Genomic DNA, 288,358 nt, shown 5'->3' with positions numbered 1-288,358 from the left:
GTTGCCCAGTAAAAATGGTATTGTCATTGAGAGCAACAGGCCACAGGCCTGATGCTAACCTTGCCTTATGCTGAGTTTGCACACCCTGCCTCCTGGCTCACTGGGCTTGTTATCAAGTTGTTATGAGAACCTGCCGCATGAACTGGAGCTCCATGTCAGGTATATCTTCTTATGATGTGGACAAGCACAAGATTATAAGAAAGGCCTTGAAAGGATGGGCTAGGTTGAAAACAGAGGCCCCAGAGCCATAAGCAACTCACTGATGGCCAATTGCTGCTCCATGCAGGAGTACAGCCCTAAGAGCCAGGAGAAGGACTTCACTGAACAGAACAAAGAGAAGTAACAGCAAGTAAGGGAGGGAAAGAAACTGAGCAACAGGATAAAGTACATGAGGGAGCTTGGGAAAGCAATATCCTCAAGCATCCCACAGCATACAGCCCAGAGAGCAGAGGCCAAAGGCCAAGAACTGTCTAGAATCTCCAGCAACTTATAAAAGGAAAATATCTCAAACTTTAGGTGAGAGGGAAGATTCAAGGACCCTTCAGTTTCCTCAAAATCCACAACTCTGTAACCTGTAACTGTTCATTGAGAATACATTCTTGGATAGTGTAAAACTTTCATAGTTGCAGCTGCAGGTCTGGGATGCTTCTGGCTTAATTGTTAATTAAAAAGAACAAATTAAATATACACCTGGACATATATTCTTTTTCCATGACATGGAAGTCCTGGAACATCACTTTTTGCCTCAAGCTTATTTTCAAGTAGTATTTTGGTTTCTTTATAATCACCTATAGTATCAGGCAATGTTCAGGCTACAGAACTGCCTTTCTGGCATAGCTACAACTGGCATTAATCTGACAAACTCACCTGGTATAGTCTAGTTCTTTTGTCACAATTTAATTCCAGATTATGAGATGACTTAAACTTGTCTTGATCCCAAATTGGATCCACTTTAACCAGGCACAGCATCATCTCCTCCACAATCCACTACCAATTTTAACATTATTTGCACCCAGTATTATCCAGTCTGTTTTTACCTATTGTTTCTTCAAAAAACATTGTTTTGGCTGTATGAAGGACAGTATTCACAATAATACACTGTAAGACATATGTAAGACATGCACAGTTATCCTATTAAACTACTCTAATTACTAAAAAAATTTTTTTTTTCCAGAGCAGGTTACTTTCTTACCATCTCCCAGGCTGGTATTGGTTGCTGTCACACATACACAGAAATTAAACCTTCTCATTTTGTTCTCCATATTTCTAGACAGTCTGAACCATGATGAGGCTTTTTAACTACTTGTCTATTCAGGAGAATTTCATACTTCATTTTACTCCTGATATTATGTATTGTGCAAAAATGAGAGACTAGGCAGTTTGATAGATTGCAGTCTTATCTTTTGTCTTCAGAGAATTTCATGATAATATTGGGCCATGCTCAAGAGAATTTAATTCATTCATCTTCACTGTATTTTGAACCAACTATTTATTTTTACTGCTTTGAAAGTTCAAAGTATTTGTCAAATCAACAGTACCTTTTCATTTGACTAACTAGCTTTGTTTTCATGTAACCAACTGTGTTGAGATTACTGTTGAAAGTGAATTGTAAGCAATCTATCAGATATCCAATCCATCTCATACTTTATTTCCTTCCTGTATTTACATAGTGACATCTCTTTCACTTATTGGGGGCGGGGGGGGAACAGGGACATCTAGCAAGACAAAGATTTTTTTGCCATTATTGGTGAGTATTATAGACTTTATCCCTAAAAGTGTTATTTATGAAATAAGAATCAGAACAACTGAACTTTACGTTAAAAAAAAAAAAAAACTTGAATTGATAAAGTGTTTATTCAGACCACTGTAAAATCATCTGAAGAAGTCTTGCATTGCCTCCTTGCATCTGTATTATATCATTTAGTCAAATGAATTTGTCAAAGCACTTTAGGAGTAAGTGCTTCAAAAAGAAAGTGATCTAAATTCTATTCATTTTCCAAATGTATCATCAACACAGGAATATGTTTTGAGTGCACACTGTAAACATAGTTTTAAGTTATTTTGTGATCATGTTATGTCACCTACAAAAATTCTGTTATGTAGACTGTAACTAAAAATTCACTTTGTCCTTTGCTGCTTCTGGAAATACAGCTGATTCTGCACAGTCTTTTACCTGTTGAATTGAGCACAATAACACAGACTTTCATTATAATCATAATTTACAAAATAAACCTATAACTCTCACACTAATCACATCAGTTTCTAAACCATTGTCCAGTAGTTCCTCTGGCAATAAAAACACAAATAATAGAATGAAGACCAGAGATACTCGAGCCCATTTCAGGGATTTAGATCTTGCAGAGTTTATATGTTGAATAGAGTAATTTTTCTTTTTCTGTGGCACTCTGGAGCATTTTATCTTGTTTCCTGACATGGAACAGTCGTTAAATGAAATGCTGAAAAATTAAATAGTATCACCTTCCCTCTGGGATTATTTTAGTACTTTCGGCACCACCGTGGTATGTTGCAATGCAACAGCCATGGAATGATACCATCTAGAGAGTTAATGCAAACAAGAAAAAGTTATTCTATTTTAAATTCAATGCAAGAATCACATTCCTTTTTAGATATAGGCTATTTATTGAACTTCACCACTCCTACACTATGCATACAAACTCTAAAAGCTACCATTAAGTGTACTGTTAGACCAGTAGTTCTGGACCAAAATAAAAGCAAGCTGATTCCTCAATATGTAGAGCACAGAATGAAGTCAGTAAAGTCATTAATATAACTACCTCAAAGATCAAATAACACTAGCAAACAGAGTTAACTACAGGAAAGAAAGATAATTAGTTTCCATTTCCACACATTGGCAGGTAAGGATGTACTGCATCTCACAGGGTGAAAAATAAGCCAAATCTTGCCATTCTCCGTAAAAAAGCATTAGCCCAACACACAGTTTGGGCCATCAGTGCCTAAATAACAGCAAGTAGGTGACTACACACGTGGAATGACAGGTCCAGAGGAAATTACATCTACAATCAATCGAACAAAATATTTTGAGCTCACTAGGTTAAGCAGAGAGAGATCTCCTTTACTTCCTATCATTACTGTACACTTTGCAAAGATGTCACCCCAAAATAACAGCTATAGTCATGTCTGTGACTAGGGCTTTGCTTAATCAACAGCCAGTAAGAAGATACATTAATTTTATCCCATTTAGATATTTTACGGCAACACATAGATGAATGTAGAACAAAAGCGTAATAACATGTTCCTTTTGGACATGTTTAATAAGTCAAAGAAGAAAGGTATATGGAAGATTTTACTCTTGTTAAGGCAAGATGTCATCAGTTAGCACATCAAATGCAGAAAAAGACATCTGGGTGTAAAAAAGGCTTGTGCGCCTATCAGTTCATCCAATTTTTCTAGCTATACCACTCACTTGTCTAGTAAAAAGATACTACCTTTTACTTACAAACCTTGCCTCATCTAGCAAAGAGGTTTTTAAAAACACAAAGTGAAATAATGCTTATTTTAAATTGAGAAGAATGGTAGAATATCATTACAATAAAGATGAAATAAATAGGTTTTGGGGGAGAAAGATGAAGTCCTCCAGTATGTCCAGACATAATGACTAATGGGGAAATGGGTACTCAGGCTCCACCAACAGAAGTGTACTTGCTAGTGGCTACTTCCCAAAGCACAACCTGTGCAGAAGAACAGAACTTCTACCAGGACAGTCTACGCAAGTCAACTGGTTGCAAGATGAAACCCTTCTTGATTCAACCTTCATGTTACAAGAGCTGGGTAAGCAGATCTAACAATTGGCAGCGCTGAAAGAAGTGGAACACTTGTTCTTTGCCCCTTTCCACTTGCACAGGGGCTGCTCCCTCTGTGGTGCAGATTCAGCAGCTTTCACAATTGATTCAGCTCAAAACCAGGTGAAAAACATCCACCTTTGCTGATGTCTTTCTTCCCAGTCTTTACCTCTTTTACAAATACTGATGAAAATGTTGTCTGTTTTGGATAGTGTGAATAACCACTTTTAATTTGTATCTTATTTTTGCCTCATCTGACTTAAATGAAGTTTTAAGGCAAGCAGAAAACAACTAGGCTTTCCTCAATTATGGCCCTTTTTCTCCAGAGCAGTTCTGAAGTCTACCCCATAATTTTTGCAATGGCAGGACCACAGCTGCCCAGATGTGCTCCTAGACCTCTAGAAGAATCTTCTTCCAAGACAGACTGACCTTGCACAGTTTATATATGGTTATCATACAACTACGAGGTGCACAGTGTCAGTGAACTCAGTTGGGATAGACACAGGAGGCCTGCTCACAAAGAGAGAGAGAAGGATAAAAGGCATCAGATATTTTCTGTGAAAAGCAGAACAGATTTTCATTTTCTTGCCTGGATTTCAAAGTACTGTCAACAACATAGGAATCTCTACTACATATTTTGATTTAATTTTTCAATTAGTAGATTTCCTTCTTTTGCAGGTTCAGTTGATATTTACAAAATTATTTCTCAGATCATTTTGTACTCCATGATTTACAGGCGTGTGATTAACTCTGGATATAAGAATTAGGCTTTTTTGCCAACAATTACTAACCAAAATACAATCTGTGGAATAATCACAGCCACAGAAGGAAAGCCACATTCTGGCAAAGGAAAGTCATTAAAGCTTTAACGTCTAGAAAACAGAGATATATTTGTCAATATGATTATAAAGTTTACTCTCTCAAAAGTTGAAGTGATATGGAAGAAAGAACACAGAGACTGAAAAATAATCAGTTCTACATAGAGCTTAGTACACTGTCAAAGTGATAAAGATTTTAGCCTGGAGATGAGAGCTTCTGTTACATCAGCACTCAGGTGTTGCATCTGATCATTCAGATCACTTGCTTTCAGCTAGATGAGTATCACCTACATCCTGGAAAACATTGCAAGACTCAGACACTACAGTCATATTTAGTTTTTACACTGTTTAAATATTCGTAGTGTCTATAATTAGTCACAGATATATAAACATGCAAAACCCTGAGGTAGTAATCACTGTGGCACTTATACTTGCATTTTTATTATACAGCATTCAGCCAGAAAAAACTTCAGGATAAAAAAACTCAAGGCAAATGCACTCTAACATCACAAGGGTAACATCACACACACACACAGACCTGTCTTTGTTATGTCTATAATGTTGTAACATGAGCAACATTTGCTTTGAGCCAAAATTCACTAACACTATGACTATGTAAATATTTTCTGCATAGCAAAGTTGAGTGGATTTAATTCCTTTGCCTTCATCTTCTGTGCTGATTCTTTTCATACTACTTTGCCAGTAGGCTCACAGATGGCTTAATTGCTGTCAGAATCAACTCAGGCAACCACAAATCAAATACTTTCCTATTCAAGTTTGGTAGCATAAAGAGATGTGGATCTAGATCAGAGCCCCACTAAACTACACACTGATCAGTGGTGCAGGAAAAGTCAGTCACTATGTTTACAGCATAATGGATTAAATGTTCAAAGACCAGACAAGAAACAGCTTAATTTTACAGCAGGGAGGTCTATGCCCACTTCCCTAAGTGACCTCTTCAGAACAGCTGGGAATCAAAAGTTCCAGTGCCTCCATTGCAAGGCAATCCTCCCAGTGCCATTCTTGTCATTTGCATTTATTTTTACTCCCCTGAACAGAAAACTTCAGCATAAGAAAGCTAGGAAGTTCAATATAGTACTTTCAACATTTGGAAGCATTAGAATCTACGTTTTTTCACATTTCTTCAGAGAAATCAACAAGTCAATCAAATGGAAATACAAGATTATAGCACAATATTGCTATCTAAAACAAACAAACAAAAAAAACCACATTTCACTGAATGAATCCTGGGAAACACCAGAAAAGAGATCTACTCTCATTTTAAAAGTATGGCACAACACTAATGATGAGAGGAATTTCTTGAAACTAGTCATCTATGAGTATATGCTGTAAGAATATGTACTTCAGGAAGTAATTCTTTAGAGTAGATTAATATTTATATATACAACATTTTATAATGCAGCAATTTAAATTCCAAAACAAACGTGAAGCATACACAATATATGTCATCTCTTGCACTTAAAAAAAATTGTCTTCTAATAAAAATCAAAAGACAACTTGAGATGGAGACGTAACAGTCTAGAATTTTCAAAAAAGGTTTTGTTTCTACATTATTTTATTTTGTAAACTTTTGAAATAAATGTATTATTGATAAAAACTAAATGAACAGACTGCTTCCTAAGCAAATTTGGACTAAGAAGTACATAAATGCACAACTGATTTCTTATGTAACTACACTTCTACAAATTTGTGTTATTTCTGTACCCATCTGGTTACCATATGTTTAGCTAGTTTACCAACACCTTCTGTTAGTTTTTCCTGTACATTTAGAACAACTGTATAAACATTGGCCTTCAAAGCAATTCGTCAAACAAACAAACACACACACACAAGCAAGCAAAAAATTCACCACCTTCATAGCTGTATTCTGACACCTTTTTTCATATTATCAAAACATTTTGGACTACAATGTTTTACCATAACCAAATGGGCTATTTATGGATTAAATAATATATGTAAGAACAACATTAGCTGAATCCATCTTTTAAATAGAAAGGATTCATGCTGTTCCCTTAAGGTCTCTTGAACATTGTTAAAGAGCAAGCCAAACAGTAGATTTATTTCAAAACAGGACAGATGTTAATATCACAGGCTCTCCCTTCTTGCACACTTTCATGAGGTTTTTATAATTTAAGTCAGAGATGTAACATGTTATTGACATCTGAGTTGGTACCCACTGAAAGAAAAAGGATCTTTAACACCTCAGAATATAGTTTCTTGACGATTTTATCAAAAAGTGAGGTTTTGTACTAATAGTTTCCTAAAGTGTGTCTTCTTGCTGTGAAATATTTCATCATATGGAAGTATTTGGTTCTGAGACAGTAAGAACATGCTGACATATCATCCTATGAGAGTTGTAGCTGGGGTCATTCATACAGCAATGCATTCATACCAGGCTGGTTTTAACAGATGAAAATGATGTACCATGACACTCACAACACACACTTCCCCAAAACAGGGAAAATCTTCATCAGAGATTTATATAAATAAAGCAATCTCCTGAACTAAAGTTCATATGAAATGTTAAGACACATTTGAAGACTAGGCTATTAGAAGTCCTTATCCAAGTTGCCCAAATTAGTTATAAAATAATAATTTTGACAGTGCTGCTTTGGAGCAAGTATTCAAATCCCATAAAAATTCAAGTGGATGGTAATTATAGAATTACTCATATTTTCAAGGCTTTCTTCATAGGCTTAACAGCCAAATACATTAAAAAAATAAAAAAACCACACACACAAACACAGGGAACAGACTCTGGCAAACAACTCAGAGTCTTGTTCATCTGGTTCAGCTGACATGACTCCCTTGGTGAGCTTCCTGCGCTTTATGCCCCAATGTCATATTCCACAATTTGTACAGCATTATCCAGAAGTCTTCTTTCAAGGTTTTACCTTTTAATCTCTATGACAGAATGATAAAACTGATTTGTAAAGAAGATTTCATTAGGCAAAGTCAACCACAAAGCAAGCTAATTTTGAACAATAACCATTCTTTTACAGTTCAATGGTGTTAAAAGATAGACTACACTAGCAGCATATTGAGTATGTACAGATTAGAGTTCGAAGATTAGTTCTTGGCATTACAGAATATTGATTGAAATAGGTATGTCTTACATGGCTCAGAATGTTTCACATTTTTTAAGTGGAAAAGAAGTATAAACTGTTTGGGGCAAGACAATTTAAATAGAGAAAACAAGCAGGGTATAACAAAAAGTACAAATAAATATTGCACTCTTGTTAAAAAGTCAGCCAGCACTTTCAAAATATAAGACTCCCTACTGAATACAAACAAGTCCCAGCACACCATACTTAGGATTTAAAGATGCTTTTTAGCTGTTTTATTCAAATAAAATCAAGTAGGGCTTCAGAGTCAAGCATTAGAAAACAGAGATTTTGAAAGCAAGAGGAAATGTGAGTTGCTATGATGTACTTGGTGTCAGCCTATTATCAAGATTTCAGAAAACAAACAGGTTAATAAATATGCCATAAGGGAAACATGTGGGATAGGGTCAAAAGCGAAGAGATACCAGGAATCACAGGATCACAGGACGGTTGAGGTTGGAAGGGACCTCTGGAGATCATCTAGTCCAACCCCCCCGCTCAAGCAGGGTCACCTAGAGCACATTGCACAGGATTGCGTCCAGGCACGTTTTGAATATCTCCAGAGAAGGAGACTCCACCACCTCTCTGGGCAACCTGTTCCAGTGCTCTGTCACCCTCACAGTGAAAAAGTTTTTCCTCATGTTCAGATGGAATTGTCTGTGTTTCAGTTTGTGCCCAAATTAGTACATTGGTATTAGCAATAGGAAATAGCATGAGTATTTTGAATACAGTATTCTTTTGGGGCAAATGTTGGCAAATACTGGTCTTACTGATGATTGTGTAGATGTTGCCTAATCAATAGCTATGATTAAAAATACCAGGGGGAGAGAGCTTTATCTATATACTTCAGCTTATCCTAATTTAACTTCTGTGTAACTACCATCTTTAAGTCAATAAAGACTTCTGCAGATGTTTACTCCAGAATAAACAGACCCTTTTCAGGTTAACATTTAACATTATTTTACTGGGAGACAAAGCTCATCCATTTGACTTTGGAGCAGAATGTAAACCATATGAAAGCAACCAGCGTTAGAATAAAACTTGAGCTTGCAGCACTGCACTTCCATGTCCAAATAGGGCTTATAGCCACATACAAAATTAATGTATGAATGTACAAAATGAATTTGGCACCAGCCAAATGCACATGGATTTTATACATCTCAAATTAGCGCTAGCTGTATCTGCTGGCAGAATAACACATAGAGAGAGATCTGCATTTGCAGAAGAGAGATTTGACAGAGAAGAGTTGGTTGATGCTCAGCTCACACAAGCGTGATTTTTTGGAGGAATAATTAGAGCAAAGAAATAGCTTATATAAGGCATTATACCAATATATTCATTTGGGGGCATACATCTGCCACTTCTTATGCAAACTGACAGCAAGTGCCCTTGCTGGATATTCATTCTATAGGCAACAATATTTCTCAAAGCTCAGGCTGGGCTGGTAGGTTAGGATCTTTCTGATATGATCATATACGCTTTTGCCATCCCAGGGTTGAACCCCAGTTCTCCCCTCCCCCCTCCCACCATGCCCGCTATCCGAAGCTCCATTTTAAAGGAATCAAATCAAAGCCAGTTTACAGAAGGCATTGGCAGCTACTCAGTTATTAAACCATGTTTCATAGAGGAAGCCCATTATTTCCCAGAGTTCTGGGTTCTGCACTGACCCAGAGTTAATTTGTGGAAGTTGGTTCCAAATTGAAGAATCCTAAATAGCTTGGGTTTTCACTAAGTTAAAATGGGCCTCTTTTGAGGCTTCATGGCAGCGTCTATTGAAGTCCTTATTAAAATCTGAGGAGGATTCTGAAGATATATATCTCTATCTTTTAATAAATAATGAAATCTGGCATTCATGCCAAGTGTTTCACTTGCCCCATCAGTGATCAAATTTAATGATCTTCAGGGCATATTCCAATATTTATAGACATAGTTAGATTTTCAGTCTTAGCATATTTTCCTTTAGTGTGCCTACAAATTACATTTAACTTATTGAAAAAGAAACTATTTCAAATACATACATACATAAATAGAAAATGGAAAAAAGGGTATTGCCACCACACAATGTCATCTGTCATTACTGTAAATTGTCTGGAACCAATTACATCTCGATATCCTGTTATTTGTCCCAGGTTTATCATTAGAGATTCTCACTTAAATGTATTTCCTGTTTTCTTAAAAAGAAGAAAAGCAAAGATGTTTAGCTGAACTTCTGATTATGGACGATTATTATAAATCTGAGCAAACAAAACACTGGCTAAGGGCTTACCATAAAATCGTGCCAATTATTCCAGTGAAGCTGGTGTAGTATGTACACGAGAAATGTTAGTTCAGAAATCACAGAAGACATTCTGCACAGAAGGATTATGGAACGGAAGCAGGAGGTGAGATAACAGTACTTCCCTGTAGAAATATACCCATATATTTCATTTTTGGCTAAAATTTTCTTTAAAATTTCCTGTTGAAAAATGTATTATTTTATTCTGGAAAACTTTAATGATTTTTTTTTTTTTTTTTAAACATGGCATAAGGAGAGCATCTGTTATTCTCTTCCTACCATCTCCTCTCCACAATGAGACTTTTTCCCCCTAAACTCACTCAGATTTTTCAATACATTCCACAATATTAATGTGCCAGCTAGTTGAGCAGGCACAGGTATCATCCAACTTTAATATGGCTATGAGATTTTCTAAGTCTTAAACAAGTTATATGCATAATTTCTGATACAGTTTGGGGGTTGTAGTATAGTATAAAAGGGAAATATTTGTCTGTTTTAAAAAGTGATTAATCAATGATATTTGGAGGCAGCAAGGTTAAAATTCCATCTTAACACTTCATGTTTCTAGTAATTAATATGCAAGTTCAGAAAAAAAAATGCAGGAGCTCTTATAACAAAAGTTTACAAATAATCAGTTAAAATGTGTACCAAATTTGAATGCAATGATTTGAAATTCAAGTTAAATGAAAATAAAGGCAAATTAAATTTAAAAAGCAGAGTCAATTAACTTTAATACAAGTTTGGTAACATGCCATTATCCTGATTGGCAGCTGTTCCTTTAATTATCACACACTCATCTGTGGCCATGCAGCAACACAGGCTTTGTCCTACTGACCAAACTGTTTACAGTGGAAAGTGATTAACTACTTTTTCCTTGAAAATTCCTTTCTGTATTTCTAGGGCTGTAGAAACACAACGTTTTTAATTCTCCCTAAGAAGCTAGCTAATCAACCAGCTTGAAGTGTCTGTGTACTGAACAAAGACAGACTGAAGAATATTATTTAGAACAGTGAAGGGAGAAACATTTTTAACTGTCCCTCCCTATTCTTCCCCTGTTTTCATGGGTTTTGAGTAAAGTTCTCTGCTTGAAAATTACACCTGCTCAAGGATTCAGTATTGCTCATGAACCCACTCTCCTCTGTCCCTCCAGCATACACACACATTTCAGGAATTTCAACCTAGAGGTCACTCCAAACAAAATCAGCTAACAAAAACCATGAATTAGGGAAAGGAAGACAGACCTCAAAAACCAGGATATTCTTTAAGTTTAACATATCCTCCTTCTGCAGATAAATATGCCTTCACCTTCATGAAACAGAATTGGTATAGCTGCATTTTTAGCTGTGGTCACAGGTAAAACATGCTATTTAATTAAGGGAGAAAGATAATATGGAGCCAGTGATACTGTGTTTTCTACTGCAGTTTCTTAAGCAGCCTACACAACAAAACATTTCTGACCAAAGCTCCCAAAACACAAGATAGCTTATTCAAGGCCTGCCTTACTTTTTATGCCTAGTAGAGATGGAAATACTTGTCAATCAAAGAAAGTGGTAAAAGGTAACTCATCTGAACCAAATGCCAAAAACAATAGGAGAATAAAAGCACAAAGATCTTCACTACCCCATTCATTTATATTCTGCTTTGAAGGTTTCTTGAATTTTCATTCCTTGAACAAAAAAGTTATGACTCAAGACTAGTTATTTCTGCAAACAGTTAAAATGTCTACCACATGCCCTGCAATGTGTTTATAAAAGTAATCTATTGTTCTAACAAATTTACTTTACAATATGTTTGCAGACTGGAAAAAAACTGTTTTATACAGAAATAAATTATCTTGAAAGGGAGATATTTCTGCTGTTTTGCTCCTGTTCAGTAAGTCTGCAGTATATTAAACAGGTAAATTTATCAAGTTTGACCTCTTCAGAAACGTCTATCAGCCAAAGGGATTAAACCAACACTGATTGCCAAATATAAATAGTAAAAGCTCACAGAAGTAAAATCAGGGCATGGAGTGTTCAGTATGCCATTAATACTGGTTTAGCCAATTAGGTGCATATATATATATTTAGGTACCAATATTAGATACCCATTCTAAGGAAAAAGTGTTTCCTACACCACACAAATGAAAACATTTAAACATGTTTTTACTGTGAAAGCAAATAATTAAAGTATGCTATTTCTTTCTAGTGTTGATTATAAAAATGTTTTAGGAAAAAATGAAATAGGTCTAAAAATCTGCATGACTTTAGCATGGCGACATGTTATATTCAAACCAGGGCCAGGTTTACTCACTGATCATATTAACTAATGTATTTCTTGCTGGGTATTTAACTTCACAGCTTCTCAGGGAACGGGAAGGGCGGGGGGATCAGTTTTTGCCCCCCCTCACCCCCCCTCTTTTTTTAAACAATAGTGCCTCTGTACCTATGTACCAAGACTACTATGGGCAACCAAACTATGTTACTGAACATCATTGCATGTGACCAACACTTCAACGGTGCAGTCAACTTCCCTGAGTCAAAGCATAAGTTTCTTTAATTACTGGCTTTGTCACAAGCTTTCTGCAGATTACCAAGTCTCTAATACACACCACATATTTTCGGACAATATGGAATGATTTCACCATGTGAACTCTCTCTCCACCAGCAAAGTAATTTTAGATTACTTAATCAGTTCCATTGCTTCGCAATAGAAAGAAAATACCTATTTCTTTTCACTAAAGCCTTCCCCTATGTTTCAGTGTATTTACACAGAAAATTAACATTTTATATATATGTGCTTTATCTGTTAGTGAACAAATGATTGTTACAAAAGATTTTAGGACTGCATCATGTCTGACAGGCATTTGACTACCATTGAGATGAACAATCTAAAGCACAGGAGCATAACCTACAAAAATCTGTAAAACAAAGAATAAATGGAAAACCCCGAACCTACCATGGAATTTTATTCCTAATATCTCCATCCTCATTCACTCTTCACTGTAAAATTCTTAACTGCTTTACTAACTCTGAGTAAATATATCTGTATAATACAGTATATACTGAAGGCGTATTGATTCAGTTGGTGACAATTTCAGGTGCTTAAATAAGTATCGAAGTTTTTAAAGCCTACAGCAGAATTTGATACAACAGAGAGCACTGCTCTCATAGAAGAAAACAAATCAATCTATTAAAAAAGTTTTTAAAAAAACAGTAATAATTCAGAGAACTTGTATTTAAAATGTGTTGGGGGAGTTTCATTTCTTGTGACAGTGAGGTAATAACATGCTGTAGGAATCTCTGCATTTCAAGAAGAGTTTTGTGCAGGTTTGTGTTTCTTCTTGTTAAAACGTCATTGGCTCTTGGTCAATCCAAAGACTGATTTCACACCATTTTTCAAAAGTTCCTTTGAAAGTAAATTGCCATATTATATAGCTCTGCTCAAGAATATCAGCACAAAGGATTCCTAGGCATATGCCACCAGCTTTTCAGGAAATAAGGTCTGTAAAACAAAAGCCAAAAGAGATTTCAGTTTCCCCCAAAAGCATACACCTCTTATTCTTTGGGATCTACACATCAAACATCCTCTTGAAGCCATTTAGCCCCTTAAGAGATGTTTTTCCACAGAACATATACAGAAATAGTTATGCTGGTTGTTGAACGCTATACTAGCAGTTCTAGGATGACTTTAGAAGCAGTCTGTTGCTCCCTTTCCTTATTCATCTGATATCATTGAATCCTTAAGTTTTTCATCATTTAGTGCACTAGGCTCTAGCAAAGTGTGAATTATCATTTAATTTCCCTTCATCTGGGAAAATCTGAGTCACAGACATTCATCTGTACAGATCTTTACACAGAGCTCCCACAAGCATTCTTGAATTTGTATTTCTGCTCATTCCAGAACACTGAACAACACAAGTTTCATGTGTTCTTACAGATGTCCCATAGCAATTCAGTGAATAATACAATTAAGTGACAGCTGACTCTACATAATCAGAATCACAGAATGGCTGAGGTTGGAAGGGACCTCTGGAGATCATCTAGTCCAACCCCCCTGCTCAAGCAGGGTCACCTAGAGCACGTTGCACAGGATCGCGTCCAGGCAGCTTTTGAATATCTCCAGAGAAGGAGATTCCACAACCTCTCTGGGCAACCTGTGCCAGTGCTCTGTCACCCTCACAGTGAAAAAGTTTTTCCTCATGTTCAGATGAAATTGTCTGTGTTTCAGTTTGTGCCCATTGCCTCGCGTCCTGTCGCTTGGCACCACTGAATAGAGTATGGTCCCATCCTCTCGACACCCTCCCTTCAGATACTTGTACACGTTGATAAGATCTCCTCTCAGCCTTCTCTTCTCCAGGCTAAACAGGCCCAGCTCTCTCAGCCTTTCCTCATAAGAGAGATGCTCCAGTCCCCTAAGCATCTTTGTGGCCCTTCGCTGGACTTGCTCCAGTAGTGCCACATCCCTCTTGTACTGGGGAGCCCAGAACTGGACGCAGTACTCCAGATGTGGCCTCACCAGGGCTGAGTAGAGGGGCAGGATCACCTCCCTCGACCTGCTGGCAACACTCTTCCTGATGCAGCCCAGGATACCATTGGCCTTCTTGGCCACAAGGGCACATTGCTGCCTCATGCTTAACTTGGTGTCCACCAGCACTCCCAGGTCCTTCTCGGCAGAGCTGCTTTCCAGCAGGTCAGCCCCCAACCTTTACTGGTGCATGGGGTTATGCCTCCCTAGGTAAGGCACACAGCATCTTTTTCTATCTATTGGTCTATGGCTAAGTGCACTTAGTCATACAGAAATGGTCTTCTGCTGAGAAGAAGATTTCTGGTTGAACTTTTGTACCAATATTATGTCCTTTTTTCAACGAAATTAACAGAATACATACCAAACAATAAGAATTTGAATTCCTTTATACAAATTGTTGGATATCACTGACCAAAGTCTGATTACTTTTTTTTTTGGTAGCATTAAGGGAAAACTAACAAGCAGAGACAGAAAGTCTTTTGCTTGAACTTATTTAGTGATGAGTTGCAACTGACCTCTCTGTTGCAGAACCAGTAGAAAGACAGTTGGCTGAGCCTCACTTGGAGGCAAAACAAACAAACAAACCCCCACACAGTTGCAAGTTCCAGAAAACTTGAATCAAAACTAAGCAGTAAGCTCAGTGGTCTGTGGGACCGTAAAAAAAAGCTGCAGTGGGACTAGTGGTGTAGCCAGCAATAAAAACATGCGTAAATAGATTTTAACACCTTTTCGTATCTCATGAACAGCTGAGCTAACTAATGTTTCCTTTTACCATTGTATTACTGGGTGCAGTTACTCAGTTACTGGATTCATCTCCTGTTTCAGCACCCCAGACTTATTCCTACACCAGAAGTATCAGTATTTCCCAGTATCTCATACAAGCTCCTACTCTAACTGGCAGCATCACATTGGGAAGCTGCAGCAACAGTAAAGTGAAAAACTGCTCCAGAACTCAGCTTCTCCTTATGCAGCATATAGCCAAGGTACCAGAGTAAACACATGGAAACAACCATGAAACTTCAGCACAGCCCATCCATGTCCTTTCTGGCACACATACATAATATGGCCAAACTGCCAATAAAGTGAGGAAAAGAACAGAAAAATGGGTGCAAGTGACCGAGATCCTTCCTCTCCTTTCTATTTTCCCTGTCATAAGACAAAACCAAGTATAAAACAAAAGAGAAGTACAGTAATTATTAGGAACCCAACGTCAAAAGGAAAAGAGAGAGTGTCCTAAGCCCTAGGGTTGATCTTTGCACCAGAAAACTATAGCCACATCTTTCTGTAAAAATGCTAGGCACAGAAAAAGGCACAAATGATGTAGCATACTCTACAACAGATGTGTCATTCAGAGCTACAACCAAGTTGCTAGGGCAACCTGTACTAGCATCTACTATTAGAGGTTGAGAGCAAAAGGCAGAGAATGGCATTATCACTTCTTGGCAAGGCGAAACAAGGACTTTTACCAGCAGATTCTCCACATTCTATAGCAATGAGTTCTATAAACCTATATTTGATATTCACACACACCAGTCTTTTCCCTCCTTGAGGATCTTTCATTAAATCACAGCAAGCATAGTAGGTCCACAAATCTTGAGAAGATTAAAAAGCCCCACGAACAGAAGGATATATTGCTGCCAGAAGCTTTACATTATCCCCCTCATGGCACCTTAGCTCATCAGTATCCAGACTCAAGAAACAGGCATGTGCTCAGAAGGAGCTGCAGGAACTGTGCTAGAGTAGGCTACTCTACCACTTCTCCACACACACACGACATAGAAAGGGCAATCTACAAAATGCATGTGTATATATATTTACGCACATACACACCTCTCTATATAGGTCAAACTATCATTTCAGAGTTATTTTTCTCCCATAGCTATTTTTTCCAATAGGAAAATTGGGATGAGTGTCAACTCCAAATTTCCAAGAGTCAAAACAATTACCCTCCTCATCTAGCACCTTCTATTAATAACTCCTCATTTCATTACTACTGGAAGCAGCTCCACAGCTGTACTATAGTTAAGGTTGAATTATTCAACAGTTAATTTGAAAATCATCTAATAGACTTTTATAGTTCCTGAATGAAACAACAACAAAGTCAACTGCTGAACACTTCATTGCCCCAATGTGCATACGTGCAGTAGAAAAAGTGATAAGGGGAACAAAGAAGTGAATAAATGACTAATTTATTTTAACAGCCTTTGAATACTTTGAGGTACAAAAAGCAATCCAGGAATTATAGATGTTGAAAACTTACAGACTGGGGTGAGGAGAGAAATACTCTCCAGGAGGAAAATTAAACCAATGCATGCAAAACTGAACTGGTTTGTAGAACCTGAGTAATTTTTAAAGTCAGCTGAGATAACATGATGCAACAAGGACTAAAGAACATATCTCAAAAATTACTTGCTGACTGGATATGCTCAGTTAATCAGCACAGGAATCTCATATGAGAAGTCAAGCTGTGGTTTTGTGTAATAGAGATTTGTCAGCACTACATATTTTGTAATTCTAACTCTAAAGATCTCATTTCCAATAAAAGTTAAATTCATTGGTCTGCATTAAGCTGTGATAATTAACATCCTATTGATCTCCTGGAGAGAAAAATTTGCAGTCTTATTGAATTGTCATTTCTCTGCTGCTCCATTTGTTTATCCTCTCTGGCCAGGTTTCCCACTTTGGAAGGCACATGCCTACACTGCTTGCCTGCTTCTGTGTGATACAGGGACTGTGCACTGCTAGTCTCAAACCTTTCCTTTATAGGCAGTTGGTGTTCACACCAATGTCATTACTGAACGTGTTTGATTGATACATTTTAGGAAGGCTAGACAGATGGAAAAGGAGGAGATTGCTAGCCCTATGAAATATTGAAGAGTTTTCATGCCTGCCATTTTGCCTTAATTCCTCTAAAGAAAATGCTGCTTTTATTCTACCACCCACCCAACCCAACCCCTTGGAGATCCTTAAGCCACATATATTTTGGCAAGAAACAAGTAGAATTTCCAGGAGGAAAAGGCTAGCTTCGATAAATTCACCTAGAGAAGTACTCAGCTAAGCATTTGGCCAAAAAATCCTCTCTGCCCGTCCCCCACCCCTATATATCATGAATAGGGTGTCTTTCACAGGCAGTATATTTTGCTGTAACTTAAAGGAATGCAACCATGCTTCAGTAAGAGTTAAAGCACTGCCAGAAGTCTAGACTTCCACAGCTTCGCTGTTCCAGGCCCCATTCATGGCTGACCACATTCACAAGCAGAGGATGTTGAAATGCCATGTTGCAAGCCTAAGCTGAAGGTAATTTTTCTTAGACTGCTACTGCATCTATAAAAAGGAATGTAACTGAAAAACCTCAGTCAATAGTTTTCTGTCTGCATGTCTATTGGTAAATGAATCTACTTGCCAACCATCAGTGCTCCATGCAGAAAAAGACTGAATCGGCTAGAGAATTTCAAGGCAGAAGGGGCATGAAATACTTAGTATCAGGTAACGTAAACTAAAGGTAGTTGCTGGGCTACTCCAAGAGAAATTGTTTTGGATGAAGAAAATGCAGTTTAGCATTGACACTGGGCAACAAACTGTCTAGCCTGAGATGCTTGATACCCCCTGTTTTCTTGCAGCTAGGCTTTGCTGCTAGATTTCATAACCTCGATGTGATGCAACTTCATTAAGCGATATGGTACATTACACAGGGCAGATGGAAATATCTTTCTTTTTAGTGGTGCATGCTAAGAGGTCTGTTTCATCAAGAAAAATATACTCCAATAGGCAGCTGCACTTGATGAGGAACAAACTTTAAAGAAATTTTTAGCAATGTTCTGCTTAATTTAAAATCTTTTTGTCCTAATCCGTGATGGAAGTATATTTACAAGTCAGAGTTTAGCTCTGCCCCATTTTAACTTAGTCCAGCTGAACTGACCCAAGTATATTTAGAGTTTTTGAGCAAGTCCTGAGATGTTATAACAGCTAATTACAATAGGGTAACAGAGCACCAAAAGTCTTGTACTAATGTTAAATAAAAGCAAGAATTTAAGGAATTCTAAACATCCACCACAGGTCATCTTCGTAGGATTTTCTTTAGTAAATTGTAGATATTTGTACTGAGAACTAAATACAGTATGTTAATACATTAAAGAGTAAATTTCACATTATCTGAACTTCCTGGAAAGATTGCTTTAAAGCAGTTACACATTTGTCAAGACTTAAATGACTGCACACTACAGGCTCTATCACGCCTGTCATCTTGTCTTTTTTGGGAAAAGACTGAACACAGAACTGATACTATAGCTTTAAAATAATTATTCCTCAGCTAAACTAGGTGTCAAAATGGATTGTCACTGAACTTTAGAAAGGATTTCAGAAGTCAGAGGAATTTGGGAATAATAAATACATAAATCACTTTTTTTTTAATAATTGCTCACTGGGGGGGGGGGTGGATAAAATAAAATCAAGGATTTTGCAAGCCTTCCCTGATGTTACTGCCTAAAACAATTAGTTGTTCTGCTACAACATGAAGAAATTGAAGAGTTGAAGGGTAGTGCATCTTGTAAGTGGCTTTGACTATGGAATATGATACTTAAATCCTAAATCTATTAGTTATCACTTAAGTAGGCTCTATATAAACTCCTGTAAATTTAGTCAGGAACTAAAAATAATGGAACACAGTACAAGAGCAATCCGTGCCCACATTGCTTTGCTTATCACCAGTCTGGGACATGTATAGGCTCATAGTGGAAAAGGTACTGACAATTAAGTGTCTAGAAGCCACTGCAAAAAGTGAAACCAAGCTGTGGGTGGGCTTGGGTTTTTTTGTGTGTGTGTGTGGGGGGGGGGTTGGCAGGTGGGAGGGAAGAGCAAAGAATGAAGAGGGAAAAATGGCAGCCCACTTCCAAGTGCATGCTTACCTGACATTTGATGAATCAGTTCATTTGCTCATGTTCTGTGGTACAGAATTATTATAACAGCACTTCAGGAAGCATTTATTTAAGTCCTGAACATGAGTTTGGGTCAACTCTTTGGTCAAATAAATATTCCACATTCATGCAACCTTTTTGCCTGGACATCACAGACAAGCTTGAATACTCATTTATCTGAGAGTATCTTGATATGACAAAAGCCAGAACACCAGTTAATCAGTAATGATATAACTACATAAAATACAGGAGCTTCACAAAGTTAAGAGGCGATATTAATTCATCTATCATGACTTCCAAGCTCTTGGAAGTAATTTGTTTAGCTTTGTACTAAGGCCCAAGAATTTGAACAATGGTGCCTTCAATATTTTGCTTCAATGGTAAGCAATTTTCACTATTAATTATGCAATACCCTCACTTAAATCAGGCTTTTAACTGGCTTCAGCTTCTAGGCACTGACTTTATTCTTTCCTCTAAGGAGGCCTAAATATTTTCCTCAGTAAAGAGGGATTCTTATGTAGGTTGAAGATTTAGAACAGTGGAAAAAACACACCAAAAAAAAGTTATTATAGCTCAAAGTACCAAAATTCCTCAGAATTAAACTTTTCAGACCCTCTGCAAATACACATATGAACAAAAGTGAAAATGTTAACAGTTTCCTTGCTTTAGGCATCATTCCAGGTCTTTGCAGATACCTCTACTCTCCCAAGTACATTTTAGTGGAAGCTTTTGCTTTCTTCTCCAATTCATTGTTGTTGGCAATTCATGTGGTCTTCATTGTATTCAACATTCGTAGATTTAAACGTTAACTAAAACTCAAGAGTTAGATTCCCCCCCCTTGCCCCCAAAGCCACAAGACATTATTAAGTAATCCTGTATTTATTGATTGGGATTTGCCTAGAGTATTTTCATGATGGAGAACCAGAAACAGTAGAATCTCTAATGGCAGCCATGTAGATTTATTATATTTGCATAGGTCAATATTATAACAAACCTGTTCTATTAAAAGAACCAATTTCTACTTTGTAAAGGCAAAACAATTTTTCTTTTGATTAAGTTGCTACTTAAAAGCAAGTGTCATACAATGAAAAGGAGCAGAAATTTGAGACATCAAGTGGTAATACATAATGCATTGTCAATGACAGATAAATGTGCGTGGGAAATTTTAGGAACATCTGTACATTTGCACCCTCAAAATTACTGCTGCAGGGTCCCCATAAGAGCACAAGCATAGGATGACAGCAGAAGCCTTGAAAGTATAGGGTGCTCATACAAGAGGCACCAAGAGTATAAAGAGAAGTCGCAGCTGATCAATTAATGGTCACTAAGTGAATGCAAACTTGATAGCTGGGTACAACCAAATCTAGGACATAACAAAGAACATGTACCCAAAGTACATAAGACAAGCTCTACAAAAACAGGAAGAGAGGAAGTCTAGAAAGAGTGGAGTTGCTCCAGCACCCCCCTCCGGCCCTTAAGGATGGCATGCTTGATGACTCCTCATCTACAGCAAGACCTCCCTCACCTTCCATAGAAAGAGCCCACCGTTTTTTGGTTTACTATTAATCTTACATTGCTACTGCAACTCAGCAATCACATAAAAAAAAATGCTTTATGAGTTAAATAAATTTGAACTTTAAAGAGCAGTATGTGTGCAAATTGGTGTTTTCTGCTTCAACATTACCACATGACAGTGAATAATACTAAGTCAGGCTAACCTTGGATACAATATCATTCACAGTATTTCAACTCTACATGATACTTGCATTGCAAGAGGGTTTTTTTTCTTTTTGCAGATGATATGATCTACTTCTACAGAGCTGTGGTAGGAAAAGAAAGCAGAGCAAATAAAAGATATCTCTGAATGTTTGTGGGTATTCATATCAGACAACCATCATTTACTGAGGAATTGTGGTAGATGACAGCTTCTGCTCTCCAGCAACACCTTCTAAAGAGAGTCAGTAACCATCAACTAAAGGCTTCCAAAAAGCCCTAAAAAGTCTTAGAAAAGACATTTTCACTTACTGTGCTCCCTAGGATATCTGTACTACAGAAAAAGTAAAAGTAACTATGAAGTAAAAATGTCTGTTTGTTTCTAGATGATTTTTTTCTGATGTTTCTTAACTTGTAAAGAGCAAGTATGCTGTAAGACCTCTTAAACAGGAATAAAACCTAATAAAGTTGGAAGTGAATCATTTATGTTCAATAGTTTATACAGCAATGATTTCTAGCATTGTCTGTAGTAATCTTCCTTGTTATTTGTGAATGCCTTAGTTCATCACGTCACTCAGTATCTTTGTGCAATAATCACAGAAAACATTCCCATCAAGAATAAATTCCTGGTGAGCTTAACTTGCTGATCCCTTCTGAGGCTTACATGTTAGAGATTGTTAATAATGAAGCAGCACAATCATGCCTGCAGTCAGGTCTTCCTATCCACAGCAATATTGCCTACACTGCCATTCCTTCCCAAGGAAAGAGAAATTTAAGAAATCAAGGGTTTTGTGCACACTGTAATGTCATCCAGGGAGATACCAGCTAGGCCATTCCACTGTTTAACTGTCAGATCTGTATAAATCCTGACACATCTGAATTCCCACATTTTAAGTTTTACTGCAGCCACAGCTTTCTGCATACTTTCTATTCATTTCCCCTTGCTACCATTTTATATTCTAAGGGCAAAAACTCTTGACTATTAAAACAGCTTTGTCCCACCCTAGTATGACAAAAGAGCCTTCAGCTTACTGAGGAGAGACACTGACATTGGGTTGCTATGTCACGGACATATATAGTATCCAGAAAAATAAACATTGATTAGATTGTTATCACAACTATCTAGCCTCCCATTTTTTAAAACATACACCCATAGTCCAGGAGAATAACTTTTCTGTTATGTTAGCTCATAATCAAAATTTATATCAGAAGCCAGTAGCCTTAGTATCAATTTTGGCACTTGCAGTTCAATCACAGAAGAAGAACTAAGCCACACACCAGGTCAAGGGAAACTTAATTTTTTCACCCTCCTACATGCGTTTGTTTCCCTGTCATATGTAGGCTCAACATATATTAAAGCACTGTCCTTCAGGCTGCCTTCACCAAACTGCTTCAGTGTAGGCCAGAGATTGAGCTTGGTAGCCCCTGAAATGGAAACACCTCTGCAGAGAGGTCAGCCCCAAATAGTTTATCTTGCTTCCAGAGCTGTCACTACATGTTAGCAGAATCAGCACATCACCTATTTTCTTGAAATCTTTACAAAGTTAAATACTAATATTATTAGCCTTTATGAAAAGCTTTAATGTTATCCAGCCTGGGAAATAATATTCTAGAATTAAAAGTGACAGCTTTTTCCTCTTGACAATTGTAAAAATATTTCCATTTATTATTAAAAGTTTTTTGAAGATAGCGCATCTCTGAGAACATGTTATAGACTTCAGTCCAGCAATCCTCAGAGTACAACCTTAAATAATCTGAATAACGCTAAGATTAGCTCAGAGAAAGGCACATGTTCCCATGCAGTCAGCATGCAAACAGAAAGAGTTCAATAGACAAGAACCAAATTTCATTTGACCCATGTATGTACTAGCCACATACCTAGAGCCATATGCTTTCAACTGATGATGTTAATGTTTTTTGTTTCATTCTGATTACCAGATTTTAAACGTGTATTGTAAACATGATTATCATTTCGAAACTTTTTCTCCTGGTCTGCCACACTATCCTAAACACAGTAATCACATACAAAACTAATTTGTAGAAGACTAATGATCTAATTCATAGGAAACTAATTCATACCTGATACTTAAAATTAGGCAAGCTTCTTTGGATTCTCAAGTATACCAGCTCTAACTCCTCAGCATTATGTTCATCACTTTCATTCTCTTCTGATCTTTTGTTGCTATTCACAGTGCTGTACTCTACATTAGGAATATTTCTCTGGCACTACACAGCTATGCCATGCCTACAACTCCTACACAGTACTGCCTGGAACTATGGACAATATGCATTCCAATCATTTTCAGTATGCCTCAGCAGCAAGGACTGAAAGGGACTGAAGGGAAAGTGAAAGCCACTAGATCAGCATTATGCTATGCTTATCTCCAAATGTTTCCTTTCATACAAGGAAAGGGACCAACTTCAGCTCCAATATTTACAAAGTGCTTTGGCATTTAAGAACTGATATACTATTACATATCAAGAATAAGTAAAAAGTTTCAAAATTGCACGGTTAATGAAATTTTGAATGTGCTTTCCTCTTCACTCTCATAGACTTAAATCCTACTGAACTTGTAGCTGAAAGGACTTTAATGTCTTTTCAATTAGTAGTTTCTCTGCACCCGATTCCTATCCCTCAGAAACCTATGAAATTTGAATACAGACAGCTCTTTAATCACAGAACAATATGAAAGTTTTATCATAAGAGGCATATCAAAAATGCAGTAGAAAGAAGAAAGGAAAAAAAAGAAGCCACACACATGCCTTATCCAGCAGGCAGGAACCCCTCACATGCTTTAACAAATTCAAAGTCAGGTGTGTGTTCTCAGAGATTTCTGCCACAATTATGAATCTGTCCCTGACTAGTATTTTCCTAAACATCCATCTCAAATATTATAATGGCCAGGTACATTGAAGTTAGCTCTACCCTGCAAAATCCAGACATTGAAGTCTTCTGAACTGTGCAACCCTAACCTCATAAGGGTACTGCAAGATGCTCAATAATATGCAACTAACTCAAAAGCACATTTGCTGAACTGAAAACAATTAAACAAATGAGAGCCCAAGTTTGATAGCAGCAACAGCTAATTTTTATGTAGCACTTTCTCTTCCCACCATCTTCTCCCCATTGATCTTTAACAAAGAATAAGGCAAGAAATTTTACTCCTATTATTCAGAAAGGAAAACAAACAAAAAAACACCTCAGAGGATAAGTCTCTAATATGGAACTTGGGAGGACCTCTCACTGCCCCATCTTGGAAAACTGACAAAGCATAAATCTGACCCCTCTCAGCCTGTTCCCTCCATGTCAACAAAGCCCAGATGTGCTGTGTAGGAAACTGGTGGTACGCTGCAGCTGGTTCAGGGAAGTTCTCAGAAACCCAGTAGCATCGAGTAGTCTAGAGAACATACCTGCCCCGTGATATAACAAAAAAGTGTGAAACCATGACTGAGCTCTCTCATTGCCATCAAGAAAAGCTCCAAAACATGAAACATGGATTATCTGTACCTGTGCCTCAGTAATCTTTTTATCTTTTAGGGCTGGCCAGTTAAATAACGCATTCCCATTTTACTTGTGATTACAGACTTCATTAATATAAAGCTGTCAGCAGTGATAATTAGTAATCTCTTCTTAGTTAACTTAAAAGTAAATAAGTTCTCACACATTTCTTATCCCAAATTTAATTATATCTATTGGCTGAAGTGCTCTTTTAAGTTTTAGAAAACACAGAAGAGCTACAATTAAATATTACTACAGCTAAAATACAGAATTATGCAGCTTTACAATAAACGTACAATGAACGAGGGAAAAGAAAAAAATCTTTCACTCCTCACTATCAGCAGTGTAGTTCATTAAGCTACTTTGATGATCATACTTTTTATCCCTTATCCCCTGCAAGTCAGTAGTAGACAAAGTAAACTCCAAGGCACACATCAGTTTCAAGTGCTCAAACAATATTTCATAACAAATTTGCAGTTCAGGACAGCACAGCACGTCCAGTTTAATTCCAGCAGAAGCCATCCTGAATGTCCACTGAGGACAACAGATGATGCTCAGCAGTTCTACCCAAAGGACAATCTTCATTTGCTTATCAATGTGCTTGTGTTTCACTGCATGTGAGCAAGCTTCTGGTGCAAGATTTCACTGGTGCAGGTAGACAAAATGTCTGTTACTGGAATATGGACAATCTTTTCACCTGCTTTTATACAGAGCTGCATACTACTGAATTCCAAGCTGGTTGGTCCCTTACAGTATTGCATGTTATAAGAACAAACGTTGTAAATTTAGGATCAAGTGTTAAAACAGAAGGCTGTTTAAACACGTTCATTTCTATAGGGCATGACCCATGGTAGATTCAACAGAACAATTGTCAAGCACCTTATTTCCTTCTGGGACATTACAATTCAGAGGTATTGCTTAGAATGCCTTGCAGGTTTAATTTAATTACTGTAGCACTGACCTTTTTATACTATTAACAAATAATCCTTTGTCCCTCTAGACTAGATTGATTATTACATTTTCTGCCCACAGCTTAAAGTACATTGATTTCCAATTACCAGTTTATAAAACTGCCAAGTCATCTTTGTTGCATGAGTTTCCCCCCTTCTCAACTCTGCAGCAGTTTTAAAAGTATACAGGTCAAAAGAGGTAACAGCATTAATTAAAGTTACAGGAGGAAACAAATAGATCCAAGCAGAAGCAAAAACATTGTCAGTTCCTTCAAGTAGCACAGCAAAGTCACTGCGTGTCTTACTCATGTTATCTAAAGATAATGTTTCTTACCATGAAAAAATATTTTTTTAGACCAGAGATATTATTGGTTAAAAATAAGTTAACCTACAGAAAATTGCAATTAAAAAAGGCATTAGAACTGTTGCATGCCAGAGATTAAGTTTAAGAGGATAACAAAATAAGCATTTTTGCTGCCCTCAAGTACAATATTCTTATATTGCAGCCTTATGTAAGTTTACAGTTACTATTTCTAAGCAAATGTTTGTTCTCTCCCCAAACTCTGATGTTTTGGCATAAAAGCAACCATGCTTTGAAGTTGGAAAAGACTCTTCTGTGACTTTTTCCTTTGGATTCATTGGTCTAATCTTCAACTACAACTATCATGTTTATTGACCTTCAGTCAATGAAAAGACACTTTTGATTCTGTGCCTCTCACCCACTGGCTTTTTCATAACAGGATCCCTAATGTTTCTTGAACATTGACAGGCATACTCTACTTTCATAATTATAAATTCTTCTTTCACTGTCATCCAAGGCTAGCATGTTTGACTAATCTCAAAGTCTAAACACTATTACGAACTATTTGGATGTTTTTGACTCAGAGCTACACACAAAAATAATATCCTGTCTTTATTTGTTCTTTACAGGAAGTCCTGCACTCAGTTGTATTCTGCATTACTAAAGAATCCACAGTCATAAACAGGGTAACCAATACTTTTTCTTTGCTAATTAGGGAAAAAAGTAGCAAATTAATTTTAAGCATAAAAGCAAACAACTATTACAGCAGAAGAATCCACTTAACCAGTTTTATCCAAATGACAAAAAGATTATATGTGCTGACAGAACTCTGGGCTTATTGGATCTTTTTTGAGAAAGATCTTGAATAGTTATGCTTACATTTAGAACTACCATGTTATCCATCCCTTCCCAAGTCTTCCCAATTTCTCTCCTATTTTCACACACCCTCCCATTCCTCAACTCCTGCTCCTTAAGCATTCAGATGTATAGTTATTTACCCTGCTGAGATCCAACTTTTCTTCTTCTCAGACAGAAGGCAGTTCATTACTTTCTTAAGTCTTGATCCACAGAAGTTAAATATGGCTTGTGTTTGCACACTACTTGGCACAACCAAGCTCCATCCTTTGTTTTATAATTTTCAAGAGCATAAGATACAGAGGTCAACTGCCACACCTAGAGGATTGCCTGTAGAGCCAACTGTACAGTAGCAAGGGCAGGGACCTGCTCAACAGCAAGGTCACTGCTGTGTGATGGGATGCAAAGCACCTACAAGCCTCAGACAACACTAGCAGCAGGACTCTGTCCTTTGCTCTTCCATTCACTTCTCCTATAAGGCTACATTTACCCTCTCCATTTGAGGCATACAATCCCTGTCCACAGCTCCAGTATGTTAATCTGGCACTGCTGATATGATAGATCGATTGTTACTGCAACACTGCTGTAATGTTTAATTCATACAACTTACTGGCTCAATGAGCTGTATGTAAACTGCCTCCTAGAAGTAATGAATCAGCATGATATACACCAGCAACATGCTAAGATAAGTTATCTCTCCCAAATGGCTACATATCTGATCAAGCCAGATAATGGTCTAGCTTACCTTTGATTATCTGGAAAGGAACAAGTCAAAGAAAAAACACAATTTTGCTAATGACATGGTTATTTACAACCCAACCTATCTCCTTGAAAATTTCTGGCAAAACTGCAATAGAAGCTCGGTCAGCTCCTTTTCAGCCTCACTATCACATCTACATCTCAGCTCCAGCATTGCAGCAAGCTATTGTCCTTGGGCATGGCATTTCCAGCAGTGATCTTCAAACAGATCAATAAATACCATGTATGAAAAGCTACATATTTTGTGTTGCATAATGTATATTAGCCCCATAACCTATACAAATACCAAATTGGTTACTGAATCCATCCCTTGGTGGTTCTACTAAACATAATATCTTTCCTTACTCTTAGTTCTAAATATTTGTTTGCTGTCACTTAAACCAGAGCTACTACTGTGCAGTCTTAAACTGTTAGCGAAACAAGTTTTTATGTAGTTCAGTATGCAGCAGTGGACATCACCACTTTGCACATGTTGACTATTCCCCTAGCCCACAACACTAAGAGTTCACAGAAACACAGCAGACTGTTCGCCCAGAACAGCTCAGATAGGCAAGCCCTTTCATTGGCGATCATCTCAATGAACTTTTACAAAATTAGGATAGGCCTAAGTGCAAGTCGCTGCAATTTGTGATGTGGGAGTCTCACATTTCTTTTCATGTTTTCACAGATTAATGCATCTTTAGGCACCATCACACTGAAGCAATCTCTAGACAGCTGGTAGAGGTGTGAAGTTAAGAGCTTAAAAAAAAAAATTACAATCCAGGGTTTTAGGAAAATCAGAAACTACAAGAAGTCTTCAGCTGGAAGGCATAATGCAAGTGTAAGACATTTTCTTGTGGCTAAGTGCTGTGCCCACGTACACAAACATGCAGATCCACTTTGCCCTGCCTTCTGCAGATCACCCTCTCAGTCTAACTGAATTATGTGCGTTAGTGTCAAATTAGCAACACAGTTATCCCAATAAGCAGCTCCTCTTCACTTTGCATCTTAGAGCTAAGGCATTTATTATAACTAAGGCTTCAGAAAACTAAACAAAACAGGAAAATAAGCATCAAGTACAGTAGATTGCAAGTTTATTTTAAGTTAGCACAAAATTGCTTTTAATTCTTGTTCAAGGAGTAAAACAAAACCTCCTATTTTAATATAAAGTTAAGGGGGGGGGGAGAGACACATATAGATATCTACCTCAGATTAATAGCAATTTTAAATAGGTATCTTACATAAATTTTGAAGATTTAAAGATATATAACTGCAGTGCTGCATCAAAGGACATTTGAAAAATGCTAACAAAATGGTAACATTTAAGTAGTCCTAAAAAGGGAAGTTAGTTTAGAAATGTATCAAATCACAACATGAAGCATATAAAAAACACTCACATTGTCTCCAGATTTTAATGATGTTGCTGTGCTTTATGTAATATTATTATCTCTGATGTTGGAACATCAAAGAAAACAGCGTTGATGAAGTGGAAGACTTCCACTGATTATCATTTTTCTTGTTTCTATCAGACTTCATGACATGAGCACATATTCGGTCTTATTCACGGAGAACTCCAAGTTTTACTGCAGTACTCCTACTGGGCATTTAACGATTGCTGGCATGGGCTGCCTTCATACTGAAGCATCAGGACATATATGAATAAAAGGGATATATATTTTGGGGCACCAGCACTAACTCAAGCTCTTTTGTGCTACAGTCATTGACTTCTGGCTCATTTAGCTAGAAAACACAGTTGTCCTTTTCTAAATTGATGATTTGAGTGCTAGCCACTTGCCATGAGACTAAATGAATATTTTCAGATACTTACAACAATACTTATTTCCAGGAAATGAACACACACAAAAGACGCATTATCTTTTTCCACTCCTTCTTCAGAGATATTCTTCAATATACTGTATCTGTTTAAATTCTACAGTTGAAACTAAGATGTTGCTAAAGAATCACAGCAAAATGGAAAACACCAGACAAAAGGACAGTAAGAGTAGTTCTGCTTAGCATACTTTCTGAGAACAGATGATTAATCCTGTAATTGTTTCAGAAGAAACACGAAAATATGATTATATTAGAATGATTATATTAGAAAAATGATTATATTAGAAACCTCCTACTCACAGAGTCATCTCAAGTCACTTGCAACACTGAACCACCTTAGTCTCCATATTCTTGTGTTTGCAACAACCACTTATGTGGAAAAACAAGAATTCAGATAAGTTCTTAGTAAGCAGTAAATACCTGTAACCAAAATGTCTCCGATCTCAGATGGCAGCAAGAGGATGACAGTTTCTTTATGGAACATTACCAAACTGCAGTTCCATGTCATTTTAATAATACTAACCTAGTGTGAATTGCTGCCACCAGAAAGAGTAGACCTGTTCTATCTCCATTTCTTCATTCTCACACTGCTTTCCTTCTCCTTTTCCATCTTGTGACTGTAAGGATTTCTGAGACCAGCTGATAAGCCAATTTGCAAGTATGAGCTGCACTGAGATGAACTGAAGCTGTGGGAGGAGAAGTTAGTCTTAATGTGTGCTGGTTCCTCCACCTGGTTCTAATAATCACTTAATTGCATAGGCATAGAGAAGAGGCAGTGTATAAGGCAGAAATGAACCCCATAACTTGGAAAAAGATTGGGGATACTACTTTTAGCTGTAGTATTGATTTAAAGTGGTTGTGAAATTATCGTAAATCATAGCAAAGTATGTGCATCTACATACACCCAAACCCGATCACAACAGTAACGGGAGAGATTCTCTTGCTTCACTCCTTGGTAAGGCAGAGCAGCAGTGCACAGGGGCCAGAAAGACCTAGAGCTGAGGAACTGACCTGCTTGAGGAGAGTTTTTCCTTACTGTTTACAGAGAATTAAGTTACAACACATTCATGATTTAAAAGAGCCTTTTAAGGGCTAAAGACAAATTCTGATTTAAGGTGTTACAGTCCTCAGCTGTCTTGCTCACCAGTGTATCAATTATCAACAGCCACTCTGGCACATTGGAGGACATATCCATGCTTAACTGCTTCAGTTTAGTGGTTAACAAACTAGTTTAGAGGACAACAGACTAGACTTTGAAACCTAATCTACACACAGTATAAACTGGCAGCCAGTTTAGAAGCATAATCCATTGTCTCAGCTATTAAATGCTTAATTTATAAGCCATGTGTTAGCAACTAGAAAAGTGTGAACACTTTACTCAGAGTTAGTCTGTTTTGAAACTTTTTGTCGTTTTAGTCACTGCTCAAGACACCTAAGACATCATTTCACCCTCAAGAGTCAAGTTTGCCTACAAAGGTATTAAAGCTATAGGGAAGGGAAGAGGATAGTTTCTTTACTCCCGAGTTAAAAATAACATACCTTACATGACAGCCAGAGGAGTTATGGAGTTGAAAGTTGGATAATAACTTATCCAAGAGCACATAAGCATTAGAAGTTAACAACAACAAACCCATCTACTGACTAAGGGAGTGAATAAGCTCAAGTTCAGGAGCCTAATTGTGGTGCTGCGACCAACCAACACACTCAGATTCACACACAGAAGCAAACTAAAAACAGAACAGCCATGAAGGATACAACCTACAGCCGTCCACCCCTCCTCCCTCTCACACAGATCAGGCAATAAATCAGTTAGTATGCCTCTCCTGCATTCCCTTCCACATCTCAGGGCAGATGCAGTTTTATTTCTCATACCTCAAGTTTCAGCAGATGCCACACCAGCAGCTCAGCCTGAAACACTTAAGAAGCAGGTCAGACAGCTGTAGGGGAAGGGTAACCTCTAGCACCATTCAGTTTTCATCCAGCTCTTTGGAAGAAAGAGCATTTAAAGTCATTTTAGTTTTTGAGCTTCTTTCTCACTCTCTCTTCAGGCAACTTTGTTTTTCCCCCAAACACAAAGCAGCAGTTCACTCTTCCTATGCTTTTGTACAGCACTTCTCTATGTACCTACTACACAAATTAAGCTTCTGAAGAGGAGCAAAGCCCTAAGGCAACAAAACCAAGCAGAACAACTGCCAGTAAGTAGTTCAATCAAGCTATTACAGGGCTACAAGTCTTGGAAAAATTTGACTGATTATCTCACGTTTCCATCAGTGTTTGTCTTGTAGCCATCAGTTTAACTCAACAGCTTAGTTTTACCAAACCTTGTTACAGCAGCTTTTAAGAGGTTTAGAGGTTGTTTTTTTTAAAAAATACAATACAGTAATATCAATCATATGTTAAGAACTACACTTCAGAAATACCCGTAATTTTCTAGTTTATTACATAGTACTTAATCATTGCAAAAGTCTTCCCAAAGAATGCTTTATCCACTTACACTTTTTCCATCTATTCAACTTAGTGACTTATCCCCTCAGCCCAACAAAATTCAATCTTATACACAGGAATCCAAAGAACTACATTCCATCCCTCATTTTCTTTTAAGCAGAAGACTAGAGGTAGAAAAAACCAACCTTCTCCCTTTTACACCAACAAAAAGGCTCTAATTTCCTATTCTAATTATTTCTCTCACCTTAATTGTTAAATTATCCCTACTCAGCACTCTCTCTAACTATTCTTCCAAACTATCCCTCAAACTGCATTTCTAAAGCAGCCGATAGCTTAAATTACTCTATTTTTACCTTGTCTGACATCTTTGATACCTGGTGTTTCTAATTGACCATTTGACACAGCTGGGAGTTAACAAGGTTCTTCTTTCACCGTACAAAAGGTGAACCTGTGGGAGGTTATACACCCATTGCAGAGTCATTAAGCATGTCTCCAAAAGTCCTTCTTTAAAACACCACAGGACTAACCAAAGTGAAGATGGGCTGGGAATTTTTTAGAGGAAAAAAGTGCTGATTTTTCTGAAGGAAAGTCTTTTACTTAAATGGAATCAGTTGTTACAGAGGATTCACTATGTGAGAGCCTCAAAATTATATAGCTTAGTCATATACTATTAATATGTTCATATATTAAATGTAATAATTTACAGAATATATTTTAATATAAGGGTATATGTACTCCAAAGTTACTGCAGTATGTTGTAGATATATCCAAGCTAGCTTTAAATAATCTGACAAGGTAACTTCTACAACCTCTATGCAACTGTATTGGGCTCAATGTAAGCTAATTTGCTCTGCTGCAAGAGCTAAATTTTGTAACCAAGGTACAGATAAACCTTTAGAGTTATCAGATTAAAACCTTTAATACAATGCATATGTTTTCTAATCATATAGCTCTCCAAAAGTTGGGATATTTTAATTTTAAAAGTTACTTTGAGAAGAAATTTCTTAGCTCAAGAAGAAATTTCACGAAAATCAAGTACATCAAGAATATATTTCAGTGGATTGATTTTTTTCTCAGCCACAGTGACAAGACTGACAAATTATTCACAGATGTAGACAAACAACATCCACTGACTTCAAAGGGAATTACATATACCATAAACATCTAAAAACAAAACAGGTCTCCATTTCTGAAGCAAAGATCTAATATACACGATTGTAGGTATTTGGACTGTTGAAGTAACTGATAACATTCCTATAAATCATCCTTAAACCTTGGCACAAGTAAACCCTATGATCAAAAGTTACCTGTATTACAGATACTAAAAAAAAAAGATTTTTTATTAGTGCTTTACTGTAAATTGTTCTAAAACAGGTATATGACAAGCCTGTAACTGTGATAGCATTAAAACTACGTTTCTTTCTGTAATATGATTTTAACTGAAGTCATCTTTACATTTCCATAAACTAGAGAAGATTTTTCAAAACATAAGACCATTTAAACACCTCTGACCTGATGGCCTGAGGAGGAATTTTATCAGTTCTTCCACTCTGTGAAGATGTTTTGCTTTGTTAAAAAAACTGCTTGAAACCTGACTGAATTATTTAGAGCGAAATTAATGTCATATATATGTGTCATATATATGTTTAAGTTCATATAAGTATATACATATAAGTAAATATGTCTTACACAACCACACAAACACTTAGTCACATACAGATGACACAGTTGCATAGCAAAAATACAGGAAATAGGTAGCTTTACACGAGTTATACTTCAAAAGCGTTATATAATCATAAAATGGGAACAGCTTTTGTCCCAAAGAGCTCACAAACTTTAATGTCAGATGAAGAAAAGGAGCAGTAAGAGAGGCACAGAGAGATACAGAGATTTGCCCTATGAAACACAGCTCATCAAATGCAAAGCTGAAAATACAGCCAACTGTCATAACAGATACTAACTCTGCTTTTCCACAGTTGATAAATCCTCTGTAATGCACTAATTGCTATCTTCTGTTATCTTCTACAGAAGTTAGCTTGCCAAATATATATACAATGTCTTATATAATGTGTGTGTGTGTATATATACGTCCTATATAACATGCATCTGAAACATTCCTCACACTTCTTCTGGTCAATGCGGTTGTGAGGAATTTAAATGCACTCTTCTTGGATAGTTCCTTTTAATATATATTTTTTGAAACTAAAAGTTTGAACCAGAGGATATATTTTAAAAGATACTCAGAAACTGTAACTGTTACATGGTTAGGGAGTATTTTCTAGCTGTAGAGGTTTGTTTGTTTTTTTAATGCAACCTCTCTGTCAAACCCAAGGTAATGTTAATGAGTAACAAATCAGATTTTAGTTTTAATGCTTACAAATTAAGAACCAGGGATTAGAACAACAGCAGGAATCAACAACAGCATAGAAAACTGCTAGAATAGATAATGCATCAGTTCAGTACTGAACAAGAAGTGAAAAATGGTGAACTAATAAAAGATAAAATTTATTACACAGAGAAACAGCAAAATTAAGGGAATAAAACCTCTTCAAATCATTAATAATAACTAACATCCTCTGCCTGCCTCGTAGAATATATGCGTCAGTAAACACCAACGTGATAATTCAAAGGTAGAATATATTAGTGTTTTCCAAATAGGCTATCTGCAGTTCTTTTCTCAACTCTAAGCAAAGTTTCCATTTGATACAAATCCTGTATGTAAGTAAGTCCATCATTCAGAGCCTGATCCTTAGAGAGGGGATCCATAGGGCTGTGGAGAAAGCAAAGAATTAAGGGTGTACAAAAATCTTAAATACATTATCTCATATGTTTTCCAAAAACATAATAATTTTATTCTTACTGTAATATTTAGGTCTAAGTACCTTAAAACAATATTAAAATAAAATGTCAGTAAGATCCATAAAATTAATTAGGGGATTTCAGATATCCAGCATCATACATGAGATCAGAATAACAATCACAATCAATCAGATAAAAAGCACAGTCTTTAGAACTTTGAATGAACCAAAGAGCAGAAAAATATTTTATATACCCCACAAAGGAATTTACAAGGTGTCCGAGTAGTTTAGCTATATATTTGGCCCATCAGCAAAATTGGCCTGTTTGTAGCTGACATATTATATTGTTCCTCTAAGAAATTCACAATATTCTGAAATAATAACTTGCCTACACGTGTCACTAAATTGCATAGTTCTTACTGATGTCCTTCCTATCTGCAGACATCTCCAGTTACAAGCTGAAAGAAGAGCAAGTATCAGTGTCTTTCCTTCAATCTCAATAATAAAGTTGTTCTGCAAATTGCTCTTTAAGTTAATATTAAGTGCTTTTCTTCACAATACTTGCTTCAAAATATTTTTTCTAATTTCCAGTAGTGTCATTAGTAAGACAAACCAGAAGACAGATGCTGTATCATTTCAACTTAAAGCAAATGATAAACTTATAATGAAGGGCAAAAGGCAAATTCTTTTTTCTTTGCAGAATTGATCCTAAGGGATTTGTCATTTCTGTAGTAAAATTATGTACTAAATTATATTCAAGCATACTGGTTTTAAGTAGTTCTTGTAAAAGGAACTCACCTCTGATAAAATGAACTACTGAAAAAGCCCATACACAATGCCCTGGATAGATAAATGCAGCTTGTAAAGCTTCAAGGGAATGTAACAGCCTTCTTGCTGAAAAGGAACAATGCGCTAGCAGACTTTCTGGTGACAACATCCAACATTTTGCAGAATCATCAAGCATTTTTCCTACCTATTCTAAAGGAAAAAATAAGCTGACAAAATAAATTCAAAAGTAATTACTCTTCTTGAAGAAGCAGACAACTGCACAAAATATTTTGAAAAATAACTGATTTTTAACCATCAAAAAGCTTAATCATCTCCTAAAACTAGTTTTTGATTTAAGGATGGTCAGTAGAGCATTAATAGGCTGTAAAGACAAAGAAAGGTCTGTCATGAACTAGCTCATCACATGATGGTGACTCATTTCTTAAATACAGTAAAAGATAGTTTACAATATATGAGAGGCTTTTCTAATATTAATTCTCAGTAGAAGTAATTGCTCTAGCTTTCAGAAAGATACCATCTTACAGAAGACCTAGAGAACTGCTGCAGTTGTAAATGGCAAGAAAAGGTTTATAAGACAGTTGGAGTTGTGTTAACATATAGGTAAAACTGAGAATGTTTGAAATTTGAGTTTGGGTTTGAACCTCAGACCACAATCTCATGAGTTCTTTGAACCAGCATATTCCTGCAAGAGAAGCAGCTCTGCCTCTCTTCCTCCTGTCACTCATTCCTATGTCTTCTTCTATTGCCATTTTGTGACTAGATGCTGAACTGACATAGGTGAAAACTAATTTATTCTATTTAATTGAAGTTCATGCAAAAAAAAATCCAAAACAACAACAACAAAAAACCCTGTGTAACATGCTTACCCTCAGTTTAAGGGAAATATTAAGATATTCTCTCAAAGCTAATCATCACTTACCTCCATCTGAATTTTTTGAAAAATAGAAGCCATAAGAAATAAAGTCCAAAAATCTAAAGATCAAGGTCTGAATGACTGACAAACCCATCAATAACATTCAAATCACCTAGTTCCTGGTTCCTCTCTAATTTATGGACCATGGTCATTCCCAGGTCACGTTTAATGTAAAGGGCCAACTACAGAAGCCATTGCTGCATTCTAATGAGTTTTAAACACCAAAAAATATGCCTGCTTATTGCATTACACTCTGTGGTGGCTGATCCATTGTAATGCTCTTAAACTGATCCAAAATTTATATAAAATGCATATGAATTGTAAAACTTCACTTTTTAAAGCACAATTTAACACTCAGCAAGTTAGTTATCAAAATCTATGTGGCCTTTCATGTGACTCTTACAGGAAATAAAGGAACAAGTCATTAAATATTCTGTACTGTCAATACCAAAAGCTATTATTTTAATACATCAGTACACTTTGCTTTCTTGTAAATTAAACCATAAATAATGTTGCCACTTTGAGTTATTTTGTCCTAATCGACCTCCTAAGTAGTGAACATTTGGTTTCTTAAAATTTCCATTCCACTTAAAGAAATATTGCTTCATTCTGTATCATATTGTGGGCAGTAACACCTTGCCCCAAAAGGGCTTGCAATGATGTTAACTGGTGCAAATTGCTTTATAGGGTCTCCTGCTGAATGTCAGTAACTCAAAATACTTTCTTATTTAACTTACACAATACTGTGAAACACCTGTTTGAAGCAGCATGAGAATACCATGCAGACTTTGCTGAAGTCTCACTAAATGTAAGCTTTAAACAGAACTTAAAACTTACATAAGTACTTATACTAATAACTGAGTATTAAAACTCTGGAAATTGGAAAATAATATATGAAGAGGCAAAATGCTACCACAGAAGTCCATTACTCAGAAACATGAGCGAAAATACCTGTTAACAAGACTCCATGTGAAAACATAACTTTTCATTAATGAGTCTCATGGTAATGCTATTTTTACATGACTATTAAAACCATTTCCACAATGCAGTCATTTCCAGTAAATGGTTTAGCTTAATTTTACATAAAATGAATTGAGTGTTAAAATTTCAGCCTCATTCTCTGAGAGAAAGTTTGAGCAAAATTGCTCAGCCTGTATGGTGAACATTTTTACCATTACTGCATATTTCCATGAAGACAAGTCCTTGATCAGGATGGGAAAACTTATAAACCTGCATGTATATTTGGGTGTGGGGGAAGTGGTGCAGAAGGGCCTTAAAAGTAGCATTTAAAATTTATTGATCCCTCTGGAGTACACCATTGCAGAATTATAGAAGCAATGTTTCCTCCTACAGTTGAAATTTGCTAGTGTAATAGCTTCAGTGGCAACGCTAGCAACAAAAAATCCCCGCAGCATAGCAGGTGTTAGATGTCTCCAGTCTTTTAACTATCAGAATACATAAAAGCAACAAGAGCAACACAGATCCAAATGTTTTTTCACTGTTTTTGCCTTCACAGAGTGCTACTTCTGCAGTCAGTGACAATTTGCTCTTTTGCAGACCCAGGTAGTAGTAAATGGCAGAATCTGAGTTTGGTGCCACTCTCGCCTGCCTGGACTCCTTCGGAGCAGAGGCAGGTACTTGGTGTTAATTCAGATACATCTGTACACAGCTTGCATTCTACAACAATCCCACCTTTATTGGAAAAGATAGTATTTCAAGGCTTAAACAATACTCTATTTACCCTGCTAAAAGGGAAAGGGCATATTTTTGGAGGAAAAAGAAGAGGGGGAAATTTTTCTGAGACTTAAGGCATTTTTACATGCCTCGGAGTGCTTCGTGAAGTGTTACTGGTTATCCTTTGCCAAAGAAGAATATGCAGCAGGAGTGCTGGCCTCTAGCTTGCCTGTGGCCTGGCTGTAGACCCCATTGATCTGGATACTGACCCACAGTCTGATTTCCTGGCTTGATCTTGGGCCTGCATTGTCACCACAGGTCTACCTGGTGATCCCTGGGCTGCATCTGACCCTGGTTATCATCACTGGACCTGACCCTGACCTGTGGCGTGACTTCCCAGCTTGAACTTGGACCTGCCTCATCACCACAAACTTGCTTGAGGATCTGGACTCTTGGTTGAACCAGGCTACCATCTTCAGGTCTGCCTTGCTGGCTGTGTTATCATACTCACCTCCCCATCCCTTAGGGAGCAGTCTGCCTTGCTGCTCCCTGACCTGAAATTATGACCTGAAAGCCCTTAAGTTGAGAGGAGTTCTGTTCAGAATTACCATATAGCAGCATCTCTTTTATGTCAGACTTCTACTATCACAGGGAAAACTAAAATAGATTCAACAGAAAACTTGGTCTCCTTGTGTTTTTTTCCTCCTATGCAAAATCAGTACTCCATTGTGAATACTTACATTTATGCACTCAGAAAAGACAGAAGTATACATAATAACATCTTATACACTGCAAGATACACATTCTCTACAAATGTGCCAGAACAGGGCTCTTAGATATTTAAATGGCAATTATTTACAAGATAGTATTACCTTGTAAGAAGGATGGCAGAAGACTGTTTGCACATTGCTGATCAGACCTAAATAGGTACTAAATAAAATGCTGTAATATTATCAAGAAGTTTGAAAAATGTCAACTGAAAGTGTAGTTCTGACATGTTTATTGATGATGAATATCACTCTGTGCATAAACTCATTATATACACTTCTAAGCCTTTCAGGTATTATTTGAAATGTTTCTGTAAATTTTGTGTCTTTCTGTTGACTGTTCAGTTTTTTCCTTCAAAACAACTGTTCTACTAATAAGATGTGAAGGCTTGAAAGCATTCACACCAGAGAGCATCTTACTCAGCTAAAAGCACTACTGAAACTAAGTGAAAAAAGGTGCCACAGAATAACATCGAGAAACTATAGAACTACCAGTTACCAGTGCTTAGGAAAGGACTTGTCTCTTTACACTTTGATGTTCTGCTCTGTCCCTATACTACAGGAGTGAGTAAAATGCATGCAAGTGAATGCACAAGGGCAGCAAGGAAACGTCTGGGTGGGGGGTAACATGATGGAGGAAGTCTTGCTCTGCCCTTGTGAAAGCAGCAGGATAGGAGGTTCATCCCAAGTGCCCATGCCCATGCACAGCATAAGAAACAAGCAGGAGGAATTACAACTAGCTGCAGAGATATGATCTCATTGCAATTACAGAGCCATGCTGGGAATAGCTTGCATGACTGGAGTGCTGCAATGGATGGATAAAGGCTCTTCAGGTAAGACAGGCTGGAAAGCTGAAGAAGAGAGGTTACGCTGTGTGCAAAGAAGTAGTGTGACTCTTAAAGAAAGTGGTGGTCAGTCTTAAAGGAAGTGACAAGCCAGTCGAGAGCATATGGGTAAGAATGAGAGTACAGACCAAAATGAGTGTAGGCATCTGCTATGGCCTGCCTGATCAAGAAAGGAAGTAGAGGAAGCCTTATGATTGCAGGTCCTGATATTCATGAGGGGTTTTAACCACTCTGGTATTTGCTGGAAGGGTAGTATGGCTGGGCACAAGCAATGAAGGAGATTTCTGGAGTGTGTTGATGATAATTTCTTGATACAGGTGATAAATGAGCTGACTAGGGGAGATGTTTTGCTGGACTTGTTACTAATGAACAAGGAAGAGCTGGCTGAGGATGTGAAGACTGAGCACAGCCTTGTTTGCAGTGACTTGTGGAGTTTAAAATCCTGAGAGAAGTGAGCAGGACAAATAGTAGCATTACAACCCTGGACTTAAGTTTTAACTAAACTACATGGAGTAGAAATGAAGAAAGAAATGGGAGACAAGAAGAACAACGAGCTATTAAACCTCTCCATGCTTTTTCTGGATGTGTTGGTCTAGATAAATCTCTCAGTTCAGTCAGCCAGTGCTGGAAGAATTTCTTACAGGCATGAGGCAAATGTGCCCTGTCCCTGGAATTGTTCTTCATCATACAGCAGGATCTCATTGAGGCATCTCAAACCCACAGACTTTCTAATCAGGGCCACATTTTTTTATTTTCTCCAGTTAACAAATGCAATCTGAGCACATTAAAACTAATTGCAGGATCACAATGTATTTATAAACAGCTTTTATACCAATACAAGGAAAGACTGTTATAATGTAAGATTTAAACAGAATCACTTTAATACAATTCTCTTTTTACTGTGAATCGAGTTAACCCAACTGCACGCGCTGCAATCAAATTAATTTAACTAAAATTAAGTAAGCAAATTAGTTTTATTTTACTATAAATGTATAATATCAATTATTATAGTTGCTAAAAATTTCTTTTTCCCTGTAAAGTAACTATCTTTAAAACACATAATTTAAAGTGGTTCAAATTATCAATTAAAAAGACTGGTGTTTTTGTCAATATAATTGTAAAATATATTTGTTTGATAATCAGTAAAACATCAAGAATCACTTTGGCTGTATCACAACTTCTTAACTTTAGAAGAATCTCTCCCAGATATTTCTGGAGTGGGTTCTTTAGACTTTGTAAGATATCACCTAAAATTGCTAAAAATGGTATCTAATGTTTAAAAGTATAGCCATATTGTTCTTCAGGTCTAGTACAATAAGGAACTTAACTTGTATCCAAGATAATTTTAGAAGATTAGAATAGATTTTCAGTGTGTGGGAAATGGGAGAAGACAGAAAAAAGGGGGGAAATACATGATAATTTATTCAGTTGAACAGAATTAGTGTGATTACTGAATCTTCCCACCGTATGGAGATTCTCTAAAAGGGCAAAGGAGTCCCAGCTTTCATTTAAAAAGGAAGAATGTAAATCATTAGCCTTTTCAAACAGAATACAGCTTCAAAATGTAGATCAATGGAAAGTGATTAGTGTTGCTGCTAGATGACAAGTCACTGTAGCTTGTGAGAATAACTGTTGTTTCTAAGCCCCACCAGAATTCTCTGAAAGATTTAACAAAATAGTGAATCAAGTAGAACTTGAGACTTAATTATGGAGCATTCCACCTCCTTTTAAGAAATGTTTGTATAACAAACTAATGAAAACTTTGGTGCTTCCTGTCATGGAGTAACATCTCATCAAATTATTAGAAAGCTAAGTGAAAAATACTCAGTGTTCATCCTGGAAAGAAATCAAAGCAGTGGCAATTTAGAAAGCAAATAATTATCATGATTATTTTTGGATTGTGTTGGTTGATTAAAGACGAGGCAATTTATAAAATATTCTAGAAGAGCTAAGCATTGTTAATTGATTGCAACCTAAATAGATGAAATTCACTGAACATTTCATACAATAATATAAACTATTCATTTAGCAGTTCAGAGCTGAACCTGATATGATGCTCCTTAAATAATTGTTCTGAATCTCACATTGACGGAAGAATAATTTTAAAGAAAATTATTTTTAAGTTTCCAGAAAGATACATGACAAATGCAGCAAGTAAAGAGTCAAAATAGGCTATGATTTTCAAATATAGTTTGAGATACCAAGCCACCCTGTGTGTGTGGGCATTAAGATTTCATTTACTTCTCATTAGAGAGAGAATTCTATTAAGAACTAAAAATTCAAATCCAGGTTGAAATTTGAATTACATTTTTCCATTGTGTTTAGATCCAGAGTTCTGGACTGGAATTACAGATTTGAATTATGTAAAGTTTTGTCAGAACTAGTATCTGTATGCAAAAAATCTTGTATCTGATAGTGGATCTTAGCAGGTTAAGTGATACAGCCCAAATTGTTAAGACAGTTACAAGTACCATACATGTGGTATACCTTTTACTACACCCTCTGAGTCCTAATATTGAACCTTTTAATGTTTAACTCAGGTTTACCCAGCAAACGGATGCAAGGACTCCATTATCTGGAGAGGTTACATCCCTTCTACCATGTTCAGTAAAAAATGTTGAATCTAAATGGTCGGAGGGAAAGTAACAGAATTAGGGAACTGCAGTCCTGCAGTCTTTTATCAAGCTATTAACTAGGATAGGAGAAATCACAGGGTCCTAACAGAAATGCAGTAGTTTACATAGGAACAGTTATGTCCCACCTAAGCTGTCACACTTTTTTTGGCGTGTGGGTCCTACTGTTGTGAGGACAGCAGTCACCTAACTGGGCAATAAGTTACTGCTGTAAGGAAGAAGCTACTTAGTTCTGAGACCTGTGAATTTTGGCATGTACTCTTTCCGGAAAAAATCAGTGATAGCACCAGAGTTTCATTACTCAGACGGCTGGGGCAATGAGACACTGGATATCAAATTGTTACTGGCTTTGCGTTTGCCCTTCTAATGGCTTCCTGAGATAGAGCTGGCGTCTACATTAACTCTGGTATTCATGGTAGTTACAGAGGTCACAACAAAAGTCCAAGCCTGGATCTGCAGGGACTGTACAGGGCATTAAGCCCACAAGCAGATGGACAGATTGGCAGCTGGATCACAATTAAGCTTCAAGTCTGAAGCCATCTGCTTTCTCAAGAAGAGCAGATGGAGAACATTGTGGGATCAGCCTGGGCCTCTTCCCTCAGAAACAGCCAAGCTAGACAACTAGCGTCCTGAAGAAATGATTTGGAGACTTGTACTGAATTTAAATTTAAGGATTTGGATTTAATGTACATATTATTTGATAAGATAGGTGTTACATAGTCAGGATGATTCAGTCACAAATGGTAGCAAGGCAGGGTTGGTAGGGAACTCTAAAGCTAATCTCTGCCATCAGAGACTAAAAATTATGGTGTTAATTATGAGATTGCCTGGAGAAATTAGGAAATGGTGGAAAATGGAAAAGTGACCTCTTCTTACCTGGTGCCTGAGTTTGCTAAGTTGATGGAATATATCTACCAGCCTAAGGAGGAAACAGATGCTAGAAAGCGTGTGAAAAGGTGGATGTGATCATGCTAACTATAAATATGAAAGGAAATGCCTTCCAGTGTTACATGGGACCTGACATTTTGCTGGTGGATGTTTTATCCATAAAAGGAAGACTGAGCGAACTGAAAGACCAAATGTGTGAAAGAACAATCTAATGATTTGAAATTTAAGGAGAAAGACGGAAAGACCTCTGTAGGCCTTTTCAGATGGGTTCTGAAGTTGGGTCTTTGCTCATTACAGTTCAAACAAATCCAAAGCTAGTTAATCAGTTCATTGCTCAGGAACATCCCATATCTGAACAGGAGGTCAGAACACAGAGGAACATACCCCAGCCCAAATGATCTATAGTCATCATGACTTTGGTTTCAAGTAAAAATACATCAAAGAGCCATTAATCTATTTTCTCTTCATATTTTTGTGACAAGAAAACAGAAAAAGCCAGAGATATAATAGAGAACCACTGGATATTAGAAGTGACTGTGGTTTGAAAAGTTCTGGCTAACAAAAAAGCTTGACTATCTATATCTGTTAAGTAAAAGTGGTATGGGTAAATCCACATGATGATGTCCTGCAAGCCAACTCAGACTACAGATTTTATGTTGCGGTTTAAGTGTTCCATATGATTAGTTTTCTCAAATGTCTGCTTTAGATGACTTATGTGCTTAATCAATGAAAAAAAAAGCTGAATTTATCCTTCTGTGTATAAAATGTTTTACTATGTATAAAATAGAATTTTCTTCTGTACTTGTCTTCTTAAAAAAGAACTTCAGTAAACAATACTTTCGCAGTGCAAGCTAAAGACTGATGCTAGAAAATATCCAGACCACATCATTGTCTGCTGCGCTGTATATAAACTGCTTCTCCCCCAAAGAGGAAGGGATGATGCATATAAGTGTAGAGAAGTGGGAAGTGTAGAAATAGTGGGAAGAATAGAAAAAAAACATAAGAAAGACCATACCATGCACAGCTTTCCTTGGTTGTAAAGGTCTGGAGAAAAGTTATATCACTGGCATGAATTAGCACTAATACTCTCTGACTTTGACCTGCAAAAGGACCAGCAGCCATCAATCAGGGCATTGTAATCAGTTTCCAGACATTCGCATTCCTGCCTTTCCTCACACAGTGACAGTCATTTAAATTGCATTTATATTTATCCCACATCCAGGGTCATGATACTGTACAAAAAAACGCAATGTGATAAACTGAGGTTCACATAACCGAGCCTTCCATAAAGATCCTTTCTCCACTAAAAATACCTTCTCATCTTTCCAGCTCCAAAACACACCACTAAGATCTCAGCCTTTATGTGAATACTCATGTCCACAAAGAAATGTGAAAAGAACAGAGTGAACGTTGAATGTGAACCGCTAGGCCACACTTCTGGGCCAGGAAGCTAAAAGCTCAGGGAATCTCCCATGACACAGGCAAGCTGATGCTCCCTATGCATTCCAACCTGAAAGCATCTTAGATAAAGTGCATCTTTTAATGTCCGGGCCTTGCATATTCCTTATCAGCCTCACTCTGTAAGCTGCAAGTATTTCTCAACTATGCTCACACACTCATATCCCAGTAAACTAGCTACCTACCCCCAGGACCCTTTAACCTGTGCTTAAAGGCTAAATTTGGACAACAACCAATTAGTGTGAGGACAAGAGAGACACTCCTGCATTCTGAGGTTGAGGAAGTGCTTATACTAATTCTGAATTATTTCTTTTAGGAAGGAAAAGCAAAGCAAAACTTAAAACACTTGAAGATAAACATTCTGATAAAAATGGCTGGGCTCCAGATGGCCCAGCATTAGGATAAACCAGACTTCTATTATGTGCATGTACTATCTATCATATTAATTCAAGTTTTCATACATGGCAGATGGCATTTTTGATGGTTTTTGTTTTTGTTACTTTTCTATACTACAATTTGTAAATGATAAAAATAGTATTCACAATACACCTGCAGTGCATACATCCTCCTCACTTCATGTAATTTCTTTCCATCTCTTAGTATTTTAAAATGGAAGCCTTAGTTTAGTGTGAGATAATAGCTGAGATCCTTATCATAAAAGAGCAATTTGAGACTCTCAGAGCATACTTTTATACATGCATTTTCTCAGCTTCCTTCCACCTATTTCAAATAAAGGATGTGCCTTGCCTAGATATTGGCAAGTTAGGAGGCTGCCTAAAATCAAAGCATGTCAGAGGGAATAAATTTCAGTCTTTATTGAGGGGGAACACAAAACAAATTGTTATAAATCTAGTAAGATCACCCATTCTGTAGATAAGCAGGTTTCAAGACACCTAGGTCTTGTGCACAAAACAAATTCCAAAAAAATCATTCTTTTGAGCCTAAACAAAAGTATACTAAGTCATTGAAATTACAGAAAAGTCTTAGCTGAGTATAGAAATGTAGAAATACTTGCAAGAGACAGTCTGCATCAAAAGAACACCTGTGTGATCATGTTCTTCATGCACATACAAATCAAGAAATCAGGAGACCACTGTCCCATTGAACACGTGATTTTCCTGGGATCTCTTTGTAGCTATTACTCAGACACTATCCATTTGGACTGGGTAATTGATCTACTGGCCAAAAACCTGATCATGCCATGTTATTATGTTGTTTTTTCCAACTGAGATTAGGACTATTAAGAGGCAATCTCTACACCAAAGATTTTAAAATGTAAATAGGTAAGGCAGCCAAATTGTGAAAGCAGGAACAGATATAAAATGAGTTGGTCAAGCCTCTAAGTTAAATGAGAGACAAAAATGACACTGAAACCTGAGCTGCCTGAGCCCTCTTACTATGCTTTACCCATTGAACCATGCTGTCTAAAAATGGTCGTAAGTACCAGACTTTCTAACATAAAAATGATAGCTTTTAAGATCAAATGTTTTAAAATTTCAACACTAACATATTAATAAGACCATACTTACTGATGAATATCAAGTACTTTGCAAACAGCAGTTCTAGATATTTAGATACTCCCTTAAAATGCTTGGTACATTCTGAACCATCTAATAAAAATGATGTCACAGACAGGATGGTGCCAAAAATAAACTCTCACAGAAACAGAAGAGTGAGAGAACTAATTATTTTTTCAGAGAGATGTTTTCTTTGAGGTAATTTTGTTATTACTGTAAATAGAGACAACTCTGGTGACTTTGACAGAGTTCTCCCCTTTTAAACAAGTAACATACAGACAAATCTAATCTTTGCGAATTAAGAAAGGATTCTTATGGTATAAACCCTGGGAGCTAAAAGATCCAGGTTCCCATTTCAGCTTGTGTCAAACCTATGCACCTATGGAGGAATATATAATCTAAAGAAGGAATATACGAGCATTTGGAGCTACTGCCATGAGCCACCATAAAAAACAAGTATCTGTGGAGAGAAAATACTATAGGGAAAAAATCTGTATGTGCTTCCTGGTCTCCTGTCTACCGAAATTTTCTATGTTGCCATGTCTCCTTGAATCCCTTTACTTAGAAAAGAACAGTGAAGAATTACAATCAGTCTGAGGCTGCAAATATATGTATTGTAATTTAATTCATGTCAGTTTGATTTATGTTTTCATGTTCGACTGATGTCAGCTTGATTTATGTTTTCATACTTAGTTGATGCAGTGAATGTAACTGCTCCCCAAACCAGAAGAGAATCCCAAGAAAAAGTTACATTTCATTTTCTAAGCAGATGTAAAAAGGTGAGATAACAGCATACACTCTATATCATAGCTATTCATCAGACTCAGTAAATGGAATGTTAGCATGATGATGCAGTACCTGTTCTGGACAACACATACTACTATACTGATGAGGACAATATTTATAAAAAGTGGATTTTGAGACATCTCTATGTATTACATGTAGGAATTGATGTGGCATGCCTATTTTTCATAGTTCACTGGTCAGTAAAAGTCTAAGTAATAAAATAATTTTAGGTAGTATCTTTGGTATACATTTATTACAGTCTTAGAAGATCCTCATGATATTCTGCTAACACACTACTCACTGCATGCATAAAAAAATACAATCAGTATTTCAGTGACTTTTTAAAATCAGTTATATGGATCAAGCAGAATTTCATAAGACTCATGTCTTGCCAGTATCAGAGATCATTCCTAACTCAATCTGTTCACACTATAATCTCACAAAAATATTTGCTAACCTTGTAGACATTCTCTGTGTCGATTTCAGGTGCAAGATATGATTAAGATGCCTTTTACACTTTTAAGCAGCTGTCTGCTCCAAAGAAAAAGATTTGCCGTGTGAAAGCAGGATCCTACTGTAACCAATTGCATTATATTAACTGGCATTATCCTAGAGCTTTATTCAGGATCTATACTCCTTTACTTGTTTACACCTTTACTATCCTCAGCCTCTCTCTTTCTCATCATCATTTTTTTTCATTGCTTTCCAGAACTTTTTACATATCTTTTGATCCACAATTAAAAGTTGAAGAACCACTGCTTTTCCCAAGAGTTTGTTTGCTTGTCTTTTTTTGGAATGTATTTGACTTCATAAACTTATGTAATAGGAGTTTTGGTGCCTTTTTTAGAGTTCACCAAACAAAGACAAGAAAAAGGAGAGAAACTATTCAAGCTCATTGCTGGTTTCCTAGACTGATAAACACGATTTGTCATTGAAATTTATGTCATCGTGAACCAAAGGTCATTTTATTTTATTTCAAATTAGGTGAAAGTACTGGAGACATGTTCTTGAATAAAATGGGGATGGTGTCTGGCTGAGACTTTTGACACTTGTCTAGCAACAGATTTTCCCCAATAGGGGACCACTGGAGGTTAGTTATTATTGCAGCCTGCTTTCTGTTTTCCTTCTGCCAGACTTTTTTCATCTCCTATCTGCATCCCCCTTGCATTTTTTCCTTTTCCTAAATTATGCAATGTAGAAATCTGGTTGTGGTCTGGCGAGTCAAAAAGGAGTTGTTTATGGTATGATAGTATTGCTACTCTCACAGCTAGACAAAAATCCCTGTTGTATATCCTATCATCTGTTCAGCTGCTTACAGTATTCCCTTGTTTATTCAAAAAAAGGAGAAAGACAACTTGTCAGGTTCATCATTAGTGTATGCCAAGAATACAACAGAGGGAATAATATGCCTCACTGACTCAAGATTGACTGATGAACCAGAAAAACCCAGAGAGCTTCTCCATGTTAGAATTAAGGTTTGTAGCTAACACTGTATACAATACTTCTTTTTTCTTTGAAATTTCTAAGTTTTGCTGGAAATTTGGAGTATATAGCATTGCATTGCAAGGAAAGTATTTTACTGTACTACAGATACCAACAACAAAAAAAAGCAAACAAAATGATAGAATCATTTTATCAAAAAATTTAACAACACCAAATTGTTTTTGGTGTAACCACAGGTTACCTGATATTGAAGAAAGGTAAAGGACATAGCATTCTGAGATTGTGCTGTTAAATGAACAGCACAAGTAATAAAAAGTAGCTATTTTATGCTATCTGTGTGCCCATACTACTCACAATTTAAGACCAGCATGTTTTAAGATTGTGGAAGTCTTTGTTGAGAGCTTTGCGTTTGTTTCTTTTCTAAATGTGCATTATAAAACCCATAATCACTTAAATATTGGCATTTACTACAATTACCATGTGACAATGCAAAGGAAAGCTGAAGAACTTTAGAATTTATATCCTACTTAGTTATTTGCCTTTGACTACAGCATTCAAATGCATGAAAGAAAGTTTATTAAGAAATCAACTAAACAGTAGGACAGTACAAGAGGGGGCATGAGTTAAATCAAAGGAGGTGGTGAAATTCTTCTCTGTTCTCTAAAGGACCCATTTTTAAAGTCACTGAATATTTTCTACATCAGTTAAAACTCATGGGAACTGTAAATGCTCAGCACCTCCAGAGATAAATTTACAAATGGCTTAGCTGTCTCCTAATGTCCTCATCTGCTTTCCTTTTCCATTTTCAGATCTCCACTAAGGTGTATTCCTTAACAACTAGGATACTAGAAACAGCAAGAGAGCAAAACCAGTTTCCAAATCTGTACACTCAGTTACAGCTCTTGGTATTACCAGTGATTCCTGAATTTCCTCATATATCATCACTGGATGCTAAATGGCATACTAAACGTGCAATAAAAGGCACATGACTTTTGTGTAAGGGCAGTATTATAGTTTCAATGGACTTCTAATATAAAATTTATTCATATAAAATGGATAGAGTAAAATATGGAAACAGCCTGAAGGTAACAGCATATTTCTTTGCTGATGCTGGAGAGCAGAAGAAGGAAGCAGGTATTCTACTTACAGTGTCTCTCTGCTACATTATTCTCTCATGTCTTCCTTCTAAGATGCACCTACAGTATAAAACAAAATTTAAACTTATAATTGAGTTTTGGAAGGTTACACAGCAAGGATTTGATCTAAAACATCTCATCACTCTATGCTTCTCCTTTCCCCTTCTCTGAAGTTTCTCAACACCTCTCTCCTGATTCTGTATCTTCCGACCGCCCATTTGTTCCTGCAGTCACTGGCAAAGTTAAGGATTCACCCTTTCCATGCCTCCTCTCTCACCTCCTCAGCTCTGGATATTCTTCTGGGTATAGAGCAAAATATATTTGGCCTTCTGCCATATGTAGAAAAGGTCCCATAGTGGCAGTTTTCCCTATGCAGCAATCCCTTAGCATGGGGGTATGTGCGAATTCTTTTGCTCTATGACCTGTAAGTTGTTAAAAGTTAGTCCAAACTAGCTTTTAAATGTCCTCTCCCCTCCCATATCCAGCTCTCTTCCCTGCTACTGGGTGCATGCAACAATCACTGACCAAGTGCTGTAATCACTGTGTTTTAACTCTCTCTGTTTTTCAAAGAGATCAAGGCAGAATTTTTGTTCTTTACCCATAACATTTCCTGAACATGGTGACAATAGTTTAGAATCCCTATTTAGCACTGAAATTGGGGGGTTTAAAGTAAGAGTGAAGCAAGTGAAAACTTTTACATGATTTATTGTCAGTGTTTGTCTATCTCTATTGTTAGTCTATCTCTAGGGAAGTCATTATAGATATTTAAACACCTGAAAATAGAAAAGAGAAGTAGCAAGTAGCTCTAGCTATAACTTGCTAAAATGATCCAGTTGTCAGATTTCCCCAAGCAGTGGGGACTGATCAGCACAACAAAAATGTAGCTCCCAAATGTGAGATGCTCCAGTATTTTCGAATCACCAGAAAGTGCAGAAGCGTTGCATAGCCAAATTGCATTTTCAGAACACTTATTCCCAATCTACATTCATAAAGACTACCTGCTGCTACAAATCCCATTTTCAGGACATAAGAGGCTCTCAATGCTCCATAATAAGACCCCAGGTGAAAAAAATAACTCAGCTTAAGGCTTGTAATTAAATGAAAAATAATAGTACTACAGTCATTTAAACAAAATGCAAATGTCTGACAGAAATATATTCATGCCCAAAGTTAACAACAATGATTATAAAGGTTATTGGACTTCTATGTTTATTGTTTTTATTCAAGAAAGCAATGAAATACAAATTAAATCCTTTTTATTATCTAGATATCCTTGTGGACATAGTTTATGACACTGAGGCAATAGATACTAAACCCATTTAGATGAGATTTACTTCAAAGAGCTGAAGACATTTTAAAGGGCAAGTAAAAAATAATTGCTACAGTTGGGAATATATTATGAGCATTTGTATAAATAAAGAAGGAAAGAACACGCAAAACAATTTAGTAGCTTCTTTAATAATGAAGTGCAGGTATGAGAAACAATAATGGTTTTCCACATACAAGTAGGACCTAGATTGTCAAGCCCTGTCAAGCAAAGACTCTGTCACTTTACTAATCTGGTAAAATACACAGCAACATTTCAGGCTCTATACAAATAAATATATAAAGGGCCTGATACACTAGTGCTCTTCATTGTCATCTACAGCACTAAAAAGCGAGCAACCAGGATGGAGGCCTTTTGTACATGCTCTGCATTCACCTGAATAACTACACAGAAAGTGCAGGCAAGGGGGGAATCTGGCCCTAACCAAATTAATTCCACCTAAAGTACCTGCATTACGAACAGATACAGCATAAAACTAGAAACTGACACTAATGAAAACCCTGTGATACATAGACTGGTAATATCCTACTAATAATATACGAGTTGTGTGTGATTAATCCGCATGGAATCCTTTTGGCTAGAATCAGCTCATTCCAATGGCATGACAGAAGCCATTTCTTCTTCTAACTTATTGTTATCAGTTGTCTCATTTCACTCAGATTGAAACTGGTTTAAAACATTTAATGACTGAAATAACATTTTTTTTTGAAAGGACACCTAGATTAAATCAGCAGAGTGTGCACTGGGGGGAACAAGCACCTTATAACATAGAGGGTTGTGCCCACCTGAAACACTAACAAAGCCAATTTTCGAACCTGTGAAAGAAGAAATCCATGTAACTGGATCGCACCCCACCACTGCAAGGCATAGGGGAATCAGTGGATGTTGCTAAGTACTCATTCCTTTCAGTTCTGAAGCTGCTCAGCGTAGCTAAGCATTGTTGAATTACTACAAACAGGCTGGGTACGTCCACTTTCTCCCCTTCCAAGATACTGTACTGGCACAAGAATGGCTTATTATCCGGGACTTGACAGTTAGGCCTAATTTTTTTTTTTAAGCCTCTTTACACTATCTGGACATGCATTACACTATTTAGAGGCATTAGAGTGAGTGAGTTTACAGGTACTTCAATATTACTTCATTTGTTAAAATGCTTTAAAGGGATCTGAGGGTTAACTGAGACCCAGGTCCATATTACTTTATTCTAGGATACTGTGTGCTTAAATTCATTGTGAAATGTTATAACTCATTTATTGAGCTATTTCAGGACCTACTTGAACTGCTGAGTCACTAAAATATGTCTGAGAAGATATAAGCCGTAAAGAATTTTATAGCAATCTGCCAAAGAATCTGCTTCACTGATAACATTCAGTTACAATGCAAGTATAGACTATTTAGGAATAATTTGTTTTATAAATATTCCAATTTTTCATCAGTTTATATGAGAATAATATCTTCAAAAGAAAGAAACATCATCTCAGTAAGGTAAGTGGGAAATCATTTTCAGTACAATTATTTAAAAACAAAAATCATTAAAAAGTTTACAAACAACTCACAACTCGAGGAATTAAAAATGAAAATTAATGAACAATGGAAGCAGTAATCCATTACTTAGCAATTTTCAGCAATCTCTATCCATAAGAAATGCAGGAGAAATAAATCACAACAATGCCTAAGGGAAGCCAAAAAGATGGGTACATTACACAGTGTGATATTTGTACAGGAGGGGTTGAGAGATGGTGAAGAACTAATATTCTTCTCTATTTAATATTTCACATTTCAGAATAGTTTCTCCTGAACCACAACAAATTGCAAAGACCAATCTGAGTATATATTATACAAGATCTTTTCATATTCCTCATACTTGATTTTCTCTCTGACTGTACTAGATTCCTACGAATACTTTCAGAGGAATATAGTTCAACATGCATGCTTTATATTAAGGAATATAACTATTTGAAATGCCACAGTATTAAAAAATGCTACTGCACTTTTCAAAAAGAGCAAAAACTTAGCAGTAGTACCATTACCCGTTACCTTCCCAGAAGGGTTGAACAAGCTCAATTTGCTCCATGTAAAAAATAATGATTAGAAAATAGTACAGCATATGGACTCTGAGAGAAAGAGTTTCACGAAACATTACGGTTGATTTCTGTGGTGTTTTTCATTTATAGAATTCAAAGTACTTTGTGAAGCTGAGGAAATATTATCAGCCTTATTTTTCATACTGTAGTTTGGCGACAAACACCAGTACAAAAATACCTTAGACTGAGGCTTGTTCACTGCTTTCCAGCCTTGAACTACAAGATGAAAATCTCCTCCTTAAAGCAGATGGAATCATTAGTTAGAAACCAATTTCTGTGACTAATAAATGACAAGACTTTTTTTTCTTTTAAAGGCATACAGAGAAACTTCAATTCTACTTGAACACGAAGCAACAAAATTCTAACTTGCAGTTCCAAAAACAGCACAGATTTTTTCACAATACAGTACATTTTTCCTGACAAAGGGGGAATATGTACAGCCCTAAGCTACTGAAAAAAATCACACTGTCAGCTTTTGAGTACTATCCTTAGGATCCGATTGTTATTCTGAACCTCTGAAGTTCACTTGAAAGAGCAATGGCCCCTTAGACAAGCCCCTAATCTGCCCATAATAGATCTCACAGAATGAATGTTTTTAACAAATCATTTCTTAAACTTTATGCCAATATTTCAAAGTCAAGCAAGTACACATAACTTTAGAGATTCAAAGAGCTTTCAAATTAAAGATTTTAATTTTTCAGAGTAGTGAGTGAATGTATTCTACCACAGCATGAAGGAGTAGAAGAAATTTCCAGTAGAGGAGAAATAACGGGAATGAGATCAGAGACGTGCTTTTCTTAATGGATTCCTGACCTTTCCAACTTGTACTTAAATTGCAGAACTGTCCCTTATAGCAATGAATGCACCCTGGAAAATAAAACAGGGATGAGGAGACATTGTCAGGGGGCAGCGGGAGCCAAGGGCGACAATGGGGCAAGCAGGGCCTCCCTGATGGAGGAGAGCAGAGCGGGGCCGGGGACAGTAGCCAGGGGTGGCTGAGAGGCCTGCGGCCACCACACCAGTCCTGGAGCCAAGGTGGGTCCAAGATCAGGCTGGGACATCAGCAGGTCAGGGCAGATCTGCACTCGGCCTGGCAGGCAGGTGCAACAAGGGTAGGTGAGATTCTTTTTTCCAGAACTGAGTGCTTATTTAATTTTTTTAGCAATTTCCCTAAAAATCATGTTCAGAATGGACCTGTAAGAATATTTTGGGTTATATGGGAACCTAAATGGGAACAGAGACAAAGTGAAAAATCACGAGAAGAAAAAGCTGACATCTTGTTTTGAAACAAGTCTTTATGTTTTGTTTTGGTTTAGACTAGTTAATACTTGGCTTTACCCTTTTCATTTCTAAGAGGATTTTAACTGGAATCTTTAAATGAAAAATCACACCTGCAACCAAAACATTGAAAAGTTTCATTATGAAAAAGTTAAAACATTCCAGCATTCGTAAAAACAGTCTTTATTCTGAAAGTCTTGTATCTCACACTTATTTTTACTTTTGGTCAAAAGTCTTTGGTGAATTTGCCTCAACTCTATGAATAATTTAGTTTCTTCCCTCAAGGCCCCATATTTCAAGGTGGTGGCCAAGGTAACCACGTGTCAAAACCATTATTACTAGCTCTTTTCTCATCCTTACCATCCTGTATGTTGAATATACGATTACGTAGATTACATAGATGCTGAATGCACTTTTACTTAGTATTCAGCTCACATATCTCAGCCAGATATGAACCCTCAAACCTATCATTATGGTCTATTAGAAATCTAAGGAGAGAAAAAAAATCAAATACTTCTCTTCCTCTGTTTAGAGATGATCTCTTCAATGTTCTTGCATGACAGATCTAAGGTGCTATAGGGTAGCCCCACAACTAACAAGCCGGGAAAGGTATAGAATCATAGAACAGAACAGAATTATATATAATCCCTAAAATACTTAGAAAATCCTTGCATTTACTCTCCCAAGACATGATAAAAGTTCCTGCAGTAACTTAAGCCTTGTAGCTAACTCTGGCTCACCAACTTACTGCTTCATCTGCACCTCAAGACTTCTAATTCTTACAGTGGAGAAATGAAAATGAGTTCTTAGAAGTTGAAAAAATGTTTTCATCATGCAGTTGAAATAATGTTTTCATCATGTAGTACTCATTGTGATAACATTTGGTTATAATAGACTAAGTTGGTGGATAAGCATAAAACAATTCTCTCTCTGACGTGACTGCCCTTACTGTATTACAAAAAATAAAAAGTTCATATCTTACAGGTAAAAGAAAGCTAAAGTCATGCTCAGTTGTGCTTTTGAATCCAAGGAAGAAAAATGTTAAAGAAAACTATCATTCCCATGTTTTTTGTTATAACTATGGATTGTAATATCAACCAGAATTTCAAATTATTACAAATCATTACATTTTTTAGAATATCAATTGAAATATCAGATTTATTACTCTGAATTGACTTTGTTTTCCTGTGAAAGCAAGACCTATGTAATCATGTCCTCTCTGCATGAGGGATTGTACTTGTCTCCCCAAAAGTTTGGAATTCAGTTCATCGAAATTGCCAGAAGCACAATGACTTTCTGCAAGAAGTTTCTGCAGATATTGTAAAAGCAGGCTGCTGCATAAAAGAGACAGAATTCATCTAATGCTCTAGCTGAAGGGGAAGACTCAGTCAGAGCTCATGACTTCTTAGTCATGGAGTGCCAATCAACCAGGAGAGTTCAATAGCTGCATTGTTCAAGAAGCTCTTTCTCCTTTTAAGATTACAAAATTAAAATATATTCCATAGGAAAAATCTAGTTAGTACAAGTATAGTCATAAGATTAGGTTTATGTCTTGTTCTTTAACTGGCACTGACTCAACAAAGGACAAAGCAAACAGATGTTTTTAAAAACTCTGCCATTCATACAAAGTTAAACATTGTCTCTGTGATTTCTTCGTGGCCTATTCCAGTAGGAATGCTGACATGAATTAAGTAAAAATAATCTTTCCTGGAAACACTATGGGAAAGTAAAAAAAGCAAATGTAATATCTTCTGTTCAAGATTTTTTATTTACAGGTGTTTGTATTTATAGGTTTTCTAATGTAGCAAAGAGAAAGTGAAAGGAAATTATAGAAGTAAGATGCATTAAACATCTTGAAAGATGTCTAAAATTTCACTCACTGTTTGGCAAATACAAGTAGTACAAACATGTTTGAGATGAAATCCCGTATTTTGAGAATTACTAGTTATGTATCTGAGCTACAAAGTTTGAGCACCAAATTGAAAATCTTTTGTTTTGAAAATCTACTTGAATTTGGAACATTGCCACAATGTGCAAAACTGAACAGCCGCAAATCCTGAGAACATTTGGGTTCTAGGATAAAGATCAAGGCCTACAAATTAGAGAAATCTTGTGAAATTAGCTCACTGTGCTACTTTTGAAATGATCTTCTTGCTAATGTTTCAGTGCATTTCCTTTTTGTAAGGAACATGAGTAGAAAATTCATCAATTGCCATGTCTTTAGGGTATTTTTGCAAGTCCCTATGCAGTAAAAATAGAAGCAGTAGTTGTAAATCATGACCACAGCAATAACATTATTTAATGTGATGAACAGGCAGTCAGCAAACTCCAAAAAAAGAAAAACAGAAAGGGATAAAAGCAATTGTTCTGCAAGGCAAAACTCCATCCCAGATAATGTTCCTTCTTACTGTGGAAGTCTGAAATGTTTTTCTTCACGTCCAACTTGAACAGGAAAGCAGCCTTTTGGTCACACGAACAGTTAACTACTGCCAACTTAGGCATGTTGCTCACTAAAAGCTTGTAGCTTTATATCTCCTTTCTTGCAATAAAATCAGTACTCACCAAGTAGTTGACTCCGAATTACTGTTAAAACAGTCAGTTGGAAAGGCATATGCTGTGCAATACTGTAGCAACAGCTAGTCCCAGAGGCAAGGTACTGGTTCAAAACTCATTTTCCCTATTTTTTAAAGTGCTGTCTCAGACAAGGCATCTCTTCTAATGTAGGCGTTGTTGAAGTCTCTGATCAATAGAGACATAAATGAAGTAATGATGTTTGAGTCCAGTGGAATCACGACAGTTACAGCTGCTAATATTTTCCCACAACACTTTGCATCATGTAATGTTGTCATCATGTATGCTTCTGTACTTCTGTCCTGTCTTTTTTAGTGTTCATGTAGAAGAATTTGGAGGTTAGTCTTCTAGCTGGATTTGTTTCAGAATAGGTACTGCAGCCAACTGATTTATTGGAGCAGAAGCATTTGGCTTATTCTTTCTAAAGTCAATAGAAAATGCTTAAATGTCAAGAAGCCATTTTCAAGATATATTACTGAAGCACAGAAAACTAGTATAGCATGCGGATTACAGGATTCATTTAATCTATGCAGCTATATTCTGGAATTCTGACAATTTTTAGTCCCAGAAGTCCTCATTCTTTTTCCATGAACATGAAGAAACATTCCAATGAAATCAATGGGGGATATGATTATCTCATTAAAAGATGAAAAACAGTCTCTGTTTTAAAGTATTAAAATGTAAATAACAACCCTGCTTAACTGTGCAACAAAAGAAAGAAAAATGTACAGACTAATAATGGCTTTTAACTATTCTTAAATTATTTTTTGTATATAATGATGTTTTCTAAATCACATACACACTAGGTTAATTTGCTCTCGATTTTCTTTATAGCTTTGTTTTCTGTTTTTCACAGAACCGCTGTCAAAAGAAATATAAGACAGAGGAAAATCTCGGAGAACCCCTGCTGCTTATACCACTCCAGAGATCAGAAAGAAGTCTTCCTTGCACTGTTCAAATTGTGCAGGGAAAGCTACCAGTGATGGCTAAAAGGCTAAATGGCTATCAAAGCTGTTCAGCACAGCAGTTTTTTCCTGCCTGAAGAATATTTACTTGCTTGGTTAATCTCAGTGTGTTATCCATTCCATTTTTTAAACCAGAAAGCTACATCTGATCACTTGTGCTAAGTCTATACCAATTCTTTGCTGTGCAAATAACCTAAGTTAACTTACCCAGCAAGAATTTAAGCTGTTTTTATTAGCTTCAAATTTTTTACTTAAGAAAAGTAGCCAAACCTAACAGCTTCAGAAAGCATATTAGTATGGAACTTGTTTTCTAATGTGTTAGCTTTAGTTGTCTGAAGGCAGATCCTTTCATGACTGGAAGAGAGCAGAGGCAGGGGACAATCTCACATTTCTGCCATAGAAGAACTTTGAATTCTGAATTTGTCATAGAATTTTGAATTCTGAATTTTTGAATATTAATTTGGTCTACAAATGAAATAGGTGCCTGAACAGTTCACTCTGAGACCCAAGTGTCTATGTTCTGACACTTCTCCAAAGGAAGATCTACTCCCTTAGGCATGAAATAAATTATTCTGGCCTCTAAAGCTGTCCCACTTGGATATTTTACAGATAAACTCCTTGTATATTTGACTATACCCAGTTAAGATCAATGACATCATTTTGCCCTTTCAGGCCAGGTTTGATAGGCTTAATGTAATTTTTCTACATCATTTTGCTTACAAACACAGAATTAACACCAAAGTTAATGGGAGAATATCTTACTTACTTAAAGGATCATTCTTTTCTTCTGCTGCTTGCTACTGCTATTTAGTTAAATAAAAGGGTAATCCATCAATGTGTTTTCAGAAATATGTAACCGGAGATATGATTGAAGCTTATGTCTTAATAGAAATGGTACTCCTAAAGAATTAAATAGAAAAAGAACCAAAAGCTTTTTGACAGCAAAGCTTTACATACCTTTCCAACATTATAGAAAATAGTACTAAATTGAGTTATTGCCAGCAACAGTCAGATTGCTAACCTTTATTAATGGGAAGCAACATTATAAGTGGAGAGAAAACAGATGGAAAGTCTGCTCCAACACTTAACTTGCTGTGAGATCCTTCTCTCTGGTTATCTTTGATTTCTCTTGTGCATCTGGTTTGCAGATCCACCTCAAAGGAGATTTTTTACTTATGAAGCTTGGAACTCCTACTCTTCAGCGCTATATATTTATAATGCTATATAAATGATTAGTAAGAGGACAGCCATCTTTACTGGGACATCCTTAATTAACCTCATAAATTTCTTCATCTAGAAATATCCAGCTTCAGGAATTTATGTGATTCACTGACTTTATTAGAGCAGGTATACTTTTCCACACACACAATAAAACAGAATAATATTGCTTGAATTGTAAAGGAAAATAATAATGCAAGTTCCTATTACTTAGGTACTAGGTTGCAGCGGATTTCAGCCAGCACCAGCTGCATGTGTTCACATTACTGGATGCCTATAACTCCAAACACAGCTCCAGGGTAGTATGCAGCCCCTTGGTTACAAAGGCAGCCTAGTTTTCAGAGGTTCCCACAGTCTGTCTCAACTTATGGCCAACTTATTTGCCCAACATCAGTCACTTGAGAGTGCTGTGAAGGATGACGGTTACATAGCACCCAGCACAACATCTCACTAACAGAAAGTGCACACTTGTGCCAATGCTAAGAAGTTAGATAGTCTCAACCTTTTTCATTTGCATATCCTCCAAACCCTTCAAGATTTTGTATGCTTCAGCAGAAAACATTTTAAAGTAAAATCTGACTTATACAAAAAATGATTTTTCATTGTCGTCCAAAATATTGCTATAGCAAGAGATTAAATGGCACAGAGGTGGAGAGTATTTTCAATTTCATGTTGTTCAATTACTGATATAGCTGACAATCAGATTTTAAAACAAACACCACCAGAAATGGTCTTCTGTAAGTATGAGACTCTAATACTCCCTTATTTCAGCAGAACCATGAAGAGGAGATTCTTTAAAGAAGGTCTTAAACCAACAAATGTTTTAAGCTTAAGTTTAATGCTAATCATAGTATTGAGTCCTAAAACTTAAACGTATATTAGAATTGTTTTACTAGACCTTGGTCTAACTTTCCTGGATAAATTTGTTTTTGTATTAGATTATAAACGTATTATGATGAATTAGATGTTACCTTCTACAGTATATGTTAGGATAAATGACTTAATACACGTATCTTGCAGCTCCAGATTTGAATGCATAGATCTTGTTCCATATATATTTAATGAATTTAAATAAGTATATATACAAATACATATCTCTACATTTAGGCTTCTTTGAAAGAATGCTATTTCCATGGATTTTAAACACATCATTCTGAAGATCTCCTGGTATTTTTATCCACAGGAATTAAGAAATCTTGGACAAAGTCCTACAATCTGAACACCAATGCAATAAATGAAAAGAAAAGCAAATCTCTGGGGCTGCCATAGGTAGCTGTAATAAACACCAGTGGATTACTACAAGTCCAGGGATATGACTGGCTTTGTCACTATCATCTTTTCCCTTTCTATGCCTTAATATGTCTTGTACTGGCTATCAGACAAAAGATGTACCAACTGGCTATCCTCCTCCCTTGCCTAGGGCTGTCTTGGTACCAGCTACCAAAATAGGGCTTCTGTGGGACACCCTAGGCCATTAACCAAATCTTTGACAAGAGTGGCAGGTGCTCTAGGATTTAAAAGATATGTTTTTAATAGTTACTGTAGTTATTAGACAATAAGAAACAGATAAATAGATATAAAAATGGGACAGCAACATTAAATGAGAGATGTCAGTAATATGTTTTCCAGAAGATATTGGTGCAAAATCACAGAGCGTAAAAAAAATATTTTTTTGCACGGGTACTGGAAAGGATTTTTTCTCATTCCTCCAGTCTGCAAGAAATTTGCCAGCAAAACACATGCCAGTTGTTAATGTTAGTACACCATCTTGTGGATAAGTGGTCTAATTGGGAGTGTAAATTACAGCTAGCATGATTTCCAATTAGGATTGCTTCCTTTATACACAGTGTCTAGAGCCACAGAAGCTCTGTATTTTACAATCATCATGGCCCAGTTCAAGGTCTGCCTGTGAAGAATGAAATCTTTATAACAGCAAATAGAATGTAAAAGAAGAAATATAAAGAAAAAATACTGACGTTTAAGAATCAGTTACTGTTAATTACTTCTCTTAGGACACATTTATAACCATATCTTTGGAAGACAACCAGAAAGCTGAGCACTTAACCCTAGCAGGGTTATAACCCCAGATATGGTAAACTGCTTTCATTATTTTTCTAGTCTGATATAAATATACTCTCATGCTCAGGTGAGTTTACAGCTGACCCCTTGGGCTGTTCTGGGGTGCAGATCAGCAGCAATAGAAAGCAGATGCTAGCTTTGAGAACAACTGTTGTTCATCAGTACCGAAGATGCTAACTAGCTTTCCTCACAGATTAGATATTAAATCCAAATGTCTTCCATGATCTCTAGTGCTTCCAAAGCATTTTTGATACAAATTTCAATCTTACTTCAGATGACTGGAAATTAAAAAAGGTTAAAAAAAAAAAAAGGTATAGACTAAGCAAAAAGTAGGGGAAAGTTCTAGGATTTTCATATCCATCATTTTTATACATCTATGATTAGTGATCCTACTCTTTGCAGTTGTAAGGTATGAGCAGCAAAAGGTGATTTGATTTGATTTTAATTTCTCTAGGCTATTTTTCCTGGCCAGACACATCCAGATACATTACTGAGCAGATGAGAAAGCTTATCCTCCATATGTTGAAATGGATGCAGGTCTCTAGCTTTTTCAGTTGTGTATTCTTTTGGTACATCAGTACACACTGATCTTGACTCTCCATGACAAATTTTTTCACCATGAAGACAGTCAAGTAGTGGAACAGGCTGCCCAGAGAGGTTGTAGAGTCAATGCAAAGTAAATTAAAAATGGTGTAAATATTATCATTATGACTTAGCAGCACTTCATATCTGTTCAGAACAACTACAGAGTTCAAAACACTGGAGAGTCTAGCTTATTGAATTTAATTCTTCTGCTTGCTGTCGTTTGCCCACCTTTTACTCTGCATGGAAACATGAAGAACTTGAAACCGCATTTCAGATTCCCAGCACTGTGATCATCTACCATGAGCAATGCACACACTCTGCACACATGGACAGCAATAGGCTCTGGGCTATCATTCTGAAAACTCTTCAGACATTAAAAATGACATAGAAAATAAGATAAATTCATTCCTATACTGCCCACTGAAATGTCTATAGGGCACAACCTTCTGAACTAAGTATTCTTCCAAAATGTTCCTCTAACATTCCTTTAATGTATATATTCTAGAGTTGCTTGCTTCCTCTTCGAATTCTTCTCTTGCATCCTCCATTGTTAATCCTGCCTCAAATGAAGATGAATCAAAACTTCTCATGAGGATAAATTTGATTTTTAATGCACATTTAAAACCAGTGAGATGGAACAGACATTGGGATGCTCATACTTGTTGATGATACCCAACTGGGCAAGGAATCAGTCAGTATAATCACTTGTTTCATTCTGTGGTCTGACAGATATTCACCCCACATCACTTAAAGCAAAAAGAGGATTGCCTCACTAAGTTACATCATAAATTGACAACTTTTTTATTTACATCATTTCACAGTTAGAAGAAATTAGACTGGGACAAAATGTCACACTGTAAACAAAATATATTAGAAGAGGTAGCAAAATACTTTAACCTGTTTGAACTGGTTGTCCAAACAGAAACACAGAAAGAACTTTTCAGATCAACCTATAATGAAATTTTGTCCTGACAAAACAAATATAGAAAAATGTCGTTTATCAAAATATTTTTTTCAATACAGAACAAAATATTTGGTTTCTTCCTCTTTCCCCTTTATGAGAGGATGAAGTGTAACCTCTGACTAGCTTTGTTGGAAGTCTTTTGGACTTGATTTTTTGTGCTGGCTATCTGCCTCAGGCAAGTAAAGACTGTCCCAAATATTCCTTTTGGGACAACTAGGGATCACATTTGCACATTCTCAGGGGAGGCTTGGTAGAGTTTAACTGCTAATCTGTTTACTGATTCTGTCTTCTAATGATGAATGGACTGTGCACGCTGCCACTCCACAGAGCAGCTGACCATGACCAGTCTTTTTCTAGGAAGCTTGTGGAACGGAAAATAAAACCAGATAATCAAGAAGAATGTACCTGCAATAAGGAGACAAGACAGGGACAGATGGAAAGAGTTCAAGAACTTGATGGCACTTGACGTACAAAAAGCCCACTGAAACACACCATCCTCCAGAGTCTGAAAAGAAACCCAGGATCCCTAAGCTGCACTGTTCCTCTGCCGCCAGGATATATTTGTGGAAGCACTAGCAAAATGCATTGAAACTGTCTCCACAGCCACTCCATATACGAATGAAGAAGTACAATGGGAATTGGTTCATTTGGTTAACTCAAGCGGTAGAGTCTGTTCTCACCCTCCCAGCAAATCATGCCAATGTTAATGTGTGTTATGGCATTTGTTTCCTAGTCTCCTTTCTTTTAAGACTAGGATATTATGTAACACATACACAAAAAAAGATACTAAATAAACACCTGCAAATCAGGATTTCAAGAACTAAGAGTTTCTCTGCAAAACTTATTTGATGCCATTAATGTTCTGCATTGGAAGTGCTTTTAGAATGAAACTTTGCTATGGAGTGAAGATGATCTATATGATAGGTTTCATTGGTTTCATTTTCCCAGAAAGTTAAAAGATGCTCAACGAACTAGTCACGGGCATGCAGGGGGAGAAACAATAGTTGAGACAGCTACTGCTGCCCTGGAGAACTGGATTTGGCTCTACTAGCGAGTTCCTAGGTAATGCTGTACAAATCACCTCTAAATATGTTTTCAGCTACGGTCATTCTTTCGGTCAGGGAGCAGAGAGGGCTGGCTGCTCCCCAAGGGACAGGAGCCGAGTGGTAACAGGGCTGGCAGCGCAGGGGCCTCGCTGGCCAGGGCTCAGTTCCTCAGGATCCAAGTGAGGCAAGCAGGACAGGCCCAGAGAGGGTGGCCAGGCCAAACCCTGAGTGCAGATCATACAGCAATAACACGGTGATGAGGTAGGGCCAGGGTCAAGCAGGGAAGACAGACCATTGGTCAGGATTACGATCAAGACCAGGGATCGCTCAGCAGGTCTGTGGTGAGGGGCCAGCCAAGGCTGGGCCAGGCGGTCGCCTGTGGCCCCCATGGCGGGGCTGGAGCCAGCACCGCTGCTTCGTCATGGGGCAGGAACTGACAGCCCTGGGCTGGACCAAAATGGGGACCTGGGGCTGGGGGAGATCAGGGGGCAGGCAGGGACCCATATGGCTGCCATTGCCTGCAGGGCTCAGACATTTTCTTTTGCTGTCTGAATTACTTGGTCTGATTTTAAGAACTGCTGAGCAGGTCACAACTGCAACTAAAATTGTAGAAACTATTTTAAAAAATCTTCAAAAATCCTGTCTAGTCATCCAAAATTGGGCACTGAGAACGAGTGTACACTTTTTGACCTTTAACTCTGTGCATTAGAAATTTGTAAGATATGGGCCTCTAAAATAGGAATAAATACCCTTTCAGATTCCTGCGGTTTTGAAATATCTAATAATGTTTGCAAATCAAATATTATAATGATAATCAAAATAGAAAAGCCTCAAGAAATTAATTATTATTCTTTCTGGTATGGACTTGACCACTGTGCTGTAAATAGAGCATTGAGCAATTAAGGCAGTAAGCAAGATACCTGCAGCAGATAAAATGAAATATTAAATACCTACTTTTCATGTGAACATCATCCATCCAGTGCCCTGAATAAAACAGAAATTTTGCAAGAGAGTAGTATTGTGAGCATATAATTAAAGACTCACATAAGATAAATGAACAGGAGGGCAGAGTTTGTACGTTCTGCTTTAACTTTGCCATTTCCTAATTTCTGACTTTTTGACTTTGCAGTTTTTATTTTTAATATGCTGGAGAAGCGAGAAAGAGAGAACTGAAACTTAAAAGACACTGCAGTGACAACTGGAGACTTGTACTGAATGCCTAAGTTTCATGTGTCAAAACACTTAAAGTGCAAATTATGGCCTAAATTAGTACCTATCAATACAACTGAAAATAGAGTTAGATTCTGAATACACCTGGGTGAAGTGTGGGAAGATCAACAAGGAATCAGAATTTGATCCTGTTGTTATTTTTGTTATTTTATATACAATGATAATCATAAAATAAGAACTGTAATATATAATAGTTATGCAATATTAAATATATTTCCTATACTATATAAAATAATTTTATATAAAATTAGATTGTTATTATATCATATTATCCTGTTAATGCCATTAGTAAGTTTGTCACAGCACAGTTTGCAGCAAACAAGGTGCTGCTTTAACCTATATCAACTATCACTGGCTTCACCCAGTCAGAATACCTCAGAAGCAAAGGTCAGGGAAAGAGAGGAAGAGCTTGCTTGCTTGTTTGTTGGGCACTGCATGCCAGAGAACTGGCACTCAAATTTGTGTGGCATTGAAATGGACTGTAGCTGTAATTTTAAGGAGACACTAGACATAAATAACATCCAAAAACAAGAGAGGCCCAAGAGACTAAAGTCTAAAGGAGTTTCCTGGCAACTTTCCAAGCTGAAATTACCTTCTACATCTCCTCCCATCATTCTGTAGCCATAGTTTACACACATTTGTTAATTACAGTACGCTTTAGAATAAAGAAACCAAACAAGCTGTAAGAGGAGTGGGCAATAAATGGGCTACTAGAACATCACTTGCACATCTAAGTGACATTTGTGACAAATTCCTATATCAGCAATCTCAGTTCAAGTAAATGCAGCTCCCTTGACATCAGAATTATTCCTGATTTACATCAGTATATATCAAAAGAGAATCAAACTACATTTTTGAATCTGCTGTCTTTAAGTAGAAAACTATGTTGGAGAAAAAGAATGCAAAAAACTAGTAGTTATCTACTCAAGTACCCTACGCTGCTACTAGCAAGCTGTAGACTAGAAAAAGATCTTGAGATATGAGTAACTATTAGTTCATTTTCACAAGTTTTAGAAGCACAGTCTATAATTTTCTGCAACTGTACCATAGTACATATGATTTAACATAACATTTTAGAGGCTCTGTGAGGGATCAGAAACTTTATGGAACATTAATCTGCAATGAATGTTATTTATGAGAACATTTCTCCTGCAGAGGTGAAGGTATTTCTTTTGTAATTGCTGTAAGTCTCATTTTGAGTTGGCTTTACCAGACACCCTGTTCAAACTGCTGTCTTGTAGAGGTAGATATATGCCAAGGTGAGCAATCTTACTGGCCTGAAGGGAACAGTCATCACTTTTCGTTTAAGATTATCTAGTATGTCTCTTCGCCTTTAAAAAAAAAAAAGTCTAATTGCTATAACAAGAATGTTTTGCTATATTTGTGACTGATCAGCCAGGAAGAACATAAATTTTGCAGAGTTTCTACAAAATGTAACATAGTGCAACAGTTTAACAGAAATCTGAATAAGAGGACTAATTTTGGTTTATCCATTTTATTAGCTTCAAGTAATTTTTTCCTTAGATGTTGTATGCACAAAATTGTGGAATTTCCATCCAGTTCCATGTGTAACTGCCTGTTACATGAGTAACAGAGAATAATAATCTATGCTTTGGTAATAATAATTCTAAGAAGAAGATGAAGTGTTTCCCAAGACATGTATGTAAAGTATCAATATTCCCTCAAACATTTTTCTCAGACATAGAGCTGAGATACCTTTACCTTCTGCTATTGTCTGTATATGGGCCATATGATGTCTGAAATGCAAAAACATTCAACTCTCCTCTCAGAGGACCAGTAAAAGGAAGAAAGGGATCATTAGCAAGGTCAAATCTGTTCTGCTCCAATATGCAAAAACTAGTCCTCCATCCCTTCCTAAAATAATTCTTCTATTCTTTCCTTTCCCCTTCTTCCACCTGATAACATTTCTGCTCATCCATCTGTTCTGTAGCCTCAGGACACTAAACACAAAAGAATCAGCAAGGCACCATGGTACAACTGTTTACCTTCTAGGCAGTAATAGTACATACATTCTCTTCTTCACATATTTTGATGTTTTCCTGAAAATCTTCATTATCACCCACACTAACTCCTCATCCCTGCCTAATTTGGAGCTATTTTGTTATCACAAAAAGCGACACAGTATGATCATGAGAACAGTCTGGGTGCAAATGCAACGTTGATTTAAAGATCAGCATTATACATCCTTAACACCATTGTGGAAAGGACTGAGCCTATACATAAGTTACTAAGAACAGAGGGGAGGGAAGAGAAAAGGATGCTGCTTCCTCTGATCCAGTACCTTTACCATGACTTTCTCACTTTCCAAGATCTAATGATCAAGAATTGCCAGAAAGAAATGTGATTTATCACTGTTGAATTGCTATTCCATTTTCCACAGGGTCACCTGTTACTCTTACTTGCCCTTATTTCTACTTAATACCTTGCTCTTCTCATGTCTCTATTCTTTTTTTTAATCATTTTGTTTTATTCCATTCATATTACTTCCTTTGTTCTTCCTTTCACATCTATTTTCTATTTTTACTTCATCTGATTGCATTCCTATGGGTATCTGATGACTAGGACTGATTGAAAGACAGAGCAAACTCTTTTGATTTTTTTTTATTTTTATTTCTATAGAAATTTTGGCTTCACTTTCAAACAACCTTCTAGCTGAAACTACTGACAGGAATGACAGTAGTAAAAGGAATTCTTTTTTCCTGTTTTTTTTTTTTTTTATAAGAACACTTTTCATTTGAAACAAGGCATATCACTTTCATTAAGATTCTTCTGATTTCTTAAACTACAAGCATATTTGAACTGAAAATGATTGGTTATACTGAATGTACAGTAATCTATTAAGACATAAAAAAATAATTTCTCAATCTAAACTGATCAAGCATCAGAAAGTTTGGTCAGGCCAAAAGGCGAAGGATACAGTTTGTTAGTATCTCACCATCTCTAAAACAATCCCTCACAAAAATATCATTGAAAGACTAAGTGCGGTATACCTTCCTCAAGGTATAAGGCATTCTGCATGTGTCAGATGTCATTTCAATCTTTCAGAATATACCACTGTACTAACAAGAGGCTCAAGCAGAAATAAGGACAAGTAAAAGGTGACCCTGTGGAAAATGGAATAACAATTCAACAGTGAGAAATCACATTTATTTCTAGCAATTCTTGGTCATTAAATCTGGGAAGGCAAAGAAGTTGTGGTACAGGTACTGGATCAGAGGGAGCAGCATTGCTGTAACAAGATACTGCATTCAAACATAGCTGACAGTTTATGCATTATTCCTACATGATTACTCAGAGTATTCTTCTGAGCAATCAAACACAACTTTTTCGCAAAATAGGGATATTTGTCAAAGACAATGGCATTTCCACTCTGAAGGCCAGGCATGATAGCAAATTCACTTCCACATTCTTTCGTGCACACATTCAAGTTTAATAGCAACCTATATCTGGAAAAGAACAAGTGGGTCAAGAGAAAACTGGGAGCTCAAGCAGCAAACAGAGATATTTAAGTGGCTGAGTTTTACATGGGCGAAATTATGCACTGAGGACTCAACCATGGCAAGAGTCACCCATGTCAAGGCAGAGTAGTATTGTAAATAATGTATTGGAGTCAGAAGCTTTGGGCTGTACTCTCTAATGTATTTCATGATCTTGCAATTCACTTCATTTCTCTGCATTTTCTTTTGCCTTTCTAGCCTTTTTATGATTTGTCTATTTAATCTAGAAGCTCTCTATGGCAGTCACATTCTCACAGTTCAATTTCTCACATTCTGATTTCCAGTTCAAATGGTGATATGTACTATCTGGGCAGGCCCCCATCTTATATACTTAGAGAAGAGTTATAAATAACACAAAGCAGCCATGGGTGGGTCCCATACAATAGCAACAAAAATTTCAGTTTTAATACTTTTTAAAACAAGAAGTTGTTTCAGGAAGTGAATAATACATTCACACATCCAGTGCAAGCTGTATCTTAGGAGAATCATATACAGCAAAGGTTTGACTATGGTTGAGCATTTAGACCTTTCTGAAATAGGACCTTGGTAATAAAGCATAACATGCTCCATAGACAAAGATAAAATACAAATGAAATCCAGAAGGATCCAAAGGTATAAAGGATCTCTCCCACATAATTCACAGCCTATAATTCTTCCTCAGCCATCACCTCCACACTTACAAGTAACCTCTAAAATATTAAGCTCCTTAAGAACAAAAGCCTCAAAAGATACCGTATGTCCCAGGAAGAGAACACGAGAGACTAAGAGAGAACAAGAGGCTATAAAAGCTCTGGGCACCTGTAGATGCACAAATGTTAGGTAAAAATGCCTGGAGAATGATAGGAAGTGCACTGCAACTCAACCAACACAAGTAAAAAAAAAAGAAAGAAAAGAAAAAAATCGCAAAACACTCCTAGTTGAATTTTCCTGTGAAATAATTTCTAGATTCCAAATCCTATGATAAGTTTGATTTTAAATATATAGCAAGACACACCAGTGAGCCATGGCCATTCTATCTAATTTCTATATTTAACTGTGCCCAGTTTGTTTCTTCTGAAGGATATTTAAAAAGAAAGCATGTAACAAATACAGAAGCCAAGCTGTGCATCAAGGAGGCAAAACAGTCCTCTTAGCTCTATGGCCAGATAGCGAATGTGTGGTGCATGGGATTCATTAACTGACATATAAATAAAGTGCAACAGGACTTGTGAATAAATAAGAACCATTCTTTGAACTTATTAGATTTCCATCTTGAAACAATTTAGCTCTTTGCTTCACCACCTGTTTGAATTGCCATTCCCAAATTTCATACTGGCAGCTAGAAACTTCAACCTAATTTCCAGTCTAAATGTAATCATCAGCAATTCATATTCATTTGAACTATTTCAGGAGTTCACAATCCACTAGTGTAGTGAAAAGGTTAAATCAGTGTGTAAATCAATGAATAATATATATTATAAAGCTCCCAATGTGACTGATCTACAAAGGAGCATGTCAGCACACAGAAAAGAGCTTTAGGTCAGCTGGTAGATGATTTTGCTTTCTTGCCCTTGTCCTCAGGTCAATTCTTAACCTTCTGTCCATGCTCCAGGGGCCTATCACATTTGGGCAGCCTTAACTCAGACCCATTTGGTAGGCTTATATTCTGTAGGCTTATACTTTAAGTTTAATGTCTTTGTTGCTGTAGCATATTAGAAGCTCTGTCACAATAGCAGCATTTTACGGTCTGCAATCATTGATATAGAATACACAACAGAATTGCCTTTCCTTTACATTCCTAAGCAATTTATTGATATTTTCAAGCACATTATCTAAAGTCATTTTGTTTACTCTCAAGTTTCATGAGTGTTTGGTTACAAAAGTCCAAAATTCATAATAACTGAATATCTCTCTTTTATTTTACAGAATGCTAATGGCTCTGTTAAAATCAACATATTATTTCTATTGATTCTCAGCCACCCAGAATTTTTTGAAGTCTTCCATGTATAAATGATTTTCTTTTGACTCCTGTCACAGTCAGTAGCGAAACGTACATTTCTTTACAGTAAATGCTTCAGCATGAGCTCCAATTCAGAATTCTATAGTTTTCACTGAACCAAACTCACTAACAACATTTCCTTCACAGACTTACTATAAGCATTCTTTCTCATTCATTCATCTTTATCTGCCAAAAATAAAACAACGAAATAAATTTTCAAAGAACATTTTGCAAATTACTCATTCTGAAACTCCTTCACCTGCTCATGAGCCAACCTTCCTCTCCTTCAAGTAACAGGAACCAGATACCTCAGGATTCTTTTCTTCAAATAATCTTTTCAACATTTAGTCACCTTAAGAACTTTTTCTCCTCAGGTTTTCTTTAGACTATGCTGTTTCAATACATGCATTTGTTGGGCCCCATTCATGCCCTCTCAAAACTAAGGCTGCTCAAAAAACTGGGAAAGACTGAGGGTAACTATGATTACCCTCAGTAACTGGGCTGTGGTTTCATTTATATTCTTTATCTCATAATCTAGCCAGTTATATGATACTTTGTATTACATAGTTCCCCTTATAATAAAAAGTAATTACACAATTTCAGACACAATTATCTATCAGTATGTTATATTCTGATCCCCCACATAAACACTTGGTTGTGTTTGCAACTCTTAACTTTATTTTAAATAGATATTGAAGAACATTTTCAAAATAATGCTCATCTACTACGGTGTTACAGGTATGTATAAATATATTGCCATATTCTGAAGATTTTTTTCATGGGGAAAATACATAATACATTCACTCTACACATTAGAAAGAAAAAAACCCTTTCATTGGCAAAGGAGAAAGAATGCACGCAATAAAGACAGAAAATTTAGTTTATTGAATAAAAAGCTGACACATATTTGAAAAGCGTTGAGATTGGTTAGATGAAAACCTGCTGTGAGGAAGGCTTTTCAATTAGAGTCCACTGTCCAGGGCTGTGTGGAGCAGGCAGCTCCTTATGAATGGTGGCTATCAGCACTGTCTGTGCTTGAATGCTACTTCAACAATGCCAAGGCAACTGGAACTTCTGCCTACAGAATTGCTCCATTAGGGTCCTTGTATCCCAAGGAGCTGGGATGGAAGCACCTGAAAAGCTCTGCCAGTTAGTGATCAGGGAGAAGGGCTTCAGCTGATCTGAGTTGAGGATATAAATCCTGTTATTTTGGTATAAGACCTTTCTCATACCATGGGAAGGGTGTTGAGCAACCACTGAAGTCACCATAACCCTCAGATATAAACTCTGGGTTTGTGCTAAGATATGCCTTGTTTTGCCTGACATCTTTTCCACAAAAAAGAAAAAACAAGGAAGGAGGGAAGTTAAGCTTCAAACTTAGTTCAACAGTATTTAATTAAATTCCTTAAGAGGGCATAATCCAGGCTTATATGCAAATACTTGCTGTTTTTTAACTTCTGCACAGGTTCAGTAAAGCATTATACAGTTAGTACTGGAAGATGGATAATCTGACCAGCTGGAAAAGGATGTGTAAAAGCCTTTAGAAAGAATGAGCAGGACACGGTATAAAAAGGCTTAAGCTAAAAACATCATATAACATTTAGGTCATGTCTTGATTTGTTAAAGCTTGAAACTGGAGAAAATATTCAGACCACAAACATTCAAATCTTGTCAGTGTGCCACTTCAGCTGAAAATGTACTAACTTCACTAAACAAGGCTGACTAGCCGGAAATTGGACAGGGTTTACTGAGTACACTTTGCCATCTAATTGATCTATTCTGAAAAATATAGTCTACTATTATACCTATTATTAGTATTCTTGGCAAATCTTGCTGCTTATTTTTGCTTTATTACTATAAGTATCTAATCACAACCATAGCATCATTTTAATTTACCTTGTGCAACTTAGTACAAAGGTATTTTTCTTAGTGACTTGGAAGACAGAAGACAGTATGATTGCAGGAGACATGGAGTTGGAGGGAGAGGAAGTATGCTGGAGGAAAGTACTACAACGATGGAGTCTTTTCCTATAATTTTAATGCTTAGGAAAAGTTCAGCTGAACAACTGAGCTACTGATCTACTATTTTCTGCTATTTGCACAATGGCACAAAGGGAAAGTGATTTACAAGAAATTTCCCAGACTTTACCATTTTCTCTAATAAATAAGTATGAACAATTAATTCAACGAACTTCTCCTTCCTGGGAATACTACCACAAATACAGAACTATTTAAAGGAAATCATAGGAAAACAATGTGTTTGGAGACAGAACATCAGAATATGCTGTGGCAATTTAACTATATGCAAGATAAAACAGAAAACTGTTGCCTCAGTATCCTTAAGTATCTGTGGCTCAGATCTTATATTGGTGGTATAATAAATGTTACTGACATTTTATCAGTATAAATTTTGAGCAGCTGTATGCTATGTAACTATACTGAAGACAGATCATATATACCACACCACAATCACAAATTCCATATAAAACTAATTTTAGAAATCCTTTACAGAGTTTTAATACTTAATGGCAATGTTTCTCTCTTGTTCCCTGTAATCAAAGGTTCTCTGAGCACCACATGTTCACCTATTCAAGCCTCAGAAATAATAACTGGAAATTAAATTAGAGTTCTTCAATAGTCATTTCAAATCCTTTAATGGATAATACAGTATAACAGTAAATCAAATAAATTAAGTTCTACCAGTGATAGAATCACATGACACATATCTCAGTGGCAGAACTAGAATCCTCCCAGTTTCCAGTGTTTCCTGTTTATATGTGAGTGAAGAATATGATACTTACCCAGACCTGGATGTGAGACTACTGTTTTACTTAACAGAAATTTTTAAGGAAATGGCTTATAGTGGTTATTAGAAACAGCTCACAGATTAATCATCTAAGAATGTAATCTGGCAGAGCTACAGCAGTAGAAAACGAGCAAGGAAAGCAGTCAAAGGTAAGATAAGGCCAGCTAAGTATAACCGGCCGTGCGTATCTCTATCATGCACAGACATGTACATATGTCTCTCTCACAGTTGGTCCAAACACAAACTCACCATAGATAAATGAAAAATGTGAAGATCTGCAAAAAAACCCAGAGAACATTTTATATTGTGAAAATTAATTGTGTCAGCCAGTTTTGATATTCTGTATTCAGCTTTTCAAAAAACAAATAGGTGGCAATAAAACAACAAGAAAAGATCTTTTTCCCAAATTACATATCCCTGCTGCTTAAGTCAAAACTATATTCTTGGAACTTTCAAAGTTGAAAACAGTTCACTGGTAAAAAAGAAAACCTCATAAGTTTACTATGCCCACACACAAAGATAAAAGAATTTTGTTAATGGTACACTGGAGCAATGACAATGTTGAAAAAACAAGCCTTAAAAATTTCTAAACAACATAAGAGACAAATATTTACCTCAGAAGAGATCAAAGCCAATTGTTCTCTTAAAAGCAGCACAAGTATGTGTATCCTGAAAACACAAAATACTCGCTTAGTCACTGCTAACTACTTTGAAAAGATTTGTTTTTGATTATGATAATCCTACAGCATTGATTTTGAATGAAGCAGATAGAGCTAATATTACATTTAAATATGTGTCTGCCTTGAAAACAAATTCTATATTCATTTCCTACATTACTGTCACAGAGATGTTTATCTTCCTGCATTTTTGTCAGAAAATTGTGGATGCCACCATTCCATTAGTTTCAGGAAACTGAGAAAGGAGCTGATTTGGCATCAAGAAATTTCAAGAAAATACAAAATAAGAAAAGATTTACATCAGCTTTAAATGACAAGATTAAATAGACTATATGTCTTCTCCAGCAATTTCAACATTTGTGTTGTCATAAACTGTTATAAAGACAATTCTATACCTTGTTAAATGTAGACCTAGCCCTCTCCTTAGTCTGTAAACTGATGCTGGACTTCCACATTCCTTCAGCTCTCTGAAATCTATATTTCATGTGGCTTCTGGCCACATAAAAATATTGTCAGGCAGTTCATGGTTGAGGAAGGCTGGCTACCTACTAGGCTATCCAGAGATTCCTCTTAATCTCTGGCTTCATTGATATTTAATAATTGCATGTAGCCCTTCAGTGTGAAAAACAAAGCTTCATTAAATTTGATAAAGTAAGTGCCCTAAGGTAAATGTTTTGGTACCAGATAAGAGCAGAAAGTAATTAGGAACTGTAGCTGCTGCAATTACAATGGAGATCTCAGAGCTTTGGAAAAGGGAGCAGTGCTGTCGCAGGAAGGTGAACTAATTCTCTTACATGTAGATAGGGGAGAGTATGTGTGAATATACCTTATTCAGATCTTAGGTGTTTCTTACAATCATCTGCCAACACAGAGGTATCCTAATTGCAAAATAATCTGAATGAAAGTCCATACATTCTCCCACCACCCTATCTCTGCACCCATTCCATAGACAGATGTAGAATGGCTACTCCACCAATAGCATAAATGAAATAAAAATCCGTAAAAAAACACTGGATTTACTTTACAAATATATGTAACTGGTGCATTCAAATATTATGCAAGATTATTCTGGAATACTCCTGGTTTTTAATAAAAGAGTATTTCAAAACAGCAACAACAAAATAAACCAGGATTTTCTCAGGATCTTAGAGACTATATTCAACTAATATTTATGCAGTGTTTTATTGTTCAGTCTGGTTTTGTATTACTGCAGTGATTAATATTTCAGAAAGTGATTCACGTTTAATTGCTTTTTCATCCCAAATTCTCCCATATAACCAGAAGATGTCAAATAAAGCTATTTTATATTACACTGAAATAGTATTATCTCAGAAATAAGTAGAAATGTTTTGTGGTTGTAGAAGCAAACTTGGCTTATTTCTCCCTCAGTTGTTGCTCTGTAAACCAGTGATTTTGAGAATCTGATTTGCATAATCACTTTCTGGTTACTTTTCATTAATTTTACAGGATACACATTGCTACTCTGAGCAGTGATTTGCATAATCCATACAAGGGCACACCAGTCTTCCTGTTATGATTGGTTAATAATCTTTTTGGTATGTGTTTGAAATTAGAGCATTAAGGCTGTTTGCCAGAACACAGAAAACACTTCCATATATCAGCCTCTTATGTTAAATTGGAGAGTTTTCATGTTTCACTGTTCCCATGTGTTTTATATTTTTTCACATGAAAATTTCATAGTTTCATGTAACAGAAGACTGCCTCCACTGTCTCACCCTGTGCTGCGGCTGCCCCCGGCTGCCCCCCCAGCCTGTCCTGCTGCCTCGCTAGGGGCGGTGGGCTGGGCCCTGGCTCAGGAGGCCCCTGCCCCACTGGTCGTGTTATCGTGCCCAGTCTCCTGTCCCTTGCTGATCCCTGACGGATTCAATATGAGATTCGCAATGCCCATGAATTTATCAACTAATTAAAAAGATGGAAAAGATAATAGACTATATTTGCCTATTTGAACTTATGTATAAAAAAGACATGCCAACACACCAAAATACAAACGCCATTCTTATGAACATGACCTTGTTTACACCTCTCAGAAATATGGTAATATTACAGTCTCCTGGTACTCTGTTCTTGCAAAATTAAAAAAAAAATCAAAAGAATTTTAGTAGAAATTCTGGATCATTAGATCATACACTATACAGAGTGAACGGCCAGATGGCTAAGGAAGAACAAAATCAATACCTTCAAAGACTCTTGATTGGAAGGAAAGCATCTGAAAAAAAACACTGAGCCATTCAAATTTGGAAAACATGAAGTTCAGATGAAATGAAAGATTATTTTTATCACTGTCTCCATAAGAAAGATGCACAAATCAAAGAATACAGTCATATAAATAATGCAAAATACATTTTATCGCAGATAAGACAGAAAAAGATGGAGCTAGCTGAACAGATAAAGAATACATTGATTACTCAGACAGCTGAAGAAGTAATGATATTTAATGAATAATATCACTTAATCTTCTTTCTTGATTATAGAAGCTACAAAGCTGCTGATGACCAGTCTAACTCAGGAAAGTTTAAGTAAAAATGCTTGAAAAACAGCTTATCAGAAAGATCACAGAGCCTGCTTAAAAAATGGCAGACAACTACAAAGAGCATCCCTATATGCTCCTCTTCTGCAGTGCAAGGATTACAATAAACCTCTAGATCCAGAGCTAAAAAAAACCCAAATGTCCAAAATGGGATACAGACAAAATCTAGATACCAAAACTCCAAACTTCAGCTATCTCATCTGTCAATTAAATCCCACAGATAGGTAATTATTGACTAAAGAGAGGAAAGACCACCTCAGGATAGCTAGGGAGGTGGTTGATTTATACTTGCCTGGAAATAGGAAGTGTGGATTTCAGTCTCCTGTGGCCCAGGATGGCAGTTTATTTGACCAAGAAAATGCTGAGGTACTCTATAAAAGGGCACTGACATTACTGGTGATATCTGCCATGTTTTAAAGGAACACAGTCATAAAAGGCTCCTAATGCCTCTTCTAGTTCTTAGAAAGAAAGGTTATAGCTTCAGGAGATGGTTCAGGGCTGTGGATGCTGTTTTGTGAGAGACATCCAAAAGAAAAGATTTAAGATTAACACACTCGCAGTGTTTCCTCATTGGCTGCTGACTGTCAGTGGCCATTTGTTCAGCAGGCTGTGAGCACCAGAGCTCGTTTGGAGGCCCCTGGCTAGCACCGGTAGTGTGGGCACCTAACCCTGCACTTCTGTTTCCATTTGAGAGGCCACACACAAAAAGTTCACAGTTGCAATGTGCAAGTTTTATATATTTATCTCTTTCTCTTATTGCATTTCTACATAAATGATAATCAGCATAATTTGGGGGGCGGGGAGGCAGTGGGCTTGGGGGAAATTTTTTCTCTGCATCCTTCCACTAACACAGCTTCATCTAAACAGAACTCCTGTTTCTGTGGTATCTAGTTGACTACTTCTAAGAGACGTCCGTTGCAGTTTCAAGGTGATGCTAACTATAAGCAATGAAGAGTAGGAACATTTACTTCAGAGCACTGTGTAAAAGTAGAATGATGTAAGCAAAATGCTAAACATACCAATGGAGAACAAACAGATTCCAGAAATTTTTCTTTCTGAAAAAGCTGAGCTTCACAAAAACTGCCCTTAACGTTCTCTAATCTTTAAGGACTAATTTTTCAGATAAGCTTGAGAGATGTCAGTGGCACTAAATACCAGGTTTCTAACAGGCTATCCATCATGGAAATGTGAGACAAAAGTATCAGCCTTATGCAAAGGGAAATCATTAAGTTTCATATCTGCATTATTTCATTATGCTAAATCCTAAAAGACAATGAATTCACTGTCACCATGTTGCTTTTTCTGTCTGGCTGCGAGATACTATGACCTCACAATAAGAAATATTAAAGTCATTCCCCACCATGTTTAAAATGTCTGTTGAATAAACAATATCAGATAAAATGAAATGAAGCTGAAAGCTACAATTTCCCATTAATGGAAGAGAGTTTGAAAAGTTCAAATTTAGTTACAAGGAAACATTTCTAAGTATTTCAGACTAAGTAGCTGGAAGTACTGCCAACACTGGACTTCTTGTCATACACTAGAGGATACATGGAGTGATGGGAATATATTAAAATTGGATCTTTCAGATATGTCTGTTATTTTTAAATACTCCCTATGAGGCTGTTTATACAGAGTTTAAACAGAAGCTGTTTAACTGCACTGAAGGCAAGCCAGATAACTTTTTCTGTATCCTGATAAGACAGAAAGCTTGATCCCTCTCAACTGGAATTAACCCACAGCTGATTTAATGTTCAAGTGAAATTCTTTTACAGTTATTTAAGTGAAATTAACAAGATAGTTAAATTTTTCTAGAAAACTTAGAGAAACCCTTTTGTCTAAAGCACCTAAAGAAAAACTTGGTAGGAAAGATAACTGCATTCTTTCACATCAGCCTGAAAGTATTTTAAAACTAATCATGCTTACTTGCACTACAGATTTCTGCTGTACATTGTTTTAATGCAATATACATCTTCAGCATTGCCAACACAACAACAGACATCAGAGAGTGTTTTGACACCTTTGTGCTCCCCAAGGTTGCTGGCTGAACAAAATGGTGGCTCCTTCAAAGATGACCTACAATTCCATCACCTTATAATCAGTACCATTACTCAACCAAAAAAAACCCTAAGTTCCTCCAGAAGCAGCCCTCTGCACCTTTTTGTGTTTCCTGTGACCAGAAGCCAAAAAATCGGAAAGCCTTATTCTGGGCCAGGCAGAGATTTGCCAGCATTAAATGGAAGACGAGTTACTCTTTCTAGCCCCCTAAATTCTTCAAGTAAAGCAAAAGAGCAAAAAATACTATTCAGTGTTTCTCATCCATACAGAAAATAGGATGAATACGTCTCTGTTATATGCCAACAGGAGTTGGCACTGTAGTATTCCTTAAATAATAGAGTAATAGGACACAATACTACCAGTCTTACACAGCTTATGTTAACCATTTTCCAGCACTTGAAATGTTTACAAATATAAACTGAATGTACCACAAATAAAAGAAAGATGTCTTACAGCAACACTGGGACTCATTTTAATCTCATTTGGACATGTATAAATCAAGAATAACTGCAAAGTTAGCGGAATGATGCTAGTGTAAAAGTGGCACAAGAGAGTAACATAGCACATTGTAGGGACATAGATTAAAACATTTAATGTAATCTGCCACATGATTCTTAGCTGTACCAATTCATCAAGGCAGAGGACCGCACTAACTTGGCTGTACGTGGCTGATGTAATGCTCACACTGGATCAGAGTCTCTGCATTGTCTAGAACAGAACAGATCCATCAAGGCTGCAAATGAGAGGCCTTTACAGCTTCCTCAGTATTGTAATCAGAGTAATTCAGTCATGAGTTACTCAGTCATGAGTTACACAAAAGGGGCAGCTGATACTGAACTCACATCAGAATATGGTATGCTAAAACCAAAATAAAATATATTGGCCTTCACAACCTTTGATATTGATAGCTGTTAATCTTACAACTGAACAAGAATTATGCAACTAACGATATCCTGAACTGTACATGTACGAATTGTCACTGAACTGGCCACACAGCAGATCATAGAGGAACACTTTAAGTTTTGGATATTTCTAAAGTTCAGCTGAGATGAGCTTACTGACTACAGTCTACATAAAATGCCAAGCGTGATCAATCCTTTTTTATGTGATGCATAAGGAGGGGGGGGAAAGAAAGTAAAAGCAATACAAAATCTACTAAAGATGAAATTTTGAAAAGCTGGGGCCAGTGTGACAGGAGAACAGTAGCAATCATGCAGTATAACCAGTGACATTATCAGGCAAAGAGAGAGTAGAAACCAGCAGACACAAATATCTTGCATCTGTTGTCCAAATTAGAAGAGCAAGGTGAATGCCACCTTGAAGATGTTGACAGTGTGATGAAAACAAAGGAGTATCTTCAAATCTAGCATCACTGAATACTGATAAAACAGATGGAGCAATCTACTACTGCTCCAAATAGCAGTAAGAGTCCAGCACAGAGATGATTTGCTGGAGAAGGGATAGAGAATTGTTAAGGTCTGCTAACTGATTTTCAAAGATAAAAAGTATAACAAGTACAGCTCTGCCACTGACAGTGCAGTCTGTCAGCTAGCAGCAATTAGAGTATATAAAGAGTAGAGCTTTTAAAATGTTTCTCAGATTAATTGTTAAATAAAGATGTTACTATGAAGAGAAGCTACTCTAGTTGCTTTATTTAAATTGGGCTGAGAGGCTAGAGAAGGACACAAGAGAAATGATTTTGCTCTGGGTAATGGAGTGTAAAGGCATGATTAGGCCCATTTTACATGTGCAATTATATTACTGCTACTCTTGTGTAGGAGCTGGTTCACTTTTTTCAGAGAGACATTTACAAAATTAGAACATCATGTTCATACACAGCCAGGTCCATGCTCACTGTAGGCAATGAGGCATATTTATCAACCTGCAAATCTGTCTGTTTTCCTCAAGCTATTGAGATGTGTGACAAATGACTTCACTGTGACATATCATACTTTGTTGCACACTGGATTAGAGCCGAAAAGTTTAAGTTTTTCTTGGAATGAATTATCTTTGATTTTTCCCACACACATGGGACAAATTAATAAAAAAAAGTAACTGGTCACAGATTGCAGGGGAAAGTTTACAGTGCACCATTCCCATGGTGCTCAAAAATTAGTATCTTGCATCATAAGTGTCTGCAAGGCTTCTATAGAAAAATTAATCCAGCCTGTCACCAGTGCACTGATAAGGGTTATCTCCGTTCATGTCAATTCCTTCACCATACCTTTCTGCAGTGTTACACACATGGAGCTATGGCATTCCTGCTGCCTTCCAGGCTTCTGCTTCCTTCTACTACTTCCCGTCACACCAAAAGCGTGGGGCATGCCCATGGAAAAAAAATACCAGTCAGCACTTGTAGGTGGGAGAAGAGCACAACTCTACTACCATTTTTTTCACTGGCAATGTGACACATAGGAATCTGGCAAGGTTGTGGGTTTTTTTTTCTTTTTTTGGTCTTCTTCTACTGTAGAAAGTTGATCAGCCCATCCTGTTTCATGCTCACCTACAAACATGAAAGTACCTGCAATCTGGAATCTCCCTTTTTAGAATTCTCTGCTGCTGGGAGGACAGGGAGCAGTAAAGGAGGACAAGAAGCAAAACAGGATATTGAAATAAGATTTTTTTTTCTGTCTCTGAAAACCAGCAGTTCTGTTTCACCATCATGTGAAAAATCATACGTTCACTGATTCTTCACTTGTTTCCTGCCACAGTCTAGAGGATCAGACATCCTCTCATTAGCAGGTAGCTAGATACTTACAGAAAGATAAAAAGAACATGTACTCAAGAGAGAAGGGAGACCTTTTATTAGGGCTTCTCACTTCATTTTAGAAAGATTATGTTCATTTTATTAAGAAAGCTCCTCTGCCAACATTGATTCAGCCTAATTTAGTATTTTGTACAGAATTAAGCCAATTTACAGAGCAGAAGACATGACCAAACTATTTTCCAAATTCTATCACTTCACGCATCAGAGAGAAATGCCACTGTGTAAACTGGCAGCTCAGAAGCCCCTTTGGTGCTGTTCCTATAAATGTGAGTGGAATACTTTACAATGAACTCTGCAAGACTATGGCAAACCTGCTAATAAAATAATAAGGTCAAGGTCATTTAAAGACAGAAGTGACATTCATGGAAAGTTTTGCATTTCATTAAAGAAGACAAAAATTAGAGTAAAATAGGCAAGACTAAAAGCAATCGATGCTAAGTTATTCTGTATAATTCTGTGATTCAGAAACAGGAATTAGCTGATGCTCAGGGCAATGAACTGTTGAAGTTTTAATGTGGAAAGTTCTGCCTTTTGTCATTAATAAGAACTGCCCCAACAAATGCTTTTCCTTTCACATACCAAAAAAGTCCATGCAGACATGCCCAGCAGGAAATAGGTAATAAGTAATTAACTGCAACCTCTTCTGAAATCTACCTTAATACAAGCCATGATTTTCCATAATTCTGACATTTACTTTCAGAAAATGAATAATATATGGTGAATAGGGCCATAAAGTTCAGAACTGGGATTAACCTCTGTTTGAATGTAGTATGTTGAGACATGACAAGGGCAAGATTCATCAAAACAGTGCACATATCATAGTGGCCAAGCAATGAGGCACAGCATAATCATACATCCCTTCTATCAGTAATAGTGCATTAACGGTATTTTTGTCATATAATAATTATCTGGGATGAAGAAGTAAATACAACATATAGCAATTCTTTGAAAATCTTCCTGAAAGTAGGAGTTTAAAATTTTAAAAGATGTTGACATGCACGTTATTCTGAAAAAATGTTCTGAGTGCTAAGAAGAGAAAAACAGATCTGCATATTTTAGTCAAAGGAGTACCATGACAGTATTCTATATTTGAACTTACACCTGTTTTTCTTTCATTTATTTTGCTTAAAATTATAAGCTGAATTTTTATACATAATATTCAGCTTCTCTTTTGAAGTCTTGCATGAACAAATTCTATATGCTTGCATATTGTAATATAAATTTCAAGACAGATTTAATCTAACTCATTTTAGCTCTCAGAAGGTCTGCTTCTATTTGGACTTCTGGTGCAATTTCAAGTAAATCAGTACCCAGTCCAAAGTAAATGCCTATTCTAAGACAGCATGGTCAGACAAAATCTACACTGCAACTAGCTATATTTATATGCTATACTTGGTTTTGTGCTATTGATATTCCCTCACAATATGTACTACATATTTGTTCTTGAAAAAACTATTACTAGCTAATGTGGTAGGTAGATTTATAAACACTGAGCCATAATCGTGAATAATGACAGAGAAAGTTAATACAGTAGATTTTAAAAGAAAGAAAAATACACTTTAACGAGAATGCATGTGCATCCATTTCCATTTAATTACAAGGGCATTTCTCCTAAAGGATAAGGTCATAAAAATGTGACTCATTAGCATTTCTCTTGCCTTTTTTTACTCATTTATGTGTTCACTTTAAAGGCCAATAAAATCAAGATTTTTATCTTGAAGGCTTGTCTTCATGGTCTGAGCATGAAAAAAATTTAACTTTTATATACTTTTAAGCCCTTAAGTGCAACTCTAAAAGGAAGCTATTGAGCCAATTTTCTTTTCAAGTCTCATATATGGGTGAAGTTTATTATATTACAGTTTTCAGATGAAACATTTAGAAACTTCAGTTCACTTGGCTCTGCATGTCTTTTCCTTTGTCCACTGAATCTAACAGCAAAATTCCAGCTGACTTCAGTGAAGTATTAGGAAAATTCACATCAACATGAAGAAAGAGATTTTCAAAAGTGCTCAAGCTCTACAACTAAAAATAAAAAAGCTTCGTGCCCATATTAAACACATCATTGAAATATATAAGTTTACATATTTTCCAAATAATATCAAAATTTTATGTTAGATAAGCTGTACCAGAATCTCTTTATCAAATAGTTTCTCATAACTGAAGTTAAGAAAGCTTTAACACCTTTAACACTTTTCTTTCCTCTCTTTTTAATTTTAAGCATTTCTTATGCCTGTCAAAACAGCACATGAATACTAAACATTAAAGCAAAGTACCACAGAAAACCAGTTTACTTTCTTTTTTTTTTTGGTGCTATAAATCAATAATCGGGAAAACAACCTGAAGCTGCAGTATAGTAGCTAGAAAATTGTCTTGATTTTTAAAATAAGGCCACCTTCTATGGAGAGTAGAAAATGATAAATACTGATTATATTTTCTCTCTTCTCTCTAAACATGAATATACATGAATAACCTAATATTTTATTTTGTTGTGAGATCTTTTACTATTCTTGTTCTTCGCTTATTCATTACTTGAATGTTGGTTGGTTTCATTCCTGGATTTTAAAAACTTAGTGAACTTTATAATAACAATAACAAGGAGGAGGTTATTGATCAGGAAAACAAGGAAAATTTGTCCTAGACCAGCTTATATGCAGGCTTGTGTCTATGGCAAGAAGACTTATTCTGGCATGATTCTGGTTAGAGGGAAATAAATGGCAAAATTCCCAGCTACTCCAGTGGGAGCAAGTACTTCAAGTAGGAACAAGTCTTTATGGCATTTTTTTAAATAATGCAAGAGAAATGGATATTTAATTCATATTTAATGCAAGTCTGTAAACAATTCTTTAAGGAATAAAAATGGCCTTTGAAGAAATTACAGATGTTACATGAAATACTGCTGCAGTCATTTGCTGGCCAAGAAAGCATGATAATAGTGACATTTCTATAATCAGCAAATGATTATGCATTTATTATATTACACGCATGAACATACTTGAAGTTTCACTGTCAATCTGTTCTTCATTGGTACCATTCTTCTCTGCCACAATGTGTATGTCCCATAAGATCTTTCTTGAAGTTCTGATGGCAGAAAACAATACTTTGAAGGTCTTCCATGTTATTCTTTTTGCATTCTTACAGGTCATTGATTATAATAGTCTCAGAAAAATTTGGAAATATGATTTTTTGCTTTTGTTAAGTTTGTCCTAGATCATTGGTAAAACCTTGATTTTCTCCAGTGTGTTTATAATGAACTCAGTTGAAATCTGCATGGCAATCTACTGGTTATATCCTTTTGAACATATCATTATTTATTAGTATAACACACACCAGTCATAACAGACTATATGGAAGTTTAAAATCCACCTTTAGGTGTCATTTGATGAATGGAAGTAGCTAACAGTTAAGTGGAGTTTACTGCTTTTAAGAAAAATGAGAAGTATTAAATCCTCTTCTTCCCTGAGAATGAGAAATGAAGTTTGGAACAGAATACCTAACAAAATATACTCCCCACCACTAAGCTGTAACTAAAGGTGAGAATTCTTGCAAAGTGCCCAATCCCAGAGCAAAACTGGGATCACTAAATAGCTTATATATTCAGTGTGGAATGTTCATGTCAGCCCATTGTCTTAATTCATTAATTTTCAAAATAAATTCTTGATTTTATCACCTTTGCTGCCAACATTTGAGCTGTTTGAGATTCTATTTGAGTTAATTGCTTCCTTCTTCACTGAAATTGGGTGTATACAACTTGACAGTTTGATCAGAGACCCAGTGATTTGTCATGTAGGCATACCATGTCATTGGGCTACATAAGCCCCAATGAGGATGTTAGATGTAGCTTGGCAGCTCTCCATATTGAGCATTACAAGATTTTAAGGACTGTATGTATGTGTAAAGAAAAGAATGTTTTTGAGAGCCAGCCTGTAGCACATTCCCACTTCTGGATAGTTCACTCCATTCAGGCACTTCTGCTAGTGTGTCTCCAACATCAGAGCAATGTGGAGCATTGCATCATTCAAAGCCATATGAAAAAACAGAATAAACAGCATGAATTCAATATCAGGTAGGCTAAAGGTGTGTGTGGAGGGGGAAGCATAGTAAAATTTAATGTAAAGTAGACACTAAGATTTTGAGTTGAAAACGAAGGTGGTAACTATGCTGAAAAATCTGCAGTTACAATGTTACCAGTAGAGTGCCAACTAAATCATTTGTCGATAATATAAGGCCTCCCCAGACATCCAGCCACTGAAATAACTTATTAATCATGAGTATCTTTTTAAAGCAGCCTATTTTAAGCTTTACTAGTAAATCTTAGCCCTGAACAACTTGTCGAGGGTTTTTTATTCAGTTATTTCTATCCCTTTCCTCTAAAAAGTTGGTACTTGAGACAACAGTGCAGATTCCTTGAGGGAGCTCTCAGGACTGCAGTTGTTCTACAGATAGAGCTAAGAAATTGGGATTGTCAGCGTTCAGATCCATAATTTCCATCAGGAAATTGAGAGAAATTAGAGAAAATGAGACTAGATGCAAAATTTGGATCTCGATCTAAACTTCTAATTCAAGATGTCATTTTGGATCCATTGTAATTATAAAGCCTATTCCACTTCAAATGCTCTTTCCAAGTCTATTTCTACTCCTTCCAGTCTTACCATTTTTGGATCTGACTGGGATCTTACTTTGACTAAGCTTAGACTAGCAAAACTTCACTAGCTTCAGTGTAATTAAATTTGATTTACAGTGGTGGAGTTATATCCAAGTTAAACCAATGGTTTTGACAGGCCTATTGTCAGTGCTAGTCTCATTTTGTAAAAATCAAAATTTTTTCCCATTTGCTGTCACTGTGACAATAATACCCAATGACTTGCCATGACAGCATGGGCAGGGGTGTGAGTTGTGATAAAAATGAAGCCATAAAAACATTTCTCTTGGCATCAAAAATAAACCTGAAGTAGATTAATACTACCATTTTCTCTTTAAACATCTAACTCTTCCATGCTATCTTTCCACCAGATTGTTAAAAATCCTTGGCTGCTATTTCTAAACTGTGTGATGTGTAATAAGTTTTTTTTGCTTTAGCTCTTTTAAGATTGGAGAGTGCTGATGCAGAGTTATCAAGCTAATAAATTCAGGATTTAGCGTTTACCTTGGCACTTTAAGGCAATATTTTATTACTTCTCGCAATTACAGGAAAGTCCTGAGGAGACCTTGGGTGCTGTATACAGTATAAATATGAATATTGATTCAGTCAGTCAGGAAGACATTATTTGATATAGTACATCTGCTTTCTAGTGTTCATCTTTGGTCACTGTAGATAAATAATGTAAAAGGAATTAGAACCATAAATAAAGCTTCTGCAAAGGAACCATAGCTCTGACACAAGAAGCAGTACGTAATAAATATGCATATGAGAGCACCCTATTAATAAGATAACTAGTATTCAAGGTTCTGTAGTAACACTCTCAATCGTGCCATGAATCAGATGTCAACCATGTTCCCTAGAGGCCAGCTACTAATTCCTTGGCTAAGCAGCAATATAAGCAACATTACTTTAAACAAGGGCTGCTTCTCCTCTACTCCTTAACTATCCTACAGTGCAGAAATTGTAATGAAAACAGATATGGAGCCCAGCCAGACAGCAGTCTGCAATCCAATAAAATGGATATAATTGCACAGAGACAGGTTTTTCTTTTAACATTTTTTATCAAATTGATGTTAAATATATGCAGTTTCTTAAAATTCTTATTATCATTCCTATAAGTAGATGTACTTAATGACCTTCAAAGTGATGTATTTGTAGATCAACAGATTGGATAAGACACATGCCATATGGCCATGATTCAGCAAAAGAATAAAATACATTCTTAACTTTATGCTTATGAGTAATCCCACTCTTAAGCAGCCAAATATTCAGCATGAGCTTATTTTCAGCGGGAGTTAGCCACATGTTTAAAGTGAAAGGTATGTGTAAGTGCTTTGTCAAATAAGATATAAATTTTTTACATTCTAACAATTTCCTTGACAAATAATTCAGCATAAAATAAAAAATTATAATTGTTGACTACAGTATCTCTGAAATCTGGTAGGTTCTAAACATTACTGTAAATGTTGCTTATTGAGAAATATGTAGAAGTTTACTGGTATTTCAGCTCTCAACTCAGCATCCATATTTACAAATAAGCTGTAATTCCAGAAAAAAGAAAGAAAAAAAGACTAATTCATAACACATTGAATGCACACCACCACTGCATCATTGCAGTCTAAAGCAATCCCACGCTGTCTAGAGCAGAGTTTCTAGGCCCCTTTTGCACCCTTCAGTACCTTAACTGCCAAAGTCTCTATTAGCTGCTCCTGTTTCCTGGATTCCTGCTTACCAGCTGAACAGAAGCTCCTGCACATAACTGGAACCTGATACACCCGAATCATGAGTGAGTTAAAGACTAAAGATGAAGGCTATTCTTAATCAAGAACCAGACAATCAGTAAACAACTAAAAGAAGCCATCACATGCAGATTCCCCCCAAAATTCCCAAAAGCAGAAGCCCAGATCTAGGTAAAACAAGATCCAGTGGGCTGGGACATGGAGCATGCCTCGCAACCCTTGCAGAAAGGCGAGGAGTTCCTGGAGCAGAGAGACTCTTCTCTGCAGTCATCCTCAGCCAGGATAATGAGTGCTTGCCAGCTGCCTGTCTGCACATGATGCTGACAGACAGCAGGGCTTTCAGTGAGGCCACAGCTGGGGACTGGGCTCCAGCAGGGCCCACAATTAAAGAGAGAGGCCTGCAGTGGACTCTCAAGGCAAGCAGCCCTGTGCAACAGCTGCCAGTCTTCCCCACAATTCAGGTTAAAGGCCACTTCCAGAACAGTCATTCTCATGTTGGCTGCGCTTCCGTGCAGCAGCTCAGCCATGATGTAGTGAGGGCTGTCCTCCTGTATGCACCTCCTGGTGCCAGCTCACTGTGCAGGTAATGCTGATCCTGCTTCTCCCAGGCGTCCATGTGCAGCCAGCTGCTAGTCCCCAGAAGGGCTCTAACACCTGCTGGCAGTCCCACCCCTTCTTCCACCTCCTTCCTCTTTTGTTCCTGGCCATTTGCTTCACACCAGCTCTGGAGCTGAGCTGGCTACATGGTGAACTGATTCAACTAGCTTATCCAGCAGAAAAATGTTGACTCTTCTGTCAGATTAGTTTATTGCTTACTTACTGAAGGAGGGGATGGGAACACGCAGATTGTGTCAGAAGGAAGATGACAGTGGGGAAAAAAGGAACACCCTCTCGGGCAGTTAGATGCATCTCATGGAATTACACTTGGGAATTATCTGTCATTTCTGTTATCCAAAAAGCATTTGGATTTTTCAGCTGAGACCTGGCGAAAACCTTGCTAGTTCTGTTGGTATACCCGATAAGCCTGTTGTGGGAACAGTATACATGAAGTATGGAAGTCTAAGTACATGCCACTTTTGCTCTGACTTTAGTCACAACCAAATTTACATATTTCATGCAGAAAAAATAGTCAATACTTTGCCAAGAATCTGAGAGACCCATTCAGGAATACATAACCTGGGGCATCTTTCTGCAAGAGGCTATTTATGCTTTCTTGTTACTGATACATAAGAACAAATTACACTGGAATTTGCCTTGTCGTAAGTTTGAGAGAGATTTCTTTATGCATGTATGAACAAAAGAACAAAACAGGCTGATGCGCACTTTACTAGTGAAATCCCTATTTTAAAAATATGTAGTTAACAAATTTGTACACAACACTCATGCATTACTCAATATTCACTCATGGAGACTTATGATGAGAATCATTTGTTAACATTCTTCAACAGCTATCAGAAACAGTAGATTAAGGTAGTTTGACATAATATTGTTTGTGTAAATACACAATTAAAGAGCACAAGAGATTACAAGGATGTATACATCAGCTTTAGCAGATAACTAGGACAATTATACCATCAGTAAGAGATGAATTGAGGATATAACACAAATTACTTATGCTGCCTTTGTGCAGGGTTTTCTTATGTCAAATAGCAATGGGCTTGAACAAAATATGACACGGCTTCTCTCTTCAGGCTTTACAAAATTTTCATTATCCATCTTAGATATTTTCTCCTAACACCTCACTTCTAGAGATCTGATTATTCCTGAAGTCACAGTCTCTATGCAAATCTGGTGATTTCAATAGATTGGCACAAATGGAGCTCATAATTGATTCCTGAACAGCTCAAATCTTTTCAACCACAAATATTTGCTAGACAAACTAAGGAAACGACATTACTCTTCATAAACAGACACATGCAGATGACCTGGTAGTTTAAGAGAGCTGATATTGTCTATGCAAAATAACTGATTTGGCACATTTCTTCCCAGTGAGCACAATAATAGGTGGAGTTCATGTACCACTTATACTTTTAATGCTTACATACAATAGTCGCCATGATTGTAATTCACATATACCACTTGCAAAACATCCAAGTTGCACCAAGGTACCTGTACCATCACAGTTCAAACAGGACAACCTGCCAAAAGGTAAATGCAGTTTTATGGTATGAAAGGCTTTCTGAGGGGATGTGTATTCTCAGAACAAACCAGGATAAAGCATGGCCTTCCTTCTAAAGATTCCAGTCATGACTATTTGAGTAAAATATTATACCCATGACTTAAATACACTAATGTAAAAACTATGCATTATCTCAAGGTCTAAAAACTTTTCCACCATTTTCAAGTGTAAATGAAATTTGGCTGCAAACTGCAAACTGTAAGATGAGTGAGACCATAAGGACCCATTTCTACAGGAATTTGAATGTAGTTACAAGAAAGAAGAAGCTTGGGCCTGGTTATTCCTTTGCTTTCTCATTCTAACTTAATATTGTTATTTTCTAAAGGTAAAGTTAAAAAACAGTTCTGTTCTCAAAAGGAATTACATAATTATTGTTTCATAACATTTCTCTAACTGCAAACTATTCTTTTATTCTTTCTAATCAACAGCAAAAATATAATCTATCTGAGATGTATTTTAGGGTAAAACAGGTTCAAATGAACTGATGCTGGAAGGTTAGCATCCTGCAACTGAAACGTAGTCAATAGCTGAGATGAGATACAAACTAATTTGCAGATTGACAAAGCTCCACACCAGTTTTCTGCAGATTTAACTGTGCATTTTTAGCAAACTAAGAAAAACACAACATATTTATGTCATTAAAGAGACATGGCTTAGGATGTATGCAAAGAATACAAAACATTGTTTTAGAGACTTCTTTTGAATAGAACTATACTTAAGTCTGCTCAAAATGGAATTATTAATGATTAGTTCATATGTGGAGCTTCATTCAGTTACACAAATGCAACTTGTTATTTGAGTCAGGGTTGTTCAATAGAGGGTTCAAGGTCCTCTCCAATGACTAATAGTAACCATAATTGCTAGAGGAAAAGAAGGCCTGATGGTAAAGCATCAAACGTGAACACCTGAGATGCATAAACAGAAACTGAAGCACCATGCAAAAACAGGAATAATGCAAACTTAACGTATCAGTCCCTACTTTAGTTGAAACAGCTTATAATCTCCACTTCACTTTGGGATATATGTTTAAATTCACACTTCAACTCAGTAAAGTGAACAAAAACCTAAAACCCTATCTGAATTCCCAAACTCATGGTGACAGAGACTGAAGTGAGGCACAGAGTGCCACTACCCCCTTCCAGGGGCTTGTGTTGAGGGGCAGTTCAGCTGCAGCGCAGCCCCGTGCCCTTGGAGCAGCTGGGAAAGAGCTGGGGGAAGAGCTGTGAGAAGCCTCCCTGGGGCCTCCTCGTCTTCACTCAGAAAATGTGTTTAAGCCCAGGCCCTCATCCCTGCTTGACCTGTGCCGCAGGCACGCTTGTTCCCAGCCACATACTTTGCTGACGCAGACCTGCTGACTTGACTCTTTGGCCTGACATCGGACCCTCCTCAGTCCCAGGGCTGGTGTGGCAGCCACAGGCCCCTCGGCTGCCCAGGGTCACCATCCCCAGCCCTGCTCTGCTCTCCTCATTTGGGGGCTGCAGACCTGTGCGCTCATTGGGGAGGGCCTGCCTGTCCTGCTGTCATCCTCGGCTCCTGGCCCACCTTCCCTTCTGGAACAGCCCACTCCTGCTTCCTGACACCTGAATTCAAATATAGATCTGGGCTTATATGCTCAAAAGAAGTTAGGTGTGGATTTTTTGATTACGACTGTTAAAGATATGAAAAACTAGGATTCAAGTCCAAAATCACATTTTGGAAGTACAGCAGTTTGGATTTACCTTAATCTTCTATATGTAGACATTAGAAACAGGCCTGCAGTCAACAGAAAAATTCTGTATGATTTGATCTGGCCCGCACTTTCAGTATCTACAATAAAAAGAATCAAAAGGACATTGGGCAGCTCTCAGAAATTCAGTATGTTTGCCTAATTTTGGCTGCCACTATAATGACTCAGATAAAATACAATGCGCTAAGCATGCCTTTTAATAGCAATTACAAGAAAATGCCTTTTAATGATACCTGGATTTGGTCAAACAAGTTAGGAACTCTGGCATACTGTATCAGCCCACAAGAAATATGGTTGACTGACTCAAAAACTAAGTTCAGTAACCTGAAAGCTTTTTAAACTGTACATGAGGAAGTTTTCATATAGAAAAATAGGGTATGAACTTCTCATGAGTCAGCTGTTCTATGGTAATTTCCCTCTGCACACATTCCTATTTTAAGGCAAATGCAGCCAACACAAGATTACAAGAAATTAGTTATCTTTTTTTTTTAACCTCATGTACTTAGGTAGTTTCTATGGGAGAGCTGATGCAAGCCATACAAACAAACAAACTTATAAGAACTTGTTGCTCAAGTTCTTTGCTGCTTTGCATCTTGTGCAACTACTTAGACAAGTGCAAAACGAGTGCTAAAATCATCCTGAATGAAAAAGTATACTCTGATGTGAAGAGCCTTCAACCTTGTAAGGAGAATTAGACCCTGAGATTCTAACAATCCTTGTAAAGGCTAGCATGCTAAAGTTTTCCCATCTGAGCAGAAAGCAGAAAATACCACTACTAATTTTGTTGTCTTTGTCAAAGTCAAAAAATCTCAAAGTATTTTGCCGACAAAAGTGTTGCCAACAAAACTCCTATGTAAAGAGTACAAATATAGGGTAAGTGAGATGCAAGCTTTTCAGTTTACCTGGAGTTTGCTGTTAAAGTTCTTCATTTACCTTTATGGCTTGTTATGCATGATCTACAAAACAACGTAAAGCAAACAAGCTTTCTATCATATAAAACTACACCAATACTACTTCCATAATAGCAAAGGAGTAAGAAAGGAGAACAGAGAAGAATTCAGGAAATAGAGACCAAAATATTATGAATAGATTTGTGCAAATCTCATTCCTTCTGTTTTGTATAGATCTCTAAAAGAATCACCACAGGAGGTTCAGCTTTCTATCTTCACTTTGAGAATGGAGCATGTACACATGTATACAGTTCACAACAGCACTGTTGACATTCGACAGATGACTAGACTTGATAATTTTCACTGCACTTTTCAGCTAGTAAACCTGACTCTGGCACTCTGCTACTAAATGAACTCTGAGTGAGAGTTCAAAATGGCTTTATTTCAAACCCAAGAGAAGGACATGACCTTCTTAAGCAAACTGTGGGACTATTCTAGGGTACCCTCAAACTTAACTGTCCTTTTCATTCAAGAAATGTTTTTTCTTTTCCAGATAACCTATTCTAGAACTCAAAATTCACCAAAGTGCCAAATGATAATGCATAATGCAGAGTTAATGCATATACTTCATGTATTCTCATTTAGTACATATCTTCCCTTGTAGCTCTCAGTTTCCCCATGTGGTTAAATAATTGTCTTCAGAAACATAGTGTCACAATGATGTCAAGGTCCAGAATTTTGGAAGAAGAAGAAATCAAAATTAGTAACTTTGTAGGAAATCCGCCCCCTCGCCCCCCAAGTAATAAAGGTCAAATAATGCAAATGAGATGAATATCAATCATAACTTCACAAAGAAGATTTAACTGACTGTTGCTGCACAAAATGTCACTAAACTGTCACCCAGTAAAGTTCCTATAACTGACTGGAAAAGAAGTTCATTTTTATCTCCTGTCATCATGTATTAAAGGATTATGAAAAGCTACGTAACTAGTAAAGTGACTGTTCAGCTTTATCAGTTTTGACAGCTATCCCCAGCAAACATTTGCTTACATGATTATATGTTGTTATTATATTGTTGTTTATACACCATTTTACCAATTTTACTTTAATCAGTTTCACAAGCTCCCCATGCAAATTATTATGGTCCCACCTATACAAAATATCAAGTGTATTACAGGAGCTACCACTAGTATACAATATAGTTAGTTTGCATTGTTATGCCTAATTCAAACAGAAAGTTTAACATGCTGCAGGAGTCAAAAGAGCTCTTCTGCAGAACTCCATAAATACAATCTCCTCTCTCGAATCCAGTCTGTGTAAAGTCTGCTTTTAACTTCCTCAAAACTCAAGGGGTTTTTTTGTTGTCTTTATGACTAGAACTCTCCTACTACATATTGATCTTCTCTTATAATTGTACCTCCACTTATCTAGTTTATTAGTACCTTTGTCCCTTTTCAGTTTAGAAAGTCACTGTCAGAATCATCTTTCACTCTGACATATCCCAGAACATTTTTCTTTGTACCTGTTTATTGGCTTTTTATCGCTTGTGATATCAGTTTCTGACTTCTCAGAAGCCTCTATTATCTTTCTTAATTTCTCTTTTCTTGTTTGTTCTTCCTCAGTAAACTCACTATCTTATCACTTTCCTAGTGTTTCATCTTTTCCTGCTTACATCTTTATGCCTTCCAACATATGGCTCCAATACTGGTCCTAATATACCAAAAAAATGCTATCTGAGACAAACAGATTCTACAACACATAAATAATCTATAATTGTCAGTAACTGACAACAGGCAATCAAAGCCATCCTGAATGTCTGAAATCTGTCAGATAGCAAATCAGTGCCTTGAATACCTAGAATAGTTGGCCTGTTCTCATGTACCTTGGAAGCTGACTCACTGCTGTTCTGGGTTAAGTATTTGTTTCCCATGTCTTATTCATATTGCAAATCTTTGGAACAAGAAATGCACACTTTACTCATGTTGATAAAATGCAATATCTTTTAATAGTGGTTCTATATAGATACACTGATTATGATTAACATTAATGTCTTAGGTGAGATCCTCAAGCTTATTTCATCTAAAGTAAGCTGTAACTTGGAATTTCAAAATCACTGGAAGTTCCTTAGCTGGCTTTAATCAGTATTCTATTCTGGACCAGGCTATAGATATCTGAGGATTAAACTGTTTTCTAATCTACCTTTTCTATCTGAACCCCTTTAACAGCTACTAAAAAAAATGACTCCTGGTATAAATCAGTTACACAAGATACAAATTTGACCCCTAATGCTTTGCATAATCTTTCATTCAGGATGCTTATTAGAAACATTAGGCAACTTATTATCCCTTATTCTTTACTAATTGATATTCTTGTCATGATTCTATCTTTCTTATCTTCTACAATTAAATTCTACTAAGCAAGACTAAAATATTAATCTTTTATCCCATAAATATTTACATTTTTTAAATATACCTATTTAAAAATGTATATGCGTTTACTGTCATTTATGTTACTCTGTTCCATTATACATCCTTTATCTCCTATGCTTTATTATCCATTAAATCAGTACAGTTTAGTCATGTCTTCCCTCAGAAAAAAATTATATTTAATACTTCAACCATTTCATTTTTTACTTTCCCTTTCAATTTAATTTCAGATTTTACCTTGAATTGTTATTAATCTCTTCCTTTTACTCATTTGAACTTAAATAAAGGCTGTTAAGTCGATTAGTAATGTGATGTCATTTCTTGACTTCTACTTTTGTTCCTTAGTTTTACTCTACTTCATTTGTTTTATTTCCTTACTTTGAAACTGTTTAGTATTATTTTTCAAGGCTCTGTTTAGTTAGCAATTGAATTCTTGACTCAGGTTCAATGCAAACACAGAAAGCTGATTTTCCAGAATCTTTTTTTTCCCCTGAGCTAGAAAACAGCCTTTCCCACATACCCTTCCCCCTTTTTATTATTTCCTAGCAAAGACAGAAAGCTCCATTTTTAAAGTAAAATAATGCTTGATGCTTTTGTTAATGTGTGTCCTTTGCAATAGTCTTTGTAGTAAAAAGAGTACAAATGAATAAAACATATAGAGAACAATTGTTAGTGGTTTTACCTTTTATAGACAGATGCATATTGAAAGAAGCCAAACACTCATTAGAGCCTATGTAACAGAACAATAAAATTAATACAAGGGCTGAATTAATCTTGCAGCAAAGTGTCAAGAAACCTCTAGGATTAGCAAGAATGGAGCATCTGAAAATAAAAAGCTAAAGGCAAAACTTCACCCCCAGCTCGAGTTTGTTCCCTTTGTAGCATGTTCAGAGTCTACTCAGAGGAGCCTTAATAGTTTAATATTCAAATTCATCAGCAAGAACTGAAATGTGTAATCACTAAGATAGTACGGTTATGTTCAAAAAATTGCAGGAATTTACACTTTTCTTAAAAATTGCATTTAGATGGATAAACAGATATGGCAGCAGGGGAGTTTAATTTTCCGGTAACCACATGATCATCAGCTATTTTTAAAGTACTGTCTCACAGGGGCTACTGGCAATGATAATTAGCTATAATTGACAATGTACTCATTGTGACATCTTATGACAGGGAAGAATTTGTATCACATCCCTACTTTAGTGCTTCAACATATTATAATAAATTAGCCTTACAACCTCAAAAGGATATTCAAGTTTCCTGTCTTTTTATATTTTTGTAACTGTATCATCTTTTCTAGTTCATTATTCTGAGTATTTCTATACCACTGAGTTAACTGTGTGTAGGAGTCTCTTTACAAAATACTGTTTCCGTCTGCACATAGGATATATACTTCTATTTTCCCAATGTCTTGAAAAGATAGTTTTGTGGTTAAAGCAAAGGCCTGGAAGTCAACAGATTTCAGTCTTTTCCCTAGCTCTGTCACAGATCCTTGATGCCCTTGTGATGTTTTCCACATCTGAAAATGAGGGCAATAACACCTACCTAACAACCTCCAAGAGTACTTGTGAAGCTTTATTTTTCAGTGCTGTTAAGGGGGATGAAATGTTTGTCAGAAGGCAATGAAGGAGTACACAATATATTCTGACTGATCCAGCACCTTCACTTGAAGTGGATTGTAAGAATCATGATATCAGGCAGAATGACCACAGTTTCTTCTGGCCTGGTGCCCAGATGTGTTTAAAACTCTGATTCCTGGGCCTCCACCAATTTTGACAATTTCTGAAGTATCACTTCAGTTCTCTGCTTCTCTAAGTAGAAAATGAGAAGACACTACTTGCTTTCCACAGGATTTTCTGTATTTTGTAGTTGTATTGTAGGATTGCTGACTACTGGTAAATCATTTAACCTTGTCTGCTATTGTTTCCAAACTGCACAGAGGACTTGTAATATACAGTCATTAGCATACCCCTAGGCAAAAGCAATTATAAGGCAGTACTGTGAAAAGTTGCAGACTGTGAAGATGTATACATTGTTCTGCACATGAGCAAGAAACTAGGCAGGAGTCATCTATGCAAATTTCTAGCAGAAGCTCAGAATCAGGTTGTTGCCTGAAAATACCAGTCTCTATTCAAAAATACTTTCAGACTTAGCAGAGTAAATGATACCTATACATACTCCAAGATCAAAGTTCAGAAGAGCTGAATTCAGTGTTTAGAGGTTGAGAGAAGGGGGGAAAAGAGAGGCTGAGATTTATTCTTTTTGCATGATTGCGGTTGACAAATTTAAACCTCTACTCTTTTCCTTTCAGTGCAAGTATTCACAATGCTCACAGTATAAAAGTGTCTATCCTAAGACAGAAATTGTATGCCACCTTTAGAAATAAGCTCCTTATTAATTTTATCTAGAAATGAGTGCTGTTAAATTACCGATTTGTACTGAAATGAAGGCCTTCCTGAAGGATGTTGGGTTGGGATAAAAAATTCAGTAGATCTATCACAGCTCCACACATGTTTTGTGAATAAATAGCTGTTTAATTAACATTAATATTAGAGCTGGTTGTGAGTTTTTCACAAGAATGCTTTTACCTAAAAAAATGAATTTCTGATTGTAAAGTCAAAATCAAATATTTCACTGTAGGTCTCCTTGACTTATATATTTTTTTCTGTCTTAAAAAGACTTTTTTTGTTTTGAAGTAATTCAACAAAGTATTAAATAGCATTTCCCAGACACAGTACTGCATTATAGAAATTGTAGGTTAGGTTTCCATTATTCTATGGCCTTGGTTCTGCAAGTAATATTTTCCACAATGCAACATGAACTTCTCTCTGATCAAACTGGCAGGTTCAACATGAAAGAAAATTTTGAGTTCATCACCAAATGCACTAGGGATCTGTAAAGGAGCCTGGATGCAAAGACATTGCATAATATGTGCAAATTAATCTCTTCTCCCCTCGTTGACTGCTGAAATGCTGAAATGCCATTATATATTAGCTAAAAAAAGGCTGAGCAGATAGCGACTGGTGTCTTTCAAAGTACTGTCTATCCGAACTTCTGTCTGGACAAAAGAGACCCTAGCCTCCATTAATCTTCTTTATTATATTTTATGGGTAGTACACTCTTTTAATCTCTTGCATAGATTTCACTTTCTGCATTGAACCCATATTGCAAATACCAACTTTGCTGTCAGATATATGCATGATTAGTTTCTAAGTTTATAGATTCTTAGTGTCAGGATACATTTTCTCGGTATCTGATGAGAGACCTGCCAGTGTGCTCCAGAGAAATTTTCTGATGATATTTGTCTGCTTTTTTTTTCTTTCTTTTTTTAAAGAAAATCCAGAGACATGCTACTTGCAATACATCCCCTTAAGGAACAACATGCTGCTAAAATGCTTTGACTGGAAACTTGATAAGGTGGGAGATGGGTGGTACCACAAGTTCTTTTCAGTGAAAGTTGGACCAACTCTAGCAGGGTGCTACATCCTGATGACCAGTCCTACATAGGCTTAGCTACTTCATAAGAGAGCCTCCAAAGGAAGCTTGTTGCCTGCAGAGTCCCAGTGAATCTCCTGTGAATGACGACTCACTCCAGATCTACAGACTGACAGATCTATTTGTAGACCACAATCTCTAAAACATCTTTTCAAAGCTGAGAGTCATCTATCAGCCTTTTTGCTGCCTTTCTTCAATCATACAATTGGCTAGGGTTTTTCCTGAGTGCAAAAATGTAGAATAAAGGTAAGACCACATGGCTGGTTGTATAAAAAGAAAACAACGCAGGACTAACATGTACTCTGACCAAAGTTTCAGAGGAGCAGAAAACTTTTTTTTACTTCATTTTCTTTTGGAAACTCCATTTCACAGTGAGGCCCAGACTGGGCAAGGAAACAGGGGAGTACAGAGAGTTGAAATAAGAAACAGATGTTGGGAAAAAGTGTTGAAACAATACTCGGTGTCCCTTCAGCTATTTGTTTCAGCATTTTGAATACTGAAAGAATGCCATGAGTATAACTAATAACAAAGCATATATCAGGATGGTGATGGAAATTAAACAACACATCAGCTTTTTAAAGTAACCTTATAGAATAAAAAGTATTGGAAACAATTTTACATATTTAATTATTTATAATGCAATTATTTATAATTTCCATAATTAAATTTGAAACTAACATATTAAAGGCTTGGTAATACAATTTTGCAAGTTATTATATAGCAAATTATTTTGAAACTAAATTCACGGGAAAAACCATAACTGAAACAAAAGTTAACAATGGAAGTGGTGGGACAATACAATTAGAGCAGTGCAGCTTCACTAGCAGAAGCTTCTCTGGCTACCCAAGTTTTGGTAATTATAAAGTAAACCAAAACGCCACAGTATTAAATCACCAACAACCATGAAGACTTTTTGAACAGTCTTATTTTATTTCAAAAGCTGCAATGTAGATAGACTCAATAAGGGATTTTCATGCACCATTTGTATTTCTACAGGTCAGCTAACTTCTTGATTGCCTTTTTCAGTTAGATGAACACAGTGACCTCTCCAGTGGGCATTTCAGAGCATTGTATTGCAAGATAGTTCTTCTATTACAGTTATGTCCTGCTGACATAAGATACATGAGCTTGGGAAAAGAGTATGTCCCATGGAAAACATGTTCCCTCATTTTCCTCCCTTTCAAGCAGTCTATGCCATATTATGTTGTATCCAAGCAATTGCAGGTGGTGGTTGGTTAGACAGTCTAACGGGTTTTGAGGAGCACTTTGTCCAGTTTTATGTTTTCTGAAGGGCATGCCACCTCAGTTCCATTACTGCTTGCTATCATACTTTTTAAAGAAGTCACCAGAAACAACTGCAGAAGCATATTTATTATATCAGTTCACCTCTGTATTTGCTTATATATGTAACCACTTCACAGATTTTGTATCTTGAATTTTGCCACCTTTTCTGTAGTAGCAAAGAGGACTTTTTTAGAAGAGTTCAAACATTTGAGAAATTCTGAAACACTGCTAACCAACTTCAGCTGCTGTGATTTGATGTTGCAATTTTGCTTTCAGCTACTGCCCATCTTATTCTTAGCCATAAACCATATCGGCAACAACCATGTGTAATGACCGCTCTCCTATAGAAGGCTGCTGCAATAATCATCCCTGTATCAAGCAATTTGGGTTGATTCAACAGTAATATCATTGTTACTATAATTCTGTTCCTCACATTTCTTGTTCTGCTGAAAACTAGTAACTGCTGGTCTTTACATCTAAACCTGAATAACAGTGGCTGAAAGGAATGTCATGTTCTGTAGATAAAGAGGTCAATTTTACATATTTCAGGAAATCCCAAAGTTCTAACTGTGATACATTTTTACTTATAAAACAGATGAATAGTAAAGTAATTTTTAGACAAACATTTATTAAAAAAAAAAGTTTTATAATCTCAACAAAGCACAAGACTTAAGGATGTATGCACAGAACTGATTGCTAGCAGTATTCAAAGCTATAAGGCCTTGATATAAGAAAGTCTAGTCATAATAACTGTGAATTGCATCCTTAAAGTCAAGATCAGATCTAGGCATTACATTTTATATTGGGTGTTTTTCTAAATTAAACAGGGCTTACATTTTGGAAGAACAGATGTTAAACTTGTCATACCAGAGAACATTAACAGGTTAATTTTCAAAACGAAGTGAAAATACTCCTGAGTACTTTCTCACAATTTCAAATAACAACAAAGATCCTGTAATTTGATTCAGCTTTCAAACAATTATTAATAGATTTTTAAATAATCAGATATTTTCCAGGTCTTAGATATTTAACATGGTTAAAGGAAAAAGAAATTCCAGGGAAATAAAATCAGCCAATCATACGCAAGTGTTAGAATTTTGTTATCTTCAAAGAAGAACTCTTGTGACCTGAGCATCTTTGCATCTCTCCCTGTCAAAATTCCCCTTGAAGATTTAAAGAGAAATAATTCTCTTCAACAGCACGAACTTTCAGAAATATAGTGAGAGCTTTTAGAAAGCTGTCCCTCCTAGCAATGCTGAAAATTCTTAACTTTCCTTCTCATAAACAAAGAATAAATGGATTTCAGTATTGAACACATCAAAAACTGGGACGCACATGCTTATAAGACCCCTAAAAGTCCCCTTAAATCAGCAACTACTTCCTTCCCAGTTGTGCTTCCAGGTTTTGGTAGTAGAAGACAAGATATTTCTTTGTTACTGGGCAAAAACTAGGGTAAAATCTGTAAGACCAGTTGTAATATGTGATTAGATTTGACTGCTGAGTGATGTCTGAAGGGATTGCTCAGTGATATTAAAAGCTGGAGAATTTCTCCACTCATATCCACCTTAATTGGTAGTTGCATAGCATAAAGTTGCAATGATCAGCTTTAAATTTTTACTCCTTCTTGTAAAAAATAGTATTTTTTTTCAAAGAGAAAGAACATATATAACGCTTTCATACATGTAGCGTACTCCTGGGAGCCTGTATCACATGACTGACTATTTTCACCGGTTACTATTGCTATCATGTAGGTTCACCACATACCAGAGACATGGTCTAAAACCTACTCACCATACTCAACAAGCCTTTTTATGGATTTGTATTCATAAAGCAAACAAAATTTGGCAAGTATTTAAAATTATTTTAAACTATTTTCTTTCTGCTGAGTAAGCAGAAAATCTATTTGATCAACATAATATATCACCATAAAAATGCATTTCAATATGCACTGTAATGAATATCGGCATTTCTGAACCTCCTACTGGTGACAGCCAACAACAAACACTACAGGATATCTGCATTTTGATACATTATACTAATCGCAAATCTGATTTCTGAGTATCACTGTAAAGTAATTTTTTATAAGATTCTTGAGGTTTTTAAGTGTTCAAAACATCAGGGTAATAATGACTTCTGTTGCCTGTATCAGTCTTCAATTTACCAAACATTTAAAATGAGTTTAACATTTCTTGACATTGAACAGACCCCCATAAAGGTAAAAGAGGTTCAGTTCCATCTACTCTAAATGATATGCTGCGGGACTGGGCAAATTTTAATAAATTATTTGCTGAAAAATCAAGCCATACTTAAAACTCAAAATTATCAATAAATTCAGGCTAAATTTATTGAGTGCACTAAGATGGACAAAAATGGAGGACTAGAAACTAGGATTCAGAAACCAAGGGGAAAGAGATTGTGATGATCCTTTCCTCAAGGTCCAATGGTTGGACCTATTTTTTATTTCATCCTCCACCACAGGTACCAGAGCAACAATTTCTCATGACAGTATCCTAAAGAATATGTTAAGGTATATTCCAAGGTGGATCTTTTTCTTTTTGCAGCTGCTCCATGAAAATACTTATTGGGCTGGAGAGAAAGAGTGAGAGACTCTATTATTCTCTGTTTAAGGAATACAACACAGAGAATAGCAGAACCTTGACTCTAGCCCATTCTCTAATAAATAGTAAACTGACATAACTTCAGAAGACAGATATGGGATCAATTCATAGAATAGCTTAGAAGCTCATATACAACATGTATGAGGACAAAACAGTAAAAAATGCAGTCCTTAATGCATGACTGAAACTAAAATAAAGCTGCTATAAGAGAGTTGAAAAATATTCAAATTACTGGAATATTAATATTATTAATATTAATTAGGGAGGTGAGGAATTCTCTTCTTCCATATCAAGAATGTAAACACTTTTTCTAATGTCCAGGATGCAGAGGGAAATCTGCCAAAAACATCTAAACTGTGACAAAATAGAAAATGATAATTTATCACTCAGCAGAGATAATGTCAAAAGAGTAATCTACTACAAATCACCCAAATCAGGGACCTCAGGTGGACTAGGTTTTTCATGAGCCAATAATAGAATCATCTATAACATCATACTTGGCAGCAACAGATTTCTAACTATTCAGACATTCATTGGGAAAACAATATGACAAGACAGAGACTGCACAGCAACTCCTTTGAAAATAATGATAATACTTTAATTATAACTTTTCAATAATTTGTTAGTCAATTACACAATAAAAGGTGTAGAAAGCAAAAATTTGCTTTTCCAAAGGCTATTCTTCTATAATACAATAGAAATAACTTGGTTTAAATGGGAAGGGGAAAATTGGCCACTATTTTAAATTAAAAATCAGGTCATTTTGAACTTTTTTCTTCCTTCAAGTTTCCAGGTTTGCCACCAGATCACAGAAATCTATTATTCACACAGCCTTTTTCAAGAACCTTCTCATTCCTTCTGCTATACTTACATAGATGCAATGGAGGCTCAGATATTATTTTAATGATTGTATAATCATTCAAAAAGCAGTTTGGAAATTGGCTTCTGGTTCATTTCACTGTTTTCTAATATTAGTGATATCATAAACAAACTCATCCCTAAAACAAATAACTCCTAGAGAAAGTGGAAAAATCCCCATTATTCAGATCATTAAAACCAGACTTTAAAAAAAAAACAACATATACACACACACACACACACACCTTTCATGTGTTTAGGGTAATATTAACATTCTAGTTACAGAAGAACTGAAATTAACTTGTATAAAAAAGGTATGGCTAAACGGATGAGTCACTCACATGAGCTCAAGCCAAATTCTTTATATGTAAAGTCTACACACAGGGGTGCTTATGCACTGCAGATTTTAGATATACCAATTTCAGCCTAGATTTGACAGTCCTCAGGTGAGCTATGCTCAGCAATGAGCTTTTGCCAGTTTTGCACTTCTAACAGCCCTGCAGTTGGCTTACTTGACCCTCACATAAATTAAAACATCCTGATAGCCTGCTGCCAGTAACTGCAGAGAACAATTCAGTGGCTACGGATTATCCTGACCATGTTTCCTTTTCTCCAGGACCTTCTACGTCAAAATGAGGAGTTGGATTGGAATTCATTAGCATTCTTTACCCCTCCAGAAGTTATGCAGAGAAGTCATACAGAGGCTGAGCTATCAAATTTTCATCTACTTTCCAAAACTACTGGACTGCACAGCAGTCATGCAGAGTCAAGCCTCTGACCTATAAACAAACTAATGAGGAACCAGAGGAAGAAGTGACATGACATTCCTTTGGAAAACAGTGTTTTTGCATAGATGAAACTTTGTAAATACAGTATATAGGCCACGAAACTCAAAAACATGGACCGAATTTATTTCCTTGGCTTAGTCACAGATTTGGGCAAGAACACTGAGCAAACCACATAGGGCCTTAACACGTTCAATTCTTAAACCCTGAGCAGTCTGAAAAGATCATCTTAACGTATCTGTTAAGGCTGTCCTTCTTACTAAAATTACCCCAGAAGTGGGTATGCATCATTGGGTAGCAAGACATCAGAGGATGCAAAAACATTTATGAGGTTTTTTCATTCATATATTCATTTGAAAATTGCTCTAGATATATACTTCTTTCTGACTGGAGCAAACTGAATATACATGTTCATTTTCCAGTCATGATTGGCATGAATGGAAGAATTATAACCACATATTGATCAAGATACAGGCGGTAGGGATTGTACCTTCACTGGCAGAGAACCAGACAAAATCACTATGTGCATGCATTCCTTTATAAACTTTATATAACTGTTTTTCATTCAGAGCTTGTCAGCTATACATTCTGTCATCACAACTGCAGTCCATTTATGGCTATTCACTTATGGTGATTATTTTCAGAAGAACTCACATGCATGTTTACTTACTGTATCAAGCCAATCATTTGTTTCCAACATTAATAAAAAACAAGATGCCAGAGGCTGCAATTAGCCCCAAAATATTGTGACTGAACAATTGCCTGCCACTGCTGTCAAAGTTTTGGGGAGATTTCAAGTTTAAATGAAGTGCAATAGAAGCACCAGAAGAGGCCAAATAATTCACTTAGCTCCTTTCCTATTTTATCTGCTTCAAAAGAAAGAAATCTGTGCAGAGCTACATCTGCACTACCTCAGCTGCGCAGATGCTGCTGCATCTACCTTATGAAGGCCTTGTGAAGTAATGCCTGCAAGATTTTCTCAGTAGTACACAAGACTTTTCTGCTTATTCTCTCATGTAGTATTAAAATAAAGCCACAGGTCCCTGGCATGCACATCAGTGCATATCAAAATAAAGAGAAAAAGCAAATAAGAAATGCTAGAATATTCTTCCTACAATTACTATAAATGAATATACAGGCATCAAAAAATTGCTGGAGTGCAAATGAAAACTTAATGTATTTGCAAGACAAAATGAAAAAAACAGACTTGCATCAATGGCAGGCTTATATATTACATAAATGAAAGCTAGACAAAGTTAGAGCCAAGACCAGATGGATATCATTTAGGAGATTTGAAGAAAGACAAGAAAAATCAGGAAACCGCTGACAATCACCAGATGGAGCCTTTACCCAGTCTACTCTTCAATGGATTGAAAAGTCAGGCCTAATTTGGAGAATATGAAGCAAATTGTGGCAGGTGCCCAATATACAGTAATGCAGTCCATGAGTCTTGTAAGTCCTAGCATATTCATCTAGTCACCTGGTACAGACATGAGAGTTCACCCTCATAGGAAATTACATGACAGAAAAATAAAAACCAGAAGCAGGAATGAATCCTCTGCTGTCCAAATTGTTCTTCTCTGTTGACTACTTTTTCTTTACCATTCTAGCTGAAAGCCAAAAATACTAGATTCTACCACAGATGTTCCCCTAAAATGTTACATTAAGTTGCTCAAAAAAACAGAGAAATGAGACTTGCATCATAAACACTGATCAGTTAGGAACTGCATATACCCTCCTTTCCATTACTTACCTACTATCTAAAAATTGAAAAATAAACACCAAAAACTTACTGACACCCTAGGATTTGTTATTATTATCAGATTAACAAGTCAGAAACCTCAGTCTGTGTGCCTGCCTGCCTGAACTTTTCTTACTTATTTAGTTTCTCCTATCCCAAGATAGAAGTATTTAAGACTTTTTACTGACTGTGGTAACTAGCCTTCCCCCAGGACAAGGTATCTTGAATTAGCAGAATGTCCCTTCCTTTTGTCTAAAAATTCTAAAATTTGAATTTATCTTGATGACCCTTCCTATTCCACTTATACAATCAATCACTAAAATGGATAATCTTACATTCATATATGGGTTCTAGAGGTACTGTAGAGTAAACATTAGAAAATGAAGAATGAAGTAATATTTACCCAATTATTTCTTCTTTTCAAAAATGATTTTTTACTGTGAATTTTTTGCAAGTGGGTAAACCATTACATATGAAAATTCATAACTGACTGGAAAAATCTATGAAACAGAACCAAGAATGCCCAGTTACTGTTTTCTAAGAGAAAGCAGTAGGGAAAACCTGAGCAACCTTGCAAACTCTGGGAAATACCTAGAGACTAGAGCCCCAAACTGAGAAAGCAATAACTACTGCCTTCCGCAGGGGTTGCTCAGCTGTATTCAAAATCCATGCACCATTGCTCATGAATCCCATTCCCGTTCTCTCTCTGTGACAGTGAAAAAACAAGCTTTTTATTTTTTTTCTAATTAGAAATTTCTGAAAGATCATTTTTAAGAAAGCTCTGTAATCTTTGGTTCTTCCGGTAACACTGAAGGTGAGTTAAAATTTGAGTGAGTTTGTTTGTTAACATGCAATTTTGCTAGATTTTCCAGAACAGCCAGGCCCCAAAGAAATGTATAATTAAAAGATCTAATTATCTCACACACTAGAAGTAATCAGTTGAACAGATAAAGAAATATGAATTGTTTCTTGCTGGAATTTTCATATATAAATTCCTACAAAGATTTTGTTTCTCAGTGAAAACAAGACAAAACTGAAACTTAAAATAAAGTCAGTAACATAAATTTGCTGTAGGCTGAAAAATAAGGAGTATCTGTGTCTATAGCATAAATATCATGGCGTGAATCCTTTATAAGCACTTTGGGCTATAAACACTTCTCTTCAAATTGAATATACACAAACTACCGTGTAAGCGCTGATGTTTCTTTGAAACACTGCTGTAATACAGAAAAAAAAAAAAGAGATGTATTTGAAGTTAAAAATAATATATTCTAAGTCTTTAGAATTCAGAAAATTATGTCCAGTTTTTACTGGTTTCACAACACACACTTAGCAATTAGTTGGCATTGGAAAGCCATCAGATTTTTTCCATCATTTTGTGGCTTGGAAACTGTGCAAGTTTAATCTTTGCCAAGGGATCACGTGTTACATAAACTTATGGTATATCACATAATGTGCACTTTAAAAAAGATGCAGAGTGGTTTTAAATTAAACCCTTTTGCTGATTGTGCAGAAGATACAACCTTGTAAAATAAGAAGACATTAATTTTTCATCTGTATTTTTCAACCCCATTTATAAAAGATCCAAAACACAGTTCTGCTAACATTGCTGAAGTTACAGATTCATCAGTCAGAATTTCCACTACAGACTCTCACTCTCAAAGCTACAACACAAAATTGTTTTTGAAGATGAACATTAGCTTCAAATTGCATTTTTAGATTTAATTGTAAATTATTTTTAAGCCAGTACCTTGTAAAATATTTTTTAAACATAAAGTGTCCTAGTTTTTGTTTTCCTGTAAGTTGTATAAAACAAAAAAGTTTGTTTTATAACTCACATTTTGCAGAGAGGTTATCCAAAATGTAGTTTTAATCTTTTATTCTTTTTAATTAAAAAATGATGCATTCATCTTTGAAAATTGGTTACTACAAATGAGAGAGTACACTTTGGTACACAAAAGAGTAGAGTAGAGAATACTCAAAATGGGAGAGTACACACATTTTAGCATTATATGGATTTCATATAGGATATTCTTCCCATATATATCCCAGTATAAGGGATTTTCTTTCCATATTTAAAGCAGAGCTTGCTGCTCTCAAGTTGCTACAAGCCATCTGTTATATAATGCCTATTTTTAAATTGTCTGGATATGTATTTTTCTGTTCAGGGCTATAACAGATGGCCAGGGGAATGCACATAAAAACAGCTTATGAAATACGTGTAATGAGAATTTAAAACACAGTGTGCACCTAATACTGCCACTTTTACTCATGCTCTTAGTTACCCATACAAACATTTTAAAATCCAACCTCAGTTCTGTAAATGGTTATGGTCACTGCATAACATATGCTCCAGCACCTGTTTCTTTCAAGCCAGAAGGTCAGTAACAGAAAAAGTTATCATTCTAAGAAACTATTGTGAATAATTAGTTTAGGAAGACACGTTGTATTCTAGACCTTAGCTGACACTTTGCTGATTTTCTTTAAAAACATAACTGTATTTTTTTCCTACTACAAATTCAGTTTAAATGGAGAACAGCATATGATGAAACAATCCCTTTAACAAGCTTAAGCTAAGACACTACAATCTTTTGAACATTCCGGTAAAACCAGTTGTTAATTAGTAGACTGAAAGAAATTCAGGGAACTTATGCCTTTAGAAATTCTTTCTTCTGTGTCTGTTATCTTTCTTGATATATCAAAACTATGATAAGTATCAACTCTAAAATGGGATTCTCATTAATTATCACTTAATAACACTGTGCAGATATCCAATTCCAAAGCAGTACGCTCATTATGAAATAGATGATCATTTGCATTACCAAACTAAGGCTTCACTTACAAAGCATGCAGACTCCAGTAAACAACTTTAAGTCAGCTCCTGGTCTTTGGAGTTTGATGAGTTGCTTGGACTTGGCTCCTCCTAAGGATGAATCTTGGCTGAATTCTGCTTAGTTCCACAGACTTAACTGCTGGATCAGTTTTAAAAGGGTAAAGGAGAGAGAGAGAGAGAGAGAGAGAGAGAGAGAGAGAGAGGAGAGAGAGGAGAGAGAGAGAGAGAGAGAGATTCATTAGTTAGATGTCCCTTGGAATAGACTTATGCAGATCCCAATCCCACGACTGCTTCTGTACATTAATTTGATGAAGGATGAGAGTGTTGCAAGTACTGATTTTTAATACTACTAGGCCCACTCAAGAATCACTTTCCTGTGATATCTGATGTAAACTACATCTGTTTATTTCAGACTTAAGCAGACACTCAATACCAATTACACTCTTCACATTTCTGAGATTTTCTTCCCACCTACAATAACTAGATACCTATGTAAAGGTTCATCCCACCAAACGAAGCTTTTAATTGAGGCATTTAAGTTAAGAATCTACTCATACTAGACTCTTTTTATTCTCAACAGAGAAATCTTGGCTGAGTTTAACTACTATCTTAGTGGGGACAACTAATGCTGATTTGACTTCTAATTAAGCATCTTGTTTTAATCCCTGGTATTAGACGGGATGAACTTTGGCCTTCAGCCCTTTTTACATAGAAAATTTATGTTTACAAAATTTAAATCGTGCAATAAAATAACTTCTGAATTGTCGTAGTGCAATTAAATTATGATGCTTTATTTTTTATTTTCTTATAAGTAATTAACATCATTCCTCACATGTTAAATTCGCTTCTGTTTTGGCAAAGAAGTTTCTTGTCTACTCACCTCTTCAGACCTCTCTATTTGCCCTCATGACCCCAAGATTACTTCCAGTTTCATCCCATTGTCTGTCCATTTGCTTGCCCACTCACTCTCTTCAGGTCTTTTTCTTTACGGTACAAACATTCTGTAGACAGCCACATTAATCCCACCAGTCACTCCAGCTACTGACCCATAATCCCATTTCCCTCCATCTCAAAGCTTTTTGAGTGCACCATCTCCCACTTCCACACAGAATTCATTTCCAGTGACTCCAGATTAAGACTCCTCCTATCTAGCTTTCATCCAAGGTGCCATATATATTACACTACTCTGTTGCATCTTTTACTCCTAATTGCAACAATCTCTCTCTGAGCAAAGCCAGACACATTTCTCCACTCTCATCTTTCCCAGCTGGTCAATTTTGTGTGTGCTGTGACAAATCACCACACTCTTTAATCTTGATACTGAATTCTCATGTAGCTTCTGCTCATCTCTTTAAATGCTTCTGCAGCTTACTTTTCAAATGATCCTCCTACAAGGGATTGGAGAGAACTCTGTCCTTTCTCCTTTTCTCCACCTGAAGCTTACCTTTGAGAAACCTTTTCTGCAATCACAAATTCAACAGTCATCTCTGGGCTGAAAACTTACAGATGCAGCTTTCTATTCCAAATTTGTCCCCCAGTCAAACTCAGTGTCAGCCTGTCTTTCTGCTATCTTGCCAGCTCTAATCATCAACTAGGCTACCATTCCTAATTTTACCCTCCAGCCATTTCTCCCACATTCTTCCTGAGTGATAAAAGCAGCACAATCCTTTTGATAGACATACACTGGACATCACCTTTGACTTCACCCTCTCTCTGTATAGTCAGAGAACTTTGTTGGCTAAATCTTTATGATTTTATCTCTAACATATCATCTTTCACATCCATTCACGGAGCTAATACTCTCAGCCAGGTTTCTGTTACAACTTTTGTATTACAGTTAACTGCCACATCCTTGTTCCTGGCCTCGAAAAATACAGTTTTACCCCTTGGCACTGTACACTAAGATCACTATCTTAGACAGTAATCCACACCCTGCTACCCTTCTCTTTGCAGCCTTCCTCATGTGTTAAATACAAGCTTCTTATCTTCACTTTAAAGATCCTAACATTCTTTCCCAGTCATTACTGGTGTCGACAGAAAGCTGTGAGAATACAGTTATTATGGTAAGGTGAGTGAGTAGTGGCAAACATGAGGTCTGTCTCTCAGTATTGCTCATTAATTCATGCAAATAATACAGCCATGAAGACCACATTCACATGGCTTCTGGTCAGCTCAGAGCAAAACAAGCAACATTATTTGAAATGGGAGAAGGCACACTCATGTCTGTTTGCAATATATTATGTAGATGTATACTTCATACAGTTAGGCAGCCACAGTGCTCTGATCACTGCTCCTTATGCTCACCAGTAATGTTTCCATGGGTTGCTCTAAGCTTCTCAGAAACATGGGGGATATCTGTCTCTCTGAGAATGAGGAGCTTAGACTAAGCTGTTCTTGCCTGAGAAAGGTACCAGGTCAGCAGAAGCAACAGAGCTAGCATGGAGAAGCAGGGGGAGACCCATCAGGTTGCTTCTTCTGTCATTACCAACAGAGGATAGCAAACGGGACAGCGATTGCTGCTGCTGAAAGGAGACCCCTTGCCCATGTGAGTAAATATTAAATGATACACCCCGAGTCCTCTGCTGGCAGAAGCACCAGGACTCTGGCATATGCAAAAAAAGCATTGTAGTTACAGAGGTTTTAGTACTCCTAGTGTTAGTTCTCTCTGGACAATTGCCTTATTTGCCAATGCCCAGAGCATCTCTGGCTGTTTCACTGTTAACTTGGGGTATTCTGTTTCTTGTCCCCTGTTTCATCTTTGAATTTTAGATTTTTTGATGTAAGAAGCACCTTTTTGTTCTGTGTTTCTACCACACTTAGTATTGTCAGATCCCGCTGCATGACTTGGCATTCTAGTCCCACTGAAGTAATTAACGTCAGGTTTATTTTTTAAATGAGATTGCATTCATGTATCTAGCAAAGAAGTTAGTACTGCAATTGGAACATATTCTGGCATAAGGAAAAGGCTCTACTGTGCTAGCTCAGCATTATTAACAAGAATGCAAGGTAGTATGAAAACAGGGACAAAGCTATATTAAAACAGAATTAAATTAGGAAACACAAAAAAGGAAATTAGCAATTATGAAACACAATAATCCTTTGCACAAAAATGATGATTACATGCTCCTTCTTCTCTGTCAGTGCCTTTAACAGTTGCCAAAAAAACTTCTATACTTTAAAGAATCTCAATTTCTTAGGAGTATTTGAAAGAGCATATTTAATATTTCCAAATATGCTTTTTACTGCCTTAGAAATGCTGACACCTGCCTCTCAGGAAGAAGCTTTACTCTGTGCTTTGGCTGTTACTGTCACTTTTTTGGAATACCTTTACATAAAAATTTCAGTTGGATGTATTGACAGAACAAACTGCTGCAAAATTTTCTATACCAGACAATATTACTCCTTTCTTGGAGTCTTTCTAGCTTTTTCCATATTTAATATTTTAATTTTAAACTTTTACAAAGTCTTGGCCTGACAGATCAAAAATAACAGTAAATTCAACATGTAAAAAATGCTTTCAAGTTTGTTATATTCTGTTCTCAGCACACAGGATTTAGTATGTCATAAATATAATTATGAGCCCAGTTATAGCTGGATCTTATTCTAGTCCAGCTAACATGCTGCAAAATCCCAGGGTCACTATTTCCAGTTAACTGTGTGTTGTATTATGTAATTGGTATAATATGGCTAACTTAATGAAGTCAATTGACACCAAAAATCCACTGAACTCTTTAGAAAGACAGTAGTTAAAAAATGCAACTGACTGTTTTTAACACATTAACAAGCCATATAACAAATACATAGTGAAGTTGGTTAATAATTTAATAATAGTATTGAAATGTGAATTCCCATTTATGTAAGAAAAAGATTGAAAAATATATTTAAAAAATGTCCTTGGTATTCAATGAAAAGTTTTTGCTAAATGAGTTCTCTTGACTTTTTTAGGACAGAATACAAAAATAGGTGTTGGCACTTCTTATTGCAGACTTATTTTTCTTACTACCTTCTTCCTAAAAATTTTTGTTTCATCACGCTCAGATCTGTCAACTATTGAGTGTTTATCAGCTAATACCCTTGTTATGTATACACTATTAAATGCTCTTCAGTAAAATTATTTTTCATTTCACTGTATTTCCACCCAAAGTGTTCACATCCATTCATTATTAAAGGAGCAGAATTAATTTTGAGACTCATTCTCACTTAGAATCCATTAAACATACAGCCACAGTACCACTGAGCTCTTAAATTCCAAAAACATTCTTGAGTATAAAGAATATCTTAGTGTAATGGAATGATGATCTTGTGGTGAACTCAGATCTGGGACGTTAAGTTTAAATGCTTAATGCTCATAGTTTTCTTCTCCAACCTATGATAAATCGCTTAATAATTTCTATATGCTACATTTCCCTTTTATAAGCAGCAGTATCACTAGCCTATCTGGCTTTATTCAGTTGCTAGTGTGATGCAGAAATAGTCTCACACTACACATATGCAGAGCGCTGAGCACAAAAGGGATCCCAATTTCAGACAGATCCTTTAAGTTCCATTATAATTTCCAATAAAAGAAAAAGGAGCAAGTCCAGAACAGATGTTTTGTTATCACTAAAAAGAAATTCCTCTGGGAAAAATCAGAATGCAAGCTGCAATACAGGAAGCTGCAAGTTGCAGCTGTGCAAAACCTTCCACTTTTGTGGTCCTCAATGTTTGGCTAACTTTATCTGCTCTTTCATTCTTTGAAACATGTTGACTTCTCAAATTTGGTTCACAAAAAATGAACAGAAATTAATTGAAACAGCTAAAATTTATTTATTGTGACTTTCGATATAAAATGCACTTAATACATATTTCATTATGTCTATACTGTGCATACAACCACAACTGTCTGTATTAATTGCAAATTTTAATCTGTATCCCAAAAATATGATTTATGTGCATGACTCCTGGGATTAAGGCCAGATGTATCTGTAAGGTGGTCTGCACAGCTGCTACCACATCACATAAGCCAGGGGAGCATGTGCTGTATTGGATAGTGCTAAGGTAAAGCAATGGAAAAGTAACCCAGTCTAACGCCCTTGTTCCTTTAATAGTTTACCACCCCTACTCCCCTAGCTTGTCCTGTACCTATATGCTGCCTTACCACACACATACATTCAGTGCTTCTCAAAGCAGAGAGGACAACAGTCCAGAGAAATGTGTTCAAACACTGAGAAAGCATGCCAAAATATCTGACTGAAATACTGACGTGATAGGAAAAAAGGTCAGAAAAAAGCATCAAAGTATGGAAGTGTTATATGGGGCAATGCCTCAAAGCACCCTGACTATGACAAGCTGACAAGAAAATCTTGACTTAGACTGAATTTAAAAGTCAAAAACCAGTACGGCAAGGAGACAGTGAACCAGCTGTGAGGCATGCTGATTCTAAACTCTGGAAGGCTGCTGAAGTTTAAGAAGAGAAAAGCAAAAGCAAATGAAAAACATATTTTTGTCAGAGCCTAAGTGAATAACAAGAAAACAAACTTTTTGGAGGAAGAAGGTCCAGAAGTATGTCTTCAGGGTTCGTGTGAAACGTCCAGAGCAAATCATTTCACTGTCCAGAGGAAACAGAAAGCAAAATTGAAGTTATCATCCCGGACTCTCCTGGCTGGAGGGTCAGGGAACAATTCTAATTCATGTAAAGCCAGGCCTGCACTGGCTGGAATCAGGGAGTTGTAGCTGGCTCCTTGGCACCCTTTTGTCTTCCTCTGTGCTAAGGTATGTGAAGAAAATTTAGACTGGCATATTTAAGGAATTCATTTTGGACGAAAAATCAAGACAAAGGGAAACACCTCTTTATTTTCCTTGGCAGATCTTTCCTTATTGAATTTCTGATTCCAATTTTACATTCAGTGCCTACAAATCCAGTCTAGATATGAGATTATATTAATTTTTAAAGATATATAGATTTGGATTGTATAGAGTACACCTCGTCCAAACCTGCTTTATAAGCAGTCATAATTAAATTCAGCTACTTCTGATGTGGAACGCTATACACTGCTTGCCATAGATGGTACTAAAAGGCAAAGAATATTATAAGATAGTTGGCTGACTTCAGGTAGGCACGATATAATTGCCCAAGTCAGAACTTACCCAAAACAGCAGCTGTGATAAATACCTCTTACTTCCAGTAAGTCAAAGTATTCTTACCAACCTCAGTTGCACGTTTAATCTGAAATTCAGCTCCTGTTGGAATAAAGTATCTTTACCACATTTGAAGGAATGGATTCAAAGCAATTTCTGTTGGCTCTTTACTGATCTAAATGAGACATTGATTGCTACTGAACTTGAAGGACTAGCCCGGCCTGAACCTACTTGCCTGTAAGACTCAATAAAAATTACAGTCAAAGATGATCTAGCTGCAGTTCGCTTAGAGGGGATGCCTGACCACCAGTTAGAAACCAAACATCAAAATATAACCATATCTAAATGCTAGATCCTGCAGCCTAGGTATTAGAGACAGCAGGTACCAGTTTCAATTTTGTTCTTTAACTTCAAAGCAAAAGAATTCTAGGCTCAACAGTGCCGCCCAGGGGCCAGCTAGCTGTTGGTGAACATCCAAAGAATTCTCTGATTTTATTTGTATAAACAAAAATGTTTCTAGTCGCTATATTTAAAACAGTTTCCTCAAATATTTTCAAATATGATCTCAAATATTTTGAATACTGCAACAGATAAACGGAATGTGAAACAGTAACAGAATCATTTTCTATGCATGCTAAGACATGCTTAATTTTCAGGCATGAGCCCTGCAAAAATTCCATTTGAATAAAATAGAAAAATATCTGTAATAATCTAAGACAATAACAATTCCTTTTAGCACAATAAATTGGAAATAATGTGAAAAAAGATCGGTGAAGCTTTGCCAAATTTAGACTGAGATCTTGCAAAATCTAAAACACACGCTCAGCTTCACTTCACTACAGCTACCTAAAATGCATAATGTTGTGTCTGTAAATTTTTACAGAACTAAGGCTTCAAGTGACTTAATTTCTGTACAATCCATACTCTGCCTTCTGCACAAATGAAGAAAATTAGTCTGAAGATTTAAAATTAGTTTGAAACCAGTTGTTTTTGTTTCATAGGGAAAAGGGAGAAGAATAAAGCAAAGTCTAGAAACATACCAGTGTTCATTCACATAACCTTTGTTGTGATAATTTCATGAGACTAACAAGGTGCAAAAAATGCTAGATTACTTAAAAGATTATAAATTATTCAGAGGAAAAGATGGCTCCTTAAGGATTTAGAGATGTCCATCTTTAACTTTTTAGGTCTTAGGTTGAAGACACAATGTAGGGGCATAAATACAATAGTTTAAAGCTTAACTTTCAAGCTCTGATTTGGCAAGCTGTTTTCAAAGAACTGTGCAAAGTGAGCTTCAGGCACGTCAGATTGGAATCGTTTTCTTATGAGTGTAGTTTATAACCCCTTACGAATCAGAAAAAAAGCCCTCTTTACCCGATTTCTTAAGGAAACGAGACTCCCGTGGAAGGCTGACGCGGCAGGTGCATGGGGGCTGTCGAGACTCCCTAACGGTCACCTCAGCCCTGAGCGAGGGAAACTTCTCGAAGGCACCGAACCCCGGCAGCCCCGCGCGAGCAGAGGCTGAGGGGGGGGAGGGGGAGGGAGAGAGGGAAGAGCGGCGCGAGCGCGACCGTTAACCGCCCGCAGCGGAGCAAGACGCGCACGCGCCACCCGGCAAACGCACCGCTGGGGCGGAGCACGTCAACGTCGGAGGACCTCGGCCTTCGAGGGTTGGCCTAGAGCGGCTCTCACCATCGAGGCTCGGCCTAGAGTGGCCCTGCCACGAGGCGGGCGGCGCCTGCGCGCACTTTCGCTTCGCGCTGCCTTTGAAACGGCGTGGGTGAAGCTGGGCGCCCTGCGGCGGCGGCGGCTCCCCCTTCCCGCGGCGGGGCCGGCACCGGCACCATGGCGCCCGTGCTGAACCTCAACAACGAGGTGAGACCCCGCGTCCTGTGCGGCGGCGGAGTGGGGCCCCCCGGGCGCTTGAGCTGCGATCGGGGCTGGGGAGGCAGGTGGCGGCAGCGGCCGTTGGCCGGGGGCGGTACAAAGGGCGCTGGCGGGCCGGGCTGGGCCGGGAGCGGAGCGGCCGCCGGCCCGACCGCCCTCATGAGGCCCTCCGTCCCACCGAGAGGTCCCGCACCGGGGCTCTGCCTCTGCGAAAGCCTTGCCAGCTCCTTCGAAAAGATAAACTGCATCTAGGGGTCTGCGTGATGCTGCACGTGTGTCTCGGTTCAGCTGACTGCCTTAGTGTGCACCGTACCGTCATCGTGTCGTGTATTACCGTGTTTGTGCTTGTTTCGCAGGTTGTTCTGGTGGAGCTACCTAAGTCCTCAGCTGCTTCCCTATCTCCTGGGTAGCAAAAATGGGATGTTACCCTATTTTCTTGGAGGTGTAAGGGCTGAGAATAAGGAATTAAGGTGTTAGAAATAACTGTTTTTCCTGTTCTGTAAGAAGTTTGGTGTCTTGTATTTCTGTCAGGATTTTTCACACTCTGAATGAATGAAATCAATTTGGTGTATGTCAGTTGTCTTATGCTGGGTTGATTGCACACTTATGAATCATTGTGTACAGTAAATGTGACCCACTTGAACAAGCCTTTTATACATGTTTAGACTATGGGTGCTATATCTGAAGAGTTGTTGATAATCTTACTGCAGATGTGTTGGACCAGTTTCTGCAGATATTAAATGAGCATTTCCAAGATTTCTAGATAATCCACAGTCTGATTACAGTTCCTGTTTTACCATCTGCAGGACAACCAAAATTGCAGATTATATCAGTGTCCTCAGGATAAAAATGCATTTAAAATAGATCATATGATCTAGGCTGATGCTAGCCCTGAGAGAGGATGAATTGCAAGTTAGAAACTTAGCAAGAGGTAGCTTGTTCATTAGAAAAAAACCTGTAGTCTAATATTATATTAAAAAAACCCTATATCTGTTTAGTAACTTACTACATGTTTTTAGTCCTTATTATTAGCAAATGTGAGGTCAAATGTAAGTGACTTCATATTGAAATGTGCCAGTAAATCACCAAAAAAAGGAGAGAGTGTTTCACTCCCTGTTAAAGCAAGGAGTTTGTTAGCTGATCAAATTCAGGGAATGACTCTTCATCTGTTACCAAAGAAACACTTGTATATCAAGCATTATTTTAATGAAGAATGGCCAAACTGTTCTTCAGGAAAAGATAAAATAGAATGAGTTTCTGTATGAAAGACTGAAACCCCTGAAAGATTTCAGTAAGGATACTGGTGATGCTTTTACTTCTTGTAGCCCAAATATCACCCTATTCTACAAGGAAAATACAAGTTAATTCTGAAAAAGATCCCTGAAGGTGGCAGCCTTCATCAGAGCTCGTAACAGACAACAAATAGGCACTATCTAATAATAGGTGCATTCTGAGGAATAAGGTATTGCAAAGGCAGAAATCCTGACTGCCAGCTCATCAGGAGGGACTGCAGGTCAAGGTGGCTAAGGGTAAGATGCATCTTTTTGATGGAACCCCAGTGCGAGAAGATTAAACAGTTTTTTCATTTCTTCACCTATGCTTTTTCAAAACGTGCTTTATTAACAACTGCGGTGACTCTTCAAAATGTCTGGACTAAATACTTTTCATTTACCAGCACCTGGATGTCCTGTCTGTATTGATTACATTTACTGAGATGCTCTTATGAGAATGTGTTTTGCATCTGAGAAATTTTTATTCTTTTTTACTAAAGATGGTGTGGTGGAATTTGAGCCTTAATAAAGCAATGATTTCAGAAAGCCTAATGATTTAAACCAACTGTTGGATTTTTCTTGTCTATTCTTCCTGTTTGGTAAGGGAAAGACTTACTGTAATTGAAAGCAGCTCTAAAATATGCACCTTTGGCCTTCCACAATCAAAAAAAGCTAGGAATCATGAGGTTCCCCCCCCCCCCCCCTTAGGATATATGAAATAATCATGATGGTAGTTTGTTGCAGAAAGAACTTTAAGTGGCACTTAAATACCTGATAAACATAGTTGTTTGTCTTGGCTGTATTTGCAGTAGTTTCATGTAAGGCTTTGCATGTCTAGTAAGTTTAGTTACTGTTACGTATTTGAGTTTTTGGCAGAAGTCTGTCTTTGCTTAAACTAGTTATTAATAAAGTATAATGGCTGTTAAAAGATGGAATCTTAAGAAATTTTAGATGATAGGTTTCAAAAGTTTTTTCACCCTTCATCTTCTGCTTAAAGAAAAAACAATTAGTGTAAAAATAATGTTTCTCGATAACATAAACTGACACCATTCCTTTTGTTCCAGGGTGTCTTATGTATTCCTATGAACTGTATTGGCATGGGTAAAAGCTATACAGCACCTGCTTTGTATGGATAAGATATACTTGTCTGGTGTTCCTATATAAGAAGGATAGTAAATTATTGCTTGTATTGGTTGTTTCAGTCCAGTGTAAATGTATGGCAAGAGGTTTTTCTGGTATTATTGTCCTGGTGAAAGCAAAAAAAAAAAAAAATCACATTCTTAACAAAGTTTTATTAGTGTAGGATAAAAATCAGACCTTTGGCACCAGTAGTGTCTTGAAGTAAAATGTAGAAGTATTTTGGAATGAAAGAAGTGCAGACACTTAATTAGGTTATTCTTTTACTCTTTATCACCAGTGAGACTTGAAAGTTGAAAATGGATTATTGTTATGAAAATGTAGTCCTCTAAGTAAAAAAGACAAATAGAGACTGTGTCACCTTTCCTTCTGACAGTTTTTGAAATTTTTGGCTAATTTCAGTGAAATATGAAAAAGAATAAAGACCTCAATAGTTTTTTTTTTTTTTAACTATCATTTAGATAAAGAATAGTGTCTCTGCGAAGTAGCATCCTCTCAACAGTTCTGATCTAGTAGGGAACACAGAATGAAAATGTGATACTGTTTAGGTGACTGTCTGAATAGGATCTGAAGTTTTTGTGCAGTGGTGAAGATCCCAGGTGAATGTGGAGGGAATTGCAGTTATTGTGGTGAGGTGAAATAGGACAGAAAGATGCAGTACAGGAAATCAGGCGTAATTAGTTAGCTATTCACAGACTAATTAGTTTAGCTATTCTGATTATCTTTTATTATTTTCACATAAAGTGGTAGAAATTGGTGCAACAGCTCCAGGAACTATCACATTATTTCCATGGTAACAAATCAATATTCTGCCAAAAGTGTGTAAATGTTCTCTTTTCTAATTGCATATGTATCTAGATAATTATAGAAAATAACAAAGTAGTGTCAGAACCCACATTTAGCAAGGTCTGATATTTTTAAGAAGCCATCAGCTTGCTGCTGGCAGATAAATGGTACAATTTCAGTGTGACTGCATTGCTGAAAAACTAAGACTTAGAGGAGATTTAAAAAATAGAAAGCTTCATAATTCAAGCATCTCATTGCTGTATGCCTATCACATTTTGATTTCTGCGCCCAAGAATGAGGAGGGGAAAGAAGTATAAACTTCAGAAGGTTAGAACAAAGTGAAAGCGAAGAATGGAATTCTTGGAAGAAGACTGGGTTCTGGTGTGTGAGGGGAAAAAAATTGTGGAATGGCAAAGTTCAGAGGTGTGTGGTGGTTTGTGTGTGTGTTCTTTTTTGTTTTTTTTTATTTTGTTTTGTTTTTGCATCATCTGCATATGAGTATGCTTTTGCAGGGTTTGTCTATATTAAGCCACAGTGGATTAAGTTAGTCTCATCTTGCACTTAATTTTATAGGCACACTGGATGAAGGAATCTTAAAATATTTTCTGTGCTGCGTATTTTTTCTTTAAAATCTTTCTAAGAATTTTTAGATGTCTTATCACAGATTTAATATTTGAAAGTGCATATAAATTAAACTCTTCTGAAAACATTTGCTAGATGGCAGCACATAATCATCCACTGCCATTGACAACGGCATGTTTAAAGGGAGATACCTCAGGTGTTTAGTATGAAAAAATGAGTGTTGATCAGCAATACACAACAGACAGTACACAACAATATGAAACTGAACCTTGTGAATGAAAACCAAGTCAGACTTGCATTTATTCAGAACTCATGTTTCTTAAATGGTGTTTTCCTATTTGTATATCAGTAGCAGAGTATGAGAATAAAGAGTTTATTTCCCTTCCCCCCCCCCCCCCCCCCCCATTTTTGGAAGTCAATTCTGGGTATAATTAGCTAAATGAATTCAACTGCAGAAAGCTCATGAAACTAATGCAAATGAACTCTGTATGAATAGTTGTACAAATATATTCTTCTAAAGTATGTCTATACAAGTGCTGTAATGGCCAAAGTTGAAGGTGTCATATTTCATAAAGCAAATTGAAATCTTCTCAGAGTTGACAGTTGTTTCTGTCCCTGGGACATATGAAATTTTATGACACCAATGTGATAAGATTTTTGTAGGATGAATCAAAGATCCTAGGCATAGGCATATCATTTGTCTTTAAATAGCCATTTATCCAACTTCTGTATTTAAGAAAAAATTCCATGTGCTTCTATGTTAACTAAAAAAATTAGCTCCATGTTAACTTTTCCACTCCGGGAGAGTATTTTGTTAAAGTTGGTGGAAAAAATCTGGTTTGCCTAATAGAAGAGAAACTTGTCCCTCAAATGAATTGAATTTACCAAATTTGTTTGGGTTTGGAAACTTTGGTATTAGGTGAGTTTCTCATAAATTTGTCTCTATTAATCAGCTGCATGCTATATAATCATTTTTTCTCTATAAAAGCACTATGGACATCTTAGAGGTTTAGTAAAAAGTTGAACTTTATTTATAAAACAATGGTAATGAAAATGATGTGCAAATAATGCTAATTATCCATTATTTTTTATGTTCTTTTTTCATAATAAGTAGAGTTGAGAAAAAAATATCTTCAGAGTAATTGCATATGCATATGATTTTTTTTTTTCCAGTCTCCATCTAAATGAAGTACAGGTTTAAAAAAATATATAAAGGGAGCTTAGTAACCAAGCTTAAGGCTGTGGATTCCCTTCAGTAAGTGTCTGGATCCCAAAATTGCATGTTGTGTTGTGTCAACATGGCAATGCTCAGGCCCTTTTATTTTTTAGTTTTAGGACTGACATCCTGACCTCTGAATTATCTAAGCCACAACTTAGATGAGCAAGATGTTCAGAAAGTAGTCTGGACACATGGTTAGGGTTTTTCACTGGTGTACAGCAGAGTCAAAGCTGGATAGCATGACTGATCATGGACAAAAAAATCAGACAAAAAGCCAGCAGAAATAGTCTTAACTTATGAAGGAAGTCACCAGTAGTGACTGAAAGTCTGAAACTATAGTCTGTGTTATCCACTATTCTGTGAAGCTTACATTTTTTAATCACAGTGAAACTAAAGGAAATACACATTTGGAAATGCTTGTATAAAGGCCTATAAAGTTTGCTTGGTGTAACATAGATAAATCTTGTGTTTGCTGTTAGCTGGTTAGACACAATTAAGATGACAAAAGTAAACAGAAAGTAAGTTGTTGCTAATAAACTTCCTTTTATGCATGCCTTTGCTCCCAGATTGCTCTGTGTCAACTTATAACTGAAAGGTTAAATACATTCTTTAATAGTAAATCACTTTTGGTGATATGAGTTTCTGTATAATAGTGAAAAAAACATAGTCTTTTTGTCTCATTGGGTTATCAGGTGGAATTTTAAAGAAGAAATTTATTAGTTTTTTTCTTTTTTAGTATACTGTACCCAAGTAACTACTGTTACCTAAGGAACTTAAGTATATTCATAGATTTTTTTTTTTAACCAAGAATTTAAAAAAAAAAAAAAGTCCCAGACCAAAACTTTTAAAATAATGGCTGAGTTCTATAGGTGTTAAGGGTGTTTAAAGCAGTTTGAAACAGTAGGTAGCTAGCTCAGCTTGGTGATCCAGAATTCTCTTTAAAATAAAGTAACTGACTCCAAAGATTCATTTAATGGCTTATTATCTCTTCATTGACTATGTGGGAATCTAGCAGCTCCTTCAGGGCAATTTGAGTCTCTATACTGACTTTATAGCTGCCGAAAGCAAGCCTAAAGGGAAAGTGAGGTACAGGGTGACATACCTGTCCAGTTATCTGGTATTGGATTAAACGGTGAGATGTGTGTTCTCTCAGAGTTCAAAATGTCATGCCCTTGTTTAAGGCATGCCTTTGTGTGATGAAGGAAATGCTGCTCTTTTGTGTAACAGCTGAGTTGCTGGAAAACTGTCCAGTAGTTGAGAAATCTGGTTTATAGGTTTCCTGAGTCTGAGATGGGTTGCATCCTGTGATCTCAATTACCAGCAGAGTGCACTAATCACAAATACTAACAAATACTAGCTCTGGGCCGCTCTCCAGGAAAGAAAGTAGACTTAATGGGGTGAGGGGGAGCCAGGTTCTGTAGTTCATCTGTGGGTGCCTTTCGTTAGGGAAAGTCTTTGGCTGTGCTCCAAAGGCTGCTTAGCCAGCAATTAACATAAAATGCATGAACAGCCTCAGAGGAAATACTGGAACTCCGGACTATAGACCCCTGAGGAAATTCTCCTTCTTGCTGGCCTACAGTTGAGTTCCCTTTTACTATTTTATCTCTGGCTTATGAATCTAGTATGTTTTTGTTTTGTTCTTTACATATTAAAGCTGGAAAGTAGCACCATCCTGCTCTAGCCCCTATCCAGGATGCTGACCAGGCCACTCTCTTGGAAGTAGAAACAGTTATTTTAGACTTCCTCAAATTGAAGAAGGTCTGTAACTTTAGGCTTTTCATTTCTGGTAAGTGCTCCAGACTTCTAGACTTCTTCAGATGTCTCTGGTAGTGTTCTGAGCCACCTGTCAGTATGGTTAAGCTGTATCGAATAAATTATATGTCTTGGGGAATTAAGCCAACTTCAGGTTTATCAGTGACCATTTCCAAATTACTGTTAAGACCAAGTGGTTAGCACTTAAATATTTTGAAGAAGTACAGGTGCCTAAGAAATTCTGTGGTTGAAATAATAGCTCTGGGTGAATTCTGGCACTGACAAGATCGGCATAACCCCGTCTTGTATGTGGTCTTAAATACTTTCTTGAAGCTAGTCATGCAGTCTCTTACATGCAACTGAAATCAATCTAATATCTTTATTAAGAAAGTATAAACAAGTTATAAGAATTAATAAAAAACAAACTTATACACAGTTCAAAACTTTCTAACCAAATAGTTTATTCTATCAGTTTTTTTTCTCAGAGTATTGACAAATGACAACTTTTTGCTGTAAATTATAAGCATGTACAAAGTTAGAAAGCAAATGGAACTTTCCCTTTAAACTCTGGATTACTTGGCAACAATCATATTTTACCTCTATGGAAATACGTGTTTAAAAACTTCTTGCATTACTTGTGTTCCTCATAAATAATTCTAAACATAACAGTTTCTTGAAGGGAAAAAAATTGTGCTAGATTGGGCTTGAATTCTGCTTAAAACTGTTCAAGTGTTAAATTACTGACATTCTTTTACAGACCATGTAAATGTCCTAAGGAAAAGGTCTTTTGAAAGCTTATGAAATTTCCAAACTTACACTCTGTGAGATAGAATTCTGAGGAATTGTGGGGGGGTTTTCCTAGGAACTCTTCCAGCAGCTGTTTCTAAAGTTTCTAGAGTTGCCACATCATCAGTTATACTATATTAACAGCAAATTCTGATCAGTCATTCACACAGACTTACTTTCAGCGGATTACTAAAGGAATTAAATATGGAAAATTATTCAGTTATTTGCTGCTGGCAGTACTGTATACAGCTGTTATCAAACCACTGTATTTCAGAACAGGAATGAAAACTTTTCCTTAGCTCAAGTGGTTTATAAGAAGTGTGTGTGGTAGGCCACGTAGACTAGTAAGATGCTCTCATAAAACAAAACATCTGTGGTTCCTTGGTGTGGTAGTGTACAATAATGAAAAAAGCATGCAAACACAGTCATGGGAAACTCGGTAATTCTTATTTTAAAGGAGTTATAAGATGCTTGTGGCATACAATATAGGTTTTTTTATCAAATATAATTTACTGGTATATATGCACATATAGGACTTAAAAAAAAAAAAGAAGAAAGCTTTCTGATACAGTAAATGTGCTTAATTTCTTACTAGTATGATTGCAGACATCTTTCTGCAATGTTTGCATTGCTGGGCTCGAAGCTTGCAACCAAATGAAGAAAGAAGCAAAGATGAAATGCGAGAGAAGGGGGAAATATTATGGTGTTAGTTTTTTCAGAATAGATTTGGGATTTTTTTTTCCTAAAAGAAGAATAGCAATTAATTGTGATTTGCTAAATGATACGGCATTGATAAAATTCCACTTGGTTTGTCTTATGCTATGGGTGTCCTTAATGGAGAGCAATTAAAGCAAAAAAATTACTTTTCAACAAAAAAGTGGCTAGCTACTAGACTCTGACTTTTTTGATTGTGTTTTAAATCATGTTAGAGAGAAGATATTCTTGTACTGACTTTATTTGAAGAAAGTATTTGATTACATTACTGTATTTCCCTTGCAAAGATGGAATATGCAATGGCATATGTTTATTCATTCTGGGATTAATAACAAATGAATTGTGTGTGTATTTATAATTAAGTACTTAGAATGTAAATCTATTGTCATGTTTTAAAAATGCAAATATTTGGTTCCAGTTCACTTTTGTTCTGGTGTATCCTCTCCTTTGTAGTTGCTTGGCTTTTGGGGCAGTCGTGTCTTTCCATTCTATAATTCTTATATCAAGTTAATGGGCCAAAACTGCATCAGACCATTTCTGTAATGGTTCTTAGAGAACTTCCATTAAAATCATAAGTAAGTTTGACATGAAGATCTCCAGAATACCAAAAATAAGCTAGGGACTCAAATTCACAAATTTAAATTTCAGAATAATGTCTAGAGATCAGCTGGATTCACTCAATTATGTTGGAAGCTAGTTTATAGTGTGTTTGTAGACCTGTTTAAATTCTTTTTATCTGTGGTCGAGCAAACATTGGGTATGGAGTAGCTCTCAGCAGTTTAATTGGACAATTATTTAAAATATTGTTGTTTAACAGCTTGGTAAAGCAAGTTAGATTGAAAGGTCTTTAAAATTGATACAGCATGAAAGAGTATAGTCTAGAAAATGTCCTGACTAGGAGCAGGAGCTGAGGTTGAGGAGTACAACATTAGGGGCTTTTTGATTGTCTTTTTTTGATGACTACTTTTTGTTTCTGTTTTTTGTTTTGGGAGTTAAATCTTTATTTTAATGGCTTAGTGCTTGTCTCTCTCCTAAAAGACATTTGCACTTTATCTTAACGCACAATATAGTCAGTGAATCTGGAATAGCTGTTTATTTGGAAGCTATTCCATAACAAGAGTACCATCTTCTGATTTGGCTAACTCCATTTACAAATACTAAAATAGTGAGAATAAGCCAGTTTCATATTAAAAAAAAAAAACCCTCTAAATTTGCTTTAAAAAGTGCTTTAAAATTGTATTTATGCCTGCATTATTTCTGTTTTTCTTCTACAGTTCAGGAGTTCTTAGGTCATTTCCCTAGATTCTGGCCTTGGTGCCTTCAATGGAAAATGAAAGCTAGCTAGCAAAATGAGATTGGCCAATGGAAAACAAAACTTGCTCCATAAGGGAGAACTGTTGATACTTTCCAAACTAAAAAAAATTGAAATAGCATTTATTTTTCCTTGAATGAAAGTATTCTTAAGAAAACCCACCCCCTTTTTAAAAATAAATTGTTGGAAGCTAATAGTGGAATATTACAGAGAAATGAAATTTTATGTAGGCAGTACGCGTTGTGCATCATTGGATAGAGCTATCAGTAAATGCCAAGTATGGATATTTGAATCTCTAAGCAATTAGGAGAACACTTCCTATTAAATTTATGCCTGTTATGATATATCAAGTAGGTAGTTTCTCACAGTTTTTACTGTGGCAGCAGGCGCCACAGTGAGTTTTTTCAGAATCAGTTATGGTTCTCTGCTGTTTAATGAGAGCACACTAGAAAGTCTGAGATCTGACACAGATATGCTAGCGTTTGGAGAAATGAGTGAACAGAGTTGCATGAGAGGTTGGTAAAAACCATTTTGGATAGCTACTGGTTCAAAGGAATGAATAAGGGATTTCATCCAGAGGCAAAAATCACTGGGGGACTGCTGTAAAGGAAATGAGTAGCATAGGAGCAGGAAAGCATAACTCTCACTTTGTTGCGTGATAAAATAGGAATTCCAGAGGATATAAAGGAAAAGGGCAGTTAAGGCGATTGCTTGCTGTTGGAACAGTTTGGAAATAGAAAGCATGATAGAAGAAAGGGAGGAGGGATATAGCTGGTAATGCTTCAAATTTGCTGGGTGGGTAATGAGGTGTGTCGGAGAGGAGGAATTACAATGACGGCTGAATAGAGCTGGGGAAGAGGAGGTGCGTGTGGTTGACATGGAAAAGGGGGAGGTGGAAGAAGAAGAAGAAAGCAGTAAGCTTCAGGAAAAGGGAGTCCCCCAAGAGAACCAGCCCTGGACGTGGGGGAGGGGTTCTGAAAGGCTAACAATAAGCGTACTATACTTAGATTAGTAATGTGAGAGCAGCTGTCCTGTTAGAACAAAGAAGATTTTGCAGAAACCTTCCAGCACAGTTATAAGTCGTTACTAACACTGGGATGGCTATAGTACATCTTTTAGATTTAGGATCTTGGCCACTGCCTAACAGAGAATTAATTGTGTGAAGGTATAGATGTTAGACAAAAGAACAGTGTCAGCCAGACTTCTGGCAGGGATATTTAAAGCTCTTTATTCCTTCTACCTTTTATATTCATTCTTCCCCCAGTTTCTATTTTATGTCATAGAAAAAAATTCCTGGAAGAATGCTGATTTTTGGATTTTTCTGTACTTTTTCAAGCAAAGTTAAATATTTCAGTGGCCTGACTTTTGCACGCCTCTGTTTACAAAAAGGTCCCATCACAAAATCAATTTTATTATATCTGATCTCCAAGGAATAAAGAATACTATAATTGGTATAGAAAGTTAATCCTATGTTCCCACTAGAGAGAAATCTTTTTTTCCCATCCAGAATTACTGAAAAGTTTTATGGCACCCCTGGTAAAAATACCTGGAACCTCACTTTCTATTTTAAGATTTCTTTTGGCCTAATCTGTATGGGACAGAGTTCCTGCCAAAAAGAGAAATTAAGTAGAGGCATGATAGTGAAAATCTTAATGGAAGAGCCATTTGGGGGGGAGATAATACACTGTTTTCATAATTTGTCACGCCAATAGTATTGATCTATATTTGAAAGCAGTAGAAGCTTACCTCAACTTTTTTTTTTTTTTTTGAGTAGTCCTTGACACAGGCGGAGTATTCATCCTCTCTGAACAAATTAGAAAAATCCCTGATGCAAGTCTGGATTGCCATTATATCAGTAGTTATCAGAGCATGGTCCCTCAGGCCATGGCAGTCACTAGAGCACCCTGGACCCGAGCTGCTGCTGTACTCTTTGAATGCATTGGGGCACGTGTATGGGATAGGCATGGTAGGTGGCCTTGTGCTAGGAGCAGCATAGGGCACAGGACAGCAAGCCTTATGCTAGCCATTATGGTCCGTGTGACATTTTGTAGCCTGACAATGGTCCATTGGTCAAAGAAGTTTGAAATCCACTTTTTGTTTTTAAATTAAAAAATTTTTTTGGAAGAAGATATGCGAAAGTACCAAGTATTTAGAAAGTGGAAAATAAACAGGCCCCTCTAATTTCTCTCTGTTCTCTTTCCTGTTTTTTAGACAGAGATTTTTTTCCTTTGAAAACATGAATTTTGAATCATTATTTGCACAGCTATATTTTTCCAGATATAGAATCTAAATGTGTTTTTTCTTTTTTGCTAGAGCTTTTCTCTTTGTAGCTTTGATTTATTTTATCAGATGAGACATCCATCCACGCTTTTCTTATTCTCCGTTGTTCAGTGCATACCTCTAAGCTTACGTCCTGTGTGATGTGTAGTTTTTTGTTATGAGACTGTGATGCAGGGTAAATAGCCTCCTCTCAGTCTAAACTTTAGAAATGTTGTATTTGAGCATCAGACAAGAATATAGACACTTTTGGTGGTTACTGATTAGAGAAGGAGAAAATGCTATGGTTAATTTAAAATACGCTTGCATGAAGGGAATTCCTTCAGCTTGCAAGAACTGTGTAGGAATGAGCAGCACTCATTGCACTGTCTCCAGAATGCAGCAGTACTGGTGATATTTACCCATACTGTGAAATTGAGGTTTACACCCTGCAAGGTTTGCCTTGAGACTTCTGTCCATAAGGTAACTTTGCTTTTATTTCCCTTCTTACATGTATGGAGAGGGAGGAACTTCACTGAGCAGGAATATTCATAAGAGTAGTTCAGATCAGTTTCTTTTTGGTCATAGTAAGATCAGTTATTGTTATCTTCAGTTTTCACAAAAACAGGTTATGCGTGCACTTTATAGACTGATAATCTAAAATCTATGGTAGTAAGACCATTTCTGTCTTTCAGATTTAACAATGAAATAGGGAAATGGTTTAATAGGAGTTTGTCAAACTTAATCACTCTCCAGCTGAGGTTTGCATTCAACACAATAATAAAATCCTTTTATTCATTTTATGAACTTGAAACTCTTTTCCTTTATTATTTTATTCTTAGAGCTTAATTTCTTAACTCAATGACTACTTGCGTCTCCATAATAACTTTCAATGTCATTTTACATAGAAATTTTAAAATGGATGAGTTTTTTTACAAGATGAGCATTTCTGCTGAATGATAGCTTCAGAGAAATAGTTATTGCCTTTTCTAGTAGTATTAAAATATGAATATTTGCCAAACACTGTGCTACTATAGTGTTTCACATGTGTCCCACTCATTCCTGGCTTCTCAGCAGATGGAGACTAGTTTGAAGTTGAAGGTAATTCTTGTAACTATTAATGTCTCTTTTTACATAAAGTATGTTACACAGAAGAACCTCTCTTTCTTATATACTGTTCAACAAGCTATCATTGTTCTAATTTCCCTTAAAACTTCAATCACCAGATTAAAAATACTGATCAAAAGAATGTGTTAAGACTAAAATATATTTTGTTTAATCTGCGGAAGCAATGAAGCCTGGTATCTTACAGCTTTGTGTCCAGTGTTCCTTGAATCTTCACACTAGTATCCTCAGGTCTTCCTCTGTATCTACAGCTTTCTACTGTATTATTAAACTTGGAGTTGCTCTTTTTGAGCACTAAGTAGTAACTGCAGCTGTAGCCAGTGAAGCAGAATGGTGAATCTGCTCCAACCTATTTTTATCTGGAGTTTCTAAGATACTGGAGTGTGCTGTAGTTCAGAGATAAATGCAAACGTTACCTTTCTTTGTAATATAATCAACAGGATAGATAACACCAGAGGAATAGACACACAGACACCAGCTATCTGTCCAAAACTTTGGTTTAGCAGTCTCTGATCAGATGGGTCAGTGATGCTACAAAGGTAAGCGACATTACTAAAGATGATAATCTGTTTATTGGACGTATTTTTGATTAGCAAACATAGTCTAGGAAATTATCTGAGAGAATATGTTGGATTCTTTGCAGTTGCAGTTTCAGTATTAGTAATTAAAAATGATCATTAATTAAACAAATTTGATGGAAAGTGTTAAGCGGATACAGATTTTTAAAGGAATACTTGAATTGTGAAAAGAAATCGAGAAATGGAGAGGAAGTAAAGCAAAAAAGGGTAATATGAATAGAGTTTGTCTTGTATTTCATGTTGAATCCATAATTTGGGGAGAATTAGGTTTTGAGGGGAAAATATTAGTATAAATGTCTGGGTAGAGCATGAAAAAAGATATGGAAGGGTGGAAAGGACGATAATGGTAGTCTTTGAAATTAAGTACAAAACTGCCTAAAGCATGTCAGCACTGTGCTCTGTTTTCCACTGACTTTCCTGTTGGAGGATGCCATGCTTCAGGACCTTGGATTAAATTAAACTTCATCCACCTAGTGGAGTCTTTAGTCCTGTTGATCAAATCTACCCATCTAGTATGCAGCTCTTTAGAGTTATCTTAGGAAAAAAAAGTGCTAAGTACCTTAAAAATAGAATTTGCAGTGTAAGCATATGAAACCACTAGTACTCTGAGAGGAATCCTACTGCTGTTTTATGAGGTAATGATGTCTGTAAAGCACTTTTATGCTCTTCCATTCTTACCAGTAGGCTTTGTTAGATTCTTTACTCTTAGCCAGCCTTTTCTCTTAGCTTATTTATTCATAGATTCTTCTCTATACTTTTCAGTCTCTGCTGGTAGCAGTGAGTAGCAATGACTCTTTCAGTTCTTAATCCAATAAAGAAAATATAAAGAAATCTCCATTTTAATTTGGATCCTATTTTTTAAAAAAGTGTTTAAAAATTGTTTTAAAGTTGATTTGTAAAGCTGAGTCTGAACAAACCATTCGTAAACATAAGCATTTGGTGAGTTTTTACTGAGTAAGTACCAAATAGGTTTTTGTAAGAGTCCTGTATGCTTAATGCTTAGACTCCTGTAGCACATAATCTTCAGTTGATGGTTATACCTCCATAGACTGTCCAGGTCTACTAAGAATGCAACATTATGGGAAGCAAAATAGGCTTTTGCATGCTATAATCTGGGGATTAGTATAGGACACAGCTGATTTTGTTCTTGCTTTGTAAGCCTGCCGTAAGCCATGCCACCTTTCTGGATGTGAAGAATTGCCTTCAGTTGATGTTGTCCGAAATACTTCAAAATAAGCCGTTGCCTGAATACCTTGAAGTCAGTTCTACCAGTGCCAAAAGAAGGGGGCAGCGTGCACCCTACTAGGGCTAATTGACATGCAACTGTTGCTGTCTCTCTTGTATCTGCCCCCTTCTCCCCCCCCCCCCCCCCATGTCCTGTAGTGCAGTAGACTGATCCTCTACCAGCTGGAGTTGAGAAGCCTTGTTGTGGTTCAAAAATGAATCCCAATGTTTTATTTAATGACAAAACACACTTGTATGCTATTCTGAGTAAGATGGTATGACAGGTGACCTGCGATGGCTCTCGTAGTATGCTGACTGCTTGGCCTAAGATAATGGAGGTCTGTCTGTGAGAGATGGATGATGCGTGAATGCCCCTGTAGTTTCTGTAAAATGACTGGAGCATGCAAAGAGCAACTGGTTGGCCAGAAAAATGCTTTGAGGATTCCTGAAAAGCATACCTAGTCAAGTGCAGTTTACTAGCCAGTTATTTTAAACATTCAAATATTTTAAACATTCAATAAAAAATCAACAATTATATATTCTATATTCAATATTCAGCTGCTACATGGAAATAAAGGAGCATCTAAATGAGGGAAGGTAGAGAAGAATGTGAAGGGAAACAGTGCAGCGACTACTATATGCCAATATTTACTGTCCCACCATTCTGCCCTTGTAAACATCTCTACAACGCAAGTGAGTGATAGCCCCAGTCTGAGACAACGCGAACTGATGTAGAATAAGGAAAAATGGTCCAATGGAGTGGTTTGTCCATTCAGCTCAACTACCAACTGCTGTTTCTGCTGCTGCTTTTCTTGCAAGATGGAATGAAATGCTATTCAAATTTTTTGATGTTAGATTCTGTTGCCTGATAGTTTGTATATCGATTTCAGAGTCAGTACTTATTAGATCTCTTATTGACTTACGCAGAAAAGAGTCTGGGTCTTTTAGCTCTGTCAGAAAAACCCTTTTGTTGATGTCTTGGGGTTATGACAGACACACTTCAAATTAAATTTGCATTTAAAGCTGTTACTGATCGTGTACCAGGCAGTCAGAAGTGAGCGTTCTAGCTTCTTACGGTGGATGAGGCTAATACTTTGATCTATGAATTGTGGTAACTGAGGGGATGGCGTATATTCCTTTCTCTTTTACAGAAAGAACCTCTGAGACAGAGCCTTAACAAAGGAGAACTGGTACACAAAACTTCGCTACTTGCAGGATAAGGCAGGCTGTCTCTAGACAGGTTGCCTCTTAGAGTTGCTACAGAGGCAGAAGGGACCTTCCCACAGCATTGACCAAGGCAGAAAATGCTCAACAGTGTTACTCTGGATTAATTTTAGATAAAAGAAGGCTAATTTTTGACCTTTCAAAAACTAGCATAATTCAAATATTCTTTAAAACATAATGCAACTCAGTTCAGTGAAAAACATCTTTTTTTTTTTTCCTTAAGCAACTTGTGCTGTTTATATGGAAAAATACCTATCCTTCTTGATGTGGAGGAAGAGGGATTAGGAACATGGTAGTGAATATTTAAAGAAAAAACACAAAACAAAATCCCTCCTTAAAATCAATGCTGTTGCATTGATTTTTTTGTTGAGCTGTTGTTGCATCTCTGACTTTGTACCATACCCACTTCTGCCAAAATTTTCTTTTCATGGCACCAGTTCAACTCTACAGGCTTAGATAGATGTTTACAGTTTTTATAATTAATGCAAAAATTATACAAACTGGTGAGTCATATAATTGGGTTATGCTCCTGAATATGCTCCTGAATATGCAAACAATCTAAAGGTTAATAATGTCATGTGTGGAGTGCTTTATTTCTCTTCTTGTTTTAAAAAGTTCACAATTTGAAGAAAAAAAACAAAACCTAGTATTCTCCTGATTTACTCATGTATAATTATCCTGATGATTTTTAGGTTGGTATGGTAGCTTTTTCTGTTACTGTCTTTGTATGAAATCAAGGGATAAGGGGACATGAAATGCACATGTGGCCTCTAGCTAGAATTCTGGTGTAATTAAGAAATCCTAAATATAGAAATCCATTGCCTTAAGCTTGGTAGTGTTGGCTGCCTTGATCTCACCCCCCTGCAGCATTCCATGGAAATACTTTTAGTAGAGTGTTAGATGTGGGTTTTCAAACTCAAGTCCAGCTGATGAATTAAATATAGGGGTAGAAATCCCCTTCAGGTCATTCTCATTTTGGAGGATTTGTGTATTTTTGTTCCACCCCCTGCCCCAGCACCACCAATGTGGTGACCCATGTGCTGATTTGTGTAATCTGGCATCTTTAGGTTAGTTTATCACAGTTATTTCTTATCTGGAAGTTTACAACTACCACTGTTTATTTAGGGCTTAGAAGTAAGTGTCTAGCCAGCTCAAGATGCTGGTTTGGACTTGAGAGGCTCTGATGTTTTCTGAAGTACTGCATGGAGCCTGATTCTTTACAATGAGACACCAACTTTGAAGCAGTAAATCCATTAAATTTTGGTTGTTGGCTATGAGCAAGTAATTCTAGACTAGCCTTACTCCCTCCCGACTGTCTGAGATATTTTGAATCACTTCTCAAAGCCTTTAGCTGAAAATGGTCTTTGGTAGCAGTCTGAGAACTCACTGTGGTTTCCCCTTGGAGAAATTATGTTAGAAATAACACAAGTTCTCCATACTTAAGTAAACACACTGCTGTATTGAAGAAATACTCATATTTCCGTGCTTCTGTTGAGAAGGTACCGGCACAGATGGACTGTGGAGGGGGAGTTGCTCTGTAATTCGCAAGGAGGCAGAGAGAGAGAGGCAGAGAGAGAGAGGCAGAGAGAGAGAGGCAGAGAGAGAGAGGCAGAGAGAGAGAGGCAGAGAGAGAGAGGCAGAGAGAGAGAGGCAGAGAGAGAGAGGCAGAGAGAGAGAGGCAGAGAGAGAGAGGCAGAGAGAGAGAGGCAGAGAGAGAGAGGCAGAGAGAGAGAGGCAGAGAGAGAGAGGCAGAGAGAGAGAGGCAGAGAGAGAGAGGCAGAGAGAGAGAGGCAGAGACTTTGCCCTGAGCATGGTGACGACATGCCCAGGTGGCCGGTGTGCTCCTCCTGTTCCCCCTGAGCGACCTGCTGAGAACCTGGCAGAGTGGGAGCCTGGGGGCCCAAGAGGCAGTGGGTGCTTCGCATCTAGTCATGCTGCTTCTGCCTGTCTTGGGCAGCACTGGGAGGTCTGCAGCTGGCTGTGTTTTAATACAGAAAAAGTTGTGTCCCATGTTTCACAGAGTTTTGATTCATTCGGTTAGATGCTTTATGGTATGATCCAGTCCACTTGGTTTGAACCCGTTTACTTGTAGCTGACAGTGGGAAAGGCACAGTTAATGCTGCTTATTGCACAGGAATTTGCCGAAGAAACGGTGCATTCCTTAGCCCTTACTTTGTTGGGGTTTGATTCTTATAGTAAGTTAGGGATTACTCTATTGATCTTAGTCTGGTTTGTTGTAGCCCAGCTCTATCTCTTCTCCATCTGTACATTTTCACCTTGTTCTTCTGCCCTGGAAATACCATTCATGTGACCATGAGGGGAGCCAGTTCAGGAAACTGATCTGGCTGAAAACCAGCCTTTTTTGTTGTTTTTGTTTGTTTGGTAGGTTTATTTTTCTTTTTTGAACTCTGGATTTATATTTGTATAAAACCATTTAAATATAAATAAATGAATAAATAGTTTTATTTATATTAGTTTTTTTATAAAACTGTCCTGGAACTGGACCCCGGCTTTCCACATAGGTACATGTACATTATTCTTCTGCCTTTACCTCTCTACTAATATATATGTTTTTAATGCAAATAGCTATGATAAATCTGAGACTGGTTATGTCCAGATTTATTAACACATATAAAATATGTACTATAATACAGTGATTCTTTTTTTAAAAAAGTAAACTTGGCAATTTCTAACTTTTCCTAAGAATGTAAAAATCATTAGACCTTTCAGGCTGACAATCCAGATAAGAGAGAGAAATATTTGTAATGAAGTTCCAGAAACATTTTTTCACTTGGATTATTCACTCAAAAGATCATGAACTATTGTTAGTTTTGGCTAATAATATGATCCAACTGCAGGTGTTTTGAATTTGAAAACTGTCTGTTGCCAAATAGCACCAAAAATTAAGGTTTAGAATACTATGTTGCCATGGTAACTTCTTGGTTAGAAAAAGACTTCCAAGTAACTAAAATGAAACCAATGTTTTTGGTGTGCCCTAAAACTAGAAAAGGAAAGAAGCTCAGTGAGAACTAAGACATTAGATTTAGTTCCACGTTTTTCTTCGAGGTGTTGGAGAGACATTGAATATTCATTTAAATACATTTCACTTTTTCTTTCTTTCTTTTAGAGTTGGACTTCTTACTGTGGCATTTGTTCATGCCTAACTTGAGCAACAAACACAAATGCTTTTGGTGTGTTTTTTGTTGCAGCAGTGCTCCTTAAACTGGGAGTTCTTGAACAAATTTCCTATTGCAGCAAAATGAAGAAGCTATTGTATATCTTTGGGAACATCTATGCAATTTGCTCCTTTCACATTGTGCCATTCTGATGTCAGTGGAGCAGAATTTCATTTCAGTCTGCTAGGCTTCTCTTGGCATGAAAGGTCTCCTGTAGGAGTGAGGTATAGCTGCTACCTATGACTTTAACAGTTCTTTCACTAGGCCCAGTGTGAGCAGGTACATGGTAATCTGTTGACAGTGATATGATTAGATATATTAAAATGGGTTCTCTTCTGAGGCAGAATTTACATGACACATTCTTGAATTTTTGTCATTTGTTATCCCGCTCATGTCAGGTATTACCTTCGTGTCAGATAAGACCTGTTAGCCTTGAAAGCAAAGGAAGAAACTCAAGTGAGAAGCAAACTCAGAACTACCCTTTTTCCTTTCATGCATCAAGTGATATCAGAAGAGTTCTGGTTGCTATGAGGAGAGCGTTTTTGTCTCACACATGAATTGTTTATCTGCTCTTACTGAAACAGTTGTTGGGGGAGACATATAAGACATTATATTCCAAAGTAGATTCAGACATTTCTATGTAAAATTACAGAACATTATTTAGGAAAGATACCTTCAAACTGTAAATGAAAAATTTCTTTCAGTTATGTCTTGACCTTGAAGACAACCCTTTTTTAGGGATATCTTCATTTTTGGAGGGCAGAATAGGGGGACCTCTGTTCAATGTGTGTGTGTGTTCGTATAACATTATGGATATTTCAGAACAGTCCACTCTTAAATTGATTTCTTTTTACTGGATGAGTTTAGATGCAGCGTCCTTCACTGAGGAGAGCAGAATGATTTATCTATTCTGGTTACTTGTACAGGAACTAGAACTAAACTGTGAGCTGGCATAAAGCAGAAGCAGATGAAGGAACTCCAATCTGTTGTCCAGTGCTGGTTGTTTAAAGGTTTAATACTCTGTTTAAGTGCATTATTGGATCAGGACCAAGATGTTCGTGACCTCATGGGCTGAAGCCCAAGGGGAACAGTTTTATGTGCTTCAGACTTCTCAGAGGAAAAAGACATGGCCGTCAATTTATTGGCTTTCCTGCCTTTTGAAAGCAGGGGCCAGCTGCATAAGTAAACTCTTCTAGTTTGAGAATTTAAGACATGCTGTGTCTTGCAGATATTTTCATGTACAATACTAGCTATTGTACATGGTAACATGAGAAAAATACTTTAGATTTCATGTTGTAAACCTACACAGATCATCTAATATTTCAGTGTTTTGAACAGAAGATATTAAACCACTCCTGGGTGGAAAAATGTTATTGCTTATTTCTTCTCTTAATCCATTGGATTATTAATTTTTGAAGAATGTTTTTTTGAAGTGCAGTTGATGCTATAGTTCAGAGTAGACACATACCTTTCTTGCTGCATCTACAAATCTTTAGTCACACTTTCCTATATTTTTTCTAATTGGCTGAACGCTAGCTTAGTTTGGAGACATGTTCCCTGTAGAAACCTCAAAACAAGTTTCAAAAGTAGCCAAGTATAACATTTTATTCTAATGTAATGTTCCTTTGAGAACTTTGCTGCTGTTGTCTTTAATGTGAAGGCAGATACCTTTTGACTGTTCATGTGAATTTCAATGTAATGTGTGCCTATACCATTTTTTTCATCCATATTGCTTGGTGTATAGTTGTTGCCATCACAGATTTGAGGCCCTTTCCAAAGTGTTTAGTTTTTTGGACCCAACAACAGTGTTTTGTTTTGTTTTTTTCCTCTTCTGTTCTTGTCTTTTTGGTTCTTTCATCTACAAATTCCATAGGTTTCTCTTCAAGAAACCTGGAAACTTTCATAAAATTTTTTTGCAATGGTTTGAGTGGGAAACTCTTAAAATAACTTTCTGTTCTATTACACGTTTGTTCTGTTTTTTTCATTATATGCAAACAACATGTCCCCATTAATTTAAAAGGTATACTATGTGATCAAAAGCCCTTTCCAGCAAGTCCATCATTGATTCTGGCTTTCCAATTTTTTTTTTAATTTGTTACATAAAATCAAATAAATTTTAATTATGACTGAAATCAGTATTCAAACAAAACAATTTTCTTGCAAAAAATACTAGAAGAAAACTTAGATCAAAAGTATGATTAAACAATCCTGTGTCAATGTCTCTCCAGCACTACTGTCCTTTTCCCCTGCTTGAATAATGAGACCATTGTGAAACTGCTGAGGATTGGGGAAGATTTCATTGGGTTACCATGCAAGAGGAAAAATCACACACTTTTCCTTTCTAGAGTTCTGTTAACCAGTAAAGATGGAGCAAAATGCTACAAATTCTATTTTCCCAAAATAGAACTGGAATCATCAGTAGAGTTTTGTCTGTTTAATGAAGGAGCAGATGTAAGAGTATGTTTGTTTCTAACTTTTTTTACAAATGCAGATAAAAATCTAAGAATATTTTTCCACTTCATCGACAAAAGTTTCCTCATTTCCTGTGTTCCTCTTGTGCAAAAAAAATTTGTTTTTTTATGATTGAGTTCCTTAGAGCTGTTGTGAAACCCTAACATCTTTTTTCTTGTGCGTTCTTCATACCTGTGATTGATCTTAATTGCTTTATCCAGATTTCTAAATTTATCAGTAGTTTTTGTAAAATGTTTTCATTTTACATGGGGAGAAGGATGTCTAGTATGTATGAGACTATTAAATGCATGCAGGAAGAGTTCATATCCTAAATGTATAGTCCTTTGTTGCATTTAATTTAAAGTATGCTTAATTTCAAGTTGTAAGTACATATATCCAAGTTTTGCCTAAGTAGAACTTGTTTGCTTTAGACATTGTATGAGATATTTGTTCATTTTTTAAATCCCTTTATTATGATTAAAGTTTCTGCAGTATTAAGAAGACAAGAAAAGGTTTGGTTCTAAATGAGGGAGAAATCTGAGTTGGAGAAGGTGACCGTAAGATCAAGGCTGTCCTCTAAAGGCCACTTTTCAGGTTGTAGGCAAACAGGACGTGAGGGCAGGGCCCGGTGAGCAAGCTGCCTACAGCAGGGGTGTTCCAGTAGTTCTCCAACCCGGGGAAACATTGGTAGGGGGGCTCTGTAGCTTGAATGGGGCCATGCCAGATACTTTGGGAATGCTTAATGACCCCCTCCAGAGGCAGCAGCAACCTGGAATAAGAAGCCAAAGTGGCTGAAGCTGTTAGTTTGTCTCCCTTCCTCACCTTTAAATTCTGGGCTCAATTAACTTCTTGTGATGCCATTAAAAATAGACAAGTTGGACTCCTTTTTGCTGAAGATCACCTTCTTTTGATTTGACAAACGCCATCATGTTTCTTTGTACCATGCGAAGTACACCCAGCCATCTAGATCAGGGCTTTCTTTTTATTGCCAGATACTGCCATTACTAGCAGTGAGTAGCAGCAGTGAGAACTCCTGGCTATGTGCCAAGTTATCGCTTTAACATGGCTTGTGGTAAAATTCCTGTTTTAATCCCCCCCATAGTAACTTGCGCTCCATGGGCAAAGAGGCAGAATGCAGGAGAAAATGTAGTTATTGCCTGGCTGTTAACCTCCTGTTGATCTTGAGCTATGCTCTTTATTTGCCCTCTGTGGAAAAAGCAGCAGCTGTTGATTGCATGTCACTTAGAAATGGCTTGTATGCAGTTGGCTGGTATGCATAATATTTTCGGGAACACTTACTGTAGCTTGTAAGCTGTCGGGGCAATGGAAGTCTCTCTTTGAGAAACTTATAACCATGAATTTTTTCCCACTTTGTGTTTATTTGGGATCTGTAGTAATAGAAATATCTGTTTTATTTATGGTACCAGTGGAAAGCATAGGGAGCATACAGGTGACTGATTCCTAAGGATAGTGTTTGAAACATGCTAACGTGTTTTTAGGATGGTATATGTTATTACCTACGCTTCTTTTTAAAAGCGGATTCATTTTCACCAAGACTACTTTAGATTTAATTTATGTATAATCTATAAAAGTAGTCACATGAGAAGTTAATTTGTCCTGATACTTGTGACCATTCTCACTTACTATTCAATAGTCATTAGTGCAGCTGCTTCTTAGGTAACTTTATTCTACAGAATAAAGCAATGCCTTCAAGAAAGGAAAGCATCCTATGGTCTTTATTGGGAAGAATCCTTGAAGTGGTTCTTTCCAATTAAACTGCATGGTTCCTGAATTTCCAGCAATCCTAGAATGTGGAGCTATTGATACTGAAATCATTTGGTTTGAGAGCTCTCTATGGCTGTAATTATTCTTTTGAGTTTGCTACCACCTCCAAGTAGATAAAAATCCTTGTTGCCACATCTGAAAGCAGTGTTAAGTCTGACCTTGTCTTATACTGCAACCATTTTAAGTTTTACTGTGAAGACTCCTCCTTTTTTGTTGTTTTTTCTTAGGTATTTATAACAGAAATATTTATTACTTAATATTATGAGTCAATATTTGCTAACTTAAGTCCACAATTGATTTTTATTTTTTATTTTTTTTAACTCGAGAAAAAGTTGCAGATCTTGCTTTTTAACATAAGGGACTGATAGTTTAATGAGTCCTAGGAGCCACACCGGTGGTCTAATACCCCTTGTTTCAGGAATGCTGTAAATCCAGAGCAAAACTTTTTTGATTTCTATCCCAGAGAACTGACTGCTTTTTTGAGAACTTTATGAGTACTTCCAAGAACACAGTTGATGCATACTGTCCCGTGTGAAAGAAGGGACTTTGGATTACATAAATTGATATGCCTAGTCTGCCAAAGAGCGAATACCTTCCCTCATTCCTGCTGTCAGATATCTACAGAGCTTGCATTGGCTGGCAGCTCTAGAGGCTGGGTTTTGGCTCACTTAGGCCCCAGAAACATGCTGTGTCTGCATTAATATTTCTATAAAAAATACATTACAAAATCATTTGGAGGGGAAGTTAGATATATTTGGTGTTTGATTATGCATGAATTATTTGAATTCAAATGTGTTTGTAGCTCGTGGATGTTTTTAATAGGCATTTTAAAAAATACACTAAAATTCCTTATGAGAAGGCATACCTGTTCTGTGTCTTAAGTGCCAAACTACTTGAATGTATGTTTTTTCTAAGATGTATTCAACCAGAAGATGCTTTATGTTCTTCCCTCCACTTAAAAAAATGATGTAAAATAGGAAACTGGCTTTCCTTTAAAAACAGATTAGAGAAAAACCTGTAATAATTTCACTCAAACATCATATAGAATGAAATGTTTACGTGCTCAAATAAAAAAGGTAATGTTAAGGGTTTATTCCTTAGTGCGTTTTTTTCCTACAACTTCTGATATGTTCATGCAGTGTTTTCTTTTGCTGTTTCTCATTACTTCAATGGTTAGTATACTTTTCTATTTTTTACCTCCCTTCTAGCTTTTCCTTCTAAAAATATGTATTTAAATAGTTTTCATGTCTGAAATACTGTAATTGGCAGTGCTGGCATGGTCGGGTGTGTGCAGCTCCAACATGCGCTGTCAGATTTTTGTGTGCGTTCTGGAAAAAGCATGTCAATTGTAATAAACTCGTGAGACTTACTGGGCCGCTTTCTAGCATAGACATGGCATTAAGCACAGACCCTTTTTGCATGCGGTCACTACTGTTAACTAAAGTGGAAATGCTTGCGGGTCCACCTGTGTGCATAGTTTTTTAGGGTTTTCCACCACCACCACTAGGGTTGAGGTAAGTACTGACTTTTGCTCTTCAGACTAAAACAAGACACCAGTTTTAAGTATCAGCCATTCTTGGCCCAAAACCTTTCCTTCCCTTTTCCCTTCTCTGTGCAGCTGCCAGTAACTGCAGCCCCATACGGTTCCCCTTCCCTACTTATAGCGGAAGAGCTGCTAGGCATGCTCCTTTCTTGTGCTTGGCCGTAGCAGGAGGCACGGCAGAGCTGAGGCCTGAATCGACAGGTACCTATCTCTTGAAATTGTTTTGCTCTGACTGATCCAGCCTTCAGCAGAGCCACTGCTGAGTGCTGCTCAAGGCTTAAATTGTTGGTTGTGGAGGTAACCAAGCTATAAGCTAGCTCTAAGTAGGTAGGCAAAACTTGTTTGTTTGTTTATTTTAGATGAGTGTTTTCTTCTCACTTTCATGGTATCTGTGCGGGAGATAAATAATAGTCAGGCTATCTCCATCGTAGTATAACCTTGAGGTGAAAATTTGTGGTTTCACAAAAAAGGCAAATGTCCCTCTGTGAGCTTTGGGAGGGGGGAAAAAAAAAGAACATTTATTCCTCTGTCAAGCTTGTTGGAAGTTGGGAATGCTAATATTCCTGGTGGAACTGCATTAATGAGAAGTGTCAGATGTTTGGGCAGCATGCAGTCATTTTGATATTGTCTCCAAGAAATTAGAAGATATGATAGAAATCTGAGGCACAGTGAAGTACTTTCTTGGGAAGGATGTAACAGGTTCTTTAGACCCTTATCCACACTAGATGAAATCAAGAAAAATTTGGCTTTTGTGAGGAAGATCTTTTTTGGTGAGGGTTTTTTTGTTGTTGATGATGATGATGATGATGATGGTGTTCTAACATTCCCTATTCTATAGGTTTAACTTCTAAATACAAAATGTTAACAGTGATAGGTATATCTGAATAAATACCTTTAAACTCTTCTGAATTGTAAGTAACCAAGGTCACAGGTCAGTAGCGAGTCCCTGTCTCTCCAAACTGAGCACTGTGGTGAAGCCAATGTCTAGCCCTAAGGTTGCCTCTGATGGAATTTCATGGCAAAAGCTTCTGGAGACCTTTCTGATTGTACCATTTGTTTACAGATAGTTAGAATTCTGTTTCTTTTATTGTGGGGAGAGAAATAAAACCAAAATACCGTTGTCAGGTTTCCTTAATACTGTGTATTTTGAGATATATTTTGGGAGGAGCAGAGGACTGGAAGTTGACAGTGAAAATGAATGTAGCAAGTAGGAAATCACATTTTTGTTTTCAACAAAATTGAATTCAGATGCGTAGAACAGAATCCGAGAAGCAAAAATATGTAAGTAAATATGTTTAGTTTGGGGGTCTTTCCATACATGTCAGATGTTTCATAACAATAATGCTTTCAATGCAATATGTAATATGTACTAATGGAAAAGTACTGGTGCTGTTTTACTGGGACAAAAATAAAGTGAAGGTAAAAGGTGAGTCTCTTCAAATCTTTAGCTCAGTCTAGCTCTAAGAATAATATTAAAGTATGGCTAGTTAGGAATGTCTTGTCTTCTGTTTAGACCTCAGACACATTTTTAGACTGTTGGTTGTTCTTCCTCTGTTTATGGAAGCAGTTTGATTTTTAAATGAAATGTGAATTCACTTGAACTGAGATTTGTGTTAGCAGGGAATGTACTCCATTTTCAATATGGTTTTTGTTGAACTAATTTACAAAACTTAAGTCAGTGTAACAAATGTATTGTATGTGGAAACTAATCAAGGAAAACAAGCTTCATGATGTTTTCCCTCTTTCTGACAGGTTGTGAAGATGAGAAAAGATGTGAAGAAGGCCAGGGTCCTGACTATTCGCAGACTAACCAGACACATTGGGAAATTAAAGTTGAAAAAGTCAGTTTTTAATACTGGTATACTTGTTTGTGTTTTTATCAATGAGACAGTATGTTAATTTTCTTCTGAAAACAACAAAGAAATGGGAGAGGCTGACCACTCTTCCAATGAAGAACAAATTTGTGTGTGTGTATATTACATTGAAAACCACAGTATGAAATGATGAAGATTTTCAAAGCTCTAGCCTGCCTTCTTATAAAAATAGTACTGTATATAAATGTTATACACATTTATACTGTTTAACTGTTTATAAACAACAATTCTGCATAAACTTAAAATATGTTTGTTAAGAATGCAGAATTATTTTGAAATAGACTTGGTCCTCTCCCTGTATTTTAAGTACTATGATGCATAAACTCTGTCTTATTTTTGTGATATTTTAGATGCAATAAAAATGCTAACAAAAAAAAATGGTTTTGTAAAGCAGAATTGGGATAACTCTTTTTTTTATTTAATGTCTTGAGAGTTAATCCCAACCACTTACAGAATCTTTTTGCAGCACTTTAAAAATATCCAACTTGATCTTTTAGGTCACTGTGCTGTTGAAAATAAGTCGTGCAACTTTTTCCTCACTCTAGTAGTCTGCAAGATTCTATAGCAAAAAACATTCTTTAGTTTGCATAGGTAAACAATTTATACTTTTTTTTTTTCCAATAAGTGCTTTTTAAATCAAGATTTTCTAGACTGTTTTTAAAGCCAACTGACCCAAAGTAATTTGTGACACTTTTCACTGGAGACAACAGAAGAGAAACCTTGTTCCTGTGCTCAAAGTGTAAATGAGCATACTTCCCTCCCATGATTTTAGTGAATTGTACAAAATAAGAAGCAGGTCCAATTGTCTTCTATATTTAAAAATTACAGATCTTAAAATCTAATAATATTTGAGATTAGTGTCTTGTGTGTATCAGTAGAATTTTTAGTTATTGTTTTTTAATGAAATAGCATCTATCTTATTACTTTTCATAATCGTCACTGTTTTTTCTGTTCAGAACAGAAGCATAAGATTCTTTTTTCTTGTGGATTTTTATTTATTTATTTTGCTGCTTAGTATCACCACATGGTAAATTTAAGTCAACAAAAAGACTTTTTTAATAAACACAGACTTCATTTACAGGGGTTCAGAAGACTTGATATTAAAGAACCAAAAAAGAGCTGAGAGATTGATAGAAGAAATCCATGCCATGAAGGTAATATTGTATATAGATATTTAAATAAAAATGTAGTTTATTTTAGAAACAAAAGTTTGTCTGTTTTCTGGGACTATGTTATTGAAACTTACCTGAACTCTTCCCAAGGTCAGCTTGGCCATTGCTGTAACACAGCTGGAAAATTATGAGTATTTGCATATTTACACATTTGTTTACTACATCTGTCAAGGTGTTAGGCTAATCTGTGTCTTAAGCTTGCCAGACTAAACTTGCATTTGGTTAGAAATGCTTGATGCTTCAAACTTTTACTGTAATGGTGAAAGTGCAGAAATTAAGGTTAATTAAGGTTAGTTAAGGTTAAGGCTCAGGAACTTGGACAGCATTTCAGGTGTCTGACAATATAGTATCTTTACTGGCAATTCTCTAAACTTGTGTGATGCTACTAGTATCCTACTTTAATGTTCTTTAGCTCCTGCAATTTAAGCTGCAAGAGACTGGTAATGCTTACGGAGTTGGACTTCTTTTAAACTTTAGACTTGCTGTTTAACTTCATAACACTTTGTACTAATCTCAGTTTTAACAGATCCTTCTTAAAACTATGTATGTTGAAATGAAGTGCAAAATCCAATCTTAAGGTTTGAGCTCGAGATCACAGTATAAGCAGAGAAAACTGTTCATGTGCTAAGAGACTCTTTGTTTGTTTTTCTTTGAAACCTTTAGTGGTTAAATCACTCTTACCTATATTTTTTCTTTCCTGATCATTGTGCAGATCTTAGTCTTCAAATAAGAAAGGCTTTATTGACCAGTAAGAGCTGCTTTTTACCAGATTTGTAAGGTGGCATGGTAGTGTCTTGGGATTTTTTTGGTTGGTTGGTTGATTTGGGGTTGATTTGTTCGTTTGGGAGCTTTTTTTTTTTTCTTTTTTGCATAGTACTTGCAAAACAAGACAGTCTCCACAGAGCAACTGTGCTTAAACAAAATAAGCTATTGGCAAAAGAAAAGGGACAGCACTGTGTTGTAACACAAAACAGTAGTCAAGCTACATGACAGTCAAGTAGAGACATTCTGCTTTTTTTGGCCGACTATCGGTATTAAACTTTGTGTCCTTCTGTCACTCTGTTATGCAGTTTAAAGTATCTGTTGGAATATAACGCTAAATGATGAGAGCTCTAGAAATGTTGCTAGAATTGTAAGAGTGTATGTTGAGCGACCGACTGTAGTGCAGCTATTAACAAAATAGCACTAAGTTCATAAGCCCATGTTATATGGACTTCTGTGGGAACTTCTGAGAGGGTTTCACTGCAAGATCAGTGCTGCCAGAACATCCTCCAGAGCTGTTCATGTCGTCTGTGGTGCATTCTGAGTTCCAGGGTTGGTTCATACTGACGTTCCAAAGTCTGCTTGCACTTAGGACTACAACCCGTATGTTTTTTTCAGTTGGTGTAGGCCTTCTGTTAAGCTATATTAGTCTACTTTTTCTCCTGCATCCATGCTTAACAGCAGTAGTTATATTCAGTTTACCTCGCCTAATCCTAGGTATTTAAGAACATCAGTTAAGAAGTCTTAGTGCCTTTTGGTTTTCTATGTAATTAACGGAGAGAAGTGTCTCCAGAGAGAAATGCAGATGCTGAGTGGGCTGAATCACTTTCATGGAGTGCTTGTTTCTATGAATTAGAGAGTCTAGGGTAAGAGAACACCTAAACTGAGGTGTTCAAAGGTAGGCAGTTGATTCTGGTATTAACAGCGTGACAGACTGCTTTGGGAGAAAATCTTTTACTGTGGGAGGTTGTCATTTGGTCAAGTGGAGAATGAGCCATGCAGAATTAAAGGAAAATGTCTATTGCTAGTAGTGGCTCACTGATGCTACATAAATTTAACAAGTGTAAGACTTGTAAGTGTTAGCTCTGAGAGCCATTGTCAAAGGAGGATAGATCTGTAATCTGGAAAGCTAAAGGCAAACTCAAATTTTGCTTTGAAATAGTTTATAGAAAGGGAGGAGTCTTAAAAGTGAGCAACTGAGAGCAAAAGCTGCCTTTTCAGGCACATAGCTATTTAAATGATCTCAGTTGCCTGTGAAATCATTCCATGAGTGGTCTTTATTGTGAAAGTGTGCCTTTAATATATTAATAATGATATTTTTTAGCAAAAAGGCTGTTTCCTGTTGTTTTCAGTCTTTAAAAATGAACAAATAGGCACTTTACTGGCTCTACAGTGTGTTTCTTAGTCGAAAGAAAAATTCATGTTCTTTTTCTAATGAATCACAGCCTGTAAGGCACTAGTTGTTTACATATTTTTTTTTCACCACTGTTGATTTCTAGACTAACAGAGCTTTTCAGAGTTGGCATGGAAACACTCTTCATTCAGCATGGAGGAGTAACAAACAGAAGAGCTTTCAGGCAAATCACTGAAACTTTGATGTGGTGGGAGGTTTTTTACTGGTGAAAGCCTCGCACCCACCAGCATTTCTCTTAAGTTATTGATCCAAGGAATTCATAAAGAGCTTTTAGCATAATGTGATTGGATTTTTTTTGAAATTCTAGGAAAGAATGGACAGAAGTTATCAATGAGGTATGCTGATAAGTGGTCTGCAAAGGCGCAACTTAAAGCAAACTTGTATTATCCAGACTATTCCAGCAGTTTCAGTGTGTACCCTAGATATTTTTCAATGGAGATGCAAATCCTTTTCAAAACCAATGGATTGCATGTGTGTATGTCCCTGTAAAATACAGGAATCAATCATTTTCCATAGAACCCACTGAAATAGTCCAGCAGCTTCTGCTTGTTATAGGTAAACGTGACAAATTGACAACCACTGGGGCCAGGTTGCATAAATTCCAATTTATAAAATAATTGAGCAAGTCACAAGTAAGCAAAACAGCGCTGGGCGTCCGGGGGGAGTCTCCTGCTCCACCAACGGCGCGCGCAACCCCCCCTCACAGTCTCCTTATATGCGATTCCAGTTCCGGGTATACGGGGCACCTCCTGTAACTTCTGCGGTTGCGCCGGCTGTTGCTAGGGGGTCTTCTTCAGCCCTCTGGTGGTCGTGGGGATGAAGGCTGGAGTCTTCCTCTGCATTGTGTGCCATATTAGGCTATCTAAACTAACATTGCCGCTTCGCTAGCTCAGCTCAATTTTCTCAGGCGGGGTACATGCCCCCCACCACAGGCTGTAGGATGTTCCCACAGATGTTCCCAAGGCTGTTTCTCGCTGATGTAACAAATTAGTACATACCACAATACAAGATGTTCCCAAGGCTGTTTCTCACTTTGATGCAACAAATTAGCACATATCACATGCTTATGTGCTTTATGGAAAAATGTCTGCCTTCTCTGTTACTGAATGTTCATTTTTCCGTAGTTGTTTTTCATTTATGTAAATCTTTTGTTTTTCACAAAGCTATAAGCACATCTGAAGATCTATTCTCTTGTTCCAAATACTTAAGACAATTAAAGATACTTACTTAGAATAAATCGTTAAAACATAAGATGCTGTTAATCCTGACATGCTTGTAATAGCTTGTCTGCTCTGTCAAATGCATCTAGTATCCTTAGCAAGATGAAGATGCTTACAAGTTATGTTTTTCTTAATACTGAAAAAAATAAATAACCTAGAGTGAGAGGAACAGGTGGAGAATATGGTCTTCGGCAAATTCCTGTACACACAACCTCCTAATAGTACTTCTCTTTTCCACCTGAAAGTCTTCAGTGCAGCTGTCAACATGCAGTGATACAACACAAAAAGGAAAAGGGAAGTTCTACTTAAGCTGCAATTCCTTTATGGAAAACAAACGAGTTGCCCCAGCTGCCAAATTATATCCTTCAAGATCAAGTGATGAAAGGCTAAGCAGGCTTTTTGTGTTAGTAGTTATGGAAAAGGATTGCATGAACTTGGGATGGGCAAGTGCTTGAGATGAGTAGATAAATTTATTTGTGGATGTGGTATAATAAGCATTAGGCTGCTTATTACAGTCCTGTGCTGTAACTTAATTGTAAAAGTAAGGTTATGAGCTATTTCTTTGACACTGCCCAGCAGGGTCTCTCTGCTTGGCTTTTGGGCAAAACATTACATATAAGCTCTTCTTAGTATTTTATTTGACTTGGAGAAGTTTGCCCATTTCAGCTCCCATATGTGGGGAAAGGAAATGTAAACCTATATTTTTTTTTAAAAGGTACTAGAGGTAGAGTAGCATACAATATTAGAGTGTGGAAACCGCTGAAGTCAAGAATGTTCTGCAGAAAAGGGAACTTAACTCTGATAAAAGAATAAAAACAAAACATCCTTTAAAGATGTGTAGTTTTACATTGTGAACAGCCTGATAATTGATTTAATCAGACTCCAGATCAGTGGATGGTTTGCTTACTTTCAATGGTAAATGAATGCAGGCTGGACGAATGATTCTTCTGAATATGTTGCAGCTGCTAGTAATGTGGAATCTGACCCACATGTATACAATGTTTACACTAGTAGTGTACACCTGAAACTGTGCAGATGTGCTCCTAAATCTTTTCTGTTTTCCTCAGCTGCTTTGATTATTTTGTGTTTCTTCCTGTATTTCCCTCTGTCAATTTACTTTTCCTTTAAGACCATCCTCTTAGCTTTCTCCATCCACTGAAGCATAAAGCTGCAAGTTCCAGTCTTGGTGTACTTTCCCCCCCTGCAAAATCAGGGTATTCTAACCACTGGCTTTGGTCCGCTCACTCTGTCACTAGGCTTGAGGAGTATAGCAAGCTGTAAATCTAGAGAAGTTGAAAAGACAAACCCACAACAATAATTACTGTGGCCAATGTGGCTTGTAGTCAGAAAGTGAGTGTTACACCAGAATCTGGGAGCACATGTATTCTTTTATCTAAAAGTTTCTTCTTGAGATTGCTGCTTATAGCTTTAATTTTTTTTTATTTTTTTTAAACAAAGCTACAAATGGTTGTCATAGATTGATGATATCTCTTTGTGGAAATCCTGGGGAAGGAAAATAGTACAATTCTTCTTGTGAGTTTTCCTCATAGTTGGCAAAGGCAGCACACTTCTTTCTAAATATGAATTTTTCTTCCACCAATCAAGAACAGATGCAGACCACCTTTCCCCTACCACATGATTGAAAAAAGTCTTTTAGGAACTGCTAGCATAGACAAGTGCCTTTTTGGAAGGACTTTCTATTGCTGCCCTCAGAAGGCACAAGAGGAGGGTTCCGTTTTGCAAAGGACTTGTTTCAAGCTTAGGGAAGAAAGACTGGAATTCTGTGATTTCTGACAGTTTTCTGTCTTACTCAAGTTTTCAGGGGGAAAAAAGAATGAGGCATTGAGTTGAGAAGTTCTTTGCCTTTAAGAATTATGTTTCTGCATTCAGCTGCCATTAAACTAATAAGCCTTTTGAACTGTTTTGTTTATACGGGGGAGCTGTTTCTTGGTCAGCACAGAGCATCTTCAGTCTACTTGCTGCTACTTCTTGGAACTTCTTTTATCCTTCATCCTGAGTGTAATTTTTGTTTGTTTGTTTGTTTTCCTGATGGATGTTGTTAGTGATTGCCTCCAACTCGGTAGGACTTGTCAGAGCTACTCTCCTCTCAAAATAAGACAAAAGTGAATTTTCAGTTGCAGGTCCTTTTCAGAATTACATATGCTCCCATGATGTTGTTTTTTAAAGGCAGTTTTGAAATTAATTAAAAGTGAATACAGAAATAATGAGGATTCAGATTTTTACATGTGAGCAGAGCTAACTGTTTCACCTTCTGAATATTGTAGAGTTATCCATTACAACAGTTCTGAGTTTTTCTGTGGTAGGATCTTTTCCATCTCTTCTCTACTGCTGCTTCATTAACTGCTATTTCTAGCTTGGACCATTACTAATTCCCATCTGGTATTATAGGGAGGAGAAAATGCTTGCTATCATTTGATATTAGTTGTTTTATCACTAATTCTGGGGGATGCTTTTTTCCTATCCTGAAGTAGATCCTAAACAGTGGACTTCTAACAGTTTCACTGTCAATATACTGTTTCATACAAGCAGGATGTTAGATGCTCATTTTTCAGGTTAAATATTGTGTCATGGAAGCTGTGCCATTTGGTTTGGAATGACATTTAATTTGATTCTTGTGTGCTTTTGTTGTTAGAGCTGGAGATTTAAAAAGAAGTTAATAGGCAAATACAGCTAATAACGTCTCAAGCACAACAATCAGAAATAAACCTTGTGGGAAATGAGAGCAGTTAAAAATTCCAGCTACGTGGATGCAGGAACTGGGTTAATTGTTTGCAGGAGTTCTCAAAGCTGTTGGAATAGAGCACTGTTTTCTGAGTTCTTCAGAGTTCATTTTGCCAAAACCATATAAAATATTTATTTAACAATCCATGAAAGATGGGAAAAAAGAACAGGATGATCCTTGCTAGACTTTCTGCTGCAATTCTACTTCTCTGAAATAGACAACCGTGTACAATTGCAGGAATATTTTTTATTGTTTATTAAGTGTGCTACTGTAAAAATGGATTAATTACCCATTGTAGAGTACTTCTTACCCTGTTTAGAAAACTGTAATACTTAAAGCTTGTTTACACAAAAGTAACTGATTATCTAGCAAATCATTAGCAATAGCTAACTTATTTTGAATTTTTTAAACTTCTCTGCTAAAATTAGATCTTAATTTAATACAATTTACATAGTTTTACTTTGATTAGGGATTTAGAACTAGGTTTTATATCTATCATAAGATGAAAATGTTGTCATTAAAGCAGATGATGTTATACAAATATTGTTTGGAGGATGCCTGCTAGTGAGATATGGAAGAAAGGATGTTTGCAGTGCTTAAAAGGAAAATGTCTTCCATTTGTTTGGATTGAATAGCAGTTAGTTACAAGCATTGCTAAATGGCTTGCAAAGATGCATACTCTTTTTTTTTTTTTTTTTGAAGTTATTGATGGAAATGGATATGTCAAGACAATGTTTTTCCTTTAATACACTTAAAGTATTCTGCAATAAATATCCCATTTTAATGAGTTTATTACAAGAGGAGAGAGGCAAAAAAAATGTTTTACTCTAAATTATTTTATCCTCCTCTTAACTTTACGTATTTTAGCAAGTTATGAACAGAGATGGGGTTAAGAATGAACTCTAACACCATCAAGCTTTTGAAAGCCAAATTTTTCCTAAAGGTAGAGCTTTAATCTTACAGATGTTTTTACAATCTTTAGCCTTGGAACAAAAATCATCCAATTACATGAAAGTAATAGTGATACAAGTGAGAAAGGCCTTTTTGTTCAAGACTGGACAACTGAAGCTTTTAGGGTAGGTCAGTCTAAGGCGCGTGTAAATTTTGCTTGTAGTATCGTCTTTTTGGAATGGAATTTTTATATCCTGACATACTAGACTTCTTGAAAAGCCTTATCGTTTTCTTATAACAGTAGTGGTTTACAATAGTGGTTTCTTTTTTTGGTTGATGCTTTCATCTTCTGTAGCCTAGGTTTCAGTTACCATCTCACTGTAAGTATTTGCATTAGGTAAGAGCAAAGACTGATGTACCTTTTTGCTGTTTTGCTTTTTCCTTTACCTCCAAGCATATGTTTCCAATAAAAATGTCACTAATATTTTCTTTCATATTAGACAACATACTTTCATACTAACATTGTGAAGTCTTAACCTTTAAAGGTTTTTAGAAAGAGTAATAGGAAACTCTTAAAACTCTAGTGTATAATCAGTTTAGGAAAGATCCTTGCTACTTCTCAAGGAAAGACAGGGTGGTCCCATTTTGTAAGCGGTATGGGCCAGATGCTGCTCGCAGATGACTTCAGGGAGGGAGAAAGGAAAGAGAAGAGTGTGAAGTCCCTTAGCCCTGCTGCAATGGAGCAGTGCATCTCCTTGAAGACAAGGTGCTACCAGCAATCTGGGAGACACAGCCTGGAGCCTCCCAGCTCTGTCAGGCGACTTTCGCCGCTGAAGCATTGCTGAGCAATGGAGAGCTTCATCCGCATTCACTTGCTATCCATCAGAAGCTACATACTTAGCAGATTTTGATGGTTTTCTGTTTTTGTCCAGAAACTCCAAGTATTAGCAGGCTTAGTAAATCTGACTATGTCTACACTCAGTAATTCTGGTCAGATGTGTGTGTATACATCTTAAAACTTTGGACATAACCACAACAGACTTCCACAAATCTGATACTTTTGGGAAGTGTCTTGTTATGCGCTGCTCTGCAGTGATGCAGGAAACAGTGCTTTGAATGATGGATAGATCCATATATGAATTACTCATCTATTATACGTGCAGTAAGAATATATTGTGCGGAACAATACTACACCTGCATGTTTGACCAGTGGAGCCTAATGCTGCTTTAATAGATAAACTTACAAACTTTCTATTCTGTGCTGGTTTATATTGTTGAGTTGATATTACCAGAAAATAGACTGTTTCAGAGAAGATGTAAACAAATGACCTTTAGTACGTTTTTCATGCAAAAATAGCAAGGATATTTGTATGACAACCAGTGCCCCATGACTAGAGTTGGGGAAGAAAGCATCATCTATTTCTGTATTTGCTTGGTTACAGCATTGCGTATTATCACTTTCCTCACGTGAATATTAAAGCATCTTGGGCACTGAATTAGGGAAAAAATTGTTTGCTGTAACTTTGAAGGTCAGATTGTCTCTTCTGCTTTTGCTATGGGCTTTCTGCCGGGCTTGTCTGTGTCCTGCTTTGTTGCATGTTGCCAAGAAAAGGGAATAAACTTGTTCTCCCAACAGATGTTTGTCTGTCTTTATTGTTGCCTCTGCACCCCTTTTCCCCCAAGAACACAAGCAAAACACAGTAAGCAGTGTAAAACATCCTGATAGCCTGCATGGGGTTGGATGTGTTCACTGATAGCTTTTCTTCTTCATGGGGTTCTCTGGAATTCCTTTTCTGTGATGTTCTTGGAGGAAATCATTCCTTAGTAATTCACAAGCATTTTGCATCAGAAGTAACAACTTTTTGATAGGACTCTTTCTTGAAAGAACTCCTTTCCTTCCATTTCTGAAATTAAAAAAGAATTATTTTACAATTGAAATAGCACAATGTTACACTTCCAGAAAGGGGTAACAGAGCCTGAACAAATACAAATTACTCCTGGTGCGAATGATGGTATGCATAATTGCTTTCAAGTCACGGCAGCAATGTTGTTGCTTCGTAATGGAATTTGCTTATCTCTGTCTGGCAAACGCATATGTATGCTTATTCTTTAGAAGTGAATGATAGCAATAAAATACCAATGTTTTGATGTTGCAGAGCTGAAATGGAGTAAAAGTATATGGATGAGCTGGATAACTGTCTGTTAGGAGTCCTTTCTCAATGTTAATGAGTCCTGACATTTAGCTCTTGATATTCGTGATTAATAATAAGAATATGAAGAAAGAAACCTTATAAAGAGAATACTTAACACTATCTCCTCTGTACTACCCCCTTGCCCTAAATACTCCTCCCTACCACCCACTGATATGGTCTTTAGAACAGTGAGAAGGCAGGTTGGTAGACTCCCAGACTGAGGATTTCTGTTCTGTTCTTGTTGTTTTTAGTATTTGATATTACTTTCACTGATATATTGCTTTCATTCATGTTTATGCTAAAATGAGAAACCCCATATTTAATGCAATTGCTTCCCTAAGTCAAAGTCTCCAATATCTGTTTGCTCCTTTCGTGGAGTCAACATACCTTAATTTAGCAAGCTTAACAATATTGGCAGGGGGAAACTAAGGAATATGATGTATCTTATCTAGATAGCAAGCATAAAAGAACAGTTCAAGTAAGTTGTAAGGAAAACAGAGGAAAATGAGAGAACTTTGTATTGTACAACTTTGGGGATAAGGAAATAGCTGAGAGCCATTTCTAACTTTTATTTCAATATGATAACAGAAATAGGTTTTTTTAACACCAAATATTGCTTTCAATTGCATAAAAAGCTTATGGGCAGCATTTCTTTAATATATTACCGTAGAATAATTAAATGAATGTTTAGTATATTATTATAAAAGATCTATTACTATCTTTATTTTCAAGCCTTCCCCACTGATGAGCTACTTAAATAGAAACAGACATCATTTGCTTTTTTCTTATGCACAGTAGATTTTTAGTAATAAAGTGAAAACAGATCACAAAGGCAGCCCTTTGTTGGATTTGAGACAACTTAAGGAAAGTATTAAAGTAAGGTCTATAATAAAGGTTGTCAACTATCTTCACTTAAAAAAATATGACTTACAGATGAAGCTTTTTCCTCTTGAGCCTTGTGTAAGAATTTTGCTATCTTATTTTTTTCATAAGGATGCAAAATAAGGTATTCTCACTTTTTAAAAAATATGGCTTGCAGATGAGACTTCATCATCTTTCTGGATCTTGCATAACTTTGTATTGTTTCTTTTCATAAAGATGCAACTTTCACAGTAGTACAGAAAAACAAATTAATGCAACCCATATGCCTAGACTGATTTGAAAATTGAGCAGTGACAGCAAACCAAAACACTTATTATTCAAAATAATTACAGCAGTGTCATGTTCCTGTGGTCATTCTGAAAGCCTGTGTTTTCAAAATATATACTATTTTTTTTGTTGTTGGTTTCTTCCATTGTCCCCACAACTATTTGGCTTTAGTGCACCAAGTTGGGTCTCCTCATTAACCATCTTCATAATCCATCTGAACCTTAAAAACATACATGTTTCTGTAAGCACTGCTTCCTTTTTCCTTATGCCTTGGTCTTTCCGTGCCATGGCCTAATAGTCACCAATAGTCATGATGGTCCTGTTGAGAACGGAGACATTTTTAGTCATTCTCTTACTGTATATCAGCTTATCTTTGTAGTTTAAATTATTTTGGAGAAGTTAAGAAAAATATCTGTAGAAAACCATGAATCTACTTAGTTGATACGGTGGTTCATGCATGTGGTGGTGGTGGTGGGGATTACCTTCACAATGCTATATATTCGTTGAATCTAAATTGGCTATTACTGTTTAGGAGGTGGGTTTTGGAGTTACTGTAGATGTGTATATGAAAGTGCTGTGTCAGACAGAATCACAGAATCGCTGAGGTTGGAAGGGACCTCTGGAGATCATCTAGTCCAATCCCCCTGCTCAGGCAGGGTCACCTAGAGCACATTGCACAGGATTGCATCCAGGCAGCTTTTGAATATCTCCAGAGAAGGAGACTCCACAACCTCTCTGGGCAACCTGTGCCAGTGCTCTGTCACCCTCACAGTGAAAAAGTATTTCCTCATGTTCAGATGAAATTGTCTGTGTTTCAGTTTGTGCCCGTTGCCTCGCGTCCTGTCGCTCGGCACCACTGAAAAGAGTCTGGTCCCATCCTCTCGACACCCTCCCTTCAGATACTTGTACACGTTGATAAGATCTCCTCTCAGCCTTCTCTTCTCCAGGCTAAACAGGCCCAGCTCTCTCAGCCTTTCCTCATAAGAGAGATGCTCCAGTCCCCTAATCATCTTTGTAGCCCTTCGCTGGACTTGCTCCAGTAGTGCCACATCCCTCTTGTACTGGGGAGCCCAGAACTGGACGCAGTACTCCAGATGGGGCCTCAGCAGGGCTGAGTAGAGGGGGAGGATCACCTCCCTCGACCTGCTGGCAGCACTCTTCCTGATGCAGCCCAGGATACCATTGGCCTTCTTGGCCACAAGGGCACATTGCTGCCTCATGCTTAACTTGGTGTCCACCAGCACTCCCAGGTCCTTCTCGGCAGAGCTGCTTTCCAGCAGGTCAACCCCCAACCTTTACTGGTGCATGGGGTTATTCCTCCCCAGGTGCAGGACCCTGCACTTGCCTGTGTTGAACTTCATGAGGTTACTCTCTGCCCACCTCTCCAGCCTGTCCAGGTCTCTCTGAATGGCAGCACAGCCCTCTGGCGTATCAGCCACTCCTCCCAGTTTTGTATCGTCAGCAAACTTGCTGAGGGTGCACTCTGTCCCTTCATCCAGGTCATGGATGAAGAAGTTGAACAAGACTGGACCCAGTACTGACCCCTGGGGGACAGCGCTAGCTACAGGCCTCCAACTAGACTCTGTGCCACTGATCACAACTCTCTGAGCTCTGCCATTCAGCCAGTTCTCAATCCACCTCACTGTCCACTCATCTAACCCACACTTCCTGAGCTTCTCTATGAGGATGCTATGGGAGACAGTGTCGAAAGCCTTGCTGAAGTCAAGGTAGACAACATCCGCTGCTCTCCCCTCATCTACCCAGGCAGTCGTTCCATCATAGAAGGCTATCAGATTGGTTAAGCATGATTTCCCCTTGGTGAAGCCATGCTGACTACTCCTGATCACCTTCTTGTCCTCCACATGCTTGGAGATGGCCTCCAGCATGAGCTGCTCCATCACCTTTCCAGGGATGCAGGTGAGGCTGACTGGCCTGTAGTTCCCTGGGTCCTCCTTCTTGCCCTTTTTGAAGACTGGGGTGACACTGGCTTTCTTCCAGTCCTCAGGCACCTCTCCTGTTCTCCATGACCTTTCAAAGATGATGGAGAGTGGCTTAGCAATAACATCCGCCAGCTCCCTCAGCATTCGGGGGTGCATCCCATCGGGGCCCATGGATTTGTGGTTGTCAGGTTTGCTTAAATGATCTCTAACCTGATCCTCCTCCACCAAGGGAAAGTCTTCCTTCCTCCAGACTTTCTCTCTTGCCTCCAGGGTCTGGGATTCCTGAGGGCTGGCCTGAGCAGTAAAGACTGAAGCAAAGGCGGCATTCAGTAACTCTGCCTTCCCTGCATCCTTCGTCACCAGGGCACCCACCCCATTCAGCAAAGGGCCCCACATTTTCCCTAGTCTTCCTCTTGCTGCTGATGTATTTGAAGAAGCCCTTCTTGCTGTCCTTGACATCTCTTGCCAGATTTAATTCCAAACGGGCCTTAGCCTTCCTCATCGCATCCCTGCATACTCTGACAACGTTCCTATATTCCTCCCAAGTGGCCTGTCCCCCTTTCCACTTTCTGTATACTTCCTTCTTCTGGTTGAGTTTTGCCAGGAGCTCCTTGCTCATCCATGCAGGTCTCCTGCCTCCTTTGCTTGACTTCCTACTCATAGGGATGCACCGCTCTTGAGCCTGGAGGAGGTGATGTTTGAATATTAACCAGCTCTCTTGAACACCCCTTCCCTCTAGGGCCCTAACACATGGGATTCCTCCAAGTAGGTCCCTGAAGAGGCCAAAGTTTGCTCTCCTGAAGTCCAGGTTTGCGATCCTACTTGGTGCCCTGCTGCCTCCTCGCAGGATCCTGAACTCCACCATCTCGTGGTCACTGCAGACAAGGCTGCCCCCGACCTTCACATCTTCCACCAGTCCTTCTTTGTTTGTTAGTACGAGGTCCAGCAGCACACCTCTCCTTGTTGGCTCCTCCACCACCTGTGTCAAGAAGTTGTCACCAATGCTCTGCAGGAACCTCCAGGACTGTTTGTGCCTAGCTGTGTTGTCTTTCCAGCAGATATCGGGGTGGTTGAAGTCCCCCATGAGAACCAGGGCCTGGGATTGTGAGGCTACTTCCAGCTGTCTGTAGAAGGCCTCATCGACTTCCTCACCCTGATCAGGTGGCCTGTAGTAAACACCCACAACAGTGTCACCCATGCTAGCCTGACCTTTAATCCTTACCCAGAAGCTCTCGACTCGCTCTTCATCCACCCCTAGGCACAGCTCAATACATTCCAGTTGGTCTCTCACATAAAGAGCAACCCCACCACCTCGCTTTCCTGGCCTGTCTTTCCTAAAAAGCACGTAGCCATCCATGACAGCACTCCAGTCATGCGAGCTATCGCACCATGTCTCTGTAATGGCAATGAGATCATGGCCCTGCGACCGCACACACATCTCTAGCTCTTCCTGTTTGTTCCCCAAGCTGCGTGCATTGGTGTACAGGCATTTCAGGGAGGTGATCGAGCATGCAGGTTTCCCAGGAGGGATACCAGAGGATCCTCCATAGCCACATCCCATGCGCACTTCCCTGGCTGCATTCACCTGTTGGAGGCATCCTGACTTGAGCAGTCTTTTGCCAGCTACCCTGGCACTATAACTCTCCCCTTCCCCCATCTTTCCTAGTTTAAAGCCCTCCTTAACAGCTTGGCCAACCTGTTGGCAAAGATCCGCGTGCCCCGCGTCGTGAGGTGGATCCCATCTCTCCCCATCAGTTGTCGATCTTCAAACACGGTCCCATGGTCATAGAAACCAAAACCCTGTTGCCAACACCAGCAGCACAGCCAGTTGTTAACCTGGAAAGTCCGTCTCCTCCTCCTCTCATCCATCCCCCTCACTGGCAGGATTGAGGAGAAGATGACCTGGGCTCCCAGACCCTTGACCACCATCCCCCGAGCTCTGAAATCCTGCTTGATGGTCTCCAGTTTGCCCTTGGTGTCATTGGCGCCCACATGGAAGAGCAGCAGTGGGTAATAGTCCGAAGAATGGACGAGAAGAGAGTCTGCTCCTGTTTAAATCCATTTTTCTCCCATACACTACACAAGATTTTTCTTATTACATTTAAAATAAAAAATAAAAAACTACAAAAGAAAAGCAGCAAGGATAATCGTAGATATGGCATAGCATTTAAAAGGAGAGATGAAATTAGATTAGGATTCCCCAAGATGCGAGTTAAACAACTAATACTGGAGACTTACACTACTCACACATTTGTGGTGGATACTTCTTTTGCACTGTGTGTGCCATAGTTTGGTCGGAAGCCTTTAGCAGCCAGTCTGGAAATCTGTACATACTGAAAATTTTCCATGGTATTTTCTTGTCACATCTCTTCCTTCCAGCTTTACCCCTCAAAGATGTGCAAAATGATTCAAAGCTAATGTTCTTGAAAGATGTTGCAATGAAATGAACAGGCCTGTAACAACTTGTTATATATTGATGGAGTTTGGATACACTTAACATCTCCTACTGAAGTTCAGGATTTGGAAACCCTGGCAAATGCTCGTCTTGTTATGTTTTTGTTCCATCATCCTGTTTTGTTTCTTTTTTCTCACCTTGGGCAAATGAGACACCAAGACTGTCTTGCACAGTTTCCAAGATCTCTAGAGGCAGACAAAAGGTAACTTTTTTTTCCCCTATGTGCTCCTTTTCTGTGCTTTAAGAATAGACTGGAGGAGGAATACCTTTCCTGGAGATAGGGCGCACTGGGAAAGGGAATGGAAAAAGAGTTCGTTCTCCATCGTGTCTAATCTTTGAACTCTTCCCCACACCCCCCGAAGCAGAAGAAGGAATTGAATTTGTGGTTGTATGTATTCACACTCTTCCATATCTTTCTGCATTTTGGGGGATTCTTCTGTCTTCATTATTCATTTTTCTTTCCGTATTTCTTTAAAACAAGAATCTAGCAGTGGGGATTATTAACTGGATTGCACCCAGTTACCAGTCACGGCTGTCTTCAGTGGGAAGTTTCTTTGTAAGAATATAGTACATCCTTTTCCTGGCTGCTTTAGTTGCAGTCTTGCTGGCTCAAGCTTCTGCTGGGAGAAAAGAGGTGGCTTTCTGCTGATTGTGCATAGCGTCCCCTTCTGGCAAAAGAGGCCGTTTTTCTTTAATTTGTAGAAAAACAGTTCATCTAGCAACCAGCGATATTGGCAAGTGTTGTGAATACCAGGGATAGTAATCCAAAACTGAAGATACACCCAGCCAACACAGGACTGCTTGGAAGTACGTTAACCCTGAAATTGCATGTGGTTGTTGTTTTAATATTAGAAAAGCGGCATGGAACAAATTGCCAATATAGAGTGAAATTACAGATTATACCAGTCCAAGGGAAGGCTGACATTCAAAACCAAAAGCTGTTTGAGGGAGGAAAAAAAGAATATTCAAATATGAAATTTTGGCATCATCATACTTGCTGTACTGAATAATGTTGTGAGCCTAGTTTTTCCTTTTGTGTAAATTTTTTTTGAATGCTTATAATTGTAGTTTACTTTCATAATAGCTACTGCTTTTGAAGTTGTCATAAGATTACAGACTTGATAACTTTGTATGTTATGGTAAAAACAGTGACCGTTGCTCCCTAAATGAGGCTACTGAATCAGATGGGAACCTCCAAAATTAAACAATTCATTTAATCTAATTGACTAAATAAAATGCCAAGTTCACAGTGTTCATCTCTTTAGACTGATGTAATTTCTGGCATTTGACTTGCATACCTCTTGAAATATTAAATCAGTTTATAAACGTGGCAGAAAAGAGCAGCCTATGCTTGCCAAATAAAGTTTGGGTATTTTACAACAGCTTAAACAAACCAGTCGTGTTAACTTTTGTTCTGGGGAATTGCTTTTTAGTTTTGTTTTATTATTAAACTGTATAAATAAATAGGCTTTCTGTCAGCTTCATGCTCCTCTTTTAAGAGAGCTTGCATGACAATAGTAGGCTAAGAATATTTAGCTAGATGAAAGTATCCATTTGCACAAAATCATGTTTATGTTGATACTATATAGTTTTATTTTTTTGAAACAAGGGGATGAAGTCATAAGAATTTTATTTTTTTAGAAAACACTAAAACCAGAGAAAACTTTACAATTTTTTAACGTGAAACCTTGAGTATATGAAGACTCTCAGGTTGACATTGAATTTCACTTGGATCTAAACTGAGACAGCAGTACTTGTAGACATTTAGTAATGTTTAAGATTGGTGCCAGCAAAAACCTGACACTAGTGTAGTTTACAAAAAGAACAATTGCTAGACAAGTTCAACTTGAAATACTTGCTTAAGCTCCCAGTGATTAACTGTAATTTTGGAGTGCTTTTTTTTAATGGGTTAGTAACAGTTAATTTCCATGAAAATCAAATACCATATATTCATCCAAACTGAGATTGTTCTATAGCTCCATTCTGATCATTTCCTTTAGTGACTTCTTTCAATTTGTTATTTGATAATGCAAATTAAGTTTTACTATTTTTCCATAATCTGTTCTGTAGTATTCCTGCCCCATTTATTATTAATCATTGAAATCATTAATTTTCATTTTTGTTGGAAGGCTAGCCTTTCATTTTAATATGACTTCTCAAAACTAAGTTAAAAGAGCATTATATTTTATAAAGCTTTTGAAAACTAATTAGTTACTAAGTCACTAAGGTGATTGATGAAAGATGCAAAGTCATATTAAACAATGCATGATATTTTCTTGAGTAAAATTAGCAACTCTAGGTTCCTTTTTCTTCTGCTGTCCTTCTTTGTAATACAGAATCTAACTTCTGATAAGTGAAAAATACTATAATTATTGTAAGACATAGTAGTAATCTTCAGCCCTAATGACACAGGGGAATATATTTAAATTATAATTCATTTCACTTAATTTGTCTGTAATTAGAGAGAAAATGTATTCATTTTAACTGGATAAAACCCCTGGTTTCAGTAGGTGATGATATAGAATTTCCAGCACAAGTTTGCCATTTCCAGTCAGTTTGCCGGGAAAAGCTTTGTTGGCTAGACTGGTAGAACAGAAAAAGATCCATGGCCTCTTTGCTGCTGTGGTTTTGTTCTCCTGCAGCTGTCTGTTCCTCATGACACAAGTACTTAGAGTGAAACTTGATTTCTGTGGAAAGCTAAATCTGTATATCCATATATTTTCAGCGTGCATCAGGTTTATTACATTGCCCATAAATTAAGCAAAAGCTAAAAGAGGAAACACTTGTTGGAGGCATTTGTTAAGATGTCATTCCTGAAAATGTGCAAACTTGTATAGTAGTCTTTATTCAAACAATATTAGTTAATATTCCTAAGACTGGTATGAAAACAGTTTAATAGTGATAAGTAGTCCATGCAATATGCTGAGCATTGCTAACTCCAAAGCCATTCCGAACCTCATAACGTGACCTGTCGTGTTCATTTAGAAAAAGGAATACATTAGTAATGCGCTGGTTTATCTTGTTTTTATTAACACTGAGTACACGTGTGCCTGCAATACTTGGGGTTGTTTTGTTGGTTTTTTTTTTTTTGCCTGTGTATTACGTTATACTAGATGAAAAGGGGTTGGGGATTCATCTTCCCAAACACATTCTCACCCCAGAGTAGTGTTATATTGACCTTCACAGTCTCTGACACCCAGTAGGGTACTGTGTATGTTTATAAGGTTTATATCACTTGCATTTTGTGTCCATCTGTAAATCAAAAGGTAAGGTTTTATGCTGAAATGTGCCAGTAAGCCACCAAAGAAACCATGACAGTGGTTCCCAAAGAGACTCTCTCTCTCTCACTCTCTCTCTCTCTCTGAAAGGTGCAGCCTTGGGCATAAGGTATGCACAAAGATTGAAGTCCTGCCTGCCACCTTGTCAGGAAGGATTGCAAGTCAACCTGAGTAAGGCGGAGAGGTCTTTAACCTTAGTGTAAATAGATTAAGCATAGCATGTCTTTCATTTCTTTTACCTAATATCCATTCACCTAATGTATCAGCTTATATTTTTTGTCAGTTAGGAATGAAATATTTTAATGACTATGCAAGCTATTTTGTGACACCATGTAAGGTAAATGGAGCAGTTGAATCTTTCAGGCATTCTCATGTCCTCTCTAGGCCAGAGAGGATAAATTGTGTTTTCAGGGTTACTTGTCACAGTCACTAAAGCAGGAAATCATTAAAAGAAATTTGGGTTTTGAGGTGTCAGAAGCTTTTTACCGCAGAAGTTGCAGTCTCAAAAAGTGGTAGCATGTACAGTGCTCTGAGTTTACCTAATATCAGGTTATAGTTGGGAATGCTTGAGACAAATCAGTAGATTCGTCTGGAGGGATTTTATGTAACTTAGAGATGATGGATAAAGATGAGGGTGACCTGGATTGACTGGATTCCACTGAGGGGAGCCAAATAAAAGATTAAATTTCCAGGAGTAAAGAAAGAAGGGGGCTTTCTTTTTTTTTTTCCCCTATAATGAGAATTCTCTTCTGTATGATATTACCAAGAGACATACTGTATCCCATTATATTCCTGTTTGCAAAATCATAATAAAAAATGAGAGCGAGTGCAGAAAAGAACTACAGAGGTTATGTATAGAAAGAATTTCATACTGTAGGAGATAAAGTCCAGTATGTTTAATTACTTAAAAGAGTGCTTGAAAGGCATAGTGAGCATGATGATAGTTTTTAAGTACTGTCAGGAAAGTAGCCAGCTACTCAACCGTGCTTTCATTTTCTATTGACTAGAGTATTGGGGAAAATTACATAGTGATTTTATAATAATGTAAATATCTCAGTGTAGCATTTTATTTATATATGTGTATATATATAAAATATATCTTACATATATATCTTACATATATATTATATATATGTAATAATAAGTTTAAATAAGTTTAAACCACATTTTAGTGAAAATTTGATATTGTTTAGTTACCAGTTCAAATTTCTTGTCCTGAAGTGCTCAGAAATTTTCTCCACATTCCCCTCATGAATACTACTCATCATGTTTTCACATCTGGTAAAACAGGATTTGCGAGGAGGGGGGTCATGGGGTTTCTTGTTTTGTTTGAAATAGGTGGAGTGCCATTTATTTTGTTAAGGTGGTTCATTAATGAGACTTATCTCTGTAGAATTTCATATATATTTGGGTCACAGTTGCTGACAAAGGATTAGGCCTTATAAACTCTGTCAGGAAGAAATGTCCTAAGTAGATGTCACTTTTTCTTCATAATCAACCTGGTTATAACTGTTTAGAGTACAGCATTGCTGGGAAACGGGCCTTCCTAGCTGAAACGAACTTGTACTCTTAAGATGAATATAGCTGCTTTTTGAAAAGTATGAAACTTTTTAGCTGAACCAGGGTTCATTTATTTCACTTCCTGGAAAATATCCTATTTGTAAGTGCATGATCCATTTTTATGTAAAAAAACAAATAGTTTCACAGTGGTAGTATTTACACCAAGAGTCAAAGAATACTTTTGCTTGGAATGATTAAAATACCTAACTTTTACGGCCTTGGAGAGGGGAACAAATTGATCATGACAAGAAGCCATGTGGTCACTAAATTATAGAAAAAGAAGCCAAAGAGCTGTTCTGAAAAGAGTATTTTTTCTATCCTTTTCTCCTCAATAAGCAACCTAGAAAAATGACAGGAAAGAGCAAAATGAAACTGGATACTGAGGAAAAATTGTAAAATACTTCATGAAACTTAGTCTAGAACACCCATTCAAGGGTAAGAAAGTAATATTTTAAAAGATCTACGTGCAGTGGTGGGTAACAAACTGCAGCTGAAGTTTCACCTAAAATATTTGATGTTAGTTTGAGGTGTTTTATTATCTACTTGTACATGCTCTGACATTGCTGTTTTTTCTTTTTATAGCAATTCTTCCCTTTTAAGAAAAAAGTCTTACAAAGATGACGTAGATGGAGTGATTATGAGGAAAGGCTTAACACTCAGACAGCTAAGAAATGTGAAGAAATAATGAGGAAAATGATTGAATTGAATTATAAATAGAGGTAAAGGGATAATACTGGGCGAAACAAAACTGAGCTGAGGAGTAGGTAAAACTTTTAAGTGTGAGGGCTGAGATTCCTAAATTGTTTCCACAGGCCACTACTGGCAGACCTTTCTCCTGAGTCATCTAAAACAGCTTTAGACAGGATAGCTGGGAATACATTTTATATGAATAATCTTGCATTTCTGAGATGTGTCGAAGCCTTATTCAACAGCTTTTTTGTCTCTTTGCTGTCTTCTGAAGGCTTTTCAAATAGGTTATATTTCCATTCCTATTAAGTTAAACTGCATCTTTCTACTGAGAAAGTAGTTTATGGTTTATCTCTTGGATAAACTGTAATCTGAGCAACCATGCTCAATGATGATAGGGAACTGTCTTTTTTCAGATGCCATTTTTGCTTGATGTACTTTGTTCAATATAGAGTCTTGTTTTCCTACATAATACAGTTATGGTTTATTTAAATAACTTCATCACATCTGAAAAAAAACTTGTTATTAACTTAATTTCTATAAGTAGTAGAGTGAATTCTCTGCCTCTAATGTTGGAACTGCCTTCAGTAAAGCTCTATCTCTGGAGAAGAAGGTGGAGAGGCCTGGCAGGGCAGAGTTACAGCGTTAGGAAAATATCGATGCCATCAGACATGCAACTGGCACCAATGTGGTGATGGTGGGGTGCTCCGTCCATCTGTCCTTGGTGCTCCCTTGCTAGCAAGAGAGGGACCCCCTGCTCCCCTCGCCCATGGAAGTAGGTCCAATGTGTTGGGGTGAGAACAGCCAACTGGGCTGGGCTGTCCTGCACCAGGCTGCCATTCTCGAGCATGGGCCTGCCCCACACGAATGCTTGATTACCTCATCGCATGCCTTATTATCCCTTTTCCCCACATCTTGGCCTTCCCTCTTTTCCACCCCAATCCTGTCCTTACCCACCCCTAATTGATTTCCCCCCCCCCCATTGCTCCCAGTTTTACTGCACCCATACCTGAATTTGGTATTCCAGTATGGCTGCATGGGTAATCTTGGCTTTATATGGGTTTGCTGATATGGTTGCTTAGGTACTGTCGGCCTTGCAAGATTCCCTCCCCCAAAGCTCCCCAGTACTCCTCTTCAGTTATCTGTGAAGTTTATCTGTTTCTAATATAGCTTGCCCTTAATGATCTGTAAGAATCCAGCCATTTTGTCAGCTTCCTGCTATCCAGCAGCTTTCTTATGTCATGTCCAGTAGTTTTTCATATCCTGTTTATTTAGCTTAACCTCAGGCCAAGGCCTAGTAATTTGCCTGCAACCTTAACAAGGTCCAACTGGCTGACAGGTCCATTTAGCCTGAATTTTTTTTTGTTTGTTTGTTTTATTTATGTATTTATTTACCCTTGGAGGAAGTGCAGAACAGCTGTTTGGACAGTGAACATTGCCTGACTTTGAGAGCCAGGCTGTTACTGCTGCTGCCACAAGAGATACAAAGGGCAGCTGCTGCTTTGCCACCTTCACAACCTCCCTTCCAGTTTCATCTTAACTGCCTCCGTGGCAGCTGTCATCTTGCATACCGGGAAAAAGATAAAAGCACAATAGTGTGGCTATATTGTGTACATTGGCCTACAGAGCTTCTCCCCTTATCTCCCTTTCTCTTAAAAACTTTCATATTAGAAGTTGAGATAGGGATGCAGTCTGTAATCAAAAGAGAATGATCTGTTTCCCTTCTCTCTTATTAACCATTATCCATCAGGATCCCTATGTTTGTTAATTAGGACACTAGTGTCACTGGCGTCAGCCGTATATCTGAGAGTCAGTCTCCTTTGTCTTAATTTTAGAATTAGATCTCTTTCCTGCAAGAGAAAACATGATCAGCATGTAGACAGGATCTGTTGATCCCAGTAGTCATTTCTTCATCTTCCCTGTTTTTAAGGTATTTTTAGGTATTCAGGGAGTTGTTTAAAGTATTGGTCAGAGATCATTTTCAAGGAGGGTGGGACAAGGAAGCACAGTGGGTGTATTGGTTGGTAATGGAGTTTTATCTGTGTTTTATTATCTAATCTGGGATTACTGTGGATCAGATGCTTCATAAAATAGCTTGTGTCTAGCTTCTTCCTAGCCTTTATAGTCCTCTCCACTTGGAACATAAAACTTCGTTGAACTTGGCACCTTGTTGGCACCAGATGTTGTGATACCAAATATTAACATAATTTTAAAAAGTAGCTATAGTTGGTGAAAGAGCTAGTCATAACAGCTATTACATACAAATGTACCATCTCAGAGTCAGGAATTCTTGGGCTGAATACATCTGGAAGCTGAGAAGACTGTGCTGGGAAGGTATCATTATATAGCTTTTCTGTTTTCTTGTCTACTGCTGACCAGTAATAGAGACAGAAGAAAGGTCTATTTAACCCAGTAACCTGACTCATATGGCTGCTTTTACAAGAACAGAGTATTGCTGAAGACTATAAATCCAAAATGCTTGCTCTGCCTTAAATGTATGGGGAGTGAAGGACATACTTTAAATTTGGGGCTTTCGCCCTTAAGAGGAGGCTCATGGTCTCGTTCTGGGCAGTAAGCATTTCAGTGAAGCTACATTCATGACTGCATCCCAAACTGTGATTCTTACTCCATTACTACACATGATTCTGCAATTCGAATGTAGTTATGTAATAATGCCATATAAAAATTAAATCCTTGAAGTTCTAGTACAGATTTTGCTGACATTTACCTCCCTTTACCTCCCTTTACCTCCCCGCCCCCCCAGCTTTCTGTGTTTAAATTCTAAAGGGACAGAAAATAGGCACAGTTTTACTTGGGATATGATTCAGAAAATTTATCCTATGTAATATAAAGAAGCAGTATGATTTAACTCCATTGGGTTCCAGAACTTCATTCTTAGCCTCTGGCCAACTATGTGACTGTGAGCATGTCACCTAACCACCCTGTCCTAGTTTTGCCATCTGTGAAAGACTTTGGGAAGTCATGGAAAACTGAATCATAGGTCTTTTCCATCTCTAGGTTCTATTAGGTCATCCAGTCTGTCTATCTGCCAGTGTAAGATTGTTTCCTATATTCACCAGTGTTTTTCCAGTCTGGTTTCTGTGCACCAAGTGATTGAGCTCCCACCAGTACCTTGGGGAGATGATTTTACAGACTACTAAATTTCACTGTCAGGAAGCTCTTCTGACACACAAAGTGAATTTTTAATTTCTTAATTTCATCCTGTTGCGTTATTGCTGTTAGTATATGCACTCATTGTTTTAAGACATAGGTAGGCAATTTCCATAACACCTTAAAAATCTAGGTAAGATGCATCCTCTCTATAGAGAATCTAATAAATGGAAGTTAAAGTTTTGGATTGAGAGGTGTGACCTTTTATAAGGAAATAAACTACTAGGATGGAATTTCAGGAGGAACCATGTAAATGTGCAGACAAACTGTCCTGGATTTAGCATAAAAACAGGATAGAATATAGAAACTTAACATAGTGGGGAAAAAAATGGAGTAGGATGTTAAATGAAAGTGTTGGAATACTTATCAAGGATGGTTAAGGAGGGATTTTGAGAGAACAGAACGATAGTTTTAGTCAGTGAACATGAAAGTCTCTAATGTAATACTTTTTTTTCAGATACTTGTAAGTTATCATGTCTCCTATAATTTGAATTACATTTGAATCTTTGCTAATACATCAATTATTTTAAGCCACCAATCACAGTAATTGCTTTTAGGGGTTTTCATTTAGTGTTTCTCAGCTGTATCTGAGCACAGTGTTGCAGGTGCAGCCCAAAGGTGGACATGTTGTCTCACTTTCTCAGACTGTAATACATTTGCATATACAGCCCCAAGTTAGTTTTTCTTCTTTATTGCCTGCAAATGTTGCGAATTTGTTATTTTTTTGTCATTTAAACTTAAGTAATCCACTTTCCTGGAGCTTCAGAAATTCAGCAAATAGATTCTTTTCTTCAGATGTTAAAACTGGCAGTATTGAGATATAGTCTGGATGACAGCTATCAAATTTTTGTACAAAGAAGTTTAGTCAATCTTCATTTTCCAGAACTTTGAATATGTGGAAGTTATTTGGGTCTTGCATAACACCATAGTTAAACTGCTTTTAAAGTGTCCATCTGGCAAACAACTGGTATGTAACATGATTTATTTGACGTAGTGCCCTAGCAGGAAAAAGCCAATATTAGATTTTTTAAATTCAGTGTATTCATTTGATAAAGTTACTAAGGTATTCAGTAATATAATAAAAATACAATATATGTTTAAAAATAAGGGAAAAATCTGTTGTGAGAGCATGTCTCATTGAAATATGTATTTTCTAAAGAATTCTGCTTGTCCAGGATTTTCATTCCTCTATTTCAGCTGCTAATGGAAATGCTTAAGTCCAGGAGTGAAAACTGCATGTGTAGTATTTTCAGAAAAGAGGAGTTGGGGGGGAGGGGGGGGTTGTCCCCCCCCCTTCAGTGTCATGGTCTTAAACATTTCTATTTACATATGTTCATAAGTTGCGATGTAACTTCAGAGCCTAAGACAAGTGGGGCATTTCATAACCTTCCAAAGTTTATTTCTAGCACACCTATATGGGCACTTAAAATGTTTCTATAAATAAAATCACCGTCTTGCATACTTGCTGTTGAAAATCTCCATTGCCCTCAGATTGGATACAATTAATAATTAAGTGTAGGTTAATTTTTTTGGAATTGAAATCTATTGATTTTATGTAGTATTTACATTTAAAAAAATCTATATATGAGAAATTGTTTTTCCTTCCTTTAAGAAATCAGCAGGGGATGCCATGAAGCCATGTTTGAGGAAGGTGAATCTTAGAAAGATTTAGTAAAGTTCCATCATAAGAAGAATAAATGTCTTTCATCCACAGGAAATAAAGCCAGATCAAGTTACCAGACTTGCTCTTAGGAAAGAAGTTAATTTTGAAAGTGTCTGCAGAAAGGTAAGGTTTAGATTTCTGATTTTCTTTCCCTTGCTTCTGTGAATGTGAGAGCACATGAAACCTTTTAGGTGAAAGTGCATATGTTGGTGAGAGTATGTGCCTTACATATGTTACATTACACTTTTCTCAATTGTAGACTTTTTTTAATGTATACACTAAGACATGCCTGCAAAAACTTGTGTAGAAGTTTAGCACAAGTGAGTTGTCATCAAGGCTTGGTGAGCTAATCCCTAGTGACTGGAACAGAGTATCAGGAAGCATAGCAGTGGTCTTGGTGTCTTAGAAATAATTTGCTATGTTTATATAATGCACTTCTATGATTCAGTTAATATAAATAATCTAAACTTTCAACAGCTGTTGAAAAACAGTTGAAAAAAGTTCTAGACAGAAGCTTCCACATGTGAACAAAACATAGGAAATGGCCTGAAATACAGGGGAAATCAAACACCCCTGAGGCTCGCTAACTTCAACGGTATGTCTTTTTGGAAGCCCATTGATGGTTCATTACTAAGTGTTTACTGTTTAACTAGTGATACCTGTAACAAGTGAAATGGGGACATAAAGGTGGGAAGATGCTCCTTGTAATAGTTGAGGCTGAGAGCAGACAGGACACTCCAAAAGGAGAGTGAATAACAGCAGAAATAAATACCCTTTGAATGGAGATGTTGCAGAAGCAATCTCCGACAACAATGCTGAATCAAAAAGCGTCAGTAAATGAAGTTCCATATATTCCTTTGAGTTCTTCTAAATTCCCATTGGTGTTCCACTAAGGACTGTGGGGAGACTGAAATCTGAAATGTATATAATACACAGACTAAACTTTAATGTAAAATTGTGGCATTTTCTCTTCCAGCTTCCATGTTGCAAAGCACAGTGATGTGTGATGGAGTTCATGTATATTTTTTTCTTTTTTTGAATAGAAATGCTATCAGCATAATGTGCAACAGTATTTGTGCTTCACTGGGGCAAAATCGGGTTAATAGAAAAGTAATACAATGTGCTTCATATAAGAAGAATTCAGTATTCATGGAAGAATGTTTGGATGGGACATGTCCTACCTACTTTTCCTTCTCAATGATAGAAAAGAGTAAGGGAAGGGTCACAGAGATACTGACATGGAGCTAAGAAGAAGCATTTCTCTTTTTAGTTACTTGACCAAGAACTTCCAGTCAGAAGGTGAGCTAGTTGGAAACTGTTTGTTAGGAGGTTAGAAATGGTGTAGAGGTGACAAGGTTCTGGATGCATGAGGACACCTGGAGGAGGAGTTCACACTTCAGAAAGGATGCTCAAATTCAAACAGTGAGGCATCTACTACTGTGGGAGATGCCTTCTGCTAAGGATTCAAAAGTATCACACTTATGCGGATTGCATTTTCGAAAGATATAGAAGCCCCCAAATGAAATAACTGATGCTATTGTTTTAAAGGAGTTTACAGTTGGAATTTTATTGCCTAAGAGGACAATTTTATTGCCTAAGACGCTGAAGGAATATTATTAATCTTACCGGTTTCTTTTGTCTATTCATTTCTTTTCCTAGAACTTTCTCAGATATAAGTGAAGAAAAAAAATGCAAGAAAATGCTGTGAAATTTCCTTAGCCTTGGGTATACAGGTTTCTCCCAAATAGACTTCACATTTTCATAGTCATGATTGACCTTACACTTTTCATATTTACATAAAGTAGGCTTTTACTTGGTCATAATCCTTGAAAGCAGATAATGCAGGTATTTTCATGAAATTGTTGTTTTAGTTTTTAGAATTGTAGTTATTTCTGTTTCTTTCATCTGCTGGTCCTGTTTTTCAGTGGTAGGAGAGCCTGTTAATCTTGTGCCTTGCAATGAGTGAGTCTCTTGTTTCAAAACAAGTGTTTGGATGCATGCTGAGGTTGGTTTAAACCTGCAGAGAGGTTTTACCTCGCTGCAGGATGAGAACGTGTACAAGTAATTATTGCAGTTCTGTTGACAAGCAGTAGCTAAGCTATAATAACTTTATTGCTTGCTATTGTTTGGCTATAGCATACCCCCAAATAAAGAAGATATCACTACTATGCTTTAACAAAATTTAACTCTCCAGTGTATTACTTCTGCTTTTCCCACAGTTTTATTATTATTACTACCTGCGAGGTGGTTTTCTATCCCCAGGAGTGTTCTGCAGGTCACATGAAACTCGGAACACACTGTTTACCTTTTCATTAACTTGACTTTCAGAATATTTGAAGCAAAACATCCTGTGGCTATTTTCCTTTTTGGAATAGGTTTGTTTTCATTGATAAAAGGCAATCTGCTTTTAATTTGCTGTGGAATGCTGAATATTAGTTTTGCATAGTGGACATGTAGTCAAGATATTTGTTTAATTCCTTCTACCTGCTGAGATTTTATGTTCCATTACCATGTTTTCCCATGTATTTTTCAGAGTAAAAGAAGCATACTTTCTTATTCAGAGTTTGCATATTTTTCAATCAGTACAATAAAATTGTGCTAAGTGTTTAGCAAGTTGCACTCTAACTGAAGATTTTATGATTTAGCTCTCAAGATTGCTGCACAGAGTTTTGTGACTGATGGTTGCTAATAAGATAATCAGATTATGATAATTGAAGAGTGAGTTGGTGAGTCACCAGCCCCATGACATTACCTTTTTTCTCCCTGTTAACTTATGGAAACATTGTAGGGCTTATCACCTTAATATAGGACAAGAAGCAGGAGGTGGGCATTTATTTGTGTACCTTCCCTGAAACATGCTTTATCTGTTTTTAGTACTGCTGCTGCGGGTGCCATTGCTATCAACAGGTGATAAAGTCTGCTCTAAAGATAATAAGAATGTTGACATGCATCTTTAACTAGACTTTATATTGTTGGTGCTTAGGTACAGCTGTTGAAAAAAGGGAACCTATATTTTCTTGTTTTGACTTAAGGTTTTGTGTTAAACTTGCTTTCTGCAGCATACATATATTTGCCAGCCATTAATTAAAAAAATGAAAGGGGGAGGGGAATAGGATAGTAGATCCATTATCTAAACCTCCCTGCTCCCAATATTTCTGTGGTTGCATTTTAAAGCATTCCTTGTAGAAGATGTACCTGAACTGGTAAGGGTGGCTTGGTTTATTAGTGTTATGTTGCCAAATAATATGCCTAATACAGCACCCCAAAGGTATAAATTGGAAGCCAGTCATGAAAATGCAGTTCATTACAAGCAGGGGATTGACTTAGGAACTAGCAAAGGTCTTAACTGTTACCTTCAGCCTCCTGTTAACATAGATTTAAGATAGGTTAGATAGGTTAATATCTGTTATATTTTTATGGTATAAGAGAAACTGTATGCATCATCTGTACTGTCTCCAAAAAAGGAGACATTTTTCAAGTTCAGGAGGCTTCTCGGGGTGAGTGAATCAAATATCTGTGACTCTTTACCTGTATGGCTCATAAGAGTTTGGGAGCAACTCGGGGATTTGCAGACCAGCAGTAGAAAATAGGTTTTCTATGACTTATCAGATGAGAGTGCTACTGCTTCACACTTGAGAAAACACTGCTTCCGCTACCAAACTCCTCCATGAATTCACTGGGTCTCTGGTGAGGGACTGAAGAAGTCGCTGGGCAAGAAGGACAGGAGAATGAGATAAAGATGTATGGGCAAAATGGACTGACAGGAACAAAAGGATAAAGCTTTCTCTACATCGCATCATATATTACAAACATTCCTAAAGAAAAATATAAGCAAACCAACAGAAGCTAGTTTCAAACAACATAACTTCAAACAGCAGTTTCTCCAGGAAGCTGAAGTTACAGGCCTGATTACCTATTACCTTTATCTCTTTTAAAAAGAATGTTTAAATCCCAGCATCAAAGTTCTCAAATTTGTCTCATCAGCTTGTTAAACTGTACAACTGCTGGCCTGAGATTAGGCCGTATATCAATCCAAAATATCTGTCTCATCAGTAATTAAAAAAAAACAAAACAGCTGCATCCAAGGAGGATGGTTGTATCTGTATTTTCTAATTTTCAAAAAAAATAAAGATTTATATTTTAGCTGATGTTCCTAAACATATATTTGTGAACCTGGCTTTAATTTATTAAAAATATATATTTTGTAATGGAAAATATATAAAAGCAAAACCTCTGTATTTTCCATGGATTTAATCTTAGAAAAGGCAGTAGGCCATAGAAGGGACCTGACACAAAGTCCCCTGCAGTTTAATTGAAGACTTTCTGTTAACTTCAAAGGTTTTGGATCGAGCACAGAATAGTTGCTGTCTTTCATTTGGGCCTTTGGGGGATTTTTCCACAACTCCCTCCATTCCCTGCCCTCCCCTCATCCAAGAATTCTACTAGCTGCAAAAAAAATCTGATTATGATAGATTTTATAATTGATATAAAATTTCTGTTTCTGTTGTTAGTGCCTTTAGCAGCAGCATAACTAGATAATTGCTTATGTGGATTTTTAACATTCTTTGCTTATGAAAATATTTTGTTTGCAATCCATAAGCCATAGTGAAAGGGCTACTGTATGAATTGGTCTTTGTGTAATAGTGATGTGATAGTCTCAGTTTTGTGTTGTACGCTTATCACTAATTCTTTGCACGTAGCTATTCTGTGGATTGATTTTGGCAATGGCAGGGGGAAGGCAGCTGTTGTTTTTGAGGGACCCATGAACGTTTTTATTCTGTTTTTCATTATCTAAATTCTTGTTGTTAACACTCTCTCTAGGGAAATTAGAAATCCTGTGTGAATATTCAGTGTGTAACTAGCATAGGAATGTGTTTCTGAACATTTAATAACTTAATGCTCACCTACCTGGACTTCAGTCATGAGAACCATCTCTTGCTCTTTTTTATTTCCTTCTTAGTAAGCAACAATTATTACAAACATTATTATCAACTTAAAAGAAGTTTTAACTGTCCAGATTTATGGATTAGCATTTTTACTTTTAGTTCAGCGTGAATATATGTTGCCTGTTATGCACAAAGATGTGTCCATTCTCCAACAATGTGTTTATGCTGAAGGTACTAAAATAATACTTATCCATTCGTTTTCCTACAGATATGATGTTATGTTGCAGTTCCCTTCTTACATCAGGATGGAAATAAAGGTAGACATTTGCATACCAAATGCCAGATATGCTTTTCTCTATGTAGTAGTTGCATCTGTCACCAACATTTGTTTTTGGAGGTGCATTGCATTGATATAATAGCACAATTTCCTGTAATACACACTAAAATACTTTGACTGATGCTGGGAATCAGTGCTGCAGAGTCAAATTCTCCACCTGCCCCTCCCCCCCCAAGTATTTTGAATCTGTTTGAATGGAAGTTGCTCTGGATGTATGAAACCACTGTTTCCTGAGAATTTTCCATGTCAAACACCAGATGTTAACTTTAAACAAGAATGACTGTGGTCTTCTGAAGACTACTGATGAAGTGAAGAATTTTGCATTCCGTGATGAATGTCACATTCAGGCGTAAATACTTTCTCTGTGTGACTGTTTTTCCCAAAGAGCTCCTCGTCTTCCAAATTTGATCACTTGAACTGTGAGATGTTTAGCATGCCTTTTGTGCATACTTTTATACAGTCCTTCTCTATACTTTAGAGCCTGGTCTTGTACAGCTATGGTATAAACTAGTATAGCCATAACCCACTGCTATGGTTGCAGCTCTAGTTTTATGTCAGTATAAAACTAACAGTCTGTCAGTCTTAGACAAATCTTTCTCCACTCTTCTCCCACCTCCTTCTCCACTGGTTCCGTCTGTCTGCTAGTCTGACCAGTATCGGTCTCTTCCTAGACTTCTTATGGGAGAGTTCAGTCTCCTTCTGTTTATCCCATGTTCTGTCCACTGCCCACCCATTTCTGGTTAGCCATTCTTTCCCCCACCCGATCTTTCTCTTGCTCTCTCTGGTCCTATTCACCTGTTTCTTCCTTATTAGTCCCTTTACATTCAAATCAGGTTGCTTCCTACTTCCTGAAGCTCAGCAGGGTCACCATTTCAGTTTTGAAATAAACTTTTAGTAATTTTGTCAATTTCTCATGGAGATAGTATGTGCATTTCTAACACACAAAATCTCTCTCCTGTCAAATTGAAGTTACTGATCCAAGGATCTTTGTCATTCATTTGCGTCCATATGAAGAAGCTGTATCACTTAAGTTTGCCTGTCCAAACTGATTGTTCAAAATTATTAAAGGATATTCCTATCCCTAGACAAGGATCAGTCTCAAAAGTGATGTGATTGCTATTGATTTGAATGTGCTCATTTCAGGTATTTGGTGTGTCAGAGCAGAATGTGGGCAGGCGTATTGTTGTCAGTAAAGCTCAGAGGACAGTCAGTACTCATTTTTTCCAAACAATGTGTGGCTGGGTTCATCTAGATAATTCAGGCACAATAAATATTCCTATAAGAGTATAAATGGACAAAAAGGGAGGTGGGGAAGAGCAGTGTTTTAAGCATGGATACTCTCATGCTAGTGAGGACTTGAAGCGTCATGCATCAAGTACATGGCTGTACTGTTTCCAGCCCAGAAGGTCTCTTATCGCAGCACCCATGAAAGCACAGTCAACTTTCCTTCCTGTTTTAAATGAGTATTTGTGATACGTATAAATATTTTACCGTACATGAGCTGGCAGGGGAACAACACAAGAAAATGTTAAATATTCATGTTGGTATGCTTTCCCTTAAGAAAATGCAAGGAGAGAATACTTTAACAAGAGATGCTGAAGGTTTTGTTTGTTTTGGGGTTCTTTTGACTTAAAGGCCAAGATACTTAAGTCCAGGATCTCCATGATAACATCCTCTGAAACACTGTTCAGACTGCTGTGCAATACCCAAGAGACAGGTGAAGATCCAGAATTGCAATGCGTGGATGAATGCATGTGATAGAAAGGAGAGATTTAGATGTTTTAGGAAATAGTGAAACATCAGGGACAAGAGGAAGCTGTATAGCAAAGACCTCTTGATCAAAACTGAACCAGGCTGCCATTGCAGACAAGTAAAAATGGTCATAGAGGAGTATTTAAACTAAAAGGATGGTGAAAGACTACACACACAGAAGAGCACCTGATTCACAGTGATTTAACCAACAAGGGGCATGTGGCTAGTTTTCAGTGTCTCTTAAAGGCCAGGGAGGGAAATAAATAGCCTGATCTAATAAATAATGAAGGCAAATTAGACAACCTGCTAAGCCTAATAAGTAAATGGGGAAAATGAGAACACCTGACATCAAACAACATGTCTGATATAATAGATGTTCTGAAGACCTGGTGGAAGGAGGATAATTAATGAAATAGTGTTGCCAAATACCATCTTTACAGGGATAATAAGTTAGGATGTATGCGAATGAGAGCAGCACTGTGTTGTAAAGGAATACATTAAGTGTGTAACAGCATGAAACTATCACAGGAAAAAAGAAGCACTATGAATGGAAGTTCCAACTGTAATAATAAAAATGGTGATACTAGTATTGTACTACAGCCCCCAGTCAGAATGATGATAGTGAAACAAAAACATGAAGTGAGATTAGAGAAGCTACAAATTTAGAACAAGTAGTAACAGCATGAGACTTCAGTTACCCTTCGTTCATTCATGTATTAAAGAAAAAATCTTAAAATTACATCCTTTATGTAGCCATGGGGAACACGGTCAATTTTTAAAGTTGATCCACAGGGGTGCTGGGAGGAGTGGGCAGGAATAGGCCCTTAGGAGAAGAGAATCCCTGTTTCAACCAAATGAGAAAGCAAAATGCTTTCCCTGTCTTGCCAGTCATTTCTTCTTTGGCAGTCTGTTAGTGCTATACAGACAACTGAAGAACTGGCAGAATTATCATGTCAGATATCAAGCTACTGAAATATGTCTGATGATAAAGGGTGTTAATTCATTAAAAATATCATCCTTAGCCATCTTTTCTAAGGAAAAAGGGCACGTGCATGTGTTGTCTGTCTATCTGCTAATACTCTAAATAATGGTACCCATTGATCAGTATCAGCCAAGGTTAATAAAGATGGTTTTAAGGGTGGTAAGTTCCAGCAGGTTATTTGTGTGTGACAGTTCCCATCTGAACAAGGTGAGGAAACCCAAATCAGTGTTGCAAGTGAAGGAAAGGTAACTACAGTTCATCTTGTTTTGAGAGACACCATAAAGTTGGCACAGATGATCTCTGCAAAAAAAAAAAAAGCACATAAAATGGAATATACATCTGTTAAGTGTTTCATTACTTCTGTTGTTTATACTGTGTTTAAGGTATGTTTAATTCTGATATTGTATAAACAACTGTAATTACTTATGTTAGATTGATTATCAGCTGCTTATGTGTTACAGACAAAGCTCTTTCTGTGTATATGCTTTGTAGTGTGACTCAGAATTGCATTACAAGTCACAAAAAACAACTCTGACATTCCTGATATTTCTAAAATGAAAAACAGCTGCTGCTGTCTTTTGCTCTTTTTTATTTTTATAAGTGAAACTCTTTCAGTTTTTTGTTATAAATCATATAGAAATAAAGTACAAAACCATTTCTGTTTCCTCCCCCCCTTTCCTATGCAGATTAGTTTTTAAAGTGCTGTAACTCAGAGTTAAGAAATTAAGAGCTGTAAAAACAAAAAAAAGTAGTTATGGAATCAAGAGGGCTCTTTCAGCTCAATATGAGGCCTGTCAGTCTGTTAACATGGGAAAACTATATGAAAAGTGGTGGAGGCACTAGCGCTTGAAATTTTAAAAAATTAACTGTAGAAGATGAAAATGAGATCACAGAATCACAGAATGGCTGAGGTTGGAAGGGACCTCTGGAGATCATCTAGTCCAACCCCCCTGCTCAAGCAGGGTCACCTAGAGCACGTTGCACAGGATTGCATCCAGGCGGCTTTTGAATATCTCCAGAGAAGGAGACTCCACAGCCTCTCTGGGCAACCTGTTCCAGTGCTCTGTCACCCTCACAGTGAAAAAGTTTCTCCTCATGTTCAGATGGAAGTGTCTGTGTTTCAGTTTGTGCCTGTTGCCTCGTGTCCTGTCGCTCGGCACCACTGAAAAGAGTCTGGTCCCATCCTCTCGACACCCTCCCTTCAGATATTTGTACACATTGATAAGATCTCCTCTCAGCCTTCTCTTCTCCAAGCTAAACAGGCCCAGCTCTCTCAGCCTTTCCTCATAAGAGAGATGCTCCAGTCCCCTAATCATCTTTGTAGCCCTTCGCTGGACTTGCTCCAGTAGTGCCACATCCCTCTTGTACTGGGGAGCCCAGAACTGGACGCAGTACTCCAGATGGGGCCTCAGCAGGGCTGAGTAGAGGGGGAGGATCACCTCCCTCGACCTGCTGGCAGCACTCTTCCTGATGCAGCCCAGGATACCATTGGCCTTCTTGGCCACAAGGGCACATTGCTGCCTCATGCTTAACTTGGTGTCCACCAGCACTCCCAGGTCCTTCTCGGCAGAGCTGCTTTCCAGCAGGTCAACCCCCAACCTTTACTGGTGCATGGGCTTATGCCTCCCTAGATGTTCTCAAATTACTGGAATTATGGGGGGGGGGGGGGAAATCTGATGTGATGACATTGAATATAGCTGCTAAGATTAGCTACATAAAAAGCTACAGTGAGGTAAACTGAGAGCACAGATTTGCTGTGTATGCAGTTACTTGGTGGTAAGATCACTAGGTAAGAGATTGTATGGGAAACGTGAGGTAACTATCCACTTAGTGAAAGTATAACAGCACCAAATTTAAAAGGTAATGATCTAGTTTTTCTTGTTTCGGAATACAAATAATTGCATGATGATTGACATGGCTAAGTGATTGCACACTGGAAAACCTCTGCATTCTAGACTTAACTAATAATAATGTAATGGCCTAGAAGATGCCCCAGAGTCTCTAAACGTAAAGTTGATTGTTCTGTGTGCCATATGGTGAAATACCTGCTATAAAATGTGATCATGCAGGATTTCATTTTATTTTGTATTCATCTGTTGCTAATATGCTCAAGCAATATCAGGGCTTCCATATATATCTGACATGTGTTTATTGTTAGAGTAAGTCCTGGATGCATATATTCCCTCAATAGACTTAATGATGGAAAATCTGCATTTTGGTGCCAAGGAATCAGTATGTTTGTCTCGGATGTTTAATAGTTTTTCAGTGAGCTGAATTTGTATTTCCATTGTCTTTTTCAGAAAGTGCTTGAAAAACATATAGATTAAAAGAAATCTGTTTTCAGTTGTGCACAAAAATTGCATTGTAGTATGCCAAGAAATTTTGTCTTGTTTTGAATAGTATATTCTAAGATGGCCTATCCCTGGTTAATGTGTGCAATACCCATGAAGTCTGCAAGTCTTCTGTGCCCCTCAATCCCTGGCTCTCATATTTTGTTACTTCAGTAGTGCTTTGAACATAAATACATCTCTCCCTAGAGTTTTATTAGAAGACATTGACCTGACAGCACATCATTTATACATGGGTGTGTTGCTTGGAATACTTGTACATGTGAAGGTCTAAGCAATACGAGGTTTGTTGTTAGGGATAAATCTGTTACCTTTTTCCATAAGAAATGATGTGATGCATATCTGATTAAATGCTGAGCAATTATTTTCAGCTGTTACTTAGTTCTGAAGCTTTGCATCTGTTTTAAAGTCTGATGTCTACTTTTTCCGGTAACACCAGTTAAGAGATACTGTTATAAACTTTGTCTTGAGTATGTTCATACACATATGCTGCTTTGTTGGGCTGCAGCTGACAAGTTATACTTTGAGGTTTGAACATCTGTCTTACAGTGCAATACTGTAGTGATATCTCAGGGTTAAATCCTTGGAAATCGTGTACAGAGTTTTGTCACCAGTTTGACTTTATAAGGAGCCTGGGGGAGGACTCAATTCTGAACTCCTCAGTTTCATCAAAGGCTGAGTATTGTGGACTTCTTGCCCCATTAAATCGTTTTAATATTGTAGAGATCATCCCTGTATCTCACCAATTTGTTTTCTACCATCTGCTTCCACTCAGAGTCTTTGGGTATGTCTGTGATGTGCGCTTGGATCTTGGGAGACGCAGAGGCGCACTCAGGTTGTGGCTAATGCAGAAAACTCTGTTTCCTGGTTGGCCTGCAACACTGCTGAGTATTAGTGGTCTACTTTCTGTTTCTGTTCTCTCTTCTTTTAAAAATAAGCAAGTATAGATAATTGATTTTGTTTGTTCATTTTCTCAAACAGTAGGAACTGTTTCTTTCAAATTTCTTTTTTATTAATATTAGCCAGTTTAACACCCTATTTGGAAATGACTGCCTATTTTGGTCCTCCAGACCCTCAGTCTAGATGGCCAGTTACTAGCAAATGGTCTGTGAACTTTTCAATGTGCTTATTTTCTGAGAAACAGTCAGTGTGGTTTCAGATGTGATATATAGTTGTTGTCAAATTAATCTATATATAAACCTTAAGCTTTCCTCTAAATTTCATGATGTTCCTCTGAAGAAGTCTCTGTGAATTTTGTAGCAAAGGCCTTTCTCTATGTATTGTTCATAGCTGCTGCTTGTTACCTGAGTTTCATTTTATTCCTCGTTCCCCTGAAAATTACACTTTTGCTTTGGCATTTCTATTTCATCATATTTAGATTTGCCAGTTTACTTTCTCATTATCATTGTTTTTTGTCTTTTTTTAATTACTGGCATCTATTTTATTGTAATATTTGCCAAAATTTTTTACACAATTTGGCAAAACTCCAGTGTTTACAGTGCTTCAAATATCAATATAATATGCACATATTATATAAATGGGTATACAGAAAAGGCAAAAATGTGTGGTCTTTATACTGGTGCTTGTTTTTCTTATTTCAATTTGTATGTTGTAAGTGAGTAGAAGAACTGCAGTCTTTTTTATACTGGTTAGAAAATAATAAGATATATCTGTACAATTAAGTTAGATAATATTTTTAATTTTTAAAAAAGTTAAGAAATCTCTGAAGTCCCATATGAACAATGTTCTCTTCACAACTGCTCTGGAGTGGGAATTTGTCCTCATTATACAGCAGCATAAAATGCCGTTCAGTGTGACTTTAGGTTTTCTTAACGGGCAGCAGGGGTTTCAGTGTTGGGGGTCACAATGAGTTAGACCCCCACAACTGCATGGGGGGGGTGGCACAGTGCTTGCTCTGTCTGCTTTCGTCACCTTGAGAAATTGGCACTTTTTTCTTCAAAAATAGATCTAGTGTTTGTATGAGATGCCAAACTGATAGGCTTGTAGAAACACCTTCTTACTAGCCCTGGAAGAAGTGAAGAAGAGTCAGCAGCAGCTGAGTTTCTCCCACGGTCTTGCAGTTACAGCTTACACCTAGTTTACCCTGTTCGCCATGAGGAGATGATTAAGAATCCGTGCCTAATTTATTCTGGATCTTTTTATTGAAACAATCATGGCAGTGATTTTTAGGGATAGAAAGAAGAAGGAAAGAATTAGTAGTAGACTAAGTGCATAATTTGTACTTTGGCAGGTCTGGATTTCATGCCAAGCTCTGCTGTAGAGCACTACAGCAGTTTGGGATGAAACGCTCCATTTCTTTTTGACCATTTCCCAATCTGAAAAATAAGCATTTACCTCACAGAACTGTATGGCTGACTAAATTAGTTGTGGCAGGTTAATCCAGAGAAACCCTATTGACTCTTCTATACACCTAATAAATTTGGTTTTGTAACACTAAAGTGCTGTATTGGGCTTCTTAAAGGGCTTTTAGACTTTTTAAACTGCTTGGACAGAAGGTATTTTTCATCATGCATGGAGGAGAGAACAAAAGGAAATCTGATTATTTTCATTTGGATTTCTGACATATTTTGAAATGCTTCACTTTGAAAGAAGAGACGACAATAGAAATAATATTTTTAATATGAGAAAAGACAAGCCAAACTGGATGTACATGTGGAGGTAAATCTAAATGAACAAATTATGGGAAAAAGGATAGCTTTGATCCGGATATACAAATGGAATTAGAACAGTGTAAGCACCTCCACAATATTTAGAAGAATTTGATGCCTCCTCCTGAAGCCTCCACAAAAGTCAGTGATGAGATGCCAATCAGTGTTACTGTCATCAGTACAAGGTCAGCCAGGCAGTTCTCCAAAGTTCTGCCTGCCTGGGTGGGTGAGTGGGTGTAGTTCTGCAGATGAACTAAAAAATAGCCCAGAGTGCCCCATGTTGCCATGGATCTTCAAGTCCCATAGTACTTGCAAGATAAAGTACAAATCCAGATATTTTCCTGATAGAATTATCTTGATGGTATGAACTGAGGCAAGCTTTTCTTAGAGGTGAAAAGAACAAGAAACAAGAGGTCAAGGAGGGGGTGTGAGGGTTATGCTGATGCTTTATGTGAAATTGGTCAGTAAAGCTTCTATTATAAGACATTTTCCTGCCAAGTATTTGCAAAGATATTAGATCTTTTGGGATGTGTGTTTTAGCTTCAATTTTTCCTTTGTCCATTTAAAAAAATTGTGTAGTCCATTTAAAAAAAAAAAAAACTGTTGAAACTTGCCTTGAGATTCATACTGAATTAATTGCTGTAAGACAACTTCCCACCTGTGTTGCTATTATGCTTGTGTAACTAATCCTTCATAATCCCTGTACCATCATCCCTAGCCATCCTTCTGATGTTACATGGAAAATTGGGAAGACTGACTCAGTTGGATAAAAGACTGACAATATCTGCATTTCCAGTGCAGAATCTGAGGCATTTAATGCTGATGTTTTTCCTATACATACTCTTTTATTCCTCTCTGTTATTGCTGTATTTGGGAGATCCGCTCTCTTTTAAACTCTTTCCACATCTAATAGAGATCAGTTTGACGCCTTCCCTACTTGATCTGCCCTCCCACTATCAAGGGGAACCCAGTCAACAAACTGCATCTCCCTGCCAGGAGCTGGGAGACAATCTGCTGCTACAACTGGTATCAGTAACCAAGTGCCTCTCACACCCAAGTCTCATTTGGGCTGATAGCCCACGTCACATACCATGTATCTTACAGGCGTAAGGGGGAGATCTAGCAGCATTTCACAGTCAGAAAATAACTGCTTCTCAAGGATCTTATTCCACAGCAGGATGGAGCTAACAGTGTGGGATCACGGGACAGACTTGGACGGCAGCCATGATTTAGCACCTTCACTTTACGTTAACCACAGTTTTGCTGCTATTATGAAGGACAGCTGTAACTAGTTACAGCTCTGGGGAGAGCATATGGATTAATAAGTTTTCTGTATGGTTAGTAGAGAAATAGCTCCTCCCCTAAGCTGCTACAAGGGGTGTTGCAATGACATCTTGTTTTGGCTGGGAATTTGGGATTGCTGTTATGCTCTTTATGTTAGACTGCCTTTACGGTTAATTTAGAAACTTGAATATGACATGCTTCAAGATTATTTTTTGTGTGATATGTTTTGTGTACTGCATACCATATATTTATCTGTGGGGTTTCTAGCTGGCTTCATTTGAATATCATTATTTTATATAACAGATTGTTTAAAGTGACAGATGCAGGGCCACCAAGCATTACCCATTTGGCAGCCCTGTCCTGTGAGCTAGCTGAAATTCTAGTAGTCTATGTAGTTGTATCAGGTGAGACCTGTAGCCAGGCAATCGCTTCTTGTGCAAAAATCAATTGAAGATTAAAATAAAATTATGTGCTGTCTTATCATGCTATAACTGACAAGTCACGTTTTGAGGTTTGTGTTTCTGTCAATATTTAGCATTCAGGGTGAGAAATGCTTGTTGATACAAGGTTTTTAATTTTGAGAGATTTGAAAATACCAAGATTGGTGCGGTCGATTCTGTTAAATGTCTACATGGAGTTTTAATGAAGCATGGCAGTGATGATGCATAGGCATCTTTAATACTATATGCTGAAATAATGCACCACTTACCAACATAAAAAGTTGGAGGAAACTTTGACTTTCAGGTTCCTCTGTAGGTAGCTTAACCTTTCACTGGAAGGTGTGAATATACGATGCTCAGTTGTTTTGTTCATTTTGCAGCTTCTCACTTGGGCAGTGAGGAAGAGTTCCTGTGGAGAGTGTTAGGACATTCTTGCATGAAAGAAACAAATATTAGTGCAAAATAATACAAGCAGTAGCATGGACTTGTGAGAATAAATATTTGCAATTCCAGTATCTGCATAAACAAACAGGGCAGGAGGATGTTGTTCTTCTGTAGATAAAGTTGACATTTTTCTACTATATTTTATTTTCTGACAATGTTTTATGTACTGGAAAATATTTGAGGAAAATGAATTTAACATTGGATGTGCTAAAGAGTAGAGAAATGAGAAGTTTTTAAGAATGTGTATGTCACATTGCATGTTTGTTGGCTGCTGTCTATCAGTGTAAATAGTGTTTGTGAAGTATTTTGCTGTAAGGAAAAAAAATGTGGTTATTCCATATGAATTGGCATGTATATGCTTAAACCCTTTCTATAAATACTTGAATTAAAGGACACCAGATGTTGCACAGAAGCTGCTGCTGCTGCTTTCTGAACTTTATGGTATATTCTTTCAAAACCCACAGGAAGTAGCTGAGGGAAAAAGTATATTAATTAAGTTCAGAAATACATTTTCCAGTTATAGAAAAATCTCCAAAGAAAATACCATTTGATCCTCAGAAATGTGAGCTTGTTGTCCCAGGAATCTGGTTGCAGCATGAAGCACTGTCACATGGGAATCAAAGTTCAAACTCCAAGTTTACAAAGCTAGACTAGCCTGAGAGTAAGCCAGTCGGTGGCCCCTTGGAAATGGACCCATCTCTTTGACCTGTCTCCTCTGGCCAGTGTTCATAGCACTGTAGGCAGACTACAGAGGAAACGGTTTTCCAGTTTTTCTTGACCTGAAGAAATAATCCTGTAATAACAGGACTTGAGGAGAAAGGAACATAATATATATAAAGGAACAGAATATAATATAACAGGAATATAATAAAGGAACAGAATATATTTCAAAAGCTCTAGAGCTAAGGTAAAAAAATATATATATGTTAAATGTGCTTTGTGTTGGTTGAGAAACAAGATTTACATTTGCGCCCCAAATTTAACACTTCTACATTTAGAAAGACCAGTTCTGGTATAGTGTCTTCATTATTAGGAAATTTAGCAGGAATGTGTAAGAATCCAAATTTTGGGATCCTTCAGACCCAAGCACTGAAACAGTCTCCTTCATCAGTGCTTGGCACCAAGTGGTGCGTCTGTCTCTACCTGATGATTATGTAACTGTTTATATTAAGTGGAAAACTGCACTGGAGGAAAAGGTTGGCATAGCCTGATAAGATTCCCCATTAAGTGCTCTTATGTCAAGCAGACAGATACTTTGAGCGTGCATTACTGATGTGCTAGGTCGTGCTTGTACCATTTGCAGGAGCAGGGGAAGGTGTGTCTTTTTTTTCCCTCCTCTCTCCCAAAGAATTCTGTTGCAGGCTTTAAGAAACCTTCCTGCTGAATTTGTGTTTTACAAGCCTGTACACCCCCTTCCCCTCCCCTCAAAAAAGAAGACAAAGATATCTTGGAAGTCATTCATATACCACTCATCTTGCTCTTTAAGCAAAGTGATGACAAGAACCTGAAACTGAAATAGCTTTTCCAATATGTAGTTACCTGTGACCTCTAATACATAAGAGAGGAAGTCAGAAAGGGAAGGAATTCCTATTCTCTCCTTTTTCTTCAAATTAAAACATTAAGATAATGTTTGATCTTTGAATCAGTCTACAGAGTTCCCATATTCTACCACATCACATTCAAAGTTATTTGTCTTTAAGATCAGATTTGACTTTCCCCCTTACCTACCCACACTTAATGTACAATCCTTCAGTATCTGCTATGTCATGTTGCCAACTTAAATGACATTTGAACTGCTCCACTCACAAGCTGCTTTATTCCTTGCTATAGAATGCCTTCTGTCAATACAGTGGTTTTCTTTGGGTCATTCATAAGTTTGCTTTACATGTGTAAGAATCAATGAATGTGTATTAGGCCTGAAAGATGTGCTGTAGTATACATTTAATATAAAAATCATGTTACGCCTATTCAGTAACTGAGAAATTGCAGAAGTGCATACCTGTTATGTTTCTGCCAATACTTGTGCAATCAGAATTTTCCTTATTCAGAGTTATGGCAATATTAGAAAACTAAGATATATTGAAGCATGATAATGTCACAAGCTTGTCCTCTTATTCAGTCACTGGTCGCGAATCACTTTAGTATATATAGTAGCCTAACTCATACAGACCTATGTAAGTCTTCACTATTCTGTTGAGTTCATTCCTTTTAATCTTTTTTGTAAAGCCAAATTCTACCGCAACTGAGCGAGCCATTGCAAGACTTGCAACGCACCCCATCTTGCAATCAAAAATTGCTGACCTTAAAGGTATGAAATAGTATACTAACTTGTTCATGACTGTGTAGTTTACAGGGGTGTTACCTTGTTCCTATATATTCCTGACATGAACACATAGTAAGTATATCAACTCTTGCTGCTACCTTAACTAGCTGCAGTGAACAGAGTATCACAAGTGTGTAGTCATGTGTATTGGTTGAAACGGGCTTATGTACGACAGTATGCCATAATATTTTAAGATATGGACTGTAGGACAAACAGGGCTCATAATGGGGATTCTAAAAAGCCAATGGATTTAACGAAATATCTCTAAAATAAGTAAGACTGAACTGGCAGTGAGTATAGTAACAATTAGATACAATGGTAAAAGGAGCATTACAGCTGAGTTTTCCAAGAGATCTGAAAGATTTCACAAATAACTCCATAAGCTTCTTTGGAAACTATTCCTGAGGTCCCTGGCGAATTTTTCCTGGTTCTTTAAGATATCTGCTTTTCTCTGTAAACTTGAATATTCCAATGAAAATTGATGTTAAAAAGGGTGAAGTCCTAGCGATAATGCCGTGAAGTTGCTTCATTAATACAAAACTATGTCAAATACCCATTCAGTTATATTTAAGCAATTTACTATTTGTTTGCAGATTTTACATGCAAGGTATTGCCCTAAACAAGCATGGTTATAAACTGCAGATTACTTGTTGAAAGATGAGCTCATAGTTAAACCCAAGTTCAAAAACAGTGTATTGACTCAGTGATAATTTCAAGCTGTTTTCCCCACTTCCATTGCCATTATACTCTAAGGCATTCTTTGCCCCATATGTTCAGTAACTGATTGATAGACATTCAAAATATACTTACTCAATACAATAAATTTAACTTGCAAAAATGTTTTGCTAAGATGATGCATGTATTGTCATGTGTAAGTGCAAAAAAGATGTTTTTCTGCCATTTTTATAGCTGCTGTAAAAGCTTTTAAGGATGCAAGAAAGAAACCAACCAAAACCCATCCTTCAATAAAGGATAAATCAGAAGAACACCCTAAGTCAGCACAATATCTCAATAGCAATGTGGACGACCAAGTTCTTAAAGTAGTTCAAAACCAGCAAGCATGTGAAGACAAAACAAAAACGAGTATGAAAATAGGAGCTAACATTGAGAAGGAACTTTGTGAGAGTGACTATGAGCAGAAAACTGTGGAAAGTGAGAAAGCATACGCTCCAAAAGAAGTTTCATTACAGGCAGCAGAAGTGCGAGCAGTTGCTCAGAATAAAGTAGGAAAGAAATTGGACTGTCCAAAAAGGAAAAAATCTATCAGCATGAACAAATTCACTGCAACAAAAGAATCAGTTAGTGATGTTAGTGACCTGGAACAACTTAATGAAGAAGAGTACTTTGATGATAGTACCGAAGAAAGGTTTTATAACCAGACATCGGACTCTGACAGTGATAGCAATGATGATTTCTTCATTGGCAAAGTAAAAAGAAATAAAAAGATAGCAGCAGTTAGTAACTTTTCTTCAATAAAGGAAAAGAACAGACCACAGAAAAAAATCCTGAAGAAAGAAAAGAACACAATACCTGGGACAGTGCAAGATTTGATCGGAGAAGAAGGAAAGCTACATGCAAAAGCAAGGAATCTAGAATCAGTGTTCTGCAGTTCTTTGTCTACCCCTAATCAGAAATCCCAAAATAGAAGGTAAACCTTTTCTTTTGTGGTGTTCTCTGTTCCCTGCTTTCCCCCCAGTAATGAAAATCATTGTGTTTGGGTTTTTTTAGTAGTTGTCAGCAAACAAGCAGAACTTCAGCCAATTGCAGCTTAGAATGTTTTCACTTAACCCCCTCTTTCTCTGCCTTCTTGACACTTGTGCATTTTTCATATTCACATTAGCCCTGATGTATATTTAGGATTCCATAGTAAATTTGCATCTAAATTAAATCACATCTGAATACTTCCATTTTTACTTTTTTTAACAAATAGGAAAAGTTTTTTTGCTTGTTATAATGCTTGAAAAGTCATTACACAAGTATTTTGATGACCACTCTTTATTCACAGATGTTTCTTCTTACTAATTTCATGAAAAATCCTAAATAATATTTTTATTTTTAGAAATACTAAAGACCAGCCTCTCAAAAACAGAAGAACAGGTATGTATTACTTAATCTGATAAAATTATGAACATGAAACGTCTTGAGATTTTGTTACTTCTGTAGCCTAATCACAACAGGCTATTTCTTGTTTTGTTTCAGTGTTGTAGTATGTATTTTAACATTTTTTGTTAAAATGGTAAAATTATTGAACTTTAACCCGTGGATATTGTATGCTATTATTTCCTATTTTGGAATATTAAAAATATTTAAAGAAGGGTTCACAAGGGACAATGCTTTTCTATCTGTCTTTATGTTGAGCAGTTAGTGCTGTGCACAAAGAAGACTGTCAGATTATGATATTTATCTCTAACATGTAGTTTAGCCTATAAGTAATTATTTAACTCTTTCAATATTTTACTCCACTTACAGTATATGGTTCCATTTTTGAACTTGTTAAATCAAAGAGTGTTTCAGTCGTACTGAGTTGCATCAGTTTAATGCACAGAAAAAGAGTAGAGATTGTGACAAATATTAGTCTACACAAATTTTGCCTGTGGTCAGTAATAATAAATCTTAAGTATCTACAGTCTACCAAGTGACAATTTACTGGGCTGCAAGATGAGGAAACCTATCTTAGTAATTTCCTTTAAACGCTCAGATGAATGTTACCTGTGTCTCGTTAGAAAATTCTTGTAAATGTCTCCTTCACAAGGTAATTTTAGCACTTTTTTGTGAACGTTCATGATGTAGTTAATGTTTTATATTGTATTATATTGTACAGCTTTTCCTAAAAAGGAACCACAGCTCAAAAAGCATCAGTTTGCTGAAGCTGCAGGTACTAAATGCAAAAATAAAAAAGCATGTTTGGAGCAGCCTCTTCATCCTTCGTGGGAAGCAAGCAAGAAACGTCGGGAACAAATGTCTCAAATTACAGCATTCCAAGGGAAAAGGATTAAATTTGATGACTAGACTTTATGTAAATTCAGATTTTAAAAGAAAATTCTTGTAGATTCGCATCTGGTGGTATTTTCTTATGGAGTAACAACTGGTGTTGGAACACTTCCCCCCTGCCTCGTGATAAGAATGGAAGACAGACTAGAAGTCTTCAATGAGATAATATTTTTACAAGTTTTAAGAATTCATGTCTTTTTTTTAGCCATATTTAGATGTCTTTAAATTATTTTCATTGAACTGTCCTTATTCTTTGAAGCCTGTAAAATAATATTTTAAAAGCTTTGTTGCTAGAACTAATCATCTGTTTCTAATGAAGATTAAATAAGGCAATGTGCTGTCTTGACTAACACAAGGTCATGTGGTGTTGGTTTTCAAGTGCTCTTACATAGTCTTGCCATTAATGAAATACACCCTAAAGTAAATGAATGTTTTGAGGAACATCATTTATGCCCTCTAAGAGCAGTATGGATTCTTTGGAGTTTCGTTTGAGTAAAAATATACTTAAGACTATTTGAGGCCTTGGATGTAAGTAGAGAGGGGAGAAGGCAAAATATCACTACTGAAGAAATAATCCCAAGAATATTTTATCATATGCATCTCATCTGAGAAAAGGTAAGAGATCTCTTAAACTTGAACAGACTTCATAAATTCATACATTTATTAAGTAGCTAGAGAAGTAGATCAGTAATATTCACGTTATGAAAAATTCTAGATATTAATAAAATACTGGCCTGTATAAATTGTGCTCTCTATCTTTCTTTGATTATGCTGCCAGTTTGAAGAACTGAAAATCTCTTGAATATTCCTGTTCTGGAAGATGTCCGAGTGCTCCAATATGTATGTCTTGCACTTGTTGCATAATTTGAAGTCATCCTTCTTATTCCTCATGTTGATATTTAAGAAAATAGAATGTATATGAAAAGGTAGTATTATGACTACCTTTGGTAGTCCAAATGATTTGGTTATTTCTTAAAGAATGCTGAAAATGAAGATCTCTTGCACACTCAGGAACATTTGACTGGGTTAAGCGGCATTTCTCAGTTTTGGAGTAAGCTCAAGATATGAAAATCTTCACTGTAATTTTTCTTCAGAGGTTTTTGCTTGTGGTTAATAGAAACAAAAGTTCTGAGCTGGTAATTAATCTTTAACTGTGTGGTTTATTTAAATATAATTGTCTTTCAGAATCTTATACCAAATGAATCCAGAAACTTGATAAATGACTGCTATGGGTGTAAGATAATGTACTGTGCAATTCATATAGCATGTTGTAGAGACCTAGGTTTATTAAATGCCCCTGGCTTCTGCATTTGAAGAAACAATGAACAACAGATTCTTACTCACCCTGTATGCCACTTGGGTTTTATGGATGTCTGTTATATCACCATCATGTCGGTTCTTTTACTGACTGAAGACCCTTATTTATTTAATTGTTCCTCTTACAGAAACAATTTCATACAGGAGATTGTCCTTGCTGATCTTGCCTGAAAAAAATTTCAGTTCTTATAAGCCCCTTTTTGAAAAGGGAGGCCAGAGAAGACAGTTGCACACACTGCCCAAGATGCAGATATGCCGTGCAGTTTATACATCGTCATAGTACTGTTTTCTGATGTGTTCTTTATTCCTTTCTCAGTAATTCCTAGTACTGAAATTGCTTTATGTTATTGTGTCTGAGCATTGGACTGACATTCTTACGCAATTATAACCTGCATGTTTTGTTCTGATAACTGATGGTGTTTGTAGCCTATTATATGTGAAGATAGAATTGTTATTCCTGTAGCACTTTAAATTTATCTACATAACATTTAATTACCATTCTAATACCTGATCACTTGGTCTTAGTCACTACCTTGAAGAAGTTTTTATCATTTGCAAAAATTTGATTGAAAGTTTGTTGCTCCTTTTTAAAGTCATTTATCAATATATTAAACAGGGTAGGTCATGGTGGACTCACTGGTGACCTCCTTCCACTTTGAAAGTTGAGCAATTAGCCCCATCTTTCATTTTCTTCTTTAGCCAATTATTTAGCCATGCAGGAACCTTCTCATTTATTTTGTGGCTATTGAGTTTCCTTGAGAGCCTGTGCCAAGGGGAACTTGTCAGAAGGCTTTTGAAAATCCAGCTGAATGGTGTCATCTAGATTTCCATGCTTATGAACCCTTCAAGGAATTCCAGTAGGCTTTTAAGGCATGATTTCCCTTTGTAAAAGCTATGTTGACTCTTCCCTAATCTTATGTTTATGTGTTCCTAATTCTCTTCTTCTTTCTACTAATTTGCTTCAGACATACAAGACTTAGACTTACACGGGTATAGTTGCCTGAATCACCTCTTCAAGACTTTATTGAAAATTGGCAATTTCAAAAAATCTGCTGCCTTCCAACCATTGGGTGCCAGTGTGATTTTAAGATAAACTGTAGCACAGTCAGTAACTCTGCTCTTTCAACCTTGACTTTCTTTAGAATTGAGTATCATCTGACCTTGGTGACTTGCTTCCGTCCTTTTTTTGTTGTTGTTGTTGTTCTGTAGCCTCTATAACTTCCACTGTGGGAACCCCTTCAATTTTTTCCACAGCTACTACAGAGCAAATTATAAGTCTTTCTGCTATGGCTTTCTGCTCCGAGTTTTCCTCAAATGCCATGGTCCTACAGATGCTGACAAGCGTCATTGCTGATGTGTTTTGAAAAAGATTTATTAATGGTTTTGCTAGGAAGCAGACTCCTTCTGGCCTTACTGTATTTGTACTTTGCTATAGCTTGTTCTTGTTTTCCTTCTTCTGATACATTTTTAGCTTTTTCACAGATGCTCTCTTTAATCTCCCTAATCTTACTACTTAGTCAGGCCAGCTTTCTTTTTTCTCAAATCTGTATTGTTAAAGCAGGATTATTCAGTGCTTGTGCCCCTAGTATGGCATGCTGAAATACTTCCATGCCATCTGCAAAATTTAACTGTCAGCTTGTTTTGAGGAGATTGTTGTGTTTAACATGGCTGTCCTTTTGGAAGTAGAGCACAGTTTTGGACTTGGTGGTGTTTCTCTTTGATTGCTTCCACAAATGTTCAGTCTGAGTGATTAGGTTTATTATTGCAGATGCACTCTTGAACTGTTATGTTTGAACCAGGGCAACAAAGCAGGACGCAAGCAATCCAGGAGGTTTTTGGAGAGCGTTGATGATAACTTTCTGATGGAGGTGACTGAGGAGCCAATGAGGGGAGATGCTCTGCTGTGCCTTACATTGATGAACAAGGAAGAACTGGTTGGGGAGGATAAGTCAGGGCAGCCTTGGCCTCCTCTCTCTCATGTATGCTTTGTGTCTTTGTATGTGCATCCCACAGATATCCATCCATCCTTCTGTTAAGTTCCTAAAGACTAAATTGTTCCAGTTGCTCATTTTATTTATTATCTATGCATGTCTTTACCCCTCCTTCTGGTGTTCTCTTCTGTATCAGAAGCAAATGTCAGCATATGGATAAAATGTAGTAGTATCTCCCTGAATTGTATTGCTACTCAGAGGAATCTGAATTTCAAATAACCGTTCATTTTTCAGGGTGTCCTTTTTTCTTGTTGTTATTCTTACTGTACTATAGGGAACAACATTAAATTCTAGGCCAGACCTAAAGGAAGACTTAAGGAGCAGAAGTGTCAAAATAAAACATGGAAATATGTTTGTTGTGGTTTTCCATGGGAAAGGATCATATTTTGTAGAAAAAGCCATCCATTTACTAGAGGTATACAAAATACTCTAAGTTTTCCAGACCCTCAAACTAGTACCTAACACTTAAAAAAAAAAAAAAAAACTAGCCAAATGAGAGTCAAACAAACGTTTGATATGCAACTTCTCTGGTTCCAATAAAGGCAAGAAACATTTCTTTTGTTAACTGTCGTCAGTTATAAAACATTTCTTCATGGACAGCTAATCTTTCTCTGAGTAGATGAGTTCCATATTTTAAGAACTGACTCATATTAAAGACCAAGAAGTTAAAGATTGTACATACTTCAAAAAAAAGACTATTTACAATTATATCAGTAAAAATTAAGGAATTTCTATTCTAAACTGCCTTATTTTTATATCCTAAACTGCCTGTGCTTAGACATCTAGGGCCATTAGTTTATCTTGGCATTTGAGCAAGTTTCTGGCTATAGAATTCTTCCTGGAGGAAGCCTGACTTATCAAAGCATTTTTTCCCCCCCTCCCTCTTTAAAAACACTTCTACTAAAAAAGATTGATAAAATATTTTGGATATGAATGAGAGAGATTAGGTTACTGGCATTGCTTCGTATTTAATCAGTTATTACTGTTTTTAAGCTGATTTTTAGTGACTCACCTGGATCACAGCCTTAATGTGCTAAGCACTATACAAATCAGTAGTAATGGTCAAGACTTGATAATATTTTATATGTGCAACTGAGCAATTTTTGTGAACTGATAAACCTAGTGAATTTATCTGGAGTTTCCTGATAAAGTTCAGAAATTTTTCTCTTCATTATGATAACATTTTCAGTATATACCTCACTTAAATGTAACTTATATCTGTAACATTGTTTTGACAGAGACCTCTCAAAGTATTATCAGTTTATTTTTACAGTGATATGAAAAGTTATTTCCTTCTGTGATTATTAAATTAAGAACTCTTCGCAAGTTCTGCTATGCTTTCCAGTTCAGTACCATACCATAGAAGAAATGTTCTCAGTCTGGGTACATATTGTGAAATACTGCTAGACTGCTTTCAGATATGCAGTATTTTCACGTTAACCTTATTGATAAAACAATCTCAGTAGATTTTTTCAGTATCTTTTAGAAGAGTCAGTATTAGTTTAAATGTTGTAAACTTCTTTTAAAAGAAGACAGTTATGCTATTGTTATCCTGAGGCTGAAGATTTCCAAACAGGCAGAAACATTTCTTTCATCAGGCAGCTTTATGGATGGGTTAAATAAGGAGAATTAATTGAGTTAAAGTTCAGTTACAGTCATTCTTAAGTGAAAGTGTTGGGCTACTTTCTAATTGTAGAATGATGCTACCCAATTTTGTGATACTAGGCAAGTGATTTAATGTGAACACAAGGTCCAGAATGAGACCTAGGTAGTAGATATTTGAAAACTAGGGGATTACTTGCTTTTCAATAAATTTGAATATAGTTTTCTGCATTAATTGTATACACATATATTAATTGTTTTGACTGCATTGTTTTATTTATGTGGATTCCCATTCCAAGTGAGCTTTGAGCTCTAGGACTAGCACTTAAGTTTTTAATTAGTTTGAAGCTCCTAGCTCTAGGACATATTGGAATAATTTTGTTAAATTATAGAAACATTATCACAGCATTGCTTAAATCTGAAATAATTCTACATTTGTTTTCTTAATTTTAAAAGATAATACATTTTTCCTGTCATTATGCTATTTTTCTGAAGGTAGGAGCGCTATAGTCAATATTTCTTAAATGTTTGAAAACTTGTTACTTAAAGTGTTTTTAACCATGTTCTTCTGTATTAATTCTTCAGTGAAGGGAACAGAAATGCTTCACGCTTCAGCCTATTTAATCAGTGGAGCGTAAAATTGGAGAAGGCAGCAGAATGTTGATTTGTATTCAGAAAGTGTAAATCACCAAGGATAAACTGTTTACGGAGGAACTGTTAAATGTGTTAAGCAATTGTCTAATTTACACAGACTTTCTAACATAGCTTAAACTTGATTTCCATGAGAGTAATGTTTTTGGAGCAGAATTTCTGAAATTGGTTTCTAAGTGCCTGTTTCTACATAGACAGCTAATTTGGCACGGTAATCTTTAACAGCATGGTATGTATTCGGACCAACCACAAGTCATTCTATTCTGCCTTCACAGTTAAGCCTTAGTGTAGTTCAAGAGGTAATTTATCATCCATTGCAACTTTTTACCTTCTTTTTTGTTTCTAACTTGGTATGAAATTTTTTTCCAAGACCAAGTCAGAATTACAGAATAATAAATGCCATGAGTCTCATTAATCGTGTGGCCCCACAAACAGCGGGGGGCAGTTCAGCTAGGAGACAAATTTTTCATTCCCTGTTTTGGGTTTTTTTATGTGCTAAAAGTGGCTCATGTCTAGAGCACTGTGTGTTTGATAGTAACTGTGAAGACAGGTAAGACATCAAAAATGTAATTAACTTAATGAAATATCTCATGCCTAAAGACAAGAAGAAAAATCCAAGAGAAAATCAGCCATTTTGTTCATGCTTTTGTTTCTGAATAAGGACTGCTTTAAACCACAGTTTTCTTGTTAGAAGACATTTCCCCAAAAGCTTTTGTTAAAGGAAGAAAAATGGAAATGCTTCACGTAAAAAGAGACTTGTTTATTTTTCTTGGTATTTGCCATCATGAAATCACTAGCAAGGCTGGATTTTAATATCATGTCAAAGAGCAATTTTTACTCCTATTTTGCATGAAATGGCTGATATTTTCACAAAAACACTGAAAAGTCTTCTGCCTAATTACCTAAACTGAACCTGCTCTGTAATGTTGTTTTAATATTTATTTTCCAAGAATGTGGTGTTTACAATCATATACGTGCAAGCACTTGATATTCCTTTTTCTTGCATATGTCAACAGGTTTTTTCTTTTACAGACAAAGATCTTTGAGACAAAGGTTTAGCAGAAATATGGGATAACTAAGTTTTAAGAAAAACAGAGACTTCTCTGAATTCCTGCCCTTTTGGCACTTAAACACAACCGTTAAACAAACATCCTGCATTTGTGCTGATTTCTAATACAGTCCAACTCAAGTCAACAGACTCTTTGACTAAGCTAACTACTGGACACTTCTTACCCTGAGACCCACCTTTCAATTAATACTTGTCAAATGGCCATCTTTCCCATTTCTGTACAGATACACACAGCTTTCTTTGAGGCTTTTTCACTGAGAGATGGATCTGGCTTCTTATGAAGTCCTACAATAAATACAATTCTTCCACAAGCTGAACACTTGAAACATTTTATTCAAGTCATTTTCACATAAACTTGCAACCATAATACGGGCATGTAACACAAGAATATGAAAGTGCAATGAAGAATCCAAAGCTAGTGTCTGAATATTATAAATAAGAGCTCTTCAGATAAAGATGCAAAGTTTTTGAAATTAAGACTCTTGGAAGAAAAGTGAAGGAAATAATGAAAACCCTTCAAAAAGTTGCAAAAAACAAGTGGCATTTCACTGTATCTGTAGCATTTAGTTGCATAATAAAAACCTCCCAATAGCATACTCTTTGGTTTTAATTCAAGTTAAAATATTTCAGCACCTTCTAGAATTTGGAGAATATGAAAATGCCGTATTGGCATAAATGTGAGACACAGGATAAACCATCTTTCAATGTCTCATTTATGAAATTTGCCCTGCTGGTTTGAATAAGTACAATATAAACCATGAATGAATGACTAAGAGGGTACCTTGGTGTTTGCACCCCTTCAATGCTGCATAGTAAACTCTGGAGCAGAGAGAAAATGAATAGGCTTTTACTAACATAAAAACATCATCTACACAATACGTTGGTTCAGTTGGTGACCAATCTGTCATTTTTGCTACACTTTTGTCTAGAAATACGCAAATATCAAATGTATTTCCGGATTTAAAAAAACATAAAGCCCTTTTGTAATGAGTCTGGTGTTCAGAATACTCCTTATGTGCAATTTTTTATCGAAAGATCTGAAATGTGGGAGGTAATTGCTTCACGCACATTTTTAACAGTTTGGCCTTTCAAGGAAATGAGAGACTGTAAGACAGCAATTTTGTACTAGAATTTTCACAAAATTTAAGTCTGATATTGCTCCCACTTAAACCAATGGCAAGACCCCTTTCAGAGACAATAGGAACAAGCCCTGTCCCTGGTAAAAAGGATTTCAAAATAGTATTTTCTTTATAAAATAAACTTTTATCAAAACCATTTTTATAAATGTTTTTCAACAAAAATGCAAGTAATCTCTTAAATATCATTCCAGTATGAAAAAAGTAGGTTAAGGTGTCTGGGTCAAAACTGCAGAGCCAAATTATTGAAAATACTGGTTGGCACTCCCCTATTTAGAAATGCTTCCTCATGCTATATAATCAACTCTTTGACTTTTCCTGCATTTACTATAGATCAATCAAGGGGAAGTTAGACACATTTTTGCATTTTTAATTCTAAAACCCCTGGTTCTTATCTTTTAAATAGATGGTCCATATCACCTAAGCAATTTTGTGCTATTTTGTACATTGGTGTCATGTTGCTTAACACCTTTCAAAATTTGTACAATATCTTGCTAAGGAAAAGAACATCTTTGTAGCTACAACATCCCACAAATGCCAGTGCATCAACAGGCGGTAGATGCCACTCACCTAGAAGAGAGCTCCCCCAGTAATGCAGTTCATCTTATTCCCATGTACTGTGCCTCAACAATTTTCTAAAGCTACTGGTGTCCAACACATTCCCAAATCAGGCTGTTCCCATTGAAAGGACTAAGTCCAATATTACAGCTTGTTCCACCTACACAGCTACTTGTGCTCCTCTGGTCCTTACTGACTTCAGTGGAGTTCTGCAGGCACTTGGAGTATAGACACATGAACAGGTTACTGCCTTGTAAACTGTGGTGTAAATTCAATTTCTGCTGGCTGCTCCGTGGCCAGTTAGCATTCTCTTATCGCACGCTCACCATCAGGCACAAGGTGAGCGTGCATGTGAGCTCTTACTAGGAAGCAGTCTGTGCTCGCAGCCTGGTTTGCACTACAGTAATTTCTGGGTCTGTTGCCCAAGCTGCCATCAGGACTTTCACACCAGCTTTGACCTAAGTTCCTAGAAAGGTGACAGGTGAAAATGCACTTTCATCCCTCAAACCTTTTCATCTTAAAAAGCCTTTGGGCTGAGGTTTCAGAAGTCTAAACTCCTAACAAACCCTCATTTTGCAGCTGCATATAATAAATGGGTTTCTAATCCAGTTCTCAAATTTCGCTCCTGTTAGGTGTCCGTACAGATGGTTGGTTACTAAAATGGATCTCTGAACAAACAAGAGGGGACCTGCAGGTATAAATTCATTCTGTACCCACATCTAATCTTGGGTAGTAAGCACTGGGTTGCTGGTTCTTAGATTCTGTTTCTTTAGGTATACTTTCTATTTGCGCAAGTTTGTAGCATAGTTATAATTAAGATGGAAGTACTTAATCATACAATAAACTTAAATATACATTGTAAAGAACAGGTTGATCCTTCAAAGATGTTACGATAATTCATAAAACTTCCAAATTAAATTTGTAGGGTTCTATTTCATAAAATACTTAAGGTGAATATTGCCTAAAGTATTCTCAGAAGTGATAATAAAGCCTCTCCAGATTCCTCAGCTTTTTCATTTTAACTATAATCAATAGCACATTCTTCAAAAAATTAAATTTGAGCCCTGATGTTTAATTTGGTGTTTTGAACTACCAATTAAACATAACCAATATCAATCAATTATTTGTAAGCCACTTTGTTTCAAAAGTAAATCCTTCATTTTACATGATCTGTGATCTTCTGAAAAAGCCACCAGATCTTCTTGTGATATGTTATTTCACAGTTTAAGAACAAAATCACAGCTACTTTAGCTTACAGCAGGGTGCACTGCAAAAGCAAAATAATTTGGGGAAGGAGGGTGGGGTGGGGTGGTATATCCAGCACCAGTAAGTAATTTGGGCTGAAGTTTTTCCTCTTAAGAATGTTGTATTTGGTTCCTGAACGGCCTAAGGTAGGATATGTTAAATATATTCACTTTTGTTCTCCCTCTCTATATAGTATATTTTCCACTTCATTGTTTGAATGCTGAGATATGCATTTTAAAAGTCAAGTACAGTACTTAAGGGGGAAGCAGGTAGTAGGCTTTTTCACAATAAAAATTCCATGTTAGAGATTCTGACCTACTTCTGTTTGCGGTGCCACCTGAGTTAATTGCTTGCATTATTTTAATGGTTAACCTGTTCAAGTTGGTTGCTTTTCCAGAGATGAGTACATCAGGGACTCTTCTTTGTCTCTTCTAAGAGCCCCATTTCTTCTTGACAGGTATTTATTTTAATTGCCGTTATTTGTGCAGAAATCTTTTAAAAAGCCCCACCTTGAAAAATCTGTTCAATATAAAAAGGTGGATCAGTTCTTTAATTTGGCTGCCAAAGATAAAAAGGCTTCTTTCAAAAACCCATTTGTGTTTGATTTTAAAAAAAAAGTAAAACTTCTAATGTATTAAAAATGTAAACATAACTTTTCTCACAGGGGTATAACTAATAGATATGTACTTCTCTGCTGTATTTTAATATCCCTTGAAAACTGAACATACTTTTCTCATTCATATCAATGTGTCCCAGTGAGTTTTATTTTAATGGCATTGTAGCATTATTCTCAAATTTTCATTCTGGTATTTTCTGAGATAGCTGGCATTATACTTTCTATCACATTTAATGCATTTTACATGAAGTTTTGCTACCTTTTTAGAATATGTTCAACTCATTCACCAGTAATATTCTGACTGAAGTCTATTATCACCTGAACTCCAAATTTTCAGGAGTTAAGAAATGCTTATGTTTCTATGAATGAGTTATATTTTGAAAATCTAAAAAAATCTGTGCATGAATCACCAGTTCCACACATTTCAATAGTTTAAAAAGGAATGCCAATTCAAATACTTAAAGTCCAGTTACAGATTTTGTTGAGAAGCAGCTGAAGTGCTTCAAAATCACATAAGGTATGTGGGTGTATGCATGTATGTTCTGTAGTTTTGTTCTATAGTGTTTACATCCTATTGAAGTTTATATAATGATACTTCAGTTCAAAACACTTGGCACTGTTCATCCATTTTCTTGCATCTTTCTTAATATCTGTTTAAAAAAAAAAAAAGTGTTATGCACATGACTAAATAAATACAATATAAAAACACCTGTTAACTATCCCTCTGTCAACTTGAAGATGCAGCTTAACAAAGGATAAAAGGAATTTTTTGTCTTCTCACCTGCATGAATATATTTGGTTACATTTATAGAGGTAAGATGGGGAGGCTGTAGGTTAAAGGAATGAAGCATAAATTTATCTTCCACCTGAATGTGAGTGAACAGGTGTTCACGGAAGTACCAATTAAGTCAGTCCTATCCTGTTAGAGAAATGCTTTAAAAGCTCCTTCTCATGTCTGCCAAAAATGAGTGCTCATGACCTGCAGAACACTGTTGCTCTCTTTCTGTTCCTACAAGCACAACCAGCATACACTGAGAACAAGTAAAGGATTATGCTGAAGCCATTTAACTTGTTGCATTTATGACCTAAGTGTGATTATAAATACAGCTCTCAGCACAGGGGTGAAAAAATGTTTCTCATTTTAGCCTCATTTAATCACTGATATCCTAATACGAAGTGAGGAATGAGCATTTTAAAGGCTAAGTAAGCAATATTCTCATTAATTAAATATAATTGTTTAATACTGTTATAGCAGACTCTACAATTCATTTGTTTTACTCTTCATTCATGACTCTAGAATTTATCTTACATGGATCTGTAGACAACGTTAACGTATCATTTGTTGTGCCATTCAGATGAAACAACTTGATAAATATTTTGTACGAGTAATTATATATTATCCTGGGAACTGCTTACCTCTGTGTTATAAATGACTAATAGCTTTTTTATATGTGTGCTTCACAGCTACTGAACTACAGTAGGTCTAGAGTATGAACGCTTATTAAATGTAAATTTGCCCTTTTGGGGGGAAAAAAAAAAAGAGACAGGCACAGTTGTGTCATTGTTTAAACATTTGAAGAGCTAATGGGAAACTGTAAATGGAGCACGTCTGGAAGAACTGTTCCAGGAAGGATGGCTGCTGTGGCAGAAGCACCAAAGTAACATATATGTGTGGATTCTTATGAAATGGTTTAAGAGCCCTGTCACTGTCTGCTCAACAGTTCTGTGTGGATGCTATAAATGGATATTGAATGAGCATAGGAAATGGATATTGAATGAGCATGACAAATACAAAGATGACTTGAGCCAGAGATAACACCATGGAGCTCAGACAGCAGCAGCGGTTTTGAAAGTGCTATGTATTCCAATAGCAAGATTGCAAGAGCAAAACTCTCCAGCAAAGACTTTTGGTAAGAGTCCTACACTGAATGAAGGATAAATTCTGGAAACTTACGATCATTTTCCAAGCCTAAGTAATTTCAAAAATTCAGTGCTAGACTTACCTCTGGTAATTAAACTATTTCTGTAAGGATTTGAAAGCTATGCAATTAGCAGCAAAGTAACTGTTCCCATCCTTCCTGCCATAAACAGACCTTTGAAAAGTACCATCTGTATTTCTAATTAATACACTAGATCCTGCAAATCATGAAATGACATAGTAAAGAAAGTGGTATCACTAGAATTCATAGTGGAAGTTATTTTTCAATATAAAATTAATCTCTAAGCTCTATACATCTGTTTGTCAATCTTAGTATTATAAATATAAAACAGTAGCAAAGAAAAAGGAATGCACTTACGGTGAAATTGTACAGCCAGAGGCATATGCATGGTGGCCAGTATAGCGTATATCACAGCGTACTATATTGTTGGAGTAATCAGACTCAGGTACCAAGTAGCTGGGGTTTACGCTAACCTTGAGGGGAGAAGGCACAGTGTTGTTTATTTCTAAATTTGAGTTGATAACATACCAAAACAATTCAAGAGGATATAGGTATATAATTGCTTCTTAAAAAGCAAACAACCCCTCTCCCCCAAAAAAGCCCCCAAAACATTACCTTCAGAATGTAATTTCCAGGTTTTACGTCTGTAATATCAATCCACTGGCAATCTATATCAGCGTTGTAAGTGTCATAACAGCCAGGGCTCAGTCCCTTAAAAATGAAGTTAGATATCAAAGAATTTTTAGGGATAGTAACATTCCAGAAATGAATAACAGACGGAAATACACTTAACCATCATAGCATTTCATTAAGAAAAATTACCTGAGGGAATAAGGCTTAGTTTTTCTTGGCATTTTATTTGGATTTCTAAACTGGAATACTTAACTCTGACATAGCAGTTTTAGAGACACTTTATTACTGCTATATAAAAACCAGCTATACTACTGTTAGCTCTATATCTGTGAGATATTTGTATTTATCTGCTGTTTAGAGTCAAAAATTAAAATACCTTAGAAATACTTTACTCCGAAAAGCTCTTGCAGCCCTCTGAGAAACGTTATTTAGGTGTGTCTAGTTTCCACTCTCCTCTAAACTAGACTTCTGATGAGTGGGAGACCATCCAGTCAGTCTAGCTGCATGACTAGTGTAGTGCAGGAATGGTTATTTGGCAGGGTATCCCAAGCAGTAGGAATGAGAGCAGAAGACACTGAACTATATGATGAGAGCATTTTGTGGTTTTCTAAGATTGAGTTTTGACACTATCCCACCTGCCTAAATAAAAAAAGAGTCAAAATTAGCCACGGTCAAAAGATGCTTCTTCATGGAAAATAAGAAAAAAAATCTTTTTCCAACACAAAAAAAACTGGATATTTAAAAATCTGTTTACTGCTAAGTTCCTATAAAACTTAATTATCTGTATTTTATTATCATTTATGGTACAGTACCCTTTTTACATAAATATTCTTGATGGTATAACCAGCTCTTATTTACAAAAGGTGAGGGGATTTTTCCAGAATAAAATAGAATCTGACCAAAGACAGGACCTAAATGTCTGCAAATCTCAAGTAAATAGCTTTGGAGGTGCTTTAGTATGAACTTGATCACCACTTGGAACCTGTCATTATCCTTAGGAGTAATGCAACTTTTTGCACTAAATGTACTCTGCTGAAGTGCTTTCTTTGAATACGAAAATCATGGAATTCAAAGGCTATTTTCACATTTAGTTTTGTAGGGAAATGGCCTGGTGGGGTTCTGTTCAAGCAAAAACAGACTTTGAAAAGCTTCAGGAAATGCCGCAAGAATTCTGAGAGAATTTAAAATGTAGCCTTTCTTCCAGATATATCTTTCCAGAAAACTACTTTGCTGTTAGGAACATTATAACAAATACCATATACAAATGTACCAATGGTTCAAATCTGGTGTCTTTAAACCATGTCCGATATAGCTGGCTTTAGGCAAAGCCAGTATGTTCTGATAACACACAGAGTGCACAGAACGAAGTCCTGCAGGAATTCCCTCCTGACCCAGCTGGTGATCTGTTCAGACTTTCTTATATGTGCCAAGTCTGAGGCTGGAGGAAAGTTTTACAGTCCAATTACAAACCCCTGAAATATGGGCTTCCAGTGGAAATGCTGACACAGCTGTGATTCTAGTGACACAAATACTCCAGCTGTAAAATATGTATGTTGTTTAGTTAGATGTCATAGTCTACACAAGGGAGAAAAGATATTTTTAAAACCTCTTCAAAGTATTGTAGATCATTCATTATATTTAAAACTCGTGTGGACACGTCAACCAACGGAGCATAGCTGACATTTTTCTGGCATTTCTACCTACTAGATTAAAAACTGCGGAATAAGGGATACAAATTTATGTATAAATATGGCCACACTGAATTAGACCACAGGTTCATCAAGTCAATGTCATGTCCCTGACAGTGGTCAGCAGCAAATGCTTGAGGAAAAAGAACATAAGAAATGGGATGTGTAACGTCTTTTACCCAGGCAAATTCCTTCCATCAGGCATTTAATAGTTTTTGAGACAGAGAATGCCTTCAGATTATTGTGTTTAATGGCCTCTATTACTGTAAACTGGAACCCATGTATATATTTTTGGTCTCTGCAACATCCTGTGGCAAGTTTAACAATTTACTTGCGTGTGACAAAAGCACTCCTCTCTGTTTTAAAGCTGTTACGTGATAGTTCTTTTGGATATCCTTAAATTCTTGTACTGTGAGAAATAGTAAATTTTCAACAATTTCCTTTTGCTGTCCAAGACCATTCAAGATTTGGTATTATTCCCCTATTTTTCCAAATGAAATTATCACTGTCTATGAAATCTCCTAGTGTGGTAGCCATACTACCTTCCTGATCAGCCTTGTTCTCCTAGGCGGGGGCTGGTGGGGGAGGATGGGGGGCAGTTTACTATAACCTTTTGAGATGTGGTGACCAGAAACGTATGTAATTTCAGGGTGTAAGTCTATCACAAGTTTGTGTGGTATCATAACAACACATTCCATTTTTTATCTATTCCTTTAATAAGCCCTAACATCTTGCTGTTCATTTGTATATGACTAATCATAATGTTCACGTTCTCTTTAATGGCCTTCTATACATGCATGCAACAATGCTACAGATTTCCTGTATTGGACTGCCACCCCATAGTTCTAGGTATTAAGGGAATTCAGCACCTTGCAGCCTTATGCTCTGAGAGGGAGAGAATATTAGCTATGAACTCTTGGAACAGCCAAGGACATCACCAAGCAGTTTGAGGAGGAAGACGACCAAAACCACTTCTTTACTGACTCAGTCTGGAGCTCCCTTTAGCTTGCCTGTCTAGTCCTGTAACTAAAAACAGCAAGAACTTGTGCTGTGTTTAGGTCAGCTACCAGTGACTCAAGATTGAGAGTCCCCAGACACCCACATTTAGCAGTCCCTGGGTTGATCATAATTCTCCGAGTTGTTACCCTGGCCTTCGTGATGGAGAACTTCAGAGCCATTTAGGGCATCAGATGATTTAGCCTGCATTGGTATAGAAAGATACCTGAAGATAAACTCAAAGGGAAAAAGAAACTTGGTTATCTCTGAACCATCTCTTACCTGCGTATGTGCAGTACATGCATATCGTCTGTAATAGCCATAATCACAGGAGGTATCTTCCAGACAGAAGCTTGCTTTGTGTCCTTCAGCAACTTTTCTATGTGAGCTTGCATCCAGCAAGTCATAGTGGCTGAATTCATCCATGCTGTGGTAATGTCTGTGAGACCATGGATACATTATTAAAGATGGATCAGATGTTGCCAATATCATTCTGTTATATTCCTATCTGACTGACCTTCCAACAGATCTGGCCAAACTTTCTTTATTACACAGAACTGATGTGTTAGTATATTTTCCTCTTATAGGCCATTCAGTTAAGTTTTATTTTCATTATTCTAATTTTCAGGGACTATAAAAATGCTATCTGCTATAAAAAGAAGTAGCAGGTTTTAATTTGTGGAGGGAAAGACGATGTAATAGCATGCTTTTTTCAAAATTTCCCCTTCTCTCTCTCTTACAATAACAATAGTGTTAAATAATTCATATTTGCATTGTATATCTTAAGTTTTGCCTTTGGGCAGAGTTTGACTAGGAATGCTTACCTTATATGCTATAAATTCCAGGGAAGTTTGCTATTGTTAGTTATTTTCCCATTTCCATGGTCCTCAATACATGTAACACATTCATATTATTAGTGAAAACAAATTCTGCATAAAGAAATCAGCCTCTGTGTACTGACCTTACAGATCTCTTTAGGTTGGTGTTAACTATTAAGAACTAATGGAAACTGAATAGTGATGTTATTTTTTGTAATCTGTACTTAATGTGGTCTCATTACTTCAAAAGCATATATACTTTCAGCCTGGGTTGAGATGTATTTTTCTAGCTCTTGTATGTAATAAGTTCTAGCTCTTACTGTGAATCTGAACGGCTGTTACTCTTATAATTTTACTTTTTCCAAATAAGTGGAAAAGTAAATTTGTACTACCTCAGCACCTTGTCTGTGCAGCATTTGACTACTGTTGATTATGAACACTATGAGTCCAGTAAGTATATGAAAAAGATGTAATTAAATAAATTCAGTCATATTCTTTTAAATGAAAAAAAAGCATATGTCTCTCAAGTTTACAAGACGATCACTAAGAATGGTCCACAGAAGATGATGACTAACACTGAAATCTGATGGCTGGCCAAACTAATTGATAGTTATAGTTCATTTCCAAATGGACTTGTTTCAGTGTTATGGAAATGAGCATGAGAAATAGCTTTTTTTGTTGTTGTTGGCAATGTGTTTTTTGTCCAAGAACTGAATTAGCATCAGAGACACTTTACATCTGGATAGTTATAGCTGGGCTATAGTGGCAGAGTAAGAAAGTGCTTCTTTGACAAACAGAAAATTTCAATTTCTCTCCACCTAATTTATCCACTACCATCTTTGTAAGCACCAGGTGGAGTTTGCAGGGTGGCAGGGGAGGGTTAACTAAGCATTTATAGAGACTTTTTTTGTTTGTTTGATTTGGTTTTAGCTCTCTGATCCTTACAGATTTGTAAGCTAGTAATATCATCCTTTCTTTGAAAGAATTTGTTTGAATTATAGCGATTTTTCATCTGAGTTTGATTACAACCCTATAAACTTAAAATCCCTGATGCTTTAAGGGGAAAATATTCCATTGACTCCAGCAGGTTTTAGATCAAGCCCACATTACATATTCATTTCTACAGTAAAGTAATATTAAATGATCACTTATGCACCTGTGCCATTAGGATAATATTTTAAGTTGTAAATAAGGTAAGCTTTCTAGTATTTTACAATTGGTCCTGCTATGAAATAGCTAAACTTAGAGTTAAACTGCAAACTCTTACATGTGAATTTTCACAAACGGTACAAGTTTGCAGTGTTACCTGCTTCCAAAATGTTGCAAATGTTCTCCTATGTTTGTCTTGCCTTGCTTCCAGAAATTTTGCCTTTCAAGAGCAATGCTGCTATGTGGAAATATCATATGATATGGATATTGATAATGAGGTCAATCAACTCATTACCTTTTCTTTCCTATATTGATCAGAATGTTGCTTGTCAAGAACTAGCCCATGAAATTTAGGTCAAGAAGTATGGTTCCATGTTTAAGATGACATAGGGAACACGTTAGTAAATGTACATTTTGGGTCCTACACAGTAATTTTAACACACTGGGGTTTTTATTTACTGGTTCCACTTAAATGTAACTGAATAGTAATCTATATAAAATATAATTAAAGGGAGATGGTCCCATTGTCAAAACTAATTTGAGATTTATATTTATACAAAATTTAAACATGTTAAAATTTTATATTTATAGATAAACTTCATATCATCCAGTTTGATTTGATGCATGTAGCTATGTAAAGAGTAATTACCACTACCATAACATGGATGAGCCAGTAAAATTCTAAGGTTTCCCTACTTCTTTCCCCACTTCACTGCAGTTCTAGAACATGTCACATTATAATTGACAATTTGCTAGTGAAAAAGATAATTAGAAGGTACCATACTGGGCACTTCACTCACTGGTGACAGCTGTGCCACTCCCATGAATATCGGGGTCTGCTTGGTAGGAAATCTGATGTGCCTTGATTTTTCACTCTTTGGGGGAATCTCAGGAGCACTCGATTATCGTAGTCTCTAACATCTGCTCGATAAGCTGAACTATAATAATGCAAAAAAGAGGTGTAAGTATATGCAAAAAACACTTTAAAAAATTATATTGTTTCAGAAGTAACTAATAGCATAGATCTCTTAAGTAGCCCCCAATGAGACCCTTAAATCTCAAGTGTTAAAGATACACAAGAATTCCACATGGTGTGTTCAGAAGTGCCTGGTATCAGACCAAGAATTGAGTAAGATTCAGGTCTGCTTCTAATAATGTAAACAGGAGTTTGATCACTGACTCTTTGGCTCTAGCTCTTACCCAGAGCCGCTGCTTAGCTGTAAAATTACTCTGGTACCAAAAAAGCAATTCCACTAGTTGCTGTAAAACAAAATAGCTTCTTGTGTGATCTCATACCCACAAACTGTTTGTTTCTGTCGTAGTATAAAAAAAACATGTCCCAGGCTTATCCTATTTTACATAGCTATAAACTACAGCCCTTTAAATACTGGAATATCTTAATCAATTGGTATCTCAGTCAACAAGTACATTTCAAATAGTCTTTAAAGTTAACATAAAATATGCTGTTTCTTATGCCCTTTTTTCTTGCTGGAACAAGAGCATGACCTGGAAACAGTCTGACATCAATTTATGATGCTGGTAAATAAACAAATCTGTTTTGCATGATAAGGTATCATACCAGTAAAAATGGTTAAAACAGCCTTGGCTGATTTCATTCCAAACAAAACAGGAAGAAAATACTTCTTTGCCAAGTGGATAGGACCTAACTTGATAGCAAAGCTGTTATTTCAAGCTCTTAAAAGGCTTTGAAAATACTTTTCAGATAGATTTTAGTCTTTAAGAGACATTACAATGCATGTGCCCAGAAACAGTTTTAATAGTAACTTGTGCTGACTGAGAATATGTTTTTAAAAAATAGAGAAGAATGTGATATGTTAGGATTAGAGGAGGAAGATGAAAATGACCAGATTCAAGTGGGGTTTTGGGGACTGCCATTTTGCATAATTCAGATGTGTTCAAATGAGCCTGGTGATAGAAATGCTCAGTATAATTTCTTAAAAAGTGTAGTTTCTTCAAAGCATCTTTAGTTATTCTAATATGGCTGTATCTTTTCTTGTATGCACACTTTGTCAAAATAGATGGCAAAATGTGCCTGTAAGAAAAGACATAGGAAAGGGTTACAAACTGGGATATTTTGTCAGGCCCCTCTAGCCTCACTTTTCTCCACTGTTCTTTCTCTGTGTCTTCAGATGCTTCAGGGTGAGTGCAGACACAAGAGCCCAGAGAGGAAAGGGAAGAGCCAAGGCGCTGCCTACCTTGCCAGGCAATTCTCCTCAGCCGCACATCTCAAGTTATACATAGACATCCTCTGGACATATGTGGACGCCTGGATGTAATAGGGATCCGGGACTAAGTCAGGGAGACCTGCAGTTCATCAAACCAACCACATAACAGTAAGATCACCCCAGGACACGTCTGCAAATACTTGGTTTCACTCTCACTCTTTAGGAGCCGCCGTTTTGCTATGGACCCCTGCCCCCATTAAGCTCTTTCCCTTCTGGCAGACCCATGTACCATGCGTTTCACTCAAAAACCGCACCGCAAGCACAACAGCTCTAGCAGGACCTCCGGGAGCGGACTCTGGGCTGTCCCCGCGCCGCGCGCAGCTCGCCCCCCAGCGGCGCGGCCGCCGCCGCCGACTCCCCGCTCGACCTGGCGCCTCGCGCGAGGGGACGGCGGGCCCGGCGGCTCCGGCAGAGCGCGGTGCGACGGGATCCTCCTGACGCAGCCCATCGGTATGAGCTGCGCTGGCGCGGGGCAGCCGGCGGGCGCGGCGGAAGGGGCGCGCGGCTGTGGGGGGAGAGGGCTCTTACCATACTGGAAGTAGCCGGTGCCGTAGCCGGGTCTGTACCTGCTGCCCTGGCGCGGCCTCTCGTAGGTGTCGTAGTAGTTGTAATAGGGGTTATCGTCCGTGTACTTGTAGGGGTTGTAGGGGTCGTCTCCTACCATGACATCTTCCCGGCCGGGTCTGAAGTTGCTGAGGGGAGGCGGGCTGCCGGCGCCGGCGCCGCTCCGGTTGTTACCGGCGCCGGGGCCGCCGGTGGGAGCGCTGGGCCGCGACGCCCCCGAGGAGGGGCTCCTCGCCGAGGGGGTGGCGGCCCCCTGGCTCCGCGGCTCCGAGGCGGCGGCCCCGCGGCTCCCGGTCGGAGCCTGGTAGCCGGCCTGGAACCAGTGGCGAGCGCCGGAGCCGCGGCTGGCGGCGGCCTGAGGCTGCGCGGCGGCGGCCCGCCGCGGCAAGGTGCCGTTGTTTCGGAGCAGCAGGATGGGGCTGCCCACCGCCTCCGCCGCCTGCCTGCGCCGGGGGGGCTGGTACTCGGAGCCGAGGCTGAGCAGGCTGTACACCTGCCCGTTGTTCTCCCACTGAATCCGTTGCCTCCAGGCGGCGGGGGGCGGCGGGGGGTCGCGGCGCGGCGGCGGCTGCTGGCAGCCGGCGGGCCACAGGCAGCTCCAGTAGATACACGCGTGGAGCTGGGCGAGCAGGAGCCCCGGCGGCGCGAAATGCATCTTCTTCTTCCTAGGTATCCACGGGGAAGCAAAAAAAGAGGAGGAAAAGGGGGAGAAAGAGGAGGGCGGGGGGCGCCTTCCTGCGCGGGGGGAGGGGGTCTCGGCCCCGCGCTTAGAGGAAAAGGCGGGAAGCGGGGTCTCAGGCTGGGCTGCCCCCGGGCGATGCCATGAGGAGCTCCGCGGGCTCTTCGGGAAGAAAAAAGAAAACTCGGCGAGGGGGAGGGAGGCGAGATCGGCTTTCCTTCTCCCTAGTATTTATAGGCGAGGGAATGTGAATAGGAGCTGGAGCAAACAATCAGCCTCTCATCTTCCTCCGGCTCGTGCTGGTGTCTGGAGTGAGGGAAGAAGGAGGAGGAGAGATGAGGGACTTTAAATTTTCTGGCACATCTGCAAAGTTACACAAGCCCTTCTGGCTGGCTGCTCCCCTGCTATTTGTTCACGTAATGCGACTGGAAACGTGCGCGCCTGACAGTTCCCCCACGGCTGCCCTCGGCCCCGGCCCGGCCCGGCCCGCGCGGGGGCGGCCTGAGGGAGAGGGGGCAATAACGGCCGGCGCGGGCCCTTGGGCCGTTGCCCCCCAGCGCCGCCGCGCGCGCGCAGGCCGTTGGGCGCGCTCAGACGCGCGGAGCCTGCCAGGCCGCGGGGCAGCGCCAAAGTATGCCGTGGGGCAACGCCAAAATATGCAAAGGAAAAATGCTATTAGCTCATCAGCACTGGAGAGACCAGAAACGGGGCGGTGGGGAGGGGGGCGTTGGTAAGAAAGGAAACATGTTTCTGGAAAAATATGCTCGCCAGCACATCTCGCAGGCTGGAGCGCCTGCCGGGGACCTTCATTTAGCGTTGAGTAACAGTCTGTTCCCCTTAATGACCTTTTAATTAGGAGAAAGCCTTCATCAAATAAACTCTTGACTTTGGGTTTTCTGCATATGAGTCACACGAGAAATACACTACCAGTGCTCCTCCCAGAGTAAGTTTTCATTGAAAAATGAAATTTCGCATGGGAGAGACTTAGCTCTCACTAGAACAAATAAACTTGGCTCGGAGAGCGTCTCCCCAGAACTATGCTTGGAGAAGAGCGGCAGGTTGTGATCTAAAATGTGGCTCCCTTCCTTCCTGCTATTACAAGAGTTCATAAATGCTCTGTTTTGATAAGTCTGATCACCCAGCGAGGCAAACAGATTAAGATCCATGGATTTCAGCCAGAAATCCTTATGGGTGTATTTTTCCGAGGGCTGTTTGCTTATGAATCCTTGCAAAGGAATGGAGGAGAATACAAAAGTGCTCCTTCACCACAAATTTGATGATGGTGAGGATTTTTCATATGCAGCCTGTGAAACCTTACTGTTGTAGGCTGGAAGTTTTTATCCTAATTAGTGAATTCAAAGCACCTTCCTGATGCGGCCAGGTTTCACAGGTCAAGTTAACAGTCCAAGGGATACTGGCTCTGCAGATATCTGCAACTGCATTCTACTGATCTTGATACAGTTCTCTTGAAAAAAAAATTATTGTAGTTTAATTATGTATTACTTGGAATGGATTACACTTAATAATCAAAATCCTGCAAAATGGAATCCTGCAGCAAAGGATTGTGAACGCTGATTTAAACTGTTATCTGATTAGTAGTAGTAGTAGTAGTAGTAGTAGTAGTAGTAGTAGTAGTACTTCATTTTAAAGTTGCTTTTTATAGTCTCTGAAGTCAGTGGTGCTATCTTGGGTGTTAAAGTTACCACATGGACAAGTGGGTTAGAATTTAAGACTGGTGGCTGGTGTCAGTTGCTCACAGAGCCACGCTCTGCTTACTCTGTTGTTCATCTCAGGAGAGCTGTACTGCAGACAAGTGTGCAGCCTAGTGGACTTGCTTAAGCACTGTTCACGTCCCTGCAGTCATCCAGATGATCTAAGGGTTAACATCACTGGGAAATCAATGGTTTCCCTAAACATTCCCAAGCTGGAGAATGCTCTGAGAAGCATGGGAAGGCATGCATCCAAGAAAGCATAGTCTTCTTGCTTGGAATACTCCAGCTGGCTAAGTGCATGTTCGTTATCACTGCTAGTGAGCACTGGGCTGGTAGGGAGCATCTGCTGGACTGGCCCCTCAAAGGGAACAAGTAACCAGTCACTTTTGACATGCAGGAGCCAGACACTCCAGTTGGCACTCTGCTGGGTAGCCCACTGCAGAGATTTTGGGGGCTGGATTTTTTTATTCATCGTATTTGCAGACTGTTTATCCCTCAGATATTTTTCATTGTGGCTTTACAAATGCTATTCTCCATTTTAGGTTTTGCCTGCAACAATCAGTGACTAAAACTGCAGAAAATGGGAAGCTTGAAAATAAAGAAAATATAATACTGAAGAAATGAGGTTTCTGTCTTTTTAATCTTTCTGTAAATCTTACTAGTGTTACAAACAGCAGGTTGTTTCCCAATGTGTGATATTAGAAAATGTTTCCACACACTGGGATTCTAACCATAATCCTTCATGCTTTGCCTGATTAAGCAAATATTTTTTATAAAACTGGAGAAAATATAGTTGGGAATAGCCCTGTCTGTTTATCAGCCATTTACATTGTTTGTAATTTTTTCCATAGCACAACTTTTTTTTTAATTATTATTAATTCAGGCTTCGTAAATCATAAAAAGCGCTAGCAGCATCCCTAGAGAGTCAAGTCCTTTATTTATTGTTAGGTGCCCATGTCCATTTAACTACTGTTCTCTCCTCAAAGGTTGCTGATCATGCCTGTCTTTTATGACTTGGTCTGTTTAGGCCATTAAAAAGCCCACCACTAGCTGTGATCCCAAGATAAATAGATATCAATACTTTATAAGTATAGCCAGTAATTTCTCAAAACCTGAGATGAGGAAGTATTTTATGTTTAAGCATAACTAGTAAATTTTTGCAGGACTCGTTCAAAGATAAGAAATGGAAAAATGTCTTCAATGTCGAGTGTAGCACCTGGTGTTCTCCTTATGGGTATACCATTATAAAACAGCAGTTGTGAATCTCAGAAATGGAGGAGTTGGGATTAACCTGAATTTCAAAAAAAAAAAAAAAACAGAACTAAAGCCATTTGAATTTGGCATGTCTTAATATGCATGTCTTAGGAAGGAGATTTTAAGGTCCTTTAAGTAATGTTTACTTTGTTAATGAAAAAACTCTGATAGTGTATAATGGGGAAATTTATTTTACATGTAAAGACAGTTTATACCAATCACATCATGTATTATGTTTAATGTTATTTTTTTAAATCGTCAGCTGTATTGTTATAGATGCGTTTTTGATAAAACTGAATTATGAAAGGATGGCCAATTTGTGTTCTTGCTTAGTGTTAAATTGAGATGCTCAGCTGGAGGCAAATATATGAAGCAAGAAATATAAATAATTTTATAAAATCTTTACATGAAAACAGACAAATTTCATACTTGTGTAGTTCTTTGAAGCCGGTATTTATTTGTTTGGGATCGAAGGCAAAGCCATTCTGTTGGTTGCTGAGGAGCTGCTTTGAGAAAAGTCTTGATGCGTTGTGGGTGGTTTTAGCTTGAAGAGTTTTGAGGGCTTTTTGTATTTGAGAAAAATTTAGTTTACTCATCCATTAGTTATGCATGAGTAGGCAAAGTATGTCCTCTGATGTTTCTGCTTGCATAAACATTGAGCTGCAGTTAGATTATTCGAACTTCTCTTGTTTTGTAGACCTTACTGATCTTACTTTTTGTACTTATCCTTTTTACATTCAAATACTCAAAGCAGGTAATTTTGTCACATACTAGAATACTGCATATTTTTCTGAAGTATATTTAACAGCAGGTCCAGGTATCCTTATTTAAAAACTTACTTATAGGTACATTGCATGAAAAGGATCCTAATTGTAATGAATTATCTTTAATAATTTGAATTAAGATGTTAATAGTCATTCCAGTATGTGAACTTCACTAGAAACTAAAGATTCTGAGTATTTGCAGGCTCAAGTCTTTAATGAGATTTTTTTTGTTTTTTTTTAACAAACCAACCTAATTGCAGATGAAAGTCACAGACCTTTTCTGACATCAGTAGGCTTTGAAGCAGACTTTGTAATAATTTACTTTTACAAAAGCTAATCTTCTAGTTAAATTTAATTACAGTTTTTAGGTCTGATTTAAAATCTTTAATCAGGCAGCTTCCTGTGATCATAAATACAGACCAAAAGTAAACTTTCAAGCTTTTTTTCTCCTCTGAACTGACAAGGGAATGCAAAGATTTTTTGTTTCTGTAATGGACTTGTCATCAATCCATCAAACAGTGAAAATGGTCAGAATTTTTAATTAGTGGGTTATTTCCCCACATCAAGATCATCAGTTAAAATGTCAGCTACTTTGCTTTGTACCCTGTGGGTAGACCTACTGAATTGCATGTGTCTATCCCCAATGAATAAAGTTAAGCACGCATATACGGGACGTGCACAGGGTCCTGTGCAACGTGCTCTAGGTGACCCTGCTTGAGCAGGGGGCTCGGACTAGATGATCCCCAGAGGTCCCTTCCAGCCGCAACTGTTCTATGTGATTCTGTGCATTTCTGCAATGCTCTCAGAGCATAGTCAAGGAAAACAGTTATAAAAGCTATAAGTAGCTGTTGCCTTGTTTTGTGCAAGACCTGAGGATAAAAGCCTTCTGAAGCCAGTGGAGTTTTTGTCAAGCCAGGGTTTTGCACTGGGGTTTTAATAGCAGGATTTTTGAAGTTTAGAGTGTTGATAGAGCTGGATAAGGATGGTTTCACAACATGTAATTGCATGGTTTCTTACTTGAACCTAGACATACAAAGATCATAGTGAAAATTAAACAAAAAACTTCTCCCTTCTGAATTTATAGTGTGTTTTATCTTTGAATAGTGTTTTCTAACTCCAGATTGGTCTCCCAAAGGTTCCTATAACAGGTGAGATTTCTTTAAAAGTTCAATAAATAATAAGACAGTTACTGCAGATTCGATTAGAGATTTGAAAATCCATTGGGGTTCCTTCTTTTCTTATATGTCAGCACCTGTAATGGAAGCTTCCCTAACTATTGTCCTTGAAGTATTCATTGTAACATGCAAAACTTACCATCAATGATTATTATGTTTACTTTGAATTTAATAAATGATCTGACAACACATACATAGGAATAGAAGTGGAAGGCACTCAGAATTAAGAGCCCACTGTCTATACATTGATGCCCCTGGTAGGTGGTGGTGAGTTTCATTTAGCAAGGTTAATAAAATTAGATTTGTACAACATGTGTTTGAACAGTACTTTTTTGGTTTTAGGGAGTTCAGTCCTTAATTGTCTTCATAAGCAGAGCACAAATGCTCTGGAACTACTTACCATCTCAAACATGCCTACCTAATTTCACTGAAGTTTTTGAATATTGAAAAGAGGACGTCATGATAAACCAGAAATACCTAAGTAAATTCAGAAAAAGCAGATGCTTGCTTGCACAGTTCCGTACACACACATGTCCATGTCATGGCAGGGCTCCAGAAGTGAGAATCTTCCCTTCTGCATATGGATATTTTGCACAAAAGCATAAAAACTCAGCTAGTAAGTCCAAGTTGAGGAAAACATGAGAAAACAATCAATTTTGTATTGAGACGCTCACCAAACTGTTCTGAGAATAAGATTAGTTATGAAAGGAGAGGAATGGATCCCATGTCAAATCAGTCATTTTCCTTTCCTTTTCAGCAAGGGGAGGAGAAGTCCTTGTAAATCTTTTACAAGGTGGGACACTATTCAACATACCACAAAAGCAGAACATGTTTGCAGAAATTTTGAAACATGATTTCACTATGCATCCCATCAAAGATATTTAGACTGTGCAGCAGTGATATCTCTAAAACAAAGCTAGCTTTGTAAAAATGGCATAAAGGAGTTTTAGATTCATAGAGTCTCATTCATTTTCATATCTAAGTCACTTAGGTTACAAGTAAAAACAATCTCTAACTGTCCTCTATACCTGGAGTCCTGTAATTCTTTTCTATCTTGTATATAACATCTTCATCTTTGTAATCATTCCTGAGTTTGCCTAATTATCACAGAGACTGGTAATTTTCTCTGTAGAACCTCAATGGTTGAGAATATGAGAAGAACCCACTTTCAAATTCCAAGGTGAATTTTCAGAATTGCTGTAGAAAAAGAACCCTGTATTATGCTGATAAGGTGCATACAGAGCTGCAATCAAAATAGCCATCAATAGTGCCATTCATAAAGTGCGAGTGCATGGCAAATGCACAAACGTTGGGACGATGATGGAGGTAATTAAGAACTGGCAGAGTAATTTCAATATCCTTATAGGTAGGATTTGAATTGTCCACTACTTTGTTTTTCCCTGAAGAGTATGTAGTCAGTACACAACAAAAATATAACATCTTTGCATTAGTGAAAATGTTCTTATAGCTGAGCATCAAGGACATTAGAAATACAGTTTGCAATTTGCATTCAAAAAGAAATGAGGGAAAAGTAGAAACAAGTGATAGGGCCAACTTCTCTACAGTGAAATCTACTTCTGGCAAGACACAGAAACCTACCTGACAGAGGGTCTTTCTCAGATAGAGCGAGATTCAGGTTCCGACTTACAAGGTACCTTAAAGAGGCCAAGTTCCCATAGAAAAACGATATGACTTAGGCATCTTTCTGCCATTAATCCCTCCTAGATGTCTTAGGATTTTGCTATATCTAGTGTTGTCACAATGTAAATGTGTCTTCTCAGAGAACAAGACATTTATAGCCTCACATTTTCAACTCAATCTGGGTTCCTAGCTTAACATTAACAAGCAAATGTTTGATATTGTCAAGAGACATGTTAGCTCTATTTTGCTTATCAGACAGAATTATGGGTAGGAGGTTTCATCTATGCATCCTGAAAAAGTGAAGTTTCTGTGTGGATTAAGTAAACAGATGAGTTGCAAAACATATACATTTCCACTCCTGGAACAAATCAATGGACATACAACAGTGGAGATATGTCAGTCTGCCTAAACTGATGGTCTGGACTGGTAAGCATTTCTTGGTTGCTGAGCATGTCTTTCTCAAGGCATATCCAAGTGTAACTATTCTGGGAAGTTTGAAAAAAGTAGTGTCTAATTGAATGAGTCTTGGGAAAAGCTGGCTTTGTTTATTTACCTTCCTTATAAGGCAAGGACAGTACTAAACCTATTGCGAAATTGTTTGTTGTTCCAATTCCTACCCGATCCAACTGCATGGACTTGGTACCGTTATCATTCCTCCTTACTGCTCTCCTCCTTTTCCCAATTGTTGCATCTTTCTCAAGCCAGATTGCAAGCTCTCCAGGGCAGGGACCACAACTTCCTAGGTATAGGTTCAGTGATACTCACAGTAGGGCACTGAGTCTGACTGTTACTTTTGGCCACTACTGCAGTATGAATAGCACTGAAAACAGGCTGTTGTCTTGAACAGATGCAACATTTAGAATATGTGAAAGCCCTCATGCAGCTGTGTGTATTATTGAACAAAGTTGACACTCAGCAATTCTGCCTCAAATAAAACACCCACAGCAGTTTTTCCTTTGGTCTAATTTTCTTCATAATATTTTGTCTTACATACCAATATTATGAACTTTTTTTTACTGTTGTGCTCTGTAGCTCTATAACAGATCTATTTGAAATGCATTTCCAACCAAATCACTGTTTTCATCTACAGGTAATTATCAGATTTCGTTTTAACTCTTCTCATTGCTCAGATAATTCAAGCAATTATTTGAAATAAAACCTCAAGTAGTACAGTTAGATTGGCAGGAATGTTTGCAAAAAGATGTTGAAGACAGGGCAGTGCCTGTAATATTTACTTTGCCAACTAAGAATAGTAGCAAAACAATACACTTAGACAGTCCTTGTTTGGTTTTAATGAGCCGAGATAAAAATTGGTAGTTAATACTGTTTTCTTTTCACAGTCAACAGAATCAAGCAGATACTAATTGAAGACCAGTCTTTGGGAGTAAGCACAGAAGCTGTCATGGTATGCCAAGTTGATTTTATTGTTTTTATTCCATTTGATTTGAAGGCTAACAGTAATTGGTTTAAACTGCATTGCACATGAGTCTCTTGCCAGTCATTGTATACCAAATTACAGCTTCTAGTATTATGATCAGAAAGGACTGTAGAGAGATGTTCCAGCTCCTAGATATTCTGCTTTTCCCAGTGAAAGGTCTTTGTAACTGCTCCAGTTACAAAGAGCAGAGCCCTTAGCTCCTATAGGGACTGTATCAGCAGAAGAGACCTTGTAGGAATAGAGAACCTGAATAAGCTTTGGCAAGTGTCAGGAACAAAGATGCTGCTTGAGGAGGATGACGCTTACTGAATGTCTGGTTTCAGAAGCAGGTGTTCCCCCCCCTCCCCCTCCCCCCAGGCACACAGGAGATGATCAAACCAGTGTGTCTGGAGCAGAATCCTCTTTAAAGTTTTGTGGACAACGTTCATTTCTAGTGAGCAACTCCCATGGAAATCAGCTGAGTTATACTAGGGTGGAACTTCACAGCTGCCAGTAGAGCATTTAATAACCGGTGATGGATTTTTTTAAAGCATGCAAATTCCTTAACATGCTGTATTTTTCACACTTTTTATTGTAGCTCTGGCTTTGCATTTTAGTTTGCAGTACAAGTAGAATGATTTCTTGCACTACTCTCCTGTTGTAAAACTTTGGTTAATTAAAGTTTAAATTTTGCTATGGTGGGAAGTAGGAGCAGAGCACGATTTAAAATGTCTGATCTAATTAACAATGGGAAGATACTCTCTCAAACTACCATTTGTCTTTCCACCATTACTGTAACTATCCGCACAGGTTAGTATTCCACAAAGACTAAATAATAATGGGTAGTAACTTCAATTTTTATTACATTATTCATCATGGAAGATCCAAAAGCACTTTATAGAATAAACTCTCCCATCGCTGTTCTTTGCCCACCATTAAGGAAGAGCATGTCATCTATGTTAAAATGATGTTACTGAGCAGTGTTGGACAGGAAGTGTATGGAATATTCTTTTTTAGAAACCTCTGGGGAAAGTTATAAGTAAGATTACATGTGTTAGAATTTGGATGGGAATTTGTATTTACAAGATTTTAAAGCCAAAAAGAACCAATATAACTATATAGTCTGATCTTCTGCATAACACAGGCCATACAATTTCACCCGGTAATTTCTGCATAAAGCTTGTAATTAGTAGCTGAGCTAAGATATCTTTTTTAGAAAGAGAGTCTTGGATTAAAGATTTCAAATGAGAGAATGAACCACATCCCAAAGTCAGCAGATGCAATAGTTTCTTCCCTTCACTTAAAAACAAAACAAAACTATGCCTTATTTATAATCTGAATTGAACACCTCCACTGAGGTGGTCATCTTAAAGACAGCACCTGCAGTAAGAAAGCCCCTTCTAACCCACTGGTGGTGTTTTAAGCATGAACAGTGGTGACTGGAGAAGTCAAAAAACTCAAATAGAGTTTTGTTCATTTTTCTTGATCATTCGCCTTTGAAAGGTCCTTTACTTTTCCCTTCTGGCTGCTTGCTTGATGAGAGAGTGCCAGTGCTGTTCTGAAGCACCTTTTAAAATGAACCTTACATTATCTTGGACTCTTGAATGACTATCCTTCACGGGTTTTTTGCCTGTGAGAAAGGAGCATGTTGCTGTAAAGGAACAGTTTTGGATATGGCATCTGGTGAGCAGAAAACGTATTTATTTAACTTTGCTTTCTTCATTCCAAAGAATACAGTGCTACTGGACTGACAAAAACACTGATGAGTGTCAACTAATGGCAAAGAGAGCCACTTACTCTCCAGCATCATTTCCTGGACCGGGAAGTTTGGATATCCAAGCACTTAAAGATAGTCTGACCCTTTCTTCTCATGGGCTCATCAAGCAGGTTAGTTTGGTAAGAGAAATCACTAAATCTTCTGTTTTGTTACATGGTTTATGCTTTCTAAACACTGGAAGCAGAGTGAATTCTTCAGAGCTTGAAAAGGTTCAATTTTCTTAACCACTTGGAATTTATGTTCAGAACACATGATCATAGTTGCTGTTTCTAAAATTTCTGTCCTGTTTTATTCATTTAAGATCCACATTCTAGTGAAAAGGCATGCTAGATAGAAGGATAGCTCAAAAAGCCTAATACTGGTTGAATGCAGAGTTGCACAGAGGAGAATTGGCTGATTGCAGAGTTCCAAGGAGAGGAGTCCTTCCTCAGAAGGACTTTAAATATTATGTATTTCTACTTCATAATTCACAACTTTCACCCAAGCTTAAAATGCATTGGATAAACTGTATCTTATATATGAAAAGAACTAGCAAGGCACCTTTCTTAGAGGCTAAAAGATATCAAACAGAAGCCAGAAACAAAGAGCAAATTTCCACTTTGATTCATCTAACCCAGCCAGTCTTGTCTCATTCTCAGCTTCCTGTGCTGTTCCAGCCAGTCCTGTGCACTCCAGACTGTCTTATGTGCCTCCATGCTCCATTTCCTCAAACCTTTTCTTAAGATACATTTCTTCCAAGAAGCCTGCATACCAGAATGGAACTATTAAAACATCCATGCCTGTTCTTCGAACCTTTGACCATGTAGCATCCAGGGAGCACCTTTTATCTCTGTAGGTTTTTAAATGCCTCTCATATAGATTTGCCTTCATTTTTATCTTGCTCACTGTGGCAGCACCCTTATTAGAAAAATAATACTTTCATAAATAATAAATTTTCTTTTGTATCAGAATATAGGATACAATTCAGTAATTTTCTGTGGCATAAAATAGATGTATTATTATTCATGCCACATTAAATCATGTTTGCATATGCTATACAAATACCTAAAATGTATTATTTCAGAAAGATGTTCCAAACAGTGAACGAACTATGTATGTTAAGTGTGAAATAGTAATATCCTTGAGAAAAACAAACTAACTCATTTGAACCCATAAAAAAACTAAGCACTGAGGTTAAAGCATAAAACGTGATGGGCAGTTTCTCACTACAGTAAACCACCAGACTATTAGGTATGCAGGCAATATGTGTTTGTTTGCTCCTGTGGATACTAAAAGTATTCTGAATTCCTCAGAAGGACTTTAAATCTTATGTTATAAAATGTTAAACCAATACCTTTAGGACAAAAACAGAATCCAACACATGCCACCTAGATTATTAAAGAAGGTTGAAAAATAAAAAAATCAGGACTCAAGCTTCTGAAGAATTTTTTTAATGGAACATATTTCCACTTCAGCTATAAAAAGCTCTAGTTTAAACTCCTGCACTTGTTTACACCTGAGAATAATGATGTACCTTATTCATTTGCTTTTGGAAAAGGTTATTTTTGTTTCAACCAAAGCAGCTCTTTTTTTCTTTATATTTCATCATCTTTGAAATTAGAAGTTACCCTGTCTTTTTAAAGGGAGTTTCCTGTTAAAGAAAACAAAGAAAATTATATGCCTGAATCTAGTAGGACAATTTGTTGTTGTTTATGTCTACAGTGGACCTAACAGCAATGCGTATAGCAGCGAGTTTCCTTTCTGGAAAAAAAAAAACAACTGTCCTCATTTTGTTAATGGACAGATTGAGTTCACCAAAAGTTAAACATTCTGAACAAGACCAAAATGCACTAAATAGGCTCCTTAAAAAAAATATGCATTGGGAAAGAAGCAACTCAGAGAGAGGGCATTTGTGTGAGGGTTGTTGTGAAAGCAATTTCTTAGAACAGATCTTTGCAATGGTTTTTCCGCTTCTAAATGATGATTGTTGGTTTTGTTAATGCAAATTTCTGTGGCATTAATTCTGGGAAATTGTCCAGTTAAACACATTCTTCCGTTTAGCCCAAGAGGAAACTCTCAGCAGCAATTCTGAATTGTTTTTTATTTTAGCAAGATTCATGTGGAAATGTTTGCTTTGTTTTGAGAGAGCCTTAGACTTATAGTATGTAATGTGATGCTACTTAATTTCAGAAATGCAGCTTTTTCAGGCCTGATAATGAGGTAAATAAATACTGATCCAAAGAGGAAAATTTCATACCATTCAGGAACTTGGGATTTCCTGGCTATCAGCAATATTATATGTGCTCATTGCCCTCTCCTGGTTTCATCTGGTAATTTTTTAGGTTTAAAATGTCTGAATCAGGTCTCCTAAGAATGTTATGCTTTTCTCCGACAGACTTTTTTTTCCCTTGTCCAATCCAATATATCACTGGTGAACATGGTTTCTCAGCTAGTACAAATTACCTCTCTCATCAGTGTGCTGGAATCACAGGCTAAGTGCCAGCACTGTTTTGGATTCTCTCAAGTCAGAACTAGTGGACTCTGTTTACTCCCTGTGCATGTTGTAATATTTATCTACTACTCACCTGTGCATTCATATACATAAGGGCAATTCAGGCAGTGCTTGAATTTAAAAAGTGCTTTTGATAAAGTTCTGCACTGAATGCTTGTAACAAAAGGAAGCTGTCATGAGAAAAGAGATCATTAAAGATAGGGCTCTCAAAGGGCAGAAGTACATTTTCTTCATAAAACTTATGAGGTAGTTTTCTTCATAAAGGGGAAGAGGATGTTCATTGTTCCTCCAGTGAACAGCTCTATGCTGAGACTTGTGCTGTTTAAATTAGATAATCTAGAATTTAGGGGCAAATAAAGAAATGACAAAACTTACTATTGATACAGAGGTGTTTGGGATAGGCTAAGATGGAGGTGATAGGAAAAAATAAACTCAGCACTTACAGCGGTGTGCTCAAAAACAACTGTTATCTGTAAGAAAAGACAGCTTATTTGTGAAAATACCTGTATAATGCTTAGGAACTAAAAAGAAAACAAAAAGCTACTGCATATTAAGAACCAAACAGAAAATGTCATTGTATAAGTGGTGAATAAATCGATAAAAACAGTCATGGCATAGAGGACATCTGGGCCAACCTCCTGCTGAAAGCGGGTCCGGTTACAGCAGGTTGTTATGCCCAGACACATTCTGAATATCTCCAAGGACGAAGATCGCACGGTCTTTCTGGATCCCTCTTTCAATGTTTGACCACCCTCATGGTGTTTTTTTTTTTCTTATATTAAGTCAGAATTTTCCATGTTCCAACTGGTTTCTGAAGCCTCTCATCCTGCTGTACACCTCTGAGAACAGCTTCTCTTATGATGAGTTAGTACCTTAGAATGGGACCCTTCCGTTCATAAAGGAGAAAACTGAGGGAGGCAGAGGTATGATAGAGGTTAAAAATCATGAATAATGCAGAGAAGGAGAATAGGGAACAATTTTGTTTATGTTAAAAAACAGGAGAATTTCCAAGTTTACATTAGAGAAAAGGAAGGGTTTTTTTCACAGGATATAATTACATTGTGGACTAACTGCCAGTGTATAATATAGAGGGCATAAAAAGGGATTCAGAAATTAATGGAAGATAGATCCATATGTGTCTTAAATCCAGTGGTCTGAAAGCAGCTGTCTGTGCTCAGGAAGGCCCTAACTTGCTGGCTTCTGGAAGTTAGGAAAGTATTACAAAGGGAGATCACTCCAGATACAGCCTGTTTATCTATGCTCCCCCCAGCCATGTTGTACTGGATGCTGTCAGAGGCAGCATGCATTATACAGGTGGCATATGCAGTACAAGATTTTGAATTAAGAGCCCTGGGGCCCACCTTTATTGGTCAGAGGAATGAGATATTTTAAGCTGCACCTTTAATAAACAGCACAGGATGCAAAATACAACAAAAAGAGAAGTGGCACTGAGACTGACTGTACATAAACAGTCTTATATTGGGACATGGGATCTGATTCCTGTGTTTGTAAATTAAAGGAAATCGGGTAGGAGTCCTTTATTGACTGAAGCCTTTTACTGGTAACGTCTTTCCTGTCGTACATATCAGGTGTATGTTTTCACTTGCACTGCAGACAGATACTGTTACCTGGAGATACGTACACATATATACACACACACACACACATACACATATATATAGCATGTATTCACATATGCATGCACATGGGGGTATATATGTATAAAATGTGAAAAGAATTATTACATTTCATTTAGAAAGTTGTTCTCTGCCCTACTTTCTCCTGTTCATGTGAAATGAGAATACTAGAGCAGTTAAAGAGATTATAAAGGCCCACACCTGGGGAAGGATTCTCCCAGTGAGAGAAGTGGGAAGGGCAGCCAGCTTTTCAGGTGTCTTGCAAGGACACCTTCATAAAGGTCACATCAGCAGTGAGGCTGGACGTGTGAAGAAAGCCTCATAGGCAGCATCACAACATAGAGTGCAGTAAAGACTTCGGGTTCTGCTGCTATTAAGTTTTCAGAACAGTCTAAATTATGCAGAGGGCCACAGTGAAGACCAGAAACAAGGAAGGCAATCTGAGAGCATCCATACATCCCATGTCCCTGCGGGCTGCAAGATCTAGGTTGTATCACTTAAAGACATAGTGGAGAATCATCCCAGTTTTTTCTGCTTTTAATGCAAGTCCCTGTGTTTTCTAATTCAAAATCTGATTCTTAAGTTACATTTTTTATTTACCAAATCCCCAATTACTTGATCTGTTAGAAGTACATTAAAATCTACAAGTATTTAAGCAAGATTTTGGATCTCGCAAATCCTGAGATTTTCAGAAACATGCCAGATACGGTGTTGTCCTGAAAGCCAGTATACTGGGACATTCTTGAAACTTCACTTATCCGTTAGCTGTGTTATTTATTAATCTGCTCTATTTGAAGATAATTCCATTCAGATCCCAAATTGTCCAGGAGGAATGTTAGTGGTTCAGGGACCTCCCAGACATCAGAGAACTCTTTAATTTGTGATGGGATGAGACTTGAACTGAATGTTTAGACTAAAGAATTTGTCTAAAATAACTTCCTTCAACTTCATTATGCTCCCAAACTAATCTGTCTGCCAGATTTAGGAGACATTCTGGTAGGTCTGGTAGGGAAATGTCCACATCCTGGAATCTGGCTTTTATATAGTATGGTAGCACTAAAAGGAAATAGGACTTTAGGTTCTCCTTATGGCTAGAGAAGTATAGTTATTGCTGATATGCTAGGTAGCATACACTAGTTACTAGGCTTCATATGCTGTGTTGTACTAGGTAGATCTTCAGAATATAAGAGTTTAGACCTTGTCTCAGATGGAGGGAGCAAATATCGACGGCACAAGTGTTGTAAAAATATCTCTACCAGTAGTCCCATTAAGTTCAAGGTGAAAGATGTTGTTGTTTAAATTGAAAATAAGGAGATATTCCAGAAATGAATACAATTAGATTTTTTTTATAGACACACTTTGTTCAGAGCAGATCAGCATTCCAAATCCATGCAAACCTTCATGGCTTTTAAGGAGAGATGATGTTTTAAAGTCAGCTGCCAGAAAGGTAAGCATCTTTCCTTCTTTCCTTTGGTAAAATCTTCATGTTTAGACTGTAGTTTTTCTACTGAGGGTTAGAGTGTAGTTTTAATTTGTATCAAGACAATAATATTCCCCAGTGCAACCAACTTGAATTCGTCACCCAAATACTTTGTTTGGTTTCACATCTATTTTCTATTTTATTTCTACTGAGTATTAAGCTTGTAAATTAAATTGGCTTTTATCATCATTCTGTGCCTTTAATTTTGCCATATATGCCTCTGTTAATATAGTCTGTTTCTTCTCCTGTAAGCCCTTTTCCTGCACCTTGTTATGTGTCATCTGGCTTCTCTCCTCCTAGCTCCATTTAACAAAAAGAACAGCTTATTTTATTTTCCAAATAGTAGCACCAAATTAATATCCAGTCAGAGATTTTTAATAATGGTTTGAAAACATCATATTTTTGCCTGGCACTTTGACCTCCCTACTTATTTCTAAGTGATGATTTACTTAACTAAAGTCAGAAAAGCCACTGGGGATTGAAAAGTGGCAAATGTTTTTCTTATAGAAGGTTTTATGTGTATTAGAAAACTAAGCATCATAAAATATGAAGCAATTCTAAGTAGAGAGCTGGATGTTATCTAAAGCAATGTAAGAGACTAGGTGAGAGGTAGTATCTTAAATACAGTCAGAAGCAGTTAGATCATATGTGATTCATTGAAAGTACTGCTGTTTAATACTTCACTATATGGTGATAGTAGCTTGTTGGGTGACAGCTTTATTTTCAGTCACTGTCAACTAACCCCATTGTCCACCACATTAGGAGATGCTACGTTGTTCAATCTACCATATTTTATGTGGGATGCAGGTGAAGTTAGGGTTTTAATAACCTGCAGCAATTATATATCTAAAAGTAATCATGAAAGATAGGACATCAGCCTTGGCATAACAAGCAAGTTATAATATGGACCAGTAACAACTACACCCATGTAAATTCCCCTTTATACTTGTATCGTATTGGTTGACGCAATAACTACACATGGTTTATTTTCTTATCAGAACAGCGTATTTATCATGAATAAGTGGGCAAGCAGAATTTTGCAAGTCTGATGTGGCAATTATTTTAATAATTCATATATTCTTCACCTATATAAATAAATTCAAATTAGTAATTTAGCAAAAGAGCACTTTTAATTATCAAACAATTTCATCTTGAATTGCCTCCCCCCACCAGTTATGTTCAAGACTTTTTATATAGTCAAAAAGAGGTACAGCTCTGTGTAAAGCTTAATTATACGTGTAGATTGTGTTTAGATTTTTTGGAGCTTCTGGCAATCTGATGGCCTTCTACTTCTCATCAAGATGATTCTGTGCTCCTGGCTGAGCTGCGTTATCACGTACAAACGTTTTCTCTGAACTGCTCATCCATTTTTTGGCATAAGGTAATGTCTACTCTATTTTGTTGCTTCAATTCTCTATTCCATTGTTTTCTACTACCCCGCTGATACTTCCCAGAATTTGACAAGAAAAAGTCATGCAACTGATGGCCCTACTATTGTAGTCTCTTATAAGTATGGGCTTTAGCCTTGTCCTGGGACAGGCAGTGATGCAATACATGTATGGACAGGTTTCACTTCTCTCCTTGCATACTGGGGAAACGGGTATAGAGAGAGGGAAACAGGAACAGCTGAAGTGGTCAATCCTCATAAACAGTAGGTGTAAAGTAATATTTAACATTCTCATTATGTCTGAGGTAAATGAATAAATCATTCCATACCACAGACTAATTCAGTTGCTGAGTAGATGTAATACTTTACAATTTAATTATTCAAGGTATTTAGATAAATATTATCTCTGTAAGGTTTCAGTGAGAGTTGAAGGCACAAAAATCCACGACCTAAAGAACTGTCACATTATTTTAAGAAGGTAATTCTTTTGAGTGTAAACATTCTGGCAAAACAGAAAAATCATGACTGTACTGCTATGAAAGGTAAAAGGTTGACAGCCACCAAAATTGTCTTCTCTTCCACCAGAAGAATTCATATACCCTGTGAAAAGCAAGCCTCCTCTCAATGCCTAGCCAGTTTGCCTCACTGCTGACCTGGAGGCACTCTATAGAAATGAATGGACGTAGTTTGTACTTGAAATACTGCCTCTCTCTTTGTGTGCCAGTAAGTACTAAAGACAGGAGAGGTTTGATTTCATATTTCATTAAATGACTCACTACAAAACAATGAGGCAGTAGGAAGCCATCAGACATGGTTCTCCTTCAAGTGATTTTTATTCTAGTCCTGTTTTGAGAAATAACTGAGTTCTGAAAAGGCAAGAAAGAAGGAGACTAGGAAAAATAAATTCCTCCTAGAATCAAATAGATTACGACTGAAAACTGCTTCTTGTGAAAATGTAAATGTATTTCCAAAAAGCTATTAAATGTGAAAGCATCTCTCAGTTTACTTCACCAAATTCAGGGTCCAGTGCAGCCACAAAGTATGTTTGCATTGCATATATAATTTTTAACTTTCACAAGTTTCCCAATAGCAGATTTTTATGCTTCCTTGCTCACACAATACACTGCATTTTATTGCTCATACTTTGTGTAAAGCCCAGACCATTAAATATTAGGGGGCTATTACAGGAAGGATTATTAGTCCCAAGAGATCAGAATTTGTTTTAAAATCTGTAGTTGCCTTCAGAATTCCTTTCTTTAAAATACTTACTGTAAATGTAATCTCAAACAGATGCTGATTTTTCTGTGATGTATTGTAACACAGATTCAATCAGATATGCTTTAACCGCCACCATCCACAACAGATTGCCTTTTTTAGCCAAGATCTGACACCATAAATTGCATTTCACATCTGAAATGCAGTACAACTCTCTTAGTAGTCTCTTAATCCTTTTTATTTACCTTTATGTTTCTTCCAGCTTTGGCATTTAAGCAGAGAAATGGAGGGATCTTTTACATACAAATTGACTGAATAAGTTACAGGCAGGTGACCACTGCGTGAGCCTAGCTTCTGCATCAGTAGATATGTTTTCTTTGCCATAGATAAGAATTGCATCTATGGTTGTTTGCATTGCTTTTTAATGTCAGGAATGTGCAAGTTCTCAAGTTACCCTTGTTTCTTCTCCTTGCACTCCTACCCTCTCCCTCATTTTCTTTCTTTGTCCCTCTCTCCTGTATATGTATATACATACACATCTGGTCATCTTTGTTTAGATGATTACATTGCTATAAATGTACTATTTATTTTATTTTATTTGCATTTCCTTTCTGCTTGATCATCACACTTGGTGTGAAGATTTTTCGTATGCCTATGAGTCTGCATAATGTTTTCTGGAAGGTGAGAGAGGGAAATGGAGAAATTTCCTGGAAAAAGACTTTGAACATTATCTTCAAGTGGTATCTTTTATACCACATTCCAATCATAAATTGTTGTCACTTTGCATTAATTAATGTCACAGCACAACAAAATAGCAAAAATAGCTTTATGGCAGGCATCTCTTTGTACAACTAGGAAAATGATGCTATACTTTTTCCTGTGATATGGTGGTATACAGAGGTCTCAGTTGTCATTAGAAGAGGAATGACCTTTGATCATACAGGATCATACTATCATGGGGATCATACAGGAAGACCATCCAGGAACAAGACCCAGAACTCCTGAGCTGCACACTTGTGAGTTAGCTACACAGTCACCAGCCTTTCTCACAGTCTAACATATTTTATTGGGGGGAAATGAAACCTTCACATAAAGAAACACACAGGCTTAATTGGTACCTGGTGTAATCAGTAATTATTGATTTACATTGCAACTTCCATAAACTGAATTCTGTGGAGCTTCTGTGGTGAGACACTGCAGTCAGTACAACTCTAGCAGCAACTCGTCACTCTGTTTAAAAGTCAGTACAGGAGGGGGTCCATTCTCTGTTCAGTTTTTCTCTAGTGAATTGCACATCACAAAAAAATTTGATCCCACTGAGACTGTGACAATGTAAGTGAAAGCTGGATTTGGTTTGATGAGGCCTTCAGGGCTACATAACAAATCAAACAAAGTCTTTCCTCTGTCTTGTCAGTTTATTTTCAGCTGTCTTTACAACCTTTCGAAGGAATAGGAACTTGAGCAGCTGAGACCAATGCATAAATAGAGGCACTCTTCCCATGCCCACCCTGTCACTTCTATCTCATGTTCTCCTCAGGAACCAGGTTATCTTTCCTTCACCACAGAATGAAGTCAGTCAAAATTCAGTGCAGCTTTAAACAAAATCTAGCTAGAGCACAAAGAAAGAAGAATTGCTTATATTGGCTTTGTTTTGTAGTATTTTATGTTTTTAATTTAAAAAAAACCAAACAGTATGCTTAAAGCTTCTTTCTGAGCGTATTTAAAGCTGTCCTCGACTGCTGGGGATGCAAACAGTTTTCCCTTGGGCTATACTGGGTTAGGTGTCTGTGTTGTTACTGTGTTTGTGAATGATTGTGTGCTCAGAAAATCTGTTCATCAACTTTGATAACAATCTGCATTTAATCTGCTGAGAAAGACAGCAAGCTAAGATATAATATATCTCTCATCTTTCTCACCATGACCGGTATATCAGCATGACCAGTTCATTTTTTTCTATCAATATTTAGCGTTTCAGAATCATGTCGCCTTAGGGCTTCTGTGTATATAAGTCAGTTGGACTGTGTCACATAGTAATGCGCTTTCTTCACATGAGGTTGCAAGTTCATTACAGCAGGATGTTTTTCTTGATTTCTGCTGCGATAGAAACAGCACCGAGACCTCAGTTCATAAATATAAATAATTACTCATTTGAGCAGTTTTGGTTTTGGCAAGAGGCGTTGCCCTGGTCTTTTCCAAAAAAAAAAAGTAAAAATGCTCAATGAAATATATGTAAAATCTTTTTGTTTACCCAGCTGGACAAGACCGTTGTTACAAATTGTTTGAAGTGGATGAATATTGATGTAATTTTGGAAAATGTATTAAGCAGGAAAAAATGTTTTTCTTTTATTACAAGTCAATATTAGGAGGGAAGGAAGTATAGTATAATTTGCCTTAAGTGATCTCTCAGGGGACCCACAAAGATTGACTGCTTAATGGAGATGGTCTTCTAAGAAATTTAGAGAAGAATTTATTGGATGTGTTTAGGGGTATTCAGAGGCTGTCTAGAGACAGAATTGTTTGATAAAGTTTGTAATTTGTATAGTTTTTGTGTAAGTTTATTAAAGAGAATGTTTTATCATGAAGGATGTCTCCCTCTTAATAATCAACTCTTTGATTTAATAATTGTTCTATCTTTAACAAAAAAATCTTGCGAAAAGAGTAACATAAACTGAAATATGTGGTTTCCTGTGTGAGTAGTTATTGTTTTTTAAATATGTTGGTTATAAACCCCTCAGTATACATTTCTCTTGAGCTGTATTTCTAGGTCAGTAACACAGTGAGGCTACTTGAAGGGACTTCTGGGGTCTCTGCTTGTATTTTGAATAGCCAACTGTTATCCAAAACAGGAAAATTTTATTAAGCAATGGTGAGGTTAGTCATAAAATGACAGTGGCTTCTGGCTGACTGACTGTGTGGGGTGAGGAAAACTGGACTCTGTTCTTCATGAAAAGAAGGTGTCGAAGTGATAGTCTGCACAAAAGTTCTCCTGTGGAGTATTGCTTGGAGCTATCATTCTGCATTCTGGAGGATAAATGAATCAAATATATTTAGTGTAATCAATTTTACACAGTAGATTTTGATCTGATTATTTTTGTAAATAAAACTCTCTGTAGTTATACTGTATATGTCTGTATATTGGTGGATTACACTTCCAGAGAACTTTGGATGCATGACAGTGACTCCAGGTTTCATGGATGTAGCCAGGCAGACAACTGCACAGAAGGTTACTCCTTATTGGTAACCATTTAATATTTGAATAATGGCAGCTTATCACTATCATTCAGGGAGTTCCAAATGAGGAATAGGTCCCCGTATGCCCCAGTAATAGTATATAGTGAAAAGTCAAGCTTATAGTTTAGGTATATGATTAGAGAGAAAACATATGTGCAGTGAATTCTTGTCAGAACTAATGTTCTTCTTAAAACCTCAGCCCTGTGAATCTGTGAGAAGCTCTGCTTTTATTTATAAATGAAATAACTTTTGATCCTGGGATCTTATACCAAATCTTGCGTGTTGGCTTGCTCTGAAGGTCTACAAAAATGCTGAAGCAACAAGAAACACGAGACACCAGCTTTTTGGTAGAATTTGGTAGAATTTAGAATTTAGAATCTGGGGCTAGATTTCTACCTCCCCATATTGCCCAGCAAGGAGCACTTTTCCAGTCAGAAGGCAAATAAGGAGAGCCCAACACTTAAATTATATAACTGTTCAATCCCATGATTTTTTAAACTAGGGAGGAGAGGGAAAGCCATCATATTGAGATAGCAGAAATGGCACTGACTAGGCTAAGAAGTTATTTTCAAATGCTTGATTCCAGACAGGAGTTACCTTTTTTAAAAACAGTGAAGATGTTTTTGTACAGCTTGTTCTGGGTGGTTGCATCTTGGAATCAACAGTTAACCACTGTTAGCTTTTAACTTTAGGCCTTGGACAGTTGCTGTAACTGAGGGGGTACATGAAAAGAGAAAAAAGGTAGTCAGTTGACAAGAGTTGGTTGTGAATGGAAGGAGATGGGAGATAGCAAGTGGCAGGAAGTTAGGGCCCAGTGTTGCTTTTAACACTAGTACAACACTTTATTATATTGTTTTTAGTTTTGACCAAAATTTTTTTGCATATATTTCCCTACTCTATTTGCAGCTATGTACATATGGCCTTGCATATATGAAAGCCAGACTGGGAAACAACCTGACTTTCAGAAATCAACTATGAAAAGATTATGAAACTGGAAATAATGTAAAGCTCAAATGTTTTGTTAGTAACACAAGAAAAGGACTTCTAAAGCCAACCCCTTGCTGCTATTATGTTTCTCCTGTAACTTCACTGGGAGCTGCAGCGGTTTGCCTCATGGAGGATATGGCCCACAATTTTTAACTTGGTAATTTCCCTTTAAGGAGCAGATAAGCCAAGATGTCAATGACCTTGGCAACATTACCTGAGTAGCATAGTTTCACTAGGATGAACTGTTCTTGGAAAAATTCTTCCCTGTCTGAGTCACAATCAGGTTTTCCTCCTAGAGTAAGAATGTGTGCTGTTCTTCCCCTTCCTCCTTTCCCCTGGAGCAGTGCATGCAAATTCCAGCTCTCTAGTCTGTCATTTCAGTTTCTTTAAGGCCTTCTCATGTTATCACAGTGTACAAATTTTTACATTTTGTAATACTCTTCTTAAACTGTGCTGCTCCAGAGCACCTAGCTAGAGTCCAGTGGTAAGACTTTGAAAAGGGTAATTCTTTGCCTTTGTCCACAGAAATGAACTGAAGTAGTCCAAATGACTCTGTTTATTTTATATGCCGCAATGAAGAGGCAAATGAAGTGGTAGCAACAATTGGAGAAGCCATTATATGTAAGCTTAAGAAAAGAGTGGTGAGGATATTCATGTGAGAAATATCAGGCAGCCCATCTGTTAATAGTTCTCAGATATTCGAAAAAGATGAGGGCTGCTTGGAGAAGGTCACATGGCATTTAAACATCAAATATATTGTGAATAGTAGATGTTTTTACTTTCTGTTGAACAAAAGAAGTAAAAAAATATAAATTGTTCAGATCATACCACGTGTAGTGATTTTGTTTCTTTCTTTCTTTTTGTCTTTTTTCACAGGCACATAAACTTCCCTGCCAAAAAAGAAATCGTGTAAGGCATTTCAGATACTTCTGACAAAAGTGGATGGTGATGGTAGTGCTTTTAATCATTAGCAAAGTGTCCAGAGCACTCAGTGATACAGAGGATGCAGACTTGATGCCACTCTCGGGTTATGGGAGCCATGGTCTGAACACTGAAGGAAACGAGTTCCCTGCTCACTGGGCTACAATATATTGAAATAGATGTGCTCTCAACCTCTCAGCCCAACACTGTTTTGCTCCAGAAGCCTGTTATCCTAATCACCAGGTTAGAAAATCCTTCTGTCTCAGTAACTGTTATTATATTCTGAGCAAAGTGGATGAGTGTGAATAGACAGAGGTCCTTCCTTAGACCGTGGTCTGTCCCAGTGGTTAAAACACTGTTGTGACAAGTAGGTAACATTGATTCAACCCCCTACCCTGTGTCAGGCTGAAAGTATTTTATTTGGGATTTCTCATCTCTTAGTCTGACCTTCAAAGACATCATTTCTCCAGACCAAAGGAACCTCTACACTGGCATGAAACTACTCTGTATTACACTTTGAAATAGCTCTTAGCAGCAGTACACCAGCCAAAAATAATTATGGTCAATTCTCCATTATCTGAGGGAAAGAAACAAACATTTTCCCAATAGTACAAAAACATAGATGATGCAAGTACTGGGAGCAGTCACGGAACCAGTTCTCATAAGACTGGCCAGACCTAGGAGTATCTCTGCACTGCATGCTCCTGACACTCCAAACTAGAGGAGGACTTACTCATTCAGACACAGCGCCCAACCTGAACTGGCTTTCTGAGTGCACCACATTGCAACAGAGCTAGTAAGCTTTCTAGGAATCTGGGGCACTCTGCAGCATAGAAGGAGCCAGGTCATATTTGATATGGTACGAACACAAGTGCATAAAATCTGCTGGCAAAGAACAGCCCCTTGAATGCATCTTCAGAGAGTCCCACAGTAGTGGTTCAGAGAGCATGCTGCAGAGACAACAGGTCTGCCTCTCCATTGAGCTAATCCCAGTCCAAGCCTAGGATATATTCTGTGTAAAAGCTGCTGTGCTACAGTTGAATTCTGCCTCAAGATAATAACTCAAGGAGCCTGGGTAGCTTCTTGTGGAGCCAGCTGCAACTGTCTCTTCTTCTGTAGCATGGTTAATCAGCTGTAGAGATCTGCTACTCACAGATAGTCAAGTGAGGAAGTGTATGGAAAATGTCTTATACTCATGCCACTTGGTTTTCTGATGCTTGCTGGCTTGCCACCTGCATAGTGGATATGGGAGTCAAACAGCACTGTATTGTCCATGAAACCTTGTCATTATTCTCTTTTCACCTTTTACAACCTCCTCAAGCATCTTGCAGGCAACACTGCAAGAGTCCATCACTGCCAATCCATGCTCAAAGAGAAGTATCAGAGAGAACAATGGGAGAAGGTAAGAAAAAACAGACGAAAAGAAAATAAAAGCATTCTAGCATTGAGTGTATACTCAAAGATGCCAAATTTGTACACTGCCTTTAGCAAGGAACAGTAATTTATTAATAGATTTGTTACTTTTGATGATGGTATTGTACTTAAAAGTATAAAAGTTTACAATCTAATACAAACATCAGCCCCATTCTCACCTCTAAAAGTGTTGAAGTTGAAAGTTTAAATGAATCATGTTTTTACACTTGTCAGCTATTTATTACAAGGTTGTTGTTAATGTTATGTTCTTTACAATGCAACCAACTTCAAAGTGAAGTAATAGTAATGGTTACAATTAGTTTCTTTAGTAACAGTAACACAATCAAACAAGACAAATAAATGCAATATTTGCCATGAGAAAGGAAACAAACTAGGAAGATATGATTTGCAAGCTTTCTAGCTGAATTTTCAGACAATATAGAATAAAAGCTTTGTAAAGTACTTGACCATGCGATGTTCTTTGAAAGTAATCTCACATGTTCTGTTTAATCTGTATTGACAGCATTGTTCATGCAAATCACAGTACACAGTGAACAGCTAAAGTGAAATGACTGAGCAAACAACTTATATTCCTGGTTCTGAGAAAACAATAGAATTGAACGTAGTTTTGTATTTTTCTTGAATGTATGTCATATAAGAAAAAGGCTTCGTTTATCTCCCTTTTACTTTCCAAAGCAGATACCAGAAATTCCACTTATTTTCCAATGGCTAATGGAAGTTCCTGTATAATTCAGGTAATACCCAAAAGTGCTGTTCACATACAGAGGGGAGCACAGTGTAAAAGTCTATTGTAGAATAATGGAGGAGAAAATCTACAAGGAGGTGCAGAGACAGCTCTACCCAGAGAGTCCAGCTAATTCTACAGGTACATGCAGCCAAGACCAGGAAAAAAAAAAAAACCAACCCCCAGCAAAATAAAATGAAATACTGTTTAAATCCTTTATTTTTTGTTATTCATATTACTGTTTGTGTCTTCCTCCTGCAGCTCTTGGCAAAACCCAAACATTAAATATTTGGAAAAACAGTTGGTTCTTCCCACCTCATCCCTGCCTTTTTTTAACCCCTGAAATCATTGAGCATTGTTGTGCTGACTGAAATCCTGTTTACTAATGCTGCTTTGTTACATGGGTATTTTCATGTTTTTAAGGGAACTTTTTGTTCCTACAGAGCAAAGACTTCTTTTGTCATGCCACAGCCAAGTCAGCAAAGGTGCTGATAACCCCCTGCAGTGAAGGAACATTAGGAGAGAGAAAAACTGGAGGAAACAGAGCAGGCTTCTCAACCACCAACATTTATTTAAACATAATCATGAAATTTGGCTGTTCTTGAGGCCATATGATGTCTGCCCATTCTGCAGGGTGGGGCTGGAATTACTGCTGGCAGGAATTTGTTTGGCCTCTTATTTTCATAACCCTTCAGAGCCATACAAGGGGAAAACAAGAGGCCACTTAAGTACATTCAAGGGCTAAATGTTTGTCTGGCATGCTTGCATCATACAGGACTTGGAAGGACCGAGGAAATCCTCTGAGTTTAGGGAATGTGAAGTAAGCTGCCTAGATTAATACGAAGACAGAAGGCTGATAAGGATATAAGAAGGGAAAATACATTATGCAGGTACTGAGAGAGGTCGATATGTGTGAATCAGCTTTGGAGGAGAAAAGGGGTAAAAGATTAACCTTCAATGTCCCCCCTTATTATGGCTTTAAATCCACTTATGACTTTAAGATTAATGGGGCTCTTTGTTCTGTGAGCCTTCACCTCCTGCAGGAAAGGGATGTGCCCTTTGATTTCATCCTGGTCTTTGGTTTTCAAAAGCTTCCTGTGGCCATGTTTCTTCCCCTACAGACTGTCCAGTTTCATTTGTAGCATCTTCTTGGCCCCTACCTTCCCAGAAAACTTGTTCTCCAGCGCCTACCCTGTCTCTTTGCAGCTCCCCTCCCAGCCAGGTCTGTCCTGTTCCCCACTTCTTTTTAGGCTATAACAAAGAAAGTGGTGCAGTTGCTACTCTTTCTTCTCAACAGGCAGGCAGGATGACAACCAGGGGATGGCTCCAGAAATTACTCCCATATTATGTCTTCAACTCCTTTGCTTCTCTACCTCCAGCAGCAGCAGCAGCAGAAAGTGAGTATAAAATCATGAGAAGGATGGAAAATCCTAGAGAAGCTGTGAGCCTTAGTGATATCTAATGGGGCTGAGAGAAATCTAGAAGATGCTTGAGGGATTGCCACAGAAGGAACCTTTGGTATCCTGAAAAGAAAGAAGCTGAGAAGCTCAAAAAGTGATAAGTGGGTCAGGTTCCACAGAGAAAGTTGTTATCGTGTCAGATGACCATGCCAGAAAAAGGAATGGAGTGCAAGCTGTAAGAGAAAGCACGTAGGAGGAAATAGCAGAAATACTGGAGAAGACCTGACAGTATTTTTTGCCACAGGAGCATAAGTGAATTAGGATTTGAACGGGGTGTTTCCTCTTAAAAGTTACTGAGGTGTGTAGAACAGTAAACGAATAGGCAGCTAGAAGCATAGAGTATCCCTGACAAAGATGGATGTGTAGTGGTGTTTGGGAACAGTGAACATATGACTGAAGTAGATCTGTGACTGAGCAGCTAGGATGAAGTTATTTATATGTTTATGACAATATGATCAACAGTGGTTGGGGCAATGAAGACAGAAGACAAAAAGCTGAAAACTGAAATGAGAGGCAAAGAAAAGAAAACTAAGGGAAGAAGAAAAGAGGTTGAAGAAGAAAATTAGTACTGGGAGCTAATTCCTTTTAGAAAATACCAACGTGCCATAGGAGAAGAAAACAGCATTAGGGAAGTCAAGTGTTACAAGGATATAAAAAGTTTAAACAGAAAGTGGTATGGAAGAACTAAGAGACAGAGGGAAGACTTTGAAACAGAAAAGGAAAGAGGAGGCAGATCAAAAGAAAAGGAGACAGTGAGTTAAGCTTTTATTAATGCAAAGGGACTGCTGATCTTGCAAAGTGGCTGCATCGTAAATCTTACACTAAGAAACTCTGCGCTTCTCAGACCAAGGCTTTGATTGGTCTCTTTCAGAATGTACTTCGACGTTCTCAGGAAAGGCCTTGGTGGATGTTTTACATGTTTACATGTTTGGCATATGTTTACTCTAATCCCTTGACAGACTGTATATTGGGGGCCTTCAAGTGTTTTCAGACCTATCCAAAGACTGAAGAATCTCTGACTTTCTTCACTCCTTGGTTGAATGCAGAGAGATTTTAAGATCCCATGTCACATTTAAAATACGCAGCTGTTGTTTTAGTGACATCTTGGCTTAGAGAGGAGTATGGGAGAAAAACTGGTCTAAGTGCAGTTCTCATCTTTTTTGGCTGTAATAAAATTCTGGATCTTGCCTAAGTGTGATTTTTAAGGAAGAACTGAAAATCTGTCCTTTTAGCTGACATTATTCCTGGCTCATTTACTTTCTAATGCAGTTAATGGATGGAAAAAGACTAAGTAGAGGGAACTTGTAGCTGTTCTACTTCAAAACCCATTTTTGGGGATGCTGTGAAAAAATTGGAAATGGTAGGCTGGTGGGGCAAAATATCAAAAATCTTTCATTTGTAACTGCAAATAAAGAGAGTAGAGGTTTAAAGTCATTGAGGCTTAAATCCCTGTGAGGGCCACTTAGGAGGAATTACATGACTCATAGATTTTAGAGCCAAGAGGTATCAACAGATCATTAGTTTGACCTACTGTGTAACATGGGCCATAGTATTTCATCCAGCTGGTTTTGCAGCAAGGCTAAAGCACATCTTTCCCAATTTCAGGTGGAGCTGATTTGAAGACTTCAAGAGATGAAGAATTCAATGTATCAATTAATAGTTTGTCCTCTGGTAGTTTGTACCTTGCTGTTTTAAATCTGTTGCTTTTATATTTAACTCCAATTTATACAACTTCAACCTCTCTTTTTTTTCTTGTTACGTCTTCTCTGCTGTATTGGAGTCCTTTGTGACCTATTATTTTCTCCATGTGAAGGATGCTTATGATGTGATGGGTATGTGTAAGATATAAAGGATGTGCAAAAAGAACATGCTCTGTCGAGACAGTGTGGTAATATGAGTCATTAGAAGGGCAAACATCTGTTTTTGAGCAAATTGCCTCATTCTGAAATATACTATGTGTAGTTAGGCCCTCCTGTAGCAGAGTTGCAGTGATAATGAATTTGAGGCAGTTGTCCCTAAGTTGACTTACTATTGTTCCAGTTTGCATCTATGTACTGATACTAGGAGAGTAGGGGCACAGGATCTTAGAGAGCTCTCTTCTAGTTTTCTTAACTGAGTGGCAATAAGATAAGCAGGGTTGAGTAGGCTACCCTGGAGGCAAGGTGATTCCAGCTCTTGGGACAGCTTTTGGCAACAGTGGCTGCGTGTGTAGGATGCTATGAAAATGAGAGAGTGAGTGAAATGGCAGACTGCGTGAGGCTGCAGTGAGTCAGCCACTCCGAGGGAGTTGGAAGAAATGTATAGTCTGTATAGAGGAACATTGGACTGCCCTGAACTGAAGGCCCAGGAGTTCTGATTTCTGCAGATCCAATTCATCTGACATCCTTGGCAGTCCGCATAAGGAAATTCACAGAGAGCTCCAGTGTGTGAGAAGTGATGACTCTCAAGCTGCCTTCTGGGAAGGTAGGCCAATAAATTTGGTTACCATGTATTGCAACAACAGTCCAGGAGAGGGAGCATAAACTCAGAGCAGTATCCAGGGCAATATAAATTGTCTGTTTTGTGGTGGAGTGAGCATTATATGACTAATGGCTAGAGTGTGGACACCCATTCACAAGAAACATTTGTGTGTGAATGTCTCTCCTAACTAACGATTTTACCTTTGTTTGCCAAGACAGGGAAGTTCTATGGTTTAATTAAAATTCTTCTTCATGAAAGTCTTTTTCCAGAAAGTCTTTTTCCATCATCTCACAGTCTTCATGCTGTGATTTATTCTTCTGTTGCTTCTTCTAAATACTATGTCTGTTCTTTTCTAACCAAACAGTAGAATTCCTTCCATCCTTTTATTACTTTTTGGAGTCTCAAAACTCAGTCTCCAGACTTCTCTTGTTAATGGTACTAGTTCAAAAGATTTCACATTTCTCCTTCTAATTTGTGTTACTGACGAGTGATATCATTACAGTTTGTGAAGCTGTCGAGGATGCTGCAGGGGCATAACTGTGAATTTTAAATGTTTTGGGGAAAAGAAGCAGTAGGTATTTTCAGGTGATCACAACAGTGAAATGTCACTAACGCTCTGTAATTTGCTAATATTCCAGCCTTGGAATGCGTGGTAGTATTTCACTGTGTGAAAAATTACTGTTGTTTCAGCTGCAGCCATATCCATCTCCCTGGGAAGACTTCCAGCTTCAAAGGGAAATCTGGTTGTACATGTTTGAACTGTGTTTTTAGCTGCAACATAATCTTTTCTGTCTTCTGGCTGTCCATTAGAAATGGTAATGAAAAAATGGCTCAAGGTTTATTCAGCCTCAGTGTAACCTTTCTCTTTCTCAGGAAGTAAAAGTTCTTCAACTCCATTTCCAGGAGAGTATAATTCAGTTCCTGACATCTTTTTAGATGCTTCGAAGGTATGCTTCTTTGGAGTGTCTGTGTAGTAATCTGTAGAGCAAAAGGACATTACCTACCAAGGCAATGTCGAAAAATAAATAGATTAATCCTCCAATTAATTGCTTCATAGCAACTGAATCATATTAAATATAGGTTGATTTTATGGCCTGAAGAGATAAGTTTTTAAATCTTCAATTATCAAAGCATGTTGTAATTAAGAGAGTCGTATGTGAATCTAACATTACTGTGCAGCACACAACAGAAAAGAAACATCGGTAATAGGGAAGCCATATTACAAACACTTGTGAACTTTTGGAAAAGCAAGCTGCAAAGTAAAAATAATGTATAATGACATGGACTTCCCTCGTTTATTTTTCTCTCCATGAACAAATGAGCTACAGTAAACAACAAAAATAAAGAAGTCCTAGGAACTGATGAACTCTTACCTTCACCCCATCTCAGCTGCTTTTTAAGGCATTTTTCATATTCTTAGTTTGTTATTGTTCCTCTGCTTCTTCCAAGTTTACCTTCAGATAGGATCCCACCCAGAGTTTTGCAAGATACAAAATAGGGCAACAGAAGCAAAAGAGTTATTAGCAGGCCTGATGGTTATAAAAATGTTTACTAAGTAAGTTTATTATGACTGTTCCTGTCCTGCTTAAATATAAATATTTTATTGATGTTTGTCTCAGACCTTTGGAAAGTTCTCAAATACATGGATATCCTAGGATAAGTTTCTGTAAAAATAGAATAAGTCAATGACAGTAATATTATTTCATACATTTTGTCATTTCTTCTTTATGACCTTTCCTGATGTTCCAGGATGCTCTGTTTGGAAGATGTTAAGGCCATTATTATTGATTAAGTAATAAGGAAAAATAAAATAATGAGTAGACTATATTCTTCCCTGTATAAATTCTCAGTAACTACATATGTACATGCAATTTAAATTGCTTCATATAATAAAGCCTGTTCTAGGGAGCTTTTTGCTCATTATATGATTTAATCTGCCTTTAAAGAAGATGTACAATGGAAATCAATTGGCCTCTGACCTTTTTCTTGTTCTTCCTCAGGTAAAAATAATTCTTGTGTGCTTTGTTTGTATTTTATCTAGTCAGCGAGGTTTAATGATGGAGTAATAAGAAGATACAAGCCAAAAGAGATTAAAGGCAAACTGATACTATCCATTTTAAAGTGGCACAAAGTTCTGAACCATGCAGCTGTAGCAACAGGCCAATATACGAGCTAACATATAGAAGCAATGTAGTCATACTGGTGCAGCACTGATTTGTGCAGATTAGATATTTGAATACCATGTGTATGACGTAGGTAGTAAAATAAACATTTTTCAGGGTTGTCCATTTTTGTTCTTCAAGTATCCAAACATCTAAATTTACACACAAACATACATATATAAAATGTCGGCCTAGAATTTAGCTGGAACACTGTCACCCATTTCTAATATGTTGTTGGTGTGAACAGATTTATTTAAAAATATGCCATATCTTATATTCATATTAATTTATTCAAAGATTATTCTGTTTACTGACTTTTCTTGTAATATAAAATATATTCCATCACCTTGATGTGAAATATTTTTGTTTAGGGTTTAGTTTTGGTTTTTAAATTGGATTTGAAGTAATATTTATTTCCTTCATCATTTCTAATGGTCTAAAGGTAATTCTGGTGGACTTCTTAGAGAAAGAAACTGATTTTTTTTTTCTTTTTCCTAATAATCTTGTATTAAGAATAATCCCCATGCTGTTTCCAGACATTTGAAATGTTATCTGGGACAGCTGAAGTAGAAACAACATTCTTATCTGTCTACCACTGATATGGGTTCCAACCTAAAATCTTACAAGGGAAAAATGTGTTTATCTTTTCCTAAGATACATAAGTGAATTTAAGCTTGTATATAAGTGTTTGCAAGATGGAAGCATGTTTTCATTTCTGATTATGTTTTTTCTCTTAGATCTGTGAAGCAAAGGGCAACCTTAATCTTAGTGTTTCCTGCCTTTTGATTCTGTAACTCTAGTATTCTCTTCTAATACAGTTGTCATTTTTCTAATGTGTATTGCTCCATAACTAAAATTGTGTCCGATCTAAATGTTGCACCATTTATATAATATGTTATGACATAAATATGTTAAATAATTTGCAATGTATTAATTAGGTAATTATTAATGATCACTTAAAAAATCAATTACAAACAGCCATTCAGAATATCAGAGTGTCTTTGTATGTCAGCCTTGGAAATTCAAGGCTTCTTCAAGAATTAAACATGCCCTGACATTTCCATGGTGTCTTCTTGTGAGCAGCTTGAGTATCACACCTTCAGCACTTAAGTGTTTCTAAACTTAAATTCAGTCAACGATGGAGAGGCGTGTACTGTAAATGGTGCTGGCAACAAACTATCAATTGCTGACCGTCATTGTCTAAGTGCAGTAGAATACCGTTTGCCAAATTAATGCTGACCAACTAAAATGTAGGTCATGTATTTCCACACCAGCAACTGCAGCACCAAACTGATACTAGCGTTTGTTTACAGTAAATCTTTGTGGCTTAGCAGACTGTAAGACACTGTTCCTGCCAAGACTCAAAGCAGATTGTGCCTCTTATGTATTTGCAGTTTTTTGGTAACTGAGGACTGATTTTTTTTTTTTTTTTAATGTAGAAAGGGATAAAATGAAAGAAGCACTGTGGATTTGCACTCAGCACTGCCAGGAAAACACTTACTGTGCAAACATTAGAGTTTGGGGTGGTTCCTTGTAGCAGTTATTTATTACTATTTTTGTAGAATTATTTTCCATGGAAAATATCAAGGTTGCAAAAGTTAAATTTGGGGAAATTTCAAACATTGAAATAGTTTGGCCAAAAATGTAACCATTTGAATCAGAACAGTGCTTATGTAGGAGGTGGCATTAGGGTTCATTATGCCCTTAGCCTTCATTGTTGGCTGGGCTTTCCAACAAGACTCCTGTCCTTTTGCCTCTGGTCAGGAGGAGAAGTCCCTCCCTAGTCATGGTACAGTCCCACCGCTGGGGACTCTTCCAGCTGAACCGTTCTCATCTTGGGGTGTGAAGCTGACCGAATCGATCGTTCATTTTTACTTTTGCTGTTTGTGTGGCAGAAAAGGTACGTTTTGTCCAAAGCCAGGACATGAAGGGAACCCATTGGTTTTGAGGACTCTTAGGGCCTCTGCTGGCAGGGGGAGAGCCCCAAGGCCTGGTGTCTTGGCCACGGGGAGCCCAGCAGCCCCCCTCGGGCTGGGAGCGCCCTCCCACCGCTCCTTCCTCTTCCCACCGCCCCCAGAGAGAGGGCTCCTGGGACCCTCCCTGACGCCCCTTCCTATTGGCCGAGCCTGACCACAGCTCCTCCCCCCTTTCTGTTACCGAACAATGCAGCTGGCCAATCAGTGCCTGCAAAATTTGCATTTGTTGACAGGTTGCTGGGCAACGCTGCGGCTCAAAAGGCCCTGGGTCCATTGCCATGGCACCAGAAAACGCTCGCTCTCCCCAGGCTGGCAGGGATCCGCCGAGGTCCGGCACCTCTGCCTCCTCTCGGCTGCCGCCGCCGCACCCGGGGCTCGGCCCGTGGGGATTAAGCGCTGGTTAGAAAGGTAAGACGAAAAAAGCTCTACCTACAGGATGAGGGGAAATCGGTTCCATGTGTATTCGCCTAACTTTGCTCTTTGACTTTTTTATAAAGGGCAAGCCAACTCAAAACGCAACATCAGAAAAGCCAAGATCTTGAGAAAAGTAGAGTTTTCATCCGTTCTTTGAAGCAAAGGTAATATTTAGGAAATAATGATGTGCTTGCCCTTTCTCTGTCTCTAAGCATTGAATCTGAATTATTCTATTAACCTCTTTAGGGTGGAAAGATAGAAAAAATTGCTGGGTTAAAGAGGCATTGTGGTTTTTCTTCAGGCCAGAAGTCAGAGAAACTCTACTGCCTAGTCAATGGGCATGGGCAATTGGGAGCACTTGAGTTCAAATTCTAGTTTTTGTGGTGTGCTCTTGGTTAAATAGCAGAGTCTATCAGAACCTTGATTTCCTTTTGAAACTCAATACTGATAACACTCCCGAACCAAGATAACGCAAAGATTCAATAATTAAGTCCTCTTAATCTTGTCCTCTTCCCACTACATCAGTACCTGACATCTGAGTAGCAAAAGACAGGATTCCTGCAGATCTCATGGGCCCGGTGATAAATGAGCAGGAAGGACGATGAGTGAAGATTTGAGTTACTTTCTCCCTTCAGATCAGCTAGCATGTAAGAGTGCTTATGGAAGGGTCGATGTATTTATTTGCTGGAATTCCTCTCTGCAGAGATCTGCATGGCAAAAATGGAGTGTGAGTAATGTTACATACCAGGTCAGATGTTCTAATTTCCTAATTCCACATACCTTTTCTTGACAGACTTCATTTATGTGAGTGTTTTAAGAGGCAGAAAAATACAATTAGAATCATAATCAGCAACCATTTTGGATACTGAAAGCTAGAAATCATACTCTCTGTAGAAGATAATCCTACCTGGCACATGATTCTGATTACCCCATATCACAGAAAGGACCTCATTCAGTTCTATTCCTGGAAAATATATGACGCTCAAGTGCAATAAGAAGGTTTACTATAAAAAGTAGAAATTTCTTGCTTGGAAAGCACAAGGGAAACAGAAAACTTTAATTTCCAAGTGATTTAGCTTGAAGCTGATGTGCAACTCAAGATACTCAGTGAAATGATTGTTCAAATTATAGTTTAGCATAATTGACTTTATTACTAATTTTTTTTTTAATTTAATTGATTTTTCCATTTGCTTGATTTCCAAGGACATTGATCTACAATACCAAGCATTGGTTTCTAACCAGAAGAAATTACAGTTACACAGTAAAGACATGCATTTTTAGTGTGTTTCTCCATTTAACCCACAACATCTGTAGCCATTTCAGGCTTCTGCTCCATATGTTTCTTCCATTGGCTTATGGACTGTTATCTAAAGAATTATAAAACAGGAAACAAGACAGTGTAAACAGGTACATGAATAACAGTTTCAAAGGTAAATTGGGAGAAGACCACCGTTAAATTTAACAAATTATCAAATCACCAGAGCGCAATGGTACTAGTTAAGATTTGATGAAGTTTATCAGCCATGGCCTCTCACACTGGCTAAAAAATACTGACCATCTAATCTGGAGGAGAAAAACAATAATGTGAAAGAATGATGTTTCTAAGATTCATCACCAACAAGACCCTTTATAAATAAAGGTTCTCCTCAGCCTTGTGCTGTAATTTCCTCAGACTGCACGCTGGATCTGATGAATATTTTGATATTCTTCTAGAGCACTGCTTTTGTAATAGAGATTTAGCAGGTGGCCATTTTCCTTTGGTGTCACTTTAATATGAATGTTCTGCAAGATATTAGGATGTGCTGTGTTGTTCGTGCAAGACATGAAAATGAGTATTTAATGATTTCTTGTTAGGAATAACCAACATTTCACAAAAAAAATAGGATGTCCTTGGTTTTGTTGTTTTTTTGGCCATTTTCCACTTCAGATAATTTCATGTACCTGTCTAGATTCCCACTGTCACTTCTCTATTCGTCTTGGCTCTCTGCTTGGTATTGTTTCATTTTCCTGTTATTTTTAATAACTGCTTTATCTTACTGAGCTTAGGAATTGCCATGGTAGATAAGATTGTCTAGCTGAATATCCTGTTCATACCAAAGGTACAAAAAAAACTTACTTATGTAGTCATCTGTCAGCAGGAGCACTTTCTTTCTATTGCAAAATGATTAGGATTGATTCACACATTCTCATCTCAAAGATGAGAACATTTACCCCTTCTGATTATTTTTATCCTATGTAACGTTACTGTGGTAATTCAGGTTATTGAGAAAAGTGTCATTTCTTCACTGAATCACTCTAACCTGTTAGTGTCAGCCTCTCAGCAAATGTAAATTGTTATTATTCTGTTGATTTTCACTATCTTGTGATAGTTTATATGAGCTGAGGTGCCTGTCTTCTATATCTTGAATCAAATAGACTTCTATCTGATTACACATTTATTTATCCATCTATTTTTTTTCTTTAAATGATCACCCTCCTTTCCTGAAATTATTGCCACAATTGCCCACTGTGCAAGCACATTTACCCTCAAATCACAGACATTCCCAGTCTGATTCTGCACACCTCAGTCACAGAAATGGAAGTGTTGAACAGAGATACCTGAGCTAGGAAGTACATGTGGTTCACTTTGGGCTGTGTAAACTAATTTGCTTTGGCTGCTTACTCTCACACTTTTGTGCTGCAGATAGGGTAAACATGCCCAATCTGTTTATCACTTGGTACATATCTGGTATGCTCTCTACAACTCATATAGTGATAAATATCGCAGATCTACTGGAGCGATTGACATTAAGAATGTGATGCTTGATATCCTCAGTCTCACCCAATTTGGGAATCTATCCATGCTGATATATTCCTCTCCTCTCATTTTTGCACAAGACTAAATAGGCATTTGCAGGAAGGGGAACATTATTGATTTAAAAAATGAGACAAGTACATCAAATAATTGTATCTGAGTGAAAACAAAGTAATCTTCATTCTGAAAAGTTACAATGCATTGCTAAGTGTGGCGGATGAATGGCACGGACTCAGGAGGGTTTGCGTCCTGAGACATTTATTGTTTATTTCTGAGCATATTTAAAAAGTTAGCTGCTTCAGTGGCTTCACAGACACACTTTGCTAGGCCAGTCACCATGCAGGTTATGTCACAGGGAGCCAATCATGGCACCGATCACGCACGCAGCGGTCACGCTTTGTACCTTGCTACTTGTTTAGAAAAGCTGTCTTGCCCTTAACCTTGGTTCTCACTGGCTTCTGCTGGTTTATCTGTACTTTCTCAGGATGTATCATTCCCAGCTGCACCAGTGTCCTTGGGTACGTTTGTCTGAGGCTCCTGTTGCTTGCTACTTGCAACTTTCCACCAGTTTAACCCTGTCATGACCCTCCACAGCTAAGTAAAATGTACCTTCTGTAAAGAACTGTTTGTAAATAGATGCAAGGATAAATACATGGCATCTTTCAGAGACACATTCTGTGTTTCCTAGAAACTTGGGAATTCAGGAGTCAGCTAAGCTCAAATAGCTTTCCTTACTCCCTCATACACACAGAAACAGAAATAGAAAAATTGGCATTTATCTTTACTTATGCAAAGCAAGAACCTTGGTTCTAGAACATAAATGAAAATTGAAGAGAACAGCATTACTGGAGCTGGTCTAGAATTTTGAAAATGTTTAATGTTTTACTTATATCTTAACTAGTGATAGTTATAATTCCCTCAGATAGGGTTAAATTTTCTTTCAAATCAAATAAATTATTTCTTACATTTGGGCAAAGGAGGTCAAAGTAATGGAGAGCACTGCTGGTTCACTAACACCAGTCTCCAGCTTTCTCTGGCAATACCATCATGAACTTTAGTGTACTGTCTAATTAGGTGTGCGATTGCCTCAAAAGCCAGATGTACAGTGACTTCTATTGGCTTTAGAGAATTTTGGGTTGGCCCATAAAGTTTTAGATAGGAAGTGACTCATATCCAAAGACAGACATAGGCACTGAAAATAGGTCAGAGGAAGGGTACAAGAACCTTTAACTAGATTGGTTGTCCCACTATAAACACCTTAAGAAGTTTGTCATGAAAAAATCATAAAAACCTCAGGGGTATAGATTTTGCTTCACTTGCTTTCTAATGAGCCTTTGCGCACACACGTATTTATGTTTTCTCTCTTACTCTCTTGTAATTGGTGCAGGTACATTTTTGAAGAAAGTTTTAGTTTTGACAAATAAACACCTACCAATGGGAAAAATGTTTGTTAGAAAATTCCCAGTCTGTTCTAGTCTGTTTGTATTCATCAGAAAACAGTGAGTTTTTAACCTGGTATGTTTTATTTTCAAGTATGCTTGCCTTGTCCTCAGCTGACTGCATCCATGTTTAATGAAGGTGTAACCAGCAACCTCTAGGCTGCAGATGAGGACGTACTAGGGAGATGTTACTGCTATACGTGCAACTGATCCTCTGATGGAACAAGCTTCATACTTGGGTGTTTCTGAGTGTGCATGACTCATAAGATATCTAAGCCAGGCTGCTCTGATGTTACAGTTTAGAGGCTTACAGGGTCTTGCAGCTGCCAGAAGTGGGTGTACATGCCAATATTTAAGTGTTTAGAGCTTGCAAATTGTTTCTTGAGATAGGAGGTGCCTGAAAACATGGGTCTTGCTCACCTCTGACAAGATAAAGCAAACTGACATAGAAACCTGTGGATTTCCTACATCTCAGTGGTCTTTATTAAGGTCTAATCAAATAATAGTTTATTCTTTTCACATCACTAAAGGAGAAAATTCGTCTCTAATACTAATCAGAGGAGACTTCTGCAGCCAGGAGCTCTGGAGAAAATGCAGTGCTGAGCTGAAAAAATGTGAGGATTTTAATATTTGGTTAATTTGCTAAAAATATTGTTGGAAACATAACAATGTTTTTTCCTTTTATCTTTCAGTGAAAAACAGATCCAGCAGTAAGATACTGCAAATTGTCCAATATTTTTGTCCAATTTATGATTGTGTATTTTGTCTTAACATATTTCTAAAAAGATTCAAAATTGAGCAATTCAAAACAACATTTAGCACACACAAAAAAAAAACTGCTTGAGATATTCATTTAGTTTCATTTGATTTCCCTTAAAGAATAATGGGAAGTCTCATAGAAAACATTTTTATTTGGGAACAGAACCTGAAACAAGGCTCTTTGGCACTCAAAACAAGATGCAAGTTTGGTCCCTTCTGATACCTTTTTCATATGTAAACGTAACAAAAATCCTTTTATAAAGTTAGGGATCAGCCTTTGAAAACCCTGTGACCAGACTGATTTAATATTGGGGCACTCAACTGGATGTCAGAAAATTTATATTCATTTCCTTCTCCTCCTGACTAGGTGCATTATGTTGAGCAGATCACTTCATCTCTCTTTTCTGTTTTCTTCTCTCTACCTGGTATCTTTTTCATCCTCTTAGATTGAGTTGTTCTCCTTTGTATTTTTATGTCATCCAGCCCAGATTGAGACTAGGATCTCTAGCCACTATTGTAGTGCAATTAGTTGTTGCTCATTGTTTCTTATTTAAAATTCTTTGATACATTTTTAATTTCTGCAACAATAAAATTAGGTGTTACAAGTGAAATAACTTTTCTTTCAGAATACTCGTGAGCTTAGTTCAGTTTAAATGAGTCACCTTTATGAACTGATCCTCATAGCAGTAACTGTGATGTAGAACTGATGACTTCAAGCACTGGGTGATGAAGAGACAGAATGAGTAGACAAGCTCAAATGTAGAAGGGAAGACTGTCTTACAGTGCAGTGGGTATTTGCATAAATAAGGACTTGCATACCCAGGAACTCTTGAATCCAAGATGCTGAATTAACCAGTATCTCTTTTGTAAGTTATTATTAGTTTATTCATTTATAACATCACAGACAGATCTGTAGCTGGACTTTTTACCAAGCTGTTGTATTTGGGTGCCACCATTTTGGAGCCATACGTTCCCCCTTTGTTCAATGCATCTTTGTTGCCTGTCGTACATTCTCCTAGCAGAGCAACCCGCACAGACATTCCCATACCTCTGTTAGGAGGCTGCTGATTTTGTAAGCACTCTGCAAGTATAGATGACTTCTCCAAAGAGCCTCCTGGAGGTAAGCCACTGCCATCTTAAGCAAGTACATTTTATAAATCCCTTTCATAGCTTTACCAAGCACTGTTTTAAAAATAGTAAGGGAAGCGGGTGTTCCCGCTATTTATATTATTTACTTATGGTCCTTTGGCCCAGACATGAAAATTGGCTTTTGTCTTTACAGGGAGTCAAGGATGTGCAAGGGCTATTTCTTTGAGATGTATAAGTTTGAAAGCTCTGTGACCTGTGTTTTTAGCTCTGTGTTTGTTTGTTTGTTGCAAGGATTTATCCTGTCCCTTTTTGTGGAGGCAAGGGGGAACAGAGAAGGTAACCCAGCCATATATTTAAAATGGAGTTTACAGTCTGATCCAGCTGCAAATGGACAGGCTGTGATGTCAGTCAGCATTCATAAGCTGTATATAAACAGATTCCCCAGATTTTCACAACTAATTCTGTATTTTGCCCACTGAATAAGCACATTTGTGTTCTGGAGCAGGAGGCTTCACGTGATGTGTTCTTCCACAAGGTAAACTCTGTTTTTTTCAGCCGGGAAGTCTCCATGTGGAATTCTAGCTAAGTCAAAAGCAGTAGTGTTGAGGATTCGTTGGAAACAGCCAATTTAATCCCCCAGCTAGTGCAGGTATGTTTTGTTCAATTCAGTCAAGGAATCCAGGCTTGTAAAATTACCTGATAATGGATTTTGAGGAATTGTTTACATGAGAGAATCAAGAGAGATGAGAAACAGAAAGGGTCACTCTTCAGGAAGGGCTACATACAGGAAATAGGAAATGTATGTGTCAACTTTGTTTCCAAGTTCCAACACTGACATGAAAGGAGACACAAGGCCATTTGAGGGAAGAAACTTGCACCTATAGGTTGAATCACACATGGCAGCTAAGAGAAGACAGTGTTACTAAAGCCTGGGTAATAATGCCGTTGTTACAATTTTTGGATGGGATAAGCTTAAAAATGAAGTGTGCAAGAGTTCCTGTTCCCCCTTCAGGACAAGAAGATAAGAGAATTACTGAACTATTAGCAGTCTTCTGATTCTGTTCTCTTTTGGGTAAAGTGAAACTTTCAGCCTGATGCTGAACAAGCCATTGTATTTCAGTTACTTTAAATTAAATTGAATCCATTATTTGTAAATGCCCTGCCACTGCAGTTCATGAGGTATTTTTTAAGTATTGCACTCAGTGGAATGGCAGAGGAGAGGAACATTTCTCAACAGCTATATACAATGACCAACTCTATCTTCTCACTTTATTAAATAACATGTAACATTTTTAAAAGAAAAAAATAACAAAGTTTTATGATTTTAAAAGAAATGTTAAATCCCAATCCTGACTTATTTCCATGTCTTTATCACTGAACTTGAGAAAAGAAGGTTTGAATTGCTCATATGCATTTTCATTTCACACTGAATTTATAGGAACTTTCCAAATAATAACGGTCAACTTGGCAGTAATAAATGTAGACCAAATGGTGTAATCCCCACAAGGAAGCATAATTCTGTTATGAAGTATTTACAACAGTAAGCTTGGAAATCCAACAATAGGTTATGTTGTTAATAGGTTGTTCATAGCATCTTATATTGACTGATTCATTCTTAACAGTGGTAGATTTAGTCACCTAACATTCTTCATGTGGCAGTCAGTTTCTCATCCACTGTTGCTTTAAAAATCATCTCAGGTAACAGAAAGTATCTTTCTGACATAAATGAGTAAGCGGGACATGTAGTTAGAGTGCAGCCTTGCAAAGTTCAGAAGTTCCCTGAAATGTAGTTGAACTTTTTGATGCTCCCTTCCTGTGACCCTCCAATAACCCTTATCTCCTCTCTCCTCGTGACCCTTTAATGTTTCCCTGGCTCTCCATTCCCTTCATCCTCCTAAAGAGCTTGGCTACTTCCCAACTTGGATTCATCCGACAGGCCACCCTCCTTGGAAACTCTCCCAGTCTTTGAAAGGGCCTTGCAGTAGAGCAGCCTCTCTGCTAGTTTGCAAATGAATTTAAATTTTGCATACTGTTGAACCACACACCTAACTGCATCAACGTACACTGCCTAGCTGGGACTGGCAAAGTTATGCAGTAGCAATTTGTGGTGCAAAGTGATCAGCCTTTTGTAAAGTCAAGGTCAGAAAGTTTGGACCTTCTAAAATAAGGAAAGGCTTTTGAATTCATTGTATGAATAGCTTTTCTGATATTTTCTACAGAGCAAAGAATAAAAGGGAAAAAGGTTTTGCATTAAGGGGACTTCACTGGTGGGAGCAAAAATTATTTCTTTAAAATGGGACAGCACCACTCTGGAGCCAGCTAGCTGCCTGTGTATTATTAATTGATACTGTCCAAACTGCTTGTAACCTTTGTTTCTTTGATTGTTAGTTTTAGTATGGTTTCCATTAGATGTTTCACAATTGTACACTGTGCAGGTATTGGACAAAAAAGCTTTTTGATATCTGAGATAAAAATTTCAATGCTAAAGTTTTGTGTACCTTCTAACAAACAGTATATTAATATCCAATACCTTCAGAAATGAATGTTACAACCTTGTCCTTTACAGTATTATTCAATAGACTGTGGTTATGTAATAGAATTTTAGAGGAGGCATTAAATGCTAAGACATATACTATCCCTCAGGAATTTTATTTTTACCAGCTAGCTGCAAAATACTCTTTCACAGAGATTTGTTTCAGTGCAAATCACAGATTGGCTCTGATGGTCATCTTATCTTCCAGTTTGCGTACAAACAAATCTGAGCTTCACAGGAGATTTTGTAAAATGAGAACGTGTCACAGATGTCTGTGGAATATGCAACCGTGTGAATGTTTAAGCCAGAAGTGTGAGTGCAGCAAACTAAACAGCTTTGTAGGACAGGCAGCAGGATGACTATCGTGTGAACCTGGTGATAACTCATTTTTTCACTGTGATCACCTAGCATCTCTAATGAGAGCAGAACCAGCTCAAGGCTTCTCAGTGTCATAGGCAAAGTTTAAGTGTGTCATCTCAAGGTTAATGACAACATTGTGTCTTCACCCTTGGATGTAGTAAAATTCAACATGTGGTTGTAGTTAAGTGGGTTCAGACAGGAGGGATAAGAGTGAAACGGCTGTTGAGTGGGAGCAAAGAGTTTCCCATGGTGACATGATGAAAAAGCAGTGAGGAGGTTCAGGGCAGATCCAGACTGATCAGTGGTAGTGGAGAAAGTGACCGGAGATGGATCAGTGGGATTTCTGGGTAGGTAAGTTTGGGAGTTAAGAAACCACTAAAAGTTTGGAGAGGTTGAGTTAAAGTTTGGAATTTTTGATAAGGGCAGGGGACTCTTACCTCAGAGAAAGACCTGCCACTCCAGAGCAGTGGCTGTTACACCTTGACCCTGTCTTTGGTGGCAAAATAAGCAGCAATCAGCTGTTTCTTATAAAGTAGACAGTGGTGACCCTGCTGTCTTTGGCAGCCACCTGCCTATGCAGCTGCTCACTCACTTATGTCTAAAGCTAGCCTGGTAGTTATTTTGTATACTTGTAAGACAATAACCCCTACCCTAAAATGCTTACAGTCTGAACTTAATTTCTGATGCTTGGAGGACCAGCACAAAGCCTGGTCTCTGTGATAAAGGAGCATTTAAGTGATATAACACAAACTTGTTCATATATAGGAACAGACTGCAAATTGCAAAACTGAAATGCTTGAAGGAAATAGGGTCTGCTGAAACATCTGGAGCAAAATATGTCCTGTGAGTCCTGTCTGAAGTGCTTCTATTTTGATTTGCTTTTTTCATAAGGTTTTTCTAAGTCACGGCAATGGCACCTTCACCAGGGTGCCAAGCATGAAGGTGTAAGTCCTTAGAAAACCTGTAAGTAAAAGTTCTCCAAGCTTGAATTAACAAACAGGAAAAGCTATGACTCAGACAGTAGCTGGCAAAAAAGAAAAGGCTCCTAATTTTATCAATATTTATTGTGAATTCTATTCACACAGCTCTCTGTCTTTAGTAAAACTTGTCTGCAAAATATGCATATATGTCAATGTACTAAGTCTGTAGGAAACGGAGAAAGCCCAGTGATCAGGCACTCACTAACAACTGAATTCTTGAAGACAATTAGGCATTAAAAGGTCATTGTCATTTGTTGGTCCCAAACCAGATTCTGGATGCACTAGAAAAGAGGAATGTCTTCTAGTTGTGGCAGAGGCATAACAGTCAGAGGAAGGATTTATTTTTAACATGTCTGACCATGTGCAACAAGACTTTGGATAAGTCACTTTCATTTGTTAAGCAGAGTATTTATTTCACATCTGTGTTGTACAGTGTTGTACAGTACACTCATATTTTTGAAAAGCTTTAAGGTCCTCTAGTTTTAAACACCATGAAGGTACAAGGGTTTTTAATGTAGCATAAATAGGATTTATATGATTTGTTTTCGGTCTATTTATTTTAATAGGTTTAATGTTTGCTGCATAGAACTAATACAAGGAAACGCTTGGTCCAAATCTTCCTATTCAGCTTTGGGCAAGTCAGTTATTTTCTGCTTACCAATTTCTCTTCTGTAGTTAGTTTTTGATGCTTTGCACATGTAAAGCAGATTAAGACTACACAGATGCAAAACAAGGTTGTCACTGAAAGCTAGTTGGAGATTCACAGTCTGTGTTTGAAATTGGTAAGGACAGAGAATAGTTCTCTTTTGGCCTATAGATATCTTTGAATTTACAGACACTGCAGTAGCAGTTATAATTTAAGTGATTAATAAGATACCTGTCTGTTAGTTTTAAGTTGGATGCTAAGAATGTTGAGAAACAAAGCTTTTAAAGCTTCCCTCAATTCTGAAAAATAACTGTAAAAACAGTATCTCATAGTTGTAAAATTTTGGTCCTGTTTTTGCCATGCCTGCGTTTCCTTGGCACATCATATTTTGCTACATTTACAAGCAGAACTTGTAAGTTACAGGTGGGACTTGTAAGTCAAGCTGTTTGTCTCTTCCTTTCTTATTCATCTTTTCCATCAATAAAGCACATCTTCAATAGTTATTGCTCAAGAATTTGGCCTCTGTTTGGAACACAGCTCTCAATTCATTTACTGGTAGGTGACTCAGGAGAGATTTTAGCCCACACTCCCAGAACTAACTAGGCTGTGGTGTACTAACACAAGTAAAAACTAACATTTACTTCTGTCCCTAAAAGTCTATTTTCATAGTTGCCAAACAGAAGAAAAAATCATTTTGAAAAACCTCACATTACAAAATTGAATTCAAGACTGGAGATAAATTCTGAACTCAAAAGCACAACTTCATCAGGCCTTTGCATTTTCATTGGTATTGAAATATTGTGTAGGATTCAACTAAATAAAATATGAGGCAAGTCTTTCTCTTGGAGCTCTTGTGACTCCTTTAAGTATCCATGGAAGTCCTAACAGAAATGATAGTGATTTACCTTATATTGAGGATTATAGCAAATTTCTCTTGCTTTTGCTCACTCATATCATATTATGATCCAAGCCTCACTGCTAATTTGATTCTGTAATTTCATTATGAATTTAAAGTCCAACAATATAGTTGCTCAAAATTTCAGTTGTATCTAGTCATTTACTCTACATGTATTATGTTTGTTTCTTTTATACAGAATCAATGCCAGTACCTTGTCTGGATTTTCAAGTTTGTTACATCTGTGGTCATGAACTTGCCTTCCAGTAAACACTGAATCAGAAATGCTTGGAAGAAGGAGGTCATGGAGATAAAAAGTAATTCTCAGTATGATATTTGTTTAAATATCACATATGCAAAACTGATCAAAATAAAAATCTTAGGTCATCTTGAATAGTCAAGATTTCCTGTATTTTCTTGAGACAAGGCACATATTGTTTCTAGTGCAATAGACTCCAAAGGTAATCAAAGGACATTTCAGTGTAAAACTGGTTTTATGAGAGGTCAAATTCTTAAGTATTTTTCATTTATCTTTTGTACTGCAGGGGTTTGATTCTCTTCTCACTTCCCATTTTACATCAACAATCTTCAGCTACCACATAGCTACTTCAGCCTTAGACTCTTGTAAACAGGAAGCCCTGGATTTTTAATTTCAAACACAGATCGTCATCTCATTTTTTAATCAAATTTAACTTCAAAATAGAGCTATTCCTGTCATAAATCTGTAAAAACCTTGTTTGTGCAAACCAGTCATATAAACCATTAGACACAGAAGTCTTAAGTTTGACTTCACAAGGGGATGTGTGGATACATCCACCACTGAAACTAATTAAAAAATCCACAGATTTGTAGCAGAGTCGAATTTGGTCTGCCTATTTGACTTTTGGAGATGGGGAGATCTTCAAATTATTGTGGAGTCAAATACATCCTAGAGAATCAGAAAGATCACGTAAACTATATTTTAATGTTTTGTTTGGATTAAAGTGGCTTTCAGGCTACTGTCAGGCTTCTGTCAAAGGTGAATTTGTTTTGAAGTGAAAAATTAAGGGTTAAAATGACAGCCTGTAATTGGCATGGTACTGAGCCATGCAAGATGACCTTAAATTTGATTCCTGATAAGTTAGGAGAAACTGAAAACATATACTGAAGCATTATGATCAGACCTTGGAGACACATACAATGTTAGAACAATTTTGTTTGGAAGGGACCCCGAAAGTACAACTTCCAGCTTCCTGCTCAAAGCAGGGCTGGCTTCAAAGTTAGAACAAGTTGCTTGGGGCTTTATCCAGTTGAGTTTTGAAAATCTCTGAGGATGGAGAGCCCCATTTTCGGTGCTTGACCACTTTAACAATGAAGGATTTTTTCTATGTACGCAGTGGGAATTTCCCTTGCTGCAGCTCGTGACCATTGCCTCTTGTTCTATCCCTGTGCACCCCTCAGATGAGTCTGGCTCCATCTTCTCTATAACCACCCTTTTAGGTAGTTTAAAACTGCTGTTAGATCCCCTTTTAGTCATGTCTTCTTGAGACTGAACAAACACAGTGCCTCTCCTCATATGTTGTGTGCTTCAGCCCCAAATCATTTTAATGGTCTTTAATGGAAATTGGTCATGTTTATTAATGTCTCTCTTGTACTGGGGAGGGGGGGGAGCCTAGACTGGACAATATTTGAGATACTACCTCACAAGTGCTGAGTTAGAGGGTCCTAATAACTTCCTTCAACCTACTGAATGGGAAGATTTTCCTTGCTAATTGCCTGTCCCTTTGGAAACTGGACATTAACATCACTCCCTCCATAGAGGGACTGCTTTGCATTTTTCCTCAGGCAGGGAAATGATATCCAACTATTAACATAAATAGTTTAGAAACTGAAGACTGTGTTGGAAATACTAGTTCTGTCAGTAACTGAAAATAAATCATATTGATTATACTCAAAGCCAGATATATTTTAACAGTTTGAGTTTGTGCAAACCCTTCTTCTTCTTATGTCCTTCATGGCTTTACATTCTCTGAGTCTGGAGTTTCAGATTTATATTGTGCAGCTGACAAGGGTAGGATATATTTGATGTTGTTTGTCTGTTATTTAAAAATAAAACAGAGTAAGGTAAACTGACCCTTGTGATAAACCACTAGTTGCTAACTTTAAAAAGAGAGGTGGTGTTTGTTAATGTATACTGATTTAATTTGTTTCAGGGTCATATAAAACTAAAAGGCAAAACAAAAAAATACAGAAACACTCTTCCCTACTGAAAAGGCCATTAGATGCAATTTTCCAGCTTTAAAGTCTCTGGTACATTCAGGTCCATCAGGCTGAATGACAGCCTTTCTCAAGCCCTGTCTGTGAAGAAGAGAGAGTTCTTGAAATGTTATGTCCTTCATGGAAACAATGTAAAGAAAAAGAACCCAAGCAAAACCGATAGAACTCTACTAAATGTTGGACAGGCCCCTGCTAATATCTCTACCATCTTGCCTTCAGAACAGGTTTCAACAGCCAGTGTGTCGGATCTGGCCATAATTTTGCCAGAAATAGTGCATTTAGAAGCTGGCCCCAAGAAAAGACGACCAGGTACTGCAATAATATCAAAACAGTCAGATTCTTCAAAAATGTCTCAGACGCCACTGAATCGACCAGTCATCCCACCAAGAAGACCTGGCTTTAGAGTGTGTTATATCTGTGGCAGAGAATTTGGATCCCAGTCTATTTCCATACATGAACCCCAATGTCTAGAGAAGTGGCATATTGAAAATGATCAACTACCAAAGCATCTCCGAAGAGCGGAGCCCAGGAGACCTGAGGCCTCTACTCGTGGTTCCTGTATGCGTACGGCCGAAAATGAGGCAGCATATCAGAGTGCTCAAGACCAGCTCTTGCCTTGTGAAAAGTGTGGCCGGACTTTCCTTCCTGATCGTCTCACTGTGCACCAAAGGAGTTGCAAAGGAAATAGCAGTGGTGTGGGGCTGTCAAGTTCTAAACCCTATAAATCTGGTAAAGGCCCAAGCTTTGGGTCTGGCTCAGCAAGTACTGGTCTGTCTGGTGAAGGTCAACAGAGGAGTGGGGCTACACCAGCCATTTCAGACAAGGTAAACTGCTAAGTATGTGCTGTATGAAAGGGTCTGGATGCATTTTGATGCTAGGCACTCCAGGGAAGACTGGGTTCTCATCACAACTCAAAATTTAAAACCACTTTCTTTCAGAACAATCTTTTGGCTCCATGGAAATATTTCTCTGCTGAATAGTAAGTAGAGGAAAGAGTAATACTGTGTGCATAAAGGTAACTATAGGATTCTTAAATCATATTTATTTCTGTTTCTTTTGATTTTCCTGTTGAAAGGGGATAGTTGGGTTCTCATACTCTTTGCTCCTGTGAAGCCATATGCCCAAAAGGGACCATTATGTGATATAGTTCATTAACAGATTCTGCTGAGCTGCTTAGGCAAGCTGTGAATGTTACATATTTCAGTACATATTAGGCATTTTTATTTAGTTAACATGAGATACGATGTTTCCTTGTCCTCTAAGCACTCCGGTGATTTTCATTTTTTACCATTATTCTTGACATTGGCATGGAACATTAGTTTACTGAGGACTGCATGTTCAAAGGCAGTTAACTCAGAATGTAACAACAACAAAATAAATAAGACTGCACATTCCTTTCCACTGAATTTGATTTAAGATCCAAGAATAAAGAAGCTGATTCACTTTACCCAAAAGCTACACAAAGTTTTGGAAAATGGCATATTTTTTCTGCACTTGTTTCCACGCGAGCTCTCTTTTGGCCGGGAGTTTTGTAAAGAGATGTCTAAATTTAGGCCTGGTGTCTAAAATAAATAGCCTGATTTTTTTCACTAGGTCTTGTACTCCTGATTGCCTACATTACTTTTGAAAATGGGGTTTAGCTGTCTCGGTCACCAAAGTAATGCAATGCTATACAGAGCATTCCTGAAAAGATTTTAAAAGTCAAAGCCTTGAACATGCTGTTTCTCAGCTTTCCAGCTGCTGAATAAAATGAAGATAATAGCATTACCCCACCCAACATGAGAATAAAAACAGTGCGAGGTATGTTTATATTATGCTGTTTGAGGCCACTGATTGATGGATAATAGCAAAAGAGGTCCACTACTCAGCTAAGTCTTTCATAACACATTGACAGATTTCATCAAACATGCAAATAGTGCAAAGGACTGTGCACATGTATCTATGGCTATAGGAAACTAGACATTTCCATTGTGTCCTGTGACATTGTACTATTGCCAAAGACTTTGCCAAAGACTTTGCATTGTTCTAAAGGTGATTGTACAATGAAAGGCAGTGATAACACGAGTGAACCAGAGTTGTTTTTCCTCTGCTCAGAATTTTGTATGTTTAAAAAGAAAATTTGCTTTTCTTATATCATGAAAAATGTCCAGAGTTACAGTGACATACAAAAACAAGTTTAGAGTGTGGTTTGGCATTGAGAATGACTTCATAAAAATGTTGCCCTCTTGTGCAATTTATCTGCTCCCTGCATGGATTCAGTCACATCTGCTGCCTTGTTGAACAACAACATTATTACCACTTTTTCCTTCTGTGAGCTCTGCAGAGCCAGAATGAAATGTATTAGAATTTCTTCCTCCTCGTGTCTGAACAACAGGTTTCCTCATTTGCTTTCAGTCAGTTACAGTTTTTCAATCTCAGCAGAACTAATGAGGCTGTACAGCTGGCAGGGTATAATTGATTCTGAAGGAGCTTATTACTGGTGATGACTTTCAAGAAGGGAAGATGGATTTCACCTCTTTGAGGTTCTTTATTTTAGTATTTTTAGACCCACCTTTTTGTACAGAGGTACAGTTTAAAAGCAGAGATAGGAATGGAAAGAGTGAAATATCCTGTGCTCCTGTGGACTGTTCAGGATTACAAGACTACTTCTAAGGAGTAGGCAAAGGAAACCTCTTTTCTGTAGGTTTAAATTCTCTATGTGAGTGTCTCCATCTCCAGTAAAAAGTTCTAAAAGGTCCACACATACAGGATGTTGAAAAGCACTAAGCTGACAGGGGGCCACAAATATGATATGCAGAGAGACAAGGTCTCGATCCGCTGTACAGTCTTCACTGTCTTTTTCCAGCAAATGGTTTTAATTTTACTCACTTTACCAACTACTCAGTTGCTTATTAATTATATGAATAGAGTAGTGAAATAGCAGTCTGCTTCAGTCCTGGCAGGAATATCATCAAGCTCAAGGCATCAGTTAGACCTGGTTAATGAGAAGGATGTAGATAAAACTGCTTCCAGCCCTCTTTTCAGTGGGCTGATGTTACTTCAGATAGTGTCCTGATGTGACATGAAGGAGAGGATCAGAGGGAATTTTTTAGAGAGACTTTGCAGGATTCTTGGAGGAGAAAAACATTGCGGGGAGTCCATGTTTCACTTAACAGACCTATTCTGAATGTGAATCAGTAAATTATTTAGGTACCCATTTAAATAACATCTTTTAAAGTCCTGATTCAGTAAAATGTCAGAGGGAAAGAATAATGAAAAAAATAGTATATGTATTTTAACAGAACTGTAATACTACTGTCAAATATAAAGAAAGATGCCCTAAATTCAAAAGCTGGATTTTCCTCATTTTAAAAATAGAGCTCACTAATTCTGTCATAGTCCATGTGAAGGGTGTTCTACCTTTCTAACTGCAAGAGCTTATGCTGAGGTGCTTCTATCCTGGAGCTCTCTTTCATTAGCAAGTGCAGGATCAATTAGACCAATATCATTACTGACAAATGCTTATGCAGTTTGGTCATAAATGCCCTTAATGCTGGAGACTCAACAACCTGCTTAAGCCATCTCTTCCACTAACTATCCTAGCTCTTAGAATACATGAACACATCAGAGTTAATCATGTCTGACTATGTAAAGCAAACAACAGTCTATGCTTAATAGACTGAAGGATGGCATCAGCTCAGAAATCTCGATTCTTGCATACTATTTAGATTCTGCTGTGATACCTTAGACAATGACAGTGATGTCTGGTACTATTGAAACTCAGACTTGTTCTAGAGCAGAATGTGTTTGTTATTCTTTCATAGACCAAAATGTTTCCTGCTGCCTATGTAGATGAGTACTAATGACTTCCTATGGATATGTTTTACAATTTTTTGGACAACAGATGGTGATAACTTTAATCCTAAAATTCTATCAGATGTATCACTAGCATCTGGTGCTGCCATCTGCTGTTTTCTTCCCATTGTTTTAACTACCTACAAAATAAAAAGATGTTAATGATCTCCCTTTTCTGTATTATAATAGAGAAGTCTTGAAAACCTATGTAACAACAAAATGTTGATGCCATATCTTGCTTTAGCATAAAGGTATCTAGCCACTGCATAAAATGAAAACACCTTAAGATGCCTTGTAATTCTAAGGAAGGTGGGAGGTCAATTACAAGCTTTCCATTTGTCTCAGTTGCAGCAGTTTTTGTTAGAAGATTAGTGACAAATACGTTTGCAAATACAGAAAAGTGAATGAATGGTTGGAGTGAAGCTCACTACATATTATTATTGTGAATGATAGAGGTTCCTGCCTTTCTGCATTTACATAAATGCCATGTTCACTAGACCTTTTTTTTCTTTTTTAAAGATAGCACATCAGGAGTAAAGTGGGATATTCTAGTGATTCCAGTGGAGTGAAATCTGTAGTTACCTGCATCATCAGGCAGAATTACCTTCTTGTTATTGCACTTCACACATAGGCATACAAACAGTCCTAACATTAGTCTGTTATTGTGGCCAGTCAACAGCTGAAAGCACTTCAGAACGCTGTGAAATGCTTCTTTGGGTGGTTGTGAGAGCCACTCTATGGATTCTCTCTGTCCCTTATGCAAAATGCTTGTCAGAGCAGAATGAGTGGAAAAGGTTGCTTTCATATAACATGATGCTGTCATTAAGTATTTATACTATTTTTTTCTGATCCACTGTTCCTTGGGCAGTTCAAGCCTATGATGAGAGCTATGATGAGAGCTCCGATGTGGATCAGGAAGTCTCTCCTCCTTCCATTAATTTACACGGATAATTAAAGGAATAAGAATTTGGGTGGGGGATCTTTTAGTCCTAGATGATAAATCTTTATAGAGCAGAGCTTGGGAGCCACTCTTAATGGGTGTACTTAAGAGGAAATTAAAAGCTTTGTTCAGTGAAGGGGGGGTTGACCTCATGTGTGGTCATAACAGCAGCCTGGGGCTGACCTCAGGTAATGTCAGGTCTATTGAAAATACATAGTTACATAGCCCTCCAAGTTAAATAACTTCATTCATGGTAACACAGACATACTTAACAGTCTTGGAGAAAAAAGAAAATACTGAGGCACCAGAGGAAAACCTAACTGCACTGTCAGGTATTTGTAGGTATTTTTATAATAACACATTTCCTCAGGAACAGACCTTCCCTACTACCCTTTTCAAAAGTGAAAAAGCAGTAAGCAGACAGCTTAGCCACTGACTTGTGAGTAGTCTGGGTTGGAAAGTTCTGGTGATTCCAAAAATAGTTTAGTTTCAAACTGCAGGCCTCCCGATGTGACATTCTGGGTAGGAACACTCTGAAAAGAAAAAGAAATGAAGGATGAATACCATCAGTTGCAAAAAAATCCAAGCAAAACTTATCATACCTAAGACTCCACAGGTAAGCAGTGAATGAGCTGTTACTACAGATTGTAAAGATATTCTCCCTCAGTTTTTATTTTCCATTTTTTTACAGTGTGTGTATTTGCAGAAAAGGATTTGTGTGTGAAATTTAATATGTGGTGATGGTTCAAACTCACTATATTTCTGATAAAAATCATTCCATCCTTACAGTGAGCTGATTTATTTTAATTAATTCTGGTCTCTACTGTTTCTTTCCTTTTCTTAATTGTGAAAGTTACAAAAAAGAAGGATTTCTATTTGAACAGATTTTTAAAACAATTTTTTCACCAAATAGCATTTAGTTATGCTGAATTGATAAACTTGGAAAACAGGCTTCTCTATTCAGCTGCAGGCCTCGTTTCTCTGAGTCACAACACAAAACCCATCCCTGTTAGGATCTGGAGAGATCAAAATAGCACTCATTCAATCTTCAGGTTTTCAGGTGAGACTGCCAAAAGAACCATTTCAGGAGCTTTGAACTGCAGAAATCTATCCAGATCACACAGGATGGAGATGACCAACCTTTCTCTTTCAGACCACCGGCAGCTGTTCAAAACTGAACAGTATGTCACAGTTACTTTAGAAGAAGTGTGATGGATTTGAACGAGGGAGTCAGAGATAAAAAGCTATTTCCATTCGCTAGGGAAACATATTTAAGGTAGAAAACACTTGACTTTAACCATTTTTCTTTTTTTTCCTTCTGTTACGTTAATTGGGAATTTTTTTTTTTTTAAGTGATTTTTTTTCACCCATCTTCTATCAGGACTTAAACTCTGGTTTAAGCTGTAAATTTGCTTTTGTTATTCTGCTCCATACATTGGAAATGATTATGATGGTGCATGCTAAACAACCTTATTTTTTGTTTGTTAAATGAATTCCTTTGTACCATCTTGGTAGTATAAAAAGAGTCCCTGCATACTGAATGTAAATCAAATTGCTATTTTCCAGTTTGCATCCAGTAAATCATCTATTCTGCTGAATGGCCAGGACCAAACTAATGAAAACTAGAAAGGAAAACGTGTTTTCAGTATTCTCACACAGCATTTTTTAGAAAACCACTTCTAAAATGCTACAAGCGCACCCATAATGAGCATGCCCACTGAAATGAGTCCCCTGACTTGAAGAGCTTGCATTATATTATCTTCACCAAAAGTTTACTGGAGTCTAAAAAAAACCCATACACTGCCTTCAGAAGATTCTGTATTAGGACCCAGAATCTTGCCTCAAAATCAGCCAAAGCATAAGTCAATAGCTGAAATAAGAAACTAGGTGAAAATTGGCAATGAAAAGTTATTGGGCTTCTAAAAACAACTGTGGCTATATTCAGCTATGAATAGGAAGAGAAGGTAATATACATATTTAAAATACTTTGTTATCGAAGATGACTAAGGAAATAGCACATGAAAGTTGAGAGCTTGAAAATGTGCTCAGAATGACTGGCTTTGTATAAGGTATACTTCAATTCTGTGCCAGAACTTTCCATATCAAGTTCAAGTTACTGGAATGCATGGACCTTTGTCCGGTGATGGGCCAGCTGAGAGCTTATGGGTAGATTAGTGGGCAGACTAACACAGGTGACGTTGTTGTGGGTGTCTGCTATAGCCCGCCTGATCAGGAAGAAGAAGTAGATGAGGCCTTCTTCAGACAACTGAAGGAAGCCTCACATTTGCAGGCCCTCATCCTCATGGGGGACTTAAACCACCCTGATATCTGCTGGAAAGATAGGACAGCAAGGCACAAGCAATCCAGGAGGTTTCTGGAGTGCATTCATGACAACTTCCTGTCACAGGTGTTCAAGGAGAGGAGGAAAGGCACTCTGCTGGACCTCATAAACAAGGAAAGCCTGGTTGAGGTTATGAAGGTCACAGGCAGCTTTGACTGCAGTGATGTTGGGTTTAAGTATCCTGAGAGGAGGGAGTGGAGCAAAAAGCAAGATCACAACCCCAAACTTCAGGAGAGCAGGCTTTGGCCTCTTCAGGGATTTGCTTAGAAGAATCGCATGGGTTATGGTCCTGGAGAGGAAAGGGGTCCAAGAGAGCTAACTGATATTCAAAAATCATCTCCTCCAAGCTCAAGAATGGTCCATCCTAACAAGCAGGACATGAAGCAAAGGTGGCAAGAGGCCTAGTGGATGAACAAGGAGCTCCTGACTAAACTCTTAGCAAAAAAAGGAAGCCTACAAGAAGTGGAAACAAAGGTGATGCAGGAGGAATATGGAGACACTGTCCAAATGTGCAGGGATGGGGTTACAAAAGCCAAAGTCCATGTAGAGTTGAATCTGGCGAGGGATGTGAAAGGTAGCAAGAAAGGCTTTTACAGGTACATAAGCAGCAAAAGCAAGGCTGGAAAAAATAAGGGCCCCCTACTGAATAGGGCAAAGGCCTTGGTGAGAAAGGACATAGAAAAGACTGAGGTACTCGGGGCCTTCTTCACCATGCTCTTTACTGGTAAGACCGACCTTCAGCAATCCCAGGCCCTAGAGACCAGTGAGAAAGTCCAGTAAAAGGAAGACTTGCCCTTGGTGGAGGTGAATCAGATTAGGGAGCATTTAAACAAACCAGACATACACAGGGACATGGGACCCCATGTGGTGCATCCATGGTTGCTGAGGGAGCTGACCAATGTCATCAGTCTCAGTGATCTTTGAAAGGCCATCAGGGGAGGTTCCTGAGAGCTGGAAGGAAGCAAACATCACTCCAGTCTTCAAGAGGAGCAAGAAGGAAGATGTAGGGGAACTACAGACTGGTCAGCCTCACCTCAATCCCAGGGAGAGAGATGGAACAACTCATCCTGGAAACCCTTTCCCAACATATGAGTGACAAGAAGGTGATTGGGAGTAGTCAGCATGGACTTATGAAGGGAAAATCACGCCTGATCAACCTGCCAGCCTCCTGTGGTGAAATGACTAGCTTGGTGGATGCAGGGAGAGCAGTGGATATTGTTCATCTTCACTTTAGTAAGGCTTTCAACACTTTCTCCCATAACATCCTCATAGACATATTGATGAAGTATGGACTAGATAAGTGGACAGTGAGGTGTATTGAGAACTGGCTGAACTGCCAAGCTCAAAGGGCCATGATGAGTGGCACAAAGTCTAGCTGGAAGCCAGTCACTAGGGCTGCATCCCAGGGGTCAATACTGGGGTCAGTACTGTTTAACATCTTCATTAATGACCTCGGGAGAGTGCACCCTCAGCAGGTTTGGAAATGATAAAAAACTGGGAGGAGAGACTGATACACCAGTTGGTTGTGCTGCCAGTCAGAGGGACCTCAACAGACTGGAGAAATCATCAGGGAGGAAACTCATGAAGTCCAAACATGAGAAATGTGAAGTCTTGCATCTGGGGAAGAATAACTCCATATACCAGTACAGGCTGGGGGCTGACTGACTGGAAAGCAGCTTTGCAAAGAAGGGTCTGGGGGTCCTGGTGGACAGCAAGTTGAACATGAGCCAGCAATGCCCCCTCGTGGCAAGTTTATTGGCATCATGGGCTGCATTTGGAAGAGCGTTGCTGGCAGATTGAGAGAGGTGATCCTTCACCTCTGCTAAGCACTGGTGAGGCCACATCTGGAGTGCTTGGTCCAGCTCCGGGCTCCCCAGTACAAAGAAGATATGGACATATGGACCAAGTCCAGGAAAGGGTCACAAAGATGATTAAGGGACAGGGGCATCTGACATATTTGGAGAGGCTGAGAGAGCAGAGATGGTTCAAGGGGGATTTTGTCTCAATGTGTATAAATACCTGATGGGAGGGAGTAAAGAAGACGGAGCCAGACCCTTCTCAGTGGTGTCCACTGACAGAATGAGAGGCAACGGGTACAAACTGAAACACAGGAAATTCTGTCTGAATATAAGAAAAAAGCTTTTTTACTGTGAGCGTGGTCAAACACTGGAACAGGTTACCCAGAAAGGCTGTGGAGTTTCCATCCTTGGAGATGCTCAAAATCTGACTGGACATGGTCCTGGTCAGCCTGCAGAGAAGATTGACCCTGCTTGAGCAGGGGAGTTGAACAAGATGTTCTCCAGAGGCCCCTTCCAACTTCAGCTGTTTTGTGATTCTGTGAACTTTTCCCAGCAAAAATACACTTTGTAGAGTAGTATTTCTTCATATAATAGAGTTTACATGTGTGATACAGGAAAGAAAGCTTATGCAGATTATTCACTAGTGACATATTCAGACTGTAGCATAAATGCAAGAAGAGCTGCCCAGAATTTCTTGAATACACTGATGGGCTAACAGAGAGAGTCATAAATATTGGAATAGGTTATGCCTTTGTCTTACACAGCAGAGGAAAAAATGAAATCTCCACCTCCCTTGCTTATGTGAGAAAAGTTTCCCATGTTTGGTCTGGCATTGCTCTCCCTCTACCTTTAATAAAAGGGCAGGAAATAGGTAGTCTTTTACTGGTATTCTGCAACCAGGAATGAAGGAAATTCTGACAGTTGCAAGAATCATCGATGTGCCTCAAAATGATATCTTTGCAGTATGTTTGCACTACTCCTGGAGTGGGGCTGGTGCTGACACCACGCCTAGCGCAGGATGTGCCTAAAGACACAGTCTAGTCCATAATCTGCAATACCACAGTAATTATATATTTTTCAAGCTTAGAATATGTATTTCTGAGTTTGGGGGTTGAGGTTTTTTTTTCTTTAGTTGAGCTATTTTTTTCTACAAACAAAAGCAGATCTGCAGTACAGAAACAATGACATGCTCAGAGTCCAGTTCTGCCCTCACTGAAGTCACTGGCAAGATTCACACTGAGATCGTTGGGATAAACAAACTGCTTGTTCCTTTTTTTTTGCCCCCAATCCTGAAATGTCCTATACTGGTTTTAATCTGTCAAGGTCAAGAATTCCACCAGTTAACCAATCTGTGGCAAAAGTAACACAGAGTTAGTTCCCACAATCACAAGTTTATCACAATTGCTCTCACTGTTTGACTTAAGAGAGATGCTAATGCTTGACACGATGCTTTAATTATGCTCTGCCTGGAGATGAGATTTTTCTGCTATTGGATTAGCACATCAGCAGTTCAGCTGAGGAAGATTTTATTGTTCCTTTCCATGTTCCTTCTGTTCAGTAGATAGATAAAAAAGGATTTAAGGGTTTGAGATTGTCACTGTACCACAGCAACTAGATCAAGCAGAGGAGTTCTCTCAGAATGTGGTAAGTCAGCATTTTCATGAATTTGCAGGCTGATTGTGCAAAAATAACAGAGTTATATGGCTATTATTAGGTGACATACATGAATTTTCAGCCCAATATCTGGAGAACGAGCATACCTGTTCCAAATGGCCAGTTAATGAGGCAATATCTCTTGTAAGGTTCAGGACTGAATCCAGATATACTGAAACTGATAAGAACATTAACGGTGATTTTACAGATTTGAAATTCAGCATGATTGTTTTCATTGAGTTGTCTGATTCAAAATTAATGTTGAAAACAACACTCATTCTTCGTTACAATTGTTATTTGCAGCCACCAGTGATAAGATGGCCACCAACAATTATTTGTTACATATGCGGCCGTGAGTATGGAACAAAATCTATTAGTATCCATGAGCCACAATGCCTGAAAAAATGGCATCAGGAGAATGAAATGCTACCCAAGCATTTGAGAAGGCCAGAACCCAAAAAGCCTGAAGTCAGTTACGTACAAGGTAAGCTACAGACCAAATGAGGAAATGGGATGAAGAAAGTGGGAGAAAAAAAAAAAATTAAGGATTAGTTTAGCAGTTTGCAAATATCCCCATTCAGTCCAAAGAGAATTTAGTCATCATAGGACTGTAGCTTGTTTTAATCTTTTTGTTAAGCATCCTATTCTCCTTTTGTGCTGCATCAGTGAGAAATAAGAGTAGTCATTGCCTTGTGGGACATGCCTCTTTATGTGTCAGTACCTTCTGAATCAAAACATGAAAAGATTAGCATTCTGCTTCACAGCTACATCATTACTTTTTGACTACTTTCAACACTGTAGAAAACCGTATTTTAAAATGATTAAAAGCATCCAAGAATAATGTGCAGACTTGACCCATGCAGACATTAAAACAAAATACCCTTCAGGCAACATAGCAACTGATATCTCAGCCAGGTTTCACACCTATAGTGTTGGTTATATTAAAAAAAAAAAAAAAAAGGCCCAACGCTAGCTATTACCCAGTGTTAAAGAGTGGCCTCTAAAATGGGAGTTCAGTGGTAAAATAAGAAAAGCAGTACTAAATGCATGAGAACTGCTAGAAATAAGGTATTTTTAAAAGCTAACCTATAATATATACTGTAGTTTCTGTTTTTTATTAAAATATATGGAGAGAGAAAATTGCAGTATCTTCTACAATTAGTATCCAGTGGATACTGTTAGCCCCTTTTTATTTACAAGCCTTAGAAGTGTACGTTGTGAGATATTATAAAGCTTACTTTATGAGACATTATAATATAAACACAGTGGAAAAATGCTGTACAGTAAAAATAAGCATTCTATTTCTGTAAATTATGTCGTGTTTGTGCATTTGGTCCTGTTCTATAAGATGCTGAGATCCCACTTCTTCAGATCAATGAAAATTGATGATCCCTAGCACCTTACAGAGCTGGGCTCCCGTATTTGTCCAAGGGGTATGTGCTCACTGTAGAATCAAGCTGAATTTTTATTTAGGCTTTGCTTGGAAGTTGATTCGCTTCCATTGGATGCCTTCCCTGGCCCTGCCAGGTGGTCTGACCTAGTTTGGGCCAAGTTTGGACCACTTGCACCCAGGTGGCTAATTCACCCGCTTTTTATTTGTATTCTCTGTAATTTCCAACAGCTTCCCTTAATGTCTGAAAAAACAGACAAGTTCTCCCCCAATTCGCTGGGAAAGAATCATACCTTAGATCACTTTACAGCAGCACAAAGAAATATGTCCCCAGGAGATGCATCCAAAAGCGAGCAGGATCAGTGAGAAGACTAATTATCTGTTCAAAATAATAATAGCAGTTCAAATAATATCAGTATTGGTTAACAGATGTCAAGCAGCTGAGTTGAATCTGCAGTAAAAGATAGGTTCAAAAGGCATTTTCATTACATTTCCTCTTGTGGTTCAGCTTTTTTAATTTTTACATGTGTGGTAAAAAAGATGGAGAAAGTGAGAATTGTGTCTGAAAGAGGAGAATGCAGAAGGACAATTCAGGTTATTTTGAAATACGCTCTTCTTATTATGAGGGAGTGGAAGCAGACATCTAATCTTTGAGAGAACAATCCAGCAAAAGGCTCCCGGATATGAATCAGAAAATTGTCTCATTTATGCAGTGAGTCATATCAGGCACCACACGTCTCCTATGAGGTGTTGTGTGCCCACACTTCCCCAGGGGGCACTGACCTGCTTCCAACATGTGTCCCTAAATGTCTGCTGATGCAAGTCTGATCAGTTCTGTAGCTTGAGCTGAAACCGTTGTTCCCCCTACAGTTGCCTCATGCTCCTGGCCTCAAGAAAATAATCTCAATATTTTTCTTTTTCTATGACATACTCTCGATCATCTGGTAAAAGCTATAACTGACCCTTAGACCACATACACGTACTGCATGTCTCAACGGTTTCTCAGTTTAAGGAGGAGGAGTTACCCTGTTGTTGAGTGGAACAGGCAGTGTTCAAAATAAGTTCAGAAATATTAACTGCTTACATAAAACTTTTTATAACTTACATAAATCCTTTTTGAAAACTAAAGTGTCACGGCAAGACAACCACTGCCCTGATTACACAGTGTTTTGTTTGTGGAATGCAACACATGCCTGTAAGGAGAAAGTCATCTCTCTTTTTCTCTTTTTTTATATTCAATAAACTTTCCAAAGTACAGAAAATACACATTCATTTCCTGCAAGCAAATGGGTTATTTGTCTCAGCCAAGAAAAGAAACACTACTTGGTTGCTCTTCTAACAAAAAGAACATTAGGAACAGGCATATTAAGAGATCTAAGGCTTATTGTGGTTATGTGAACCATTGGATATGAATCATATTAAAACTGTATGGGCCTTTAATGAAGAGATCCATGGTGTGCCAATGACAGAAACCATGGAATATTTTTAAATGTACAAATCCTTTTCTTTTTAAAAATTGTCTGATGCTAACAGCTCAAAGGCAAAAACAATTTTTTTTTTAGCCATCTTCTGTATTGTTATACCTTTTGGAAAGGACAAAGCAAATACAGCTTCAAACAAAGCCATGTAGGTATTTTCTTTATGCACTCTTCAAATGAAGACTCCAAGATCTAAATTCAGGTATTAAGCAACCTACCTGTCTGTTTTGGAAATGAATTTGAAACAACATTATGTGAAAGTCCATTTCAAGATGAAAGTAAATAAGATTTTTTTATACTCAAATAGAGTCTTGAAAAGACATCTGATGTGAGTGTTTGAAGAATGCTTCTGAACTTTCAGAGCAGTCAGTCTTTCTGCAATGGAAAGTAACTGAGAGTAAAACTGGGTTAGTGCGTAGATGACCATAGACACATTAGTGCAATGACCTCAGTGGAAGCTGTGGCTTAAAAGAACTGTAGGTTTTGTCTGTAAGAGGTTTTAGGCTTACCTGACCTTTAGTCAAGTTATTGGCAAAACTCGTATAGACTTCAACAGGAAGAAAATTGGGCCCTTGTCCAGGGCAGTACAAAGAGCACATTCTCAAGTACGATATGCTCCCTCTCATTGCCATGGTCAGATAACACATGCTCATTAAACAAAACTTGAAGTAAAGCCAAAGAGTGAAATTTGCCAATAATACTATGTATGCAAAGATGTTAATAATTAGCTAAGAATGCATATCATAACACACAGCATGATGTTTTCTCTGTACTTTCATACAATACAGAATGATTCAGTTTGAAGTTAATTTAATTCAACCCCTGGGACAAAAAGCAGTCTCTTTTATATATATATATATATATATATATATATTTACTATTTTACTTCTTTCTTTTCTTTCTTTTTCATTTGCAAAAGCAATATGGTTTGGTTAAAACTGAGAGGCTCAGTCAACAGGTATTTCCTGAAAATACTTTCCATAAAGAGCTGAATTTGGGTCTCCAGAATGAAAACTGATACTTTCTTTTTTTAATTTTCCAGCCAAAGGTTTCTATGATCTTGATTCTTTAAACAAGGCTGCCTGGATCAGCGCCCAGAACCAGCTAGTTCCATGTGATATTTGCGGGCGTACTTTCCTTCCAGACAGACTGATCGTCCACCAGAAGTCATGTAAACCGAAACCTGCAAAGTAAAGTGGATGTAACACGTGCATACATATGCATGCATGCTCACACACACACTTGTACACAGACACATGCACACGTAACTTTCAACCACACTGTGAGAGAAATAAAATCCAGCTGGAGAACGCGTTATCAGATCACATGATCTGAAGGTCTCCAGAGAAAGATCAGTGGTAGCTACTGCAGTGTGGGGTCAAATGCGGTGATTTTAGCCCAGCAGTAGCAGAAATGCCTCCTCATTTCAGATGTTCAGGTAGCACCCACCTTGAAATCACAGTTTGAGAGGGAGGACATAAGGATACTTGAAGGTAATGTTAAGTTTCATCTTTATTCTTCTGATCCTGTGCATTGTTGGGTACATGGAGTATTCAAATGAAGAATCCTCACCAGCTATTTTTTGAATCACTGTCCTGTCAGGATGTCTGTTGCCCGAATGTGACATGTTCTTCAGCCCTGCTTCTTTCACAGCCTTTCAGGTTTAGCAAGCTGGACCTTGGAAAGCAGTTGTGCCCTCTACATGCATTTCCCATTCTATGAAGCATGTTTGTTTTGCTATTCAGCAAGGGCCAGAAAGAAATGACCTATGGCTGTCTTTCACTGAGGAGATCCTCAAGAGAATATCCTATAGAGGTCCTTCTTGTTGTCTTGCTCTTCAACAGATCCATGAGAGTGGGAGAGATGGTGTAATGTCAGGAGCTTCCTTGTCAGAAGGGACATTTAGCTACATTATCATTAGCTACATGTCCTGCTCTCAGTGAATGCTGTCACCTACTCTTTCAGAAACATGAGTCAACTTATAGGAAGTCAGCATTTTGGTGAGGAGTAATTCTCTGAATCTCAGTGGAAACAAAGCCAGAGTGATGTTGGTCAGAAAAAATAATACTTTAAATAACTGGCTCAAATTTTGTCTTCCCTTCCATTAAAGACTTGTCTAATCAGTGTAAAAACTTCCAGCTGAATTTGACTAATCAGAGAAACCCCATCTTGCTACCATCAATACAGCCAAGACTCTTCATTGACCCCCACTCAAGAGCTTAAATCCATGAAGCACTCCAGTATTCACACCCTTGTGGGACAGTGGAGCTCACAAAGCCCTTGACTGCTACAGATAAAACATTCCCTGATATGAGAATACAGCTATGGATCACAAGCAAAGATTGGCTGTTTTTAGAAAACACTGCAGAAGTGCCCTCTTCTTGGAGACATTTCCTGCTTAAGAATGGTACTCATAGCATGATTTATCCTCTACTCAGTATACCAAACATGCCAAAAATAGTATAAGTTAGAGAAACACATCTTTGTCATGAACCTGGTAAAAGAAAAAACATTTCTGTGTCAAGCCAAAACAAGCATGATGTGTCTGACAGCTGGAATGAAATACCACCCTGTCCTTTGTGCCAAATGTGACCATAATAGAGTGCCAATATGGGCAACAAGGGCAGATATTATACAGGAATGTACTGGGGGAGGTGTTTTAATATGCTATTTCAAAAAATGCTATCATGTTACACAGCAGAATCAGTGCCAAAACACATCAGTGAATGTGTTAAACACATGAAGGAAGTAATACTCACTTTAACAAGGTAGAGAGCACTTTTTTCGTTATTTTACTTACTCTGAAGTGTTTAATTAAGTAGACAGTGAGTTATTCAAAATGTATGACAAAATGCAATACATGTTGTCAACCAGCAATATGGGCTTCCTGAAATGATGAAAAAAACTGTATCTCGTGTATGTTTTCACCTTCAGGCTTAATTCCCTGGAGCTGGTTGTTATGTATTGTGTGACCAGTGGGACTTTTCCCAGAGCATTTGCACTTACTGTTGAACTTACACAAATCAGAAGAAGTGGATGTCTTCACACACACCAAAATGAAATATGGGTACCAGCTCCTTTTCTTTTCCAAGCTATCAAGCTGTGTGATTTGTTGCGTAAATGAAATAAGAAGTAATATCATTGTTCTGTTATTAGAGGAATACTCTTGGTCCCAGCCCTGGCGGACTGTTAATTCAGACTGGGAGAGAGAACAGCATTCTTTGGTGAAAATAATTTCCAAAACAATCAATGGCACCTCAGCAGTCGTTTCATCTTCAGAACGAGAATTCTATCGTCTGAAGATGGATATCTTCAGAAGTCAAAGGTTCAGTTTCTATTCTACAGTGCAAAGCCATGTAAACCCTGCAGATCTAGCCTTGTTAGCTTTTCAAATGTGAGAAGATTCCCAGGTGGAGCCAGAGCTGTACTGTCTGGCCTGCTTTTGGCTGGGAGAAGGCATGTGACCTGAGGAAAGAACAGGGGCACTGATCTGTGATTACTGGGCTAGTTCCTAGGAGCTGTTGGCAGACAGCATATATTACAGGAACCTGGAGGCTGTTATAATTTACATCAGGTGCTGGTCCACTGCTGGGTAGCTTGGTAACTGGAGGTTTATGAATGCCATGTAATCCCACCTTTCTGGCCCCTCTTCCTCTGTCAGACATGATAAGCACTTTTTGGCTATGTCTGCCTTACCTGAGTCATCAAACTTTGTTACAGAGTCATTTCAAGAGCACAGATGTTTTTTAAGAGACTAATCACTCTTTGCACAATCAGTGCCATCTTTGTCATTAAAAATTTAGCTCTATCTTAAAGTGGGATTCAGGCTTCAAAGTCCCTATGTCATTCCACAAGTTGGGTTCAGGGTCCTGATGACTTTAACTCTGTTAGAAATTTTACCCAGAACGGTTGTTCTGAGTTTCATTCTAAGCTCTTCTCTTGTCTAGTCTTCTTGTTCTGGATTGTTATCCCAAAGAGTAATAAATCTTCCTGAAGAGCTGTGCAGAGTAGTTATAACTCACAACAGTACAGCTATTAACCATACTTTCAACATGGTGTTGTGTCTTGCACGGAAATACCCCTGTACAGGACCTTCTATCACAAGCCTGAAGTATGGCTTCCATGTCAGTCTCTGTGGGAGTCAAATGAAGATTTGGCAAATTGATAACTGTCTCTGCTGATAGGTGATTGCTTTTGAGCTCCAAACTCAATGTGGGATCTGTGAAACAGGAGTCACAGAGGCAAAATACTAGTGGGCTGCAAGAGGTGGTGGTGAGACCAGTGCCTGCAGGAACTCAGAAGGAAGCAATAGCACTCAGATCTCAGAGGCATTCAAGATGTGACATCCCCTTCCCTCCACAAAACTTGCTACAACAACCTTCAAAATTACTTATCGAAAGCATTGACCTAATAGTGTGTATCATCGCACTTCAAACACTACCAAGATAGGGCTGTCACTCACATCTGCAGTTATTCTGTCATGAGCTTTTCTGCTGAGCTTGCCAGCCATGATGATATCCTGTGCCAGTGATGATGGTGAGCTCTGTGGCAAGATTTGTCCACTGGGAAAAGCACTCATGGTCCATTTCATAGTTTGCTCTCTTTCAACACGCTTAAACTAAGATCTGGTAAGCATTTTTCATTATTACTTGGCATTCATCATGCTGCCTTTTTTGCAGAAGAGGAAAAGGAAATGAGAAGCTGAGCTACTTGGCTTCCTTTGTTTCTGTCCTTTGGCTATTTGTCACTAAACCTTATCACACCCATTGTTGGCTCACAGGCATTCCCCCCTCAGCCCCATTTCCTACTAACACAACACACCTAACTCTAAAGAGCTGGAAAATGTGTTCCGGTATTTCAAAATCTATGGCATTCCATCCAATTTGCTACAAATGTGCTGCTAATGGCTAAAATTATACCTGTAAAATGTACAAAAAGTCAGAACATGGATTGACATGCAAAGTTTAATCATTTTATGCTAATGAGCATCCAGTTCTAAACTATAAATAAAATGCCTCACTAATGTTTTAGTTAATCAGTTGAACCAACCAGTTCCAATTCAAGAAACAGACATTTTTGAAAAGCGGTCCTGAAGATCTTAATCAGGCTGAATGAGTTTGACTGAAGGCTTCAAAAACTGGGCATTAAAGAAAGAACTCTCAACTGTATAGTATATACTAATATATACTGCATAGTAAATAGTCTATGTGAAATGGTGTAGTGTGGCAATTTGAGAATGTCACAGTGCTTAAGTTACCATACAAGCCTCAGAAGGCCCCACATCTTCAAGGGCCATAGCAAAAACTGTGTAGCTGACATTGACGAAATAGTTCAATGGACCCTTTTCCTTAAAGACTACCAGCACTTGGTAGCTTGAGGAACACCGATTTGTAAATACACTGTATTTACACACTACATAGATAATGAGAATCTATTTTGATCTGTGAGTTCTATCTACGTGGCAGAAACCTGGAATAAATATGGCGCTGTACAGAAGTTATCCTTCCAAGCACTACCTTCTGACCACTGACACAGCGTATGCTTAAGCTCTGGTTGAGGTTTTGTAAACATAAAATTTGATTCTACACCCACTGGAGCCAAGTCCTACACTGGCATATGGGTACAGGATGGACCCAGAAAAACAAAAGGATCAATCAGGCGTTGCTATGTATGTGCCTTAATCAAATTATTTCTTAGGATTTTTTATGGTGATACGCAAGCCTTCATGACTTGTGTTTGGTGATGAAATTTCACTGTTGAGGACTAAGTTTATTATTCAGTTCAAAGAACTGATCTAGGCACAGGGAATTCCAGAGAGGCTTTCATCTGAATCAGCATTTTCTTCTGGGCTCCTGTCTGCCCAGGTAGCTAGTTTTGCTTCACTCTTAAGTGGGATAGATTTTCTTGAATTCTGTATTTCTGAATTATATCAACCAAAGTGGGCTGAAGTGATTTCACTCTATCTGGGGACATGACACACTCAGCAAGATGATAGGATCATGCAAGAAAAACACTCAGTCGGGGCATGAGCTCCACTGGGAGACAGCTTACAAGCCTGGAAAACTCTCCCAGAAGTAGCCTGAGGAAGTTCTGCAGCTGGGACTGGCAAAGGTGATGGCGTTGTCAGCTTCCTTGTTTTTTCTCATTCTGGATATTCTCTCTTCTGTGCAGATTGTGTCTCTGTTGCAGTCCTATTCCCTGTCACCTCAGACTCTCTACCGTGAGCTTCATTCCTTCCTCCTCGATGCCTTTCTCACACTTACTTGTTTCGTCTCCTTCTCCTGCTATTCCATCTATATCCCTTTGTCTCTACATTTTTTTTTACAAGACAAACTTGCTGTTTGTTTCTTGAGCTACTTATTTCCAGGAAAAAGCTAATAATCTTAACATTTTAATTATGACAGTGATATGACCTTTGGAGACAATTACTTTTTTCTCTGTTGTACCAGTTTGTTGCATTCTGTATCTGTCTTGACTATTTAGTTGGTTAACCTTTTGGAACGGAGACTATGTATATTCTTATATGCTGTTCCTTGCCATCTTACTCTCTTGTTCCTCAGTCAATCTCATAACTGATGTACACAGAGCAATATTGATACCAGGGCATGCAAAGTCTAGAGACCCATCCCAAATCTATATTACTTAGAAAAGGAAAATTTCTGGCACCGGCAGATCAAGAAAAGTGTTGATAGTCTGCAGAGGGTTAAGAGAGATGTGATTATAGGATTAGAAAACCTACCTGATAAGTGAGACTCCAGGAGCTCAGTCTATTTAGTTTATCAAAAAGATTAAGAAGTGACTGACTGACAGCCTGCACATATCCAGATTACAGATCCTTCTTTCCAGCCAGAAGAGAAGGGTTAACAATCTCCAATGACTGGAATTTGGTGCTAGACAAACTCGTATTAGAAATAAGGCAGAGATTTTTAAAAGAACACCGGCAGTTTATCAAGATTTGCTGTAAATTGTCTGTGACAGAATATTTATAAATTAATCACGGATTTTAAAAATCCATGAGATTCTGAAGGCGAGAGCAGTTGATTTGGGATAGGATTTTTACCTGCATAGGATAGGGTAATTGACTGGATTTGGAAGGTAAATCAGACTCCAAAGTTTGATTTGGATGAGGAGGTCCTGAGAGCAGCAGTGAGAAAGAGCTCTGGACAGAAAAGAGAGACAATTTCAAATGGAAGAGAAGCTACCAGTCCAGTCAGAAAGAGGGAATTGATTGCAAAGCAGGTAACTCTTTGCCTTTCTTGTTTTTTTCTCTAGCCCTAAGTGGAGAAATATTTACTTACATTAGCTCATAGGATGTGTAAATTTGTGTGGTTAGTAAACTGACTCAGGTTAATTCCATGCTTTATTTTTGTAATACATCTAATTTAAACCAAGTTATACTAACTACTGTCTATTTATACCAGGTCTAGAGCCCAGAAAGGTTTAAAGAAAGGGCACCTCCTGATGCCGCTTATGATAAATGCAGATTTTCAAGACCTCTTTTGCCATTCCCCTCCCACTTTGCACAAGCACTGGGTATGTATTAGCTTGGAGGAGGCAGTAGTATTTTGGCAGCAAGATCAGAGCATAGACTGCCACACCAGGCCTTGGTAGTGATGTGCTCCATTGGGCGATCTGGGTAGGTTGCCTTATAAAAGAGATCCCCACAGACTCAGAGCAGTGCAGATTCAAGTGCATACAAAGAATGCTATAAAGCTGTCATAGCTTCTCTGTAGTATCTTCCTCCCTGCCTCCCCTCCTCCACCACTTAGCCCTATTTGAGGCATTTGGACAGACGTATCTTCTCGAAGCCAGTGTATTGCCACCAGACTGCAAAAGATGTGCAACATGGAAGAAGCGGGAGTCAGAAGTATGGATCACCCTGTGCACTCAGTTTATTTTACAAAATGGCAAGCTGGGTGCCGTCGAATAATATAGCAGAGTGACATGAAGGGTTTTTAATCCCTTGATATATAATGTCTACATTACATCATTTGGCAGATAAGATTTAAAAAGAACATGCAGCTTGAAAAACACTGTTATGGATGTGAGACCAAAGAGACTTACCCTGTTCAGCTTATCAAAGGGAAGACTGAGAGGCTGTTTCATCACAGTTGCACATGTCATACTTCAGCTCTGAATTTTAAAAGATGAACCAAAGCTGGGGATAAAAACAAGCACTCACAATCACAGAACTGAGGTGCCAAATATTTAACTTTGACACATACAGCATCCTGTGCATGTATTGTAAGCTCATCTCATTCAGGTAACTTACTAGTGACAAATATCCTCACTGATGTAGAGTTAAAGATACCCAGTAACTTTTCCAGCTCTTCCAGAATGACCGGTTTAGCAAAACTTACCTTTCTGAAAAGGAGAGGGAAGACACCCAAGCCAGCTTAACTCTGTTCTTGAAATAGTCAGTGGAAAGTGTCTGCTACTGCTTTAGTGTCTACTGTTCATTTTGGTCTATGAAGCTGAACTGAGTGCCAGAGAGACTAGCCCCTGCTAGTTGGTAAGATGTGACTATGGTACAAAGTGGTCTGGACAGGCAGTTTCTTTCAAGGGAGGAAAGAGGCCTTTCTACTTTGCCTGTGAGTATATGATCAAAGGAGAGAAGTGCTTGCATACCTTGAGATCTAGCTGCGTCTAAGTCCAGAACTGTCAGCTGAGTGAATTGTGGGGCAAACTATTGGCTTTTGTGCATGTTAGGCAGGAGCTGAGGATGGTCTGTGGGCTTGATGAAGAGTAAGTGACAAGCATAATGCTAGGCAGCATAGTGTTTTTAAGAGCGAAGAATGAAGGTAGATTCATGAAATGCTTCACTGCAGAGGGAGTTCATATTCAGTGCTGTTCACAGGGAGGACATGTATGTTATGGATATCTTGAGGTTTCACATTAGAACCAAGAAAAGCTTTCTGGGGTCTTATCAGAGCTATAATTTGATTTCTTCCTGATAGCGACCCACTCAAATGTTGGTAGACTCAGCTATTCTAATGAAAAACTGCATTTGGAGGGGATCAGGTCCTGATCATATGTCCTGAAGGCCATGGTCAGTGACTCCAGATCTGGAACACTAATGCTAAGTTCCATGTCCAGGACGTACACTGAACATCAGCGCATTCCAAACAAGCCTGGGGATTTTACAGCACTCAGAAAAGCTAAAGGAGAAGGCTTCTCATCCTTAATATTAGCATAGCTGGCGTTCTACAGTTCCAGCAATCCAGCCTGAGGTACAGGGAAGGATCAACTCGTACTTCTCTGAAGCCAAAATTTAACACAACACAGCCCTTACTCTGTTTTCCCTGCTTCTTGAGAGTTTCTTTAGTCCAATTTATAGCCTCCATCTGTCTGTATCATCCACCATTTGAGTCCTGCAGTTCATTTGTTGCTGAAAGCCTGACTGCAACACCTCTCTTCACAGATGATTATTAAGCTGGTGACTTGATTGGCTTGCTCACAGGCTAGACTTCCACATTTTCTTTTTAAACTTACTTTTCATCATGTATTTTCATTTATTTAAATATAATTGCATAGAAAACTCTAGGCAGTGCAATTATACTCATGATACAGATAATTAGTTTAAAACAACCAGCTATTCATTGGCATCCAAAAGCTGCATTCTTAGAGTCTCCAGTAAAATGAAACAACCCTTGCAGAGCCATTTAGAGATAATTTTAATGGATAAAATCAGCATGAAGGCATGTCAAAGCTTCACTGTCCTCATTGGTGAAAACTGTCATGAAAAGCCAGCTTGGTTGGCATTGGGAGTGGTGGTCTCCACACAAGCAAGATGCTTGTCATAAAGAAGGGCTGGAGTAGGAGAAGGATGGCAAGTGTTAAAAGCAGAATACCAGTACATGCCCATTATTTTCCTACATTTTTGTTATACAGATGTGTCTGATCAGGTCAACCTGGGCCAACAAGGAGGTTGTGTTTCTAAGACAAAACCTGTAACTGAAGCTGACAAGCTAACAACATGGCTATGCTACAGACTGCAGTATTGCATTCAAATATCCAACTAATTTCAAGTTTTCAAAATCTGACAACAAAAGCAGTCTAAACATGATGTTCCAGATGGCATAATATACTGTGTTTCCAGGTAGATTTTGCAGCATGAATGATGTTCCTTGCTGTTGAGGTCAGGTTCTGACCCTGTGCCTGCCTTAACTCCTTTGAAAGTACTCTAGGTATTTCAACTCCTTTTGCATTTCTAAATGGACATGAAGTCTAGGAGCAATAGCAAGCTAGAACCCTTTGAAGAATGCCAAACATATTTTATGTGAAAATTTTTTTTCAATTGTATGTTTTCCCAGAAGACCTTAATGGACATTTGTAAAGGGTCTGATCTGGAGAAGGGAGAAATAAATGCAAATGAAAGCTGAATATTTTTAGGCTTGGATCTTTTGCTAGTTTGAGGACGTTTTTCTTTTGTCCCTATTTCAATAGCAAAATGGTTAAGGGAGAAAAGACAGTTTAGGACAAAAAATAGAAGACTCAGCCTTTTCTAAAACTAGCTTTGTGTTTCAAAAATAAAATCTCTTTTTGGCTTTTTTTCCTTTCGTCACAAGTTTCAGATTCAAAAATTCCCCAAATATATTGTCTGTTTAAATTTAATTTCACTTGTTTCCTGAAAACTATTTATGTGGAAGAAGGAATATTATTATTACAGCATATGTGACATTTTAATGGCAAAGTCCCATATGCAGCAGTTTCTTACTTGTCCCCCAAATTTCATGATTTTTTTAAACTCTGAAGAGTTATGGAGTGTCATACACACAACAAAGAAAAGGTGTTTTGGAAAGCATTTTGTTTTGCTGTTATCAGTTTTAGCCATCACTTACTTTTACACCAAGTTTGCTACAACTTCCTGTAGATGAGCTGCATTGCAAAAAATGATACTAAACAATAAACTGCATTGATACAGTTGATTCCAGTTTGAAACTGGAATGGTCATGGTATAAATCACAGCAGCACACACAGCACCCGAGGGTATTTGTGTAACTACACAAGGGGCTAAAATATGCAGCATAGGGGAGGTGTCAACTGTTCTAGAAAAAATTAAAGTATTTGTTGTTGCCCTATCCTCATAGTATTAAATATTGTACTGCAGCAAGAAGGCACTGCTTTTCAGTGTGTCAAATGTATTTTGTCCATTCTTGCAGGCAGATGCTTTCACATGTGATAACAGTCACCAAACATGCACCTTAAAATTTGATATACTTACATTTTAACAGCAATTTGAAAGTAAGTAAGTTTATTGAGGAGGACTTAGATGTTTGGAGGTTAGCCCCAGTTTAAAATAGTGAAAATCAGTCTGTTGGAGAAATTAGCACTGTTTTTTTGGCTTTTCTGTGACACTATCTGTCCATTCACCTTGAAATGATTAACCACTCTGTGTTTGCGAGAGGATTTGGAAAAATGTTATGCGCATTTGGGAAAGGAACCGTCTGGTCTGCCTTGTTTGCTCGTGAGTCGACAAAGCCCAGCAGGTGGCAATATAAGCACTTTTCGTAATTTGAAATCATTAAACTCTTGTCATCCAATAGCGTTATTATGACTTAGTCATTTATAACTCTAGCGTGCCTGGAAAATAACCCTCAACACTGAAGGTGATTTTATTCACTAAAATAATGCAAATTCCATGTGTGAGAGTCTGGCATTCTTTCCATCCCTGGATCTTTCTTATATCTTTGGGATTTACCAAGTACTGTTACATTAATCTCAGGTTGAACAGTGTCTTGCAGTTGCTGAGAGCAGATTGCATCTAGAAATATACCTCAAAGATTTTCTTTATGGAATGGCTTTCTGAAAGTTGACAGAGTTAGCTCTAATCAGAGCTTTCTCCTGAAATGCTGTTCTAAGCGGTTTTATGTAAGTCTCATGAAGTAAATATTCTCATCTGGTTAAGGTTTCAAAAGGTTTATTCTATCTGTAATTAATCAGCTTCCTTCAAAAGTTCAGTATGACTGCAAGGTCGAGTCTCCTGATAGGTAACTGATCGCCAATTACTTTTGTACATGAATGTACATTGTTTAGAGATGAGTGAAAATACTTGAGATAGGAGTAGCATATTTTGCTTCTAAACCCCCTCAGACAAAGAGCTCATGGAAAAAGGCATGTGTAGGTTACACAGGATATATTTAAGGAAGGTGTTTCTAGCCATAAACTACTCTTGTGAAGTGAGCTGAAGTTCTGTTTATTTATATGCTTAGAGAAATATATCAAGAAAGTGAGCCTAGTGGACATAAAGTTTTCTTCTGGGCTTCTGGGTACTGAAGTAACTGGAGAGTCCCCCAGGGTGAAATGAAGAACCAAAAGTGCTGGAGAGCCTCTGGAACTCTGCAGGTACTGTTAAGAGATCTGACAGACTGTAATAACTATAATACTTCACACTTCCATCGCATCTTCCATTCAGCACTCTCCAAGTATTTTAAAACCAGTCATTAGCTAAGGCTTACAGCTTCTGCCAGGCAAGTCTCATTAATGCTGTTTCAAAGTTGAGAAATTGATTGCTGGAGTGCAATGTTACAACACTAGTCCTGTTTTCCTTTGCTCACTCTGACTTCCAGGAACTGGACCCTGGCTAAATTGTTCAGTAGGAACTTGAAAGTTTGCAGAAAGCCTGATCCTCTGAACTATAGCAACCAACTGAGAAATTCAAATTCATATTTAGTATTGCAAGACCAGTTCTGGAATAAGTCAGATGCAAGTAGACCAGTCTGCCTGTGCAGAGCCCAGTTAAAATCTCTGGGATTTTCTGTAATGTTGCAGATAAACAGGTTTTAGTAAATGGGGACCCAAATAGGGATTATGGAGAGTAGAACTGGTTGTGTATGCTCCTAGTTATATAACACAAGAAATTTACTGGGGAACCTGCTCCATCACAGGTCCCTGATTCCCCAGTTATACTCATGTAATATGTGCTACTTACATTCTTATCATGCATCTGGAGTGAAGGATGCCTACACTCCAGGCAAACCACACACAAATGAGAGACTAGTTCACTCCAGGTATTTCTTCTTACTCCCAGCTGCCCCTACGACTCATGAAGGAACCCTTCAAAAATTTCCCAACACACCAAGTGCCCAGGGAAGCCAGGAGATATCCTTACCCTATGTGAGAACCATTCAGAAGCACGCTATAAATACCAACATCTCACATGCTGCACAGCAATTTTCTCAGCTTTTGTTCCTTAACTTTCTGGTACCCTGTTTTCTCTTTTGCCTTTAATCATGGGGCTTTTTGCTTCCCATTTTGGTCCTCTCAAAAAAAAAAAAAAAAAAAAAAAAAGAAAGAAAAATAAAGAAAGAAAAAGGGAAAGAAAAAGAAAAAAAGAAAAAGAAAAAGAAAAAGAAAAAGAAAAAGAAAAAGAAGCTGTCTTAGGCCCAGGCCCAGTCTTAGTCATACATGGACTCCAGGGGAGATTATGATCCTGCCTTCCGGCTGGGCTCTGCCAAGAGTGGGATCATGGTTTTAGAGTCAAGAAGTCTTCCCACAGGCAGCATCAGAACTCTGAGCAGGTTGCTGCTGCTGGCTGTGACAGGAGCTGAGGCCCAGTCAGTGAAAGAGATGGAGACCATCCTTTTCAAAGTTAGACTCTCTGACAACTGTTCACAGGAAGAGACCGTAGTCTGACAAGCCAAATTCTTCTGCCAACAGTGTGTTGTGGTGCTACTCAAGATCTATGACTCCCTGGCCTTGGGGCCTGACCCTTCATACACAGCCCAGTGTGGAAGAAAAGCATCAGGACTCTGGCCTGCCATTACCATCTGGGTTTGATGAAAACAACTTAGCTGAAAGGCCACCCAGTAAGAGGAAGGCATGGACACCTCCCTTTCCCTGGCTACCCAACGTTACATGGATGCTCAGCTTCTGAGCAGGAGCCTGTATAGGTGAGTAGACAGCTTTCCTAGCACTTGTTCCAATGCAGGGAAAGAGGAGGTGGGAGGCAGCGGGGGGGAAAGGCGCACGTCTGGGGGGCACAGATATCCTGCACCGGGTGGAGTATGGGAACTGTCAGCAGCTTCCAGAGCTTTCCCGCATCACTCTTCCCTGCTGTGTACCACCCACAGACTGCATGGAGTAGCTCGTTCTTTTAGTGGCAGCTTCCCATGCCCAGAACACTTCCACACAGCCACCACTGTGTCACAGCTTGGCTTCCCCCCAGCCGAGAGTGATATGCACAGCAACAGTGACAATTTCTATTGTATGTGTAGCTCCATAATGGCTCTTAATGGCATCCATACCCCACCACAAACTTGGCACCGTTCCCACACATAGGAGATCACACAGTGAGCAGTCACAAGGGATCAGATGAACATCTCCAAGAGACATTCAGCTTCCTCAGTTTTGAAATACATCCACTGGTTACTCTTCCTAAGAAGGGGAAATCCAAATCACAGTCCTCAGTGCAGTATCATAAGGCTCAGGTTTCTTGGTGCCCAGCCTGCATATATTTAAGAACCCGACCCTCTGTGTCGTACTGGGTTGTCTGAATATCCATCAGAGGATGTGTCCTATGGAAAAAACATACTAGTAATGCAGGCAAACAGGTGAGTCTTTTGGATTTTAGCATGTATTGATTTTGTCTTCTTTTTATTACATTCTCTGAGCCTGTCCTATTCATCTCTCCTTTCCTCCCTCCTGTTTTCATTTATTATCTATCTAACCATGTCTATGTTATGAAACTTGCTTTAAGTTTCAACTGACATATTTTAAACATTGCTAAAACCTGATGGAGGGGATTTTCTGTGGAAACATTATGTACACTCCACCACAGACTTGGAATTTTTGTGGATGAGAAACTTGGTGGAATATCATATTAGCAAAAGGGAAAAAAGAAAGAGACTAAAGGCTGAACCTTGGTCTCACTTACATCAGAGAATTAAGTTAAATTATTTTTTATTTAAATTTGTGTAACTGAGATCAGACTTTGGCTGTAGCATGTATTCTGTCAAAGGCAGAAGACCACAGTCACCTTAGGGACAGCGGTCAATTATATAACCATCAGGCTGCCTTTCCTGTGCAGGTGGTGCAATGCTATATCATGTATTTATGCTCCCTAAACATCTGATTTACTAGATCTGCAGACTTCCCAGTCTCCATGAGATGTTTTGTAATGAGGAAGAAATTAATGGTTAAATTCAGAGATGGATGTGAACCACAGAGTTCAAGTCCAGACTAGAATATTGTAAATGTTGGGACTGGGAAGGAGGGTTCTAAGGTTTCAATTCATCCAGTTAATATGGAGCAGAAATGAACTGGGGGAAGCTGTCTGGCACCAGCAAGTGTCTGCAGGTGCTCAGCACCAATTTAGATAGAGCCACTATGAATATTCACAAATATAAAAAGAAATTGGACTGTTCCCCACACATGCATGCAGGATTCCAGAGAACAGCAGGAATAGCATTTACGGTATCCTCCTGACCTTGAATTCACCTCATCCTTTTTCAGTACATAAACTACTGTAAATATCGGATGTGACATACTGCAGTTTGATGCAAGCCAGTACAAAATCACACATGGTTCGTTTAAAGAAATACCTCCTCTTTTAACAACTGGATATAATCAAAGATGACCACATTTCCGGTGTTTCCTGTATGCACCTGATATTTTCTTCTACAAACTCTCAGTTACTGCTGGAAATACTGCACATCTTGTGCAATAATGCCAAAGATAAGAAAATGTCTGCTTTGTACTGAGGCGTAGCGATTGTTCATTTTTATTTTGGTTACACAATGCACCTCTTAATACTCATAGCAAACCATAAGCTGGGCATTATTTTAAAGGGTGGTGAAAGATGTATTTTAAGTCAAAAAGGAAACTTGCCCAACCTCTGCCCCATCTCCTTACTGAGGACAGGAGTTGAGGATGTGGTTCCCATGGTGTAATAGAAGACAGGCAGGGCCAGTGCAGAGCCCCACAGATTCTGCTTACAAGAATACAGTAACAAACTTCTAAGAAAGCTGGGCACGTACAATGAGAACCCCACTTTGGAGAAGAAGAATCTACTAGATACTGGATTAGTAGCAATTCCCAACAGTCCTCCTTTATTCCCTTCCTTTCCACTGTCTAAGGAAGCCAGGAAGAGCAGCTGCAGCTTTTGGAGAAAGGAGTGAGTTAACCAGCCTAACTTCTGAGAGATGTTACCAATTTTAAAGGGGGAGAATGGCTGGCCCTTGTCTCCCTGAAAGAATCCCCCCTAGGGAGATGACATTTTACTTACCAGAACTGACACCCACCTCAATCTGCCACTTCAACTTTGTGCTGGTGCTACAGCCAGTATGTCACTATCCAGTCGGGTTTTCTCTTATCACAAACATCAGCCCGTCTCTGTGTCCAAAAGTCAGGTGTTCTCCACCTGTTCTTCAGATGACCCAGCACTGGAAGAGAGCCCTCAGGTCAGGCTTCTAATCTGGAGACAAAAGAAATGGCTATAAAATTTGAAACTGATTCCAAAAGAGAACTATCTTTTTTTTTTTAATGCATCCTTTTCCTCCACTAGAATGTTGAATACGTGTCCTAACCACTGAAAAATACATTTTAGAACAAAACTTATCCTGTAATGGTGATGCCAAACTTTGACCAACTCCATTGTAACAGTTCCTGGGCAAAGAACAAGTCCAGAGATATAAAGGGCAGTGTTAGGATCT

The 288,358-nt window shown here is 37.6% G+C and overlaps 3 protein-coding genes and 3 long non-coding RNA genes across 15 annotated transcripts; 3 read left to right on the top strand and 3 right to left on the bottom strand.

Moving 5' to 3' along the window:
- Positions 1-49,455: 49,455 nt before the first annotated feature.
- LOC136995388 (uncharacterized) lies at positions 49,456-108,482 on the bottom strand. Its single transcript, XR_010886967.1, has 3 exons — positions 108,361-108,482; positions 73,703-73,757; positions 49,456-49,499 (listed from the first exon to the last, which is right to left on the bottom strand). It is a non-coding gene; the product is annotated as an uncharacterized lncRNA (long non-coding RNA).
- A 5,386-nt stretch (positions 108,483-113,868) lies between these two features.
- Positions 113,869-115,982, bottom strand: LOC136995387 (uncharacterized). Its single transcript, XR_010886966.1, has 3 exons — positions 115,843-115,982; positions 114,478-114,570; positions 113,869-113,938 (listed from the first exon to the last, which is right to left on the bottom strand). It is a non-coding gene; the product is annotated as an uncharacterized lncRNA (long non-coding RNA).
- Positions 115,983-116,234: 252 nt separating this feature from the next.
- Positions 116,235-191,674, top strand: SRFBP1 (serum response factor binding protein 1). 7 transcript variants are annotated; one of them, XR_010886804.1, is made up of 9 exons: positions 142,440-142,557; positions 143,029-143,117; positions 144,232-144,304; positions 169,499-169,570; positions 186,816-186,897; positions 187,822-188,560; positions 188,972-189,009; positions 189,734-190,518; positions 190,682-191,674. XR_010886804.1 is itself a non-coding variant. In XM_067315174.1 (8 exons), the coding sequence occupies exons 1-8, from the start codon at positions 116,314-116,316 to the stop codon at positions 189,919-189,921; spliced, it is 1,311 nt and encodes a 436-aa protein (XP_067171275.1). In that variant the 5' UTR covers positions 116,235-116,313; the 3' UTR covers positions 189,922-190,646. The 7 variants fall into 7 exon arrangements, 6 of the variants coding, with proteins under 6 accessions (XP_067171275.1, XP_067171276.1, XP_067171274.1 ...); XM_067315174.1 differs by lacking the exons at positions 142,440-142,557; positions 190,682-191,674 and adding an exon at positions 116,235-116,343 and having other exon boundaries at positions 189,734-190,646; XM_067315175.1 differs by lacking the exons at positions 142,440-142,557; positions 190,682-191,674 and adding an exon at positions 129,758-129,834 and having other exon boundaries at positions 189,734-190,646.
- Positions 182,431-211,071, bottom strand: LOX (lysyl oxidase). 2 transcript variants are annotated; one of them, XR_010886803.1, is made up of 8 exons: positions 210,087-211,071; positions 209,529-209,637; positions 208,113-208,250; positions 205,628-205,784; positions 202,644-202,739; positions 202,386-202,501; positions 184,415-184,576; positions 182,431-182,804 (listed from the first exon to the last, which is right to left on the bottom strand). XR_010886803.1 is itself a non-coding variant. In XM_067315172.1 (7 exons), exons 1-7 carry the CDS (start codon positions 210,775-210,777, stop codon positions 200,732-200,734), a joined length of 1,314 nt encoding a protein of 437 aa, XP_067171273.1. In that variant the 5' UTR covers positions 210,778-211,070; the 3' UTR covers positions 196,847-200,731. The 2 variants fall into 2 exon arrangements, 1 of the variants encoding a protein (XP_067171273.1); XM_067315172.1 differs by lacking the exons at positions 182,431-182,804; positions 184,415-184,576 and adding an exon at positions 196,847-200,738 and having other exon boundaries at positions 210,087-211,070.
- Positions 211,072-227,468: 16,397 nt separating this feature from the next.
- Positions 227,469-239,737, top strand: LOC106489298 (uncharacterized). 2 transcript variants are annotated; one of them, XR_010886962.1, is made up of 6 exons: positions 227,469-227,530; positions 233,846-234,133; positions 235,212-235,292; positions 236,003-236,189; positions 237,346-237,445; positions 239,114-239,737. It is a non-coding gene; the product is annotated as an uncharacterized lncRNA (long non-coding RNA). The 2 variants fall into 2 exon arrangements; XR_010886961.1 differs by lacking the exon at positions 227,469-227,530 and having other exon boundaries at positions 233,777-234,133.
- An 805-nt stretch (positions 239,738-240,542) lies between these two features.
- Positions 240,543-273,087, top strand: ZNF475 (zinc finger protein 475). 2 transcript variants are annotated; one of them, XM_067316139.1, is made up of 7 exons: positions 240,543-240,915; positions 244,340-244,514; positions 244,604-244,684; positions 256,215-256,332; positions 258,491-259,095; positions 269,142-269,322; positions 272,749-273,087. In XM_067316139.1, exons 4-7 carry the CDS (start codon positions 256,320-256,322, stop codon positions 272,898-272,900), a joined length of 951 nt encoding a protein of 316 aa, XP_067172240.1. In that variant the 5' UTR covers positions 240,543-240,915; positions 244,340-244,514; positions 244,604-244,684; positions 256,215-256,319; the 3' UTR covers positions 272,901-273,087. The 2 variants fall into 2 exon arrangements, with proteins under 2 accessions (XP_067172240.1, XP_067172241.1); XM_067316140.1 differs by lacking the exons at positions 240,543-240,915; positions 244,340-244,514; positions 244,604-244,684 and adding exons at positions 249,338-249,367; positions 251,157-251,250.
- Positions 273,088-288,358: the final 15,271 nt, after the last annotated feature.

The sequence above is a fragment of the Apteryx mantelli genome, chromosome Z (assembly GCF_036417845.1).
Source record: "Apteryx mantelli isolate bAptMan1 chromosome Z, bAptMan1.hap1, whole genome shotgun sequence".
Lineage (NCBI taxonomy): Eukaryota > Metazoa > Chordata > Aves > Apterygiformes > Apterygidae > Apteryx > Apteryx mantelli.
Note: the sequence above shows the minus strand (reverse complement) of the source record. Positions and strands in the feature narration are given on the sequence as shown.

Excerpts from the sequence above, each read along its gene's own strand:
- SRFBP1 (XM_067315173.1), top strand. The coding sequence starts at position 142,525 with ATGCGTAGAACAGAATCCGAGAAGCAAAAATAT. Across the intron at positions 144,305-169,498 it reads AAGAAATCCATGCCATGAAG|GAAATAAAGCCAGATCAAGT; the intron begins GTAATATTGTAT and ends TTTCATCCACAG. Across the intron at positions 186,898-187,821 it reads AAAAATTGCTGACCTTAAAG|CTGCTGTAAAAGCTTTTAAG; the intron begins GTATGAAATAGT and ends CCATTTTTATAG.
- LOX (XM_067315172.1), bottom strand. The coding sequence starts at position 210,777 with ATGCATTTCGCGCCGCCGGGGCTCCTGCTCGCCCAGCTCCACGCGTGT. Across the intron at positions 208,251-209,528 it reads GAGGAGAATTGCCTGGCAAG|TTCAGCTTATCGAGCAGATG; the intron begins GTAGGCAGCGCC and ends GCATTATTATAG. Across the intron at positions 205,785-208,112 it reads GAGTGGCACAGCTGTCACCA|ACATTACCACAGCATGGATG; the intron begins GTGAGTGAAGTG and ends ATGGTCTCACAG.
- ZNF475 (XM_067316139.1), top strand. Across the intron at positions 259,096-269,141 it reads CACCAGCCATTTCAGACAAG|CCACCAGTGATAAGATGGCC; the intron begins GTAAACTGCTAA and ends TGTTATTTGCAG. Across the intron at positions 269,323-272,748 it reads TGAAGTCAGTTACGTACAAG|CCAAAGGTTTCTATGATCTT; the intron begins GTAAGCTACAGA and ends TTAATTTTCCAG.